Below are 288,358 nucleotides of genomic sequence, written 5' to 3'. Positions count from 1 at the left end.
TTTCCTCATCTGTGAAATGAACTCGAGAAGGACGTGGCAAAGCATCTCGGTTTCTTGGCCAGGAAAGTCCCAAATGGGGTCATGAGGAGTAGGAAAGGACTGAACAATTATGGTTCACTGCTTTTGGAGGAGGAGGATAGGTGATCATCCAACAAAGGAGACATAAGCGTCTTGCTCTGTAGGCAGCTAGGTTCCAGATTGTAAAAATGGAATATCGAGCAGTCGTATTTATTTTTCAGGGTTGGGTTCTTGCTCCAGGGATGTTTCCTTCTCTTCCTGGGAGCCCTCTGGGAAAATGGAATCTATAAAGCTTCCTTTCATGTTTCCTTTTGTTTTTGCAGTTAATGTGGCATCCCACCGTTTTTGAAGGGAACCTGTTTCAGAGTCCTCCGCAGGCTACCCTCCTGTCCCTGGCATGTGTGTTGAGGCCTTTGGGACTAATTAATTCAGATGGTAAAAGCTGGAAAAAGCCCTTGGGTGTTAACATTTTGCCCTTCACCAAGTCAAACATGATCAGGCTCTTGAGTCAAGTAAACAGTTTATTTTTCTGGTCAGGTGGAAGCCATTCAGAGATCAAGACTAGAAACGTTGGCGAAGGGCCAAAGGCCAGACCTGTCTGCTGAGCAAATATTTTAATATTTAATTTCCCCAATTACACATAAAACAATTTTTAGCATTTAAATTTTTCAATGCAAAATTTTTTAAAAATTAAAAAAAAAATTCTGTGTTCCAAATTCTCTCTCACTCCTGAGAGGGCATACAATTTGACATACATTATAGTTGCAAGCACTACGTTTGTTTTCTTTTTTTTTTTTTTCTGAGAGCTGTTTAATTACATTTTTCTTATTGTTGCTTGGAGCATTTTTATATGGTTATTGATAAGATTGGTTTTCTTCATTTGATAGCTGCTTATTTATATCCTTTGATCATTTACTTATTGTGGAATGGATCTTCTTATATACTTGAACTTTAGTACTAAATTTCCTTAAACCTCTTCAATAAGGGCTAGGTGGTGCAGTGGACAGAGCACCAGCCCTGAAGTCCGGAGGACCCGAGTTCAAATGGGACCTCAGATACTTAATACTTCCCAGCTGTGTGATCCTGGGCTTAACTCCGATTGCCCCAGGGAAAAAACCACCAAACAAAAACCTCTTCTATAAGTGACTGGGGAAGACTGGAAAGTGGTGAAATGAGGAGTTCCTGCTTCTACTGCCTCCTTCCTCCTTCCCTCTTTCCATTTCCTGCAGACCAAATGGAGTTGTTACACTTATCTAGAAATTGCTCAGTCTTGATGACTCCTTCTTGATCTTTCAGCAACTTATGACACTATTATGTCAAAATAGCTTTCACCACTTTCTCATATTTCTCTTCCTTCCCTTCTGACTACTTGGGTTCAGTCTCCTCCTGAGTTGTTACCCATCTCCTACTCTCTAATGTAGTCTGTGACAAAGCTTTCCCACCACCACCATCATCATCACCATCACAACAACCTTGAGAGGGAGATGCTACTGTTAGCCCCATTTTACAGATAAGGAAACTGGGGCAGGCCAAGGTACAATCAGTTCTGTGATAAGGATTTGAATTCTTTCTGACCCCAGAACCGATTCTATCCATCACGTCCCCTAGCTATCTCTGTCCTATTTTCACTCCCTAGACTGTAATTTGAATGATTTCATCTAGGGACATAATAATCATTCATCTATATTTCCTGAAGATAGATGTGCAAGGATATATGTACATATGTGTATCCAAGTATTCACACACACACACACACACACACACACACACACACCCCAATTCTGAGTTCTAGTCCCAAATATTCCAGAAACATCTTTTAAAATATTTTCCCCCTTGCTCTTTCTTGCTCTCCCCTCCCTCTGCACCCATTGTCTTTCTCTCAGTTCCTGACTTTTAACCCTCCATCTTCCCTTGGTGTGCCTTTGTGTGGGAGGGTACCATCTTCCTCACTTCCAGAATAAATCAACACTTTCTGCAGAAAAAAACAAAACAAATTTCCTGATTTCCCCAGGACTAATGCCCTCACTCATTACTTTGCATTTAACTACATTGTTGTACATGAACACATGGTCTCCTCTGAACCAAGTAAGCCAGGTGGTCCTGAAGTTCAAATTTCACCTTAGATACTCACTGGTTGTGTGACCCTGGGCATCTGTAAAATGAGAATAAAAATTAACAGCACCTACCTTGTGGACTTGTGAGGGAACACAGTGCCTGCCATATAATAAATGCTATATAAATGTCAGCTATCATTAATTTTAATTAAGTAATTATTTAATTATTATGATTAATGATCATTTAACCAAGCAAATTATTTCTCCCATAAGCTCTAGTCGTTCATAATCAGCTTCTAGCTGGAAATCTCCATCTGAAAGTCCAACAGTCTCTCAGATTTAACATATGCAGAGGGAAACCCATTTCCTCCCAAACTTTCCCAGCTCTGGGTCTCAGATCATCCCAGTCCTCATCTCATATTCAATCAGCCGCCAAATCTTGGATCCCATGAGCCCTCCACCTGTCAATTCAGGTGAAAGTTTTAGCTGGTCCTGCTCTTTTTCTTTTATTTCCTCATTTGTTTATGTGCTTCATTTTCTCCAGTAGAATATAATTTACTCAAGGAAGCAACTCTTTTTCATTCTGATCCCTCATCAATAACTTAGTGCTCTGCCCACAGTGAGTCCTTCAGAAATGTTTATAGAATTGGGAATTGGATCTATAACTCAAGATCTCTGTGAATGGAGAGAAAAAAAAAAAAAAGATGAATGTACTCTTGGGCATGTTGAACTTGTGATCTTTGGGGCTCACTGAACTGCAGTTTCATAATTTGCTAAGAAAATGAAGGATATAAAGGGGATTGTAGGGCCTTTCCCCAGTACATCAAGTGGCTAAGAGAGAAGGCTGTTTTAAGGCTTCTTTCCTACTATATAGAAATGACACTGTTAATTCTAAGTGGATTTTAACCCAGTCATCAAGCCAAGCCCATTTCTGGTTGTGCTTTGTTTGAATCAGCAGAATTATATGCTTCGAATGAGCAAAAAAAATTATATATTGCTTTTCAAAGATTTCCATGATTCAAACCTCTTAGTGATTAACTAATCTCCCACTTATTTCACCATTTACCTGAGGTCTTTGGTCCTTAAAACTACAGCAAGTGGCTTTTTTTTTTGAACTCCAGCTGCATAATATTACTAAGATAAAGCTGAGCTGGGGCAGTTAGGAGGGAGAAGTAACAGCTTGGTGGTCACTGGCTCTCTGACTATTTCACTGGGGCCCCAATGATTTGGAAACACTCCTCAATGTGTGGTTTCCTGGCCATCTCCAAACTGCAAAGCCTCCGACCCAGTCACAGGGTCCTAGAAAAGGCTCTGGTGGCATTTCTAATAATCCCACAGCACCTACTACGCACCCATTGCGTTACAATGATTTTCCCATTGGTTCCTCACTACAGCTCTGGGAGTAGGTGCTATTATTATTCCCATTTTACAGATGAAGAAACTAAGGCAGGCAGAAGTTTGAATGGCTTGGCCCGAGTTGCACAGCTAGCTAATGTCTGAGGGCATTTTTGAACCCAGCATCCATCCACCGAACCAAAATCACTGCTTCCTCATTAATATTATTATAAATAGAGATTTAATTAAAAAAAAAAAAAAACAGCCAGGATACACACTGAAACTCTGACTTCACTGATACAGAGAATTCCCAGGTGAGGAAATTCTCTCCACCAACACAAGTTGTCTCTGCCTCTGCAACTTAGAGCCTTAGACAGTTGCCAAGAAGGTTGAGAGGTTAAGGGACTTACCTAGGATCACACAGGTGAGACACAGCAGGTGTCTGAGGAAAGACTCAGAACCTCATTGGTTGGTTCTTAATAAATGCCTACTAAAAATTGTCATAGTACTGATCACTCCAAAGGTTTAACTGCATTGGACTGAATATAGAGTACCCCCTTTCTCCCTCCCTCATTCTTTCCCTTTCTTTTGCTTCCTCTTTCTCTGTTTCCCCCTATCTTCTTCCTTCTCTTTCCCTCTCTCCTTCTCTCCCTTTTTCCCTCTCTCCAACTCTTACTCTTTCTCTCTTTTTTCCTATTTTCTTCCCTCCTTTCCTTCTGCTCTCCTTCATTCCCTCCTCCCCCTCCTCTCTTTCCCTCCCACTCTTCTCTTCTTTTCTTCCTCCTTTCCTTCTTCTCTCCTCCCTCTTTGTTTCCCCCTCTCTTTCTCTCTCTTCTTCCTTTCCCCCTCCCTCTCTCTCTCTTTCTCTCCCTCTCTTCCTTTCTCCTTTCTTTCTCTCTGTCTCTCTGTCTCTGTCTCTCTCTCACACACACACACATTCACACACAATTATATCTACTAATAAACCTTAAAACTGAACTGGCTTTTAAAAACTTTAAAAATTACTTTGAGCTTCAAATTTTCTTCCCTCTCACCACTTCCCTCACTAATGGAGAAGGCAAGCAATATGACACCCATGTGAATTCACTAAAATGTTGAGACACCCGGTAATTGTGGGTATTTGTTCATAGGCATATACTTATAAGGGGGTGAGGTGGGGAGAAGAGGATACAGTCTGTATTTAGAGAAATGAGGTAATTTCAGCCTTGTATCCAAGGACCTCTCATGACACAAAAGGCCCAGGTACGCTGAGGTAGCATTGGAATAGGGATATTTCTCACTATTTTGGCTTATCATCCATCCCTTAGAAAATCTGAGGACATTGTATATACAATGCCCCCGAGTTGGAGATCAAGAGTACTATCACTCTCCCAGTCACCAGGTACAAAACTTTGGAATATTCCTTGATTTTTCCCTCTCCCTCTAACTCCCTATCCAGTCAGCTGTGAAACCCTGTTGATTCTATTTCCCAATTATAATATTTCTTGCATCCTGTCTCAGATTCTCCTTTCATATAGCCACTGGCATAGTTCAAGCCCTTATCACTCCTTGCTTAGATGATAATAATAGCTTCCTAATTGGTTCCTCTGCTTCTGGTCTCTTCCCCTCTCCAATTTATCCTTTAATACAACTTCCTGAGTTAGCATAGGATTCATTTCCCTTCTCAAAAACCTTTAAGTGGTTCCCTGTTTTATGATAAAAAGCAAATTCTTTAGTCTGACATTTTAAGCCTTTCCCAATCTAGCTCCCACCTACTTTTCCCATCTTCCCTCACCTTGACTTTCTAGATTTCCTGAACTCAACACCCCATTCCCTAAAGCCCTCTATTTATTTATTTATTTTACTTTTTTCTGAGGCTGGGGTTAAGTGACTTGCCCAAGGTCACACAGCTAGGAGGTGTTAAGTGTCTGAGATCAGATTTGAACTCAGGTCCTCCTGAATTCAGGGCTGGTGCTCTATCCACTGCGCCACCTGGCTGCCCCAAGCCCTCTATTTAAAAACAAACTTTCTCCTATGCTTCTTTTTCTTCCTTCAAGGCTCAGGCTCAGGTATCACTTCCCATGGACCTGATTTTCCAGCTTTTCTCAGTTATTCCTTTTTAATTTGTTTATTTAAAACTAAATTAAAAAATAAGAAAAAGACAAATAGAAAAAGAAGAAAAAGTAAAAACAAAACATTTTCATGTGCTTAGCAGAACATCAGAGAGGATTAAAAATATGTAATGGTAAATTTCCATTTCAAAAAAAAATTTTATAAAATGACAATTTTCACGACTGTCCATCTTTTCTTTCCTTCCTTGTAGGTTATTCTTTAGGTCTTTGTTGTGCACTTTTTATATTATTCTTTTTTCCCTATCATATTATACTTTCTTTCATTCCCCCCCTCCAACAGGCTATACATAATCAAGGATATATTTATGTATACATACACACACATTTGCACACATGTGTATCTATACACACATATACCTACATGCAAACATGTAGACATATAAACATGCATTTACACATGTAAACATACATCTCAAACAATATTAATCAATGATTTCTAGCCCTGCATTTTTTTTTCCTAATAAATTCTACTCCTAATCTTTGTGAATATCTTATTTCCTATCCCTGCTAACTCTTCTATTTTAGTTCTACTCCCTAACTTGCCTTATTATTACTTAACCCTTCCCTATTCTTGGATCGCTCCCTTACATTCTCATTCCATCCTTTCCTCCCTTTTTATTCCTTTCCTAATAATGTATACACCTTGTCCCATTTTCATAAATCTACATACCCTTCTATACTCCACCTTATCCTGTTTTCTACTCCTTTATTTCTTTCTAGATTTTGGAGGGAGCTGTACCCCTCATAATATATATATATATATATATATATATATATATATATATATATGCATGCATGTATGTTCCCTATTTAACCTATGTCTGATGTGAGTAAATTTTCAGAACTACCAGCCTCCTCTTTCTTCTCTAATTCCTCTGTGTAGGTTCTTTCTCTACACTTCATTCATGTAGCATAATTACTATTTTTTATCTTTTCCTAAATAGTTTTGCTTTTTAGAGTTAAATCATACTCAACTCTACCCCAATTTTTCTTTTAGACTACCCAATTACTAACATCAGTCTTAGATATACGGTTTGCATTTCCACATATTGAAACCATAAACAGTTTGTTATTTTTGAGGCTCTTGAAATTAGTTTTTGATGTTGGCTTTTATATGTTCCATTTTCTATTGAGTTCAGATTAAGTTGAGAAAGAATCCTTAAAATTTATGAGTTTATTAAATGTCCATTTTTTCAGTCAATATTATGCTTAATTTTGTTGAATATAATATTTTTGGCTGCAGGTTTAATTCTTTTGATTGTCGATACATATAATATTCCAGGACCTGCAGTCTTTTATTATAGCTGCTGAGAAGTCCTATACAATTCTACTTGTAGCGCCAGCATATTTGAATGGTGGTTGTGGTTCTTGTTTCTTGTAAAATTTTCTCTTTGATCTTGGGGTTTCAAAATTTAGCAATAATGTTCCAATGTGTTTTCCTTGTAGCTTCTCTTTGAGATGATGATTTGTGTTTTTTGTTTTTTTTTTCTATTTCTACTTTCCCTTTTTGTTCTATCACATCACTTCAGGACCATTTTCTTTGATTATTTCTTATATTATTGTATCAAGGTTCTTTTTGGTCCCAGCTTTCAGTTAGTCCAATTATTCTTGTTTTCTCTTCTTATGTTTCACATTATGCTCTATTTTTTCATTCTTTATATTCTGTTTTGTTATTTCTTTGTCTCTTATAGTCTTATTGGCTTCCCCTTGTGCCAATTCTAATTTGCAAGAAATTATTTTCTCCTTTAAACATCTGGATCTCTTTTCCTAGTCAGCTGGCTTTCTTTTCATAATCTTCTTATTTTTCTTGGATAGTCCTTATTTTATTTTAGTTTTAGTTTTTCCTCAATCTCTCTCATTTTATTGTATTTATTTATTTTATTAAAGCTTTTTATTTACAAAACATATGCAGGGGTAATTTTTCAACATTGATCCTTGCAAAACCTTCTGTTCCAAATTATCCCCTCCTTCCCCCCACCCCCCAGATGGCAGGTAATCCAATACATGTTAAATATGTATTAAATCCAATATATGTATACATTGCAATGCATGTTATGGGACTAATTCCTACTCCATTTCCCAGAACTTGATGGGAAAGGTGAGATTTGAGTCACACTACCATAAACAAAGTCTCTTTCTATTGAAATAGAGCCTGGCAGCTCAGAAACCAGGGTCCCCCTCTAAATATGGGGAACAACCAGTCCTATTTAGCAGGGAAGCTGTGAATTCTGTGCTCAGCCAGATCTTATCAAAGGATGCTGTACACCACCCAGCATCTTCTCTTCTCCCTGGTCTCAACTCAGAGCAATATTCCAAATACTCTTGGTCCCTCCCTCGCCCCTTGCCTCACTTTTCTGCCTTTTTGTGTGTATACTGTACACTCATTAGCTTGTAAACTTCCAATTGTATCCCCAATGCTGCACATAGCTGGCACATAATAAATGTTTATTGGATTGACTGGATTCTTGGTTTGGCCAATGTTTTTGGAGTAGCACAGATAAGTATCAGTTATGACTGTTCCATACCCATGAATATACGCATTTTATTTGTGGGTTGCACTAGTTTTCAACACACTGGATTGTCCCCATTTTATGCAGGAAAAACTTGCATAAAGGCTAAGTGATTTATTTGAGCAATCAGATAGAAATTGAATTATATCAAAATTTCCTTGTTTGGGATAATTTTTATTCAGGAGTTGGAGGGAGAGGGGTTGGTGAAGGAGATTTATAAAACCTTTGGATACCAAACATTAAATGTCCAATTTATTTTCCTGGATTCTCTCTGATTGCAGCTTTTTGTCACTATCCTAAACTATTTAGATATTAACAAGAGGCTGGGCTGAGAATGGGGACCACAAAGATACATCATTTTTAAAAATTATATATATTTTTATAATATTATCCCTTGTATTCATTTTTCCAAATTATCCCCTCCCTCCCTCTACTCCCTCCCCCCGATGACAGGCAATCCCATACATTTTACATGTGTTACAGTATAACCTAGATACAATATATGTGTGTAAATACCATTTTCTTGTTGCACAATAAGCATTAGATTCCGAAGGTACATGTAACCTGGGCAGACAGATATTAGTGCTAACAATTTACATTCACTTCCCAGTGAGTTCCTTCTCTGGGTGTAGCTACCTCTGTCCATCATTGATCAACTGGAAGTGAGTTGGATTTTCTTTATGTTGAAGATTTCCACTTCCATCAGAATACATCCTCATACAGCATTGTTGTTGCAGTGTATAGTGATCTTCTGGTTCTGCTCATTTCACTCAGCATCAGTTGATTTAAGTCTCTCCAGGCCTTTCTGCATTCCTCCTGCTGCTCATTTCTTACAGAGCAATAATATTCCATAACCTTCATATACCATAATTTACCCAACCATTCTCCAACTGATGGACATCCATTCATTTTCCAGTTTCTAGCTACAACAAAAAGAGCTGCCACAAACATTTTGGCACATATATGTTTCTTTCCGCTCTTTAGTATTTCTTTGGGATATAATCCCAGTAATAGCGCTGCTGGGTCAAAGGGTATGCACAGTTTGATAACTTTTTGGGCATAGTTCCAAATTGCTCTCCAGAATGGCTGGATTCTTTCACAACTCCACCAACAATGCATCAGTGTCCCAGTTTTCCCACGTCCCCTCCAACATTCATCATTATTTGTTCCTGTCATCTTAGCCAATCTGACAGGTGTGTAGTGGTATCTCAGAGTTGTCTTAATTTGCATTTCTCTGATCAGTAGTGATTTGGAACACTCTTTCATATGAGTGGATATAGTTTCAATTTCATCATCTGAGAATTGTCTGTTCATAAGATACAAAATTTTAATGTCATCATAGAATTATGGACAAGCTTAGGCTACCCTACCAAGCTGGAAAGGCTTGAGGTATTGACCTGGAGAAGAACTTGTATATCTGCCATTCAAGGACAAGCCTAGTTAAATATGGAGAAGCTCGTCCTTGAAGTAGTCCATAGGGTCTAAATTTTGCACCTCCGGCTTTTCCAGGAAGATGCTTTACTATCAGGCTCAAGAAGGTTTGTTTTTCCTGGAGTTAGTAGGAATACCTACAAGAACGAATCATGTATCCTATTTTGTTGTGGAGTTGGTTTGCTCCTGGATTTTATTAGTGGCAGCCTGGCTAAGGCTTAGGGTCTTGTTCAAGGTACCAAGAAGTAATGTCACTGAACTCAGTCACAGTTGAACGACACTATATGCACTTTTTTTTCCCCCCCTGAAGCTGGGGTTAAGTGACTTGCCCAGGGTCACACAGCTAGGACGTGTTAAGTGTCTGAGACCAAATTTGAACTCGGGTCCTTCTGAATTCAAGCCATCCACTGCGCCACCTAGCTGCCCCCTACTGTATGCACTTTTAAATTCTCTATCTTATTGTTCTCCTTTGGACTTCATCATACCTGAGGAAATCTCTCCCTATTTCAAGATCGTATTGGCCTTGGAACTTATACTTTATTGATACTAGTGGACCAGAGGCCCCTCTGATTGGAGAGTGGAGCGCTCCTCCCAAAGCATTCATTTAAAGAGAGCACTTAGATCAGCCATCTCATCATTTCCCTACCAGGATATTCTCTGTGGCTCTCCACTGAGGTTTTTCATGCCCCTGTGCTGCATATCTGCCTCCACGTCTCAATTTTTGGATGTTGTTCTCCACCATTAGATCATAAATTCCTTAGAGAATATTTGTATCTCGTGGGCTGGTGGAGTGTTCAGGGAGAAGTGCTGACTTCTGGTGTGAGGGCTGCTGAACCCTTTTCAGGTTGTTCAGCTAGTTTTGGTATGCACCTGCCACCCAACTCATTTGTTGCTACAAGAAACTATGGCATGCACAGGGGCCACCCCCTAGGAAAACTGTTTGGGTAGATGAGCTGAGAGGCCTTAAACCCACTGGCGAATTAGGGGATTGTTACCCCAACAGACTTCTCCTGGAGGAAGATTCAGGTGGCAGAAGCAGGTACTAGAGCTTGGTCAGCTCCTTCAGAACTATTGTCAGTCATTCTAACTTTTATCTTAGCACTAGACTCTGATGAAAAACACTAGAAAAGAATCTTCACTTTCAAAATAGATATCAGGTACAGGACTGTGTTTTTTCTTAACCACAAAAGAAATGTTTATAAAACATGAGTTATAAGCATGCACGAACAAATACTTAAAGGGGGAGGAGAGGAAGTGAAGTCATTGAATACAGATATCTTTTTCTAGAAGTTTGGCTGAGAAAGGGAATAAAAATATAGGATTGATAGCTTGAAGGAACAGGTGAGCCTAGTCTATGTTATTCCTGGATAGGAGAGACAGGTATATTTGAAAGCAGTAGGGGAAGAACCAATAAATATTTAAAAAGAGGTAGAAGATTAAGTAGAATGACAGACAAGGTAAAATCTATTAGAGAAGATTGGGATGGGATGGAATCCAAAGCACCTGTAGAAGAACTGAATTTCACAAGCATGAGGATCACATTATCATCAGAAAGATTGAAGAGAAAGGAAAGAGTTAAGTCAATACTTTTCAGATAAAAGGGAGAGGGATTTCAGGAGGCATAACCTCAAATATCTCAGAAAAGAAGGGAGTCCTTAGCTGAAAAGGTTGGAAAGGGGATTTAAGTAAACTGGGAAATAAGGACATTTGAAGAAATATTGACATAGAAGCATAAGTGGGGAGGGAACAAAGATAGTATCCTAAGTGATAAATTTCTTGAGAAAAGAAAATAAATGGGTCAGTATACAACAGCCATCTTAAATTATCTTAGGCAGAAAAATTTAATACTGTGAACTTGTTTATCTTTTTTTTTTTTTTTGCTCAATAGTATTTTATTTTTTCCAAATACATGTAAAGATAGTTTTCAACATTCATTTTTGCAAGGTTTGGTGTTACAAATTTTTTCTCCCTTCCTCTTTTACCACACCTTTCTCCAAGATAGCAAACAATCGGATATAGGTTATACAACATATTTCTATATGTCATATTGTGCAAGAAAAATCAGACCAAAAAAGAAAACAAAACTAAAAAAGAAAGAAAAAACAAGCAAAGAAACAAAAAAAGTAAAAATAGTATGTTTTGCTCCACATTCAGTTCTCTCTCTCTGGATATACATGGCATTTTCCATCACAAGTCTATTAAAATTGTCTGGATCACTGTATTGCTGAGAAAAGCTAAATCTATCATAATTGATCATGTAAACTTGTTTTAAAGGAGAACTTGTTGAATGGTTATAGAAAAAGAGTCTGGAAGTAGCAGTTAGAATAAGGGATATTTCAAAGTTTCCTTTTAGGATCAGTGTAGGTATGGAAAGGTATAGGTGATAATATAGCCATTGATAGAAATGAAGGAAAAGGATGTAGGTTAATTGAAGGGGAGCCAAATCTCAATAAATTTTGCCACATGGAAAGAGTATGAAGAGAAGTACAAAGTGAAAAGGAATATGTTCACTCTGGAAAGGGAATTTCAGGGAGCATAGAGAAAAAGAGTTGTCAAGGTAGGATTAAGATATTGGGGGGGGGGGAGGCAGCTAGGTGCCGTAGTGGATAGAGCACCAGCCCTGAAGTCAGTTCAAATCCAGCCTTAGACACTTAACACTTCCCAGCTGTGTGACCCTAGGCAAGTCACTTAACCCCAATTGCTTCAGGGGAAACAAAAGATATTGGGTAGGGTAGCATTGAAAAGGAAGAGGATGAGAGAATAATAAATTGGAGTTGGGGATTATTTCCTCCAATGTGACCAATGATATATTAATATAGGGATAGGGAAAGAAAGAAGTAGTAAGAAGTTGTTAGCAATGGGTAATAGAGGGCAGTGGATGAAAAATAAAACTCATAATCTCCAGAGGATAATGTTATTGCTCCAAGGAAAGGAAGGGCTAATTTTCCTGCCATTGCTGATGTTCCTTTGAGATGTCTAGGAGAAGAGTAGGGCTTTATTGTATCCTGAATAGTAATAAGAACTATCATTTCATCAGATATTTGGACATTTTATGTTGCAGTATTCATGACATAAACAAAGGCTTATTTTTTTTTTTTCCATTTAAGACCCCTTTATTTTTACACAACTCTAGGTATATAAAATAGGTATACAAAACAAACATTTACTGATAATAAAAATCAAAAAGTAATTTATTTTAAAACAATTCTTTGGTATACATATATTTTTACCATTTTTTAAAGAAAAAAACAAATTTGTAATACTAATGAGATGGATGCACTTTTTATTTTTACATAAAGAACTAAATCTTGGTAGAATATTTGGTATTTTTTATTGCTGACAAATTTTTTAGAACCCACATTTAGTTACATGACCTCATATGAGGTTGAGACCCACAAATTAAGGTTTAAAAAATCAGATCAAATCACCACACACTTCTCCAATTGACTAAGGTGACAGGAAAAGATAATGAGGAATGTTGGAGGGGATGTGGGAAAACTGGGACACTGATGCATTATTGGTGGAGCTATGAATGGAGAGCAATCTGCAGCCATTCTGCAGAGCAATTTGGAACTATGCTCAAAAAGTTATCAAAGTGTGCATACCCTTTCATCCAGCAGTGTTTCTACTGGGGTTATATTCTAAAGAGATTTTAAAGAAGGGAAAGGGACCTGTGTGTGCCAAAATGCTTGTGGCAGCCCTTTTTGTAGTGGCAAGAAACTGGAAGCTGAGTGGATGCCCATCAATTGGAGAATGGCTAAATTGTGGTATATGAATATTATGGAATATTATTCTGTAAGAAACAATCAGCAGGATGATTTCAGAGAGGTCTGGAGAGATTTACGTGAAATGAGCAGGACAAGGAGATCATTATACACGGCAACAACAAGACTATATGATGATCAATTTTGATGGACATAGCCCTCTTCAACAATGAGATGATTCAAACCAGTTCCAATTGTTTAGTAATGAAGAGAGCCATCTACACCCAGAGAGAGAAGTATGGGAAATAATCGTGGACCATAACATAGCATTTTTATTCTTTCTGTTGTTTCCTTGCATTTTTGTTTTCTTTCTTTTTAGATCTGATTTTTCTTGTGCAGAAAGATAACTGTATAAACATGTATACATATATTGGATTTAACATATATATATATTTTTTTCCTTTTTTTTTTTAATTTATTTTTTTGTTTTATAATATTATCCCTTGTATTCATTTTTCCAAATTATCCCCTCCCTCCCTCCATTCCCTCCCCCCGATGGCAGGTAATCCCATACATTTTACATGTGTTACAATATAACCTAGATACAATATATGTATGTAAATACCATTTTCTTGTTGCACATTAAGTATTAGCTTCCGAAGGTGTAAGTAACCTGGGTAGATAGACAGTAGTGCTAACAATTTACATTCACTTCCCAGTGTTTCTTCTCTGGGTATAGTTATTTCTGTCCATCATTGATCAACTGGAAGTGAGTTGGCTCTTCTTTATGTAGAAGATTTCCACTTCCATCAGAATACCTCTTCATACAGCATTGAAGTGTACAGCGATCTTCTGGTTCTGCTCATTTCACTCAGCATCAGTTGATGAAAGTCTCTCCAAGCCTCTCTGTATTCATTCTGATGGTCATTTCTTACAGAGCAATAATATTCCATAACCTTCATATACCATAATTTACCCAACCATTCTCCAACTGATGGACATCCATTCATCTTCCAGTTTCTAGCTACAACAAAAAGAGCTGCCACAAACATTTTGGCACATATATGTCTCTTTCCGCTCTTTAGTATTTCTTTGGGATATAATCCCAATAGCAGCACTGCTGGGTCAAAGGGTATGCACAGTTTGATAACTTTTTGGGCATAATTCCAAATCACTCTCCAGAATGGCTGGATTCTTTCACAACTCCACCAACAATGTATCAGTGTCCCAGTTTTCCCACATCCCCTCCAACATTCATCGTTATTTGTTCCTGTCATCTTAGCTAATCTGACAGGGGATTTAACATATATTTTAAATATTTAATGTATATTGGACTATTTGCCATTTAGGGAAGGGGGTGGGGAGAAGGAGGGAAAAAGTTGGAACAGAAGATTTTGCAAGAGTCAGTGTTGAAAAATTGCCCATGCATATGTTTTGTCAATAAAAAGTTATAATAAAAAAAAAATCAGATCGAAAAGGAAAAAAATGAGAAAGAAAACAAAATGCAAACAAATAACAAAAGGAGGTTTTCTTCTTTTTTAAAAAATAATTTTAATAGATTTTTTTGAGAATGTTATCCTCCTTCTCCACTAGGCATCTAATATAACAAAAAAAAATTTTTTTTTGGAAGAGGAAAAAAAATCAGCATATCATTTTTGAAATCATCCTGCTTGCTATTTCTTGTAACACAATAATATTCCATTATGTTCATATACAATTTGTTCTGTCATTCCTCAATTGATGGTTATTCCCTTAACTTCCAATTCTTTACTACCACATAAAGAGCTGCTATAAATATTCTTGCACATATGGGTTCTTTTCTCTTTTTAAAGATCTCTTTAGGATACTGACCTCGTGGTAATATTGCTGGATCAAAAGATATGCAGTTTGATAGTTCTTTGGAACTAATTACTGATCGATGTCAATTGCCCTGGAACAAGCTTCTAACCTGTGAGTGACTGGAGCTGAAACAGAACCAGGTAGAGTCATGTGAACATGTGTAACGTGCTCTCCCGGCAGTTACTATTACTAGTCTGTCCTAGACCCACCAGAGTGCCTTTGACCACTGACCTTTGCAGTGTGAACTCTACCCGGCTCGCCTCCTCTGAGGCCTTCAAAGGTCTCTGGCCACGATTTCTTGAATCTATAGCTTAATAACCGGTAGCGCACTCAAGAACAACCACGTGTAATCTTAAAAGCCTTTATTATACATACTCACATAATGCCCTGACTGATGCCCTGACTTGTTAGCTCCCTAGTGAACACCTGGTCAGACCCACGTGTTCACTACCAAAATCCTTACCTCTTTTGGCTACCCATCTTGGCTTGGCCACCCAGGCTAGGAAGCCAGGGTGAAGAACGCGAGGTTAAAGAGGACGACTTGCTGCCTGCAGTGGGCTTACATAGGGCCTGTGAGGTCACACACACAGCCAATCAGCGAGAGAGTCACCCATTACGATGCTATCTCAATATGGACAGGATCCCACCTACAAGGCAGTCCTAATATCCACAGAAATTACTTCCGGGCCTCAAAGATGCGCTGTGGCGCAGCCCATTTAAAGGGCCCTTACAATTCCCTTTCTCTTGTTTTGCAGGAACCGCACATCTCATCAACATGTGATGGAGAGCCTTGGAAATAAGGGAAGTTAAATTCCTCAGTGAATCTTGGTATTGGTCCCAGCAATGCACTTTGCTAGAGGGTGATATCACTTTGAAAGTATTGCAAAATATAACAGTTGTAGAGCCCCTACCTCTGTGAAGGGCTAAGTTGGGGATGTCTTCTCATATCTCAATTGAGTTATAATTTTGATATATATACACACACACACATACATATAGGTATGTGTATATACACACATATATTTTATTTAGTCATCCATCCATTCATTTATTGATATGCCTTTGCTTTTTGCATTTACATTGTTGTAGTCACTGTAAATATTATTTTCTTGCTCTTCTTACTTCACTTTTTAATCAGTTCATGTATAGCCTTCCATGCTTCTATCACACATTTCCCACAACAGATTAGTAACCCATTCCTTTCATATAACATGTATTTGTTTAGCTAGTCTTCAATTATGAGGCATCTACTTTGTTTTCAATTCAAGGACCACTATAAATATTTGGGAGTATATGGGGATTTTTTTTTTTTTTTTTTATATTGATAGTTTCCTTAGGGATATAAGTTCAATAATGGAGTCTCAAGTTCAATGGGTCATTTTAATCATTTTTAGTTGCAACTTTCAAATTGCTTTCCAAAACAGTTATATCATTTCACAGCTTCACCAACAATGTATTAGTGTGCCTATCTTTGCACAACCCGCTAGCATTTCTTGAAGCCCATAAACTAGAATCTGAATCTAAATCTGTTGACTCTAAAACCATGTACTACTTAATCTGCTTACAATAATGTACTTTGGAGAATTAAAATATAGTTGTCTTATTGGGACCTTGTATCCTTTTTGTATGGAGAACATTGTTCTTGAAAAGCCTATGGAAGATTTCTTGAAATATAGAGACTAGATTCTTTTTATTTATATCATCTTCTGGTATACAATTCATAAGATTTTTTTCTTTCCCATTTGCTTTGTAGCATTAATTATTTTGCCTTTTATCATATCTCCATTTAGGGGCAGGGCAACAAGGACTTTGTCCTGAAATCCATAGGTCAGGGTGGGTAGCTTCCTGATGCCTATCTATTATGTCATCTACCAGTGTCATGCACTGTTCTTGAGAACTACCCACTCCCAATTCTAGTATTCACAAGTTCTGGCACCAAACTCTTTGGAAGATAGGCTGCCCCCATTCATGGTGTGACTTCACCCATCTTGGGTAGGCTATCCTCTGTATCAGGGCTTTCTAAACTCTCCACTTGTATGCCCTTTTTGCTTGAGGTTTTTTACATGACCCCTGATACACAGGTTTATAAAATAGGTATTATAAATAAAAAATTTACTGATAATCATAAAGAAATTTATTTTAAGACAAAATTTTGGTATACACATAATTTTACCATTTATTAAAGGCAAAAGTAAACTTGCATGTTTGTGGGTGTGCTTGTGTATTTTTTTTTTTTAATGCATGAGTAATTTTTTTTTTATAACATTATCCCTTGTATTCATTTTTCCAAATTTTCCCCTCTCTCCCCTAGATGACAGGCAATCCCATACACTTTACATGTGTTACAGTATAACCTAGATACAATATATGTGTGTAAATCCAATTTTCTTGTTGCACATTAAGTATTGGATTCCAAAGGTATAAGTAACCTGGGTAGATAGACAGTAGTGCTAACACTTTACATTCAATTCCCAGTGTTCCTTCTCTGGGTGTAGTTGTTTTGTCCATCATTGATCAGCTGGAAGTGAGTTGGATCTTCTTTGTTGAAGATATCCACTTCCATCAGAATATATTTTCATACAGCATTGTTGTTGAAGTGTATAGTGATCTTCTGGTTCTATTCATTTCACTTGTGCTTGTGTATTCCAACATGAAAAATTAAATATTGGCAGAATATTTGTTACCGTTTATGTTGCTAAATTTTTTGGGACCCCTCACATTCAGTTATGAGATTGCCCCCAATTTCTCTTTTCTTTAATTTTATGCTCATCAAATAATCTGATGAATGATTTGATTTCCTAAGTAACCCTAAAGGTTACTCCCAAAAGGTCCCTACCTAAAAAATAACCTAAAAATCCCAAAGATCTTTCCATTAAAAAAAATTTCTATTTTTTCCAATTTTGTGTAAAAGCATTTATTTTTAAAATTTTTGAATTGTATATTCTCTCCCTCCCTCTTTTCCCTACTTCTTGAGACCTACTTCATGTGCAACCACTAGAGGACTATGAAGAGTGAATGTGAATCACAACATACATACTATCTTCATTTTGTACTTATTTGCTTGCTTTTTTTTTTGTTTTTTTTCCCTCTTTGATTAGATTTTTCTTGTGCAGTATGATAAATATGGAAATATGTTTAGAAAAATCAAACATAATTAGCCTATATTGGATTACTTGTTGTCTAGGAGAGTGGGGGGGAGGGCGAAGGGAGAGAGAGAAATTTGGAACACAAAGTTTTCCAAAGGTGAATGTTGAAAACTATCTTTGCATGTATTTAAAAAATAAAAAGCTATTATTAAAAAAAAAAAAAAGAAGAGAAAAATAGTATCTTTTAGTCTGCATTCAGACTCCATCAGTTTTTTCTCTGGAGGCAGATAGCATTTTTCATCACGAATCCTTTGGTATTGTCTTGGATCTTGGTGTTTGTTGTTGAGAATAGCTGAGTCATTCACAATTGTTCATCATATAATATTGCTATTCTCTTGGTTCTGCCCACTTGACTCTGTATCAGTCCATGCAAGTTTTTCAGGTTTTTCTGAAATCACCCTGCTTATCATTTTTTATAGCAGAATAGTATTCTGTTATATAGTCATGCACCAGAACTTGTTCAGCCATTTCCCAATTGATGGACCACCCCCTAAATTTCCAATTCTTTGCCACCACAAAAAAGAACTGCTATTAAGGTTTTTATACATGTAAGTTATTCTCTCCACCCCCTTTATATAATCTCTTTAGGTTAAGTTAATAGCAGTGAGATTATTGGGTCAAAGGATATGCACCATTTTATAGCTTTTTAGACAGTTCCAAATTGTTCTCTAGAATAATTGGATCAGTTCACAACTCCACCAACAGTGTATTAATATCTTAGTTTTCCCACATCCCTTCCAACATTTGTCACTTTCCTTTTTTTTGTCATACTAGGCAGTCTGATAGATGTGAAGGGGTATCTCAGAATTGTTTTAATTTGCATTTCTTTAATCAATACTCACTCATGGCTTTTTTAAAAAATTAATTTTTAAAATTATTAATTAAATTTAATAATTTATTAAATTAATTTTTAAAAATCCAGTTCAAATCCCACCTCTACGGATCAGTTCAGCCTGGGATGTTCTCCATAGTGCATATGGAAAGCCACAAGCTGTTTGCTTCAACTCTCAGGTGGGAGCAATGATAGCACCCGCTTCTCAGGGTGGGGATCAAACCAGATGATTGTGATAAAAGGCCATATCTCATAGTGGATAAAATGCAAGATGGACCTATGCTTAAGTCCTCCCTTTAACACACATTGTGCACAAAATCTGGAGAAATCATAAAACCCCTTGGAGTTCTGGGCAGAAAAAGTGAGGAATGACCCTTCCAGAATGAGTTTCTCCATCTAGATGTTTCTTAATTGCCTCCACAGCCAAATTGTAAATTCCTTTAGATCAGGAAGCAGTCTTCCTTCCTTGTATTGTTGTGTTCCCTCAACACTTAGAGAAGCATATTTCTCAAAGTAGCTCAGAATTGTTGGATGGATGGGTTGTTCTGAAATCCTAAGGGACAGTACAACTCCAACTCAGCCAGTAATAATAAACAAGGAATGGCCAATCTAATATTTAACCTAATGGCTTTCCTGAAAATGTCCTTCGTCAGTTCTAATATGTCACAAAGGGGATAGCGCCATGCCATCTTTTTTGTTGTTTACTTGTCATAATTAAAACATTGGAATCACCTTAACTGACTGAGAAGCTATGTTACTCAGTGATTTTACTTGCTTCATAATGGTGGAATTTCCAGTTAAAGACAAATTGCCCGACTTATCAAGTTAGACCTGAACACTTCCCCTAGCTAATTGTGTCCCAGAAAGGGGAAAGAAAAGTCCTTGGTAAATGTCGAGGCTCCTTCCCAGTTATATTACAGGCTGCTTTTTTTTTTTTTTTTTTTTGCAAAGGTTTATCTTAATTGCTTTTGCCTAGGTGTGAGGGACCTCGTGGAGCCCAGTGGGGCAACTTTTAATTATAATGTGGAAACTTACTACAGAGCCAGCTAATCAGGTTTCAGTTTGTGGGAAAGAGGAAGACAGAGGAGGGAGGAGATATCAGCATAGCAGGGAGTTTTGTGCCAAAAAAAGTACCTGTAATCAGCACCAGGCAGTTCTCATAGCCACAGTTAAAGGAGCAGGAGCCAGGACCTATTGGAGGCTTTGCTTTTTCTTCTTAATTCAGGCTCTGCTCTCAGACTGCAGAACTGCATCCACCTTAATTGGCCAGTTGATTTAATGGTGTGCCCTTCAGTAGTGATATAGAGGTCAAAAGACTGTGCATAAAAGCTGCATATTGACTTAGAAAACCACGTTATCATCTGTATTTTATTGCATTTTTATTTGTTAAATGTTTCCCAATGCATTTTATTCTGGTGCAGCTGGGCTAACGTGGGAAGGTTTGGGTGCTGTGGAGCTAGGTTTTGACATCTCTGCTCCAACTTTCTTATAAATGAAGCTACAACCCAGGTCAACCATATTGAGGTAGACAGTGAGTTTCCTCATACCTATAGGAATATCTTTATTTCTGGAGCAGCTAGATGACACAGTGGCTATAGCACCATCCCTGAAGTCAGGAGGACCTGAGTTCAAATCTAACCTCAGACACTCCTAGCTGTGAGATCCTGGGCAAGTCACTTAACCCCAAGTACCTCAGCAAAAAAAAAAAAAGAAAAAAGAAAAAGGAAAAAACACAAGACAGGTAGTCTTTGCAATGAAATGACCTGACAGCAACTTGAGGGACTGGAGCAATCAAAGCACAAAAGGCTTCAAAAGCTGGGCAAGGAGGGGTGGCAGTCTGCCACTCCCACACCGTGGTGTGAACCTCAGATGAAATGGTGTCCATGGGAGCTGCTGGATCTAAGAGTTATTCTACCTATGGAGAATCTTTCAAGAAGGCCAGTCAGTCAACAAGTATTTATCATGCATGTAATTACTATGTGCCAGACACAATGTAAAGCGCTAGACAAAAATGTAGTCAGAAGCCAGATCTCAGAAATAAAGAAAAAAGAAAAAGGCAAAAATATAGTCTCTGCCCTTAAGGAGATCACATTTTAACAAGAAGACAACATTCAAAAAAGCTATGTACATCCAAGAAAATGGAAGATGATCTCTTGAAGGAAGGCCTTGGTAAGGGGGAGGAAGATAAAGGATTAAAGTTGGGGAGTCGAGCTGCCTTGATATGTGTATTAGCCCTCTCTCTCTAATATCAATACACACACACACACACACACACACACACACACACATACTTTAAACTTACCTTCTAGTCAAACTGGAGTAGTCTGTTTTCCCAGCCTCCACTGCACACCTAGTACAATGAATAGTACATTAGGCCCCAGCCAAAATTTCTTTGGATGATTATTTTCCTTCATTCTCGAAGAGGACAAATGACATGACTATATCAGCGTCCAGTTGTGGTGTGTCCAATGGTCCAACTGACCCAAGCTCAGAATGCTCCGCCATAAGGTCGGGCACAGTAATCCATGTGAACATTTGGGGTAGATTCTCTAAATTTATGCATCTTGCATTTCTTTTGAACAATTTCCATTCTGTTTCACTAACAGATCAGTCTTCTCTGATGCAGAGACCCCATTCTGAGCATTCTTTCACTAATGTTATGCAATCCATTCCCAGTTCTTTAGAAACACCTTCAGAATGCCCTGATGATCGCTTCTAACCACCAAGTGAGCACCTGCCTTGGGTGGGTATTCTGTGAAAGGCTTTTTTGTTTGGCTTTCAATCGTGGCCAGCCCACCAAAGTTGTTCTTTCTGCAGCAGCTGGAAGGCTTTGCAGTTTAATTTAAAAAGAAACCTCAGGGGCAGCTAGGTGGTGCAGTGGGTAGAGCACCAGCCCTGTATTCAGGAAGACCCGAGTTCAAATCTGGTCTCAGACACTTCACACTTCCTAGCTGTGTGACCCTGGGCAGGTCACTTAACCCCAGCCTCAGGAAAAGGAAAAATAAATAAAAAAATAAAAGGACCTCAGTATCCAGAGCCTCACACTACCAGACGACCCACTGCTCAGATTTTACAGGCACACAGCTTTCCTTTTAGTGAGCAGCTAACTCTCTTTTCTTCTGCATTTTCCTCTGCAGCCTCCTGAACATCGAGCTGGCTCTGGCAATGTGAACATCAACCTCATTCTTGATGTCCCTGGAAGGCCTGCTGCCAAGGTAAGTGAAGGTATCCCTGGACTCAGAGCCTCCTCACCTGCCATAACTGACAGTTCCGCTATGGACAGTATGGCTACTGACTGGCAGAGCACCAGTCTTGTTCTTCGGCCAAAATGAGCCCACGTGGCAGAGAACCGATCCGTAGTTTGTGGCATCCCAGCTTCAGAGGCTGCACTGAATGTGCCAGGATATAAGAGTATGTGTAGGGAAGACTAGTACATACAGGGTGGGAGGGACACCAAGCCCTTTTCTTTTTTTTTTTTTTTCAAATGTCCATTTTATTGGCAACTTAGAATGCAAGGTATGTTTCTAAACCTAAAACTTAAAAACAAGATATCCTAGGTGAAAAAGGAGTTTCCAAAGCTGTATTGTATATGCTTTTGGAAATGAACCTGTATTATTACATATTACATATGCATGTAATACAAGACACAACTTACTAAAAACCCCTAAGGTTGTAGGTAATACTTCTATTTTGGTGAACTGATCAATTTCAGTTGGTAACATCCCTTTTTTTCCTGGGTGAGGGCTTAAAAAATTCTAGTATAGAGGCTTTGTATTAGGTCTTACACTGAAGATTTCTTTCCAGATGTCTCCTGAGAGGCATATACCACATACAAGAATCCATCTTCATCCTTCTCGCTTTCATACACTTCAGAAATAGGTGTTGAAACGCTCACCATGCTGTGTCCATTCACCAATAAGAAGAAAGCTTGATTAGCATTCAGCTGTAGGCGCCTTCTAATTATTTTGATTAGTTCACTCATGTTGACATGATCTGGTACAAGGAATTTGGTTTTATCCAGTACAGGAAGTTGTTTCTCACCCTTGTATCTTTCTATTATCACCGGTATCTTAGTAGGATGCTGCTCTCGAATAAGTCTCACATCTTCTACTCTTTGTTCGAAGGTCCGGCGTTGCTTGAAGGTCTTCTCGGAAGGCATCGTGCGGGGCGGGGAAGGACCAGGGAGGGGGAGCGGGCTTCAAAGTGTCTGACGGGCTTGGGGTCGGCGGCTCTCTGGCAGCGGAGACGGAGGAGGCGACCGACACCAAGCCCTTTTCAAAGTTGCTTTCCACCAGCTAAAACTATGGTAAAATTAAATGGCATTAATTTTTTGCTTAAATATTTGGACCTCCAGATTTACAGCCTGCAAAAAAAAGCAAAATTCTTAGTTCATTAGAATCTAAAAGTAACACTGGAACTTAGTAGACACCCTCTAGGCTAGCATTTCTTGTAAACAATGTATGGATTCTACCTCCTCTTCCACTATGCTGACCTCTTCATGAGTTCGAGCCATCCACATATTTAAGATCACTTCGGATTTTCCTCCATCTTATTCTCACACTTTCCTTGTTTCTTACTCCTTCTTTACAAAGGTGGCGGTGAAAAAGTTCCAGTGGAATGTTTTTGCTCTCCTGCCCAAGATCTTTCTTTTGCTTATTACTCAATTACAAGCTATTTTTTCTTTTAACTCCTTCTAGATCCATCTTCCTTTGTTTGTTTTGCTTAGGACTACTCCCTCCTTTCCCTCTGCCCTTTCTCTAGTAAACATTTTGCATTTCTGTACCCAAGTGTGTGTCTAAGTATTTTTTTCTACCTTTGGTTCAGAATGTGAAGTTCAAGGCTTAGCCTCATCACTCCCATCCCTCCTCTTCCTTGTTCTTGCATAGTCCTCAGTGTGATGTACGACACTATGGGAAAGAATTTTCTTCCTTCTTCCTTTGTTTCCTTGCCCACTGAATTCCTTTTTATTCTTTTTCAATCATTAAAACAGAATCAATCCCAAACCCTGTTAAAAGCTCCCTGGATCTCTCCAACAATAAGAGTCCTTAGGAAATATGCCTATCATATCCTCATATCACAATGTAAACAGTTTTTTCCTTGTTTTGTCCCTTATGATTACTCATTATATTTGGCTTTTTATGCTTCCAACTTTTGTGTATTTCAAAATTTGTATGCAGCTCCGGTCTTATCTTTCACTAATAAAGATCTATTTCCACCCCTACGCTCACCTGTGACAGTATTCAAGTTTTGCCAGGTAAACTATTATTGTTGGAAGTCTATACTTTTACCTTCTGAAATTTCTGTATTTCAATATAACGGTGGGTGTTAAATTGTGTGTGATCCTTAATCTGGCTCTGACACCTGAATTTTTTTCTGTCTGTTTAAACTAATTTTTTTTATTTGATCTTACAAGCTCTGGATTTTGGAGTTTTCATTTGGGTGTTTTTTTCAGGAAGTGATAGATAGATTCTATTTTCACTCTATTTTTCTATTTTTAAAATTTGGTTCTTTGGTTCTAAGAGATTGCAATTTTACAGTTTCTTGAAAGGTGATCTTTTTTTGGTCATGTATTTCAGGTAATCCAATGATTCTTAAAACTTTTTTTGCTTCTGTTTCGCATGTCGACTGTTTTTGCTACAAGATAATATGTAACTTTTATCTTTTCAGTCTCTTGACTTTCATAGTTATTGTCTAATGGAGTCATTGGCTTCTGGACCAAAGTCGATTCTGATTTTCACAGAGATTTTTCTTAGGCAAGGTTTTGTACTCTCTGTGACAAGATATTAATTCTTCCAGTTCTTTGTTCCGTGGCTCTCATTTCTTTTCTAATTCCTCCCTTTATTTTTCTCATTTTACTAATAGAAACATATATAAACTTCTTGATTGAATCTGCATTGGTAGGACAGGGCTTTATCAATGAAATCCCAGGTCTGATTTTATTCTCAGTTCCTTCTTGAAATTCTTTTGAGCTTTCTGGAACACAAAAAAATGAAGACTCACCATGTGACACATTAAATTTGATTAGCTGAAGCAGGACCAATTATTTTGCCTGTTTAAAAAAAAAGGTGGGGGACATTATCAGTCAAGTTGTAGAAAAAGATGTGTCCAGTTTCCTTCTTAAACATTCCCTTTGTGAATGCTGGGATCACCGAAGAAAACAAAATACTGAACATTGCTTTTTGTGAGGTTATTCAAACTGGGACAGAAATGGCAGACACTTCAGCCCTGATCTAAAAATAGCACCTGTCCTATTTCTCTTCAAAAGGCCAAAGGATGCTAAGTTTCTTTGATGGAGTTTCAATAAAATCTCATCAAATGTTTGTTTAGAGGGAGTAGATGTAGTTGTACAGAATTCTACTACAGATATTTAATGTAGGCAGAGATAGAAAGATAAGAGAACATTTCCTTTGATTCCATATAATTTTATTTGTTTGTTCTCTCCCTTCTTCTTGCCAAGGCAATCAAAGTGACTTAACAGGTTGTAACCTGTAAATTATGCTAGCTGTGTATTGCTGATACATGTCTGAGTATCATATTCATACTCAGAAGATCCTCCTGATTCCAGGGCCAGTATTCCATCCACTGTACCACCTAACGGCCTTCTTTTCTCTAAGGCATATATATATATATATATATATATATATATATATATATATGTATATATATATATATATATATATATAAACCATATGTGTCATGATCTAAATACTATTTCCAGAAAAGGAATGATGAAAAAATGCTATGTGTGTTAAAATAATGCTGTTTTAAACAATCTAATTTGTCACAGGTTCATAGAATTTTGAGCTGGGAAGGAACTTTAGGGGCAGTCTCATCCAATCCTTCTCTCCACCCCATTTCACAGATGAAAAATAATAAGTCTATGAGAAGGGGAAGTGACTTGATCAAAGTTAACAAATTCAATCTCGAGTCTTCTGATCCCAAATTAAATGTTGTTTTTTCCCCCCCATTATGCTGTGCTTTAAGCCTAGTCCTGTATCTAATTCTCACCAGCAGCACCCTCCTCCTCTCCTACTTCATTGCCTAATTAAATCTTGAAAGGACCGATTTTAAAAAGCTTTTTATTTTTGATCTTATTTTGACTTCCCATCTTCCACACCTTCAATCTTTTTCTTAATCACTGATGAAATCTAAAGATGTCATGGTTGAAAGCCAATACACATAAAGCAGAGAGGTTTCAAACTAGGAGAATAAATTCTTTACAGAAGTGTGTTTCTCTTGCCTCGTAGGACAGTAATATAAGTTGATAACATATGAAAACTTATACTTTGTTGTACAATGATAAATAATCACATTAAATTATTATATAAAAATAAATTTACTAAAGCTTTTAAAAACTTTTTTTTTTGTATTCAAAGATATTTTATTCACTGTTTTTGTTTGTCTTACTCACTTTATTCATTCTCCTTCCATTTCCTTACAATGTGTTGTCTTTATAATCATTCAGTGAGAGTATAGAATATATCTAAATTTCATACAAATTTGAGCTGGGGAAAATGTGTGCCCAATACAGTATATGACTCAATACTAATTACCAAAATAGTATATGACTTAATACTAATTATAATAATGCAAATAATACAAATTCAATTCACAGGATAAATTGTAGACTTAACACTCACAGAGAGGGTAGGTAATGTCTCTATTTACTGATAATTGAAAATATTTAGAGAAATAAGTCAAAACCCTGATGCCTGTCAGAATCCTTCAAAGTAAAAAACTTTTCCTTTTACACAATAGATAACCTAGTTTCTTTTTTCTCTACCTGATATTTCTATTTCTATTTGTATTTCTCTCTCTCTCTCTCTCTCTCTCTCTCTCTCTCTCTCTCTCTCTCTCTCTCTCTCTCTCTCTCAGCAATATGCTAAATCTAAAGTAGCTCCTATACTAAAAATAAATTTCAGTCTCCAAATTTATAAATCCAAGATTAAAATGTCAGCAACTTCTTCCAAATGTGGGATTGCAAAGCACTCAATGATAAAGAGGGTAAGGACCAGACCTCAGATCACTATCTTAAAAAGGTATTTTTTTCTAAAACAAAAACTAAGAGGATCCTCAGAAGACAACTCATCCACAGTTAGTGAGAGTAAAATAAACTCAACTGAAGAAATATAGTATAAATATATAATTTATTTCATTTGGGTCTTTTACTTTTCAAAAGAAGTAAAATGAATGTCGCTGCAAAAAGTTCCACAGAAACTAAAGGGCTCTTCAGTAGTCGTTCCTGTTTACCATTTGATATTAAGCAGCTCACACTGGAAACTAGAGTTGTACCTGGGCCATCTTGAAAATTAAATGAAAATGTCAACTTTTTCTCTTCCACACAAACATATGATGTAACTGAAGCATTCTTCTACAGACCAATACAGAGTGACACTATCTGCTGAGAGATTGCCGAAGTTTTTCATACATCATTTGATCCTACAGATGCCAGAGAGAGAAAAATAGGAGAAGAGCATTAGGTTGCTGAAACGGAACATTGATACTACCCGTTTTATTCTCTAACATAATATATATATAGTTGTCTGCTTAAAACAGGTTCTTCTTTGATCTAGTTAGTAAAGTTTAGGGGTAAGTAAAATTACACACAGTACTGAGTAAGGACTGGGGTAGGAAGCAGAAATGGTGACTTTGGCCATAACATAGCAGCCAAATCAAAGTGTTTACAGAACCCATGTGAACATTCTTTTAAGTCACGAATGATTTGTCCCTGGCATAGAGTTGAATCTCTGCTTTCTCTTTATGCTATATTCAATTGGATTTTGTTTTCTACTAGCACCTAGCTAATTTTCCATCAGAGTTCAACTACCTCAGCAGGGCAAATGAATATGGAACAAACTAGCTTCAGGGAAGGTAAACAGCAGTGGTAGCCTAGAGCCTTTGCTGAGTGTTTTAGGATTTTGCCTGCCCAGTTTAATGTGCCTAGGCCACAGCAGTCGGGAAACAGAAGAGACAGGGAGGGCAGGAAGTGTTAAATTTTAACTCCCCACAGAGGTGGGAGAAAACTCCTAAATGCTCATTTACATTTCAATACCACATTGCCCTTTGGGCAATTCTCAGAAGCTAAGAGCAGTACGTGCAGTTATTTGAATTACAGATGAGGTAGTAACTATTAAGAGATTACTTGGGAACAAAGTACTTCAGAGCTAACAGAAGCACTAGTTCTCTTTTTTAAATATTTACTTTCTTTTTCTTGAATATGGATGTAGTTAGGTAATTACATCTGTAATAATTTTCAAGATAAAAAATGTGACTATGAAAAAGCAATCAATTTTGAGTAATCTCAAGGGTGACAATTACATTTTCCTACTAAACTTGGCAAAGCCAATTAGTAAAGCAATCTTTAGAAAGCTACGAAAAGTAACTGTCCTGATTTTTTACCAAAATATGAGGTAAAGCTTATGGAGTGTGAAATAAGGGAAAGGGGAGTTGTGAATTAATCTACAGATTGCTTTAAATTTCTGGAACAAATAATAAATAAGCATTACACCAATTCTCATTTGTCAAAACTTTTCAAATCAAAACTACTCTCACATATTACTTTCCTTGGTGGCAATTTCCTTTATCCCTTTCTTCCCTTATTCAAAAAAAGAAAACAAAAACTAATCAATTAATAATCATTTCTTTTCTCTCTTTCCCACATCATTCCCAGCTGACTCTTTCCAAAAAAATTAAGAAAAGAACAAGAAAATATGCCTAACAAACACGCACAGTCAAGAGAGGAAAATTCCCTCACAGGTCACCTTCAAAAACATCTTACTTATTTTTTGGATTTGGAGTTCACGCCCCCTCTGCCAGGAGGTGGGAAGTCTGCTTCATTTTTGATCTCTGGTAGTTTGTCAACTGCATTGATAAGTTCTGAAGTCTTTCAAAGTTATTTTTCTGCATAATATTGTTGTCTCTGTAAATAATCATCTCACTCTGCACCAGTTCTCAGAGGTCTTTTTATTTTGTTGTTTCATAATGTTCTTGTGAAGCATTATTCTATCACATTCATATACCATAATTAGTTTAGCCGGTTAGGGGTTAGGTGGGCCACTCCCTTAAGATTCCAGGTTTTTGCTACTATCAAGAGAGCTGGTAAAAATATTTTTGTACATGTGGGTCTTTCCCCCTTTTTTCCTTCCATCCCTGATTCTGATCAACCAAGAGAACTAACTCTCTACCCTTAAGGCAAACACTCTAGGTCTTTACATTTATATTCCAGTTAAAATCTTAACAATTTACACCAATCAATATTTATTAAGTACTTACTATGTACCAGACCTTGCCATAAGTGCTAGGGATGAAAAAAGAGACATATAAAAATTCCTACCGTCAAGAAGCTTACAATTTAATGAAGGAGACAACGTGCATATAAATAGACATACATGTGCACAAACATGAACACATACACAAAAGAGAGAAAAGAGAGAGAAAAAGAGGGAGAGAAGTGGAGAAAGAGAGACAGGGAGGGAGGGGGAAGGAAGACAGACAGACAGACAGAGAGGGAGAGAGAGACAGAAGAAGAGGGAGAAAAAGAGGGAGACAGAGACAGAAAGTGACAAAAGAGAGAAAGGGAGAGAGAGAGAGAGAGAGAGAGAGAGAGAGAGAGAGAGAGAGAGAAAGCACTATAGACAGAATAAAAAGGAAGGAAATAATAGAGGGAAGACAATGGAATTAAGAAGGTTGGCAGCAATGTGGATATGGGGGGGATAAGGTAAGAAATAGAAATCTTCATCCATGATTACAAGAAATCTATAAATAGAAATTGAATAAATGTGAAACAGTTAACTACAAGGGTAATATAGGAAGAACTATGAGGAATCAGGGAAAATGGAGCTTGAGCTGGTCTTGACCGACAAGCAAGATTTTGAGGCAAAGGTGTGGACAGAATATATTTCACAGGCAAGAGACAGCCCATAAAAAGGAAGAGATGAGAAGTGGATGCTGGAAAGAGAGGTGGGTATAAGGTTATACAGGGTTTTAAAAAAGCTAGACAGAGAGGTCTTTATATTTGACTCCAGAAGCACTAGGAGCCTCCTGAGTTAGCTGAGTAATGAAGTGACGTGGTCAGATTTGAACTAAAGAAAAAATATTTTGGCAGATTTGTGGAGAATTGACTAGTATAGAGAAAGATTTGAGATAGGAAGTTGATATCTGTGTGATCAATAAGAAGGGGGTCAGATATGAGAGATGTTGAGGTAAAACATTAGGAATATGTTGACTTGGTGGAGACTAGAGAGCCTCCCTCTCTATCAGTGTCACCAATTCCAAAGACCAGGAGCCTAGTGCCACTTAAAACACAAGAAATTCAGTAGATATTTAAAGTTTCCTTTGTATTTCTACCAATTTTCAAATGTTTAAAGTTCCATTTAACTTTTCCTTTGCCCTCATAGTTAATAAACACATTCATTTTTATTATATTAACTTATCTATGACAATTTAATCAACACAACGCAAAGTCCTTTGAATATGGGCATGCATTGGCTAATATACCTTATTATACACAACTAGATTATAGATACTATCTTCTCATAAAGAATGAATTCTATTTTTGCCATTGTGTAAGACTTAATTATAAAATATTGACACTGTGAATATTTGATAATCTCTCTGAAAACTGGAGATCTCTGATCAGCACAAAAACTAACCATGATTTTATAGTACTAATGATGAAGAATATTACCTATACCTTTGAACTGAAATAATATGCTCAATATGCAGAATGAGAAACATTTCTAGACATGTGGGGATTTGTTTTGACTGTGAGTATACTATAAGAGTTTAGGTTTTGTTTTTATTCTTTTTCCTCCAGAAGGAATAGGAATGAGGGGAAAAAAAAAATTGTTAAACAAAATTATTATTATTATTTTTTTTTTTGGCAAAAAGGCAATGTGGAGTGTGAGCAAGCAGTGAGAGAGAGTTCACATTACATCTCCCATCTCAATGGCTTTGCATACAGGATGTCCCCTTGGTTAGAATGGTGTCCACCTCAAGGAATTTATGACCAGAGGAGAACTAGAGATCATTATTGATCACAAAATAGAAGATTTTGATTACATCAAACTAAAAAGTTTCTGTACAAATAATACTAATGCAAACAAGATTAGAAGGGAAGTAACAAATTGGGAAAATATTTTTAAAAACAAAGGTTCTGACAAAGGTCTCATTTCCAAAATATATAGAGAACTGACCATAATTTATAAGAAACCGAACCATTCTCCAATTGATAAATGGTCAAAGGATATGAACAGACAATTCTCAGAGGAAGAAATTGAAACTATATCCACTCACATGAAAGAGTGTTCCAAATCACTACTGATCAGAGAAATGCAAATTAAGACCACTCTGAGATATCATTACACACCTGTCAGATTGGCTAAGATGACAGGAACAAATAATGACAAATGTTGGAGGGGATGTGGGGAAATTGGGACACTAATACATTGCTGGTGGAGTTGTGAAAGAATCCAGCCATTCTGGAGAGCAATCTGGAATTATGCCCAAAAAGTTATCAAACTGTGCATACCCTTTGACCCAGCAGCGCTACTACTGGGATTATATCCCAAAGAAATACTAAAGAGCGGAAAGAGACATATATGTGCCAAAATGTTTGTGGCAGCTCTTTTTGTTGTAGCTAGAAACTGGAAGATGAATGGATGTCCATCAGTTGGAGAATGGTTGGGTAAATTGTGGTATATGAAGGTTATGGAATATTATTGCTCGGTAAGAAATGACCAGCAGGAGGAATATAGAGAGGCCTGGAGAGACTTAAATCAACTGATGCTGAGTGAAATGAGCAGAACCAGAAGATCACTGTACACTTCAACAACAATACTGTATGGGGATGTATTCTGATGGAAGTGGAAATCTTCAACATAAAGAAGATCCAACTCACTTCCAGTTGATCAATGATGGACAGAGGTAGCTACACCCAGAGAAGAAACACTGGGAGGGGAATGAAAATTGTTAGCACTAATATCTGTCTGCCCAGGTTGCATGTACCTTCGGATTCTAATGTTTATTGTGCAACAAGAAAATGATATTCGCACACATGTATTGTACCTAGACTACATTGTAACACATGTAAAATGTATGGTATTGCCTGTCGTCGGGGGGAGGGAATAGAGGGAGGGAGGGATAATTTGGAAAAATGAATACAAGGGATAATATTATAAAATATATATATATATAAAAAAAAAAAAAAAGAATGGTGTCCACCTCCTTACATCTGGTTCAAATTTCTAGCTTCCTTCAAAATTCAGGTGAGCACCTCCAACAGGAAGCTTGCAATGATCCACTAGTTGCTAGTGTTCTCCCTCCTCCCTTTTCTTTGTCATCTTTTGTTTTCAACATTCCAAATTTTGTTCTCCTCCTCACCCTAAAGGATGTACACTTCTTGAGGTAGGGACTGTATTTTTAGCCTCATAGTGCCTCGAACACAGATGTTTAAAAAAAAATGTTTCTTATATTCTGATGCAATCTTCTAAATGAGAAGAAGAAATTCCACAACATTGCTTTGAAGCTAGGCCTGGAGTCTGGAAGCCTCATCTTGCTGAGTTCAGTTCTGGCTTCAGGTACTTACAATCTGTGTGACTCTAGATACACCACTTGACTCCATTTGCCTCAGTTTTCTCCTATGTAAAATAGGCTGGAGAAAACAAAACCCCAAGTGGGTTCACAAAGATTCAGACATGACTGAAATGACTGAACACCACCTAAGGGGGTGTGGAAGGAGATTCCAGTATGAATAAAAGGCCAAGTGGAGTAAAGAAATTGTACGGTGTGTAATGGGGATAATAAATCTCTTAGCTAGGATACCAAGAAAAGTACAGCTAATTTGGCACTAGTCAGTCAGGGCCTTGAATGACTACTTAACAATACTTAACACTGACTCTATGGAGCAGACCATAAGTAATCCATTCTATACAATTGTTATGGATTTCAAAATAAGATTTTTCAATCAGTAGTCAGAGTGAGGGAAAACTTGAAGCAGAATGTGGTCAATGGTTAATGATATAAAAGTTATTTTAAAATAACAGTTAATAAGGTAAAAAAAAAAGTAAAATATTCTTTTGGCCAAGAAACATTATACTTTGTGAATGCTACCCAAGGAGCCTAAAGACAATAAGATATTCAAGTGAACATGGATTTTCTATTAGTGTTCAGTTCAGATCCAATCCATCTTTGTATTGGATATCATATCCTATGTAATCTTCACAAGAACTGGTTTTTATTTCATAACAACAAGTCTTTCTATTGCTTTTATTATAAACGGAACACACCAACAATCAGAAGTGAACATTCAAAACCTGACATCTGATATAAGGAAGTAAAAAAGAGAAAGTATCAGTAATTTCTTAACCTCCTTCCCATCAAAAGGAGAAGATATGATTTCTACTTCATTGAAATGAACACGGGAATAAGTAATTTCCTAACTAATGCATTGTTTAACTTAAATAAAACCTGGTTGTGATAAGAAGCCATTAGGTAAGAAATATGAAGTCCAACAAGTACTTAAAAGAATACTTATTTAAGTTTTTGAAAGTTGTTTAAATTTTTAAAAATTTCATATTTAAAAAAATTAAGACACGAGAAATAATTTTACAGACATCAGAAATAATTTTTTTCAATTCCAATGATAGCTGAACAATTTTATTTTTACCACATAACAATTACTGTTTCTGGTTCTATCCTAACTTATCCAAAACCTTGAGTATTGCTGAATTTTTTCCTTTCATGTAGTAGTCTGGGATTTTCTAAGAAAAGAGAAGACATGATGAAGGCAAACCAGAAATGGCTTCAAGTCTATTCCCGTTTTCATTTTCTTACCTCTTTTGATGTAGAAGGTTTCACTTTTTTAAAAGCTTCTTCAAAGTGCTCCTGGCTAACCTTGACTTCTCCTATGGAGAAAACATACACACAATAAATAAGAGATCCCTGCACTCTCTGATTAGGTGAACGACAGCCAAATTTCTCCTACATATTCTTTCATTAAGACACAGATTTGGTGAGATTCATGTTTCACTTCACTAATTTATTACAATCTCCTCTCAGTTTCACAAATCATGTTAATTTAATCATAAAACCGTATTCATTTATCAAAAGTGGATACTGAACTTCCAGTGCTTTCTGAAGCACTAAAACATTAACTAAAACTTATTTCATTTTTCCCTGATAATCTCAAGAGGATTGGGGTTACTAATCCTGTTTGCTCTAAGTTGCTTTAGCTTTCAGACTTAGCACAGTAAGCTAGTGCATCAGGAATCTGTGACTTCTGCATTTCACTGCTGTGATATGGACAATGGCACAATCTGCAACAATCGATTGATAAAAGCTTATAAAAGAATCAATCCCACCTCCTTGAAGGTATATGAAACACACTATTCAAGAAGATTTTCTTCTGTTGTAAAATTTTTCTATGTCTTGAAGCTAATATATTAAAATGTTTTCCATGGTCTGCTCTATATCAGATGTTTTGTTTTATTCCTTTTGGTTTAGACCCGTGTTTTCATCCTTGTAGAACTTTCCACTGCTCTTTGTAATTTACAGTCTTAGAGGTACCGGAGGCAATTGGTCACACTGCTAATATATGTCAAAAGTCAAACCTGAATCCAGATCTTTCTTATTCAAAAGACAACCAACCTTCTATACTCATACAGTCCACCCTCTCTCTCAAGTGAAGTACAGAAGCCCAGAAGAGTTTCTAAGTGATAAACTACAGCTTCCTGATAAAAGTAACATGATGTAAAAAGGACATTCATTTATGCCTATAATATTAGAAATGAAATAAGATAGCCTGGAAAAGTTAAGGTTTAGTAAGAATGTTATTAGACGGTTTCCTTTTTTTTTTTTTTTTTTGCTGAAGCAGTTCGGGTTAAGTGACTTGCCCAGGATCATACAGCTAGGCAGTGTTAAATATCTGAGACCTGATCTAAACTAGGTCCTCCTGATTTCAGGGCTGGTGCTCTAACTACTGCACCACCTAGTTACTTACCCCTGTTTCCAGCTAGAGGAATAACTTCCACCTAAGTGTATCTCTCTCTCTCTCTCTCTTTTTTTTTTTAAGGCTGGGGTTAAGTGACCTGCCCAGGGTCACACAGCTAGGAAGTGTTAAGTGTCTGAGATCAAATTTGAACTCGGGTCCTCCTGAATTCAAGGCTGGTGCTCTATCCACTGCGCCACGTAGCTGCCCCCCACCTAAGTGTATCTTAATCTCTATAAACTGTAGTTATAGGACACTGGATTAAGTCAGCAACAAGATGGCAGAGTAGTCAGTTTATCCAGTCCCCACAACCTCTCAAAACTCTCCATTACACAAATTATGTAACAATGAGAAAGAGCTTCAATTCCACCCTTCCCTCAGTAACCCTCCTTGATCTCCTTCACTCTGGGCAGCAAGGCTGCACTAGCAATCCTAAACCAAACCACAGCCCCCGGTCTCCCCCTCTCTTTCCACTGCAGTGGAGACCTCAGCTCCAGACAGGGAATGGCTGCTTGGGGCTTGATGGCCAGCTTGGCCATGACCTTTAAGGAGCAATCTGGAAACATTAGTGCAGAAGGGAGGCAATGGATGGGGTCACAGGGGGCAGAGTGAGGGGGAAGGATGAATTGTGGGCAGCACTCTAGCTGGGCCAGTTCTGACCACCCCCAAGTCAGCTGGGGCAGAGAGCCAGGCCTGGATCTAGACTGGTGGGATTACCCAGTGTGGGAGAAGGTGAACATGTTTTGAAATCCAGCCCCCAAGCTTGGAAACCATAATCAGAGAGAAAGGACTCAGGAAGTGAGAGAGAAAGAAAATAAGGGGAGGGAGAAAGTAAGAGAGAAGGAGAAAGCAGGGGAGGACAAGATTTAAAGGAAGAAGAAAATTCAAAGAACTTGAATATTAATAGATAAATAGGAATAATAGAAACAGAAGGAAATATGGCCTCTAGATCTAATAGTAAGTTCAGAAATCTGAATATTGGGGAAAAAAGGGGAAATGATCCAATACTTAATAAGACAGAACTCTGTGGAATTTGAGAACATGATTACAACATACTATTCCTGCGTGGTTTGAAAGAGAGATGAGAATGAAAGCAAAAAGGAAAAGGGGAATCCATGGGGGGAACCCTCTAAGACAACGGTAGAACATACCTGAGAGGGGAGCTTAGAATGGGTACCCTGGAAATTCTGATTATATGAAGAAAACAGAGAGACCAGATAATTTTAGGGGTCATGAATCAGAGGATTAACAGAAAAGAAGAATAATGAAGAGTGAGAGAAATTCTTTTTGGAAAGAGGAGCAAAAAAAAAAAAAAAAAAAAAAAAAAAAAAAAAGTAAAAATTAACTAAGCATTAGCTGAGGAAACAAAGAAAGGGGGGCAATGTTAAGTAAAAAAAGGGGCTAAGGATGAGACAAGAGTCAGTCGGAATAGGGGAACCTTAAAAAAAGATTACAGTTAACTGAAGGAACATAATACCATGTTTACAGCAAAAGAGATGATCTAAATTTGAAAATCTTCTGCAAAGATTACATTAATGCATTTAAAGTAAGATGGAAACAGTCAAATGGGGAAAAAAGTCTTCACATGAGATTTCTCTGTAAAGGTCTTAATATTCAAGATAATATCAACTATGTAATTTGGTATTCAAGATAAAAAATATGCACACTTATACACATACATATATGTATGTACACAACATATAACAAATAATCATTCCCCAACCGATAAAATCATTAAAACACATGAAGAAGGGCCTGAGCCATGAGTCATCTGTGCTCTCCCCCAAAACCCCCTGAACACCTTGAAAAAAACGCCAGAAACAATTCCTGAAGCAGCAGAAGTTACATAAAGGAGGAGTGAAATTTTCCAGTCCAAGGCAACTCAGAAGGTTGGTAGGAAAGGTCTGTTGCTCCTGGGTGAGAGTGGAGCACAGCCCCAGTCCTAGCAAACTCAAAGTAGGCCTTGGGAACCAGTGAGTCAACAGGGGCCATGCCAACTTCCAGAATTCTCAGCCTACAGAAGGTACAACAATCAGAAGGGGATTACAGGGGTTTCTTTGCTAGCTCTGGGGCAGGACTCTGCTGCTTTGCACATACTCAGATCTGGGCCGGACTCCTGGGGAGCAGTCCAGGCCGAGGAGAAGCACTCACCCACTAAATTTTGTGGCCACAGTTGCAATGGGGATTCTCCTTCCTCCTTAGGGTTCCAGAAAAGAGAACTTGTGGTCATTAGTAGGCCAGGAGATCAATAAACACATCTCTCCTAGGTCACACCACCTTAGAAGAATTGTAAACTTACAGGTCCCTAGGAGGATCTCTGAGAACAGCTGTACAAAACCCCTGAAACTTGGGGCAGTGTACCCTCCAACCTGCAAGCAGAGCCCCACTTTAACAAAGAGTTAAAAAGCAAGAAATAGACTCTGGGGAGATGAACAAACAGTAGAAATAAACTCTGCCTGTAGAAAGTTACTATGGGGACAAGGAAGATCAGAGGAAGATAACAAAGTCAAAGTTCCTACATCCAAAGTCTCCAAGAAAAAGAGAATTCATAGAAAAGCTCAAGAAGGATTGTGGAAAGCAAGTGCAAGCATTTGCTCAGGGACCGACTTCCACCGGCCAGCGGGGGCAGGAGCAGCGGAAGCAGGGGCTGGCCCTGGGCTCTACAGTGGTCCTGCACAGGAGGGAGGTGCACTGAAAATGCCTGACCATGGCCTAGTATAAATTGGGGCTGGTGGTGTAGGCAGGAGGGCCTTGACAACCCAGCTAATCAGAATCATTGCAAATGAGTATGATTTCATAGTAGAGGATTTCTACAGGAAACAAATGCTAACTGATAAGAGTCCTATCTCTTGGATATTCTCAACACAGCAGGTCAAAAAGAACACAGAGCAATGAGAGACCAGTATATGAGGACTAGGGAGGCCTTTCTATGTTTATATGCCATGAATAATACTAAATTATTTGAAATTATTCACCATGATAGAAAACAAATAAAAAAGAATTAAGAGATTCTTAAGATGTACCCATGATCCTTGTAGGAAATAAATGTGATTTACTTTCCAGAATAGTAGATACAAAACAAGCTCGGGACTTAACAAGAAGTTATAGATTTCCTTTCATTAAAATATCATTAAAAATAAGATAGGGTGTTGATGATCCTTTTACACATTTGTTTGTGAAATTTGAAAACATAAAAAATGAGCAAAAATGGTAAAAAGAAAAAGAAGTCAAAGATAAAGTGTATAATTATGTAAATAAAATTTGCTTTCTTTCTCAAAGTATATTTAACACACCCACATAAACACACAATAGCTTGCATTTATAATAAGATGTGCAAAGCAATTTATGAGTCTCTCACCTGACCCTCACGATCTGTAGGGTTTTACAGGTGCTATTATTATTATTATTATTATTATTATTATTTTTTTTTTTTTTGCTGATGACTTTTCCAGGGTCACACAGCTAGGAAGTGTTAAATGTGAGATCAGATTTGAACTCAGGTCCTCCTGGCTTTAGGGCTGGTGCTCTATCCACTGCGCCACCTAGCTGCCCCCATAGGCGCTATTATTATCTCATTTTACAAATAATGAAATGAAGGCAGACAGAAGCTCCGCAGTTTGGCTACCTCTGCATGCAGGTCTGACTCTAGGTCTGACATTACCCCTTGTGTCATCCAGGCTTCTCCAATGTGAAGGTGAACCCCTTCCCCACCTCAGCCTTTGGCCCCTGCAGACACGCCCACAGGAGGCTCTCTTGGAAGCCCTTCCCCCTGGAGCTCCGAGGGCCGGCAAGTATGTAATTATGCAAATCTAGAGAAGCTCTTGAAGCTCTTGAAGACCTACATCCAGAAACAGTCCTCAAGGGCAGCTACCTTGGCAGGACGTTACCAAATGTTTTAAAATGTAAACAAACAGAAGCCATCAACATGAAAAAAACGCCCTTGGTGTAAAGCCTGGGACCTGCTGGTGAGCTCCCAGACTACCCAGCACCAGCACAGCCCCCACACAGGTCCCCAAGGACAAGCATGGCAGGCACCAGGCAAAGGCCAAGGCCAGAAAGGCGGCTCCTGGCTTGGCTGCAGGCGCCCCACCAGGCTTCTCCCTCGGCACCTCACGTTTGGAGTTTTCTCATTTCCTCCTTACTCCCTCCCCTCAAACCCCTAAGGCAAGCAAAGGGAAGTAGGCAGGATGGTGACCAGAAGAAGGTCTATAACTGGTTTAAGGTCACCCAGATAGTAGTCAAGACTAGAACCCCAGCTGGCTGATACAACGTGAAAGGCGATCAATGGGCAAAGCCAGAAAAATTTTGGTCCCAAATTTTGACATGATATTTGTTCTTTTAAAAATTACAGGTTTCTACAGGATAAATTTATTATCACAGAAACTATTAGTCACTGAAATGAGGCTGTTTTCTAGAGCAGCTTTAAGCAATCTCATCAGAAAAAATGTCAGTTTTAATGTAATAGTTAAAGAAGAGAATACGTTCTCATGTCATTAGAAATTCTTGCTCTGAAGAGATTTCTCAACAATAAAAAATAAACTGGAATTGAAGGACCTAAAGATATGATTACCTTTTTTATCTCCACTCTTGTGACTTGCCATTTCCTGTCTTAAGACACAGATGGAAGCTTCTCGTATCAGAAGATAAAGATCAGCACCTCTGCAACATAGAGAAATAGATACTAAGGTGATTGGTTCTCAATGCCTGAAATTATTACATATATTGAAAATTGCAAAAGGGAGAAGAATTTTTCTCACAAGAGCAAAAATCACATGCTGATCAAAAACACCTCAAACTGCGGAAAGAGACATATATGTGCCAAAATGTTTGTGGCAGCTCTTTTTGTTGTAGCTAGAAACTGGAGGATGAATGGATGTCCATCAGTTGGAGAATGGTTGGGTAAATTGTGGTATATGAAGGTTATGGAATATTATTGTTCTATAAGAAATGCCCAGCAGGAGGAATACAGAGAGGCCTGGAGAGACTTAAATCAACTGATGCTGAGTGAAATGAGCAGAACCAGAAGATCACTGTATACTTCAACAACAATACTGTATGAGGATGTATTCTGATGGAAGTGGAAATCTTCTACATAAAGAAGAGCCAACTCACTTCCAGTTGATCAATGATGGACAGAAATAACTACACCCAGAGAAGGAACACTGGGAAGTGAATGTAAATTGTTAGCACTACTGTCTATCTACCCAGGTTACTTACACCTTCGGAAGCTAATACTTAATGTGCAACAAGAAAATGGTATTTACATACATATATTGTATCTAGGTTATATTGTAACACATGTAAAATGTATGGGATTACCTGCCATATATATATATATATATATAAAAATATTAAACCAAAAAAAAAAAAAAAAAAAAACACCTCAAACTAAATACTCATGGAAGGAATTGGCCAAAGAGAATGGAATAAAATGGCTGAGCCTGGAAGGAAGGTGATTTGAGCTTTTTTTAAGGATATTTTTTCTACCCTTGTTAACGTTAGAAAATTAATACATCATTCTATCTTATTACAAAACTTATATTAGCTATATCAGCATTTGATATTTGAATGACATTTATACTTTGAAGAGAGAAAAACTATTAGTCCAACTTTAAAGTTCTTGAAGTGCCACATTTTCAACCACAAACCTAAGAAATGTGAAAAATGACATGCATATCAAATGTTTCAAGTAGAGGGAATACAAATATTGAAAAATGTCTGATATGTTTTGTTTATGCAAAAAGAAGCTCAAGTTTACAAGCTTAAGTAGATATATCAACTATTTATGGAAAACACAGAAAGTTGACAGGACTTTACTTTTGTTGATTTTATCAACTTAAAAAAATGATCTGGTATAAGGTTAACTTGTGATATCCAATTGAATGGTCCTGACCCACAGAAGCAGCAAGTACTGTACTGCCTATATTATAAGTTTTAAAAAGTTCATAAAAGTTATGTTTTGTCAAAGAGCTTAGTTACTTAAAAGGTACTTAGTTACTTAAAAGACCCCAATTCTCCTCTGTCACACTATGATCTTAAGATGAAAAAGAACTTCAAAACTTATTTACTACATAAGGTTGAAAGAGGTCTGTTTACTAAATATAAAAAGCTAAGACTCTCCAAAATTACTTAAAGAATTAATTATTAATTTGCTGTGTGACCCTGGGCAAGTCACTTTGTCTCAATTGTCCCAGCAAAAAAATAAACAGACAAATAAATAAATATTAATTTGGAGATGTGGAATTAAGGATTTTTATGGTGCTAATTATATACTAATTTTTTTATTCTACCCACCAACTGTTCTGTAAATGGAAGTTATTATTATCTGTCGTTAAGAATGACTTGCTACTTGTTAGAAAAGAAACAGGATTTCATTATAGCACCAAAATTTTGCTCAGATTTGCCAAATGCAGTCAAGTAAGAGAAATGATAAAAGTGAATAGAAAGATCAGTGAAGCTCATCCCCATACTAAAAAAAAAAAAAAGCTATGTGCTGTCAGTTGAGCAATCATTTCCCCATTTCATTTTTCAGATGCAAAAGACAGCATGTGTTCTTATAGAACAAATTTTAAAATTGCTTATAAAATTTCCAAATCCATGAGAAATAAAGCTACTAGTTAATTTAGGGCTAAGATTTCACTACATAAACTTTGCTTTGTCACTAGATATTTTGAAATATAAATATCTGAGCAATGTTTCCAAATCATAAAGAATAGTTATAAATTTTAGTGTTGAATCAACATGTCATTTTTTTGTTCTTGCATCTAGAAATAATTAAGGATGTTAAGACATATACACTTTAAAAGCAAAGATTAGAATGTTTGAGTATTAGTTTACATACATTTCTGAATCACACAACACAATTTTTGGTATTTTTTGCCCATGTTAAGGAGTATAAGAAACTTAACGGTATTTTCCTGTTAAGTAGAACTGGGAAATAAATTAACTCTTACAAAAAAAATTGGCAATAGTGTTATTAAAGCAAAGGGGCAGCTAATTGGTGCAGTGGCTAGAGCACCAGTCCTAAAGTCAGGAGGCCCTGAGTTCAAATCTGGTCTCAAGACACTTAACACTTCCTGGCTGCATGACCCTGGGCAAGTCATTTAACCTCAATTGCCCTAACCAAAAGAAAAAAAAAAGTCTGAAATTAAAAAAAGAAAAACCTATTTGGTGAATAATTCTTCCAACCAATAGCAGGCCAATAAGCTACTGTTAGTGAAAAATTTCAGTACTATCCACTTGAACAATTTGGCAACAGACAGAATTTGTGTAGAGTAGAAACAATAGAAACAATACGAAGGAATGTAGGAATTAAAGGTCAGCAGATGAAATTTCACACTCAGTAATACATATTTCAACATCTCACCAAGACCATTCCTTTTTTTTAAATTCGAGGAAACAATAAATACTTACGAGAAATAATCACATCGAGGATCATAAGCAATGGCCTCCAAACTGACAGAAACATCCAGGGGAGGTGTGGTTCCATTCTAAATGGGGAAAGAGAATTGAACACTTTTGGTGATTTTTGTGGGAATTCCCTCTTGAGAGAAGGCACTCATTGCATAATGGTAACCAAGAACTGATGATACCTAAAATATTTTAAATATTTCATCTCAAAAGATACAAGGTTCAGAAATGGATGATGAATTATGCAGTCTATTTTAAAGATAACACAATCTACATTTATGAATATCAAAGAATTTTAATTTTATTTGAGGAAAAAACCCAATACTAATCACAAGATAAATAGCTATACATTTTCTTTACATGGCTAAATTATCTGCATTCCATAATGACACAATAATGCTAGACTGAGACTCACTTCCATCATTTATACTAGTTTTATGAGCAGGGGGAAGGCATCTAATTTTTCTGCAGTTGTTTTCTAATCTATCTTTTGCATATAACTTATAAGATTGTTATAAAGGTGAAATAATAAATGTAAAAACACTCTTCAAACCTTAAAGTGATAGATATGTAAAGCCAATTCTCATTTAATTTTACAAGTTGAAGAGGCATCAAGAAATAAGTGGGTATCCACTTATTAGGAAATGGATAAACAAAGTACCTCATATATGCCTGCCTGCCATCCATCCATCTATCTCAATGAACTCAAAGCCAGAAAGAAAGATCCTAGAATACCAAAATATTGTACTTTTTACAGTATCAGAGAACTGGAAATCAATTCCCTAGGTTGGGAAATGGCTAACACGATACACGAACTATCACAGAATGCTATTTTGCTAAAAGAAATGACAGGAATACAAACAATCCCAAGCTAACTAAGTGAACTGATAAAGAGTAAAGTAAGCATGATCAGGAAAACAACCTACACAATCTAGTGAATATTGTATAACTATAATGAGCAAACCAGGATCCAGAAGATGTTAAAGAATACAACCTCCCTTCATGGTAAAGGAGTGGATTATTACAAAGGCTATCAGATGTGGTCGATGTGTTGGCTGATTTTGTCTATTTTTTTTTTTTTGTTTCCTCTTTAGATTGGTTGGGAAAGGAAAGATGGAAAAAAATGAAATTTTATTGAGATCATGTTTTTCCATTATCTACATTTCCCAGTGGAACTCACCTCTACTCAGAGAATGACTCCCTATAAAAAAAGTATTATGAGAAATAACAATCTAGCAAAAAATTCTGATACACTGTTATTTACACTGATGTAATCAATGCACATACAACCTTTCTGTCTCTGAATATTTTATTCTGCAACAGTTTATATAACTCTTTCCCTGCTTTTTGAATTCATATGCAATGTCTTTTACAATAAATTATATTCCTTTATATTTATGTATCACTACTTATTTAATCATTCTCCAAGTAATGGATCTCTAATTTATTTTCAGTTCCTTGCTATTATAAATATTTTTGGTATATATAAAACCATTCATTTTAATCACTGACTTTGGAATGTAAAAAGCATCAATTAAAAAAAAAGAATGCTACGATATAGAAAAATGTTATAAAACCAGGTTTTTAGTTCTAATATTGCATTTAACAACAGCACATACAATTCAATCCAGTGGTTTAAAACTCTGGACATTTAAGAAAAGCCTAATTTGGCTACCCTTTTAGTAAACAAACTTGCCACTAATTTCTGTTAAGCTCAAATACAGTAAGATATTATGCCTAAGATTATACTTAGATTTCTCTTGTTGAGGCACCTTAACAAGATGAAAATTCTTTTAGTCTGTTTAAGTAATCAAGCATGAAAAACTAAATAGTAAGTTAGCTAATTCATCCTAATTTTGAGGAGCTGATTTTGAGCCTGGGAAAATGAGAATCAAAACCTTCTGAATTCTGAAAAATACTTCCATCTATAAACTAAGCAAGAGTTATATGAAAAGAAAAATCTTGGATGTTGTTTTCAACTACTTTTTTTTTTCCCCCCTGAGGCTGGGGTTAAGTGACTTGCCCAGGGTCACACAGCTAGGAAGTGTTAAGTGTCTGAGACCAGATTTGAACTCAGGTCCTCCTGAATTCAGGGCTGGTGCTCTATTCACTGCACCACCTAGCTGCCCCCTCAACTACTTTTTTATTTCATACATTACTGCCTAAATTATGCTAATCTGCCTGAAACTAAGGCCTTTTTAAAATGGTAAGCATGATTCCCTTTACTCACCTTTGTGATTGTTTTCAAGATGGCAAAACGGTCAGCAGGAGATGGCAAACCCACAAAAAGGATTTTATCCAGCCGTCCAGGACGCAGGATAGCCCGGTCAATAGAGTCTAGTTAGGAAATGCAAATGCTACTAAAAACCATTTCCATGAAAGGTAGAAATCAGAACCAATACTCACATTATATTTTTTATAAAATACTCTTATCAGTTTAGAGACTTTTTATTTTGATGCTGTAGCAATGACTCAGAATATCTTTGTAACTTTTCTTTGGATTATCTGTTGTACAACATTAGCCTTTGATAAAATGTATAATATTGTTAAAAGGATGAACTGAAGCATGTAAAGAACAGAAAGATGGGCAATTGATTCAACAAGAGATATTCTCATTTTAAATTATTTTTAGCAAATTTAATGGTGATTAGTGAGACTTCAGAGTTATATCAGCCCTAGTTCTGTGAGAAGAATATTGTGGAAGACAATTACATATCCTTGGAGCTAATGTTATCAGTAATTATCTGAGCTGGTCCAATATGGGAATTCTTAAATTCTTCTGTACTACTTCAGTCTTATTCTTGGATTTTAGATTTTGTAGAAATACCTGACAAACATGAGATTTCTTATTCACTTAAGTAGCTGTGATTATTAATTTCTTACACTCTAAATCACTATGGAAATAAACTTCACCAACCCCCCCTGATTTCCTGTACAAGTGGGAATTTATTAGATATGAGAGAGAGGACTGAGTGGCAGATTAGATGTTTACAATTAAGATACTGGTTTCTCAGCAAGAAAATATCACCCTATAGATCAATTGGTAGATAATTTGAATGTAAGGAGGATATAGAAAGAAACTACCTATTATTAGAAAGATCTATGTATATGGAAGAATTCATGAAGGAAAGTAGCTCGACAGAGGCACAAGTGATAACATTGGTAATTATGATTACATAAAATTAAAAGTTTTTGTATAATCCAAACCAGTTCAGCTAAAATTAAAAGAAAAGCAAGAAATTGGGGAGAAAAATCTTTGCAGCAAGTTTCTCTGATTAAGGTCTCATTATTTAAAAAATATATTGCATTTTAATTTAATTTAGGAGCCATTCTCCATATGATAATTAAAGGATATGAAGTCATTTTTCAAGTAATAAATCTAAACTATCAATAGTAATATGAAAAAAAAATTTAAATCACTAATTACTAAAGAAAAGCAGATCAGAACTATAAGGTACCAATGTTGAAGTGGCTGTGTGAAAACAAGTAAATTAATAATGTACTGTTCGTGGAACTGTGAATTGATCCAGCTATTCTGGGAAGTAATTTGTAACCATGCCAAAAACCATTAACTGTGCATGCTCTTTGTCCAGTGAGTTGACTGCTGGATCTACACCCAAAAGAGATCAAAGAAAAAGAATTTAAGGACCCATAAAAAAAAATGTGTAGCTAAGTGGGTGGATAGAGTGCTAGGCCAAGAGTCAGGAAGAGCCGAATTCAAATGGGGCCTCAGACATTTGCTAGATGTGTGATTCTGGGTATCACTTAACCCAATTGGTCTGTGTTCTCATTTGTAAAATGGAGAGAGAAATGGCAAACCACTTCATTATCTTTTCTGAGAAAATCCATGACAGAGTTAAGCATGACTGAAATGACTGACAGCAACAATTAATTTAAAAAAAAAAAAAAAAAAACATAAACATGTGATTTTCTAAATTGATCTATAAAATAGGGGTGGATTATGTATTGTCCTTGTAATTGACAGTTATAAAAAATTCAGATGAAATAAAGTATGTGAAAAAGCTTTAATTGGAAATAGTGGGAAATGTCTAATAGGACCTTATATTCCCAGTGAAAGAGGTACAAAATTTGAGCAAGACAGATCTCTGTCCCCAGGGAGTTCATTGCCTAATGGAGGTAAAACAAATATGAAATACATTAGAGGCATTCAAAAATATATAAAAGTATGCATAGGCAAAGGGCCTTTTTGGACATCATCTCACCTAATCCTTTAATTTAACATATGAGGAAATTAAGGCCAAGGATAGTCACTTGCTCAAATGACTATTGAGGTCTAATTCAGCCCCTAACAGGCAGTGAGTGTCCATTACACTATACTGTCTCAAACAAGTACAGGTCTAGTTTCTGGGAGGTTCGAGAGAGAATATAACTGCTGACAGAGGAAGGATAGGAACAAACTGGGTCAGGCTTCCTAGAAGAGGAACCTTTGCACTGGGATTAAAAAGATGGAAAAATATTTAAAAAGATAGAAATGATAAAGAATGCAAAAGATGGTATTCAAGACACAGGGAAGATCATGCACAGAGGCATGAATAGTAAAATATAAAGTGTGTACAAGAAAGTAGTTGGGTTTGAAAGAGGGTATAGAGCACCTATGAGTAAGCGGTATGATTTTGAAGACTAGAAAGTAGGATATGTTTAAGATTCTAGAGGACCCTAAATCCTAGGCAAAGAAGCATGAATTTTACTTCAGTGATAGGGTTTCTATACACTTAATAAAAAAAGAAAAACTATTCCAGCACCTTGAATAAAGTAGGATATTAATAAAAGTTTGTTGACTGGAATAAAAAAAGGACAGCTGCAGCTTGACTACTACTGTTCTGTTTATTTCTCTGGGCTTCAATATTCACACATTAAGTATGGAATGAATTATTTCAAATCTAAACCTACAATTATATAATTTTTTGAAGACAGTTTGCAATCTGGTTGTCAGGGAATATCTATCCTACTCTTGTCTGATCTCACAAAAACCCAGAGTATTAGAGAATTTTAATGTCCACTTCAATAAGTTGGAGTAGTCTGAAATAATGTCATATACACAATTCCATGTGAATTACTTTCCTACCTTCATATATAGCTGGGTTTTTTTTTTTCTTTTTAACATTCTAAACTTGAAGAGAACTAGCAAACACAATTGTCTCTTGACATGGCATACTATTATCTCTGAGTTACAAGGGAGGATAATTGAGATAAGTGATTTGTCAAGGACTTTGAGAAAGATTAATTATAAAAGCATTGTGTGTCAAGTTTTATTCAGTATTTTCTATATCGTTTTTATTCTCTGAAGTCAATAAAATTTAGAGGATAAATAAAAGAGGAGAATGGAAAAAAGAAGCTAAACAAAAGTACAAAACATTTTGATAAAGGGGTCCAGTGACTACCTACTTGTTGAGCTCAGACTATACTTGGGGTCAGTTCACATTTCTTTTTTAGTTCCCACTGCTCTCACCACTAGGGCTGAGGACCCAGATTTTCAGTGCCTTTTCAGATGATGAGTAGGTCTCAGCTCTTGCCCTCACAGGGGTGGGAGCCTGGCTTCCTTACCTCTATGATCATTTCTCTCTGTCCTGGAACAGCGACCCACAAGGGGATAATGGGTTACTGTGCTGCCCAAATTTCTCTGCGCTTATCACAAATTGAGAAAAGAACACTTATTCTCAGCTCTGAAAGCTCTTTTGTCTCATTTTAGTCCCCAATTTCTCACCTGGCCTGTTGGTAGCTGCCAGAATGTAAACCTGCTGCCGGGATTCCACACCGTCCATTTCTGTAAGAAGCTGACTCACTACCCGGTCACTGACAGCCGACTGAAAAAGAAGCGGGCTTCCATGAAACACAGAGAGAAGCAAAAAAACAACCACCAATCAGCTTCCTAGACCAAAATGGAAAAACCCATCATATGACAATGTTTGTTAAATTTAAATCAACTACTTTTGTAGCAGAAAATCTAGTGCAGACACACCATTTAGAGGATATTTTTGGAAGGTCTGGCCTAAGATTAATGAACCTGGATGATTCTAGAATTCACAAACTTACATAGAAAAGTTTAAAAGTTTTCTAATACATTTTTCTGTTATTCTGTTATTTTCTTTTTCTTAATGTTCTTCAGATAAGTGTATTGGCTGTTACACTACAAAGACTAAGATAAGATGCAAAGCACAAGATAGAGCAGTACAGATAATGACAAATAAAGGAAGCTGGGTGGTGTAGTGCATAAAGCATTGGGCCTAGAGTGAGGAAGACCTGAGTTCAAATCCAACCTCAGGAACTTTCTAGATCTGTGAACTTGGACAAGTCATTTAAGCTCTGTTTGTCTTAGTTGCTTCAACTATAAACTGGGGATAATAATAAGACCTACCTTGTAGGATTATTGTGATAAGTTTTTTTGAAGTATCTAGCACAGTGTCTGGCATACAATAGATGCTACATATTTATTTCTTTCCCTTAACTATTCCTCATAAAGGAAGAATAAAAGCATGCAACAGATTACAGTAAGAGTGAAAGGTAGTCTTACACCAAAATCAGGTCAAAATGGGTTCATGACCTAGGCATAAAGAATGTGATTATAAATAAATTAGAGGAATATAGGATAGTTTACCTCTCAGACTTGTGGAAGAGGAATGAATTTATGTCCAAAAAAGAACTAGAGAGCATTACTGATCACAAAATAGAAAACTTTGATTATATCAAATTGAAAAGTTTTTGTACAAATAAAACTAATGCAGATAAAATTAGAAGGGAAATAATAAACTGGGAAAACATTTTTACAGTCAAAGGTTCCGATAAAGGCTTCATTTCCAAAACATATAGAGAATTGACTCTAATTTATAAGAAGTCAAGCCATTTTCTAATTGGTAAATGGTCAAAGGATATGAACAGACAATTCTCAGATGAAGAAATTGAAACTACTTCTAGCCATATGAAAAGATGCTCCAAGTCATTATTAATCAGAGAAATGCAAATTAAGACAACTCTGAGATACCACTACACATCTGTCAGATTGTCTAGAAAGACAGGGAAAGATAATGCACAATGTTGGAGGGGATGTGGGAAAACAGGGACACTGATACATTGTTGGTGGAATTGTGAATACATCCCATTCTGGAAAGCGATTTGGAACTATGCTCAAAAAGTTATCAAACTGTGCATCCCCTTTGATCCAGCAGTGCTACTATTGGGCTTATATCCCAAAGAGATTCTTAATGAAGAGAAAGGGACCTGTCTGCGCAAGAATGTTTGTGGCAGCCCTTTTTGTAGTGGCAAGAAACTGGAAACTATGTGGATGCTCATCAATTGGAGAATGGCTAAACAAATTGTGGTATATGAATATTATGAAATATTATTTTCTGTAAGAAATAACCAATAGGATGATTTCAGAAAGGCCTGGAAATACTTACATGAACTGATGCTGAGTCTAATGAGCAGGACCAGGAGATCGTTGTATAACAACAATAGTATATGATGATCAATTCTGATGGACGTGGCCCTCTTCAACAATGAGATGAACCAAATCAGTTCCAATAGAGCAGTAATGAACTGAACCAGCTACACCCAGCAAAAGAACTCTGGGAGATGACTATGAACCATACATAGAATTCCCAATTCCTCTATTTTTGTCCACCTGCATTTTTTATTTCCTTCACAGGCTAAATTGTACATTATCTCAAAGTCCTATTTTTTTTGTACAGCAAAACAACTGTTTGGACAAGTATACATATATTGTACTTAATTTATACTTTAACATATTTAACACGTATTGATCAACCTGCCATCTTGGGGGGGAAGGGGAAGGAGGGAAAAACTGGAAAAAAAGGTTTGGCAATTGTCAATGCTGTAAAATTACCCATGCATATATCTGGTAAATAAAAACTATAATTAAATTTAAAAAAAAAAAAGAGTGAAAGGTAGTTTTACAAAACTTATTTTCACAATTCACAGTGACACTTTTACACAATATAAATGTTCTCTATATAAAGAAGAGGTCATTAGTCTAATATTTCTTTTTCTTAAAACACATTAACTATATCTAACTACTATCCTTGTATCTCAGATTGTAAGAAGGGCCACAATGAAGACAAAAAATGGACAGAACCATATTACATTTCAAAAAAAGATTTTTTTTTAAAATCTGGAGAAGGCAGAAAAACATAGTTTTGTGTGATTTGGGAAAAGCAACTAATATTTTAAAAAAGCAAAAAAGATTAACTCCCATCTACATGTAGACTCCAAGCAATAATGCATAGTAAAACTATGCAAACCAAAAGCATCTTTCTGAGGTGTGCACTTGTGAATTCTATGCCTTCAATATGATCATGCAGATTTAGATTTCCCAGCAAACAAAAACCACTATTTCAATATAATCATTGTTATGGTGTGGCAAGAGAAAGAAGGAATAGAGTAGTCATGGTGGTGGTTTGTAAAAGTTCAACTCACTGACTAAATTTTCTGGGATTGCCCTGACAAAAGTCAGTTTAAGAAGTCCAATATCTTAGTACTCTATATTCTACCACCTCCTTTTGCAAAAACTAATTTTTTTTTTTAAATACCTCCTTCACAAAGTCAATACTTTTTTTTTTTTACATGAGGCTCTGTTCAAATAGCTTTCATAATGTTGTTGCAAAGATTAAATAGAGTGAGCAAAGATGCTAGAACAAGAACTTCAGCAAATAACTGTCTCAGAATCCATTCTCAGACTGGGGTATAATTTTGATACTTGCAAAATCTTTGGGCATAATGGTAATGGTGCTTTGTGATATGAATCTGATGGTGGACAGGATGAGAACTGCAAACTGGTCTACTTCTTATCCTAGATGGTCCAGTTTTATAGAAGCTAACCCTGGAAAAGTCAACTGTCCCAAATACAAATGCCTACAGGCATTATTAGTGTATTGTATTAGTACTTCATATTACTGATAATGAGGTTAAGCACAACAATAACAACTAGAGGAAGGACAAAAATTGTGTTTATACCAGCAGCTTGGCCATGGACTTGCAGACAGATTACAGTAGGTGTGTCCAGGCACACCTGACTGTGTCAGCAGATCATGTGTGAGTTTTGCCAAAGTCTAAAAGCACCCAGTTCCTGTAAATCACTGCTATTTTCCTCTACTGTTTCCATAAGGCGCTGGGAGAGGAAGGGAGAAAAGGGGACTCTAGTGACTTGATTGCCTAAAACCATGATAGGCAACAATAATATTCTTTTTTTAAAAAATAGTTTTTATTTACCAGATATATTATGCATGAGTAATTTTACAACACTGACAATTACCAAATCTTTTGTTCTAAATTTTCCCCTCCTTCCCCCCGCCAGGTGGCAGGCTGACCAATACATGTTAAATATGTTAAGTATAAATTAAATACTATATATATATATATACACACATACACACATGTCCAAACAGGGCAACAATAATATTCAATAACAACGTATGATAGACACAATGACAAATAATTGAGGTCACACTTAAGGAGTCTTACTTCACTCTGTACCTGCTCTATGCTTCTCTAGATATTTTGTATTCATCATCTTTTGTGTTCATAGGCCACCTTTTTTTTTAGCTGTTCAACTTATTGCCATCTGTTTTGTTTCCTATTCTTTGCTATCATAAAAAATACTGTTGTTTTAATGGTAACAGGGAACTGGTTGAATAATATTTATAATATTAGACTGTGGTATTGAAAAAAAGATCTTGGAGATCTGGTCAAGTCCACTCCTCTTTATAAATAAGAAGACTGAAGCCAGTTCAGGTCAAAGGACTTGATCAAAGTTATAGAGATAGAAAGTCGGGACTTAAAGCCAAGTCTACAGTATTGGTGGTGGAAAAAAAAAAAAAAAGGTTTAAGGCACTATGCACTAAATTTCTCTGTGTGCTAGATCATAAGATTTATAGATGCTTGATGATGCCTCCAATATAAAGCATTATTTTTCTTTTTCTTTTTTCCTGATGCTGGGGTTCAGTGACTTGCCCAGGGTCACACAGCTAGGAAGTGTTAAGTGTCCCAGACCACATTTGAACTCGGGTCCTCCTGAATTCAGGGCTGGTGCTCTATTCACTGAGCCACCTAGCTGCCCCAAGTATTATTTTTCTAATACACAAAATGTGGAATTACATTCTGTATCAAATAATTTATATTCTTATACTTGACTAATGTCTTCTTCATTTATAAGAAAGTTTAGATAATCCATATGTAATGTAGTAGGCCATTTGAAGTACTATGTCTTCATATACCAACCAGGAAGTTTTAAAAACTTTCCTTTAAACTCAGGGCAGTTTTTAATCTGAAGTCCATGAATGAGTTTTTCAAAATAATTTGCCAACCTTATTTCAATAAATATACCAATACATTCAATACATTTAAATATCCTTTGTAGCCATATGTGTTTTACTTTATGCATTTAAAAACATTATTCTGAGAAGGACTTCATAGGCCTCAGCAAATTGCCCATGGATCCAAGACACAAGAAGTTAAGCCATGACACAACATGGCTCTGGGGGAGTAATGCTTAGTAGATAGGTTAAGTATGTGGTTAAAGTCACAGCTGGTAAAGGTCAGAGGCAGGATTTGGACTCAAATTTTCATGCCTTATCTGCTTACACTACACTATCTCTATATGCTCATTAAAGTTAAGGCAATATGCCACATTAAATGCGTCTTTTCTTTTTTTGTCTCATCACTTAAAAAAAAACAACAATTCTGAATACAAACAAATGAAAAATATAATCCTATTTAAAAGTATTTGTCCAAGTACAAGAGAGAAGCCTAATTCCAGACTGTTTTTCTAAGGGAAAAGAAAAATGAAAACATGATTAGGGTTTTCCCTCTGCAGGTTTTTAAGTAAATTAAGTAAATTCTTAAGGACATTTAGATTTAAGAAAAAAAAAAAGGATATATTCAGAATATAAATGTCATGTGGTTTCATGCTAAAAGTGAAAGGAATTGAAAAGAAGCCATTCACTGGCTGAAGAATGAATGATCAGAAAATTTTGTGGATCTTTCTGGAACTGGTTTATTAGTTCAAAGGAAAACTAAGGCCAAAGGTCCAGTCTGATAGTTCAGCTAGAAAATCATGGCTCCAAATTCTGTTATTAATCCCACTTTTAAGTGAATCTTTTGAAGCCTCATTTAGAAACCCAGAATGATGGAATTTGACTGAATTAAAAAAAACTAAAAAGTCCACTTCTGGGCCTCTGGAGTTGGGAACCTGGAGGTCTCCTTTCTCTAGAGCTAAGGTGTCAAGGAATAATGTAAGTTATAAGAATTGAAAGCTTAAGTTCCTCCCCTTTGTTATTATGTGGAAAAGATGGTGTCCATGTTGCAGAGTGGTCAAAGTACATACAAGCAAGGCAAAATGAGGATTAAAGAATCATGGCTCAGTACAATGTACCCCTGAAAAAGTAAAGGCAGACAATATTTCACAAACTCATTTGTTAAAATAATAAGAGACCACTGCAAATTAACCCCTTTTAAAAAAGATCTAAACAGATACATATAAAAGTTTACCATCTGCGAGGCTCACCTCCACTTTTGCTCTTTGAGGGCACAATCCATCTATTTCATCAAAGAAGATGACACATGGCGCTGAATTTCTAGCTCGCTGGAAAACCTGTCGCACAGCTGATTCACTCTGTCCAACATACTAAATATGCATGTTAACAAAAAAGAGAGAGTTCAAGTTGAGTGTTTTGTGGTGTTTTTTTTTTTTTTTTTTTAAAACAATACTACCAACATCTTGTCAAGATGGCCACCTGAAGCCCACAGGAAAAAGACTTCTCCTTTCTGCTCCTACTCTGCCTCTCATCACCATTTTATGTTCTCAGTTCATCAGATAAGTGAGTTGGGTAAGAAGAAATTTATTTTCTACCATTTACAAATATGCTTAAAAATCACAAAAGTAACAATTTAGTTCTTTCTAATAACTATTGAATATTTTTTTAAAGCACTAAAAAGAATTGAAAGTTATTAATCCTAGGAAAGATTTCTTCAAATCTCTAAGAAAAATGCAAATTGGGCAGGTAGGTAGTGCAGTGGGATAGAGCACCTGAAGTCAGGAAGACCTGAGATCAAAAGTGAGCTCAGACACTTAAAACTTCCTAGCTGTGTGACCCTGGGCAACTTGCTTAACCCCAATAGCCTCAGCAAAACAAAACAAAACAAACAAACAAACAAACAAACAAAAAAAGAGCAAATAAATACAACCTCTGAGATTTCAACTCTGACCTAGCAAATTGACAAAAATGGCAAAAGATGAAAATTCAAAGGGTTGGAGGGGCTATGGAAAAACAGCATAAGACATTGCTGATGGAACTATGCAGTTAGTTCAAACATTCTAAAAAGCAATTTGGAATGATGCCAAAAATTAGAAGACCAAAATGTCCACCCTCTTTGATCTAGACATCTCAGTATTACCTCCCCAAGAAGGTAAAAATCAACTAATTTTTTATGATAGCAAAGAACTGGAAACAAAAGAGATGACAATAGTTTGAACAGCTAAATAAAAAGTGGCACACAGAAATAAAAAATGATGAATATAAAGTATTCAGAGAAGCACAAAAAAAACTTTTAAGTACAGAGTACAGAGTGAAGAGTCAATAATATACAAAATTAGATTAACTTAAACACAAAGGACCACAAAGGGAAAATAATTACAACCAGAAAAGAGATGAGAAAATACGCCCCCCCTTTTCAAAGACATTTGAGTCAAAACTGTATATCCTATAAGATTGATTATTTTATGAAGGTATTGTATTATTCATTTTAATTTTGTTACAAGAATTGGTGCACTATGTAAAGGAGAAGGAAGAATAATTCTGGAAATGAAGACAGGATAAACACAAAAGATATCGATAAAAATTAATAAATTCTTTTCAAAAAATTTTAAATGCTTACAAAATAGAAAAGCAATTACAGCTGATTTTTTGCATATTATGAATCTGAATTGCTAAACCATGATTCACACACAGAATACATGAATTCAAAAAGCATTTGAAATGTACACAAGATCATAAGTATAGTAGTAATGGCACTGCTAAGAAAGCCATCTTCTTAAAGCAAGATCCACCTTTGACAGTGAATTGTTTTGGTTTTGCCTTCAAAGCTTTTGCATATTTTCTTTACAGATAATTCTCCCAAACTTCTCAATGCCATTAAAACTTGGTTCTCACAATTTTTCTCTCCAATACAGCTCCTGTCACAATTATTTTAATACTTATACCACTAACCATACAATTCTTCAACCTCCTAAACTTTACCCTTATTTAACCACACACAAACATAGCTACATTTGAGTTAGATTTCATATTTTAAAAAACCATACCACTTCTAAAATTTTTTGCTGAGGCAATTGGGATTAAGTGACTTGCCTAGGGTCACACAGCTAGAAGTGTTAAGTGTCTAAGGTCACATTTGAACTCAGATGCTCCTGACTTAAGGGCTGATGCTCTATCCACTGCACCACCTAGCTGCCCCACACTTCTAAAATTCTTAAGTTTAAATTTTCATCTTTTCTGTAATAAGCAAAGAATATAAAAATATAAAGTTTTGAAAAGAATTACAAAATATAAGTGACTGCATAAAAACAAACTCTAAATCATTAAGTATAAGAGAAATAATAAACTGAGAATTCACGAAAATAGTCAAAGATGACAAAAAATAGGAACAATCAGTGTTGGAGGAGCAATAGGAAGACAGAAACCTTGGTGCAATGATGACAGAGATGTCAAGTAGCCAGATTACTCAGGATATCAATTTGGAAATATGTAAGCAAAATGACTAAAATGTCCATAATCTTGGCACCAGAAATTCTATTACTGGGCAAGTAACAAAAGAAAAATTAAAGATAGAAACAAAATACTTATAAAAACACTTTTAGAGATAACAAAAAACTGGAACTAACAAATGAATGATGGGGTACACACTGAAGTAGTTTCCCATCAATTGAGAAAAGTTTTTTTTAAAGGCATATTAATATAATAGATCATTTTGCAGTAAGAAACAAAAAATATGAAGAAGAATTCTGTGCTTGAGACATTTAGATACTTTCTACTCTAATCAGAATTTTCTTTTTCCTAAAGTAGTAATTAAAGACATCTCAATCAATGCTTAATGTCACTAATATTACTCACCATATTTAACAATTCAGGCCCCTTCACTGAAATGAAATTCAGTCCACATTCATTTGCAACAGCCTGAAAAAATGAAAGTGAAACAAATAAGGTGAATATTACTTATTGCATGGTAACTGTTCTTGTGTCCCTCATTATTTTTCTCAACCTTTCTTATAGTTATGTTTATCTTCCTCTTCCTCAGGAATCTCAGTAAATTACAATGAGCGAAGATGAAGTAATGAGCCAGAACTAAATAAAAGGAAGGCAATAAAAAATGCTAACCTAAACAATCTATGAACTATATGCAAATAACACAAGCTATAAGCAAAACAACAAATATAGTCCTTGTTTCTTTTCAAAAGTTTGGATGCAGGCCTTGGCAAAAATTCTAGCAAAGTACATTGCATTAATATTTACATAAGGCTTAACAAGTTATATTTATTTATTTATAACATATTGTTACTTATTAATAAATTTTTAAATTTTTATTTATTTGTATTATGTTATATATATTATAATATTATTTATAAATAAATTTATAACAATTTATATAAGGCTTCTTTTTAGGAGAATAGTTTTGCATTCTTAAATGCCTACATTTAGGAGAAAAAAAAGTGGAGCTTGAAAAACTACATATATGACCATATACATGAAAACGCAATTTTGACATAGGTTTAAAAAAGTTATACAAGATGCAAAGTTGAAGGATAACACACTACTATTGAGAACAGATGATTCAAATAGAATAAGTTAGGAACCAGAATCCAAACAAAGGAATGAACATTGTTGACCAGACTAAATCAGAATTTGGCACAATAACTTCTTTTAAATCTGTCTAACCCTCTGAAGTCAGGAGGACCCAAGTTCAAATCTGGTCTCAGGCACTTAATACTTCCTAGCTGTGTGACCCTGGGCAAGTCACTTAATTCCAATTGCTGGGGAGGGGAGAATTGTGTAAGTCAAAAATTTGAAAGAGATCTGAATGAAGAAATCATATAATCTCTCTGGGTCTCAGTTTCCTAATTTATACGATAAGGCTGTTGGATAATATCCAAGGTCCTTTCCATATCTAAAAATCCATGATTACTTATTTCTTGCTGCATTTTGGCTTTATCAACTAACCAGACTTGGGAGAAACCTTTAAAGTCACTGCAGCCCATCTTCTGACAAATCCAACCAGTATGGAAATAATTCACTATCTTCTGTGCTGGACATTGTTTGAGGGCAAGTCTATAAACTTAAAGAGTTTATGGAGAGTTTCATCAGGAGAAGGGATAAGAACTCAGTGAATTTTTCCAGGCAACAGTAACTCATGAAAATAATTAACTAAGGTAGAGAAGGACTGGGAATTGCATAGGGGAAGATAATATAAACAATAATAAAAATATAAGTATTTTGAAATATTAAAAATAATACCTCCCTCAGCAAGTGATTGGGAATATGGCATTCTATACACAAGTGAATTTTGTGGGCAATTAAATTTAATCTTTACATTCTTGAACTTTTTCTCTTACACCTGTTTCTGAAAAAACTCACTCAGGTAACTTCTTAAACTTTATATATTGAAGGAATGTTTATGTCAAAATAGATTACAGCATGTGGAAACTTCCCTGTCTCCCTTCACTGACACAGATTAGCATGTCTTCTGAAATTAAGAGGTATTTACAATTGCCTGGGGTGCAAGTCAAGTGATTTGTCCATCATTTTTAATCTGAAAAATAGTAACGAAGGTACCATGAAGACCTACTGACTAATGCCCAAGTGTTTTTTGCTCATGCAGTAGCCTAGAATACTTTAATTACTGTTTCTTTTCCATTTCAAATAACTCCAAAAGGCATAAAATACCTGAGGATTAACCTCCTAAAGTACACAAAAGACTTGCATAGATTCAATTACAGAGTTAAAGAGCAACCTGAAGAACAGAAGGAATATTTAGTGCTTATCAACATAATAACATAACAATTAACATAGTTTCAATGCTACATCAAATCAAATTATCAAGAGACTTTAAAGGACTTGATAAAATAATAAAATTAATGTGAAAAAACAAAAGATCTGGAATATCAAGGGAAATGATCAAAAGTAAGGATGAAATGAAAGGACAATAGAACTTCAGATCTCAAACTATATTATAAAGCAGCAGTCATCGGTTTTGATCTGGTATTGGTTAAAGAAAAGAAAAACAGATCAACAGAACAGACCAGAAAAGGGAGATACAGTCCAGCAGAAATTAGGCTTAGACCAACATCCTATATACCACCTGTGACCTTAATGAAAAGATGATACTATTAAAAAATTAGAAGACAAGCAAAACAGATCAAGTACTTCTTCAAGTTATGGGTTAGGAAATTATTCTTAATCAAACAAGAGTTAGAAGCAATTACAAAATTACAAAATTGTGATTACTTGAAGCTGAATATCTTTTGTATACATAATATTAACACATCTAGGATAAGGGAAGTGGCTGAATGAAAAAAATCTTTCAAATTTTTTTGATATATATAATAAACATATGTACATATATGCATATATGAATACACATATATAACTAATACCTATTCTCCAATAAATAAATAGTTAAATCATATGCAAAGACCTACAACGTATTGACAATGACATGAAAAAATGCGACAAATGAGAAATATACATTAAAAAAATGATGAGATTTCACTTCACATCTTGCACATTGGCAATTGTCAATGTCTTAAGGGTTCTAGATTCAGAGGCAACAACTAATACTTTGTGGGTAGAGTGGTGAAATAGTACAAACCATTTTGGAGAGCAATTTGAAATTATGCAGATGGAGTAAACAGAATAAATAGGGTCAAGAAAACAATATACAATAACTACAACAATGTCAACAGAACAAAACACCAGAAACAACAACAAAACACCAAAAAATTAAAATCAAATGTAACAAAATTATAAAGATCAAATGGAACTCAAATTAACATATTATGAGAAGCCATCTACAATTTATCCCTTCATGGAAAGAGGAAAGTTTTTATACTTTCTCAATGCATTGATCAAGTATGCTTAATTTTTTTTCTCTTGAAAATAAATACTATTTGTCATATGGAATGGCTCTCAGAGAGGAGGAGCAGGAAGAAAGATATATGAGATATAGTGATGTAAAAAAGAGAAAACGTCAAAAAATTTCTTTAAAATTTTGCTGTATTATTTTTTCCCTTGACAGGGCTCACTTATTGTCAGATTCTAGCAGCCCATTCTATCTCACGTTACTTTAGGTGCTGCTAATATGCTGTTTACTTTCTTTTAAGAAAAGCTAAAGAATTCTGAGGCAAACCATATCAATGAATTAAGTTGGAAAATTTTAATAGAGAATTCAAAGTGAATAAGTAACTTTATGTCTTTCCATGACGGAAACAATGTGGGCTTCATGAAGATTCCTTTTTACTATGGCACTTGAAGCTTTTTCCACTATAATTTGGTCTTCTTGAGATCAGATTTTCTTCCCTTCTGTTATATAGTACTTAGCATAATGCCTGGCACACTGCCACTTAATCAATTCCTTTCAACTTGACTTATTTCTAAACTTTAAATAGAGATTGATGAAAGTCTGATGGGTGAAGAAGTTATACACCATTCTTTTTGTTAGATGATTAAACAAAGCTGGGGTAATAAAAAGATTATTAAAAGCTGAATGTTAAAATTAAGTTTTTAAAATTTTGGATTAACAATTATTTATCCCAATTGACTTAACAAAGTTATCAGTAACTTCTTTAAAGAAAGCATTATGCAGAATTTAGCAGTATGTAAAATAAAGTAGAGCAGCTAGGTAGTACCAGTCCTAGAATCAAGAAGATCTGAGTTCAAATCCAGATTCAGACACTTACTATGTGACTTTGGGCAAGTCACTTAACCCTATCTGCCTCAGTTTTCTCATCTGAAAAATGAACTGGAGAAGTAAATGACAAACCACTGCCATATCTTTGCAAGAAAACCCCAAATGGGGTCACAAAGAATTGGACACAACTGAAACAAATGAACAAAAACAAAAAACAAAGCAACCATGTCAGACACATATGTTTAAAAGTCCTAAGTATAATTATGATCAAAGAAATATAGGATCCACAGAGCTACTACTACAGTTTCAATCCCAAACTGCTCTCGTCCACCATTTTTAAATTCCCAAAACCTTTACTTTTAATACAAAAAAAAAAAAGAGGCCTAAAAAGAATCAAGAACATATGTTCTTCAAAGTAGAAAATCTAAAAAATAAGACAGTGGCTCATAAGTATCAAAGTATCTAGTAAAAGTGCTATTGAGTTATGAAAAGTTTTGTTCCTTTTATCCAGACATTACTTGTGAGAAAACCTCACCACATAGAAACACTTGACTTTATCATAGTGTGTAGTACAAATATACAGAACATATGCAGCTGAACACCCACCTTTGCCAAGAGTGTCTTGCCACAGCCGGGTGGTCCTGCAAGAAGAATACCAGCTGGAGTCATTAATCCAAGAGCTTTAACCTGATCTGGATAGCGCAATGGGGCCTAGAAACAAAAATCCCAACATAGTTTAATTATTAGTCATTTTCCAAGAGGACTACCAAACAGAATTAATGATTTGCAGTCTTGATGTTCCCATCAAAAGGACAAAAAATAAGGTTGAGGAATCAACTGGACCATATGCCTGCAAGGCACTATTTATAAAAATGTTTGTTACAAAATTCTCAGAAATCACTCAGGTTTCTGGAAAATGTAAATCTTACATAAATCAGTAGAGTAGAGGCCTATCTGATATATCTTCTCTTGCAATTTAAACTGATATCCAATTCTTATCCTTTTTCATTTATTTTAGCCATAGCTTTGATTTCAATTATTAAAGTTGATTAACAAGTAAAAATGAAAAATTAACTAAAAAACTAAAAGATGAAGTTAAATTTAAAATTAATATTTATTTTTCAAATGTATTCAATTTAGAATTTGTCTTCAGAATGAAACTTGATGTATCTTTGGTTCAGTTGACACATAATCACCAACTAAAAATAAAAAAAAATCTAAGGAAAGCCTTAAAAGCACACACCATTTCTGCGGTGAAGGTGTTAAAGCCAAGATATCTATGTACACAACAGAATACAATAGCGCAATTCTTTGTCTTTTACTGCTTCATGTGATTTAAACATTAAATGTGATTAACATTAAACACACCTACCAATATTGCCATGGTGAGCTCCTCTCGAATATCTTCCAGTGCTCCAATATCTGACCAGGTCACATTAGGGACAGTGACAAAGCCTTCTCTCTTAGCAGAAGGTTGTACTTTGGACAAAGCAACAATGAAATCATTCATTTCTATGCATAACATTTGCAGCTGCTCTTCTGGGATGGAGTTTTGGTCCTTTAGCAACTCTAGTAGCCTCAGTAATTCGTCCTTGGAGACAGAAGGTATGGAGGCAGGGAGAGGAGAATCAGATAACATTTAGGGGTTACTGAAAAGATAACATCTATGTTTTTATACTTATTTTTAACACCTCCTCTCCAATCTCCTCCCCACTCCCCAGACATCTGTTGTTATTTCTCTGGAAGTTAGAATAAGTTTCTTTAATGGTTTTCCTAAATTGACATCATTGTGAATATGACTTGGTGCCACCAAGGTTACACACACAGCAATGAAATGGTCCTCCATTAATTTTTTTTATAATCAATCAATCAAATATTAAATGCCTACTATATATACAGTGCCTGGCAGTGTACTAGATGTTAGGAGGATACAAGTACAATAAATTAAACAAAAGCCACACAACAAATGTACAGGAAAATATTTCAATAACAGCTTAATTGCTCCCCAATAGTAAAAGAAATACAATTGTTTCTAAATACAAGGAGAGTTACTCTGAAGTCATTTCATTATTTTTCAGTTTCATAGAGGATAAAACACAGTAAAGGAAATATACTTAACATAGCAATATGGAGCAATCAAATAGATAAGAGACCTAGCTGCAGGGAGAAATAAACAGTAAAATAGACTATCATGACAGTGAATGGAATCTCCAATTCTGGAAATATAGCATAGCAGGAGCTAAGAAATGTACAGAAGAGTGAGACATAATTATTTTGTTTAAAAGAATATGTATTTGAGAAATCATGTAGAAAAAGGAAAATTGTAGCAAATTTATATTTATAAAAGGAAAAAGCATATAAAATGCATGAGACTTTGTAACTATTTTAAAGAGAAAAGGTTTTCTTAGAATAGAAAAACCTATGGAATCATCATCAATCAACCTACAAGGATATATTACATTAGTTTAGAAGAACTTTATAATACTCAGAATAGTTTTAAAAACTAGATGTATAATCATCATTCTTGGTTGGTTTAAATATTAATCATGATATAGAGAGAAGAAAAGATCAAATGACTAAGTTCCTTCCCATCTAAAAGTAAATGGCATCTGAGACAACTTTTCACACAAAGACCTGACAGGTTCTGGGACACATTATCCTCAGTATGTATCTAAGCATGTCTACAAAACTATAATGGAAGAGTACAGGGAAGGAAGGAAGACTCTTGTTCACCCTTAAAGAATAAACAGGATTTGGATGGGTAAAGAGGACAGGAAAAGCAGAAGAATGGGAGTGAAGGCAGGAAAGCAAGTGGACAGTTAAACCAATCTTTTAAGCATAAGGCAGAGCATATTAGTACAATGATAATGTGAATTAATATTCTTCCATTTCTCTGTTTCTTAAGCTTATCTTTTGAAAGTTAAATTAAATTAAAGTTTCCTTTAATTTGGAATGCCTATTTGGTGAGCACTAGTTTTAAAAACTCCCTGCTTTCATATAGTGGAGAAGCCTTCAGAAACTCATGTTACAAACAGAAGGCCAAGTAAAGGATTATAGAATTATTAAATAGACCAAAAATTAATTTTAGAAATGATTCTATATTTTTTAATACATCATGTGATCCCCCCCTCCCCAGGCTGGGGTTAAGTGACTTGCCCAGGGTCACACAGCTAGGAAGTGTTAAGTGTCTGAGACCAGATTTGAACTTGGGTCCTCCTAAATTCAGGGCTGGTGCCCTGCAGCACCTCGCTGCCCCATCATGTGATTTATTAAAACAATTCTCTCCCAATAGATTTTAAAGGTGATTTCATTTATAAGAATTTCATTTATTTTGCATATTTGAAGAGTTAGAAGGGACCTTAGAACTTGCCTAATCCAATAAGGATCCCTTCTACCATATCCCCAACAACTAACTGGTCACCTAATCTGTGCTTGATTAAGAATTCTTAAAGTTTATTTTCCTTCAAGGCTGAGGTATTTCTTGATGTAGTTTTCCCTGATTCCCTGCCCCAATCCAAAGTATTCTCTCTAAAATTTCCTAGATTTCCTAATTTTCTCTTCCTCAGATCTGATCACCTCTCTCCTTTACCCCAACCACAATAACCCATTATTAAATGGGTTCATATTTCCAATAACTATTCTATTACATAATAAATGATTATTGAATTATTAACTTAAATAAAGTTTGCTTGTAGTTCCCAATAAGAGTTGATCAGACACAGAACAGTACAGACTGGATTTAGAGTAGGAAGATCCAGTCAAATCCCAACCTTGCCACTTTATTACATAACCACGAGGGGCTTTCTCTGGTTATAAAATAAAGACTTCATAATCTCTAGGGACTCATCTAAGTCTAAATATGTTATCAACATTTTCCAGTCTATTTAAAATAAATAATTGAGAAAGAACTGTAAATTTTTTTAGAACTTAGCTTCTAAAACTGTGGGTCTCATAATTATAATTTATTATCGGTGAATGTTTGATTCATATTTTATAGACCTATATATTCGGGGGTCACATGAAAATTTCTCAAGACAAAAAGGATCATGAATGGAAAAATTTAAAAAGCTCTGGAAACAAACTTTCCTATAATTTTAAAGTAAATAATGGTTACTACTTCAAGCAATGATGCCAATGAATAGGTAGTCTTATAAACATAAACTGACTTGACTTAATTAAAATAAAGAACACTAGGAAGAAGACTTATAGTAATTTACCTTTACAGGAAGGTCCTGTGGTTTTAAACCATCTTCTGTTTCCATCACCTCTACCAGACTTCCTTCCGTTGTCATATCTCCAGACTGATCATCTTTGTGCTTCATCATGTTTAGCTTTAATAGAACCCTGTCAACAGCACAGCTGACTGCTTCCTGACGTAGTGCCATTAGATCAGCACCAACATAGCCTGGGGTAAGGTGGGCTAAGTGACGAAAATCAAAAGCCTCAGGGAGCTTCATCTTTCTACATAAAGTCCGAAGAATTCTGTTATGGGGAGAAGCAGGAAGTAAAAATGTGGGGTGCATAAAACTATCTGTTAAATTAAAATTAACTCTCAAGGTGTTAAATCAAATTCATCACCATTTTTGATTCCAAAGCACTAGGCTTTGGATGATGAATGATGAAACTTTTTTGGATACTTCCAACTTCTACCCTTCCTGTTAGGCATTTAATATTTGTTTATAATTTATAGCAAAAGAGCTAAGATGGCATAGTGAATAGCCTCAAAACCAGGAAGAGCAAAGTTACTGCCTCTGGCATATGCTAGCTATATAATCCTGGCCACATCTCTAAGAAAGTAAGACTGAAAGAAAAAAAGACTTTTATAGAAAAGTACTGAGAACTGCATTGGTGAAGGGAATTTTCTCATCTGGGAATTCCCTATAAAACACAGGTCCAATTTATATCTCTAACTATTCTAAATATACTTATATATTATTCTTGAGTCTTCTCTGTTAGAAATTAAGGTCCTTGATAGGGATTTCATTCTTTTTATGTGTAGAAAGACACAATCCTAGAGGGGTGGGAATGTTTTTACTTCATTACCTTACATACACTAGATAATGCATAATAAATGATTATCAGTTGACTAAAGGAAAAAAAAAAAGAGTAGTCTGGATAGCAATAATGAGGACTTGCCCCATAAAACAATTTCTGGCACAGTTTGTCATAATTTCTGGCTTGACTTAAAGATAATGTCATCCTTGGAGAGGTAAGTAATGACTCACTGAATTAATACATTTAGTACATAGTTACTATATACCAAGAACTGTGCTAAGGATAAGGGATAGAAATGGAAAAAGACAATCTCTTTTTGAAAAGGAGCTCACATTCTATCTAGGGGAAACATTACATTAAAAAGTGGACAGTTAATGTTGGAAAAATTACCCATTTATATGCTTTGTAAATAAAAAAAAAAAAAGTGGACAGGATAAACAAAAACCTGAACTGTTGGTCAAGTGACAATGCCTGGAATCTTCACAGCATAAAAAGCATGTCAGATGACAAGATCAAGAAGACCTTAGGAGGCAGCAATCAAATGGTAAAAAGTCTAGCCCAGAATCCTCCATTTCACAGGAAGTGAACTGAGACTCACTGCTAATCTGACTCAACTAAGAACTAACTGATAAAGTACACATGATGGGTACCTTAGAGGAAAGTGATTTTTAGATGTCAGAATTCAATAGAGAGGAAAAATAGACATCATCAGCTCTGTCTTCAAATTCTAGGGACAGCACAGTTCAAACAGAACTAAATTGATAAATACAAATCAGCAGCTGTTTATTAAGCATCTGTTATGTGCCAGGCAGTGGTGAATACCAAAAAAAAAAAAAAAAAAAAAGAAGCAATCCCTTCTTCCAATGAGCTTGTATTGCAATAAGACAAAGGAGGAAAAAAAGGAGAAAGGAACTCTGATAGACAACTAGGAACCAGAAATTAGATATCTAAGTGTTACAAATAGCCTGATAAATACAATAGAAAAAAACATCAAATGAATCATAAAATTTGGAAAATTTTAACTGGTACCATTCTCTCTTTAAAGCCAACTTGATTGCTAGAGTACAGTACTAAGGATACATGGGATTCATTATAATCCTCCTTGTTACATATGTATGAGCAAATATTACTGCTGATAAACAAAAGGCTCCACAGAATAAGTACCTGAACCTAATCCTGGTATTGAATCTGATCTCCTTGTGATAAAATAACTGATATCATCATCAACTCCTCCAACCCCAAGCATGTGTTTAACCTACTAGAAAATGACAACTTTATAACAACAACATAAAAAAGATCTACCGTTTTATATAGTATTGTTAGGGTTTGCAAAACTTTTACAAATATTATCTCATTTGATCATCACAATAATCCTGGAAAATACGTGCTACTACTATCTCCATTTTATAGTTGAGAGAACTGAGGTGGACATAAGTGACTTGCCAAGGGTTATACAGCTACTAAGTATCTGAGACTGGATCTGAATCAAACTCTTCCTAACTCTAGGGCCAATCTCACCTCTGATAAATACTGCCTGTGTCTTCCTGACAATCCATGAAGAAAAATGCTATTCATCTCCAGAGAAAGAACTGATGGAATCTGAATACAGATTAAAGTATAATTTTCATTTTCTTTGCTTTAAAAAAAAAAAAACAAAAACAAAAACCAAACACATGGCTAATGTTTTATATGACTTCACATGTATAAATGATATCACATTTCTTGCCTTGGTGGGGAGAGAATTCAGAACTCAAAAATTTTTTAAATCAATGTTAAAAATAAAAATAACAATTTAAGAAATAAAGGATTTACCTTTCTCTGGATGCTTCATCTGGAATACCCAAACAAATTTCTCTGTCAAACCTTCCTGCACGTCTCAATGCTGGGTCTAGTGAGTCTGGTCTGTTGGTAGCTCCAATTACTAAGACCTGTGCTGTAGCAGCCAAATTATTCAGGTCTAAAAGAAAAATAATTAAGAAACTGGTGAAATATTAATCCCTTTGGATTTACGTTAAAGATTTTATTTCATAATAAATAGCTATTAGTGATCTAGAAAGAGTCCCTTGCATACAACCTTGACTTTTTTCTATATAGATTTCATCTGAGTAGAAATGTGGAGTTACTGATCCCATTTTTAGAAAGCCTAAGGCAGAGAATTAAATGACATAGTCCTAAGTCCAACAGTAAGCTTTTCTTCCAAATAGTGGGAATTTTCACATGCTATAACCTCATATTTTTACTGACTGAATTAGATAATTCTAAAGTACTTCAAATAAAGTTATCTACCTAAAGTGAAAGAACTGATAAACTCTTAATTAAAGTATGATTTTTTTTTCACTTTTTCTTTCTTGATTTAAAAAAAATATAGCAATACAGAAATGTATTTTGCATGATTTCACACAAATAATTGCTATATTGCTTGGGTGGGAAAGACAGGAAATTAGGAACTCAAAATTATAAAAGAAAAGAAGGCTAAACATACATATATACATGCAAACTTTTTTTAAAGAGAAAAAAAATTTACTTGAGTTCCTTGTGTTATCTAATCCTGAAGGGGAAAAAATAATTGCTGAATTTTAATTTAAGTGGTTATATAAGCTCATCATTTCATATCTTATCCCTACCTAATTAGGTTTTGAGTAATAGTACATGGCATGCATAAAGCTAAGATTTATATATTCTACTTTGTTTATATAATCTTAAGCCTACAATTTAGTGCCATATTTTATAATGACTTGTTCAATTAGTTAACCAGGAAAATCAACAATGTATTTTATCACTAACAAAAAAAGGACCTTTCTACAAGACACTCCATGAAAAGAGTCCAGTTGACAATAAGCACAAAAAACTATAGTGAAACCTGGCTTAGGTGAGGGAATAATAGGAGAACAGAAAGATGAGAAAATCCCCTTTTGGTATGCTGACCATCTACATTAAGTGCTGACAAGGTACCATCCTAGGGGATTTTTCTCTGTGCTCTCCTTTCTCTCTGAATTCCTTTGGAATTCATTTATCAGTTCTACGAAAGGAAAATTCAACTCAATACCCAGAACCTTATTTTTTTTTTCTCTGAACCCTTGTATGGCAAAACTGTTAACATGAAGTATTTATTTGGATATTCTATTTGTAACTTAAACTTAAGGAGTATGGAATCTTAAAAAAGCAAACTATCATCAAGAAAATGTATAAAAGGCTTACAAGCCAAAAGAACAGAGAATGCAGGTAACCAAAAAAGAAATGAGCACAAAATAATCACAAAAAGATACACAAATGTTAATGTCACCAAACACATTTCTACCTCAGATTTAAACAGGTACACAAAACAAGCAACTTTCTACAATGTAGATTATCTAATCCTAAGAGGTCTGGTGAAACTACTAGTGTCAGCCCCTTTAATAAAAACTATATATCAAGAAATGACCAGCAGGATGATTTTAGAAAGGCTTGGAGAGACTTACATGAACTGATGCTAAATGAAATGAGCAGGACCAGATCATTATTCACTTCAACAATAATATTATATGATGATCAATTCTGATGGACGTGGCTTCTTCAACAATGAGATGAACCAAATCAGTTCCAATTGGTTAATAATGAAGAGAACCAGCTACACCCAGCGAAAGAACTCTGGGAAATGAGTGTGAACCACTACATAGCATTTCCACTCCTTCTGTTTTTGTCTGCTTGCATTTTTGTTTTCCTTTTCAGGTTATTTTTACCTTATTTCTAAATCCGATTTTTCTTGTGCAGCAAGATAACTATAAATATGTATACATATATTGCATTTAAAATATACTTTAACACATTTAACATGTATTGTTCTACCTGCCATCTAGGGAAGGGGGTGGGGGAAAGGAGGAGAAAAGTTGGAACATAAAGTTTTGCAAGGGTCAATGCTAAAAAATTACCTATACATATGTCTTGTAAATAAAAAGCACAAAAATAAAAATAAAAACTATACATCTTTTAAAAAGAATATTTTTTTAAACAAATGTTTATTTTACACTAACCATCCATGCAGACTAGGAGCTGGGCCACAATTCTCCGTTCCATGTCTTTTGAAGCAACTTCTCTTTTGGGGGTGATAGCATCAATTTCATCAATAAAAAGGATACAAGGAGCATTTGACTAAAAATAAGAATGCCATGATAAGTGATTCAATGAAGATATCAACTACATAAAGATGAATACCAAAAAAATTTTATGAAAGCACTCAAATCATTAAAAAACTTTCATGTTTTAAGAACACACATTAATATCAATATCTTTGACCCAAAGGGAATCTAGATGGTTCTAAAGAATCATATAAAGGGGAAAAAAGCAGATATAGTTGGAAAAAACCTGGATTTCAAACATTTACTAAGCACTCCCTATCTGCAGGCTTTGCACTAAGGATAAAAAGACAACAAAGAAATAGTACTTGACCTAAAGGAAAAGAAATATATAAATCTATAGATACGAAATACAAAGACATTTGGAAGAAAAGGGCAATGGCAGGTGAGAAGATCAAGAAAAAAAGATCAAGGAGAAGATGGACCCTTGACCAGAATTTTTAAGGAAATGAGTGAGTCTAAGGCTGAGGCAAGGAAGAATTCTAAACAAGAGGAACAGCCAATAAAAAAACAGTGGAATGTCATGTATGAGGACAGCAACAAAGCTAGTCTGTAACACTGTGGAGTTCAAATGAATAAATGAAAAAATCACTGAAATAAGTTCTTATTATGTGTCAAGCACCATGATGGGAATACACATTCAAAATGAAAACAATTATTACCTCCAAAGAGCTTAAATTTCAAGGGGAGGGTAGTGGTGGAACACATCAGAAGAATGTAAATACATGATGGACAATGAGACCTCTTAATCAAGAAGGTGCAGCTAGCTCCAGGGAAGGTGACAAAGTGTGATGTCTCCAGAAAGTGAACCTCACAAAAAAAAATTCATTCAGTTGATAGTCAGACTCCACTCAGTTCCACAGTCTGGACCGATTCCTTCAGCTTTGGTTTGAATGGTCATGTCAGAGAGCCCAAGGTTGGCCTGGAATTGAGCAAGCAGTCTGGGCTCCCTTCCTTAATGACTTATCCTCACAGCCATAACAACCTAGAGATTCTGGCATGGATGCCTTATTAGGAGACATAGTATAAAGTATTGTTGCTGAGTTATTAGTTTTCCTTCAATTTTTCTTCATCATTAGGGAAGGCTTTATATGATTACAATGCATGTAGGCCAATGAGCAATATATTCCAACAAATGTATCTAGAGGATACTTCATGAGATATCTGATTAATAGCCCCAAATTTATCATGTATCACTATGATTCCATCCAGAATTATGATTTTTACTTGATTTCTATGCTTAAAATATCCTCTTCTTTCATACAAGACATAAAATGAACTTAATATTTTTAGATAGAGGTTATAGAAATTTTTTGCTAGAAAACTCTTTAAAAATATTGTGATGCTCCAAGAAAATTTTTATCTGATGTAATACCAGTAAAGAGCAATAAACTAATTGGATAATGCTATTTCAGTTATAAGTTTTAATTTTCAAACCCTCACTATCTTGTCTCCTATTGTCCTTAGTTGTTTTTCCTCCTAATTCCTCAGCAAATAATGTCCAGTTATTTTGAAAAGCAATGAGAATAATGTTCTGTTTTTGTTTTTCGTTTTTAGTTATTGCAGCCTATTGTGTAGTAGGTTGGCTATTTTTTCAATCAACCTTTCCCAAAGCACAGAGAAGCTAAATTCTTTCTATGGTTATAGGCATATTGAGACTGTCCTACTGGAAAGGTTTGTCAATAACTACAGAGGACACAAGGCTATGGACCAGAGTAGTACTTCTATACTTCTATCTTCCAGCAATCTGACTAAACAATAAGGTCAAAAAGGTAATTCATGGGTAGGTCTAGATTAGGAGAGCTTTTAAATACTAAATAAAGGTGAATCAAACTGATCCTAGAAATAGAACAGGACTTCTTAAAAATTTTTCACTAGCAAACCCTTTTTGCCTGATTAAATTTTTATGCCACCCCATGTACATAGGTATATAAAATAGGTATGAAAAGTAAACATTTATGATAATTAGTCATAATTTCACAACCTCCACATTCTATTACGTGACCTCCGTATGGGATCACAAACCATAGTTTAGGAAGCTTTGTAATAGAGAACCAGTACAATTTACTTAATGTGATATGATCTGATCTATACTTTAGGATTGATTAGTTCTGCAAGGATGTGGCATGAGACTGAAGGCAAAGAGACCAATTAAGATGCAAGAGTCCAGACCAGATATGTTAAGAGTATTAAAACCAAGTGGCAGCTACATGAGAAAAGGGATGTGAAAAATATTGATGCAGAAATGACTAAAGAGTTGGTAACTGAATGGTTATGGAGGCTGAAAAGAATGAAAGTAAAGGACATTGCCAAAGATTCAAAACTGAACAAGAAAAAGAATATATTGTTCTTCTCCTTGACAGAAATAGGGAAGCCTGCTCATCACTTACTGTCTATGTGACTGAACCTCTGTGTGGCTTGTTTCCTCATTGGCATTATACCTACATACTGTCTCATAGGGTTACTGTAGAGAATGAATGAAATAATGGATATACCACCTACCTCAAAGGATTATATTAAAGACTGAAACAATGAATGTAAAGAATTTTCTGAACTACAAAACCCAATATATTACTTGTTAGCATTATTATTTTCGGAATCCACGCTTTATAAAAGACAAATAACGGAAAGTCCAGAATCATTGCAAATGATGTAAACATTAACTTTCAGTCAATTCAACTGGGTTTTTTTATAAACTTCTACGAAAAATAGTTCAATGTAAGTATCAACAGAGAAACTCATTTTGGGTATACTGTTAAAAAAGTAAAATAGCAAACTTTGAAATACAGAATATAAACTATCTACTTTTTTTTTTTTAAAAGAAATGGATTAAGTTATGGTATACAATGAGTTAAAAATAAAGGTATGCAATGTAGAATAGTTTTTTAACAGTTTTTATTGGACCCTTTCTGCAGCCACCTGAAACCTTTGGACCTTTTCTCAATATAATTTTTTTTTTTTTAAATAACTGAAAGAAATGCCAAATTTCAAATAGAGGCTGGTAAAAATAAAGATGTCATTAAACACTCATGATTTGCCAGGCTCTGTTCTAAGTGCTGGGGGATATAAAGAAAGACAAAAAACAGTCTCTCCTCTCAAGGAGTTCATATTCTAATGGGGGAAGACCACATGCAAACAACCATGTACAAACAAAATATATACAGGATAAATTGGGGATAGTATTAAGGTTAAGGAGGACTGGGAAGGCTTTCTTGCAGAAAGAACTTCACCTGACACTTGGAGCTAGACAAGTAAAGAGGAAGAGATAAGGAGGTACTGGGTTCCACAAACAAGGGACAGTCAGTGAAAATGCTTGGGTCAGGAAATGAAGTGTCATGTCTCAAAACTCATTTTTCTTGAACTTTGCCACTTTTGACCCTGAAGATACCTTCTTCTCCTTGATGTCATCTTGCCCCCAGATTTTGGGATACTACTTTTTCTTGGTTGTCTTCCTCAGGTCATGTCCAAATGCCTTGGATGAACCATGGTACCCTCTCTATTCTGGACCCTCTTCTCTCTATTTATATATACTTCTTCCCTAGGTATCTTAGCAGCTCTCATGGATAAAGTTATCTATATAGTAACGACACCCAAATCTCTATCTTCAGATCTCCAAGTGCCTTTCAGACTTCTCAAATTACATGTCCAGTAGACATCTTAAATTTAACATGTCCATCTTACTTTTTTTAACATGGAATTGTCTCTCCCCCAACCCTTCTCCCCTTCCAAACTTCCCTATTCCTGTTGAAGGTACCATCATCTTCCCAAACTTACAAACTAGGAGTCATTCCCAACTCCTCAGTATCTCAGCTCCCCTTCTCCCCTACATCCAATCTTTCCCCAGAGCTTATGGATTTCACCTGTCACATCTCTTGACTACAGCCCTTCTCTCATCTCACAGCACCCCCAAACGTGAACTGCTCTAATAGCTTCCAGCAGGTCAGTCAACAACCTCAAGTCCATTCAGCTGACAAACTGATTTTCCTAAAGCACAGAATTATGTTATCCCTCTACTCAACAAGCACTAATGACTCATCACCTCCCAGAATCAAATACAAAAACCTTTGGCTCTCTAAGCCTTTCATAACTTGGCCCACCTTACCTTTCCAGTCTTCTTACACCTTCCAAGCTCCCACTGCAGACTCTTCAATCCAGCTGGCCTTACTGTTCCAAGAATACTTTGTTCTCTTGACACTGGCCGTTCTTATTAGCTGTTCCCCATAGCTGGAATGCTTCCTCCTCCTCATCTCTACCTTCTAACTTCCTTCAAGTACCAAATAAAACCCTACCTCTTACAGGAAGAGGTTTGCCAAACCCTCTTAATTCCAGTGTTTCTTCTTTTTTAATTACTTTCTATTTATCTTACACATATTTGTCTACCTGCTGTTTCCTCCACTGTATTATGAGCTCCGTGAATACAAGAACTGTTTTTTGCCTTCTTTGTATTCCTAGCATTCAGCACAGTATCTGGCACATTATGAATGTAATAAATAGTTAATGACTGACTACCTGAATGTTATGTGAAGAACAGCAAGGAAATAAGTATCACTAGATCACAGAAAACATGGAGAAGAGGTTTATGAACATCTTTATAATACTGTTTTAGAGAGTAAGAGTTTTAAAACTGAAACTTGCTGGTCAGTTAAATATTTAATCATTCAATACTAGGCCTCTGGATGGGGAGATGCAATGGATTTAGGACAGAAGAAGTTTGGTGGGGAAAGATGTAAGCACAGTGTCTGGCACACAATAGTGCTTAATAAAGGCTTGGTGACTGACAATAAAGCTAAAATTACTCAAAATCGATACACCTTATTTAAAATAAAAGTCTGGCTATTCGTTATCTAGCTCTCTTCCAAATTATAAATGTTTATGAGGAAAACACATAGAAGCCTCATTGAGGTGAGGTGACTTGCCCATATTCAATGAGATAGTAAAATCGCAGTCAGAACTCAAATTTAGGTCCTTATTTCAAGTCCAACAATATATCCATTACAACAGACCAAATTATCAAAATGGAATCTCCATAATCGAAGCATACAAGCTTCTGCTCAGTTATACAAAAAATCAAACAGGAAGAGAAAATAAAAGAGTTATGGAATAGCATCAGGATTGAGGCCAGGAAAAGGAAGGAAGAAGCAGGACAAGGAAGGAACAAGCTATGCCCCTGGGAAAAGTATCATTCACTGTGATTGATCTTATGTCCTATTAGCTAAACAGGTAGCACTGCAATTCTCATAAAGCATAAGGCTCTTTAAACAAGATCACCTAGAGATTATATTTGTCTCTTTAAAGATAAACATCCAAATTTCACTTTAAATTAAAATGCTACAAATATAAATCATGTCACAAATAAAATTCACCACAGCATTCTTCCCATTGTATTTAATTGTATTTTCTTATAGTTTCTACCGTGTACTATTTCTATCTCATTTAATATGAATCTCCCATCAAATCTACTATATCACCTGCCCTCTTTGTTCTGTCTTCCATATTTTCCTTTAGCTACTATGGCAGTAGAATTTATTATCTCTGGTCATAATGTTGTACTTCCAGTTTTTAAATTTGTTTTCTGTTTTTTCTTCTTGTGGTTTTTCTCTTCTGTTCTAATTCTTTCTTTCACAAAATGACTATATGGAGATTTATTAACTGGATTGTACATGTATAGCCTATATCAGATTATTTGCTTTTGGGGAGATGGGACAGGGAAAGGAGGAAGGGAGAAAAAGTTTTAACTTAAAATATTACAAAAATGAATGTTGAAAACTATATTTACAAGTAATTGGGAAAAAAAGATACTATTATATGCAACAACAACAATAAAAATAAACTGATCATAACAATGAATAAACAATCAATAAACAAGCAAGTGTGGAAACAAATTACAATAATCTTGGGTTGTTTTAATTTTTAAAATCTTTAATAACATAAATTTCAGCTAAGACAGAAATAACCTATGATCCTTTAAGTGAAACATAACTGAATTTTCTTCTCACAAGGGATAAGAACTTAAATTCTACTAGCCACAAGACAGTTTACATTCAACTTTACAACAAGTAAAATCCAACATAAGATATGGAATATTCTCCTAGACATTCAACGCTCCTAAAAGTCACTTGCAGGTTGTCTCTGCCATAGGGCTGCTGGGAACAATGTACTACTATGAAATTTTAGGCAACCACTGTTAGTCAATTCAATGAATGAGAAAATGCTGGTAATGCCACGGAATGGGAAAAAAGCCTGACCTGAACATAATCACCCAAAAAAATGGCTTCTGTGTAGCTAGCAGCCACTTTGACTTACCACAGCCTGTTCAAAGAGTGCTCTCAATTGCTGCTCAGACTCCCCTGACAATCCAGACACAATCTCAGTAGCAGCTACTTTAAGAATTGGCAACTCAAGCTCCTGCATAGAAATACACAAAAGATGATGAAACTGCTAAGTTATAAAATAAATTATTTCCTTCAAATCAGCCTCAGAAATAAATTGATTTTTTTCAAATCCCAATTTCTAAGGAAATATTAGCTTTGTATGCTGGTCCAATGAAAAAGAAACATATTTTAATTAAGAATCTGTTTTAACATCAGTTTTTTTGGACTCAGTGCCTAAAAAAAAGAAAACTTGAAGACTGTTTTCTTCCCCCTGAAAATCTGGTCAGAAAGGGCCAACTTTCCCAACTCTAGTTTGGGCTAACATATTTTAAAATATACCTGGGGGAGATCTGACTACAGGAGACCTGACATACACTCAAAACCTTTCTCTTCCACTTATTTTTTTTCTTTTTTTGCTGAGGCAACTGGGGTTAGGTGACTTGCCCAGGGTCACACAGCTAGGAAGTATTAAGTGTTTGAGGGCAGATTGGAACTCAGGTCCTCCTGACTTCAGGGCTGGCGCTCTGTTCACTGCGCCACCTAGCTGCACCTCTCCCCCACTTTTAACTGACAAAAGTATGAATAGAAACGAGAAGAGAGAAGCCTTAAAGCCAAAGTAAGTAGGGCAATTATGACCCTCTTAAAGGTGGCTTACCTCTACCAACTACTCCTTTATTAGAAAAAGAAATAAGATCCTATTCTACCCAAAAAGTCATCCAGAGGAAAAAGTAGTCAGACTTCAATTTTGGTCATTACCCATTGGTTAAGCGAATAGAAAGCCTGGAAACTAAACTGGAATAAATCACCAATCTTAAAAATTGGCACATATTCAATTTAATTTTATAATAAAGAAAAAAAAAGACAAGAGGATAATTTTCAAGTAATAACTGTCCATTTCCTGACATATATCACATAATAAATTTTAAAAAATTTTTTATTAATTAATTTTATAATTTTAACATTTTTTAAACAGTACATATGCATAGGTAATTTTTTTTTTTTTTTTTTTTTTACAACATTATCCCTTGTACTCCCTTCTGTCCCGAATTTTTCCCCTCCTTCCCTCTATCCCCTCCCCTAGATGGCAGGCATTCCCATACATATTAAATATGTTATAGTATATCCTAGGTACAATATATAATCACATAATAAATTAAAGAAATTGAAGGAGAAAAATAGGAAACAGAAACATTTCTTACCCCAGCAATTGCTTGTGCAAGTAATGTTTTTCCACAACCTGGAGGTCCATGTAAAAGAAATCCTCTAGGTGGTACTACACCAAGATAGTGGTATACTTCAGGATGACGCATATGAATAAGCATTTTACATATTTCCTATCAAGCAAAAAGGAAACAATACTAGTTTGCAAAAGCATTTTATGTACCCTATTTTATTTGATCAACATAACAACCTTGTGAGATATGCTTTAGAGGTATGAAATCTGTTAGACGTAGTAAGTTAAGTGACTTTCTCATGGTCATACAACAAATAAGGGATCAGAGGTGAGATGCAAAATCCAACCTCACTTGACTTTAATTTAAGTTCAATATTGTTTCAAACATATCAGATTCCACTAAGATAGTCAAAGGGAAAGATAATTCAATAGTGTAACTGACCTTCAGTGTCACATCATTGCCCCCTACATCTTCAAACTTCACAGTTGGTATCTGTAGCTCTAGAGTTTGAGTTCTGGCTGTAAAGAAGGAAAGAAGAGATAATGAAGAATTCAGAGCAAGTCAAGAGGAATCTTTTTAATAATCTTTACTGAGTAAATTACCAGATAGGGAAATATTTTCTGTTGTATGCTCCCTTATACCTTGCATCTCCTCTCCCAAGATAGCTTCTTGAAACTTGAAGCTAAGTATGATCTAATGATACGCTACTATCATTTTTCACCATTATTCATTCGTTAATGTTACCTTTTTTTTGCAAAACATTTTCTATTTCTCCATCTACTTTCTGATGATCCTCAGTTTTCCTCCTGGTTCTCTTAAGCCTGTTTTTTCTTTTTCCTTCACTCTCTAAAAGAGAATTATCTTTTGAATCCTAGGGAAACACCAAATGAAATAATACCTGTAAGAGGAGTCAGTTAACATGCAGTTTTTGAAATACTTATCCATGCCAAAATACTTATCCATGCCATCTTTGAAGATATGACCCAAAAAAGCATTAATATCTTTAGAGAAGGATATCATCAAGAATGTGACCTGTTTCTGTCCCTCTTTTTTAAAAAAATCTAAGACAACAAAAGTTTCAAATTATATTCAAGTAGGTTAAGAAGAACACAAAGCCAGCTAAAATTCAAACATCCAAATTATTTTAGTTCTATTAAACTTCAGCAGAGTTTACCTCTCCAGATGTTCCTAAGATAGGTATACATTCCATGCTTCCTGAACTTGTTCCTTACCCATGTTTCTTCTGAACCTAAAACTATAGTTCTTGGTCTACCAACCTAACTCAATTTCACTCTGAACATATTCCTGTGATATATACTATAGTCTGGTCTGATAGACTTTGATCCCATTACTTGCCATACCTTTCTTCATTCTAGTTACATGCTGCTTTGCATCTATAGTTCACTTGACAAGTAGCATAAAATTCACGTGTTCCTACTGAGAAAGGCTTTTAAAAAAAGATTTTTAAATATGCCATAACATTGTAGAACTTCCACAGAATCCTTTTTCAATGTCTAATCATAGCTTGGAGATGACCCTTAGTTTGATCATGGCAGAGGATAAGTTCTGGATATTTCTACCATGCTGTAAACTGACTACTCTCTGCAACAGACCCAATGTTTAAAAAAGACCAATCTTGCTTGGAGGGAGAAGCATGTCATCAACATCTAGCCAATCTGAATAATCTACATTTTGGCTATGACTACCCTTAGACCAAAGAAAATTGTAACATGGCCCTCAGTCCTTTTGGCTCTCCTAAAATTCAAGTGACAGGGACAGAAGTAAAGAATACTACAGTTTGTGGCATTTTTAAGAATTTAGATGCTTGGGACCCTTAAAAGTGAAATCCTTATCCAGTCACCTACAAATGGACATCTTGCTGGAGGAATTGAATTATATCAATCTTGACATTCCTGTTACAAAAAAATTCTGAAAGAAGCTGTGGTGAAATCAAAGAATAACACACAGGTGCTCTTCAAGAAATAAAAAAGTAAACAGAAGAGTAAGTTTTATCACGTCCATAAAGACACAAGGAACATGATTTAATAGAATGGATAATTGATTGTCAATTATTATTAACCCAATGACATGTATTTACAAAAATGTCACCAAATAATAATTGGAACTTATATACAAACATCAGTTACTGAGCAAAAGGATGGAGAAGATTCTATAAAGAACTTGTTAAGTCTTTCCAAATAAAATCAGCATATACTGTTATATTTGAATACTTCAATGTCAAGGTGAAAAAAGGTAGACTATAAAAATATATGGGAAAAGATAATTCAGGAAGAAAAAAAGACTTGTAGATTACCCGTAAGTCTTATTTCTCTAAAACATAAATACTTTGATACCTAAATAGACAGGAAGAAACTACTCTATATCTAAGATTATATTATTATGTCTATACTATTAAGATCCTTGACTTATCAGGGCAAAAACTTTAAAAATAATTCCTCAAAAAAAAAAAAAAAATTCTGAAGCAGTAGAACCCACAAAAGGATGGGATGAAACAATTCTCCACCTTAAGCTTTCTGACTCAGAAGGTAGCAGGAAAGATCTGTTTCACTGCTGTGAGATTGGGACACAGTCCAGTGCAGCCCACATCAGCACAGCCCCAACCCCAGCAAACCAAGAGCAGGCCTTGGGAGTGACTGCATCAGCAGTAGCTGCGGCTACTTCTGGACCTCTCAGCCCAGACAGTAAGGGGAGTCAAACAAGTGATCAGAAGACGATTACACAGATTCTTTTAATGATATGGAAGGCAGGGGGAGGGGGAAGGAGGGGAGGAGAAGGATTCTTGCATTGTCCATACATGGATCTGGCTTGCAGTCTCAGGTACTGATCCAGAAGGAGGAGGACTGGTAGGCTAAAGTCTGCAGTTTCAGAAGAGTGGGGACCCTTATCACAGTTTTAGAGCAGAAAAGAGTTCACACAGGCCAGGAGAGCGGTGAATAATCTAGATCATACTCCCTTGGAAGAATTGAAAATGTATAGGTCCTAAGTTTGGGAAAGTTCACCCTCCATCTTAGAAACACAGTCAAAACTTTAGCAGAGTGAAAAGCCAAGAAATATGCTGGAAAACTGAGCAAATGAGAAAAAAAAGTCTGACTACAGAAAGTTGCTATGGTGACAAGAAAAACCAAAGCATACTCTCAGAAGACAATAAAGTCAAAACTGCTATATCCAAAGACTCAAAGAAAAATATGAATTGGTCTCAGGTTATGAAAGAGTTCAAAATTCTCTTAAAACCAACTAAAAGAGCAGAGGAAAAACTGGGAAGAAAAATGAGAATGATGCAAAAAAAAAAAAAAAAAAAAAAAGTATCAGTAGCTTGGTAAAGGAGGTACCAAAAAAAAAGAAAACTGAAGAAAATTGGAAAAATGAGAAAAATTAGTACAAACTGAAATTAAAACCTGAACTATTAAAAAATAACTTAAAACCAAATATAGTAAAGACACTGAATAGCAGTTAAGATAATTTGAGCTAGAAATTTAACCAATGTTACTGAATTGCCATAACAAGGAGGCCAAAAGGACTTCTGGGTTAAACCTTTCTAGGCAAAGTGCCTTAGTCAGCAAACATGTGACTCTTAAAGAAGGGAAAGGGAAGGACATATAATTGAACAGGATGGAGAATAATTAGCAATTATAACTGAATATGAATGAGATGAATTCATCCATAAAATGGAAAAGGATATAAGAATGGATTAGAAACCAGAATCTAATGATACAGACAATTCTAGCATACATAAATTCTCTATACAAACTCAACTTCCTGGTGGGCAGGCAGTAGAACCTGGCATCAGCCCAAGCTTCAGCTCCAGGCTGCAGTAAGCACTGAAGCCAGTCTGGCTGAAAGGTCCATGGAGTTGTAGAGGGGATGAATCCACAGAATGATCCACTTTTGTTAAGTAAGAATTAGCTATATACAGTTTACGTGAAACACATTTGAGTTAAAATTAGGGATGGAGCAGAGCAGAACCTATTATGCCCCCGCAGAAGTTTAAAAAAAGGCAGAGCAATCACACTCTCAAAGAAAGCAAAAACAAAAATTGAGCAAAATAAAAACACAAACAAGGAACTACATTTAAGTAAAAAGTACCACAATCAATGAATATTGATACTGAACATTTATGTAGCAAATGATCTAAATTTTTAAAGGAAAAAGATAAATGAATTCTAGGAGGAAATACAGTAAAACTAGAAGGGTAAAAGACCCCAATTTACTCTCAAATCTAGATAACCATAAAATAAACAAGAAATAAGTTTTTAAAAAAGGAATAGGATTTTTAGTCAAAGTCAGGTATGATATGTGGAAAATACTTAATGGGAATGGAAAGGAGTTTACATATTTCCTCAGCTATGTTTGGTACATTCACAAAGATCGACTAAGTTTATAAAAATCTCACAAATGTAGAAAATCAGAAATATTAAAATTTCTTCTTTCTGATCATAATACAATGAATAGATTAAAAAGTAATTGTAAAGCAAATAACTTAATCGTTTTTTTCTTTTTTGCTGAGGCAATTGAGGTTAAGTGACTTGGCCAGGGTCACACAGCTAGGACAATTAACTTAATCTTAAAGAATGAGAAGTTAAAAAAAAAACAAATCAAAAAAATAATCAATTTCATTAAGGATAACAAATACAGCCAAAGCTGTACTTATGGGAAAATGTGTATCTCTAAAGGCTTAATAAAATAAAAGAGCAAATTCACAAATTGATCATGCAGCTTTAAAAAAAAAAATTCAAAAAAATCAAGAAATTAAAAATGCCAAATAAGCACCAAAATGAGAAATCCTAAAAAATTAAAGGGGAAATTAAAATAGAAAGTAAAAAACAAAAAATAAAACACACAAAAAATTTTTAAAAAACATACATACCACCCTGTTGAACTAATAAATAAAACCAGGAGCTTTTAAAAAAAAATTAAAAATAAATAAAATTGATAAATTTTATTAGAAAGAAAACCAAATTATCAATATCAAAAATTTCAAACTAATTAAATAAAATCAATTATTCAGAGCTACTTTGCCCAATTGTATGCCAATAAAGTTAGCAATCTAAATGTAATGAATTTCGGGGGCAGCTAGGTGGCGCAGTGGATAGCGCACCAGCCTTGAATTCAGGAGGACCCCAGTTCAAAACTGGTCTCAGACACTTAACACTTCCTAGCTGTGTGACCCTGGGCAAGTCACTTAACCCCAGCCTCAGGAAAATAAACAAACAAACAAACAAACAAATAAATAAATGTAATGAATTTCTACAAAAATATAAACTGCTTAAACAGTATAGGAAATACTTATCTTAGACAAAGACAAAAATGAACTCTCTAAGGAACTCCCTAGAATCAAATAGATTTACAAGTGAATTCTACTAAAAAAAAAAAAAAAACAAAAAAACAACCAATTAATTTTAAAGCACCAGCCCTGAAGTCAGAGGACCTGAATTCAAATCTGATCTCAGAGACTTAATACTTCCTAGCTTTGTGATCCTGGGCAAGTCACTTAACCTCAATTGCCTCAGCAAAAACAAACAAAAAAACAACAATCCTAATACTATGAAATTATAGAATGCTATTTGAAAAAATAAAGGAGTAGCACCAAAAATCTTTCTGTAACAAAAATATGATTTTGATATCTAAGCCAAGCAAAATCAAAGTACAAAAAGAAAACTATAGATCACTTTTTCTAAGGAATATTGATTCAAAAACTTCAAATAAAATCCTAGTAAGAAAAATACATATCACAAAGATTATAAAATAAAAGGAAGCCATATTTCTGGTTGCATTTTAAGAAAACTACAAACATAACTGACCACAGTAACAAGATTAGTGACTTCAATGGAAGCAGAAAAGTTTTTGACAAAAGACAATACTTTATTCACATTAAAAACACTAGAAAGTATGGTAATAGTTTTTTTTTAAAAAATAAGCACTAAAATTCTTTACTCTGTAACTAAATTGGATGTCATGAATTCTAAATCACAAAACTATTTTGTTTCAGAAATGTAAATGATATTCTCAGATTTTTTAAAATTTCAAACAAAGCACAAAAATTTCCATATACTTCAATGAAGAGGGATTTGAATTTGGAAGTGAGAAATTTGAGCGAAACAAATAAACAGTCCATGCTATTAGAGAGCTGCTTAAGATGCCCAAGGTTAAGATGGTAACTAATATCCTGAATGTAATGGCTAATAAAAGTAAATTGCAGAGGCATAAGAAAAAAAAGAAAACTCAGGACTCATCTCTTAAGGTTAGCTAATTTCCAACTTAGAAGAAAAGGGACAGATCTGGAACAGATAAGTTTTGAGGAATCATATCCAAGCCTTTTAGGCTTGAAGTTTTGGTTTCATAAGTTCAGAATGGGCACAGATGATCTTGCCAAAAATTTCCCTTGTCAAGAGACCAAATATAAGTCAAACAATATTAAGATATTTTCCTATATTATAGTAGCCAGTGAACAGCAATCTTTGCAGAGATGCTAAATAGCTACCACTATTAACAAGCAACTCACGATACAAAAGAAAATTCAAACTCTCTCCTAAATCATACTAATAAAAACAGTGCCAATTACTGATGACAAAGCCAAGGGAAGAGAAAAAAGTATACTCCATCCAAAAAAAAAAAAAAATTAGTGATATTGTTTCTTTAACACCCTTAGCATTATAAAAAAATCAGATTACAGTGATACCTATTCTTTCCTTGTGACTAATCATAAAACAAGTAAAAAACACTCACATCATTAAAATCTGACCCCAACCTCAACAGGTTAAAGGCAATGTAGCAAGGTACTGTTTTTTCGCATGGCAGAAATGCCTACTTGGAAAAACTATCCACCTAAGGATAATGATTCGGAAAACTACAGTATGCACCTGGAAAATAAGCCTAAACTATGCAAACAGTTTATGCAAATACCTGTAACTCAGAAATTGTCTTCCTATGGTTGCCTTGATCATCTGAAAGGTCTAAAAAAGCATTCTCTTTTTTTCCACTTGGAGTTTTATCAATAAACCATCCACCTTCAGAAACCCTGGTAAAAGCAGGTGTTGTCAAGGGGAAGACATTCTTTGGCATAGAGAGACTATTTTTGTCTTGTTCAATTGCAGGACTTTCTGGTAAAATGTCAGGATTTCCTTTCCGGTACAATGATAGCAGAGAGTTGTTCAAGTGATTTGCAGACTGAAAAGAAAACAGATTATATAAATTAATCCAGAAATATTCAGAAAAATATGACCAACTAGATTAAAAAGAGTCTTTAAATTGGCATGACACATATTCAAATTCTAAAATAAAGTCATTTTACAAATAAATAGTTTGCATTAAAATTTTCTTTCCTCACTACTTAATATCATTTTTGTTAATATTACATATTATTACTTACAAATCAGTCATCCTAAGATATAAAGTCTTTTATATCTAGATATGGAACCTGAAGCAAATGATTTGAATATTTCAGGGTGTCAGTCCCCTCAGTGGTAAAATAAGGCGATTGGACTAAATAACTTCTAAGATCCTCTCTATCTGAAAACGAGTGATTCTATGGCTAGATTTTATTCAGAGTGAACCTATTTTGGGGACTTCAATACATACGCACACAATTAATTACACACACCCAACACACATATATGTATTATGTAAATATAGATACATGTACACACACACACACACACACAGATGTTCCATTGAAGACCCTACTTCGAAGTCACTCAACTTATTCATGTTTCATCAACCTATTTCAAGTTCATCTCTGCTACATAGTCAGACCCTTGAATTCAGAATCACACAAAAATGATGCAATTTAATGGTCACAAATCCCAAAATTCCCTTATCTGATTATAATCTCTAATCAGTGACTAGGGACTTTGAAATACTGATGTCCCCTCAAACACCTTCCCCATATTCCCCTTTCCCATAATCTATTCCTCCATATCAATTCTACTATACAGTTATGCCCTTAATATTGTCATCCATTCACAAGATTTAAATTTCCAGATTCAGAAATTCTGTAATTCCCTTTTTTGATTATAATCTTTTATCATTCTTTCAATCCTTTCTAGGACCTACTCTTGACTAATTCCTTTAGCCACTGTCACATTGGCCTTCTCACTCAAAAAAACCCTCTGCCCCTAGAAGCTCCATTTCAAAGCACTTAATGTTTACTGACTTAACTCTAACCCTGTTCTTGATTCAATTGTCACCTGAAATCCCTCTCCAATTTAATCCTTTCCTAGGCCATCAACTCTGCAACTGACTTCAGTCTCTTTTCCTCATTTACACCCTTTGGTGAAATCTACTCCACTCTGAACTGGAATTTTTTGCCCACTTTTCTATCACTTGCCATACTTTGCTAAATCCCAAACTTGGGACTGCTCCTGCCATCAAACTCCTCCACTCTTACCAACACGCTGCTTAACAAATCCAGAGGAAACCCACTCATATACATACCAGGTAATCTCAATGAGTAAGGCAGCTTTGGTGCCTACTCGATTCCCTCTCTCTCATTCTAGTCTCCAACAAACAAGCTCTGCTGACTTGCACTAAATCCTCCCCAGTCACTTAAGCTGGTCATTCTTGTGAAACCTACGCCTCTTCCCAGGCACTCATTCAATAGAGGCCATCTGTTGTTGAATTTTGCCATTCCTCCCTTCACCATGGTTTTCATATACCTTTCCTTTTCTCTACTTACCCTGCATCTGACCTGGAACCTTACTGCTTCTCACCTAGACAACCTCGATGGCCTACTGGTGAGAGTATCCTTGCCTTACCTTTTCCTCTCCAATTTATCCTCCACTTAACTGACAAGGTTGACCATGTAATTTACCTATTCACGAGGCCCCCATGGCTCCCTATTTCTCCTGAAATTGAATATAAAGTCCTTTGGCATTTAAAGCTTTTCATACCTTCTGTTTTCTTTCAAGTTGCTTTTCTTCAAGCACTCTAATCTAGCTATATTGGCCAATTTGTTCCTTGAACATGACCTTCTATCTCTCAATTTGGTGTTTTTTCTCTGGATGTTTCCCATGTCTAGAATATTCTCCCTTCTCATACTATCTCCTAGCTTCTTTGGCTTCTAAGACTCAGCTCAAATCCCAAGGTACCTTCCCAAGAGTACCTTTGTATATTCTTCCCCACACAAGTAATTTCTCTCTGAAATTACTTCCAATCTACTCCAGATATATGTGTTATATACAGTTATGTGCATGTGGTTTCCTCTTCTAAAATGAATTCTTCAAGTAAAGGAATCATGTTTTTACTTTTATAATCTCAGTGCTTAGCATAGAGCTTAATAAATAAGGGCTAAATAAATCTTTTTTGACTAACTCAGCAACAATTAAGTGACCATAACATGCAAATTGTAATACTAGATCCTGCAAAAATAAAAATTATCCAGGATGCTGATACAAAGAGGGAACATTCAAATACTGTTGCTACTATTAACTGATTATCCTTTACAATTTGCAAAGGACACTAACTCATTGTTGGTGGAGTTGTGAAATGATCCAACCATTCTAGAAAGCAATTTGGAACTATACCCAAAGGGCTGGGTCTCTATCCCAAAGAAATCATTAAGGCCTGGTATAAGAAGTGCTGCATCCTTCAAGTTTTGAAGGAAACTAGGAATTCTGATAGGCAAGAGTGCATCCCAGGGATGCAAGACAGCCTGTACAAAGGCAATGAGAGAGAACAGGCTAGTTTGGCTGAATTACAATGTGTGAAAGGTAGTAATGTGGTTGATTGTTGTCCTTTGTGTTCAAAAATGACAAAATGACACCACTAGGTCAGGGCAAAGGTACAATGTGTCTGACTGTGGTTGATCAGAACTCTGCACATTTGGAGTAGAGATGTCTAAATCTGCACATCTCACATTTCTTTTGAACTAGTATAACTCTGCTTTGCTCACAGGGTATAGTATCTTCTTTGAAGCAGGCATACCATGTTATAAAGTCCTAGCTCAGTGTCTCCCATGTCTCACAAAATTCTTCAGAGAGACCTTGACAGTGTGCTGGGGTTGCTTCTTCTGACTTGCCTTGTGTAAGCTCTCCATAAAAGTCTTTTAAGCAAACTCATGTTTGGAAGTTGAACAATGTTGCCAGTCTATCAGACTTGTGCTCTCTGCAGAAGAGTTGGCAGTTTGACTCTAGGAAGGAGCTCAGTGTCTGGTACCCCATCCTGCTAGGTGATCATCAGAATCTTCCTAAGATAATTCGGTTGGAAACAATGCAGTTTCCTGACACGGCGCTGACAGAATGTTCAGGTTTCACCAGCATATCACAAAAGATTCGCAGGCAGACTCTTATAGAAATAATTATATAGAAATAATCCCACAATTTCCTCTGGAGCCTCTCAGACATGGAGCCAACTGTGGCAAGGTGTGCATCAATCTCATAATCTAGGTAGAACAAGCTGGAATGTGTACTGCCCAGCTGGGTGCGCATGTCCACAGCACTCCCAATTTCCCCATCTGCTGTAGTCGACAGTTTCACATGTAAATGGTATGGTGCTGGCTGGTGATAACCTCTTTTCTCAGTGTTGATTTTAATGCCAAAATTAGCACAAATGGCAGAGAATCAACCCAAACTCTGTTGCATCTTAGCCTTTGAGGCTACATTTAGTGCAGAATCATATGCAAACAAAAAGTCACATTCCAACTCTCCTTCACTTTAGTCTTGGCTTGAGCTTCCTCAAGTTTAATAATTTACTATCAGGAGCAGATTGATTTCAGAAAGGCCTGGAAGAGACCTACATGAACTGATGCTGAGTGACATGACCAGAACCAGGAAAAGACTGTACACAGTAAGAAGATTACGTGATGATCAATGTGATGGATGTGGTTCATCTCCACAATATGGTTATTCAAGGCAATTCCAATAGACTTGGGACAGAAAATGGCAATCACATCTAGAGAGAGAACTATGGAGATTGAATATGGATCGAAGCATAGTATTGTCACCCTTTTATCTGTTTGGTTTTTCTTTCTTATGAGGTTTTTTTCCCACTTTTGATCTGATTTTTTTTTTTTTTTGTACAACATGACAAATATAGAAATATGTTTAAAAGAACTGTATATATTTGACCCATATAAGATTATTTGCTGAATTGGGAAGGACGGAGGTAAGGAAGGGAGGGAGAAAAATTTGGAACACAAAATCTTAAAAAAACAAATATAAAAAACTATCTTTATATGTATTTGGAAAAAAAATGCTATTGAAAATTAAAAAAAAAATAAATAAATACACAAAAATAACAATTTACCAGTAGCTGACTTTGATGCCATTTTCATTCTCATTCAAAGTATCTGACAACAATGCTGAGAGCATCATGTTAAAAAAGCATGGGAGCAAGCAAATAGTCCTGCTTCACACCACTGATAACAGAGAAAGTGCAAGAGTATCAACCATTATCCAGAACCCAAAGAAGTATGCCATTGTAGAACTAGTATATAATACTAATGAACTACTTTGGGCAACCAAATTTTGCTAAGATCTTCCAAGTACAGTTAGGTATAAAATATGGCTGGAAAGATAGGTTGGGTTCAGGTTGCAAATGGTTTTACAACCCAGACAGAGGATTTTGTATTTGATCTTAGAGGAATTGAAGAGCCACTCCAGCTTATCAAGCCATCACACCAATTCTTTAAGAACATCACTTTAGCAGAAAAATGAGAGAAGGAACAGATTTGAGGCCAAGAGTACAATTAGGGAACTTTCTTGCAATAGGCTAGACAAGAGGTGATAAGAACTTCTAGAACAAATATTAGCATATAGATACAAACTTAAAGTATTTAAACAGCATCTTTTCTTTAATACTAAGTTTAAAAGATTGATCTAAATTGTTCCTTCCCTCTTATTCTGCCACCATTCTTTACTTGCCCACTTGAATTTGGTTATAAACACATATGAGAAGGGTAAATAATTTCTAAATAATCTGACGTGCATTAAGACAGCATCCTGAAAATGATGTTAAATGATAATTTGTCAATAATAATGCTTGCTAAAGTTCAGTTTGACTCACCGGTTGATCTGGGAAATTGTCCACATCTGAATCATCATCTGTTTTGCTTGCTACACATCTTAAGCAAGATAAGAAATGGAATATTGTAAACACAAAATTAATGAGGGCCAGGATAACATTCTTGAAAAAAAGATGTACATATTAAATTTATATATATATATATAGTTTTTTAAAAATAAGTATTGTACTCCAAATAACGAGAAGATTTTTCTTCTGAGGCTGTTAGGTGTCACAGTAGAGTCAGGAAGACCTAAGTTCAAATGAGACCTCAGATATTTTAGTAGTTATGTAACCTTAACTTCTTTGTTAAGGTTTCCTCATCTGTAAAATGGGGCTAATAATAGCATTATTATTATTATTAATAAGATTATTACCTCTCAATTGTTATGAGATTTAGATATTTGCAAAAAGTACTCAGCACACTGCTTGACACAGTTGTGTATGGAATAGAGAGATAAGGTGAAGAACTTACAGGAATGTGTGAATTCTTTTTCTGCATTTTATTCTCATTATTTCTGTGTTTCCTCTATGACCTGTATAATATGTGCAGGCCCATCTTGAGCCTGCACTTGAGCCTTGGCCTTGTCTGAAGCCTAAAGGCCTGATTTTCTGTTTCCTAGAAATCACGTGATTTTGGGGAAACAAAAATCTTCCATTCCAATCTCTCCGGATAGCAACAACCAATTAGATGCCTCCTCTTTCCCTTCTCAATGCTCTCTTACTTGTGATATAATCTCTTGTATAAAAGCTGTGTATTTTTACTTCTTTAGCCCTCCTACCATAAGCTTTCTCTTTCTCTTATCATGTGATAGAACAGCTCATCCTCTGGAGTTTTAATAAACCTGCTTTCTATTTTGAGTGATCTCTGAGTAGTCATTTTGGGTAAGGGTCTTCTATATCCCTCACAGTTGTTAAAAGAGAAGCAGAAATTTTCTACTGAGCAATAGTCCATTGAGGCAAAAAGTCACAAGCAGATATCTACCTACAGCAGAATGTTTGACAACAGATATTAAATCACAGAAAAAGAATTTTTTTTTTCCCCATACAGTACCTACATGGGTAAGATTTTATCTGAGATATCCAATCAGACAGAAAAGCGACTTTTTCCATGCATTGCCAACATGTGAAAAATCTTAACTCACATCATCCAGTTTTCCTGTTTTGGGCCCATTTTCCTGTTTTTCTTACTTTCCCTTCTTTAAATAAACCCTCACTTCACTCTGCTAAGCTGCTTCTTCCCTTATGGAGAGCCCAGTCAATGTCCAAACCTCAAATATAATAAATGCCTTTAGTTGATTTGGAGCTGCTTGAGTCTGAATTCTTTCAGACATCCCAGAACCCATTTCATGCTAGTTAAATGCTAGCTATCATCATCCTCACTTTCAAGAATCCTGGATATTATTAACTGGTGAAAAGTGAAATAAGCATAATGAAGAAAATAATTTATACAAGTATAACAAACTGTAAAAGAAAAAACTCTTTGAAAAGCTTAATTCTGATCAATTCAATGACAAACCAAAATTTTAAAAGCTGAAAAGTATAAGTACATCATTATAAATAACATTATTTATCAACAGAAAGGTAATGGACATAAGGTACAAAAAGAAACAATGAATTTAGACAAGACATTTATATGTATCAATTTTGACTGACTGCTTATTTGTCACCGAAGGTTTTTCCCCCTCAGTTTTTAATTGAAGAGAAAGAAGCAGTTTGGGTTACCACGTATGTAAATAAAAGACCTACTGAACCTTTTTTTTTTTTTTTAACAGCACAGGGAAACAAGAAAGTTAAGAAGAAAAAAGGATAGTTTATTAAGTAACATGAATTATTATATACTTTTTAAAGAGCAAGCATACTAGCGAACAGTGAGACTGGATAATTGGTATAAAGAATACAGTAATGAGAGCTTTTATTTCTGGTTATATAACTGGTATACCTAGAAGGGTTTCCTCCCTGAGCCTACAGCAGTAGGCAGCTTAAATCCATCAAAGCAGTTGTGCAAGCAAATCAGCTCAGGCTGGGCCAGAACATTTGATTGACTCTTGAATTTGAAGTCGGGGAGTTTTTTGGGCTTTTAGGCCCTCTAGTCCACTGTTATCTTTATTGCCTGGCCTCATCATCCTAGCCTGGGAAGTCATTTTGTCTGAGTTAGAGATGGGGCAAATAACAAAAGGGGCAAACCAAAGCTACTGAGTGATCAGAAAAAGCTAGTCTGTCATCATCTTTCCAATCTTTGTCATGTGCCTCAATCAAGTGAAGAATTAGCTTAAAATGTAAATGTTATGCTATTTTTCTATTCATCTGTCAACCCAGAAGTTCCATAGAAAGGGCAAAAATCTGGGCTCTCCTGATTTCAATACTGGAGATTTTATTTTTTTTCAAATTTAAAATAAAGCTTACAAAAAAAAAAAAAAAAAAAAAAAGACAAGCATTATTAAAAGATTTATTTTTAAAAATATAATCTGGGGCAGCTAGGTAGCTCAGTGGATAGAGCATCAGCCTTGAATTCAGGAGGACATGAGTTCAAAACTGGTCTCAGACACTTAACACTTCCTAGCTAGGTGACCCTGGGCAAGTCACTTAATCCCAGCCTCAGGGGGGGAAAAAAATAATCTACCTGTTTTGTTTTGCTGTGAATATAAAAAGGATTTCTAAATTCAGAATGAAAAATTAAGAAAATTAATTATTTTCAAAAACTCACTCATTAAACTCTTGACTTTGTCTTGCTCTTTTTGACAGGTGTTCATCTTCTAATTCAGTTAAGTCTTCAAGTTCTTTCTCTCTCTTGATTATGCTAAAAACTAGAACAAAAGAAGTTTCCATTAAATAAGATAACATTTTCTACTAAGTTTGTTAGTAATTCAATACATATTTGGAAACTTACCTTTTTCTACCTGAATTCTAAAAGCATTTCTCTTCCTCCGGCCATAATCTACACTGAAAAACAATATAAATAAGTTTAGCTGAGTAGATACTGCCAGTAAATCAATAAGCATTTTTAAGTTCTTAATATGTGCCAGGATTATTATGTGCTAAGTGAAGGGATACAAATATAAGCATAAAGACAGTCCCTGTTCACAAGAATTTGCCAATCTAATAAAATAAGACTATACTAAAAATAGGTAGCTTAAAAACTGTTAAGGTTTTTTAAGGGATGGAGATGAAAGTATCCATACAGAAAGTCCTGGTCAACTTGGGGAGGAATGAAGTCTCTTCCCAAACATCAAGATCATCTCCAAGGGAACCAAAAAAGAAATCAGCTATTCCTCCTGCATATATATCCCTGCCAAATTGAAATATGACAGTGATGTGATTTAAGAGCACCAAATTTGGGGTTCAGTTATGTAAAAAATTCACAATGGCCATTCTCTTTGGCAAAAGGTGGGTTTAATTAGGAGAAGAGTTTACAGACAAAATGAAGAGAGACAATAGACACCAGAAATGGTAAATAGGAAATAGAGTTGAGAAAGCATATAGCTATTAAGGAAAAAGGCTTTAGGCATGGCAGGGGATGAAGAGAGACACCATGGGGGATGGGTAAATTAAAGATACCAGGAGGCAGGGTGCTGTGATGGCCCAGAGGGACTGAGCAAAGATGGCATGAGCCAGGTACAGATTTACAGAGAAATTTAACCTGTGGGATTTGACAGGACTAGGATTTATTGTCTGGGGTGGTTCCTTTTTGCCTGAGAGAGTAATTCCATCAAGGCTTCAGATCCTCTCTGCCAAGGGCACCAGAACCTCACCCATAGGACCGCACTATTCCTCCGGTTGTCAGGTTTAACACTCAAGGGCTACAGAAAGAGTCCAAAGATATCTCCCCCCAGCAATTCCATAAAATCTGACTTGGCCATTTATTAAAAGGTGACATCCTAATCTAACTTTTACTTGCCAGGCAAAGTCAGGGTTTAGAACAAGCTTTACAATGAGAACAATCTTTGTTTTGTTAACCTAGGTCAAAGTTGTTTAAGTATAAAAGCACAGTATTATAAATTTTAAAATAACTATCTTTTTAGCCTGTGTATTGTTTGTTCAAGAATTCAAAATACATTCATGAAACACTATGCACATATATAATAGTAAGATATAATTGCATTAAGTAACTTCTAAAGCCTCTTCCAATTCTTATTATTTAAGATCAGGTAGCAAAAGCACTAAAGAAAGCTCTGAAATCAGATACCAGCCCTAACAAGCTCAAATATAAGGATATCTCAGATTTGTGGAGAAAAGAGGGATTTAAGGTCAAAGAACTACAGAATATTAGGAAATGCAAAATGGATAATTTTTATTATTAATTAAAAAGGTTTTGTACAAGCAAAACAAAAAAAATAAAAAACCAAACAAAAAAACCAGCCAAGATTAGAAAGGAAGCAGAAAGCTGGGGGAAAATCTTTACATTCAGTGTTTCTGATAAAGGCTGAATAAGTTACAGAATATGAATGTTATTGATGAGGTTAATGTTAGTCAGAGAATTGTTAAAATCCCCTTTTAGACGAAGCAGGTTCTTCATGAAGGAATTCACAAACCTGAAATATTAATTGGGAAAAATGGAAGTTCATTGTTGGATAGGAAGTCAGTTTTGCTAAGAAACTGACTTCTTTAGTGTCAAAGTCCTATTATAGAAATGGAGGCTGGCACTGAGAAGAGAATGCCTTCTCCGTGGGCAGGGTTCTACTTTGGATCTTCTGCAAAGGAGTTCAGAAATTGCCCTTTAAGAAGGAATCTTTTGAGGCTCAGATTTCAGGTTGAAAAGAAAGTCAAATCCCCAGGCCTAGATGCTTGCCTTATTGGCCCAGATCTCCAATTAGTATTTAGAAGGGTCTGGCATCCCCAAAAAATCAAAGGAGTGCTTTTTGACCAAGATTTCTAATTGATTAACAATACAACTTATCTGGAGAGATATATTTTCCAAGAGGGCCTAAGACACAATTTCAGAGTGATAATTTAAAAGGGAACACAGTTTCACTTCCCCTTCATTATGGAATATTATTGTTCTATAAAAAAACAACCAGCAGGATGATTTCAGAGAAGCTTGGAGGGACTTACATGAACTGATGCTGAGTAAAATGAGCAGAACCAGAAGATCACTGTATACAAGAAGATTATACAATGATCAATTGTGAGGGCAACAAGATGGTGCAGTGGAAAGACTGGCTAGTTGTGTGACCATGGGCAGGTCATTTAACCCCAACTGCTTTGCCCTTCCCCCCAAAAAATCCCCAACAACAAAAATAAATAAAACCATGCAGTGATTCAGTCTAGTTCCAATGGTCTTGTGATGAAGAGAGCCATCTGCACTGAGAGAGAGAGAGGACTTTGGGGACTGAGTATGGATCACAACATAATATTTTATTCTCACCTTTTTTTTTGTGGTTGTTATTTGTTTGGTTTTTTAAAATGATTTTTTTTTTTGTATAGCATGACAATATGGAATATAAGAATTTCACACGTTTAAGTTATATGGGATTGCTTGCTGAAGGAGGGGGTGGCAACCTGTGGTTGCCTTTGCAGATGATTTCAACTGGGCTGGGCACTAGCTAACCTGAATTAGACAATTTTCTAGTTTAGAATCATCTATCATCTAACTAAATTCAGCATTTTACACTGTATTATGCTGAATAAAATGTACTGAATTTCAATGTCTTATGAAAAAAAAACACAACACTTCAGAATCCTGTATCTTAATAACATCAATAAAGTAATCATTTATTAAAGTACCTACGTTGTGCTATACACTGAACCAGGGATTGAGAATACCAAGACCTTCAAGGGGTTTACATTTTAACCAGGGGAGCCACATACACGCATAATGTATGTACAAAATAAATAAATATAAGTTAATTAAACAGAGGGAAGGACTAACATCTTAGGAGAGACAATAGGTATCAATGACCCACTAATTCTCAAATACTATAATCTCTGTTCAAAAAGCATCCATTTTACCTACTCTTCAGAATTTAATATGAACCTTCCATTTCTTGATACTTTTTCAAGGTTTCCTTTTTTTATAATTGTTGCTAATCCAGGTTTATTCTTTTAATTTTATTACTTTACTTTGTTTTATACTAATCACTCCTCCTGCTCTCAGGACAAAAAGAGAACAGAAGAAAAGGCCCCGAATATCTAACTTCATAATGCAACAAAACATATTGGTTATATCCATATGTTTAATATGTCTGTCTCAGTATTTTCAGTTCACCACCTTTCTGAAAACAGATAAGTCTTTGGACTTTTTGGTATCTCATTACAAAGATCAGAGCTCTAAAATCTTTCAAAGTTCTTCTCTATGTTACTGTTGTGCAAATTGTTCTCTCAGGTTCCTATATACTTCATATTACAGGTCTTCACAACTTTCTCCAAAACTGTTCATTTCTTCATTTCTTATGGAATAATTAATATTCCATTACACATGTATGCCACAATTTGTTAAGTCACTTCTAAAAGAAGGAAACTCCCTTAGTTTTTAATTTTTGGATAACAAAAAAAGAAAAAAAAAAAAAAAGCTGCTATAAATATTTTTTCCTCTTTGATTTCTTTAGGGCATAGATCTACTATAATGAACCAGGTGGGTCACATGGCATAAGTGCAGTTTTTAATAACTTTAGAATAGTTGTCATTGCTTTCTAGAATGTCTAAACCAATTAACAGTACAACTAAAAGTGTACTAGCATACCTGTTTTCCCAATACAGTGTTTCTCATTGTCCTTCTATCATTTGTCATTGTATAGTGTAATGAGTGCTTTAATTTGCATTCCCCTATTAGTTATTTAGAATTAATTTTCCATAAAGTTGTTAATAGTTTGGATTTCTTTTTTGCAAACTGCCTCTTTATATCTTTGCATCTTAGTCTTATTAATTTGAATCAGAAATTTCCTTGGTTTGTATTTGGAAAAATAAAATGCTACTTTTTCAAAAGATCTATTATATGTCAGGCACTATAGTAGGTACTTTAAAATTATTATCTCATTTGATCATCACAACAATACTTTAAGGCAGGGAAGGCATTATTATTATTATTCTCATTTTACAATGAAAGAAACTGAGGCTAATAGAGGTTAAATGACTTGCACATAATTAGAAAAAGTATGTGGGCAAATTTGAATTCAGGTTTTCTGAGTGCATGTTTTCTACCTATCCTTTCCAGTTCTTAGAATGAATCTAAATTTTATCTTTAAAAATATGCTAGCTTTTATGTTTAAAGCAAACAATGTAAAATAAAAACTTCATAGATTTAGTTTTTAAAAAATTTCCTTGACTATGAGTTTGTTTTGAATAATGAATGATGTTGATTCATCAATTATTGTTGCCTTTAAGCAGGTTATGCCTCCTTATTTCAGTACTGATAAAGGACAATGGATTTAACTGCAGTCCTTCACTTTAACTTTGTGAATTTTTGTGTTTCAAATGTTTCCTGTAAATAAGGTTATTAGATTCTGCCTTCTAGTTCATTTTATCCTCTTCCATTTTATGAGTATCTATCATTCACTCCTAATTTTAAATATTGTGTATTTTCCTAGGAATTCTCTTGTTTTGCTAGGAAAACATTTTCTTTAAGTCCTCTTTTTATATTTCCAAAAGCTCCTTCCCTGTCTCCTTCAAGGCTTCCTCTTAATTCTCTCTTCCCTAAAATTTGTCCTTAGTCCTTTTTTCTCCTTTCTTTTTGATCTCCCAATTGGTAAATTCATATACTCTAAACATCTCAATTTTCATCTGAAGGATCCCCAACTGGATTTCTTCCAAGATTGATGTTTCCCCTGAGTGAGTCTTCTTGCATTTCCAAGTGCATATTGGGCATCAGTCACAAACATCATCACCTGGACAATCACAAGACAACTTCTTTAAAACTGAATTAGTTATTTTCCCCACTTTTAAATGTCCTATTTCTATTGATAACACTATTATTTCACTCAGGCTCTCAGGCTCAAAATCTCAAATATTTTCCTAAGCAGTACTTTAGTACAATAGAAAGAGCTGCATTTGGAGTAAAAAAAAAAAAAAAAAAAAAATGCAAAGGACAAAAGACCAGAGTTTAAATCTAAATTTTGCCCTTTATTCCCTTTACGAATTTGGCAAAGTCACTTAATTCTTCTGGACTTTGGCTTTAATATTTTTATCTATTAAATGAGATGACTAGAGAACTAATCTTGATTGGCCTCTTTTAGTTCTAAAGTCATTGTGGTCCTGTGATCTTTAGAGATGGGAGAAAAAAAAGAGGACACAATTTGCTACAAGTGGATAATTTCACTTCAGCAACATCTCATTTCTAAACTTTCCTGTTTATTACCACTGCCACCTCTGTAGTTCAGATTCTCTTTCTCTCCCAACTAGAATATTATCCTCCATCAATTTCTGTCTCATTTTTCTCTTCTTTCCAATCTACATACTCACAACTATGCCAAAGAATTCTGTGTAGGACTGATATCACTTCTTTTTTGCTTTATTCTATTCTAACCTGTCAAGGTTTTTTTTTTGGGATCTTGATTTAGTCATTTAATAGCTTAGCCAATCCTCCCCAGTAACATATCATTTGCAAGCATAATAGAATATAATCTTATAACTTCAGTCAAGCAATTTGGCTGTTAGATAATTTGGCTGTTAAAATTGTTAGACAATATAGGCCTGAGGGCAAAGAATCCCTGTGACATCCTACATAAATTAATTACCATTCAAGTCCAATCATTCAACCAATTTCAAATCTAAATAAAAATTATCTAAGCCATTTTCCATGTCAGGATCTTATGAACAATTTGTTTAGAGCAAGTTTCCAGATTCCCTAGAGATATCCAGATTGATTAGAGCAATCTGGACATCTCTAGGGAATCTGGATATATCTATGGAATTAATTAGATCCACATTTCTTCCTACCTCCCAACTCTGCACTTATCTGCCTAATTTATATTTACACGGTAACAATCTTGTTCTTGGGAGCTTTCCATTCTTCTCAAACCAACAAGAAATGGTATTTTATTAACTCTTTGAAACAAGTTCTCTCAAAATCATGAATAGGTTTTACAACTCAAATAGTTGGCATGGACTTTTTTTTTTTTAAATTTCAAGATGACAATCATTTCTACTTCACCAATCAATGCCTCCCAATCAGATCCAATTAAAGTCAAAACCAACAATCTCCTTTTTAGTCTGATCTCCTGAAAGATGTTTATCTGTGAAGCAGAGTGCATCCTGTGCACTAAGCAGCAAAAGAGCATCCTGTGGACTAAGAGAACTTGCCTTCAAATTCTGGCTCTACTAGTTATTAGCTTTTTAACTTTAGATAAATTACTTTCCATCTCTGACTCTTAACTTCATCTTAAAAAAAAGAAAAAAAGCTTGACTAGATTAGAAGTATCAAACTCAGCATCAGGAGCCAGATTAAAATGTAACTGGAAAATACTTAACAAATTACATAAAAATACAGTACAATATAGATAATGTTTGTGGTTTTTTAAGTCAATATATAGCCTGTTTCTATCTGAGTTTGATAGCACTGGACTTGATGACCTCTAAGGTTTCTCTTAGTACTAGATCCTTTAAAAACTACATTTATTCTATTTTTAGAAATGGAAAACTTTACAAAGGGTGTTCTAATAATAAAGTAATCTACCATAACAAATCACTCTTTCAATTGTAAAAAGATACATATTGTGGTCAGATTAGATCTGGAGTTATCATGTTCAGTTGTAAGTTACATTTTTGAGACAAATGAGTGAATTCTGAAACAACTCGTTAAGATGATAGTGTTGTTGTTGTTTTTTTTTTTTTAAACAAAAAAGAAACAATTAAAGGAACTGTGCATATTCAATATAGAAAAGAGAAGACAGTGATGATATAAAATGGAGCTTAATAACAGTATCTCCCTCACAAGATTTTTTCTCAGCACGGTATCTGGCACACAGCAAGCGCTATGTAAGTGCTTCCTCCCTCCTTCCCACATTGATATTTATTGCTTACCTGTACATTTCTTGCAAATCAGATGCTAAGGTGCCAATGTCCACATATTTTCCACATTCACTACTGCTCAGGTACTAAAACAAAATCATAAAAACACGAACATGTGATCTTCCTTCTTTCTTCAATGATTACAAATCACAAACTGGTTATAAGGGATCAGGATCACATTATGGCCTAATATAAAGAGCATGATATCTGGAATTGAAAGATTCAGGGTGGACTTACTAATGCTGTGACCTAGGCTAGGCAAGTTTTCTTTTTTCCCCTTAATTTTCCTGGCTAATAGTTTCTTCATAGGCAAAATTCATAGCTTTCCCTACCTAACTGTCAATGTCCCTTTCTTTCTTTTTTGATGCTGAGGCAATTGGAGTTAAGTGACTTGCCCAAGGTCACACAGCTAGAAGTGTTAAGTGTCTGAGGTCAAATTTGAACTCAGGTCTTCCTGACTTCAAGGCTGGTGCTCTATCCACTGCGCCACCTAGCTGCCCTGTTCCTTTCCACCAAAGATATACACATCATCAATTCAATATTCTCTCCCTCCCCCCAACTCTTTCTCCACCCCCTGAGAAAGCCTCCAATGACAGCCATTATACATGTGAAGTCATTCAAAACATAATTCCATAACAGCCATATTGTAAACAAACAAACAAAGCATGAAAAAGTGAAAGGGAAAAAGCCTCAATGGGCAGTTAAGAGTTCCTCAGTTCAAGTCTCTCCTCCAATTTTCAGGTACTGGAAAACAAAAACTTTATTGCCAATACAAAAACCTGTACCTAGACTCTCCTCCTGTCTCCTAAAAGAGCTTACTTTTTTGATCATTTTTCTCACTGAATTTTTAAAATCTTTATTACATTCCATACCCATAGTGCCATAGTGTACCACCTCTGCAAGGAGAATGCCAGGCCTGGAATCAGCAAAAGTCATGAGTTCAAATTCAGCTTCAGACACTTATTATGTGTGTACTTGGCCAATTCACTTAACATATTTACCTCAGTTTTCTCATCTGTAAAATGAGCATACTAATATCACCCATCTCCCAGAGTTGTCATGAGGATCAAATAAGGTAATAATTGTAAAGTGCCTCGCACATAAACACTATATAAATTCTAATTATGTTGTAATTAATTTTCAAGCTCTATCCACTAATTCTTTTCCCTGATATCTATAAATATATTCATATTTTCCCCAAACAATAAACAAACAATTCCCTTCTCATTTCTGGAGACTGAAATTCTTTCTTCTTTCTCAGATGCTACCTGTTGCAATCATCTCAAAAAACACATTTGAAAGAAAACACATCATCTTTCCCCCAAAACCTTCCTCTCCTAATTTCTCCATTTCGTCAAGGCAATTACATTCTTCCAGTTGCACCAGTTCAAGATACTCAATCCTTTATCCAATCAGCTGTTAACTTTTGCAAATCAAAAAGTATTTACTTAGCACTTTGTGCCGATTACTTTAAGAAGTACTGGGCTATAAAAAGAGACAAAAACATGATCTTTACCCTTAAGGAGTAAATATTTTAATTGGAGAAACAACATGCAAATAACTATGACTATACAAACTATCTACCATATAAAGACAATCTCAAAAAGAAGATATTAATGAAGGTAGGGCAGTTGGTGATATGGAATTGAAGCTCAAGAGAGAGATTAGGGCTGAATATACAACCGGAATTATGCACACAGAAATGCAAGTTGAACCTATGAGATCATCAAGCAAAACAGCAACAAGAAAGAAGAAAAGTTGGCCCAGGACAGAGCCTTGGGAAACATCCACAGATAATAGGCATAACCTAGATCAAGTTCTAGCAAAGGAGACCGAGACAAGAGAAGTCAAACCGGTGGGAAGGAACCAGGACCAAGCAATGTCATGAAAATTGGTAAAGGAGAATATACAGGAGGAAATGATGACAGTGTCAAAGGCCTCAAAAAGGATAAGATTTGGATTTGTAATTGCTAATTTTGAAGAAAGCAACTTCATTTGAATGATGAGCTTATGAGCCAGACATCAGGGGATTTATTAGTCAGTGAAAGGAAGGGAAGCAGAGGCACCTACTAGCCCATGGCTTTCTAAAATTCAGGTGAGAAAGGGAAGAAATATGAAAATAGTAGGATTGAAGGACTATGAGTCATTTTTTTTAAAGGCTGGAGTAGACATGGGAGTCTATATGTAGTAAGGGAATAACTGATAGAGGGAAGGGGAAAGAGACAGACAGACAGACAGACAGAAGACTGGACAAAGAGTGGGGACAGTGTACCAGAGAAGAGGAGGGGATGAGATCAAGGATGTATACAAGGGAGTTTACCTTGCCAAGAGAATAGAAACCTCTTTTCCAGTCAAAAATCAAGAAGAAGATAATGAGAAATGTCTGAGTGATTTGAGAGAAAAACAACACAGGGAAACCTCACCCGGTCCCAACCCGGAAAGGACTGACAGATGGATAGCTCTTTCTCGATTCGGTAGTGAACAGTAGAAAACATTCTTGGAAGTTTTAATTTATTTTTGGTGAGGTACGAAACAATTAACTGGAACTTAATAGACTAAGAAACTGACAAAGTAGTATGAATACATATGCTGAACAAAAGCTGCAATGGAGAAAAAGACTATGTGAGTCTGTGCTTCTAGAACTCACTGAGGAATGAAGGAGAATGTCTGGGACACTGAGTTAGGATAAAGATGGTTAATATGAAACTCAAAGGAGAGACCTGAAACAAAGTATCAGAGAAACAGGAGATGTTGAAACCATAAAATGAACGGGCTTTAGACACGGATGGGATATGGGGACTGAAGATAAGGGATGGGAAATGGCGGGAAACAACAAAGTAACAGAACAGTTAGGAGAGGAGAGTTTTTGGAGAAAGGTGATGAGGCCAGTGTCGGACAGGTTGGAGATATCAGAGTTCAAAGTTGGATAAAAAGATCTAAGCATCACCAGCACACGGATGATAGCTGAACCCGGAGGGGGGGGGAACTTCATGAAATCACAAAGCAGATGATAGGTGGGGAGGAAGAAAAAAGCCCAGGGCCTGAACTGTACTGTACAGATGGAGCAGACCTCAGGGAAGATCTAGCAAAAGATGCGGATTAAGTTCGAACCTAAAGAGAAGGGAAGGAGAGTCAAAGCCTGACCAAAATTGGCCAAGAAAGATCAGCCTGAAAGGAGAGCAGTTTCGGTTGGAAAACATGAGGTCGTTGGTCAGAGTTCAAACGAGTGACATTGGAAGGAAGCTCATCTCTTCAGAAGGCGTTCTCAAGGACAGAAGAGTATCTACAAAATATGCCTTATAAGAAGTAAAACACAGCAACACAATGTGCTAAGTTCTGGAGGCCCCACTCCCTACGGGCCTGCGCGGGGAGGTGGCCGGTGTTCGGTGACATGCCTGTGGTCAGGGACGCAACACGGACTCGGCCCCAGGTTTCCCGACCCCTGCTCTAGCGCGCTCTGCTCATCTCGGCGACAAGGGAGCGCACGGCCCGCCTGTTCACGTTTCTGGGTCCGGTACAATCCCTGTCAACCTACCGGCCACGTGAGGAAGGCCCACCCTTCCAACGTAATCCACCCCCCGCCCCCGTTTCGCAACTTTAAAGAGCCAAAATCACCGGGCTGAGTCTCGGAAGGGCCGCAGAGGAAGCCACGGGCTTTCCCCGAGAGGAGGGGGTGTGAGGGGCGATCGGCCGGCCCAAAGGGCCTGAACAGAAAAAAGGGCCGCGGTGGTACGGAGAGGCACGGGGTGTTCTGGAGAGAGCGCGAACGGGTCCGCCAACGGGTCATACCTGTACGATGCGCCTTTTCAGCTTTCGGTCCACATAGGTAACGACTCGAGGTTTCATGTCTGAAGAAATCTCCAGACTGAGGCAGCCCGGTCTCCAACAGGAAGTCGGGGACCTCGCCGCTGGAAGTGCTCTAGAGAATGCCTGATTTACCTGCCCGGCTGTTACATATGAACGCTCACACCCGCCTATGGCACTCTTCTTCATAATGTGATTTATAATTAGAAGGATAAAAATGAAACCGTCAAGGAAAGACTATAAATCTGCCACGGCGTACTCATCCTTTCTAATTTTTTTCTCCGTAAGGCTTCTGCCAGAGCACCCTTAACGAAAGGATCTTTGGGAACGGCCTAAGTTTATTGGCTGCAAAACCGGAAGTTTCGCTTTCTGAAAGACACGTGAGGACCGATGATTTCTCTCGTGCTTTGCTTCGCTCCGCGTGTCCTCCAACTTTGCTTGCCTGAAAGATGCTTCGACGTTAGTTTGCGTCGTACGTTTTTTGTTATTTATAGTCGCTGACGTAGGTCTGATCAGAATTTCACAAATAAAACCAGATGCAGATTTAAGGCAATTTAATCATATAATCCAGGCGACAAATAACTTGCTTTCCTCCATTATTAGATTATCGAGACAGAAAGGACAATTTTTCTCCTTGCCTTCTCCCCCTCCCCCAATTTATTTGCCGGGGATAGGTGGGAGAAGATTTAATGAAAAAATCCAATTCTTTGTTATAAGTGACTAGCTGGAGCCTACTGATTAAAGAACTGGTCTGAGAGTCTCTTGGCACAATTCTGACTTGGTGACCCCGAGGAAATCAATCATTTTTTTTTTTTTCCTGAGGCTGGGGTTAAGTGACTTGCCCAGGTTAATACAGCTAGGAAGTGTTAAGTGTTTGAGACCAAATTTGAACTCTGGTCCGCCTGAATTCAAGTCTGGTGCTCTATCCACTGCTCCACCTGGCTGCCACCTAGCTGCCCCCTCCCTTTTTTTTTTTTTAATTAATAGCTTTTATTTACCAGATATATGCGTGGGTAATTTACAGCATTGACAATTGCCAAACCTTTTGTTCTAATTTTTCCCCTCCTCCCCCCACCCCATGGCAAACCTGCCTGACCAATACACATTAAATATGTTAAAGTATAAATAAATACAATATATGTATATATGTCCAGGCAGTTGTTTTGCTGTACAAAAAGAATTGGACTTTGTCCTTCTGAACTTCTTTCTGTTCTCCATATTTTAAAAAAATATTTAAATGGGCCTTTTAAAAAATTACTATTGCTGATTCTCTCTCTCCACCCCCATTAGAAAACCATGATGAGAGGAAACCCTTATAATAACGAGCATAGTCACTGGTCAGATCCTAAAATGTTTATTTCCTTTTTATTCTTGCATTTATCTCCTCTATGTTAGCAGGTGAATAAGGTTTCATGTTACTGATGGAGACAGTTGTTCATTATATTGATCAGTTCTAAGGTTTTTAAAAGTTGTTTTCAACACTCATTTTCCTTATTTAAATTGTTCTAGTTCTATTCACTGCACTCTATATAAGTTCATTCTACCCAGGATTTCTCAAACCATCTACAATCTCTTCATTTATTATAATTCAGTAATAGTCCTCTATATTCATCAACCCAAACTGGCTACACTCCTTTGAGCTTCTTTATTATGTCCCTACCCACATATTATTAATAAACTATGATTTGTTCATCCATTCTCTGAATTCTCCAAGAAGCAATTTCTAAGGCACACCCCAAGTCCCTAAGTCCCAGTGTAGAGGACATGATGGACCTTTAATCCTGGGTCCTTGACAAGCTTATGAAAATTATTAACAAACATTTCCTAAAATCACTAACATTAGTATGTTTAGACTTGCAGGATCCACAGAAGGAGCACTTATCCTGAACCCAGGTAACCAAGTTGCTATTTTGACCAATTTTTTAAAACAGATGCTGTGGCTAAGCTACTTTCTGAAAAAGATGCTTAGAGCCAAAATTTTGTTATAAAATTTTCCTCTCCCTGACCCTAATTGCCAAATATTTGGCAAAATAAAACTTGGACTTAAAGAAAATCCTGTGCAAATGTTCTTATTCCAACTCTGAACCAAAAGCAGCACCAGGAATCTCATTTTCCTGTAGGACTATTGCTTTGGCACTTCCTCAGTACCCTCAGAATTCTCTGCCCTCTGATCTGTAAAGGCCTCCTCTCAAAGTCTCCATTTAAGGAGAATATCCAGGGATCTCTTCGCTTCTCACCACTATACTCCTATGGACTTGAGTTATTTTTTCATCCATCTTACTGCCTTCATAATAATTGCCAACATTCATATATTGCTTTAAGATTTGCAAACACCTTCCATGTATCTTTTAATTTGTTTCTTATAACCCATTGAAGTAGGTACTATTACTCTATCCCATTTTATGGGTGAGGAACTGAAGCTGAGAGAAATTAAATTACTAAAGTGACACAATTAGTGAGTGTCTCAGGAAGAATTTGAACTTGGGTCTTTATGATTTGAAGTCTATCTTATACCCAATTGTCTATCATATGCTAGACACTGTAATATGTGGTGATGAGGGTGCCAAACTAAGGTTGTGGTTGTGTAAATGGAAGGAAGATAGAAACAGTAAGATTTGGCAACTGATTTGGGAAAGAGAAAGGGAAAGCAAGAAATAGAAAGATAATGCTGACTTTATAAACTTTGGAAATTGAAAGAATGACGCTTTCTTGTAAAGAAATAAGAAAGGTTGGATGGGGAGAAGCTTTCAGGAAAAGATGATAAATTCTATTTTGAACATTTTGTGTTTGAGATGATTAAAAAACATTCAGTTTGAAATATTTAATAGGCATTTGGTTTTGTGGCACTAGATTTTAGGAAAGATGCTGAGACTGATATAAATATGAGTATCATCTATATAAAAATTTTCTTTCTCTTTCTCTCTGTCTCTGTCTCCAGGTTAATTGAGAAACAGAATCAGTAGGAGATGAAGCATCTTGTCAAAAAACAGACTCTACCTGGAAACACAGACATACCAGTGATAAACAGATAAAGAGATACCAAAAAAAAGCCCTCCAACTATTTCATAGGACATTGATATTAAAGATGGATGATACCATAAAAAAAGTTGGAAGAGAAACAGATTATATGCCTTCATAAGTAAAAGCAGATGTGTTCTTACAATAAGTGATAGAGGCACTCACAATTATTCTTTACTAAAAAGATCCTCTGAACTCTGGACATATGCACACAGTCTGTCTGAATTCACTCCTAGAAAGCTTGCCCCGTAAAGAAAGGAATCAGTTACTTTTCCTCCTCGAAGTTTTTTATACTACAAGGAAAAATTACTTATAGCTTAGACTTTTCTAATATCTAGAGTCTGTCTCAAAAGAGGGGAGAAGACTATTCAATATATATCGCAAATCAGACAGCTATTTTTTTCCATCATTCAAAAGAAATATTCAACACATCAAAGATTCACAAACACAACTTGACAAAAAAAAAATTTGATTAATCATGAAGTGATTTATAATTAACAAAAAATTAACCATGAAGCAGTATTTTATAATTAACATATTCTCCCAAGAAATTGATACTCTAATAGCAAAAATATTAGGCATTTTATGGAATTTCTGAATTGACACCTTTAACTTTATCTTGCCTCTGCATTGTCTACACAGTTCCATGAAAGTTCATATCTCTGGCAAGCCAGGCCAAGAAGTGAGCTTATCTGTAATAAATATCTAAGAAATTTAGGTATAGTTGTGTCTAGCTCAGCATATTTTGGAGAATAAAAAAGGTAAACATGATACGTGTCCCTTGACCTACTAAAGATCACAGGATTGCTGGAAAAAAGACCTAAGTATGGTAAATTAATGATTATGTTGTAAAATAAAATATAATTGTCACAGGAGATATACGCTGAGGGTAGAAAGGAAGAATATTAGATAAAATTTCACAAAGGATAGATACTGGGCAGCTAGGTGGCGCAGTGGACAGAGCACCAGCCTTGAATTTAGGAGGACCAGAGTTCAAATCTGGTCTCAGACACTTAACACTTCTGAGCTGGGTGACTCTGGGCAAGTCACTTAACCCAGCCTCAGGGGAAAAAAAGAAAAAAAAAAAAAAAAAAGGATAGATACTTCTGATACACTTTTTTTTAGTTTGATTTGGGGCAACTGGAGATAAAGTATTAACAGACATGTGAAAAAGCTTGTGCAGAGGCAGGAAAGTTTTGAGCATGTTTGAAGACCAGTGTATTCAGATTGTCTTGAAGAGAAGAAAAATTGAAAAAGGAGCATGAATGATAAGCCTCAAAAGGTAGATTGAGGAAAAAGCAAAGAAAGTTTTGATTGCCAAGAAGGAATATGGACCTTGATGGATTATGGGAAGTTATTTTAATTATTTGAACAAGGAAATGATACATCTTTTAAAATGTTAATCCACCCATACTAAGAAGGAGACGAAGAAATGGAGGTGGGGAGATCAGTGTCAAAGTCATTGCCAGACTCCAGGAAATACTGAAACTAAAGTAGATGAATTTTTAATTTCCATCCTTAACTTTGAGAAACCTTTTCAGCCTTCAAGTGAAGAGCTCCATCTAGTGGCAGTGCTATATTTTAGCTGCTATTCATCAGCTTTGGTGCCCTCACAAAACTTTTCCTTCCCAATAATAACTCAAATGCAGTGGAGCCATTGCATTTGAACTCTAATAATTTTAAATGTACTTTACAGAGGAGGAAGAAAAGGCACTAAGAGAAAAAACAGGGCATCTCAGTAAATAGAGCGCAGACCCAGGCGTCAGGAGGATCCCTATTTCAAATCTGGCCTCAAGCAAGCACTAGTGTGGGACCCTGGACAAGTTATTTAACCCTGATTGCCTCAAAAAAGGAAAAACAAAGAAAAGGCTGGTTTGGACAAAATATACATGAGGATGTTGTTTGGAGGTGACATAATTGAGAGGGTGTTGAGATTCATAACATCTGAAGATGTGGAAGATACTAAAGATGGACAAACTTTAGATTTTATTTAGTACTGAGTGGAGGAGTGGAATAATATAGAAAATATCAACAACTACTAGCCTATAACCCTTCTTTTTCACCTGAGAGAAATTTTGACAATTTCCATCCATATCAGGGGCCTTTTTAAAAAATAATATTTTATTTTTGTAAATACATGTAAAGATAATTTTCAGCATTCACTTTTGTAAAATATTGTATTCCCTTACCTGGTCCTCTCCCCAAGACAAGAAGCAATATGATGCAAGTTATATATGTACAATACTTTTAAGCATATTTTCATATTTGTCATGTTGCACAAGAAAAATCAGACTAAGAAGGAAAAAAACAAGAAATAAAAGCAAATAAAGAAACAACAAAGAAAGGTGAAAATACTATGCCTTGATCTACATTCGATCTCTGTAGTTCTCTTTCTGGATGTGAATGGCATTTTCTATCCTAAGACTATTGGAATTGTCTTGGATTAGTATATGGCTGAGAAGAGCTAAATTTCTCATTGTTGATCATCATATAATCTTGCTGTTGCTGCATCAATGTTCCCCTGGTTCTGATTATTTCATTCAGAATCAGTTCTTGTGTTTCCAAACATTTCTGAAATCAGCCTGCTCATCATTTCTTATAGAAAAAATAAGATTTCATTGTATGCATAGACCATCTTATTCAGCCATTGATGGAAATCCACTCAATTTCCAATTTCTCGCCACTACAAAGAAAGTTGCTACAAACATTTTTGTACATGTGGGTTCTTTTCCCTTTTTTATGATTTCTTTGGAATATAAACCCAGTGGTGGCACTGTTGGATCAAAGGGAATACATAGTTTTATAGCCCTTTGCGCATAGTTCCAAATTGTTCTCCAGAATAGCTAGATCAGTTCATAACTCCACCAACAATGCATTAGTATCCCAGTTTTCCCCCATCCCCTCCAACATTTATCATTATCTTTTTCTGTTATTTCAGCCAATCTGAGAGGTAGTACCTCAGAGTTGTCTTAATTTGCATTTTTGTAGTCAATAATAATGTAGAGCATTTCTCTCTTTTTTTAAATAGTATCTTGTTTTTCCAAATACATACAAAGTTATTTTCAACATTACCCTTGTAAAAACCTGTGTTTCAAATCTTTCTCCCTCTCCTTCTCACCCCAAAACAGCAAGCAATCCTATATAGCTTAAACATGTAATTTTTCAAAACATATTCCCATATTTGTCAGATCATTTTTTCATACAAATATAAATGGCTCAAATTTCTTTATTTGAAAATTGTCTATCAGTTGGGGAATGACTTGTATTCTTATAAATTTGACTCAATTTTCTATATATTTTAGAAATGAGGCCTTTATCAGAAACACTGGATATAAAAATTGTTTCTCATCTTTTTTGCTTCCCTTCTAATTTTGTCTGCATTGGTTTGGTTTGGGAAAGATCTTGTTAATTTAATGTAATCAAAATTATCCATTTTGCATGTTCTCTAGTTTTTCTTTGGCCATAAATTCCTCCCTTCTCTAAAGATCTGCCATGTAGACTATCCTTTGGTCTCCTAATTTGTTTATGGTATTACCTTTTATGTTTAAATCATGAACCCATTTTGACCTTATCTTGATAGAGAATGTATTATGCTAGTCTATGCCTAATTTCTGCCATACTGTTTTCCAATATTTCCAGAAATCTTTGGGAGTTCTTATCCCAGGAGCTGGAGTCTTTGGGTTTATCATACTACAGATTACTATAGTCATTGCTTGTTGTATCTTATGTATTTAATCTATTCCATTGATCCACTTTATTTCTTAGTACCAAATGGTTTTGATTACTACTGCTTTATAATATAGTTTTAGATCTGGTACAGCTAGGCCACCTTCATTTGCATTTTTTCCCTCTTAATTCCATCAACGGCCTCCTTAATGAAGGCATTAGTAGGAAACAAGTAGGCTTTCTTCAGTGATATTACACAATAGATCACCTATGTCCCATCACATAATTGAAAGATTATATAGAAAATACAAATCCCACTATGCTTATTGTTTGTTGCCTAAATAGTCATATAATTTGGTAAAGCAAAACACTATCTTAAAGTAAAGGATCTTTTCCAACTAGATGTCTTCCATGTACATTTCAAAATTATTCCAGATTAATAGAAGAATGTTTCTTAAGTCCTCTGTGTGTTCACTCTTCCAGAGTCAGGTTGACTCTTTCCTTTAAGGATTCCAGGTTGACTGTAAAATACAAAATGGATCTAGTGTTTATTAGACTGTCTGGACAACTTAGAAACCCATAATGTCACATTGCCTCCAAATTAATTTCCTTCATCTAAAACAAGGGGAAAAATCCCAAAGCAGGCAAAGAATTGAGGTAAATGAGATGTTTGCTAAGGTGGCAGAGGGCCCAAGGCCTCTCTCCCCTTCAACCATTGTCTCCTATCTGACACCTTTAATAGGGAATCAAACCCAAAGAGAGGGGACTAAGCTAAAACTGACAAGCTTTTTAAAAAAAATAAGCAAAAAACAAACAACAACAACAAAAAAAACTGACAAGCGTTTTAAAGGCATCTATGGGTCTGGTTATCCAATTGCAGTCAATCAAAGAGGCTACTATCCATCATGGTATTCTCTCATGTTTCTCCAAGGCACTTCCATTCTACAACTTCATAAGCAGAAGCTGGCTTCCCATATACATTTTGCACAGGTTTATAGGCACTAGATTCATTGATTAAGTTCCCCATCACAAATACAACTGAATTATCTGATTATTAAAAATATAAAACAGCAAGTGTGGAAGAGGACACACTTATAGGTAGTATGATCCTACAGATGCTCCCATTTGTAACACTGCTATTTGAAAAGTACATTGTGTGAGTAATATCCTGATCTAGAATACTGTAGCATTTCTAGGATGAAATCCGTCATTCTCAAAAGCATTTTGCACAGCTCTCATAGGAAAAATCAAATGGATGAATATCTGTTGTTCAGACTATGCTCTGCAGTGCCTCCTAGAACCACTAGCCTTACTTCTAGCTTGCATTCCAAAGCCATTATTAAAAGAAGCAACTCTAGTGGAAAGGGAGCTTGCCTTCACTCATACCAATCACCTATTGCCTAATTACTACAGTGGATTAATAAACCTTAGAGTCTCAGGAACCCAGTGTCCTCCAGATCACTAACTCTACTTCTAACTGAGCCAAAGCGACAATCATTCAAGAGATGAGACCTCATGAAAACAAACCCTGATTACTATCAGCACCAGTTGCAAACTGCCAAGGATGGGTAGGTAAACCCTTAGAACAGCAACATTGGGGGAAAAATTTTCAAAATGTTATTTAAAAAAGAAAAAAATAGCAGTATTCCATTCCCAAACCCATGCTTCTAACATGGCTCCCAAAGTCACAGTCCAATAAATAATCTTTTTTGGAGATATAATTTGTCAATTCCCTTTGCAGATTGCTACAGCCCCAACCTCCTCTTCAGCCACAACTTTCTTGCCAAGTGAGCCAATATCAAAAATCAATATAGTTTTATTAATGGAATGACATTAAAGAAAATGCAGGTATGATATGTGTTGTATATCATTTAATGGGGATGCCTCACTACAGGTTTTTAGGAGATACTTCTCTTTTAGGACAGGTCTCAAAGTCTTAAAGAGATAGATGATAAAGGAAAACTCATCTCCAAGGGGTTATTTAATACTCCCAATTGCCTTTTCAGGGTCTTGGCTCTGATTGACTGGGTAAATGTCACTGAAATAGTTAAACTTCATCTTCATTCCTTTTTTAAAAATTGATTCAAAGAGAAAAGCTATTCTGGAGGCAACTACTTATATTTCTAACTTCAAGTTTATCAAGTATTGCCAATACTAATAAGGAGGAAGCATTGCTACAAAGTCATTACAAGGGTGGGGAAGTGGAGAATTTGGAAAAATTATAGGATTGCTAGCATTCCACTTGGACTTAATAGGCCTCTATTTTTTGATTTTTCTGTTCACTGATAAGTGTCAGCAGAAATTGAAGGACATTCTAATACACCAATGAAGTGTTCATGATGAATTTGTCAATATCTGTTACAGAGAAATAGGGAAATTCTATGATAACTTTGAGAATACCCTCCAAAATCAATTAATATATACTTTAATACTCAGTGACTTCAGAGGAAAAATAGGATTAGGTGAGGATCCAGAAATATGGATCAGGAATAGGGAAGGAGAGAAGCCAAAGACTTTCAGAACACACAGAAATCTCATGCCCCTATACCATAGATACTTTATTTGAGAAAAAACTTGAGAATTAGCTAATATCAAATAATATCATAAAAAAATGAAATTGAATCTATTTTAACAGAAAGGAAATGATACTGATGTGTCATTCCTAAATCATCTGAATTCCTGAATTTATGTGTTGTTTGTTATTGTTCTCTTGATTGAGTCATGTCCAAATCTTTGTGGATGATACTGTCATGAGGTTTTCTTGGCAAAAATATAGGGGTGGCTTATTATTTCCTTCTCCTGTGGATTAAAGAAAACTGAGGTTAGGTAACTTGCAGTTAAGTATCTGAGCCTAAATTTAAACTCAGGTCTTTTTGATTTTAGACTCAGTACTCTAGCCACTGAACCACCTAGCAGCCTCTAAGAGTTCACATGTATACTTAGACTATTGACTGATTAGATCAAAATTAATATAAATCCAGAAAAAAATTTAAAAGTCATCCCAAAATGACCTATTCTAACCAGTTGTTGATCTTGAAAAACAGGAAATGAGAGAGAGGATTAGTTCAGTTGTTATTTTCTATTCTCTTATGTATATGGAATTGTCTATTTGATGTTCAAGTTTAGAATTTTTAAAAAATAGAATACAAAATACCAGTATACATTTTGTTTGTTTACTTATCTCTAGGACTTTTTTTTTTTTTTACATTAGGCATTTAAATCCCTTCACAACAAAATCTCAGCCCATCTTTCCTGTTTTATTTTGTACCACTCTCCTTGTAATCTACAATCTGGTCATTCTAACCTTACATACACTGTTTCATCTCCCATCTCTGTTTCTTCTCATTGACAATACCTAATGTCCAAAGCTGAAGAATGGTTAAGAAGGATAAGGAATGAAATTTATTAGATCTGGCAATCAAGAAGTTAATGGTGATTTTGGACAGAACAGTTTCAATTGTATGATGACTCTGGAAAACATTACAAAAAGTTTAGAGGAAAATAAGAGAGTGGAAACAAAGAGAATTGGTTTTTTTAAAGAATTTTAACCCAGAAAGGGAGATGATCAGATGATAGCTTAAAGGGATGATTTGGTAGGTCAGCAGAGGGTGATGTTCTTTTAAAGCATGTAAAGACTTGGCTACATTTGTAGGTATCAGGAAAGGAACCAGTAAGAGAGGGAAAAACTGTGGAAATTTGTTAAGGACCATGCCTAGGTGAAGGGGCAGATCAATTCTCCGAGAGTCTCCACAGCTGTGAATCATAACACTTGAAGGCATTGCAAATCAGCCTTTACTAACATGTGTTCCTTATGGATTGGGAATGAAATAAATGGGAGGGAAGAGGAAAGAGGGGAGAAGTCAGATAACACAACTGCTTCTCAATCTCCTTGTATCATCCTCTCATGTGAAGAGATCTATTCTACAGGTCTGAGCCACTGGCAGGTAGCTCCTGAATTACTACAGAAATTGAGGGGGAATCTGTTGTAGAAGACTGAAAGAGATAGGATTGAGGGCCCATTCAGAGGGGTAGACATGGCAATGGATTGAAGAGAGTAGTTTCAGGGTTATTTTTTCTTTGCCTTGTTTACATATTCTTTCCATCTTTCCTTTCTGTATTGCTTTCCCGGTTAAAATGTATGCTGTCTGAGACAGAGGGTATCTGGTTGTACAGTATTCCCAGAACCTGGCATATTTCCTGGCCCATGGCTAAGACATAAATTATGCGTCTTTACCTCTGCTTGTCACTCTCCATCTACCTATTTACAAAGTAACATTATTATAGCTTTAGAAGTGATAGATTAAATGTGGAAAAACATGAACTGATAGTGTGCTGACACTGCTGATAGTGAGATAGAACTGATAGTGAAAGTAGAATCAGTGCAATTTATAACTTAAGGACAATAACGAATGGAATAAACAGAGTGAAGACCTCTCATGAAAATTTAACCCTGAACTATATCATAATTGTGACTTGAGACTTTGCAATAACAAGTTGAGTTATAGCTAAAAAGCTGCAGGTGTTCAATTATCTGGGATGAGCATTTCTTCTTCTCTTCCTCTTCCCCCTTAATTAGCATTTAAGTACTTCTCTTAAAGGTGATGATGGCTTTGGGAATTCAAGTAACAGAATTTTCTCACCTAAGAATATCTGCTTGTTTAGCAGTTCTCTAGGGAAATTTGAAGTAAGAGTTTGTTATTTATTCTTTTGCTTATAGGATAAATTTCCAAATCTGGACTACCCTAGACAAAGGGAGAAAAGATAGAGGGAAACTTTCTGCCTTCAAGGTCTATTAAATTTTGTGTTTACAATTTGTTATTTGCACTACTCTACTGACATCTTGCCAGTTAGGAGTTGCCCTTTCTTGTCAGATTGTAATAAATCCCTTTTTACCTTTTAAAAAAAATTTTTTTTAAACCTTGAGAAACTCTGATTTTTAATTTCAATAAGGGTCACAATTTGGGGTCTCTTTCAGGGATATTTCCTGTACTGAATCCTTGAGCAAGTGCGTGTCCTAGAGTTCTCCAATGGCCATTGGACTTGGCTTGGGAACTCCTGCTTCGATCAGGTAAACTCCCAAAGAGAGACACTTGGAGAAAGCAAAGATGGAAGTGGGCTGACAAAGATAGAGGATTAATTTGACCCAGGAAATAAGCCAGCTAATTAAAGTTTGAAATCAGTCATGTAAGTGCACAATCCAGGTAGGACAAGCAACTTTTGAAGAAGTGGTTAAATCCGCACAAGGACTTTTTCTTTGCCAAGAACTAGTGAGCATGACTGGGATTGGGAGAATTTAAGCAGTTAAAGTTCATTAAAGGCTCCTATTTCCTTTTGATATTGGGGAAACTCTAAGCAGTTGGAGTCTACATGGACATTCCTGATACAGCGCTAGTGGTGTGAGAACTGAGGTGGGGAATCACCTCTGGTAGATGCAGGTCCAATATGAAAGAATTCACAAATTCAAAAATTTGAGGCAAAAGAGAATTTTATTAGTACTGAGAAGCCAGCTTTGCTAGGAAGACAGACAACTTCTCAATGCTACCCACTGTCAGGGAAAATGGCATAGGTTAACACTGAAGAGGACATCTTCACAGTGGGCAAGAGTCCTGACAGGCAGCTGCCAAGAAGAGTTTCTTTCCAAAGCATAATCCTGTTTTGGACTTTTTCAGAGATTTGGAGTTCAGAATTGTCTTTTATCAGTGGTCTGAGGCTCGGGCTTCCATTCAAAATTGAATGAGAATCCCTTAATATTGTCAATATCCCCAGGCCTAGACTTCCAGTTGAAAAGATAATATTTATCTTGGAGTTTCAAGCCACTCAATCAGGCCGAGATCTCCAACTGAATGAGACCACTTAAGTGTGAGCTACTGGGAGTAGTCCCAGGCTAACCTTCAACTCAATAGAGGGTACATCTAGTCCCCAACAAGATTTTCAACTGAATGAAACCACTTAAGAGAGTATTGTCTGGGAGAGGTATGCTTTTCCTAGAGGAGAGTTTGAGACCCCGAATCCTCCTTCTTTTACAGATTAAAGGGGACACAATTTCAGGGTTCACCCCTGTCACTCCTATTTTCCTTTGGTAAGATCGGGTGAATCTTCCATCTGAGAGGATAAGATACTGTCAATCTTGGAAAAGGAACAATCTAGCTGGCTCTAAAAACCTAACTATTGTCCCAGGAAGAATTCTTCCTCTTTAGGAATAATTGGGATGAAGTACATTTGGTACATTGGTGTAGGGATTGAATATTGTTTTTGTTTGGGCAGGTGCCCCACTCACTTGGAGGAACTGTCCATCCTCCAAAGGCTGGGTATAAATTCAAAGGGGCTTTTAATATTGATTTAGAAAAGGTGTATTTTCCTGAATAACAGGAAAAGATCTGGCTATTGGGGATTTTAAAGACACTTGTTTTGTAAATAATTGGACTTATGCAAATAGCTTTTGGCTAGAGAGAGGAAGGATATAATTCTGAGATGGGGAAAGTTTTTAACTACCACACCAAAAAGAAAAAGAAAAAAAAATTAAATATTTCTGTGGACCTAGAATTGGCCAATCTGTAGAAATAATTAATTACAGAATTGCTAAAATATTTTAGTAGATTCTGGGGTTTTTGAGACTAATTTTAAGTTGCTTGGCACTATCAACTAAGTTGAGTTAGTTTATTGTATTTTTAAGTAGGCCTAAACCTGAGGCATAGAAAAAGTGCAAAAGAAATAATAAAAAGCCCTCTCTGGGATTTTCCAAGCTTCTCTCCCTTGAAAAGACTTGTGGAATCTGTCCTTGGAAGGCTGCTGACTCTGGCCTGAACTCTTCTGGGGTTTGCGCTGGTGCCCCAGGCATTTCTGGCAGAGAGGGTGGGCTAGTCACTGGGCCACAGACTTGTGGCCGGACACTTGGGTCCAAATTTCTCTGACCCTCTCTCCCAGGGTCCTAAACTCTGCCAATTTCTCAAAATCCTGTTGATGGATTTGAAAGGGCAGTTTTCTGCCACCTTAAATTTTAGGGCTATGTGTTTTTAAATTGACATTCTGATTCTGAAATTGTATGAGATAATTACTATTTCAAAGTATATATATATATATTCCCCCCCCCCCCAGGCTGGGGTTAAGTGACTTGCCCAGGGTCACACGGCTAGGAAGTGTTAAGTGTCCAAGACCACATTTGAACTCTGGTCCTCCTGAATTCAGGGCTGGTGCTCTATCCACTGCGCCACCTAGCTGCCCCTAGTGCACATATTTCTCAAATCCTATACCAGGTTAAATAAGTTCACAAGTTTAGCTCATATTAGTTAATAGTAATTATTTGGGGGCAGCCAGGTGGCGCAGTGGATAGAGCACCAGCCCTGAATTCAGGAGGACCAGAGTTCAAATCTGGTCTTGGACACTTAACACTTCCTAGCCGTGTGACCCTGAGCAAGTCACTTAACCCCAGACTCAGGGGGGGGAAAAAAAAAGAAAACTATGTGCACTGATATTGAAGTATTGTCACTAGAAATGTAAATCTGTATTTGATTTGATTTAAATTTTATTTTAATATTCTGATTCTCTGGTAACTTTCCTAAAGAGGTCACGCTAGTATCTCTTAATGAGGTGAAATATTTTTAAGCTACTATGTTGCCTGCTAAATTGTATATTGGCTCATTTGTAAATTACCCAATATGAGCTGTACTTTAACATTTTTATCCATCCTTTTGGATATGTATACATTTTGTAAAATTCGGTCCAAAGTTATTTGGATATTACCTATATTCTGAATCTTAAGGTTTGTCTTGCTTTTACTTTATTAAAGGGGGAAAGTTAAAAAAAAAAAAGGCAAATAGGGATACACGTAATTGCAGAACAAATTGTCATCTGAAAAGTGTGTAATACATCTAAAGATAAATAAGAAGGTATTGAGGAGGGAGGGAGGGAGCGAGGGAGCGAGGGAGCGAGCCTGGCTCCAAAACGTTAGGTTTTAATGAAATGATACAAGTGTGGAAACTGATAGCTTTTCCCTGAGCTCCACTGCTTTAAGAAGAGTTGTTAGATCTGATGCCTCTCCCCATTCTAATCTATCAGAATACCATTTTATCAAATGCCTCCCCCATTACATCATCCCCAGCTCACCTCACCCTGTCAGAGTCCCGCTCTCAGCACTGTGACTCTGCCCCTGCCTCAGTCTACCTCCTGTGTCTGAGCCATGTTTCTAAGTCATTGAGAACTCAGATTGTTGGCTGGATTCTTGGAGGAGATAGTCTCCTTCAGCCCTGGGACCAAACCATGGATCCATTTGGTCCCAGTAAATCTCTCCCTTGTTTCAAATAAAATATTAAATACTCTCTAATTTTATCTTGCCTCAGTTTCTCCGGTATTATAGTGGCACAGAAAAACTTGTTTTACTTCACTGCACTTATTTCTTACAAGGAAAGGCTTTAGGTTTTTTTGTGTGTGTGTGTGTGTGTGCGTGTGCGCGCGTGTGCGAGAAAAGCAGGAATCAATGGTTAGTGAAGGTGATGCAAAAAAAAAAAAGCTGGGAAAGTATCAATGAAACATTAAAAACACAGAAGAAAAGAAAATGAAGTTTCTCAGCAACAGAGAGACAAGGTTCCTGTACTGCTCTCTGACCATGAGAGTTTAGGACAGAAAGCAAAAGCAAACATTACTCCTTCTCCTGGATCCCTTCCATTGTAGGAATGAGGGTAAGGGTATGTACAAAGTCTAAGTACAAGGTCACCTATAAAACAAATTCTCCAAACTAACATCTGTAGATAACAGATTGAAGATTATTGATCGATGGTTCCAAATCTATTTTCCTCTTCTTTGTATATTTTAATGTTTGTTGGGTTAAAATAATAAAAAAAATTAAAAAGAAAAAGTGAAGCGAATAGGATGGAGTGACTCCACTACTTGAATATTCAGTAGGTATACTTGTTACTGACAAGATACCGATGTGGCAATCAGCAGGTGGAGATTTTATATTTAAGTCAGGGGTCATGTAGGTTTTGTTTTGTTTTTTTAAGTAATAGGATCACAGGTTTAGAGCTTGGAGTTGACCTTAAGGACCACTTAGCCTTTACCTCTTCATTTTACAGAAGGGGAAACTGAGGCCCGAAGACCGGAAGCAACTTGACCAAGGTTACAAAACTAGCAGGGATCATTCAGAAGTCAAACGCAGGAACTCACCCCAGATCCCGAGTTTGTCACTGTACTAATCCTCCACTTTTTTTTTTCTCCTCCCCACAAAAAACCCGACTTTTCAATTAGTTATAACATAAAACATCCCGAAAGGGACGTTATTCCAAAGCAGGGAGTTGACTTCTATATAAGGAACAGGGTGCGGCTCGAACCCCGAGGTGCCCCAGCAGCAAGGGCCCTAAGAGATCCTCTGGGGTCAAAGATCATGGTCTTTCATCTGGGTATTCAGACCGCCCCAGGAGAGAGGCTTAAGAAAAGTTGCGGACTACAGCGGGGGCGGGGCCGAGCCAGAGCGCAGCCGCCGGGCACTTCCCGGCATGCAGCGGACGCCGCTGCGGAGTGGGAGCGGGAAGGGCTGACAGCTAGCGGACTACGACTCCCGTCATGCAGCGGCGCGGGGGCGGCTATTGGTTCCGCGGACGGTAGCCGGTTTGGCGGAATTGGCGGCGACGAAGGCGCCGAAGGATGGAGGCGGTGGTTTTCGTCTTCTCGCTCATCGATTGTTGCGCTCTCATCTTCCTCTCCGTCTATTTTGTATCCTTGCCGCTCTTCTGCCGTCCTGGCTGGGACTTCGTCCGCCGGACCGTGGCGTGGCGGGCCTGGGCCTGGATGGGGGAGCTCCAGCCTCGGGGCTGAGCGGGCGCGGGTGCGGACTGGGGACGGAGGGGGGCCGCCCGCGGAGCCGGGATGCGCGAGCAGGGCCGGCCGGGCTCGCTCCGGGGCTCGCTCATGGCGGGGCGGGCTGCTGGGGTCGAGGAGGTGTGTCGGGCGGAGGGAGTTCCGCGGTTTCTTGTGCCCCTGCTTTTTTTGGGGGGGAAGGGAGGAAGGTGGTCTTCCTGGTTGGGCCCCTCCAAGTCCAAGTCCCAGGGACAGCCCCTCCGGGAATGCTTCTCTGCCTCGATCTGTCCCTTGGCGCTCTTCAGGGAGAAAGGTCAGGTTTCCCCAGGAGGCTTTTTGCGCGGGATACCCTCTTCTGTCTGAGCCCGGCTGGAACCCCCGCGTCCCCTCCCCGCCGCTGTCCCGGTGCTCGGGAGCGAGCCCTCTTGTCATTCCCTTCCCCGTCCCCCTCCTTTGTTCTCCCAAGTGTTGCAGCCCTGGCGTTTCACTCCCCAAGCAAGCCTGGGCTCGTTTTCTGGGGACGGAGGCTTTGCTTTGGAATGACATTCTTTTCTGAGTGGTTTATGTTAAAACTTCTTGAAAAAAAAAATTTAAGAAATTGCACATCCATCAACATACTCCTAGTTAACGACCTCCGTCCTTTTTGCAACTAGTTTTTGTAGTGCTTAAAATGTAAAGTCTGCCAGAAGTGATTCACAGAGCAGGCCCGTTTGAAGTTGGCTAAAGGTCCCCGAGAGGTTGTATGTTTATTCTTTCATGTTTCACCATTCATACGATGCCAGTGCAAGCTTCGGACTGAACTACGTAGGCGCTTTAGAAACTAGAGGAGAAACCCGACTTGCTCCCTCAACCCCAGTCTTATTAATGGTTTTGAATGATTATATTACATCACATTGTGAGTAAAATTAAACTAGAATTTGCCTCCTATTTTAGTGCTTAGTGCCTTGAACATTACAGGTTATGTACGCATTAATTGGTGAATAAATGAATGGTTCAGAAATTAATGTTCTTTTCCTCCTTTTTTGGTGAGATTTTAGGTCATGAATTAATCATTTTTGTGTCATGAGCCCTTCTGGTAGTCTGCTGAAACATGTGGACTTTTTCGTAGAACAGTGTTTTTAAATGCATAGGATTACCAAGTAAATCATTTCTTTTGAAATATAGTTAGCAAAATATTTTTTTTGTAAACTCCATAAACTCCAGATTAGGAATTCCTGTTGTTTAGAGAGAATTAAACCTTGTTTGTTAGGGTGCAACCGAAGTTTTAAAATTCTTTTAAAATGGATAGCTTTTGTTTTGACAATAATAAGAGAACCACAGAATTCCAGCAATATATAAAATAAATCCTTTCCTCAGTGTAGATAAGCAACACCACCTAATGGTGTGTGTAACTGATGTGCTTAGCACTTTTCTAAAGAATGGTGAGCATATTGCTTAAGGAGATGAGGACTAAAGAAATGGAGGCAAAAGAGATATGTTGAATAATTCCATTCCTTTTTAGTTTTAAAAATGTGTTTCTTTGCTACTTTTACAATTTCATCTCCCTGTTTTCCACATTGTGCTACATTTGGGAGGTTCAGGTGTAGAGATAATAAGTACTGGTATGACTGTCCATGAATATCATTATTTGAAAAGGGAATGGATTAAAACAAATTAGAAATTAAAGTTATTTTAATAATCTGATTTTAATGTTCTTTGGTAAAGAAATAGCAAGGGTTTTAGCAAGTCAAACTTCATTCTGCCTTTGAACAATGTGGCCTGTATACTTTTTCTAAGACTTTAAAATGAAATTAACGTTGTGTTATTAGAAAACAGATTTAATGGATCCTTATCTTGATCTCCAGATAATCACATTATCTGATTTAGAATGTGACTACATCAATGCTAGGTCTTGTTGCTCAAAATTAAACAAGGTAAGACTTTAAAAAACTTATCTTCTAAAATCCTAATCAGTAGGAATCTAGTCAGCTCTCAATGCCTTATACCAATGAAGGGGAAATTGACTTTAGAATACATGTTGTTCTTCAAGTTTGAATTATGGATATGATATATTAAAAATAATAGAAGGAAGGCAGTAGTCTAGAACTGAAGCTTTCAGAAGAAAATATTACAAGGACAGTAAAGAACTTTTAAAAGTCTATTTAATCTAAAGATACAGGGGAAAGGCTAAGTTTACTCCTTGGGACAGATAGTATAATTATGCTACCAAATGAAGAGAAGAGAAAGTAAATACCTAGCTACTTTGCTTCTGCCTTCTCAGTTTACAAAAAGGATCCTCAAACTCATAATGGTAGGACAAACTTGGTGAAAAGGAAGTCAAAGTTTAAGACAAGCAACTTCATAGTAAGAAAATGCTCTGGGCTACTTTAAATGACCTTAAAGAATCATGCACATTTAGAAATCCTGTAATCCATATTGTGTCTAAAGCCTGAATCTATACAGTATTGTCCCTGACATGTAGCCTCCACTTGGACATGTCTAAAACATGCTGTTCTCTCACCTCCTCAGAGTTGATCTCCATCTCATTTTGGTGTAACTCTTTTTTAATTGTAAAGAGCTTGTTTCTTACTACCAAGATTTGTCATTTCCTGGTCCAGGTTCAGTTCTCTGAAGTCGAGTATAATATCTTCTCCATAAAAATATCTCTTAGATAATCAGTATTGATAAAGAACTTCTAAATGAAATTGTAGAGTTGCTTAGAATCATGAAGAATGTGAAATATGCTAAAATATTGAAGATAGAAAAATGCTGATTTGTGGGGGATAAGTAAAGATAAAATTGGATTCTCTACAAACTAGATAGGTAAATTTGATGTTAATCCTTGGCAAAATATAGAGAATGCTTGTGAGAACTTAGAAAGTCAGATATATAGAAGAGTAGAAAGTGCTTTGCTCACAATTAGGAGAACTCAGATATAATGGGAGTTTTGACACTTCCTTTGCTACCTTACCCAAGAATGTAGTTAAGTGGATTAACATAGTGGTTAAGTCTGTACCTAAAGAATATTAGTGGTTAGATGTTTAAACTCATGGAGGGAGAGGGTGTCTTTCTCCTGCTGTATGTAAATATGTCTTAGATCTGGACTTTTTCAACATTTTTATCAATGAAATCATGAAGACATCAATGGTACATATCTCAGATTTGCAGTGATAGAGAATTGAGAAGATTAGCTAAAATATACTGAATGATTGAATCAAAGTATACAAATTTAATAAGATGGAATTTAATTTAATATTATATTTGTTTCTTGAGAAGACACTTTAAGAGACATTTTGGACAAGATGGAAATTATCTTGATGAAGGGACTTGGAACTATGTCAGGGAAGGGTTGGTTGAAGAAACTGGAGTTGTTTAGCCTGGTGAAGAGCAGATTTAGTGACAAATTGCATTCCTGTCTTCAAATATGAAGGGTTATCATGTGGAATGGGGGAAGAGGGAGAGCTTACTCTCTGTGGCCCCAGAGGGCAGAGTTAAATGGGAAGTAGTTACAAGAAGGTGCATTTCTGTAAAGAATAACTTAATGACATTTGAAACTGCCCTCACAGGCCATTTAGGTCAGAGGAGGAGCCTGAGGCATGGAGTAGTTAAGTTACATGCCCAGGATCACACTCAGAATGACAAACAGAGCCAGGATTAGATCAGGCCTTTGACTCCAAATCCAGTGCCAGTCACTGGGAGATTGAAGGAGAAGGGGGAGCTCTGTTAGGCGCATTGCTGTTTGAGGTAAGAGATCAGAGGGGCATAAAATAACTTTGAGTTTCCTTCAATCTCAGAGCTTTGATTAGTTCTGATATTTCACAGTACTTGATATAATGAAATGCCACGAGAAATGTTTGATCTGAAAAAAATCTGTCTCCTCAGCTCCTCCTTTTGCCCTCTTTCATTTCCCCTCACTGTTGCAGCTAAGGCAAAGTACCTCCCTGAGGAAAACTTCTGTCTTTCTCCAGGATGTGTTTCTTTCATCTTGGAGCCTCACATCTTCCCTGGGTGAGGATAATAATTGAAAGGGTAATCATTCTCTTAGTCATATTACTATTGTGAAGTGAAATATACACATATACACATGTATATGTATATATGTATGTATACACACACACACACACACGCACACACACACACACATACACACACACTGAAAAATACACTTATGGGTAGAGATAGTGGGAGACACCCTAAACCAGCTGGAGCCATTTCAAAATTGTTTTTTTTTTGACTGAGGCAGTATCACTTTTAATTTAGCCAGAATTTTATTTTGTTAAAAATATTTGAATTGCAGAAATTGAATATAGGTAAGTGAAACAATTAGTATTGATTGATCCTATGGCAAAGGTACACTTTGTACATAAAAAGTATTAAATACATACTTGACTTTAAAAACCATTTTCAGGTGTCTTTTCACTTTTTTTCCTATTGAGATTTTTCTGGCCTATGATAGAAATAAAATGAAACTTTTAAAGTTGACTTTCATATACAAACCATATCTTAATTACCTAGTAATAATATTGTTATGGAATTGTTAACTTTGAAATAAATCATTTCTTGATTAATTAAATGGCATGTTATTTTTGTTTAGATGTTTTCTGGGATTTCTTTTGAAAGCTGAAAAAAAAAATTGCCAGGCACACAAAAATTATCATTTTTTAAACCAGGATTATTTCTTGCCATCTGTGGTCTGTGAATCTGTTTGATAATTGTATTTTAATAAAATTGGTTTCCTTTAGTGATCCTATACAGTTAAAAACATTACTTTAAAAAAAGGATCCAAAGGCTTCACCAGATTGTCAAAAGGGACTGTGACACAAAAGGTTAAGAACCCCTGTTGTGTCATTTTAGACACCCAAACACTGGCAGATCTCTAGGATGGTATTAGCTAATTATAGCATGGAATTAACTGGTTAGGATTTGACAGTCCTTGGGATTTTAATGAGAATTTCATGAGAAATTGACCTCTACCAGAGCCAGCTCCAGTGTCTTGACTATCTTACTTCATAAGTCCACAATTCTTTTGTGACTGATGATGCACTCCCTCCCTGGGATTAGGGCTGAGAGTGATAACGGTTTTGGGGCTGAGCCACCACCTTGTTTTGGGATGCCATTTAGAGCAGTAGTACCACCTCTATGTGCTCTTTCCTCCCTGCTTCTTTACCTTAACTCACCTTGTTTTCACACTGTCAATTTAAAGATCGGATTCTGTTTCTTTGGCATTTTATCAAAACATCACAAGAGAACTTTAGAATTAGAAGGGACTTCAGAAGCCATTTATTCCAGTTCATTGTTGGAAAAAACAGACAATTCTGCCATAGCATACTGGGCAAGGGGGAGCCCACAACCTACTGAGTGTCCATTCTGCTTTTGTACAGCTCTTAATTATGAGGAAGTTCTTACTGTCAAGCCTAAGGTTTTTGCCTTTTTGCAACTTCTACTTATTCTTCCTTCTTTTATTCACTGAAGCAAAACTAAATAAGACCAATCCCTCTTCCACATGATAAATCTTGAAATACATGAAGAAAGAGACATTGCTTCTCCCTTACCTCTGAATTTCCTGTTCTGGCTAACTTTCCTCTATTTTCTTCAGCCACTGTTAATATCATATGGTCCTTAGGCCTTTCACTCTCCTGGTTGCCTTCCTTGATGCTCAATGCCCTTCATAAATTTTGGTACACAGAAACGTGTAGCATCTGGAAGGCCTTCCAGATGCCTGACCAGGATAGAGTAAATATGGTATATCACCTTCTTGTTCTGGAAGCTGTGTTCCTCTTTATTCAGCTTAAGGTCATGTTGTTATTATTATTTTAATAGAAATAGCATATTTTTGGCTCATTGTATTTGCAATCCACTTAACTCCTGGCTTCTCTTACCTCCTCCTCCCCCAGATAAGGTCTGTTGTCTTGTATTTTTGAAGTTAATTTTTTGTACCCAAATATGTAAGTTTACATTTATCATTATTATATTTAATTAGATTCAGACAAATAAGATCCTTTTTTGATCCTGACTCTGTCATCCAGAATAGTTATTTTCTTTTAACTTTGTGTCATCTGCAAATTTGATAAGAATGCCATTTATACCTACAGCCATGCATACATTCCTGAAAAACTCCAATGGAGAGCTCCTTTCAAGTTGATATCAAACAATTAGTGACTATCCTTTCAGTGTAGCTTTTAAACCAGTTCAGAATTCATATAACTTTGAATATAATTCATATCTCTCCATATTTTCTTCAGAGTAGCATGAGATCTGTATTCAAATACTTTTGCTAAAGACTTGGTAAACAGCTTTCGCCTAATCTCTCAGTTTAGTGACACTATTTAAAGAAAAGGGAATATAATATAATTTCAGATATTAAAATATAAATGTTGCTCACTACCAAACTAAAATTATGCATTTGTTAGTAGTTTGAAAATTTGACTACAGTTTTAGAAAATGTGAAAGAAACAAGTATCTTATAGTTTGTCCCTGGAGAGTAAATTACTCAGTGGGAGGATCTGACTGGTTGGGAATTATTTTAATATTCCCTTTTGCTTAGCTTTTAAAAATACATTATTAAATGCAATAAAACAAGTTAAGACAAAACAATTTATTAGGTTCTTATGTTTCCACATTCTCTACTTTTCCTTTTCCCCATTGAGAGTCTAACTATTATCAGTTCATGAAAAATGGAGTTATAAGTGTTCATGTAATCTTTAAATTCTGGTTCTGCCACTATTTGTCTGCTCTTCCAAGTATCTTCTTTAAGCTTTATTCAGTGATTAGGTTTATATCCTTCCTTGAGTTGAAAGATGGTCTCTGTGAAAATGTGTTCATAAAGTATATTGAGATTTCCTGGTTGAAAGGTCTTTTGTAGATATCATCTATATAGCATAGCAGGTAGAGAGCTGACCTTGAAACCCGAACTACCTGTGTTCAAGTTTCACCTCTGATATGTCTACACTGTGTGAACTTGGACAAGTTATTTTTCAGTGCTGTAGGCCAGAGGTAGCAAATGTGGGGCCAGAGAATGGCTAGAATCAGATTACAATGTAATTGAGACATATTTAGCAAAATAAATAAAAGTACAGTTAAACATAGTTAATGTCAGATTTTAAAACTAAGTCACTCCGCAGCTACAAAGATTCTTGTGTGTGGATTAATGGCTCCTGAATCTATCTGAGTTTGATATCACTACCTGGGCAACTCCTGTAACTGGTAGAAGTTCCTTACCAGGAGCTCCCTATGCCACTCACGTTCCAGGTTTAGTCCTGTCCCTCTCCAGGGATTTGTGTTCCTATTGACTTTTTTTTTTTAAACACAGAGACTGAAATAGAAGATAAACCAGATTTCCCCCCAACCTTTCAATCTATGATAAAAGCAAACATGAAACTTAAGTATGGTATATAAAACAACCTTGAATTGGTCGTGTAGACAATAAATTGATTGCATAGGCAGGTGAAGTTGTTTGCAGATCTGAGGCCTTTGCTTTTGGGTAAAGTCCCAAGATCCTAGTATGGAGCTTCTTTATACTCATAAATTTGGCAGCAAGCAATATGAACAAAAATAATATGTGCTTCCTTACTTTCTTTTCAGTGGGTGGTCCCAGAATTAATTGGCCACACTATTGTTACAGTATTAATGCTCATTTCATTGCACTGGTTCATCTTTCTTCTCAACTTGCCTGTTGCTACCTGGAACATATATCGGTGAGTATAGTATATTTAATTATTTCATTAGGCCAAGTTTTTTGGTCGAGAGTAGTAAAAATGAGGGTATAGTAAGCCACATTTGAAAGTAAGCCAAAACATTTATTGTATTATTTTTTTTTTAATGGCCTGCTCTTAATAAGGAATTGTTGGATAATAAATGAAAGAATGCTCCTTATTATTTGTGTAATATGCATACATTGTTCACGTTGGAGTGGGAAAATAGCTGCTTTTAAGATGACTATTCTGGTGAAAAAGCATAAATTTGTATTGTATAAATTTTTTAGAGTGTAATATTTAGCTTTTATAAACTTGAAATATATTCTTTCTTTCAGTACTTAATTCAAAAGAGTGAATGTGTTAGGATTTTTTTTTACATTTAATGTCTATAGGCATGGATTATTCCAAACTACAGGTGATCCACAGGTCATTGCAGATTATATATTAGAACATACAAATTAGATAACTAACAATTACTAAAACATAAAGTCTTGTTTTTTTGGGTACTGCTTACTTTTACTGTATAATAGATTGGAAATATCCAGTTAGTATTCAGGATATTTTCTAACTTGAAAAGAATTCAAATAATAGTGCTTAAAACCACATTTGTTATGGTAATGCTTTTGGAAACTTTTAGCTTTTTTCTTTTGTATTTATTTCTATTTTGTTTAAGTAAAACAAAATTTTTCTTAGCATGATCAATTGACTGTCGAGTGTTACTTTCCTCCTTTTAAGACATTTTCTTTTTCTACTCCTGGAAATTTCACATTGTTTCTCCTTTAGTTAAGATTCTCTTAACTCAAAAATTAGTATCTTTATTTTGACATCATCTTCAGATCTCTTTTCCTTTGAGTCAGGAAGCCATCCTTTGAAAGAAAGAAAAAAAAAAGGGAAAAAAATGTTTCTGTAAAACTAGCAAACATGTCACTGGAATTTGAAAATTTATATAATATTTATTCCCTTGAGATAACTCACTTTTCTGCTGAAGGATGGTACATTTTGTTTTTGGGACCAAGCATAGCTGTTATATGTGTAATAGAGACTAATCAGTTTGATTTATTTTTTGTTCATTCGTATTGTTGTAGTTATTGTGTGGTTGTTTTTTTTTTTTTTTTTTTTTTTTTTTTTTGTTGTTTGTTTTTTGATACTGCTTACTTCATTTTGCATTAGTTCATGTTTTCATATTTCTCTGTATTCTTGTATGTCCTTTTTTAGTTCTTTATTATAGAACAGTAACATTTCATTATATTTTTGCATCAGGTTGTTAGCTTTTTCCCATTCATTGGGCACCTACTTTCTTATTCTTTGCTATCACAAAAAGGGATGGAGCAAATATTTTGGTGTAAATGAGACTTTTTCATTTTATTTTTGTCTTCCATGGGGTATGGATCTACGTTTCAATCACCTTTGCAGCATAATTTCAATTTGCTTTCCCGAATTATTGGATTAATACACAGCTCCACCAGTTATTATACTTGTTTTCTCAGTCCTTCCCACATTGTATTATCCCTGTTGTCTGTTATCTTTGTGAATTTTCTGGTGAGACAAAATCTCAAGCAATATTTTCATTTTTCCTTTTTTAAAATTAGTTACTTAGAGCTTTTTCATGATTATTAATAGTTTGTAATTATTTTGAGAATTCAAAACTTTTGATTTCTAATCCATTAGAAACTGGTTCTTGAATGTGGGTGTATATATGTATACATGTGCATGTGTTTTCATGTTAATTTCATTTACATCTTGGCTTATCAGACTGATTAATGTAATGTTCTGGTTAGCTTTCTGGAGGTCTTGGGACCAGCCTTTTCATAGAGTAATCACCACGAGAATAGTCAGGGATAAAGGCCAAAATCTTTATTATCTCCTTCACAGTCTGTCTCCTTCACCTGGGGCCAGGCTAGCTTTCTGGGTCTTGGTTTCAGTGCAGGAGGCAGGAGAGCCACCAGGAGACCAGAGTCTGTCTCTGGCTGAGTTTGTCCCTAGTTTATATACTCTATTGCAATTACATCATTACAATATACTGAGTATAAACCAATCATTTTATCACCAGGGAACCATTATTTGTTGTATGATTAAATCAATCATACTGAACTAGAGAACTCACATGCTAAACTAGATAACCTTTGTCTTATCAATTCCACTGAGTTAACACCTTGGTGTAGGATTAAATCCATCATACTGAGCCTTAAGTATATTTCTCCAAAGTTCCTGCCCTTTACAGATTAAGAATTTTTTTTTTTTTTTATAAAGACTTTCTCATTCAGTGGTTTTCCTTCTTCTTATTGTATTGATTTTGTCTGTTCAAAAACTTTCTGATATCAAATAACCTAATTTATTTTAATTCTTTAATTGCCTTTATCTCTTGTCTGGTTAAAATTTCTCCTGCTACCCATAGTTAATGCTAATTAATGCCATCTGTTTTTTGGTTTTTTTTTTTTTTGTTTTTTTCTTTTGATATGTGATGTGATCTTTTAGATTTTTTTAAGATCTCCATTTGGGATTTATTATGGCATGTGGTATAAATGCTGGTCTATTTATTAAAATTTAATAATTTTTTTTGAATTACATGTAAAGACAGTTTTCAATATTCATCTTTGTAAGATTTGAGTGCCAAATTTTTCTTCCTCATTCCTTTCTGCTTTCCCCTTCCCTAGCAGCAAGCAGTGTGATATAGGTTATACAAGTACAATCATGTTGAACATATTTACATATTACTCTTGTGATACACTTGTTACTAAGGGAAAAAAACAACCAGAAAGAAAAAAAACAAAATGAAAATAGTATACTTTCATCAGCATTTAGACTCCATAGTTCTTATTCTGGATGTGGTAAGCACTTTTCTACAAGGGGTCCCTGAGAATTGTTTTGGATCACTGCTTTTATAAGAGCTAAGTCTTTCAGAATTGATCATCACTCGGTATTGCTATAACCATGTACAGTAGGATCCTGGTTCTGCTAACTTCACTCAGCATCAGTTTATGTAAGTCTTTTCAAGTTTTTTTTGTAAATCCACCTACTCATCATTTTTTGCAGCACATTAGTATTCCATTACATTCATGTATGTTAAGCTATTCCCCAACTGGTGATCATTCCTGAGTTTCTAGTTCTTTGCTACCACAGAAAGAGCTATAAATAATTTTCTAGATGTGAGGCCTTTTCCCTTTTTTATGATTTCTTTGGGATATAGATGTTGTAGGGTATGCAGAGTTTAATTATCCTTTGGGCATACATAATTCCAAATTGTTCTCCAGAAGGTTGGATCAGTTTACAACTCCCCCAAAAGTCAGTATTCTCCTTTTCCCATATTCCTAACATTTATCATTTTCCTTTTGTGTTAATTTAGCCAATCTGGTAGATGCAAGATAATACTTGAGATGTTTTAATTTGCATTTTTCTAATCAATAATGATTTGGAGTATTTTTTTTTTTAATATGATTATAGGTAACTAATTTCTTCATCTGAAAGCTGTCTGTTCATATCCTTTGACCATTTGTCAAATGGAAATGGGCTATATTTTTTGAGGGTTTTTTGTTTGTTTTTGCCAAGCAGTTTCTCCACTTGTGGCCAAATATAGAATTAATCTCTAGATAGTTTATGTTCTTGGTTTATTCAACTCTGGGTAATTGAACTTAGTTATTTCTGATTCCTACCTAATAATTTATTCCATTGATTTTCTTTTATAATTTTTTAAACTAGTAGCAAATTGTTTTGATGGTTACTGCTTAAATATATATATCTTAGATCTGCTTTTTAAATTCTATTCTTTGTCATTATTTCTTGGAGATTTTAGACCTTTTGTTCCTGCATATGAATTTTGTTATTATTTTGTTTAATTCTATAAACTATTTTCATGATAGTTTCATGGCATAATACTAAATTAACTAAATCAGGAAATTGCTTTTTGTTTTTGTTAGTCTTTTTTACAAAGAAGGCAGATACACTTGAGTGGAATCAACACATTAATGCCTCATGGATCGAGCCACTCATTCTGGTCTCATTCTGACCAAAATATACTATATAAGAGCTACAGTAGGTATTGAAATCTTTAGTCTCTGGGACTTGGGTATATTATTAACTAAGCACAAGCCAAACCATTAGGAGCGTAATGCATCCAAGTGATTACTTATCTTATTGGAAACTGAAATATATACTGAAGAAATTAAGAGCTCTGAAGTAGCTACCTTTGTACTTACTGTTAAATTACAACAAAGGAAGCCACTCCCGTTGGTTGCTTTTGGCTGTCAAGTCCAAAGATCCTTCTTACTTATAATTAATTACATGAGTACAGAAAACATATATGTGTATTTGAACACTTCAGAAGAACCATCATAAGATCATTACACAAGTGGATCACAAATTCTTTAGACATTCAAAAATAATTTCTTCCTCAGTTTGTCATTCAACTATGTATTAAATATCTTATATGGACAAAATTTTATGCCAGACACTGTCAGAGAGACATGAAAAATGATAAAATGTAGTCTTTGGTAATAAGGATCTCATTTCTGGAAACGAGCTATAAATATGTGGAAAATTAAATAAAAATATAAACATGAAATAGATATTCTAAAGAGAATACACAGCTCATTGCCATGTAAGTGGTATTTTCAGTAAATGGAATGAAAGAGGAGGATGAGATCACCATGTCACCTGAGCAGGGCGTTGAAGAATAAATAGGATTTAGGCATGTCACAAGCAAAGCACACAGGCAGGAAATTTGCCTAGGTCATATTTTTTAATAGACGAATAATGGAAGAGGAGGCTAGAAAGGCAGTAAGTAGTATTTATATAACACTTTAAGATTTCCAGAGCAGTTTGCAAATACCTTATTTTATCCTCACAACTCTGGGAAGTCAGTCGTACCATTATTATTTAAGTGAATTGCCTGCCATGTCTTACCTAATAGTTGTCTGAGCTCTTCCTGACTGCCCTAGGTAGGGTTTTGGATTCCTTGGACTTTAATCCTTTAGGCTGATGGAATCTGACTCAAAGGAGGCATGAAACCATACTTTTGGATCCCTGAAGGCCACACATTAACTGAGAAACCTCATATTAATACTGTTTTATCGTATTTTTATTTATTTCGTCAAATATTTTCCAGTTACATTTTAATCTGATTTGGGTTATACTCAGAAGTGTCTGAGCTGCATACTTAAAACTTCTGGTTTAGGCAATGGACAGAAAGAGTTCCTTTGAGGACTAAAGGAATAGCCACCATGAATTTCAGTCCAGAAGTTGACTTATTTGAGTGGAGGGATAGTGAGAGCATCATAGAGCTGCAGTTGGAGGGGGCCTCAGAGACTGTGCATTTGAATCCCTTTATTTTACTGATGGGGAAACCATCCAAAAGAGTTAGTCATCTGACTGATCCACACACAGGGAGGCAGTGCACTTCAGTAGCAAGATTCAAATCCATGTCTAACTTTGGTTTCCTTCCTTTTAGTTTATTACCTCTGAGACTGTCCCAAGTTTATCCTGGTTATAGTTTGTTTGTGATGGTTGTCAGCATGCTTATCTCCTCTTAATTAAAACTTTCCCCCCCCCCCCCACCCATTAGCAAAGCCAGGGTTACTTCTTTAAGTTGTGATCTGTTATGGGGTTTGTTTGTTTGTTTTTTTAAGTTAATTTTATTTTTATTTATTTAACATTTTTATTTTTTTTCCCCAGTTAAATTTAAAACAATTTTTTATATTTGTTTTTAAAACTTTGAGTTCTAGATTTTCTCCCTTGTCTCCATCTCCAGTCCCCATTAAGAAAGCCCATGTGAAGTTATATAAAACATGTCTGGAAAAATTATGTTATGAAAGAAAATATAGGTCTTCCCTCCTAAAAAATAAACCAGAAAAACCCCTCAAGAAAAATAAAGTAAGAAAAGAGAAAAGGAGAAAGGGAGGAAGAGACAGAGATTTAAATTGTGTTTATATTCAGACACAAATATAATTCTTTCTCTAGGTGTAGATAAGATTTTTTTATCATAAGTCCTTTTAGAATAGTTGTGGATCATTATATTGCTGAAAATAGAAAAGTCATTCACAGCTGATCATCCCAGAACATTGCTATTAATTTGTACATAGTACATTTCACTTTGCTTGAATTCAGGGAGGACTTTCCAGGTTTTTCTTAGAGCATCCTGCTTATTATTTCCTCATAGAACAATAATCCATCACAATCACATACCAGAATTTATTGAACCATTCACCAATTGATGGGCATGCCCTCAGTTTCCAAATTTTTGCCTTGAGAAGATTGCTGCTATAAATATTTTTGTACATAGAGGTCCTTTTTTTTCCTTTTTAAAAATCTCTTTTAGGATTTATGCCTAGTAGTACTATTGTTAGGTCAAAGGATATGTATAATCTTATCACCTTTGGACATAGTTCATATCTTTGATCATTTATCATTTAGGACGTGGCTCTTAATTTTTATAAATATGGCTCAGTTCCTTCTATGTTTGAGAAATGATGCCTTATCAGAGAAACTTTTTCAAAATTCTTTTTACAGTTACTATTGTTAATTGCATTTCCCCCCATTTACTCTGTTTTCTTTTTTTTCACCCTGTTTCTCCTCAAAAGTGTTTTGCTATTGAGCACTCCCTCCCCCCAATATACCTTTTCTTTTATCATCCTGACCCTATCCCCTTCTACTTTCCTGCAGGATAAGATAGATTTCTATACCCATATTGAGAGTCTATGTTCTTTCCTCTTTAAACTAATTATGATGAGAGTAAAGTTTATTCACTTCCCTTTCTTCTTCCTCTCCATTATAAAAGCTTCCCCCCCCTTTTTATGGCAGATTATCAGCATCACATGATGCTTCTCCCTTTCCCTTTCTCCCAGTACATTTCTCTTCACTTCTTAATTTCATTTTTTTAAGGTATTATCCTTTAATATTCAACTCATATCTCTGCCCTCTGTCTATAAAAACTTTTAACTGCCATAATAATGAGAAAGTTCTATTGAGTTACAAGTGTCATGTTCTCAGATAAACCTTATTATTAAGTTTCTTATAATATCACTTTCCTGATTACCTCCTTATGCTTCTCTGGAATCCTGTGTTTTAAAATCAGATTTTCTATTCAGATTTGGTCTTTTCATCATGAATGCTTGAAAAATCTTCCTTTTTATTGAATTTTGACTTTTTCCCCTGAAGGATTATATTTAGTTTGGCTGGGTAGATGATTCTTGGTTGTGATTTGAGCTCCGCTGCTCCCTGGAATATCATATTCCAAGCCCTCTGCTCCAACTTTAATGGAGAACCTGCTAAATCTTGTATTATCCTGATTGTGGCTCCAGTGTACTTGAATTGTTCCTTTCTGGATGCGTGTAATATTTTCTCCTTGACCTGGGAGTTCTAGAGTTTGGCTATAATATTCCTGGGAATTTTCATTTTGGGATCTATTTCATGTGCCCCAGGCCTTTCTTGCTGACCTTCTAGGTTAGCTTTGGCTAGAAAATGTACTCAGTCTTGCTTTGTGTTCTGATGCTCTATAATTTGTTTAGAATTTTTATTTAAAGGAATTTGGAGCAGTTTGGGGGAGGAGTAGGCAAGTTCCTGCCTTTATTACAGTCATCTTGATGGACCATTTGCTTTTGTTTCCATATTTTGGGGGGTTTTGGCCATTCTTTATATCCTTAGTGCCTGGTACATAAAAGGTACTTTATAAGTGCTAGTAGACTGACAGATTATTCAGCATTTATATCCAATCATTTGCCAGGCCTTGTTGATATTACTACCTCCATAATGTGTCTCCAAAGATTACTCCTGCCCATCTGGCTTCCAAATGATATAATAGGAGTCATCTTTCCTCATTTGTACCCTATATCCAGATTGGCACAGGTTTTTGTGCCAATGCACAATTGAGAATGATATACTCTCCTGGCGGACAGTTAGAATTTCTTTCATGCTGTTTTACCAACTACTTTTTTTTTTTTTTTTTTAATTTAGAATTTTTTTTCACAGTATATATGCATGAGTAATTTTTTTTTAATAATATTATCCCTTGTATTCATTTTTCCAAATTATCCCCCCCCTCAACTCCCTCCCTCCGATGACAGGCAATCCCATATATTTTACATGTGTTACAATATAACCTAAATACAATATATGTGTGTAAATACCATTTTCTTGTTGCACATTAAGTATTAGATTCCGAAGGTATAAGTAACCTGGGTAGATAGACAGTAGTGCTAACAATTTACATTCACTTCCCAGTGTTCCTTCTCTGGGTGTAGTTATTTCTGTCCATCATTGATCAACTGGAAGTGAGTTGGATCTTCTTTATGTTGAAGATATCCACTTCCATCAGAATACATCTTCATACAGCATTGAAGTGTACAGTGATCTTCTGGTTCTGCTCATTTCACTTAGCATCAGTTGATGTAAGTCTCTCCAAGCCTCTCTGTATTCCTCCTGCTGGTCATTTCTTACAGAGCAATAATATTCCATAACCTTCATATACCATAATTTACCCAACCATTCTCCAACTGATGGACATCCATTCAACTTCCAGTTTCTAGCTACAACAAAAAGAGCTGCCACAAACATTTTGGCACATACAGGTCCCTTTCCACTCTTTGGTATTTCTTTGGGATATAAGCCCAATAGCAGCACTTCTGGATCAAAGGGTATGCACATTTTGATAACTTTTTGGGCATAGTTCCAAATTGCTCTCCAGAATGGCTGGATTCTTTCACAACTCCCCCAACAATGTATCAGTGTCCCAGTTTTCCCACATCCCCTCCAACATTCATCATTATTTGTTCCTGTCATCTTAGCCAATCTGACAGGTGTATAGTTTACCAACTACTATTACACATTGGCTATGACTAGGAATTTACTATGTTTCTATAGAAGCCTTATACATTGCTTCCCAAAAGTTTTTAATAAAATAATTTACCCTTGTCTTGGGATACCTTTGCCCCAATTACATTAATTTAGGCCCTCATCACCTCTTGCCAGGAGTGTTACAATAACCTCCTAATTGGTCTGCTTGCTTCCAGTCCCTCCTGTTTCTGTTTTATCTTCCACTTGACTACCAAGATATATCTACACCGTAGGTCTATTAATATAAAGAAGCTGGAGATGTGCTCTCTTTTGTATAGAACAAAAAACAGACCCTTTTGATTGCCTTTTCATTGTGCCTTGAGCTGACCTTTCCAGGTTTCCTGTCACAGTCCAGCTCTGGTTTGTCTTTCAAAGCTTATCATAATATCTCCTTTGTTAGTCTATGTGCCAGCCAGATTGTCCCACATGTATGTGTCACCATCTCTTTGCACGGGCTGTCCCTCATGGCTGAAGTGTTCTCCCTCTTTACTTTTGCTTCTGAGCATCCCTTGCTCTTTTCAGAATTTAGCTCAAGTGCCTTATCCTCTGGGAAACTTACTCTAATATCTCCAATTGTTAACGTCCTTGCCTCAGAAATTCCTCTGAATATAGTTTGCTCTTGCAATTCTCTTAACTTCTCCAGGAATTTGGATGCTATACCCCTTGGTGCATATATGTTTAGTATTGATATTTCATTATCTATGGTACTCTTCAGTAAGATGTAGTTTCCTTCTTTATTTATCTCTTTTAATTAGATCTATTTTTGCTTTTGCTTGATATGAAATTAGGATTGTCACTCCTACTTTTTTTATGTCAGCTGAAGCATAAAAGATTCTGCTTTAGCCTTTTACCTTTATTCTTTGTGTATCTCTGCTTCAGATATATTTCTTGTAAATAATATGTCAGGGGTTCTCAAACTATGGCCTGAGGCCCTCCGAGTTATGGCAGATGGTCTGAGGGGTGGAGACAGAGTGTGAGTTTTTGTTTTTACTATAGTCCGGCCCTCCCACTGTCTGAGGGACAGTGAACTGGCCCCCTATTTAAAAAGTTTGAGGATCACTGTAACATATTATAGGATTCTGGCTTTTAATCTAATCTGCTATCCATGTTCGGTTTTTGGGAGGGTTCATCCCATTCACATTCACAGTTAAAATTATTGTTTTCCTGCCATCCAATTTTTCCTAAGTTATACTTTTCTCTTTCTTTTCTCCCTTTCCCTTCTCAGCAGTATTTTTCTTCTAACCATCATTTTCCTCAAAGAGCCCTCCCCTTTTTTCAGCCCCTCCTCCCTTTTTTTAATCCCTTTCCCTTTCTACTTGTATTCTCCCTTGTATTAGCCAAGTTCCCCCTTTCCTTTCCTCTTTCCTCCTTCTTCCCTATAGGGTGAAACGGATTTTTTTTTAAATAGTTTTTATTTACCAGATAGATGCATGGGTAATTTTACAATATTTGCAATTGCCAAACCTTTTGTTCTAATTTTTCCCCTCCCTTCCCCCCCAGATGGCAGGTTGACCAATACATATTAAATATGTTAAAGTATAAATTAAATACAATATATGTATACATGTCCAAACAGTTGTTTTGCTGTACAAAAACAATCGGACTTTGAAATAGTGTACAATTAGCCTGTGAAGGAAATCCAAAATGCAGGCAGACAAAAACAGAGGGACTAGGAATTCCATGTAGTGGTTCATAGTTATCTCCCAGAGTTCTTTTGCTGGGTGTAGCTGGTTCAGTTCATTACTGCTCTATTGGAGCTGATTTGGTTCATCTCATTGTTGAAGAGGGTCACATCCATCAGAATTGTTCATCATATGGTATTGTTGTTGAAGTATATAATGATCTCCTGGTCCTGCTCATTTCACTCAGCATCAGTTCATGTAAGTCTCTCCAGGCCTTTCTGAAGTCATCTTGTTGGTCATTTCTTACAGAACAATAATATTCCATAATATTCATATACCACAATTTATTCAGCCATTCTCCAATTGCTGGGCATCCACTCAGTTTCCAGTTTCTGGCCACTACAAAGAGGGCTGCCACAAACATTCTTGCACATACAGGTCCCTTTCCCTTCTTTAAGATCTCTTTGGGATATAAGCCCAGTAGAAACATTGCTGGATCAAAGGGTATGCACAGTTGGATAACTTTTTGAGCATAGTTCCAAATTGCTCTCCAGAATGATTGGATATATTCACAATTCCACCAACAATGCATCAGTGTCCCTGTTTTCCCACATCCCCTCCAATATTGTGCATTCATTATCTTTCCCTGTCATTCTAGTCAATCTGACAGGTGTATAGTGGTATCTCAGAGTTGTCTTAATTTGCATTTCTCTGATTAATAATGACTTGGAGCATCTTTTCATATGGCTAGAAGTAGTTTCAGTTTCTTCATTTGAGAATTGTCTGTTCATATCCTTTGACCATTTATCCATTGGAGAATGGCTTGATTTTTTTTATAAATTAGAGTCTATTCTCTATATATTTTGGAAATGAGGTCTTTATTGGAACCTTTGACTGTAAAAATGTGTTGAAACAAATTTCTATATCAAACTAAATATCTCTGGAATTTAGCTACAATATTCTTTGGAGTTTTTTTCATTTTGGGGTCTCTTTCAGGGGATAACAGTGGATTCTTTCAATGGCTATTTTATCCTCCAGTTCTAGGATATTGGGACAGTTTTCCTTGATTTTTTTGAAGGATGTCCATGCTTTTTCTTTTTTTTTTTTTTTTCATTGTGGTTTTCAGGTAGTCCAATAGTCCAGTAATTCTTAGATTGTCTCTCCTGGATCTATTTTTCAAGTCAGTTGTTTTGGGAATAAGGTATTTTGTATTTTCTTCTGTTTTTTCTTTTTTTCTCTTTTTTTTTGGCGTTGTTTGACTAATTCTCAATGTCTCATTGAGTCATTCACTTCTATTCATCCATTTCTAATTTTGTTGTTGTTGAGGCTATTGGAGTTAGTGACTGCCCAGGGTCACACAACTATGAAGTGTTAAGTGTCTGAGGCCAGATTTGAACTCAGGTCCTCCTGACTTAAGGACTGATGCCCTGTCCACTGCACCACCTAGCTACCCACCCAATGTTATTTTTTAAGGGATTATTTTCAGTTAATTTCTGTTCCCTTTTCCAGACTTGCCTGCAAAGTTCTCATTTTCTTTCTCCATTTTTCTTCTTTTAAGATCCTTTTTGAATTCTTCCAGGAGAGCCTTTGAGTTGTAGATCAATTCATATCCCCCATTAAAACGTCATCTTAAGGCATTTTGTCTTTAGTGTCCCCAGGGTTTGAAAGTTTTGTTCTTCCCTGTCTCCATAATAGCTATCTATGGTCAGAACTCTTGCTTTTTTATTCATATTTAAAGGTTGAGGTCTGCTCCTAAGGCACAGGGCAGATTGTCCCAGGCTTCCTCTACAGGGCAAACAGAGGCTTCTAACTGCACTGGGGCTGGTAGTAGTGCTATAGGCTTTCCCCACTGTGCTGGGTGGGCTTGGCTGAGTCCCACCTGTTTTGCTGGGGTTCAGGGACTCATTATTTGCCTCCTATAGTTGTATAGTAGTCTCACAATTAATCTGCTGATTCACTGGCTTTGTGAACTGGGACAGAGTAGCCATCGCTACCGTATTTTGTCCTACTCTATTCTGGGACGGGCCTCTGTACCCTGGGTCTGCCTGTGCTGGGCCATATACCCTCACTCAATTGAGGCAGACCTTTCCTGAAGTCCTTTGTAGATATATTCTCTTGGAAATTTATCACACTCCAAATGTTTGTAGATTCTGTCATTCCAAAATGGTTTCAGAGCTTGATCTGGTGTTGATTCTGAGGAAAGCCAGGAAGAACTCAGGCAAAGTCCTATCTACTCTGCCATCTTGGCTCCACCACCTCCTTTCCCCCATATAATTTGTATTAATTTTCTGTATAGATGTCTTTTCCTCTAATAGAGTGTAAGCTCTTTGAAGGCAGGCACTATTTTGTTTTTGTATTTTTTTTTCTAGATCATTCTACATATTATTCTTTATTAGCTTTTTAAAAAATTTCATTTTTATTGTATTGCCTTCTTTTGTAAAATCTTCAATTCAACTCAGTAATTTATTAAGTTCTATTACGGTGCAAGGTTCATACCTTCAGTAATTTATTAAGTCTTTATTCTTTAACCTTCCAGGTTCATTATGGTGCCAAGTGGGAACATGGGAGTGTTTGATCCTACAGAGATACATAACCGAGGACAGTTGAAGTCACACATGAAGGAAGCCATGATCAAGCTTGGTTTTCATTTGCTTTGTTTCTTCATGTACCTTTATAGGTAAGTCTAATATCACTGGAGTTTTACTGTGTGCAAGGGAATTTTATTTCTTTAATGTTTAATATATTAAAGCATAATTTTTGCATGGATATGAAAGCGGAAATAAATCATAGAGATTATTTCTATTTTAGTTGTGCAGAGTTATCATTGTCACTTTTTACTTGGCTCCTTGGGAGCCAGTGAATTGTCAACATGTTAAAAATTCTGCTCATAACTAAGAATTGAGCTCATTCTTCTCATGTTGCTGTATCTGTGAGTTTTCTCTTCATGACAAACTCACTGAATTATATCCTGTACAAAATTCCTAATGCTACTGGCCTAGTTTGGTATCCCCAAGAGAATTCCTTCTCACTCAGCTTCCAAATGATCCTCATTATGTTAAATCCAGATTGAGAGCAATTGGGAGAGATGAAGGCTGGAAGAAATCATCAGAAACTGCTACAGAAACCCTACACATTTCTTCTCCAAATTTCAAACATGAAATCCTTTCTCGTGTCTTTCTTGTTATCTTCGTATGCTTTCACCTTCATCCTCCAGGACAAGGGAATAAAAGAATCTAAAATGTGGCAATGTGTGTTTGGATAAACTCCTTTATTCTTTATTTTTGCTGGGGCAACTGGGGTTAAGTGACTTGCAGAGGGTCACACAGCTAGGAAGATTTTAACTTAATTCTTTCTGACTTCAGAGCTGATACCCTATCCACTACATCAACTAGCTGCCCCTTTATTACACACACTTCTGTTTATATCTACATGTATGTGCACACACACACCTATCCTATCAACTACCAAAAATGAAAACTGAAGTTTAAGTAAATTTTTTATTGAATATCTGCTTCATTTAATTTCATTTATTTTATATTATATTCCCATTGAATTTGGCAATTCTGCCTGTTTTTCTGCTGTTAAATGTTTACTTTTTGGATCTTAAGCTACATGCACTTTTCCTGCCAATCTTCTAGGGTTCCTGGCACAGTGCATTGAATTATATATAGCAGGCACTTCAATGTATGTTAACTTATTCATGTAAATGTACATACATATGTGTTTAGACTCAGTCTGAGTTAAAAATAAACTGAATTCAGTCCTTTTATCTGTTAAAATTTGTTAAATTGGAAAATCTGACTCAGAAAATATCTTGAAATCTCCAATTAAAATCTTTTTTTTGCTTTCTGTTTCCTGAAGCACTAGGTTTTGCTTTGTCCTGATGACATTCTAAGTATGTGACATTTAATTTGTTTATATTTTGTCCCTTTGTAGATTGTAAACCTCTTGAGGGTAGGGATTTTTGTTATCTTTAATATTTGTATTACTATTGCCTAGCTTTATGTTTATTGAATTTATTTTAATTGTCACAAGGGTAATATGTTTTTTTCTTGTTAAAGAAGATGTATAAACATACAATGGTGGTAATCACTGATTTGTGATCCAGATCTTTCTAATCAAAACGTTATATATGCTGAACTTTATAGATTCAAAGTAAGAGATTCCATTGTGAAGTTGAGAGTGGTTGGACAACTCTTGTAGGTTTTCCTTAAACACATGTTAACAACAATCTCTTTTCTTTACAGTATGATTCTGGCTTTGATAAATGACTGAATCTGGAAGGAGATGCCTAAGTTGGAATCTTACACTACAGTGAACAGTTGAGGAGCCAGAGATGAGTTTAGTCTACATCTAGAACCGTGTCCATTAAGCAGTATATTTTTTTCCTTTTTGAACAAAAAAACCCCCAAAACCCTAAAAACTATTTTTGCTGTATTTTTACCACATAAAGTATTTAAAAAAACACAAATTGAGTTTTTTGTAGATTTGTGGTTCTCAGCCTCAGTAATCAAGGCACCCATTTGATCTTTACTATGTTGAAAATCATCATTTGTTGAAGGAATGGTACTATTACTGAAGAATTGCAAGCCAAAGAAATAAAAGAGTAAATATAAGTTTCTTGGATTAGCAAAAATATCCCTAAATTTATAGTGATAAAGCAGAATTTATCATCTCAGTATTGGTCTAAAAGAAAATTAGCTGTCCTTTTCCCCTACACTATTACAATTTCATGTACTTAATCTGCTTTAAAATTTGTAAGACTTGCAACCAAAGGTTTTTTTTTCTCCACATGAATGTTTAATAAATATTTCAACAGAATAATTGCAGAAGTTACAAAACTTTTAAAGCTATTTACCCAGTGACAGAGTTAAACCTGTTTAAAGATGGGGCAAATACAAAGGAGAGCAGAAATTACAACCAGAATATTGATGTTTAGTTGCTCCATCCACAGCTCCAATTTTTTAAATACACATTCTAAATGGCTTCCACCAAGTCTTAAAATTTGTTTGTCGTGGTTGAAAATCATTGCACCAATGCTCATTTCTGATATTTTAATGGTTTTAGAGTGGGAATATTTGGCAGGAGATGCTGACTGAATTGTTAACTGGTGATTGTAGTTAAAGTCACAGTTTGAAAACAAATCTTTTGTTTGTCTGAAGCCAAATAAAAATTATTCTGGTCAGTTACATTTATACTCTAATACTTTTACATAGAAGTGTACCATAGAAATTACATTTCATTATTTTGTACATCATTGCAGCTATTAATAAGGGGAGTTAACCACGCTGGCACTACTTGCCAAATCGAAATTACAATGGGAATCTTTGCAATTGAGTACATAAATACAATGTGGTTGTGGCCTCCCCAAGAATATTAATCACCATCTGCCATCAGAGCGGAGAAGCCAACTGTGCTCAAGGTGTGTGATCATTGAAAGATTAAGTGGGCTACTCTGTCATGCCTATTTCAGATCCAGCCTTGGTGTTGCCTACTGAGCTCCAAACTCTCCACCTAGGCCTGACTTAAAATTAGGCAAATTATGTTCTGGCAAGAGATAAAAGGGACTATGAAGGAGTAGTGAATTCCTCAACTAGAAGGCCAAAAAGAGTCTTTATACTCTAGTGAGTGATGATAGAGAACATGTCCTCAGGTGGCCCAGAGAGCTCCAATGAACAAGGGAATTTTTTTCTTATACCAATTTCAAATCTGCTGCTGCACAAGTCATACCCATTATTCCTAGCTTTAGAATCAAAAGCAAAACTAGTCTAATGCTTTGTCCATAGGACAGTTCAGATATATTTTTAATAGCTAAATAAATCACTTCTTTGAGCTTAATGACCTCTTTAAAAAAATCTTTGGTATGGCATTAGTGAGAAAGTGTGGAGAGCAAACCTACATTTGCCTCTTTATAATAAAGAGTCAAATTGTTTTTCCCCCTAGGCAGCCTGAAATTCAAATGCATCCAAGCTCAAATTCTGGGGAGAAAGGGTAGATATAAGGCAGCAACATGTAGCCATGATCTGTGATGCAAGTTGCGTAGACTTCGTCCACAAATTATCATTTGGATTTGGTTAACACACCATAGTTCTGAGATTAATGGAACTTCTGGTTCATGTTGGAAGCTTCATTGATGGCTTACTGTTAAGAAAAGCAAAGAACCTTGGACTTCACATAACCCTTTCTCCATCACAAAGAAACAGTGGCAAGCCTAAGTATTACAATAACTGCAGGTATGTGATTAGTTAAACCACTAGAAAGAAAATATTTGATTTGGGCTTCTGGTTATTCACTATTTCATCAAAACTACATTTAATACTATCTTTTGTTCCTTTTCAGTCTTGAACTAGATTCATCCCAAACTTTTTTATAGACAGTCAGATAGTTCTAGGAAGAGTTCTTATTCTATTTATAAAACTTTGAATTCATACAGACATGTAAATCCAAGAAAATCCAAAATAACCAAGCCAAACTGATCCCTTATTGTTCTGGGAAGAAGTTACCATTTCACTTACAGTTCATAAGGAGGGAAAAGCTGTAGATGACATTTCAGATTTTTGGGAGAGCAGATTTCAAAAATCAAAGCATAGGTAGCATCTTGAAGCCTAAAATTCTGAGAAAGTTGGGCAAAAAGATGAAAAATAATTCTAACTCAGAAACAGAAGAGCTTAAGATATAGCAGTGAAACTTAAAGAACAGATTATATTTTAAAAGACATGTAGAAAAGGACACACAGGTAAGTAACTGAAAATATAAATAATGAAAATGTTAAAATCTCTGAAGAAACCAATGAATGATAAAAGCCAAATGCTTCCTAAAAGCTTCACTGGGGGCTGAAATGAAGTAGATAGGATCACTGTTAATGGAACAATAATGATCCAAGTCCTCTGATTCCAAGTTCAGCACTTCATTTCCTTTGTCATATTCTAGCCCTTTTATTTTGAACTGGAACGGACATTATAGGTCATGTTTCCATCTCTACATTTTACACATGAGGAAGTGGATCCAATGAAGTTAATTGAATTGTCTGAGAGTTCAAGTTGGATTTGAACTTGTCTACTTATTCCAAATCCAGCACTTTTCATTGCAGATAACTGCCATAGTCTGTTGTTAGGATTGTACTTAGCTGATAGGACTTTAAAGACCTTAAATACTGCAGGGTTTCTTCTCCCACCAAGATTAAGCTTTCAAGTAGAACTTTCATCATTAAACAGCTTCATATTTGAGGCAAAAATAACTCTCTCAAGGGTGTTATATTCCACTGGGAAGATACATGTATCCAGACATGTACAGGATATGGTCTAGATTTGTGATTTAATTGGCACAAGGCACTTGTAAATAAGGAGATTCTTTTATTCATTCAGTACAGAATCTTTTCATTTGCAAGTGGTTCTTATTTCAATAACTCACTTATACATTTAGAGGCTGACTAGGGCACTGAGAGTTTAAGTGGCTTGCCTGAAGTCAGTAATTTCCAGTTTTAGTCAAGTGATGAGGCAGTGGTGGTAGTAGCAGCAGAGCTGCAAGAAAAAGGCAACTTAACTTGGCTATAAAAGGGAGAAGAAAAATGGGGCACATCTTAAAGAATGGTAGAGGTTAACTGAAAGACCAATACTTTTTAAAAACACTAAACTATTATTGATATTGATGTTTCAAAAGCCTATTTTTTAAGTATATGACTTTAGACCAAAAACCTATGACTTTTAGAAGCAGAGTAGAAAGTATATATGCCTGAAGTTTTTTTAATCTAAAAAACTCTTTAGCAGTATACATTTCACATAATAAAATGAATTTTATCACAAACTTTTAAGTAGTTTTCTTTCCTTGTTCTTAGAGATTTTGCTGTTTGTGAAAGCTACAGAACCAAAATGTTTTCCTAAAATTTGTTAAAATCAGTAAAGGTATCTTTTTTTTGTGCCCAATGTCCTCTTAACAAAGAAAGGGTTCTCTGAACATTAGTGATGTAGATTACATGATCTATCCTCTATTTGCAACATACAGAATATGAATTTTAAATTGGGAAGATGTCATTTAGATCCTACCAATTGAAGTAATTATATATATAATTGGAGTAATAATTGGAATAATGCTACATAATTGGTTTGTTAGCAAAAAAGAGTTAATACTGAAAAATCCAGGGAGGATTAACACACTAAATTCAGTTATTCATTCTGTTTATTGAATTGAAAGAAAGGGAATACAAACAATTTGTTAAGTGCTGTGCACTGACATGGAAAAAGTGTAATTTTTTTTTAAAAACCCTAGTAAAACAAGTCAAAAGCTAATGTTTCAATTGAACAAAAAAACCTTTTAAAGATATGATGCTTAATATACTACACATTTATAAAATAAAAAAGTTAACATAGGGTGTCCTGTAAATAATTAGTAAAACAAGTGAAAATAAATAGAGACCCAAAGTTCTTATGCTTTAATATAGCAAAAGAAAATTTAAGCTACTAAATAGAATCTGAGGAAAGTAACAAAAAACCAAAAAAGAAAAAAAAAAAACACCCAGAAAATTTAAGAACGCAATCCTTTGAAACATTTAATATCAGTCCATAGCAAATAGTCATTACATACCCAAAGCTCTAAGGGTTAACTAGTTCCACCACAACTTCATAAAACTCTTTGACAATTTAGAAATCTTGGGATCAACAATAAAGTTCTTTTCTTGATCTCTACAGCTTGGTTTGTAACATACATGCTTTGTGGATCCTTTTTTTCCCCCATACATTTTCAAGGAGCCAATAACTTTTTTTCCATCTGTGCCTAAAAATGTTAAGATTCAATTCTAGCACATTTGCCCTAATAATGAAAATGTTTTAAGTAAAAGATGGGGCACATTTAATTTCAAGCTTATAAAAATATACTAGTATTATTAACCAAACCTTAAAGTTAGAGAGGGCACTTCACATATGCACAAGACTTGAAAAGTTTTTAATAAAACATGACAAGTACCTAGAACAGCTGGTTCCATGATTTATGTAGTCCTCTCTATTTTTCTCTCATACACACGTGCACACACACAACACACACACACACACACACACAGGTTTTTATACTCCTTCAACTATTAGTTTTGATGAATCCAGATTACCTGGATTAAGAAGGTAGGAAATGGGATTTATAATTTTATTTTAGCAACTAGAGGGTAGCTACCATAGCAATAGCTTAACACCACTGAAAATTTTCAATTACTATCCTATTTTTAGACATTATCTAAGTGTTAATGAAATTTTGCCTCTTTTTCTTTTTTAAAGTAGCAGTTTCCATTAAATCAGATACTAAAATGGACTCTGATACTCAATTTTTGAAGGGCTGAACCAAAAAAAGGAGAATTGCTACTAGCTTAACTTGTAGAAAACAAACCCAAATAAATCAGATACAGATTTTATACATTTTGGATTTGGGGCAATAAAGGATATTAAGAAAAATGTCTTCTTTCTCCCCATTCAAAATCAGCCATTCTTCTGCTGTGAAAGATATGACATGGATATTTTTCCCTTCAGTGTATCAATAGATGTACCATACATTTACCCACTGTGAGGCAGAGGTGGTAAGGTCAGTTCTGGTTTGCAGGAACCAACATCCTAAAAAAGAAAATTTCAAGATGGGGAGGGGGTGGGAAAGAAGAATTTTCTATTAATGTCATGAAATGCCACTAGCGGCAAAACACTCCTAATAGCAAATCACAAACAATACATATGTATTTCAGATTAAGAAAAATATCAATCAATTGGATGACTTAATTTTAAACTTAATAATTTGACTGAAACTTTCTTCAAATATTTATAATTTGCATTTAAAACTTGGGAATTTACTTCCCTTTGGCTAGCCTGTAACTCATGACCACGGTCCCAAATGAAGTTGTGCTCCATCTTTAAACTACTTACCTTATTCAGTGTAACTCTGAATTTCCCTTGCCAATGAGAACATAAATGTAGTTGTCTTGACTTTTATCATAAACTATTAAAATAAAAAATACAACTTATTCTGAATATCCCAATACCCCTTCCCCAATTTTACCCTTAAACCTCTACAACCCTAAAATTTGAGTATTTTATATTGACAAATTATTTGGAAATAAGAATTTTTCACCCTGGCTCTGGCCCTTAAAAATACCAGACTAGAAACATTTTTAAGCACATGGAAATTAATCTGCTACTAACCTGATTTTTTTGTCAGAGTCAAAATCTCCATTTTCATATGTGCAAAAAGTATTGGTACTTTTCATTTCACACATTTACTAGTATCTTGTGGTTGGCTTGCTAGAAATTTTAAGTTGCTTTTCTTAATCTTATTAAAAATTCTACAGCAGTTATCAGAACTTTGTAATAACTGTATGTGGACTTACTAATTATTTTGCTGGCAGGGTTTAGGTACCATAAAATCCTAGATTTCTTCCCCATACAAATTTGACCTTTCTATCACAGTCACTAACTGGCATATGTAAGAAACAGATGTTAACAATAAATTGGCACAGCAAAGTACCAGAGAATACAGGAAACCGTCAGTAAGACAATACACTTGGAAAATGAACTCGCCTAGCTGCTATAGAAACCTTTGCATAGTTAGTTGTGTTGCTCCACTTGGAGCTATGTTCCTGTAGAATGGGCCTCACATCTCCGCTTTTGAAGCATTCTTACTGGACTGTACTTTAAAAGTGCACTTTGAAAATTCACAAATTATGTAGGAGGGGCAGGTCAGAGGGATTTTTTTCTTCCATCCAGATTGCCTCTTGAATGGGCATCAACTTCAATGTTACAAATGTACCCACAGTACTCTTGTAACCAAACTTGTAAACAGCTGTGGAATTTCTACAGCTCATTATTTACTAGAGATGTTACTGCAGAGACTAGGGTGTATTAACGGCTTCAGGGTACACACAAATCATTTAAAAATATGAATGGTCTGAACTGTACTGAGGTAAAGAGAAGTTGCCACTTAGTTATATACAGTTACCAATAGATTTTTATTCAAGCTTAAAGTAAAAAGTAATTTTAGTTAAGAAAAATGAAGTACCAGATAAGCTGTAACATATAGTTCTTATTCTAACTCAGAAGTATCAAAACAGACAGGAGTTCTTTGATTCTCTAAGTGGCGATCTCTGCAAAATGGAGAGTAAAGACACTATGAAAATCTTTAAGGTTATATATACCAATTTGATAAATAATCTGTTGACCACGATCTATTAATTTCTCTTACTGCAAGCTTTGGGGAGAATCTTATTTTAAGGCCAATTTGTGTTTCTCTCCTCCCCCACCCGCATATTATTCCTCCCACCAACCAAGTTTCCCCCCTCCCCCAAATAATGGAAGAATCCGTGATATCCAAGCCACCCATGCCTTTTCTTCCCCATGTGGAATCTGGAGAAGTCTATCCACAGTAGTTAACTATAGTGTAGACGACTGGTCCTAAAGGGAACTTTAACTCCAGTTCTCAAGACTTCTACTGATCATGATCTTTCATCATTCTGGGTTCATCCTGATACTTTTTCCCCCTAATCAAAAGCTGTGGTCTACCCTATTCTGTCCTTTACTTGAAAAAGAAGGGAATTTCAAGGGAGACCAAGTGTGCCATATTCAACTGTGATGGGGTAAAAAGCACAACATGAACATCAGGCTCTTGGCTTATTTTCAGAAGTGTAAAATATTTAAAATAAAAGTGCTTTTTGTTTTTTTGTTTTTCTGTTTTTTACAAAGGAAACCATTCCTTATATTTAAAAACAAAAACCAGAAAAAAGAAATCTATCCACAGCACCAGTTTAGAATGAGGTCCAGTATGGCAATATTTGTAACTTCAACTTAAAAGGGGTATTTCTTTGAGCCTATGCATCCCTATAGCTCAAGATTTTAAGGAAAAATTTGTAAGAAATGTAGGGGAAATAGATGTGTTTATAAACTCAATATGCATGATAATATGGATACGGTCCTCTTCTTAAGTTACTTTTGAGATTTAAAAAAATAGCCAAGGTTGTAGCATTTCTCTAGGTTTCTATTTTTTCATCTTTTGATTTCCAATTTCATGAAAAACCTGAATAAGCTTTTGAAAAATCCTAAGTTGACCTTTGTTCTATCATGTTGGTTGTGCATCTTTTTTATTCAGTATTTTAAAGATGAATGATGGCTGTAAGAACAAAAACAAAAGACCTCAAAAAATTTTACTCTTATTTGCCTGTGTAAAGTCCTTCCGAGCTCTGTTTCTGACCATGTCTTGTATGGTACTCCAGAAGATCATCAGTTATACTGCATATCTATGTCATAGATGACACTGTTTTTTAAGCTGGTTTAAATTCCAAATGTATACAAATGAAGTCACTTTAATCCTATAAATACTTCTTAATTTATTTAAAAAAAATTGTGCTGTTAACCCTTTACGGGGCAACGAGCTATGTGAAAAGTACAAAACTTTTTGTCAAATGTGATATTGAGAGTGCTTTTGACATAGTTCACTGGTTTATCATCTGGATCAGTATATACTGCGCAACGGGCAAGGCTAGAATCCATGAACCAAGCTGCAAAGATCTCAAGCTAAATAAGGCGGAGAGATTTAGAGAAACAAGAGAAGGAAATTAACTTTCCTATCCAACGTATACTCTTCAGACTAAAGCACTCTTTCTATCAAGCCTTCTAAACTGTTAAATAAAGTTTTCCAAACAAGCATTTAAACTTCATTACACAGAAGAGCAACAAGAATGGTAGCCCGCCAGACAAAAAGGCAGGAAGGAAAAAAATATATATACTGAGTTCAATGGGTAGCCTGAATGTAGCACAGTTCTTCACAACCGATGGGGGGGTAATTCAACACGGTGTCCAACAACGTTCTAACGACGTGCTTCATCTCAACTGGTTACTATGAAGCAAGGTGGTAAATGTTTGGCCCCAATCGGGCTTCAGAAATGGTTCTTTTTTTTCATGACGAGCATGTCTGTCCAGCTATCAATCATGTTTGTTTGCACCAAATCCCAAGCCATTTAAAATACGACTAATTTTAAGTTAAACAGAAGTCGTCTGCTCCGAATTCGCCATCAACTATCCATGCTACTGCATTCCTCTGAATGAAGACAAGATGAAATATGTATATATGGAGGAGAAAAAGAAAAAAGTTGGTTAGAATTTAAAAAATAACATGTCACTACAAATTACAGCATCCCTAATAAAATATAGAATTTAAATGAAGGGTTAAGATGGGGATTTGAATGCTGGCTCTTAAATATGTTTCTTCTTGATTATTTTTTTCATTTTTTACACCACAGAAAAAAGATTTTTAACCAGTATACTACTGCCATATTTCACTTAATGAACAAAAACTTATATAGATTTTTAACTGTCACCAATTTCTAAATTGCCAGATTTTTTTTTTTTTTTAAACAAATACATGCCTGTACTGATAGAAAGCAAAGGAACAAGGACTTGAAAAATCTTTTTTATATCTCATGTGAGATAGGAAATCTCTTGTTAGGTCTATATTAGAAGCATAATTTTGAGATAATAGACAGTTTATTTAGAGCTAATCCTACATGCAAGTTTTGATAAATTCTAGCACTGTATCACCTAGCTATTTCATCATGAGCATTTTGGGTATAATTTTACCGGAAATTCACTTTGTTCTCACTACTCAATATTCTTTTGTGTTTTACTATCTATGCAAATAATAACAATCAACAATAACAACAACAAAAAACCCCTAAAGTACAGACATTTCCTGAATTCTCCTTGAGTTTCTCAAGTCACCACTATACCTACTTTAGCCTAAAGTCCCAGCTAAAGTGTGAGTGAATGTACTGGCCACCAGTAGGTCTTTCTGTTCTGTAGATGACTCGGCAAACACCTCAGCCAAATGGAGTCAGCTCCTTCTTTCAGTTTTTTTTTCCCCCCAGAGGATCTTCCAAGATCCATTAAGACCCTCCTCAGTCATCCTAGTTTGGGTTCTTAGAAGCTGAAGAGCAATGCCACCTCTCTCTTCACCCCCTTTTTGTTTTTATTCCCCTGAAAGATGAAAAGTTAATTTGGCTCCTAAATCCACTGTTGGAGATCTTTAATCAGATGCTGGAAGACTACTCTACTTATTAGTGACAATGATGAACTTTATTATATGGATAGGGGACAAGCTATAATGACCGAGTCTCATGTTTCTTTCAACGGTATGTTTTGAAACAAATTGGACTTTAGATAATTGTTGCTATTTGGTTACATTCTTAGTATAAAACAAATCACTTAAAAGATGTATTCTCCTGTCACCCATATGAATTTCTTTGAAGGAAGAGCTGCCAAAGAACTAAGAGCATTATGTTAGAAAACTGCATAACATCCCAATGTAGATTCATAAGATATCTGCCTCTACCTGCCTTAGAGGTATCAGAATTGGCAATCAGCTAACAGCAAAATGACTCTAGTTTACCCTTTCACAAGTAGGATTTTCTAGCAGTTAAAACCAGAATTACCCCAAGATCAAAGATTCTTGAGTAGACGAAATCTAAAACAACAACAACAAAAAATTGGAACTACTCTTCTTCCCCACAAAGCCTTTTCTGTAAAAGAGCCAAAGATAAACTACAGTAAAATGCTTTAATCATATCAAAGATCAATTTAGTTACTTCTAAACAAACTGAAAAAATTCACAGAAATCATATTGAAACTGCTTAGTCATTTAAGTAAAATCTCTCTGTATTTTAAAACCACATTACACTAATTCATCAGTATTTTCACATTAAAATTTAACTCATCATTCTCTTAATGCTTCTTCATCTGTGCTCTAAAGCCAAAGCTTCATCTTTAAATTCCCTGTTAGATGAAAAAGCCCTAGCAAAGCTCAGCTCCTCAGTCATCTGGCTATACAACTTCTTTAATAGCTAAAACTCCAGATGCTCCCCCCGGGATTAATCTTCAGCCTCTTAATTCTTGGCTTGTTTGACTCAGACAAGAACCCTATAAAAATTCATCAGGCTTTACCAGTTTGGGGCACCTTACTCCATCTAGGTCCTCCATGATCTTAACCATCATCTTTCCCAAATGCTTCCCTCTTAATGCGTTTCTGCTGATTCATTTTCTTCTTCATTCTCTCTTGCAGTGTTCTGACCTATTATACTTTGGAACATCTAACCTCATTTGCTGAGACACCACTCTGGCTTCATATTTAGGTTACATTTAACTAGCATGAAATGCAGGAGGCACTTAACTATAAACACACAAAAAAACAATCTACAGTCAAGATCACTGGAAAATCTAGGACGTTCTTACTAAGATCAGGTAAAGCCATTCTGTTAATTTGAATAACATGATTTTTTGGGTATCCTTTGTCAATTAATACAATACCTTACACTTAAGTGGGTATGTAATAAATGTTTGCTGAATAAATAATCCCCAGCAAAAAACAAAACTTTCTAATATGGTAGGAATTTAAGTATCTAACTGGGTGAGGCTGAGGGAGTTCTTTCCAATTCTATTCATAAAAACCATTAAAAAGTTATAAATATGAAATTAAGTTATAACAATGTTTAAAAGAATCTTTATATAACACTAGTGTACAGTACTCAAAGGGATAAATTTCTCCCCACTCCACCCCCCATCCAAGACAAATACTACTACATACATATACTTTGAACATTATTAACAATTATTGTGAATAACATGTACAATCCAGCTTTCCTTGAAGGAAAAAAGAATATCATAAACGGCATTACCTTCAATATCCTGGTTGTCTACAAAAGGTGCTGGTCCCCATATTCTAACAGTGCCATCATCTGAAGCACTGGCCATCATGGATGGAATCTGTGGGTTCCAGCTCACACAGTTTACTGTGCGTGTGTGTCCCGTTAGCTCTGCAATTGGCAGCTCGCTACGTTTGTGCCAGATGTATACTTTGTGATCTGAATAAAATAGCATTTTACAGAAAAAGAAAAAAAGATATATGCATTAATCACTACCATTAACATTATCAAATTATCCTGTAGGCTTAACAATATAGCTTGATAATAATTCTCTTAAACAATTCTTCAACATTACCATCTTTCTTTATTCAATTATCATCTTTCATGATAAAGGTGATATGATCAAACAAGTAACTCTTCAAGGATCTGTGACTGTATTGCTGTAGTCCCAAACTGCCATCTCCACTGAATATATAGTCTTATAGCTTGATAGAACATACCAAGAGTTTATGCTTTTGCTTAACTTTGATAACTTAAGTTCCCCTCCATATCAAAAAGAGGCAACTGAAGACGACTTTGGTGAAGGGACCATATCCTTAGTAGTTTGAGAAAGATTTTCATCCTTCATATTATGGTAATAGCATTTTCACAATAAAAATTTATCAAGTTCTCTGTACAGAAGCAGACCAAAGATTACTTAGATTTAGCTATAATTATTTGTCACTTATCTGTTTCCACAGTATATTTGTGACTTTTGATCCTGAAATAATGACTGATTTTAAACACACCCAGCTGAACCTTGTTTTTCTCAGTAGTCACTTTTGAATTTTAAGTTTCCTTTGTGTCTGTAGCCAGTTAAGTGTTGTCTATCTTTATATTTTATCTCTTCTTTTATTTCAAGTCATATATAGGAATTCGCTTTACAGATTAAATTGTGGGGGAAATATTAGTAGATTCATTAATCAAGTACCCTAGAGGTTGAACTACAAAACCATAAACGAGCTGTAAAATACTTAAAAAAGAGCTTCAAACTTAGACAATAGCACCAAATAATCCAAATGTCAGCTCATACATATCACCTGCTACAAGGCATCCAACATGTCCCCCCCATAACCATCCTAGGTAGATTGGCAATAAATTATTATTCCCACCTAAAAAAAAAGGGCAAAAAGCCAAAACTTAAATCCAGATCTTTTGATTCCAAATCTCCTTAAGTCTATCAGTCATACAAGAAAAATCCATCATTAAATTATAGCTACACACCATGTTTTTATTTAAAATATTAACAGTTACTTTGACTATTCATCCCATTGGATACTCAGTGGCATATGAATTAACTTATTTACTCATGTTCAAACCATGAAGATTTGCTACTGCTGAGGGCAGTGGAGAACCAAATGCTTTTTAGCTATGGAGGGTGGTAATCTAATATATAGAGGGGTCTTTGCTTCCATGTATTTAAGTTGAATTTCAATTGAATTGACTAATAGAATATAATGTTGTGAAAAGAATTTGGAAGGCATTCTCAAAATATCTTGAGCAATGGAGACATTCATTTGTAAGACGTTCAGTATATGTGTCAACAATTCAGCCACTTAATAGTTGGTCAGTAAATATTAATATTAAACACCTATTATGCCCTGGATACTATGCAGCCCCATTATTTTATAGTTATGACTCATATGTAGATAGTACATTTCATCATGGACCAAAGTACTTATTTTTATGAAAAGTGAATGGTAATAATTTACATTTTATAGCACTTTTCAATTTAGACAATGTTTCCCATACAATATACTTATGAGGCAGGCATTTATTCGTTCAACAAGCATTTATGAAATGTTTAGATGGGCATTGTGAATAGAAACAAACAAATGTGAATCCTCAAAGAACTTAAATTCTATTGCATGAAGAAAGATAAGTAATTTTGGAGCAGTCACTATCAATTGGAGTAAAGAAGAAGGGGATTATGAGTATTGAGAGAAGCTAGGGATTCTAACAGGATAATGTGGGGAGGAAGTGTATACCAGGGATGGCAGGATTCTTAAATGTCCCCTAGGGATGTAGTCTATATAAAAGATGGAAGATGAAATGTGGTATCCAGGGAATAACATTTAAGTTAGTTTACTTGGAATAGAATGAATGAAGGAATATAATTGTTCAATAAATTCAATAAGTATGGAAAAGATGAAGCCAGATTTTATTTAAAATGCAGAAGAGCAATGAATAACCCCAGAGGCTATAGGGAGCCAACAGACATTAATGACCAACTTGATATTGCTAGACTAGAGCTTTGTGAATGTCACAGCTATGTGAGATATGAATGGGGAAAAGATGGGCCTGAAAGCCAGAAGACCAGTTTCAAGTACCTATTTTAACAGTCTTCATCACAGGTCATAAGGGCCTGAACTAGAAGAGCAGTCATATGAATATAAAGAAGGGGATGGATATAGATAAGAAATACTGGGCTGGTAGATCAACAAGACTTGGCATCTGGTGGGACATATAAAGGGTGTGGAAAACAGAGAGAGAGAAGGATGATTCAATTAATTGTGAATTTGGCTGATGGGAATGATGGTAGAGTTAATTCTCAACAGAATTAGCAAAGTTAGGAAGAGAGATGTTCTGATTTGGATGACCGAATTGGGAGATGCCAATTGAAGCCAATGATGCATTCCTGGAGGCAAGAGAGGCTCACTTCATCCTTATCAGCAAAAGATGGCTGGTGAAACCCATTTCCAAAGGAGCTAATGAAACCTCTCAAAAAGTACAGAACTCAGAGAAGGGGGAGGGGGAAGAGAGGGAAGGAAGATGAGCCCACAGGGAAAGGGAAGACATGGATGAGCCAGGAGAACCAAGGGGGGGGGGGGGGGAGAGGCAGCATCACTAAAAGAACATATCCAAGAGGGAGGGGGTCACTTGTGTCAGATTCTGCAAAGAGGTTAAGAAGAAATCTCTAGGGCTGATAAAAGGTCCATTATCCCTGATAATGAGTTTGAGTTAAATGATGATGTTAAAAGCTAGAAAACAAGGGGTTCAGAAGTTAGAAAAGAAATGGACAGAAAGCAGTAAGCAAATTTGTTTTGGTTATGAAAGGAAAGAGGTTTGAGTAAATAGTCAAGTCAAATAAAGCTTTTTTGGAATCTATGTAGAGAACAATGGCGAGATTGAATTAGTATGTATGTAGGAGATGAAAATCAGTGGGAGGGATGGTGGGGTTGTGAGGACTAATTGCTGTAAGATATGGGAACAAAAGCAAGAAGAAAGAGGGGTTGGCTTTGGGTAAGAAGAGGCTGTTTCTTCATTAGAGTCTGGATCACAGGAAGGAAGAAAGGCCTAGGGTGGGTATATGTGATGATGTCCAAAGACTTTGGGACACCGAATAAGAGGAAGAGGCAACAGCAAGTAGCCTCCACAGGTAAATATGAGGTGGAGATTGTCCTTTGCAGAGGCAAAAAAGGGATGGGGAAAGTAGTAAGAGAGGCTTGAGTAAAAAAGAAAAGATTGGATACAATCATGATAATGGGTTGCCCAACTTTAGTCTCCAGATATTTTACACTATTAAAAATTATTAAGGACTTCAAAGACCATTTTTTTGAGTTTTACCTATCAATATTTACCACATTAGAAATAAAAATAGTTAATATACTAATAAACATAAAATAATCTCATTACAGTTTAATATAAACTTGATGGGAAAAAAAATCACTATAAAACAATTTAGTGAGAATGGCATTGTTTTACATATATTTTGCAAATATCTTAAAAATGTCAGGCTTGTTATTTTGGCTCAAGCATATGAAAAAATTTGGTTTCTCAAAAATATGTAGTTTGAAAAGGGTAGAATATTCCAATAGGTAAAGAATATCTTAGTTTTACCATGAAAACAGTTTTGACTTAATGCGTCTAAAAAAATCTCAGGGACTTTCAGGGGTCTGCAAATCTTGAAAACTGCTGAGGTAGTATAATGAAACATCTATAAGGGAACTTGGAAAAATTGATTGTTTTACAGCAATAAGGGACCAGTTTGCCACAAGACAACAAATTTGGAGCAGACCCCATTCATCATACACCTTTGACCCTAGTGATTTAATATTTAATTTATATCTTTATCTAAATTTAAGAATATGATTCCCCTGCCCCAAATTAGCACCTCATCAAAAAACAAAGTTTTTGAGGAGAAAGTCACTTAATTTAGGCAAAGTTTTGAACAAAGCAATATTCATCATTTGACCCACCCAATCAATTTCTTAAACTATTCTGTTACAGATTTCCAATTTGGCATATTCATGCTCTGATATCAGGAAAATTCAAGGGGTTTGATTTCTTATAAAATGGCCTGGTGGTTTCAGAGTAGTCTGTTAATTAAAATAGACATTTGTAGGAAAAAAAATTGGAATGATTTTAAAAGGTTCCATTATTTTAATAAACATTTAGCTGCACAAGTTATATTAAAAATAATCTGAACAATAATTCCATATTCAGTTCACACCCCAAAGTATGAACAAATTGTTTTGTTTGGTTCCCTCCCTTCCCCCGAGGCTAGGGTTAAGTGACTTGCCCAGGGTCACACAGCTCTGAGACCAGATTTGAACTCTGGTTCTCCTGAATTCAGGGCTCGTGCTCTATCCACTGCTCCACCTAGCTATCCCCCACTGCTCCACCTAACTGCTCCCTATGAACAAGGTATTTGTAAAAATGGTTTTACTTTGAAAGATTATGGCCTGCCAAAATCAAATATTATAACTACAATGTCTAGCTCCTGCCTTTTCTGTCACCTCACTGCTTTCCACATTAAGGCACTAAACTTTCTTTTAAAGTTTTTCCATTTTTCCTTGGATTTTTTCCCCCTACTTTTTTATCTTTGTTTGCTTTAATATGTTATGTTCTTTCTCAGCAAATTCTGTTCTCTTTGATTCATCCTATACACTGAAACCTGATTGCCTTCCAAGTAAAGCATAGAAATATGTTTACAGGTTTAAAATCTAAGACTGGATTAAAGAAAGTTAATGATCATGATGCCATTTTCTCAAATTGAAAAAGAGGGGCAAACCATTATGGAGAGCAATCTGGAATTATGCCCAAAAAGTTATCAAACTGTGCATACCCTTTGAAGCAGCAGTGCTACTACTGGGCTTATATCCCAAGGAAATACCTAAAAAGGGAAAGGGACCTGTATGTGACAAAATGTTTGTGGCAGCCCTTTTTGTAGTGGCTAGAAACTGGAAAATGAATGGATGCCCATCAATTGGAGAATGATTGGGTAAATTATGGCATATGAGTGTTATGGAATATTATTGTTCTGTAAGAAATGACCAGCAGGAGGAATACAGAGAGGCCTGGAGAGACTTACATCAACTGATGCTGAGTGAAACGGGCAGAACTAGGAGATCATTATACACTTCAACAATGATACTGTATGAGGATGTATTTTGATGGAAGTGGATATCTTCAACATAGAGAAGAGCTAATCCCCAATTGATCAATGATGGACAGAATCAGCTACACCCAGAGAAGGAACACTGGGAAATGAGTGTAAATTGTTAGCATTTTTTATTTTTCTCCCCAGGTTATTTTTACCTTCTGAATCCAATTCTTCCTTTGCAACAACAGCAACAACAATAACAACAAAATTCGGTTCTGCACATATATATTGTACCTAGGATATACTATAACATATTTAATATGTATGGGAATGCCTGCCATCTAGGGAAGGGGGTGGAGGGAAGAAGGGGAAAAATTCAGAACACAAGGGAGTACAAGGGATAATATTGTAAAAAATTACCTATGCATATGTACTGTCAAAATTAATTTAAAAAAAAAAAAAAAAAAAGGGGGGGGGCAAGAGAGAATTTTGTTTCTTCATTATAAGGTAGAGAGGTATAGTAATGTCCTGATCTCGAAAATAAGGGTATCTACATTATTGTATTAGACAAGGAGATAAATTTCAGAAGCTAGAGTAGAGATTTTGAAAGATGTTTCACATATGAGAAGAAAAAAGTACAGGGACTGTAGTAGGCTAAGAATAATTCAATAGAAAACATGATTGACCAGAACATTGATGAAGTAATGTAATCACAGAATGAGATAAAAAAGTTACAAGATAAGAGTAGCTTTGAAAGCTATTGTATACTTCTTAACATAAAGCAATTCTATGAGACTAGGTTGCAGACCAGTTGCAGATCTGCATTGGTAGAGGGATTCTGCTTACCTAAAGAAATCTATAGTAATAAAAAATAATAAAAATATTCAGATTTCAGCTGCTGACTTTCCTTTCTCCACTTCAAATGCTAACCTGTTCCATGTGAATCTCTTGATTTCCTCCCAACTCCTCCATATACTAATCTTGCCCCATCTATCTACAAACATGTCCTGGTCTTCTTAGCTGTACATCTGTTTCCTCAAATCATCACTGCCACCTGATCTAACGTCTCTTCTCTCAAATACTATCTCTATCTCCTCTCTATCCATTCATTTATTCCTCTATCACTTTACAATCTGGATTCATTCCACCCTTCCACTTTAATGAAACTGCACTCTCAAAGGTCACTAATAACCAGATCCGAAAACTCTTAAATCTAATCTCTAACTTAAAGTTGTTAAACTATAATTTTAAACTATGTGCCAGATAGTTCCACCTTGGCAAAGAATTTCCATCAATTAGGAAATGGATGAATAAGTTGTGGTATATGAATGTAATGGAATACTATTGTACTATGAGAAACAATGAACAGACTGATTTTGGAAAGACAAACTGATACTGAGTAAAATGAGCAGAACCAAGAGAACATCCTATACAGTAATAGCAAGATTGTGTCATGATCAACTATAATAAGACTTAGTTCCCTTTTGTTCAGTTTCTTCCTTCACAACATGACTAATGTGGAAATAGGTTTCCATAACAGCACATTGTCTGCCATTTTGAGGAGGAAAATTTTAAACTTAAAATCTTATAAAAATGAATCCAACTATCTTTACATATAATTAGAACAATAAAATACTACAAAAACCAAATTAAATATTTCCAATTGTTTAGCTACCAAAGTCCAAGACTTGGTCCTTTTCCTATGCTCAACCAAAATGGAACTAGAATTCAAGTCATATTTGTTACCTTATCCTGGCTTCATTAAGGCATGTATGTATAGGACAATGAAGAAATTGGGAATTACAGCTCCAGATTTGGCATACAGTGAAGTTCAACCATTCATTCCTTCTGTAAATATTTAAGGCCTACATTCCATGAAACCTTTCTTGATTCCTCTAACTTGAAGGTCTTTCTCTCTCCCTTCTATCCTATTCTGGCCAGGATAAGGTAACAAATATGACTTGAATTCTAGTTCCAGAATCAACAAGGTGATATTAGCTGTGTGACTCTTCACAAGCTGTTTCATGTCTTTTAAGTCTCAGTTTTATGTGTAAAAATAAATGGGTCAGATCACATGATATCTGTTTTCTTTGGGCTTTAAAATAAAACGTGATGGTATTTGTTCTTTGAGAATTTTTAGGAAGGAAACAATGTTACTCAACTAGAAGTTGTTTAGTAAATATAATCTACCTATTTGTCTATAAACAAATCTGTTTATAGCAACATCCTATTAACCTGAAGGCTCCAAATTTAAATCACCTATGTATTAAAGCTTGAATGCTTTAGCTGGTAACAGCTTTAGCTAAATGTATCTGGCTGAGCCTTTAAATTTTCTTTTACATAGATTTTTGTTGATGTCTTTAATAGTTTATGTTAGTACCAGCCCTGAAGTCAGAAGGACCCCAGTTAAATCTGGCCTCAGACACTTAACACTTCTTGGCTGGGCAAATCACTGAACCCCAAATTGCCTCAGGGGGAAAAAAAGTTTGTTTTATACTTCTATTAGCTTGGAAAATTTATTGAATCCATAATTCATAGTCTATAAGATTTATTTAAGTCCCCAGATTTTCTTGTCATTATACCTATCTTTGCTATACAACAAATACAGTAATAACATATATCATTTTACTGTACCAAGAATGGCAATGTGGTTTATATACATTCACTTTTTATCCTTATAAATATCTAACTCATACCCATTTTACAGATGAAATTGAGGTCCAGAAAGGTAATGTGACAAATACGAGAAAGGGTTTCACCAGCATCTCAAACATATTATTTTCCAACTAAACTTGGCCTTCTTGCAGACTAGTGAAGACCCTATCATTCACTATCTTGGATTATAACCATGGAAATTTATCCCCAATTCCTCCTTTTGCTCTCATAGCCACTTCCAATGTGATGAGGGCGATAGCCCCTTTAAGATTCCTTGTCTGATCTACAACTTCCTTTGGGACTGACCTTTGATTTACAAGATCTGTATCTGAGCCAGTTTGGGCTGTACCCAGTCTCCACTGGATCTGAGCTGGCTTAGATTTTCTCAACCCCCAACTATCTGCTCAGGTTTCCCCAAAACAGTTTCTTCCTTATCTGAAAAGCCTGCCAAGAATTTGCCCACTGCCCTAGGCTTCTTGAAGCAAATAAAAGAGCCGAGGTGGAATCATCCCTTGGCAGAGAGTTGAAAGATGACAGCAATATTCCTAGCATCAGAGACTCTCCATCCTGCCACCTCTGGCTGGTATATTTCCTCCTCTATCTAATGCTTTTACTAAACAGACTTTAATCTTACTTCCAAACCCTACAATAAACCTCTTTTTATTAATTTAGGTTTTCGGGCCTGTAAATTCATTTACAGGGGACTCTCGCCGCCACTAGACCTGATTTAACTTTGTATCCTTGAGCCAAATTCAAAGGGGTTGTAGGGGAGCTCCAAGTGACTCTCTGTACCCCAATCCTGGCACTAGACCTCAATTAATCCTAATCCTATTGAGGTATATACCTCATTATTAGGTATTTACCTCATCACATGCCACTTTTTTTTTTTTCTGGGCCAGATCTTTCTCATCTAGACTAGACTTCCCTAACTCTAGCATGAGGCCAAAATGCATTTAAAAGTACAAATCTTATTTAAAAGGAGGTAAAAACCACTTATAGTTTATAGGCCTTTCAAAGCCAGGTAAGCAGACAGAGTTTACTGGACCTAGATGTTAACATGCTATTTGGGACTCTTTCCCATCTATCCTCCACTCAGCTATTAAAAAGTGACATAATTCCAATACAGATCTGACAATATCAGTTTTCCTGCTCAGGAATCTCCAGTGGATCCCTGTTGCTTGCAGCTTAAAAACTAACAACCTTTTGGTATTTTTATTCTGCTTCACAACCTGGCTCCAGCATACAGGTCCACAACACATTTCTCCTTCCTTCCTTCTACCTTTCAAACTAAATGGCCTATTTGCTGCTTTTCAGATACAACAACCCTGTACTTCTATACGTGTCCTTCATGCCTGAAGAGTATCATCTCCTGGTCTCCAACTATCAGAATCCCTAGTTCTTTCACATCTGAGCTCAAGTGCCATTTTCCTCATAAGCCCTCTCCTAATCCTTCCAGTTGCTAATGCTTCCTCCCTGAAATTAACTCTTATTTACATAATTACCCATAATTTGTTAATTTTCCTGATAAAAAGTAAGCTCCTTGAGGGCAATTTTTTTTTAGGAGGGGAAAGGAGAAGGGAAGGGAAGAGAAAGTAATCACAAGCACATAGAACAATCCCTAGCACTGATATTTATTAATGCCAGATGCTTTTCCACAAATGTTTGGTTGATGTGTATTCCTGACTTCATATACAGCTCTCAGTGACACAAAGTGATCAAGATACTTCCAAAGAAGAAACCTAATCAAAAGGGTGCAGGAATGATCGTAATCGGCTTGCCTAAAATGCTAAATGGCAGAAAACTTCTATTGATTACTGACAAAAATAAAATCAAATGACTTTTGAAAATCATAGCTGACTGTTAAACCGAGTTCACCCAAGTAAAGCACTATTAACAATGAATTTTTATATCTTAACCTACTTGGAAGAATCATTAACTTAATGAATGCCTTGACTCTTAAAATTATGACAAACTAATGATTTAATCAATGTGACACATGGGCCCAAGAAACCCCATCTTCCTTCCTCCTACCTAACACACATAGCCAAGATTAAGTGCTAAGAATCTGGCATCAGGAGAACTTTAAGTCTTGGGAGTGTTAGCTGTTACTTATGATAATCTCCCTATCCATGAAAACAATGGAAAGGAACCAGATCAGTGATTTCATGGGTAAAAAGTACATCTGAAGAGGAAGCTCCTTTATCAATGTGGATCAGGATCTTTCCAAACTTAAGAGTTAGTTTTGTTTTGGAGCCATTGCCCAGAGAATGAGAGGCTAAATGATGTAGCTGGGGCAAGAAAGTCAGGATGTATCAAAAGCTAGTCTTCAACCCAAGTCATCCCTGGCTCTGAGGACAGATTTCCATTCCTGCTACATTTTCTTTCATCTAAACATATTCTCATTATGGATCTTTAATTTAAGTACATAAAAAATGGTATTTAATTACAATCATATATCCAACTGCTATTACCTTCACTGCCACTAGCGATGAAGTCTTCATTATGGCCTCCAAAACACGAGTGAATTGTGTAAAATCCTTGTGTAACACCTTGATACTTTCTCACTAAAACTCTGTCTTGTAAGTCCCATAAATGAACTCCCTATAAGCAAAAGAAAAGGAGTTTATTTTACCTCAGAGTACTTAAAAAATGTAAAATTAACTTTTTTCTTTCCTAGTTATTTTTATTTCTATTTGTTATGAATCAGCAAAGTAATTATCTTCTGATAAAATTCAATCAATGTGTTAAGTACCATAGATACAGCAGTTTTATATTTGATAGAACTATTTCTATTCAATTACATATAAAAGGAAAAATAAATCACAATTAGCATTCCATATAAAATTATTATAAACTTACCTGAGTTGCTACATTTAACAAAGCTAATCGGCCATTTTTTGAAATAGTAAAAGACATAATAGGGTGATCTTCTTGTACTCTGTAATAAGAACACAAACAAAAATCCAATCAGTTTGGTAAAGATTAGAATATCTTTAAAAATGCTAAAAAAGGGCAACTCCCTTCCCAGATTTCTGGTAAAAATGGCACTACTTTATCTGGCATTAATAAATATCAGTGCTAGGGGTTGTGCTAAGTGCTTGTGATTACCTTCTGACTGGAGAAAATTAATCTGAGTCAAAAAGGATTAGATCTCATTTAACTTGTTCAAATGCATTTTTAAAAATGCTTAGCATTATCGGTTATTTAATTAAAAAAAACAAAAACAAAAAAATCCAAAACAAAACAATAGTTACATGTTCCTATCTGTAAGGTCCTCAAAGTTGTAGCCTCTAATTCGCTGGTGTGTGTCTGATGCCAAAACAGTCTTCCCATCACTTAAGCACCAAAGGCATTGCACTCTTACCCCTTCCCAGGAGTCAAGGAGGTTACCATCTAAATCCTAATCAGGAGAGAATTATATGACAAGAATGGTCAGAGAACACCATAACAATTTTCCAAAATAAAAGAAAATAAAAATAAAATAGAAAATAAAATATTTCAGCACATGATGTTATATCTCAGCCTAATTATTCCCAAATATTCCTATTCAATCCTAAGAACCTAAACACAGATCAAGTTCCATTAAAATAAATATGACCAAGACAAAAATTTCAGTGATGAAGTTCTCCAAATTCTTAAGTTGAATCAGTACCTGGTAATCAAATAGATCTTTTCTCTGAGTGAACAAATTAAGAACTTCATTCACAGAAATGTGGACCTTGAGGGGAACATCTTAGCACTTACACACTGGTAGAACTGTCCACGCTGCCCTCCAGTAACAAAGCGTTTCCCATCTGGATTCCAAGCCACACTTGTTAAACTGTCTTCATGAGACTGGCTCATCTTTGTCCTCAGCTCCCCTGTCTAAAAAGAAAAAAAATCAATAAGATCTATCCTTCCTCACCATTAGTGTAGGGAAAATGTAGGGAGAAAAAAGTGTGAACTAATGGTAACTGGAGGTCTACAACAGTGATATACATTTAGAGAAACATAATTTAATCAGCAATATTAAATAAAGAGTACTTAAAAGAAATTATTTCATTTGAAGTGAGATAAGGACTTAAAGACAACAACTGATATAGGTGATTATTTTAAAATATGGTGCATCAAAAATGATGAGGTAGGGATGGAGCCAAGATGGCAGAGTAGACAGGACTTTACCTGAGCTTTTCCTGGCTTCCCTCAGAATCAACACCAGATCAAGCCTCTGAATGGACTTTGGAGTGACAGAATATACAAATATTTATAGCAGAAGATATCTAGGAAGGACTTCAGGAAAGGTCTGTCTCACTTGGGCAGGGGCGGAGGACAGACACGTGGTCTAGCGCAGGTGTTGCGCAGGGAGGCCCCACAAAGGGTATATAGGGAGGTTCTTAGCCAAAGCACAGCAGCTCTGGCTACTTTATCCTGGTTCAGAAAAGCGATGTATATACCCCCTCTCAAAATGAAATGATAATCTGATAATGACATGGATGTGCTATTTTTCAGAATAGCAGCATAAGAATAGCCCAAGGCCACTACCTCTTCAATATTTTATACTTTTTGATAACTTTTTTTCCTGAGTTGCATGTCTTTCTATTTACTTTTTGGAAAATTTGGTGTCAAAAGACAACAACTTAGAACCTTGAATTATGAATTAGCATCTGTAATATTAACATAAGACATATGAACATAAAAATCCACCATAAACTTCTTGAGAGTAAAGTTTGTCCTCTTCCTCCTTTTTAAAAGGACATATATGGAACCAAAACTAAATCATATCCAGGAATGGTTTGGAGAACAAGACATAGATAAGCTGTTTGAAAACTATGTTCTTTTAAGGAATTTCTGAAGTAAATTAAAGTGATACCAACAAATGCAAGTAGCATGTCAAAACACACTTGAATGAATTAGAAACTGGTCCAAATGAAAACTTGAGATTTTAAAACTGAAAACCAAAAACCAAAAGCCCATAATTATTGCAGTATTAAAGTACACACCACCTTTTCTATGTCATGGTCAAAGGATTACTCTTTTTACTTAGCAACTCTGATGAAAACAATGATACCCAACAATTTCAAAGGATACAGGATAAAAAATGCTAGATCAGATGAACCGAGTACTGAGGGCAGATTGAATAAAAGTTTTTTTTGCCTTTTTTTTTTTTTTTTGGCAACACGGATAATATGGAAAAAATGTTTTGTGTAACTTGACATGTACAATTGATATATTTCTTGTCTCTCCAATGGGTGGGTGGAGGAAGGACAAGAGAAAATGGAGATAAAAAATGAATACTAAAAATGCTATAGAAATTTTTTATAAATGGATTAAGTTTATTGCAATAAATTCACAGGGGGGGGTTGAGGGAGAGGATGAGGAGGCAGGTAAGTGATGAAGTAGATAGAACCCCGGACTACAGTAAAGACATCAGTTCAAATGTGACCATAGGCACTTAACACTTACTACCTGTGTGACCCTGGACAAGTTACTTAACCCCAATTACCAATCACCCTAACTTTAGGAATCCACTTAAATACATATGAAATGAATATGAAGAATGGAGTTGTTGCTTACTTGAACATTCCAGAGCCAAAGTTCAGAGCAGTCATCTGGGCCACAAGCAACAAGATAGTTGTCATCTGGACTCCAAGCAATATAAGAAACACCATAAGCATGCCCTTCTAATGTTTTAAGCAATTTTAGCTGGTGTGTATCCTGAGGGGGAAAAATATCAGTGTCATTTTTCTTTTGGTTCCTCACTTTATTAAAATACTGGATAAATACTCTGGGACAAATCTGCTTGTTTTTTTTCTTTTCAAGTTATAGCTTTAACAGAATGCTTTTTTTCCTTTTAAATTTATCTTAATGAATAACAACCTATTTTCTCTAATTCCTATTTTCCCTTATTATTGAAAAGTAGAAAAACTGCATAATCAGGGAAAAAAAAGAGGTGGGAATTTCATTAGGGGATCTCTAGAATTCCAACAGGTCATTTTAACAGATTGCAACTTCTCCTTTCTAAAAAAAATTTATTTTGGGGCCTCATCTTGCCCAATGTAAATGGTATCTTATGGGCCCAATCCCACAAATGATTGGCATGGAACCTTTGACCCACTTTGCTTTTGACAGACCTGACTGGCTTTAGCCATACGGAAGCTCAGAATTTATACATTCAAATGCTATCAATCAACTTAGAGTGAATCAACATGTCTGCCCCCCCAAAAAGCTTTTGTCCCCCCCCATCTCCCATTTCTAGAAGAGATTTCTCAGAAATAATTAGATATATAGTAGGAGACAAGAAACGATCATATAAACCATAAATAAATAAAGTATAAGGGGCAATCAACAGAACAATAGGTTTTTTTTTTTAAAGTGGGGTCTGTGGCATAACACCAAGGGTGTATGATTAACCAATTAGAAGGTAGAAATATAAATCTCATCCTACTCTCTTAACAGAGACCCAACCCTACTCCATCCTTTAACTCTGTTTATTCAACCTTTCTCTTTTATAATTTAACTACTATGCATCCTCAATAGTAGTACTTTTCTCTACTCTTTTACCATTTTGATTTAAAACTTCACCATCTCTTGATATAGTAGTGGCTTCCTAATTGGTTTTCCTGTTTCAGGTCTTTTACTTCTCCAATCAATCTGGTAAAGTGATTTTCTTAAAGCATACATCTGACCTTGTCACTACTCCCTTCCTCAAACTCCAGTAGCTTCATATTGACTCTAGGCTCTCATAATTTCTTCATTATCTCATCCTTTTATCATTTATTGATTCAAGTTATTTGACTACTGTTTATTAAGTGCATACTGTGAACCGGGAATTGTGCTAAGTATTGGAGACAGTTCCTGCTGTAATGGAGCCTTCAGTATACAGAAGGAGACAACATACAAACAATGATGTACAAACATCAGGGTAAAGTAAAAATAATCAAAAGCAAAGAACACTAACATAAGTGGGATTTGAAAGAATTCTTGTAGGAGGTGAGACTTTAGCTGAGATTTTAAGGAGGCCAAAGAAACTAGAAAGTAGAAATGAGGCAGGCATGATCATCAAAGTTTGGAAACCACTACAATATAGGACACTCTTCAACTTTGAAAAGATTCATTTAAGATAAAAATTGAGTTAGGTCAAAATTAAAATGACAATACTAGACTATGTATATTCAAAATCTCATTAGGCTTTATTTAACTCAGCTAATATTTTAATATTCATCTAACTACTAAACCCAGATTTTCTTCCCTCTACCCACAATCTGTCTCACCCACATTTTTAATGCCAACTTTTCAGTGTGTCTATCATAAGACTAGAATCACATTAGTGATCTTATTAACAGAAAATACATCTAACTACTCAGGTATATATAAAAAAAATATGAAACCACTTTAAAAAAAATGGAAAGAGCTTAACATTTTAAACCTTATTATCCAATGTTCTTAAAACTCATTTACTTCCTCTAGTAAGCAGATATGTTTATTTTTATGACTAATATATACATAAAATTATAATATTTATAAAGTGCTTTACATACAATTTTACTTGAACCTCCCAACAATATTGTGAAATAATTATTTTAAACATGCCTGTTTCAGCACATTAAGTTTAAAAGGTGCTCAGTCAAAAATTAAGTCAAACACTCCTCTATTTTTAAATAAATTATTCACAATTCTATTTGTACTATAAAAGAAAGACTATTGATATTCAGTGGCCTTAACCAAGCAATATGTTAGCATTTAATAATGGCCCATAACCTTTTAACTGAATGTGAATGGATTGAGTATTAGAAAAGGTATTACACTAACACCATGACTAGCAGTTTTCCCCATTCATTCTGCTTAAAACAAACAAAAAACCCCCTCATACCATCTGACAAATATTCTTGCATTGTAAAAATAAATTTTTCATTACATCAATATTATCAATCAATAAAAGATCACATCTCCACACTACCATCAAAGATGGATAAAGCAGTTTTAAGAACAATGCTCAACAACTCAACAGCCTGACTAGAAATGTGATATACTATTTCCATAGCCTGTGCCTGACACATTTTAGCTGTCAAAAACAAAACAAAACAAAAACAGCCAACCTCTAAATTTCACAAATGTGAGCTAAAATTTAGTTCTATTAAATACAGGCTCAAGGAACTTCTAATCAAATATTGCTAAATACTGGAGCTTCAACGCCCTTCTAGTTTTTCCAGAACTTCATCTGCCATTTTCAAAATAGCGAAACCATTTTAGAAGAACTCTTTCCCATCCAAGAGACCCTCAGATCTTTATGAACCTAGATATTTGTCATCGGCCTCTATTTCTTGTTCAAGTGGGAAATTCAGCAGCAGTGAGAGGAAGTTTAGTTAGCTGCACATTAATGCTAATATTTTCAGAGGTTGAAAAAAAATGAGGAATAGCAGCAAATTAACATAATCAACACTTTCAAATATTTACATGTAATGAAAACTTAATCCAAATGTTTGTGACCTGAGGGCAGCTAGGAAGTTAATGGATATAACCCTGGGCCAGGAGGCAGGAAGACTCAAGTTCAAATCCAGTCTCAGATGCCTCCTAGTAATATGATCCTGGATAGTCATTAACCCTGTTTTTGCTGGTTTCCTCATCTATAAAATGAACTGAGAAGGAAATGGCAAATAATTCTAGTATATTTACCAAAAACAAACCAAAAAAAAACCCCAAGTAGGGGCACAAAGAACTACATAATTGAAATGACTAAACAACACAGAACAATTAGTAAAGACAATATCCTTTCCCCCCATCTCATATTAATGGGGAAAAAAAACCTCAAATAAATTCTATAATAGTTTTTTTCTTTCTTTTTTTTTTGGTAAGGCAAAAAATGATGCTGGATTAGAATGCTAGTCCTTCTGACTTCAGGGCCAGTGCTCTATCCACTGTGCTAACTGTGGATTTTGAATTTGAATGAGAAAAGTAACTTCATGTCTGAAGAAATCAATTATGGTTACTAGTTTTTGTTCCTCTTTATGTCTTATAAAATCTTTTCATTGGTAGATTGAACAAGTCAAATATCATCTACTATTTCTAAGACTTAATAGTAAAGCATCCTCAACAAAGCAAGTTAGGTTGTATATTTGTTATGTCTTCCTGTTTTGTTAATTTTTTTTAAAAAGCAAAAACACTTCACTTTCCAACACCTTCTCTACTTCCAATAGAATATTCTTTATGTACCAAGCATAGTTAAGCAACACATTGCCCTTGTTTAATAACCTACTTCATTCCATGGATAATTCTTAAGATCTTTTAGCAGCACCACCATTTCTAACTACAGTACAGATATGTAACCAAAAATCTTACATTTAACCTGTATCTTCAATTTACTAAACTCCATTAAAAATGCTTAGTGCAGGCCAATGTCTCTTTCAAACTAGTAAATTATAATATAATGCTACAAAAACCAATTCTGAGGAAAAACACTGATATAGCACAGGTACTGAGCCTGCATTACAATCATAGGACCTCTTCTTATTGACAATTCTTGCTTACATAGTACCTTTTCTCACAAAAACCTTATGAAATAGATTATTCAAATATTAATATCCCCATTTAAAAGCTGAAGAAACTGAGGCTCTGTTAAATGACTATCTAAATTCAGAGATCAAATGGCAGCTGTATTGCCCAATACTTTCCCCTCTATCTTAAAGCATCTAACTAGTGTTGTCTTTTGTGAGAAAACTGATCTGCTAACTAGATACCCTTCCATTCTTTTAACTTATCAAAGATGCACGAATAAAAGAATATCAGAGATCAAATAAGAATATAACAAATATTTCCATGAATACATGGAAAAAATTTCTAATCCTCATATATCAATTAATCAAACTCCTAGCATGCCAAAAGAATTCAGACAGCTCCTTATAGCAGTCCCCTTACAGAAGGGGAGGGAACTTAAACAATATATAAGGATTCTTGATTTAGAAAAACCACACTTGGGGCAGCAAGGCGGTACAATGGATAGAGCACCAGCCCTGAAGTCAGGAGGACCTAAGTTCAAATCCAAGTTCAGTCACTTAATGCTTCCTAGTTGTGTGATCCTGGGCAAGTCACTTAACCCCAACTGCCTCACCAAAAGGAAAAAAAAAAGAAAAACCACTTTAATATCTCCTATATTTTATTGGATTATTATTTACTTTTTTTTTTTTTTTTTTTTTTACCAAAATTTATGCTTGACCTCTTAGTCAAGACTGGCTTCACTTAGTTATTCCTGACTTGGCTTTCCTTGACTTCATTTCTGTTGTCAATTCACAATTATACAAAGTTAACCAATGACATACTTTTTACCAGATCCTGGAGTTTTTCCTCCTTTTTTTATCCTGATCCTTTATCTGATTCTGATAACTCATGAAAAAAAAAATATCAGAATCAGATTCATAAAACCCAAGGAAGTAGCCAGGAAAAGAAGTAATTTTTCTAGGGTAGGATAATAGAGATAGGGAAAAACTCTAGGATCTGATGAAAAGTATGTCATTGATTTAACTTTTCATTGGCTCCTCTATTATCCACCCTTTCAAGGCCTCAAATTCTTTATCCTAGGCTCACTATTCTCTCTCAAAACCTACAACCTACCATGACTATAGGTTGATGATTCCCAAATATAGATGTCTGAGTCAAAAGAACCCAGGTAATTAGGTAACCTACTGTCAATCTGAAGAAAGAATCAATTACTTACCCCTCCCCCCACTCATTTCTTTACCTATATACTTCTATAGGAACTGTTTCTACTATAATTTCTAATTGTCTGCATTTCCTTCATTAGAACTAGAGAGATTCTTTTATTTGCTAAAATAAAAGCCCTTGTGTATTAAATATTGCTAGCTCAAAATTATTTATACTACTATACATCTGAGGAGAAATCTCCACAAAGTTCACTGGTGGTAAGAACAAGAACAACAAAAATATGATTCTACAGAAATCCAAGATAACTCAAATGAAATATGAATTGGTTTTGCTCAGACATTTCATGAAATATAACTGGCACCAAATATTTCACAAAGGAAATTAGTGCTAAACTGAAAGTTGAATTTATAGAGGATTTTCTACCAGCTTGTAGTATACTGGATTTAGATGGTAGAAGCAATTAACCTTTAATCTTGGGAGAAGTAAAACAAGCTGACATAATATAAAACAATGCTGCTGGAGCATAACTTAGAAAATAGAAATATTTACAACAGATATATAGAATCTCCCCTTTAAGTTCCTTAAAATTTTAAATTAAACTATTCATATGAGAATACTTACCGAATCAACTTGCCATATAATAACAGTTGTATCCTTTGATCCTGTTGCTAGTTTAGTGCCATCGTTAGAGAACTTACAGAACCACACTTCATTACAGTGTTCTGTAAGTATCTGTTGTGTATAACATGGGAACTGTTTCCTAAAAATAAAACCAAAAAAACAAAACAAAAGAAAAAAAACACACCCAAAAATAAACTAAGAATGCTTTTTAAAAATATACTATCAGAAAAGAAAAAGACTATAATAAAGCTTCTTACAATATTACATGTTTTTAAAGTTATGTACATATGTCTTTCCTTTTAGCTAAGGAAGAAAATTCTCAATTGCATGCTGAGTAAATTAAAAACATTAATATATTCTAAACATAAATTTGGAAAATAATAACCTAAATTTTACTTCATTGTTTTTTTAAAAAGAGTGTAAAGACTTATAAAAAATTTTTATGTATCTGTTTAGAATTTGTTTTGGTCTGCTTAGGATCAATTCATACTAATCACTAATTACTTATTAGAGCCTTTAAGTCAAATGGAAATAAAAATTCAATGGCATAATAACTTTGAGGTGGTACTGAATAATAAGCAGGTTAAACCCATATATGAAACTGCCTTGGGCTAAAAACAAAACATATCCATTCAATCCATCCCATAACCCTTACCCTTCTAAGCATCCAAATTATTTTAGCAATGCCAAAGTAAAAAGCAGTAACCAACTGACATTGCAAATTTTGGGTCTGCCCTATTAAATGTTCTCAATACTATGTGATCTTGTTCAAATTATTACATAGCATCAGCTAACACAAGATACATAAAGTAAAACTCAAAAAAAGTCATTCTTTCTCTGGCTAAATTTTGACTATCAAGGAGTACAGAAAATTAGTTTGGCTAAATATTCTTTAATTTAGGAAGCCAAATCCTCAGCTGTAGGACCATGTGCTTTTCATTTTTTTTTTTAATACTTCCAAAGATTACTAGTTCTACATGATTTGTAAATTTGCCTTTAAAAATTTTTTTTTTAATTTGTCAGTAAATAACTTAAAATTATTTTTCACCAGTCCACTGATTATTTATAAAATAAATTGAATCTGCATTTCTATTACTGCGTGCCATAACTTGTGACTCTAGAAAAGGAGATATTTGAAGATTTAAATGTCTGCAAAACTAAGTGAATTTTTAAAAACAAGACTTTCAACAAGTACACTTCACAAGTGCAAAAATGTTGATTACTGTCATGCCTAATTTCAATTTTTTCCTCATACACTGAAAAATTTTTCCTAGAGAAGTTACTTAAAATTTCAGAGTTGAAATTTTCTTTCCTAATTTTAGAGCCACAATAGTTACAACACTGACATCTAGTAATACATAATGCACATGTTCCTAAAGCAAATAATGAATGATTCACAATAATAAAGAGTCAATAATTAGTGCAAGGATGTATTTAAAATGAGAGTGGCAGAATACCTTTATTAAAGGACTGATTCATAAAATTACAGGGCACAAACCAGTCGGTCATGTAGTCATTACTTATATTGTAATCCCTGTCACTGAAGTGTTGAAGTGTTGTTCAAGGACTCATTATTTTAAATATTACTTAAACGATTTCCCTAATCAAGAAGTGATTATGAAATATCATCTGATCATACCCAATAAAACAAGTTTATACATTTTCCTCTAATTAATACCACCAATATATATATATATATATATATATATATATGAAATGATTCACTTGACAAATTTTAAATAATACATTTCTAGAATGTGTATATAATTTGATACTTTACAAAATGCAAATCATAAATTTAATATTTATAAAACTATGTGCAGGAAAATTTATTTCCATTGGATGGTGGTTAAAAAACCTGCCAACTTAAAGAAACACCGTCAAGGCTAACTGGTTAAAAATTTAACCTATGTATGCTTCCAACTCAAAAACATCTTCAATGTTTCTATGAGTAGGAAAAAGCACATCCAATGTCATTAGTTTATATGCACTCCTGTCTACAGAAAGGGAGCTCACTAGATCATAAGCTCTTTGAGGAAGAGACCATATCTTATATCTTGGTATCTGCCATGTCACCTAGAGCACAATAATGCCTTGCACAAGGGTGCTCAGCAAATGTTTCCTGAATTAAACTGAAAACAGATTCCAATTTTAAGATCTAATTTTTGAAATTGAGTTAAATTGGATTAAAAAATTTTTAATACCTCAACGGTGTCCTTTTAAGTCCTCTATTAGATGGGTCAGGAAATGTGAAGACAGCCTCCCTTTCCCCCTGACCATCCTCCTAAGGACTGGAAGTGATTTAGTCTGATGGGCTCAATCCAAGGCCTTTACTGACCAGTATGACATAATCATACTTAATTCTGTGTAGTAGTACTCTGATATAGCTGACAGTCCAATAAGTATTAGGGCACAATTCAAAAGAAAAATACAAGTTGTTATGATCATAGAAATAACCCTGACATTATAGGCATGACATTCTCTTAAAAACAATAGAATCAAGATTACTTCAATGTATCAAATTTAAAAGGCATAAAATTTCAGAATTACAGCTTTCAACTCAACAATATTAAGACAAGAGTGGGTTGATCTGAAAAGAGGATAAACCTTGAGCTTGAAGTGTTTTGACTTGGGGTAAGTGGGTGGCAGAGCAGGGAAAATGATAAGAATTACTAACTTGAGAAACCCAATCCTTCCCTTTTACCTCCACAGAGTTTAATGAATTTTTCATGGCTTCATAAAGAAGACCCTTCTTTTCTATTTCTGGGAGGCAGGAACCATATTATACTTTTCTTATGTAAAAGTTTAAAGGGCTTCCCTATGGGACTTATGAAATTTTACTTTTCCATTCAGTTTCATAGATACCTAGAAAAACAGCTAAAAAATTCAGGAAACTATAGGTCAATCTTATGCAGATTAACCTTGTAAAACATGGATAATATACAGAATCCTTTGCTCATAATTATCTAAGTACACTATCAAAATTATACCAGCATTTCTTGATTTAGCTGATCTCCAATAAATTACCACCTCATATGTTCCAACAATAAATTTAGGAGCCAGTAGTTAAATTAAAGTTTTTTGGCATAATAGCTGCTCTAATTTTAACCAGTATTGTTCTCAAATTTCTCAAAGGTGTCAAACATGATATAGGTTTTATTTAACAGCCCATGTGAAATGATCATGAATCTTCATATTTAAAAAACTCAAGGAAAAATATGTCATTTATTGACATACAGAATAATTAAAAACCAACCCAAATTAAGCTTAAAAAAAAAAAAAAAAAAAAAAAAAAAAAGACATGGGGCTGGAGTGAGGCAAAGTTGAAAAATTCTAGTCATATTTCTCTAGAATGCTGTTTTTTGTTCCTGTGAAAAAATAAAATACTTAAGATTTTTAAAAAATAACCTAGAGCTAAATACCCATGTAGAGATGTTGATTACAAAATAAGTAAAAAAAAAAAAAAAAAAATTGTATTTCTTTTAAATCACAGTGCTTGCCTGCACCATTATTTCAGTAGCTAATTGTAGGTTCCTCATTTACAAAAAGCCCTCACACTTAACCTTATTACTTTTGCCCTTCCTGTTCAAGCTACTTTCATCATATCTTTGATCATCTTTGGCAAAAGAAATGGACTATGTGTACTGCAGCTGTTCCCCTTCGTCCACTAGCCCCAAATTATTTCCTTCCTGGGGTTTGAAAGATTTCACAATTTGTTTTTCAGTATCTCAACTACTTGAATGACACTAACTTTAGAGGTCACGAAAAATGTTCCTGCTTCACAAATAATTAAAAGAATCCCCAACTTAAGGACAATTTTATATTCTTCTAAGTTAAAATTATGTGCACTGTAGCTGATAGCAAAATATCCCTCAAAATTATACAGGAAGCAAACATAATGCTAAATGCTACTCCGAAATTGTGACTTAATAAGTTAACTGTGGACAATTAATAACCAAACCTGGGATTGGGGACAGGGGGACATAAGAGAATATCTTAAAATAGTCATTCTAATTTTTTTGCACATTAGAATGAATAACAATTCAAAAAAGAATTTAGTTTTAAGGAACTCCAGTTCATATGTCTTTAATGGGTTAAGAAGGAAAATGGGATCACTTATAAAAAAAGATGACAAATCAAATCTTGGGAGTAGTAGAAATGGTTTTCCTCTTACCTACTACAAACATGATCTATAAGCAGCGACACAGAATCTAGATTATTATCAAGTTTGGTATTGTGATATAGGCACCGATCCCTCTGCAGCTCCACAGCTTGACGAAGCAGAGTCTGTAAACGCCTTGGGGGAAGCATCACTGATGGTGGCAAATAGGCTTAATAAAAAACAAGCAAACAAAAACCAACAGTTTATTTTCAGTCAGTCAGATAACAAGCATTTCTTAAAGGGCAAAGAACTGGAAGACAAGGAAAGTTGAAAAGTCCCTATTTTCAAGGGGCTTATGTCCCAATGGGAAAGAAAATGCTATATAAGACTGAATAAGGCAATATAAAGGGGGAGCCATTAGCAACTATGGGAGGATTCAGAAAATATTTTTTTTTTAAAGAGACTTGCTCAATATCCTCTGGCTTTCCATCCTCAGTTAATTATCAACATTATGGTATTTATGTCAGGCCACCCAGAACCTTTGCCTATAAATATTTTGTTTTTATGACTACCTGTCAAGTGTTGTTTATGACTATACTGATACTAGAATTCACTTGGAAAGAAAGTTCACAATTTCTTTGGGTTTTCTTGTTTAAGAAAAAGTTATTAGTTAATAAATAGCAAAGAAGGGATAATGGCTGTCCTTTAAAGTTTGGGAAGGATCTCATTTGAAATATCTAGCAAAGATTAATGACTCAAAAGAACAAAATTCCAAGTCCCAACAAACAAATCCCGAGATAGCGCAGATATTGTATGTTAGACCTACACAAAATAATACAAGTTCTGACACTGCTGCCAATTCTATTTCAACCCATAAACGTCCTGTTCCTTCCCAATTTCATTTAAAAAAACAAACAAAAAAACAAACAAAAAAACAAACAAAAAAAAAAAAAAAACAAACCTGTGGGAACCCTTATTTTGTCTGGACAGAGCAAGAATAAAAGTTAAACTAGTAAGAATGAAGCACCTTATTGGAACCATTTATTCCTAGTAATGGTTTTATATATATATAAAAACAACAACAACAAAAAACATTTGCCTAAAATGAGAAAGTTTATTAAGCAAATATATGGTCTAAGGAATCCATCTACAAAACAAGTCCCATCTCATCCTCTCAGGAGTAAATAATTCTTAAGTATTACCAACAAAAACCTTAGTAAAGATTACAAATCCACATTAGTTTTAAGGAAATATATGTCAGTATTATCAGACTTAAAAAAAAAAAAAAATCTTACTCTGAAGTTTGTCCAAAAGTTTAGATCGAGAAGCTGTTCCTTTGCCTTCCCATTCTGCTTTTGCACGTAAGTCTTCTGCATGGCTACACATCAGATACCTATTAATGAGATAGTAAAAGTATCTAACATCAATTTCTTTTTTGGAATTAAAAGAATAAAAAAATATATTTATTTTTTATTTCAGAAACAGAATGGATAAAAATGACTGGCTAGGCCATATGTTATTAACATAAGACTGCCACATGAAGAAATATGGATACATGTGTTTTCTTTAAAGGAATTATACTAAATTAAAACATAAAACCAGAAAATATCTCCAAGAGGGTATTTTAAAGTATTCAATCTTTAAACAGACTTGATCAACTAAGCAATGTGATATAGTGAAAACAAACCATTATATTAGACTAAGTAACCAAAATTCAAACCTCAGCATGTCATAACCTCTGAGACCATGGTGTTTTCTTAATCTGTAAAATGGGGACAAAACTTATATCACACTTAGTTCAAAGGTTTCTTGTCTTATCTTATTATGAGCTATGTGTGAGCTTTCAAAGGGGGGGGGGGGGCTCAATTCAAGGCTTCCAGGAACAAAACTCAGGGACTGCCTTCAATACTCACTAGATAAACTGATGGACACATAGTAAAGTTCTAGGAAAACAAATCAAGGCCTTTTCCTTTAAGTATGTCCCTGACCTGGTTCTTGGTGTTCTATGCAGAAGAAATTGACTGTCAAGTGAGGGAAGTTAAAGTACAATCAAATTATAGAAATGGTATCTAGAAAATATCAGATCTTATGAAGCACTCTGCTACCATTGGGACACTGCTTACATATTAGTATTTATTAAGTGCCTACTACTACGTGCCAAGCACTGCACTAGATTGGCTTTGAGGCCATAAGTACAGAGAGAAATAATCCTAACACACAATAAGCTCATACTTTAATGGAGGAAATAACAACATATAAAACACACGTCAAAAGCACAGAGAAAGGATAGGGAATATTGTGACTGAAGAACAGAGAGCTAACCAGTTGGCTCAATTCCTAAGGCAAGAGGGAAAATAAGGGAGCTGGAAAAGAAGGGATGGGGTCAGATTTTAAGGAGTTTAAGAAAAAAGAAAGAAATAAGAAACAAAGGATTTATAATTTATTCTAGATGCAACAAGAAGCCACTGGAATTGGTCTTATCTATGTTAAAGAAAAATTGCGTTGACAATGTATTGGATGGACTGGAAAGCCAGTGAAATAATCTAGGCAGAAGAGGGATTGTATAGTGGTAGATTTGTGACTGGAGAAGGGATTGAATATAAGAGATGTCATGAAAGTAGAAACAGAAATATCTCACAAATGAATGGATATATGGATGAAAGACTGAAGGATTGAAGTTACTGAAGAATGGAGGTACCTTTGACAGAAACAGAGAAGCTTGGAAAAGGGAAGATTTAGGTGGATGAGTTGAGCTTTAGACATGTTGAGTTTAAGATGTCATCAAGAAATCCAGTTCGAAAGGTCTACCAGGCAATATTGGTGATCTAGGATTAGTCAAATTCAAGAGAAAGAAATGTGTTGCACTACATATGTAAATATGGATGCCATCTACATAAAGATGACACTTAAAATCTATAGGAGCTGATGAAGTTAACATGGAATATATAGAAAAAGGCCAACCCTAAGAGTTAATGGAAATGGGGGTGGAGAGTACTTGTGTGTCACACAGATGATAAACCAGTAAAGGAAACAAGGGAGCCTGGTAAATAGAAGAATTTGGTGAGAGTAATGTCACAAAGGGAAGAATATGCAGAAGAGAGTGGTCAATAGTGTCAAACGAAGTATACTAGGTTAAGAAAGCTTAAGACTGGGAAAAAGACAATGAGATCTGGTAAGTATGAGATAACTGATAACTTTGGAGACAGGATTTTAGCTTAGTAATAAGGATGAAATCCAGAACAGAAGAAAGGAAATCGAAGCAGTGATATCAAAAAGTTAGGCCAAAAAAGGAGGTGAGATAAAGAATGATGGGGAATAGTGGAGGGTTTTTGGTTTATTTTTTTAACTTGGACTTCTTTGAAGGCAATTAAATAGAGAATAATAAGCAGTTACCAAGATAATGAATGGGCTAAGAATTAAAGTTTAAATTAAACTTAAAAATTCTTTGATTTCCATGAATGCTTATTAAATGAAAATTCACTTATAATATCTTTCAATCTAAATTGTTGTATTTAGAAGTGATAAATAGAAACAAATTATGGAATAACTGTGTGAAGTCTAACCCATATCACTACAATTGAGTTGTCCTGTTTTCTTGGAAAAATCATTTAGTCCAATAAAAATTTATCAAGTAAATTAAATCAAGCCAGAATATGTGTGTGTGTGTGTGCACGCACGCGTGCATGTGCACATAAACAAATATATTTATGTATGTATATCTATAGTTATATATCTTTTTAAAATCAAGTTCTATATAATTGAAGTTCCAAGGCTTCATATAAAATACTCTACTGTTCTACAATGTATATGGAAATGCTTATTTTACTTAGTTTTTGCAAAGTTTAGAGTTTTAAAAAAATTTGCTTTAATTAAAAAAAAATCAGTCCCTTTTCTTAAGTTATAATTAAGTCTGTTTATAAGATACTTTTTTTTTTTTTAAACCTAGACTGTGTATTAAGGGATTTCTTATTAGTATGTATAGATAAGGACCTTCTACATTTGCAATCACTGGATAGCACATTTTCCAAGGAGTATCTCAACCAACAAAAATCAAACTAATAGAAGAAAGGAACTAAATAACTGAGTTCATTTTTGAAAAATAGAAGGAAGGGAAAAGGAATAGAAACAAATCATAAAATGTTCTTTTTTGATTTTAAATGATTTAACAAAAATGACTCACAATTTTCTTATTCTAAAAGTTCTTTCCAAATGTTCCATTTAGTTAACAAACATTCAATTTTCAGTATTCACTAGTGCAACTAAGCGGCACAGTGGATGAAAGTGCGGACCCCAGAAGTTAGGAGAAGCTGAATTCAATTTTGGCCTTATGACACTTACTAGCTATGTGGCTGTAGGCAACTCGCTTAACCCTGTTTGCCTCAGTTTCTCATTTGTATAATGAGCTGGAGAAGGAAATGGCAAACTATTCCAGGATTTTTGCCAAAAAAAACCTCAGTGAGGTCATAAAGTGTTGGGACATGACTGTAAAATGACTGAACATGAACATTTCAGTATTCAATTGTCTATTTGTGGGGAAATATTATATGAAAGATGTTCAGAGTCCGTAAACTTGGGTTCTAATTTGAGACTTGCTACCCACAAAAAAACCTTTATCAGGCCATTTAATCTCATTAAGCTCCAATTTTCTCAAAATGTAAAAAAAAATTACAAGAATTGCAAGTACAATTAAATTGCAAAACTTGCAATACAGAATTATTTTTAATTCATGAATATTGAGTTATAAATATGACATCTTGTAGGTCTTCTGACTTAAGTGAACTAACCATACATTAACATGTCCAATAGAACTTCTGATTAAAAAAAAAAAAATTATGGTTACAATATAAAAATAATTAAGCACATCACAGAATTTATAAAAAAAATAAGCAATGATTTTCTGTAGACAATCTTTTCTCATCTATTTAACATAACTTTATCGTAATATGAAAAGCTTCCTCAGATAAGGGCAATGGGTTATACAAAAACAAAGAAGAAACATTTGCTTTATCCTACTTCCCTATCACAGGGAGAAAACTATCCAAAATTATCTTAGAATTTCCAAATATTCCTATCATTCAGTGAAAGCATAGAACTATAATTTGCATTAATAAGATTCCCCCAAAGCAGAGTTCAAGATCTAAACATCCTTACCCACTGAGGACATGAATTCTCTCTGTATTGTATTTCAAGGGCGTCAATTCGCAGCGTAGAACTTGAAGTGCCTCCAGGACCTTGCCATCCTCCAGGTATTCCAGGTACTTCTGCTGCAGCAGCAAAAACTTCATCCTCTGACATGACAGAAAGCAGCAGTCAGGGAAAAGGGTTGATGGAAGTTTCAGACAATGTTTGTGCCTAAACAGAACAGTAGAAACCATTCTACTATGCCCTTTGAAAATAAAACTTTACATAAAAGGTTCATGATTAAAAAAAAAAAGTCTTGGTTCATTAAAATCTTCCTTCTATCCTTGTTGAAATATAGCTTACCTACTTATGAAACCTTTTCAGGTCAAGGCTAATGGATATTTGATTCAATCCCAGGCTTCAAAACAACTACTTTAAAGTGTTACTTCCAGGACTCAAAAAGATGATTATAAAAACATACAATTTCCTAAAAAATTAAAGCTATACTAGAGTGCATAGATTGCCTAAGGTAATTCTTTGGACTTGGATGACGATTTGTAGATGTTGTAGAGGCAATTCCTATTCAAGTAGTTTGGCCTACATGATCTTAGACCCTCCATAAAAAATTAAGATTGATTTTTAAACTCAGTAACCATCTTAAAAAAAAAAAAAAAAAAAAAAATCAAATGTTTTACTTTATTTCAGCCTGTTACCTTTTCTACTAAAGGAAAAAAAAAACCCTTAAATTTTTTATTTAGGAATCTCTCTAATTACATTAATATTTTGAAATGAGTTTTTTAAGATTAGAGAAGACTAAAGAAAACAATGGTAGTTATCTGCCATCATTTGAAGGGCTATCATAAGAAAGAGGATGTACATTTATTTCTGGTTCCAGAGGAGAGAAGGAAGACTAATAGTCAAAAGTTAGAATTTTGGCTTAAACTAAGAAACCATTTCCTAAGAATTACAGCCCTAAAACAGAGTTGATTATCTGTAGTGAATGCATTACCTTCTTTCAGCTGTTACAAAAAAGGGTTTCTAAATTGGTTAAGAGAGCAGATAAGATAAACTCTGAAGTGCCTTCCAACTTAACCATTTCATATTTGTAATAAAGATTGGAATCTTGATTGCTATAGCCTCCTAACATTGAAAATATTCTGGAGAAAACTAACATAAAAATCCACCCCCCCCTTTTTAAAAAGAAGGATAAACTATTTACCACTTAATTATAAAGTCATATTTTCAGAATTTATATTTAGGTTTTAAATTTCTCAGAATTACTTTACCCTAAGTTTCACTTTTAGCTTATCAGTAAACCTCTCCATTCCCCAAAACCTTTTGGGCAAAACTGAGAAGGTATGAAAACATTTTTAACAAAAATTTTGGCATATCAAACCCTAAATCCAACTTTAAGGACTATCACTTGAATGAAACCTTTAATTAGGTTATGTTGGTTTTTGAAAGTAGGCAGAAAAATGATACTGACATTTAGTACTCCAAATGAATTCAAATCCACTTAAAAATATTAACATAAAAATCTCAGAGAACATGACAGCATTTGGTAAATGCTTATTTCTAAAAATGCAAAACTGATGCTATCAACTGCTATCAAAATAGTACAACAAATATACATTGTTTAACTATGCTAAATCTTTGACAAAAAAGAAATCAGAAAATGGCATTCTCCAAATGCATGAAAATTTTTGTAACTCTAGAATTATTACACTTACCAAATTCTATGCAATATGTAAACAAAGCTAGGCTGATTTTCTTTATATACTTTAAAGATATAGATTAAATAATAAAATACAATGTTTTACATATAATCTGAAGTTAAGCTTTCTATAGTTTAGTAGTGTTGCCCTATTAATTAATTGCTTCTCACATGCAAAAAAAATGGTTCATATAAAAGGGAGATTAATGTTTGCAAAACATTTCTCTATGGTATTTTATTTGACCCTCACAACAACTCAATGGAGAAAACAATGTGTAATTCAGTTTATCAATATGTTGTTAAAAGTTCACTTGGTATTACAAAACTCCTGTACTATTTGAAGATTTCCCTTTATATGACACCCACTGTTGAAGACATACTTGTTTCCGGATTTTTCAATTCAATATTATGTCTAACTTGTCAATATCTGTATTAATTTCTTCATTGGGCTTTCTCAGTTATTAAGCATTTCTAGTAAACACTAATTTTCCTTAAGGAATTATGTGCACATTCCATTTTCCGAGTACTCATATCGAGGTTCCTCCCTTACAAATTTGTCAAGTGACAGTTTTTAAATACCCCAATAAACATTAGATATTTCCCCCCCTTTATTTTCTCCACAGAGATGCTGGAATAATTGCAACACAATTTTCATGTGACATAAGTGGAGCAGGAAAAAAAAGTGAGTAAAACTTCAATTGAGGCTATGTCAACACTTTTCTATAGATACATGGGGAAGACAAAAGCAGGTCAAGAAGCTCTGTCTCTGAGTCACTTTGTCCACAGATAGTGCAAAGAGATTTCTGAAACAGATACTTAAGCGTGGTATTGGACACAGAAACTCTGGTAATGCACTGTTGATCAAACACAGAAAGACATCTGTTTAAGTAAATGCTTTCTCATAAAACTTGTTTAATTACTTGAATAAAAAATATAATTTCTAAAAAATGTACAACAGAAGGATTTATATAGAGCCGGGAAGTTGGGAAAGAGACTATATAGATTATAAGATTATAAACTACAATCTTAAGAATTATAACACTAGCACATTTTAAACACATATCCAAAATGGCTAAATGTAAAAACTCAAGCCCAGTGACATAGTATTCCATTTGATGGCATGATATATACTGAACTGGCCTGGAAATCAGGACTACCAGGGTCCAAATCCTCTCTCTGACAAGTCACTTATCCTGAGTTGCAGAGAAGTAGCCCCTGTGCATTAGTAGAGTCACTATCCTAAACTATTTCCCAGAGTGACTTTTAAAATATTGTAGAAGCAGTCTCTTTTGAACAGATCGAATTTGAACAGATCAAATTGAAGCTCTCTAAGATGAGCCTTATTCATGGCAGGTCTCAATTTTTTTCATAGCTAAGGAAACTTTGGAATCTCTATTCTTCAAACTCTATTCCTTATCTTTCCAACTTCTGATACTATTTGTGAAAGAAAGAATGTAGTATACTACTTCAACAAATTCTACCTTTGGTCTACCAATATCTGATTAATGGAGCTTTAAAGGGATTTAAAGAAAAGTAAAAACTCTAAAAGTTGACTGTGGCAGTAACAACCCACAAAGCAGAAATTTCAAAAGTAGAACTTATGTACTCAGGAAAAAGTTTATTAATGCCTACAATTATACTATAAAATTTTAATTCTCTGGCAAACAGAATTTTCATGTAGTTTTAATGCTGCTGCTACAATTGACACAACACTAGAGACAATAAAATGGATTTAATCAATCTAATCAGTTTCTCCAGGCCATGTATTATTAAAGATGAGATGTAGGGCTGAATTATTATTTGGGATTAGGGGAGGTAATACAAGATACCATGTAACAGGCAAAGGTAGGTTAGATAAACAGATGCCTTCTTTCCACATCACATTGAACACAAGTTAACTAGAATGCCACATGTTCTGAAGCAGTCTCTTCAAATATAACAATAAAGGTGAATTTCTATTCTATATAGAATTCAAGACATATGTTAAGTATGTGTAAAGCATGGTCCACAATACTGTATTTAAAGTTTGAAATGAAGATTAGCTCAACTTTCTAATTAGAAAAAAGTTCTCAAGTTACTACCTTCAAATTTCCTCACATAAACCCTCAAAACAAACCTAGGCATATCTGAAACCAAAGTAAAATGCTATTCAATCAGGTTTGAGAGCATAAAAACCATGTGTTGTGACTAAAATTGTTTTGAGATAAAACTGAACATGAGGTTATTAGAAATAAAATTTTAAAAATCTATATTATCACTTTTTGTTGAAGTTAAGCTGAAAATCACAAAACTGTTCTCCCAATTCACAATTTCCATTTTAAAAGATTTGAAATATTAAGATGAATTTCAAGATATCATTATAAATATGAAAGAATTAATATTAAACTTTTTTCTCCTTCCATTTTGGAATTAAGTAAAATAAACTACTTGCCAGGTAAAGGACAATTTAAAAAGTTGAACTGATTATATATGTATTTTAGACGAACAGTCCATAATTCTACTTGCTGAACGCTAAGGATTCAAAGTTCCTCCTTTTCTGTCAACAAGCTGCCTATCAGGTTTATCTTTCAACTTAAAATTCAGATTGTAAACTGTTTTTATTCAATATGCTTAGTGTCTTTGGAGACCCAAATATCCACTATGGAAGCAATCATAATTTGTCCTTAAGATATAAAACCTTATATTTTCTTAAATTAGAATCCCTTTCTATTAAAAAGGAAAGAGATTTTTGTAAATTTCTTTAAACTACTAATTTCACAATCATTCTCAGGTACAGCTCTCTTATATAAGTACCATTTGTTTAAATTAAAAAGGCAACAAATCTAGCAGGTTAACAGGTCAAAGATGTTATAAAATTGACCCAATTTAAATAAAAATAATATAATCCTCACTTACTAATGTTTAACAAACAGCTGTTTTCCATACTTCCTGTTCTTTTCCCATCCCCTCCCCCACTGGACAGGAAACTGCTTCTGACAACAAATGAATCAGCCAGAAGTCTAAAGCAAGCAGCCACCAGCTGATTTTTCTTTGTTTATAATCATAGGCACTTTAAAAAACATCCCCCCCTTCCTCAAATACCTACTTAAGAATTAATGACTAATAATTTTAATAGATACTAAAATACATGATGATTTCTGAAAATGGGACTAACTCCCAATTTGACCTTATGTAAATAGTAAACAGAGCATATTCAGATCTGCACAAAAATCACCAGATGATTCATACAAATTTCAAACAGAAACACTATAAATTCACGAAATTGAGAGTACTTGAATGTAACTGGGTGACCATAACCCAATGATTGGTTTGAATTAACACATACGACTTTTCTTTATAAAAAAAAAAAAAAAAAAAAAAAAGCTTACATTAAAAAAAAAGACAAAACTTCTTTATCCAATCTATTCTGTTTTTCTTTCCTCAAAGAAGCCAAAGACACATAATAGAGCTTTCATTCTTCTTCACTCCCAAAATTTAAAATTCAATATCAAGCCTTTAAAGATTAAAATAAAAATTTGCATGTTTCCCTTGATTTTGAATATCTAAAACAAATGAAAGTGATTTTAAATTCCTTAGCATAAATACTGAAAATATGACAGTATAATTTTCATATGACAAAAAAAAAAAAAATTCAAAGATATTTTCTAGCAAGCATTAAAAAAAAGTTCAAATATTGTAACACAATCAAGACTGACTACTGTATAACTTTAATACACACAATATAGTTCCAGACAAATCAATCTTTCTAGGCATCTGCAGAATGAGGGGGCTATACTTGATAATCTAATGGACACAACTGTCTGTGTCAGACACTGTTCTAGGCGCTCTGGATACGAAGACAAAAAAATTATACAAATTATATTATAGAGATGGCAGATGCCCTAAGTTATTACTGAGACCATTCTGCTTACTAAAATTAGCATAAATGCAGAACTAAGAACAAAAGTGTATTTACCACAATTATTCCCAACAACGTTTGAGAGATTTCAAGTGCGCCTCTTACCACAATAGCATGAGGAGAATGCACTAAAGACTTAAGTTCATTCAGGTCGTTTTCAGCCTGCAAAAATTGATATAAAAGAGAGAAAAACAAAAGTATTATGATATGCACGTCAGATGTTTAACTTAACATCAGTTATACAGTTCCATATGCCCTACTTTACCTTATCCCAGTCTCCTTCCATGACATGATTTCGGAATTTGGTAGCAGAAGGATGTTCTAAACGACATCCTGACTCTTGCATGAGGAGATCAACTGTCTGGCTGCAGGAGAGATACAGTGTAAAAAGACCTGACCAACTTCAGGGTTTTACTTTTCCAAATATACCAATACCTATGCAACAGTGTGAATTTTTTTCCCCAAAAGAACTAATTTTATTTTAAGTTATAGTGACATAAGGAAAAAAAAATGCATATAAGCCCCAAGTTTGTTGAGCTATACACACTGGAGCAATCTCCTACATCCATAGTGGGGCATTAGGTTTAAAAACTTGTATACAACTTCAAAAATAAGTGTATTTCCCCCAGTTTTGCCACTTGAAATGTGAATACTTTGGGAAAATAGAAGTTTAAAAATAATAACATTTGTTGCAATCAAGTGGCAATTGGGAAAGTAGGAAACCACCTATCTATAATATCACTGTTTTAAATAAAATTACTATACTATATAAGATGCTCTCAGTGATGTCTAATATAAGATACATCCAAGTTTTGTGTCTGCATCAACACTTTAAGAGGTCAATTATTTAAAAAAAATAAAAAGCAAAACAAAATCACCTCCCCCCCCCACCTTTCTAACTAAAAATAGCAAATTTACTATGCTGTAGGCTCCAAACAGTCACGAGTTATTTTCTCCCTCTGCTGTCAGCTTGCCTAATTTCAGCAATACATTTTACATTTACTAAGCTTATTTAATACCAAGTCCATCTTTATATCATAGAGTGTGGAATCTTCTCTCATGGCAAACAATTCCTTTTGGGGGCAGGGAAAAGAGGAGATAAATATGGCCGTTTGGCTTTTATATGTTGCTTGTTCCTTAGGTCTGTTTTGTTATTTCAAAAGTCCTAATTTATCTGCTTAACATTTTCTTGTTTTAGTATTTTCCCCCAATCTCTATTAATTTTTAAGCAAAATACAGCTGACCTCCAAGTATGGCTTGTGTCGATGCACTTATGTCACTTTTCAAAACTTCTTATTTCTTTCTCAAACAAACGTATAAATCAAAAACAGCACAGTGGCAAGCCCAAAGGCTTATTTTAATCTAAGCTTTGCAGCCAGGAAACTTTGACTGCTGGAGGTGTTTTTTTTTTTTTTTTTGTTTGTGTGTGTGAGGGAGAGAGTCTCCAGTAGGTCCTGCCCCTTCCACCTCCTCCACCATTCTCAAAAGCTTTCAGTCTCTAGAAGAACCCTTCCCCCACTGCCTGGCTTTTTCCTTTATTGATGTGTAAACAAACTGATAGCAGTTTGTGGCCAAGGTTGGCCCCTTCACCCCCTCTCCGGGGTGCATCGAGCCACCTAGACTAGAACCTACGTGGTCAGATCAGCTCTGCCTTCCCAAACATCTCACTGAAAAGAATCAGGGTTTGACAGTAGTTTGTGGCCTGTGTCCTGAACACACAAAGCTTAACAAATCACACAAACATGTCTCCTCTGCGCCATTATTCCTGTTTGATTTCCTCAGCAACTCTTCTTTCCAATTGACCATCACCACCAGCTGCACACCCTCCCCCCCCCCCCCCCCCGTCCCCCTCCATAACCCAAACACTTGTGGGTGTCCAGCTTTCCTGACTGGCAACCACGCTACGGTCTCGTCCTCTACGGGAGCAGCTTCTCCCAGGGTCCCCAGCACAGATGTCTAACACACACTCGGAAGGCCGAGCCCTCCGAGATTCATTATTTCCAACAGATCGGGCCCACTCCTCCCCCTCCCCCGGCATTTTTATACATCTGTCTCGGCCGACCGATAATTAAGTTCCAGTGGGGGTAGTTTGGGGCGGGGTGGGGGAGGGGGGCAGCTGGGGGGAATTCAGGGCCTGGATCGGCGAGCCGCAGTTTGCCAGCCTTCCAGTCTCTCCGTCTGATTGTCTCCTCCTCCTCCCGGGCTCTGCCCGTCTCACCGGGGGTCTCCCCAGGCGTCACTTGGCGGCGGGGCTGTCCGTCAGGGGCAGCCCTCCTCGGGCTCCTCGGTCCACCTTCCCTCCCCTCCCCCCCCGGCCCCCGATCGCAGCGCTCTACGAGGAATACTTACTTGAGCCCTAAGCCATGCAAGTGCTGTCCTATTAACCTAATCACATCCTCGTCGGACTGGGAGAGTCTCTTCTTCTTCTTCAGGCTACTGCCCAGCTCCGAGGAGGCCACAGACGAGGAAGACGCGGCCGTGGTGGCCGAGGTGGCCGCGGCGACGGCGGACGAGGCGGAGGCCGCCCCGCCGGGGACCCCGTTATTGACATTCAGGCTGTTGCTATTGTTGCTGGCGGCGGAGGGGGCAGAGGGCAGCAGCCCATTGGCGTGGGCCAGGTCTCCCCCGGACGAAGTGGACGAGGGCGACGACTCCCCGTTCTGGGCCGAGAGGCAGGCGAGCTCCTGGGTCTGTCCCTGGCCCCCGCCTCCGGGGCCGCCGCCGCCGCCACCTCCTCCGCCGCCGCCGCCGCCGCCTCCTCCTCCTCCTCCTCCTGCCCCGTTGGCCTGCATGATGCTGCCGCTGACCAGGCTGTGGCCGCTACTGCGGTGGGGGGCGGCAGCGGCGGCAGGAGGGGCAGCAGCCGCGGGGAGTCCCACCACTACCACCACGGAGGAGGAGGAGGAGGAGGAGGAAGAAGTGGAAGAGGAGGAGGAGGTGGAGGAGGACGAGGACGACGACGACGACGAGGACGGGGGGGAGAGGCCTGCTCTGCCTGTCGAAGCCCCGGGCTCTCCTGCTCCCTCCGCCGCCGAGGCTCGGGGTTTCTTCCGCGGGGGCGGGGAGGCTCCGCCGGTGTCCGAGTCGGAGGAGGAGGAAGCGGAGGCCAGAGTTTCCTCGCCGAGAGAGGCCGTGGTGGGAAGCCGGTGGGGCGAGGCGGAGGAGGGGAGGAGGGGGACGGGGAGAGGGCCGGGGTGAGGGGGGAGGGAAGAGGGGACAGGGAAGCGGGGAGGGGGGGAGGGATAAGGGGGGGTGAGGAAGAGGAGGAGGATTTGGGCCCTGTCCCCCCCCTCCCGGAGGCAGCTGGGGTGCCCGGCCCGGGGGTCGCTCCCGTAGGGGGGGGCGCCGCTGGGGCGGCGACGGCCGCTCCTGGGGAGGGGGGAGCCTGCCGCTGTGCTGAGCCCCGGCTGCGGCTGCGGCTGCGGCGGCAGCGGAGGCAGCTGCCGCCTCTGTCTTCGGTCCCGCTCCGCTCCCTGGTGTGTTGATTCTTCCCCCAGCTGCTGCCTAATGGAGTCCAGGCGTCCGCGTCACAGGAAATGCCTATACTGCCCTCCTCACTCACTTCCGGTGGCAGGTATGGAACCTATAGGGGGGCCTGTCACCCAGCACGTGCGACAGGGGGCAGGCTCCCGGAAAGTTGGGAGGGAGGGCAGGCCCGAGAGCCCCCGGGGCGGCCAGCTGGCAGGGTCCGAGCGGAGTTTCTCCCCCTTCTCCCTGAGGCTGTGGATGCAGATGACTAATGGCAGTGTGTGTGTGTGTGTGTGTGTGCACCAGTGTGACCTAGAACATGGGCCACAGGGGATGACACTGCAAACCTCTTACTGGCCTCCTGGGTTCTGCTGATGTGCGGGCCTGGGGAGCGGTGTCGCTGACTTGTGGCCTCCGCAGCCTCGGTGGCAGGGCAGAGGGGCTCTGCACGAGGAGCGGTTGTCCGTGCCAGGCCCCGCTTCATCATGGGAGCGCTTCTCGCCACGCCAGGTGCCTCCTCTCGCTGGGCCGGGCCGGGCCGGCTTTGAGCAGCACCGGGCCTAGCGGTAGTGGCCCGGTGACTGGGACATTTGTGGCTCTGCGGAGCCCCGGAGCGCATCGGGGTCCAGTCCGGAGCTGGAACCCGGGAGACCAGTGTGAGCGACCTCGGGGCGGCCTCACACCCTACATGTGCCGTCAGTGTTTAGTGCGCGTTTTCTAGCCTAGTGTCCGTGTCAAGGAAACAGTGTGGAGAGGCAGCGGGAGTGGGGCCGCCAGCAGAGACCCCAGCTCCGGCCGCGCCGCCCCGAGCACTTTCTTCTTCCATAAACAAGATTAAAAAAAGACACTATGTCCATGTGAGTCGTTCTTTTTAGTGTGTCTTAACAAGACTTTGCAAAAGGAGTATCTCTGATCAACTCATAGTTTGATTTTTTGGTTCAGAAATTTTACTCACCGTATTTTCTGGTCATGTGGAAGGGGGGACTTTGGGGGAGGGGTGATGGGTGTTCATTAAGTGAGCTACAGACTGGTCTCTTAGCACCAGGGAGAGCACCTTATTTATTTATTTTATTATTATTATTACCAGCTTCCTCCCTGAGTCATCTGTCAGGGTGAGAGACGCTCAAAGCAAAGATTGGGACAATCACGATTTCATAGGATGAATGACTTAAAGGGACAGCTCCAGGCGGAAATGCTCAAATTAAGTGTGACCTATTCATGCTTAAATGGATCTGTGACCTCATCTGCTTGGACACCCTTTCCAGTGGTGCAGATCCAATCTTCCTACAATCTCATCTAGAGACACGCCATTCTTTAAACCAGGGACCATGAAGTCTTCCTTCGGTTCTGTCACACTGGGCCTTCAGCCGCCTTTCCGAGATTGTTCACACCACTCTCCTTCATGCCCTGTACATTCCAGCCAAACTGGCCCACTTGCTGCTTCCTGTATTCTACATTCCATCTTCCATCTCTGGGCCTTTGAACAGGCTATTGTCTACGCCTGGAATGCACTTCCTCTCCACAACCTTCTTTTAGAATCCCTCGCTTCCCTCAAGGCCCAGTGTACACTCTGCCGTCTGCACAAGGCCTTGCTGACTGCCCTCAGTGGCTAGCACCCTCCCCGCAGGAGCTTACTTTGTCTATATTTTAGATTCACTTTTGTTTCCTATTCTTTCCCTTAATAGTATGGAAGGTCTGCAAGATCAGAGACTTTTTTTCTTCCTGTCTTTTTATCCTCAGCACAGTGTCTGGCACATAGCTTAAGATAAATCTGTGCTGAATGAACAGAGAGCACTTAGAGTATCTGTTGTGCATGATCAGCCTGTTTCCTTTTTTGGTCATAGGGGTTGAAATGTGATGAAATAATTTATGTCTCCTCATGTCAAAATCATTGACAATATTCTTCCTCACCATTATTGGGCTGAATCTTGATCATCTAATTACATGATACAAATGCATAGATCGCAGTTATTCATTCATAGGCTCATAGATGTTTGAGTTGGAAGGAACCTTAGAAGCCATCTTGCTCATAATGGTATGAAACTCAGAGATTGGGCTACATATTGACTTATACAACATAGGCAATGCCAATCTGTGGTTTTCTTATAGGCAGTAAGAGAAAGTACTAGGCCTAGGCCTAGGAAGACCAAAGTTCAAATCCAGCCTCAGATACTGTGTGTTCCTGAGCAAGTCATAGGCCTATCATATGGAATTTACCAAAAAACTTAGGTTTGTTAAAGTTATAATATTAGTAGTTTGTAAATGAAAGGATTTTGAAGATTTCAGGATTAAAGGAATTTAAAATATATAATGAAATGATTTTTGTATAAAATTAATTTAAATTTGAACTTTAGGAGAGTAGGAAGAGTAAACATTGAGAAATACTGATGCATTTTTAGTGATAAATTTTTTTTAGTAATTTTTGTATGCTTTCAGGTGCCTGAGAAAGGTGACTCACATGAGCTGTTTTTATTTAGATAGGCCCTGTCTAAGGTCTAAGGGCATGGTCACTATATCCAGCAAAGCCTGAATTACTAGATAGTAAACACCTTCAAAGATCCTTATTAGCATATTATAGCTTTCAGTCAACCTTATTATTAGTAGTACTATTGTTATTATGGTTTATGTAGGGCTTTATGTTTGCAAAGTATTTTATGATAACATTTTGGCCTGATGCTGCACTTAGGATAAATTTCTGATTAACCTCTGTAAGTTTTATAAAGTACACAGGTACTCAAAGATAGCTAAAAATCTACATTTATTTAATAAATGTAAAAAGACAAAAAGGAAAAGTACTGGATTTAAGAGGCAATATCAAGTATTAGTCCCTGAAGTCCCCTTGATTAAAACATAGTAAAATGCTTTCCAACCATCTGGCTTCTTCTCTATGGAATGTTTCTTATCAGAATTGCATATATAAGCCGATTTTTCCCTTTTAAACCACTGGTTCAAGGAAAAAAAAAAACACACACCTATTCTCTGGGCAATTTGGAATATTTATAATGCATAGAGCCAAATCTTCCGACTCATCTCTGTCAGATGTATCTTCCAAAAGCAAAGATTTTTTTCATGTTATTTCACATTCCACTAAAAAACTTTCAATAACTTCCCATTCTATACTGGATCAGTTTCAGACTTCTTAAATCAAGAAGAAGGCTAGACTAGTCTTCTACAACATTGTTCTAATTAACCTACCTTTCTGACCTTACTATCCATTACTCTGTTTTGGAGTCCAAATTTGCCATGCTTTTTCTTACCTCTGTGGCTTTGCTTGTGCATACCTACTCCTTCCTTTCTACCAGTTTAATTACTACCTCCCCTTCAAGACCAGCTCAGTTCCAGCTTTATTCATTTAACTTTCCTTGGCCATAACAAGGCCAATGGTCTCTCCCTCTTATTTACAGCATTCATTATCTGTAACAGGACTTTTTGACATTTTTTCACCTACAACTCTTTTTTGCCCAAGAAATTTTTGTGTGACTTAGCCATGTAGGAATATAAAATAGGTATACAAGTCAGACATTTACCGATAATAAACCATAATTTTGTGACCCCCATATTCAGTTATGTGACCCCGTATGGACTTAGAGTTCAAGAAGCTTTGATCTATATCACTTATTTGGCACTTAAACACAACCTGCCTTAAGCAAATCACTTAATCCTTCTGACCTCAGTTTTCTTTCTAGATGGTACATAAGGTCCCTTCTATCTCCAGACCTATGATCCTGTGAAATGTGATGCCTTTTGACATCTCTTATAGTCATCTTTTGTTGAACCCTGGTCTTCCTGATTATAAATGCAGTGCTCTATTTGTTCTGCCTTTTAGGTGCCTGAAGATAGAAATTCTCTGTCCCTAGGAGACTAGGTGCTGGGTTGGCACCTCTAATACCTGAATGTAAAGATGATTTCTTCCCCAAATTACAGATAGTATATTTCTTACAGTTCTAAAAGTGAGGTAACTATGAGTAGATTTAAGAATAAAGATCCAAATAGTCTCTCTGTCTGTCTGTGTCTCTGTCTCTCTCTGTATATAATTTAAGCGTGTATTTATACTTAATTTATAAAACATAAACAGGCAGCAACATGTAACCTGTGAGGAACCTTGAAGAAGAATAAAAGGTGTCACAAGGGAAATGTGTGATGGAAAGAGAATATGGACAAGTCAGATGTTGATGGTGAGGAAAGAGAGGTGGATATTTTGAAAGCTCTACTAGTCAATTCAGGACGTCAGGAGAAATCAAGAAGGGCCTCCAGCATTAAGGGTGACCTTTCTATGGCAAATCTGGAAGAAGACATGAACAAATGTCATAGGATGGGGAGGCATGGATGGATTATGATCCATATCCTTGGAGGAAGAATTTAAATAGATGATCCATGGGGAATATTTGAGCAGTGAGCTTGACGCTTTTGAGTTAATAAATGGGTCTTTATTGATCACTTACCTTGTGGGGCTATAACTCTATAGGGAAATTCAGAGGCTTTACCCCTATTGTCATTTCCTATTTCACTACAATCTTTTTAAAAGCAAAGATAATTAATTACTTAGAGTTTGTATTTTCCTAAGGCTCTGCACAGGAACTTAAACACATTGGACACTTAAATGGATGTGGAATGAATGAAAAGCAGTGATATGGATATAAAACATAAAAAGCTTCCTGGTTTAAAATAATTAAAAACAACAATGTGGATGTTTAATGGGACTTATAAGTCACAAAGGACTGAGACATCACTTGGGTCTCCAATATTTAGTCAGATATTTTGTGCAGATTACCTGTGAAGTATCATCCAGCTCTAGGTTCCTATGAAATGTAATGCCTTATGATATCATCAGTTAACTTTAAGGATCCGATTAACACATAGCACTATATAGATGATTATTATTATCTCATCTGATCTTCAAAACTACCCTTTATCATAATCCTCATTTTAAAATGAGTAAACTGAGGTTGAGAAAAATTAAGTAGACTAGTTTGGGCTCACATAGCTAATGCCAGAAACAGGATTTGCATCCACGTCTTCCTTGTAAATTCAGTGCTTGATTTTTAGAACACTAGATTACATAGATTTCAGGAGGTCCATGAACTTGGATGGGAAAAATTATATCTTTATTTCAATGTAATTGGTTTTCTTTGTAATCCTGTGTATTTAATTTTATGTATTTTGAAAAATGTGATTCCGAGAAGGGTGTATAGATTTTACCAGACAAGGGGCCCCTGGCATGCATAAAAGGTTAAAACTCCCTCTTCTAAGATTGTGAATTCCAGAGAAGTTATTCATCTACATAGGTAAAAGGAGTTTCTTCACCCAAGATTTCATTATACTAGTGAAGTTATAGGTCCAATTCCTATCCCTAGTCTCATTTAGAAAATAAGCACACTAAAAACCACATTGAAATTATTATTACATTGCAATGCACTGCTCATGTGGACTTGATATCAATAAAAATGAGAGAAATATTATTGATCCTCAGCTGGAATGAAATGTATTAAGTTTTCTTTTTAAGTCTTGTTTTGTTTACTCCTCCATTCATGCCCCTAATAGGATCTATTTGTCCATCCTTCCTTCTAGCTCTCATTTGTTTAAATTCATCAAGGGGATAAAGGGTAAAATGACATTCCTATTTATTAACATTCAAGAGTGGATAAATAATTAATAGCACTGGGAGCCCCTATGTAGAATCTAGACAGCAGGCCCTTCTGGGCTATCTTACATATTCTTCATTTCACATCTGCTGCTCAACTTTTATAAAAAGCTGTGTAAACCTCTGGTCTTGTAGTAATAATAAGTAGTGATTAACAGCAAAAATACCATTAAATACTAAGTTAAGTACATGTTTAAAATTAAATCATATTTTTAATAAAATATCTCTGTGTGTGTGCATATATATATATGTAAATTACATTCTGTATACAAAATTAAAATTTGATTGTTAATTCTTTCAATTTAGAATTTTAAAGCCAATGGTAGTTTCTTTTTAATATAGAGAAATATGTCTAAAAGATCATGGACATTTTCCAATTAATTGGTTTTTTAAAAATCTAAGTTGAGCTTACTGTTATAATACTATATGTGAATATGGCAATGATAAATTACAATAATATAAACTTTTAGGAAATAATATGAGGCAGATTTGAATAGTTTTCACTGAGAAGAAAACACTAGCTCTTTATTACTATACTATTTAGGTATAGTAACTTCACTGATTACTATTTGAAAAACTTCTCAAGACAGGCTTGTTGACTAATATCTGATAAACTTTGGTGTTCTGAGAGATAAAAGCAGCATTTCTGTTTGACCTTCTAAAAAGGACTGATGTATCTACCCCTTACTCCATAGATGCCTTCTATCTCCATTTCATCAGATAGAGATAGAAAGATAGATGGAAATAGATGAATAAATTGACTTGGATAGATGTGATAGATATAGATAGATGTAGATGTAATATGTAGAGATGAAAATAGATGTAGATAGATAGATAAAAAGATAGACAATATACTTTCTTACTCTTTATTTCTCCATCTTATTAATTGTTAAAAAAAAAAAGAAAAAGAAAAGAAAAGAAAAGAAAAAAAAAGCAGTATAGAAAATGAGTGCTATAAAAGCAGAGTCCTGAGTCCTAGGACCTTAAATTGGAAACTCTGGATTTTAGGAAAAATCTAAAATCACTAACCTTTTTTTTTTTTTTTTTTAAATTTCTAGTAGAAATACTGCTGTACTTGGAGGAAGATCTGCATTTGAATTCAGCAGTTACTAGCTAGAGGTAAGAGAACTTTTCTGAGCTTCTCACAGAGATGTTGTAGAGATCAAATGAGATAATGTCTGTAAAGTGCTTTGCAAACCTTAATAGCAATGGAAGCCCTTCTGTAGACTTCAGACAGCAGTTCCTTTTGTCTGGTCTTATTCTTAATTTCACAAATGCTATTCAACTTTTATAAAGTGTCAGCTATTATTATTATTTCTATTTTTATTTCTTTACTTGCAATGTCAGTCATAAATAGTAGCGTTTTCATAGATTCATAGATACTGGAGGCAAAATATTGTTGCATTAAATTCACTAAGTGTCAGTGCAGGAAACAGAATAGAGGTTGCCCTATCAGTGGGTTATTAAACTTTGCCCTGTTATGTGTACAATGGCTTGGTAGTTCAACTCTGAAACTACTACTACTGGTAAGTGCCAGTGTATCCTCTCTTCTAAGAGAGCCTGTCATGACTATATGAAGGGATTTTTTTCTCACTGAGGTTCCATCAACTTCAAGAAGATGAATTCACTGGTGACTTTGAACGAGTCTTTCTCCTTTTAAACCTTGCTCCTCTGACCATTCAGGATCTGTTTGCTCATTTGTAAAATGGGAGGATTGGACTTCACTAGGTGATATCTTAGGGTCCATCTAATTCAGACATTTTATGTTTAATATTAAATCACATTAAAACTTAGGGGGAGGAAACAACTCAGTCTTTTGTTCCGTTTCTGCTGCCTTGGTCTCATCTTCTATGTACCTCTTTCCAACTTTTCTTGCTTTGTCTCTCTGTCTCTGTCATGTCGGTCTCTCCCTTCTCTCCCTTCCATGAATTTTATTGGCTAAATCATCTGTCAATCATTGGGCCTGCTGGGGATGGTTGTCATATTGACAATGGGTGGGCCACATCTCTTGATTTCTTTTTCCTTCTTCCCTTTCCTGATTCCACCAAGAACAGAGTCCTGAATGCTAACCTGAAAAGGCCAAAAGTCAGGTTATTGTTCAAGAGAGGCCAGAGCAATCCTGGTCATTTCTTGTTTTCTCCATTCCCACCTTGTAAGTAACTAGGGAGGAGAAGGCGGGAGCAGAACAGGCATTAATCAGTACCATGTGCCAGAATCATGTCCCTGGGGTGAGCCCTGTGGGTGCCAGGGTAGCTGGTCACCCCCTTGCAGTATTTGTAGCAATTCCACAAAAGCCCACCTGCCTTTCTGAAGGTCCCAAGGGATAACCCGGGTGCCATCAGACCCATCTCACTGAATTGTCATTGTCTGTAGAAGGCCCAAGTTACAATCTCAGTATTTCCCTTAGAAAAGGTTGACATATGAAGCTGTTAGCACCCAATAAAAAGATATTCAAATCTGGGAATCATCTGCATAGAGATGGTAATTGAACCCATGGGAGCTAATGAGGTCACCAAGTTAGAGAAGAGAGCCTTCGACTCAACTCTAGGATTTGTTTGTCAGATTAGTTAGGAATTTTGGAAAGCAGAACAATGGGACATAGGACAGGAAAGTTTTAATGGGACAGAACAGTAAGATTTGGAATCCGGAAGGCTACTTTAAAGATCACTCTACTAATAATTAGTTTTCAAATAATTGAAAGCAGTACTTAAAAAGAAAAACTTTCAAGAGTTAATATTTTATTGAAAAAGTTGTCTTTGCAGATTATACCCACGTCCTTCTCCTCCCCGCCCCCGCAATCCTCCTCCTTGCCCAAATTGTCCAAGAATAAACTATTCTTTTAATTTAACAAAATAATCAATTTAACCATCAACAAACAATTAGCAAATGTCTATTATGTATACCAAGCTCTGGGCACACATGTACAAGGGAATTACTTAAATTGCAACCAAGTGTTTGTCATTAATAGAATTTCTTGAGTAGTGAGTGTCTCTCATGCTCTTCTCTCCTAGACTTTTCATTTTTGATGTTTACTATCTCATTTAGTGACCTCATCAGGTCCCATGGTTCTATTATTATCTCTAAGTAAATTTTCCCCAGATCTATATAGTTTCTTTTCTGATCTATAGTTCTTGTCTTTTGTACATCTCAAACTGGATGTCCTGTGGACATCTGAAACTCAACATGTCCAAAATAGAAGTCTTTTTTTTTTCCTCTCCTAAAACCCTTTTCTTTACCCATTTTCATTTACTATCGAGGGGACTACTGTTTTCCTAGGCACCAAGGCTTACAGTATCATCCTTAACTCTTCTTTTCACTTAGCCAATATATGCCACCTGTTTTCAAATATCATCATTTCTGTATTCACAACATTTCTTATACAGTTCCCCTTTTCTCTATCCTCATAGTCACTGAGGTAGTTCAGTGGATTTCCTCATCTTCCATCTTTCAAGAGCCTTCTAATTGATCTTCTTGCCTCATATTTCTTCCTACTTGAATCCATCCTCTTAGCTGCCAAAATGATTTTTCTAAAGCCTGAGTGTGATTATGTTATCTTACTCAATAAAATTAAAGGATCTCTATTACCTCCAGAATCAAATACAAGATCTTCTGGCTGGCTTATGAAACTATTCACATTATAGTCCCTCCCACCTTTCCAGTTTTCTTTTACTTTATTCCCTTCAATAAATTCCATGATCCAGTTTTACTAGCCTAGGCTGCTCCCTTCTTAACTTTTCTGACCCTCTTGGAACCTGAGTTCAAATTCTAAATTCCACAGAAAGCCTTTCTTGGCCCTTTCAGCTAAACTTAAACTAGTTTCTTCTCTTTGAAACTAGTGTCTAACATATAAAATATGTGGGATTGCCTGTCATCAAGGGAAGGGAGTAGAGGGAGGGAGAGGATAATTTGGAAAAATGAATACAAGCGATAATGTTATAAAAAAAAAAGTTACTCATGCATATATACTGTCAAAAAATTATAAATAAAATAAAAAAAAATCTTCATCCTAAAAAAAAAAAAAAGAAAAGAAAATAGTGTCTAACCTTCTATTCACTATGTATGTAGCTTATATTTATCTAGTTATTTATGTACTGTCTTCATTAGAATGTGAGATAACAGAAACTGTTTTTATCTTCTTTATATCTGTAGCAATGGTATAGAACCTGGCACAGAACAATGGTTAAAAAATGATTGTTGTCTAATAATGGGTTCGCTGCACCATTGAAAACACACGTCTGATTAAAAATAAATACATATATACACACCCCAACTTGCAAAGAGACAAAAGGAAATTAGTCTAGTCTGATCTTTATCATCTCTATGTAGTATTATTTGTAAGCACATGTTGACTCTGGGTTAATGTATGGTTGTTCCTCTATACCAATATGTACAAAACTAGAATGAAAATTTTTTTTGACTTCTTTTTCTTAAAATAAGTTTTTATCAAAGTTTTCTTTTTTATATCATCATAGCTAATCCCAATATCCCTCCTCTTTTCCTCCCATATTAAACTAAGCCATCCCAAATAACTAATATTTTAAAAGAAGAAAAAAGATCAGCATAACTGATCAGTACATTGAAAAAATTCAAAACATGTATAATGCCTAACACATGTAGACCATCTTCCTTTTCACAAAAGAATGGGTTGAGGGTGTCTTCCCATGATTGACCTTTATAATTTTTTTATTAATTTTATAATTATAACATTTTTTTGACAGTTCAAATGCATAGATAATTTTTTACATTATCCCTTGTACTCCCTTCTGTTCCATAATTTTGTTATGGTCACTTTTGATTTTCTGATATGTGTTTGTTCTTTCCATTTGCACAGTTGAAATTACTGTTGTATATTGTTTTCTTGACTGTGTTTACTTCATTCTGTGTCAGTTCATGTAGATATTCCCGTGTTTGTATTTATCACATATGTTATTTCTTAAGCATAGTATCAAAATTTATTTAGCCTTTCCCTAATTGACAGCCATCTACTTTGTTTCCAGTCTTTGCTATTGCAAAAAGTTCTGCTATAAATATTATGATGTATAGGGACTTTTTAAAATCAATCAATAAACATTATTGAGTGAATCATTAAATATTTGTTAAGTGCCTATTATGTGTCAGAACTGTGCTATGTGCTAGGGATACAAAAACCTCTGCCCTGAAGGAGCTCACAATCTAATGAAGGAGACAATATTCAAACAGAGATATATATATATATATAAAGCAAGCTTTGTATAGGATATATGGGAAGTAATTAACAGAGGGAAGGCACTAGAATTATTATCAATGGTTTCTTTGAATTATAAGTCCAGTAATGTAGTTTGTGGTCCAAAAGGTATTGAAATTTTAATCATTTTATTTATATAATTCCAAATTGCTTTCCAAAATGATTGTGCCATTTCACAGCTCTACCAATAATGTATTGGTGTGGTTAGCATTCTACAATCCTTCTAGCATTAACTGTTGCCATTTTTGTCATCTTTTCCAATTTGTTGAGTGTGAAGTAAAACTGCAGGTTTGTTTTAATTTGTATTTCTCTAGTTCGTTGTTATTCAGTGCATTTTTTTATGTGATTGTGAATATTTTGCAATTCTTTTGACAGCTGTGTATTTTCCTTTACTTATTTATTGAGGAATAGCTTTCAGACATTTATTTATTTATGTGTTGTTTACACAGCTTGGATACCAAATATTTATAAGAGAAATTTGATACAAAGATTTTCCCCCATTCACTCACTTCTCTTCTTATGTGCATTAATTTTGTCTGCACAGTAAATTTTTGGTTTCATGTAATCAGAGTTAATCTATTTTATCTTTTGCCTTTATTCCTTGTTTGGTTAAGAATGCATCTCTTAACCATAGATGTGAGAGGTATATGATCTGCTTCTCATCTATTTTTTTTTTTTTTCTGAGACAATTGGGGTTAAGAGACTTGCCCAGGGTCACACAGCTAGGAAGTGTTAAGTATCTGATCTCAGATTTGAACTCAGGTCCTCCTGACTTCAGGGCTGCATTCTATCCACTGCATCACCTAGTTGTCCTGAGGAACTAACTTTTAAAAAAGAATTGAGATACATTTTTTCTCTTAGATATAAGGAAAAGAAGAAAGAATGATGGCAATGGAAGAAATTTTGAGGAGTAAGGGAGAGGATTTCTTGTTGGTTGGCTCTATGTTCTTAGTGAAGAAGGCTAGATCCTGGGGAGTATATATACATTGAGTGATAAAGTATCTGGTAATTATCACAAGTTTGTACCCACAGTCAAATGGACTTGGGTTTCTTGATCTCAGAAGGCAGATGTAGGAGCAAATTAGTGGTGGTGTTGATGGGTGGGAGGTGGAGGATTGCTGAGGGCCCAATTTGAGATTCATATTGGGAGACAATTTTTGGTGATTGGAGCCATCCAGAAAGGGAATGGGCTACCTTAGGGAGCAGATTTAACTTCATTGGAAGGCTTGGAATAGAGGCCCAAAACCCCAGAACTTCTTTACTTCCCTAGAACTGCCTCTACCTGCTGAGTGATCTATGGCCTCAGAGCTCAGCACCAAAGTAAGAAAGAACTCTTTTTTGGTGGAACATTAATTATTCTTACTTTCTAATTTGCCCTGGCAAAGGAAGGGCTGGGGGAAGGGTTGAAAAAAATAGAAATGGCACTTCTCTCCTTGAAGCCATTCATCATTTTTTCTTGTCAACCATTTCTATTACTGTGGTAAGGATCACTAAACTGTGTGGATCTGTAATAGAGTAAGTAGGGGATCCTAGGATAAGAAACAAACAGACTTGACTTACATAGGCCTCTTCACTTTATTATCTAAACTCCATTAGTAGCTCTAGCCAAGTCAGCTGGCAAAGGAAGCAACTGCTATAGATATCTAACAGAGATAGAGCTAGATAGCTTCGGCTCAGTATCTAGGAACTGACATCCAGATAGGTTATGGAAACTCTTTTATTAGATCTGCTGTTCTTCTAGAATAGAGTAACTTCACCTAGAGTCCTTGAATTTTTTTTTTAATGATGACTGAATTTTAATATAATTGGTTTCCTTTTTAATCCTATGTGTTTTAATGTTGTTTCAGATATTTTGTGAATGGAGTCCATAGATTTCACCAGATTGTGGAAGGAGTCCCTGATGCAAAATGGTTAGGAACTCCTGGTCTAAAAGGTGTAATCAACTTGGAGTACCTATATGGGCATATATGCCACAGAATTCAGGGAATAATTCTCAAAGGCCTTATCTTTTTCTTGACACCCATACTTTCTCAGCCTGACATAAAACCTACAGTCACAAAAGCTCTTTTTACTCTGTTGAGAATTTACTAAGGCTCTTCCCAGGATTTTTAGCTAACAATTCCCTTTCAGTTGTTCTTTAGGTTAGTCACTAATGAATAAATACATTATCCATGTATCCTCAGGCAGGTGTGCAAAACAGAGTTTAGAATTATATATTGGATAATTTGGAGTGCAAGTTTGCTTGTGTTATAGTGGAGACAGTCTTGGGAATCAGGAAAGCCAGATTTCAAAATCACTCCAGACACTTAAAGCTGTGTGATCCTAGACAATTTATTTAGTCTCTCTAAGCCTCAATTTCTTCATTTGTAAAATGGGAATAACAAGAGAACCTATTTTCCAGGGTTGTGAGGATCACATGATATAAAGCATTTTGCCATTTTAAAAATGCTGCTACATATTCTCATTATGGAATGTGGATGGATCAGATGACTTTTATGGTCCTTTCTAATTTTAGGATTTAAAGGTTATATCTGTTTAAGGTTATGAAATTATATATATGCATATATATATATAATTTTTTAAATGATTAAGTCTTTTGGTGTAAGATGCCTCAAAAACAGCAAAAACCAAACCAAACAAAAAGACAACTGACCCTCCAACAAGAATTCTACACTGCCTTCTTATGATATAGATGTGCTCTTGCTGAATGTGAACTCTGGCTCGTGCTTCTAACCTGGAAAGATTTTTAGTGAAACTTGATTATGCATACATGCAAAATGACTGTTTTCTATTAATGTATAAACTATTATTCTACAATTCTAACATCATTATTATACATTAAAAGTCATCCAGAATGAAGGCTAGTTTTGAAAGCTGGTAGAAACCCAGAAAATCTTGATGATAGATGAAGATAATAAAGATGATAATACTTTAGGTCTTGTCCATGACTTTCTGTAAACCCTCCATAACCTATCTTTTGCACTGGAGATTTTTCACTGGATTTTCTTTTAAACATTTCATGATAGTAACACAAATCAATCAACAAATATTTATTAAATACCTATTCTGTGCCAGGCACTTTGTGGAGGATATAAGTACAAACAATCCTTATAGGGAACTCACATTCTAAATGGGGAGATATCAAGCAGATATAAAAATAACACAACCTAAATATAGAGTGATTAGATAACAAATATGTGCAAATTAGTTAAGTACAAGATAGCTGAGGAGGGAGGTCACTAGTAGTTGAGGAGATCAGGAAAGACTTTACATAAAAGATGGTATTATCACTTTGTCTTAAAAGACTCTGAGGTGAGTCAAGGATGCATTCTAGGTAAAATGGATGATCACTGTCAAGGTTGGAGATGGAGTACCATGTATCTCTTCTAGGGAAGAGACAGATCAATTTCACCTGTTCCTGCTTGAACTTTATGTATGTTTGAAGGGCTTTTCATCACCCCATGGTAAGATGACAAGAACCAGAGAATCAGGGAGTTTCACAAAATAGGTTCAATCCTCCATGTATATTAGCAGCTAAACAGAGGAGAGGGTACATGCTTTGAGGACTGTGCCCTCATTTGCCAGTTACCAAAAATGTATGAAAAATTACTTTGTCAGGAATCTAGAGCTCAAATGTAGTGGAATGTAGAACAGGGAGACCCATTTAGGAGGTGGTTGCAACAGTATAAGTGAGAGGTGATGAGAGCCTGAACTAAGGTGGAAGCTGTGTGAACGTGCAGCATGCAAAATGTGAAGACAGAAATGGCAAGATTCAGCTACTGATTAACCATGCAGAGTAAACATAAGCCACTGGAAGGATGATAGTGACTTGGACGGAAAGAAGGAAGTTTAAAAGAAGAGAGGATTGGAGGAGAAAGCTAATGAGTTCAGCATTGAATATGCTGTGTCTGAGATGTTTCTGGGATATTCGGTTTGAAATTACAATAATCAATTAGACATGGATACATAAATATGGTACTAGCACAAATATGTGTGTGTTTGTATATCTTTTCTTCTTTTTATTTTCCTTTCTCTCTACTTCTATCTGTGACTGTCTCCTTGTTTCTCAGTCATCTGAAGAGAAATGAACTAAACCCATGGGAGTTGATGAGGTTACTAAGAGAGTGTACTAGAATGCAATACAACATGAAGTACAATATAATACACATTTATTAAGTACTTATTGGGATACAATTAAATGATAGGACCTGCTCTTAAGGAAAATAAACTGGTGAGTTAGTGGGTAGGACAATACACAAAAGAAAGCTGTAAAAGATTGGAAGTGGGACTAGGGAGTAGAGCATGATGTTAGTGTAGCAGCTTATGGAAATGAAGAGTTGGATGGGCTTCTTAACCCTTTATTTAAATAGGGAATTTAGGAAGAGATTTTTGTCCCACTTTCCACCTTTTTGTCTGCCCCTCTGAATGAGGGGGCAGAATTCACTGAAGCACCTGCTGTTATGAGTATCCAAACTGGTGAAATCTCTGAGATGATGATTTTCCTGATAATGAGCTTTTTCTGGGATGGGGATGGGGAGTATGATGGATGAGTAGGTGTTGAGGGAGAAAAAAAAAAAAGCATAGGTTAGAGCATGTGATATGATGATGAGTTAGCAAAGGAGACTGAGAGAGGTCATACAGGAAGGAGAAGAACCAGAAGGACATAGTGCCATGAAAGCACGGAGGAGAGAATATGCAGGAGGGTGGTAAACTGTCAAATGTAGCAGATAAATCAGGAAGATTTGGGGCAGCTAGGAGGTACAGTGGATAAAGTGTCAGACCTGGAGGCAAGAAGACTAGTTCAAATCCAGGCTTAGACATGCACAAAAAATTGGACAACAACAACAAACAAGAGGCAGAACTGAGAAAAGAACATTAGACTTGACAACTAAGAAGTCATTGGTAACTTTGGAAACTGTGGCTTCAGTTAAATGAAGAGGTTAGAATCTAAATCACAAAGAATTAATGGAGTAAGTGAAAGGAGATGTAGGGAAGGTATTGAGTGGAAGCATTTTCATAGATTTTGGCTAGGAGAGGAAAAATATAGGATGTTAACCTGAGAAAGGTCAAGTACAGTAAAATATGAGAATTTTTTTTTTTCTTTTGGAGGCAGTTGGGGTTAAGTGACTTGCCCAGGATCACACAGCTAGGAAATGTTAAGTGTCTAAGGCCAGATTTGAATTTAAGTCCTCCTGACTTCAGGGCTGGTGCTCTATCCACTGTACCACCTAGCTGCCCCTAATAATTTGTGTTTTTTGTCAGCATAGAAGACTCCTGATATGGGCACACTCTCCATTGGCACTGATTATGACCCCACTCTGATTTAATTGATAAGTCTTAGGTTTTTGTTGGAGGGATATAGAAATTAAGTAATTTATCTAGGGTTACTTTGTCAGGAGCGGGACTAAATCCAAACTTTCCTGACTCTCAGACTATCACTCTATTATGTCTTGCTATACATATGTAAAGGTAATAATGACAAAAATAATAATTTAATGTTTATACTGTAGTAATTTATTAACTACTGATATATTTGTCTTATAATCCTGTCTTCAATTTTCAATTGAACATTCCCTCTACATTTATGTAAATACCCTATGCTTCTGTTGTGCCATAGAATATATATTTATGGAATGGTAGTATATTGCTATTTTAATGTGTATAAAACTATAGCAGAGATAAATCACTAACATATAGATTTGGAATTATCAAAATGGCCTTCTGTATACCTTTATTTATTAAGTAAATGCATCTAATACTCATGATAGGGAAATTAAACCTCCATTTAGGCAAGAATCCAAGAAATCAAATGAGCTTTAACCCTTACTTATCCTGAAAGCAAACATATTTTGTCAGAGCACATGAACAATGAATACCCTACTTCTCCAAGTTAGGGCTTAAGGACCATTAGAGGATACACAAAGAAGAAAGTGGCTTCTGAATTGTCTGCATTTAGGGGCCCATACAAGACTTTGTGGTCAAAGACTTCTCAGTTTTAACTGACAAACGACAGAGCAGAGGAATAAAGTATGTTGATTAGCGTTGCTACACAAAGGTAGAGAGGAACATAGACCCTTTACCATTCCTTCCCCCTCACCCCCTTTTCTCTTGAAACTCAACTTCTTTCCTGGGGAAAGGTAGTGAGTGAATTTACCTCAGTGTGACAAAGTTGACTGATCCCAGTTGCTTTGTTGTTGTTGTTGTTGTTGTTGTTTTGGGGGGGGGGGAGAGGGAGAGAGGCATTTCTTCCTTTCTATGTACCCTTTCTACATTTAACTGGAAAAAGTCCACCAATTTTCCTGTTCTCACGTGTTCAATAATCAGCTTTGTATTATTTTTTTCTTTCCATGGAAAAAAATTCTGGCCCTGACATCCAATGAATTTTTGACCAGAATTAAGTCCCAGCATAACTGGACACCTATTACCATCTGAGAGTTATGCAATAAAAATCTTCCTGAATGAATAGCATCTTCAAAAGAAATTACAAATATGAGAAATTCAAAGAAACTTATATGAACTGATGCAGAGTGAAATAAGTAGTCCCAGAAGAAGATACATAAGAATTACAAAAATGTAAATAAAAATAGCCTAAAGGGCAACTGAACATAGGATAAATCCTATGACCAATATTGAATCCAGAGGTCAGATTATTATAGATGCCAAATACAACAGAGATAGTTGCTCAACAATAGTTTGCTCGATTGTTGTTCTTTACTATCAGGAAAGGTCATGAAGGGTGAGAAACAATGTTCAGAAAAATTATTGAAGTGTATAAAAATTAAAGATATTTATAAAACTTTTTTTAAGCATTGCCCTGAGTGCTGTTTGCATGAGGTCTCATGTTTAGATGTAGTTCATTCAGTCACTTTTTTTTCTGAGTCAAATGTTCCTTTCAAAATTTGAGTCAAAAAGACCAAAGTTAATTCTGTTTATAATTTAATTCAAATTAATTCAGTGAAGACATGGTGTAATAGGGACTACTAGTTGATGGATAACAGGAACCACCTATATTCTTATAAATATATTAATTATGTGGATGAACCATGCTGATATCTAGATTATGCGATAGATTTTATCATTGTATTATGATCTACTTTTTACTCATTTTTGCTGTCTTCACAAGTTTTATGTATAGGCAAATCAACTTACATACATAAATTTATGTATATATGTAAATCAATTGTCTAAAGATCCAATTCAGTCTTTTTTTTTGGGAGGGAAGGCAGTGGGGGAAAGGGTCTGGACTTTTGATTTCATCAATAGTGGGAACTCCTACTCTGGATATTCCTTGTAATGATGTTGATTGGCAACTTTCTGTAATTTATAATCTTAGAGAGTTGTGGGGTAGCATTGAGAAATTTAATTACACAGCCAGTATGTGTCACAAGCAAGATCTGGATCCAGATCTTCCTAATTCCAATGCTGGCCCTTTATTTGCTATACCTGATTACCTTTAGAATTCAGTCAGTCAACTACATAAAGTAACTTGACTAGTGTAATTATCATGATATCATAATATTCTGGAGGTATTCCTAATGAGTAAAATAATTACAAAAATGACATATAGATTTATATAGCACTTTAAGATTTACAAAGTTCTTTGCTTGTGTTCTCTTGTTTGATATTCACAACAACCCTGCTTCAAATCTTGCTCCTGACAAAGTGACCCTAGATAATTTACTTAATCTCTGTGTCTCTCAAGCAAAAATCTGAGATTTATCAATTAAGTCACAGTGGGGTCATATCTGTGATGCTGATGAGGAAACTGAAATGTTGAATACTTCTCCTGGGTCACAGTGCTAGGCAGTATTGGAGGCAGCATTCTATCCCCTCTTCCACCCAGATGTCTCATAATAATAGTTTTCAATGCTTTTTATAAGTTGCCTCATTTTATCCTCACAGAGTTGCTGTGAGGTAGGTATTATTATTATGCCCCTTTTACGGTTAAGGAAGTTAAGGTGCATGTCTGATAATTATTTGAGGCAAGATTTAAACTCAAGGCTTCCTTACCCCAATCCCAACACTCTATGCATCATGCTAAGAGGCCTTCACATTTGATGGGGATAACAATACTGACAAATAACAATTAAAAAATATTGTCTTTCTCCTTTAGAAAAGGAGAAATCTAAAATCATAAAAAATTAGATCTGGAAGGCACTTTGGAGGTTGTTCAGTCCAAGTTTATAATCTTAATTAAATAAGAATCCCAAGGCTTTGAGTGACTAAGTAAATCATTCAGACTCGTATAACTATTAAGAAAAAGAGCTATGACTAGATCTCAGGTTTTTTGACTCCACTGCTAGTGTAGTTTCCACAGCATAACACACCAAGGCTTCCTTTTACAGGTGAACAGGTTTGTTTTCATTTTGAGTCCAATGGAAAAGTTTTATGTATAGTTAGGAACTTCTATGTATTGATCTTAGGCATGAGCATCTCAAACTGGCCTGACATTAATAAGTAATGCAATGAATCTTTCAAGAAAGTATAAATCTAAAGGTTCTTCTTAATTGTGCCACTTATTTTGCTTTGTAACTTTTGATGAATTATTTCAAGGATTTCGCATCTGTCTATGAAAAATCAATGACAGTGGTAAAGTAGAATGAGTGCTAGATTTGCAGTTGGGGTCTTGTGTCCCAAACTTGACTTTGCTATTTAGTTTTTAGTTCCTGGGTGACATTGAGAAAATCTGTTGGCCTTAGTTTTGTTTATCTATAAAATGAGGAGTTTTTTCAGTATCATTACAATGTCTTTGATAATTCTATTGGTTTTATCTTATGCATTTAAAAATATTATTCTCAAGAAAGGATCCCTAGGCTTCACCAGATACTGCCAAAGGCGGCCATCCTATGAAAAATGTTAAGAATCCTTTTACTAGATGGATGGCGTGAAAGGTTCCTTCCAGCCTGAAATATATGATGCTAGTGGAGTTCTTTAAAAATCTGGGCAATAAATAAGGAAAAAGATAAGGACCAATCTTTACTCAGTGTTAGTGTTTCCGATGCTTCAGTGAATGGTGATGTTACCATTTTATCATTTGCAAGTGAAATAACTAAGACTTCCAATTAACATTGTTTTGTGTGGCTTCACACATTGAAGAATTTCAATCATTCTTCAGTTCTGTCTTTCTAATACTGTTTGTCATAGTCTGGAGGCTTCTTAAGGGGTGAAAAATAATTCAGCTGTATTGTGTTAAGCATAATTAAAACTTTACAAGTCATAAAGAGAGTGGGAGAGCAGAAGAACCAGTTTTTGTTTTGCCTCCATTGGGGCAAACATTGTTTACTCTTCTGGTACCAGTCATCGGGTTTGGGTTGAAAGACCTGGTCAGGAATGTTTGCTCCGAAGTTTCGAAGTTTCGACAGGCAGGGAAGGCTCAGTCACTGCTTTGGAAGCTGCTCAGTAAGACTGAGACAATTTAGGGGAGGATTAATTATAGCTAATGATGACTGCACTAGCTGTATGGGCTTTCAGGGCAGTCTGATTTAGGGAGCTGTCCCTCCTTAAGGGCTGATACCTACTGAACTAGTGACCTTGCTCAGAAGCCTCCAACCCTGCCTTTGGGGAGAAGACGTAAGGAGGATATTTTGCTCTCCCAAAGAGAATATACAGTATTAGGGAGGCAGGACTAGCAGGGAGAGAAATTCTAACTATTTGCATATCTTGGCAAAATAACAAAACTAAATGCATCAGTCCATCTGACCCCTCTGACTCACCAGCCCTAAATGGAGGTGGAAGTAGGAGTGGCAAGTAGGTGTTTGGATCACTTAGGCACACCTAGTGCTTGTCAGCTCCTTTGCTAGAGGGCAGGGAAGTCTGGGGGAATCCGAGGACCTGGCAGCAACTCTAGCTGACTGTCACAATTGTTTCAAACATAGATTTCCCCCATTATTAAGGGGGGGGGTAGGGAGGAGACTTGCTGGCAAACCTTTGGGGATTGGGATTGTTTTTGACAAGTCAGGCTTGTTCTGAAACTCCCTTAACATGGTTAAACATTGCCCACCAAGTTAGCCAAATTGATTTTGTCTACTTCCCAGGAGGTCTAGTTAGGACCATGACTCTTCCTAGTGAATTTGACAACTGTTTAACCTGCATTTTGTTGGATATGATCTTTTCTTGGGGCTTGATAGAGGAGGCAATTCAGCTTTAAATCTCCCCTCCCCCACCAACACTGAGAACATGGGTTTTGAAAATAAAGAACAAATTTGGCCCTGACATAAGGGAGCTTAGATTCTCATTTAAAGCCAAAAACATTATAAAACACCTACTGTGTTTGCTACTGTGTGCACTATACTAAGCACTAGACTTTATAATTAGCATGTTGTAGTGAAAAAAATAACTGGACTATAGGGTTGGGAGATCTGAATTCAAATCTCAGGCCTGATGCTCATTATCTATGTGACCTTGTGGCAGATCATTTCAACTTCTTTAGCTTCTATTACCTCATCTGCAAAATGGGGCAATAATACTTTTATTACTTTTCTTACAAGGTTCTTGTGAAGCTCAAATGAGGCAATGTGTGTACATAAAACACTAAATAATTTTATTATTTTTGTCATTGGGTTATTCCCTCCTATTTCACAAATATTGATATTATAATATCTCACTTTCTTCCTGTCTTACAATTCCTGTTTTAAGTAAAAATAAAATATGTGAATCCCTTCAAGGTTCTAAGAGAAAAAACATTATAATAATTTATTTATTTATTTATTTATTTATTTAGTTTAGCATTATTATCTTTATCATACTTCTGAGTCCAACTCTCCTTTCTTGATGAGCCAATAAAAATTTATTGAGGACCCACCCTGTGCAGGGTACTTTTCTAGACAATGGGAGATGTGTCAGTACTATATTGGATCAATGATTTCATCAAGTAGATGTACCCTAAACCAGTAAAGCTTGAAAGCCATCCATGCATTTTTTTTAATCCTATTTGATTCTTATATATATGATCTTTCACAGATTATGTACACCAAATGAAGAGAAACAGGTAGGTGATGCAATGATTAGAATACTGGGCCTAGAGTCAGGATGGACCTGAGTTCAAATGTATTTTCATATACTTTCTGTGATTCTGGGCAAGTCATTTAATCTCATTCTGCCTCAGTTACCACATTTGTAAAATGGAGATAATAATAGTACCTAAAGTTATTGCGAGGAGCAAATAAAATAATATATTAAATTAAAAAAAAAAAGAATCTTTAATTTTTTTTTATATTTCCACATACCCTCTCCTCCCTACTGAGAAGGCAAGAAAAGCAAAATCCATTACAAATACATATGTACATGTATGTATGCACACATGTATATACAAGTTTGTGTGTGTGTGTATGTGTTTTGACAAATGTTGGAGGGGATGTGGAAAAATTGGGACTTCAATGCATTGTTAGTGTAGCTGTGAAATAGAGAACAATTTGGAAATATTTCTAAAGGTTATAAAACTGTATATCCTTTGATCCAACTATATCACTACTACATCTGTATTCCAGCAAGATCAGAGAAGGGAAGAGGATCTATTTGTAAAAAAAATTAATAAATTACAACTCTTTTTGTGTTGATAAATAATTGGTAATTGAGGGGATACCCATCAGTTTGGAGAATTGTTGAACAAGTTGTATTATATGATTATAATGGAATACTATTGTGCTATAAGAAATGAGTAGCAGGATGGTTACCAAAAATCTGTGAAGATTGGATTTGAATTTAGGTCTTCCTCATTCTGCACAGCTCTATCCATTTTACCATTTAGCTACTTGTTCTATTGGACTATGAGCCCCTTGAGAGCTGAAATTATCTTTTGCTTTTATTTATATCCCCAGTGCTTAACACTGACACAAAATAGGTGCTTAATTAAATGCAGGTGATTTACTTATTGGAAAAATGCGCTTTCTCTCTTCTAATCTCCTCATGTGAATCTCACTTATTTTTCAGAACCTCGATAAATTTCCACTTCCTCTATAGAGTCTTTTTTGAATATTCTAACTTACTGTAATTTCATCTGACTAGGAATTCTTGTTGTATTTGTTATCTGGCATTCATTTTGCACTTAACATATGCTTCTTTTTTTTTTTTTTTTTTTTAATTCATTTTTCCAAATTATCCCCTCCCTCCCTCCACTCCCCCCCCCCCCCATGGCAGGTAATCCCATACATTTTACATGTGTTACAATATAACCTAGATACAATATATATGTGTAAATACCATTTTCTTGTTGCACATTAAGTATTAGCTTCCGAAGGTATAAGTAACCTGGGTAAATAGACAGTAGTGCTAACTATTTACATTCACTTCCCAGTGTTCCTTCTCTGGGTATAGTTATTTCTGTCCATCATTGATCAACTGGAAGTGAGTTGGATCTTCTTTATGTTGAAGATATCCACTTCCATCAGAATACATCTTCATACAGCATTGAAGTGTACAGAGATCTTCTGGTTCTGCTCATTTCACTCAGCATCAGTTGATTTAAGTCTCTCCAGGCCTCTCTATATTCCTCCTGCTGGTCATTTCTTACAGAGCAATAATATTCCATAACCTTCATATACCACAATTTACCCAACCATTCTCCAATTGATGGACATCCATTCATCTTCCAGTTTCTAGCTACAACAAAAAGAGCTGCCACAAACATTTTGGCACATACAGGTCCCTTTCCACTCTTTAGTATTTCTTTGGGATATAATCCCAATAACAGCAATGCTGGGTCAAAGGGTATGCACAGTTTGACAACTTTTTGGGCATAGTTCCAAATTGCTCTCCAGAATGGAGAGCAACTCCACCAACAATGTATCAGTGTCCAGTTTTCCCACATCCCCTCCAACATTCATCATTATTTGTTCCTGTCATCTTAGCCAATCTGACAGGTGTGTAGTGGCATCTCAGAGTTGTCTTAATTTGCATTTCTCTGATCAGTAGTGATTTGGAACACTCTTTCATATGAGTGGAAATAGTTTCAATTTCATCATCTGAGAATTGTCTGTTCATATCCCTTGACCATTTATCAATTGGAGAATGGTTTGGTTTCCTATAAATCAGGGTCAGTTCTCTATATATTTTGGAAATGAGACCTTTGTCAGAACCTTTACTTTTAAAAATATTTTCCCAATTTGTTACTTCCCTTCTAATCTTGTTTGCATTAGTATTGTTTGTACAGAAACTTTTTAGTTTGATGTAATCAGAATCTTCTATTTTGTGATCAATAATGATCTCTAGTTCTCCTCTGGTCATAAATTCCTTCCTCCTCCACAGGTCTGATAGATAGACTATTCTCTGTTCCTCTAATCCATTTATGATCTCATTCTTTATGCCTAAATCATGGACCCATTTTGATCTTATCTTGATATATGGTATTAAGTGTGGATCCATATCTAATTTCTGCCATACTAATTTCCAGTTTTCCCAACAGTTTTTTCCGAATAATGAATTTTTATCCCTAATGTTGGAATCTTTGGGTTTGTCAAAGATTAGATTGCTATAGATGTACCCTTTTTTGTCCTTTGTATCTAATCTGTTCCACTGATCGACTAGTCTACTTCTTAGCCAATACCAAATGGTTTTGGTGACTGCTGCTATATAATATAGCTTTAGATCAGGTACACTTAGCCACCTTCCTCTGACTTTTTTTTCATTAGTTCCCTTGCAATTCTCGACCTTTTATTCTTCCATATGAATTTTGTTGTTATTTTTTCTAGGTCATTAAAATAGTTTCTTGGGAGTCTGATTGGTATAGCACTAAATAAATAGATTAGTTTGGGGAGTATTGTCATCTTTATTATATTCGCTTGGCCTATCCAAGAGCACTGAATGTCTTTCCAATTATTTAAATCTGACTTTATTTTTGTGGCAAGTGTTTTGTAATTTTTCTCATATAATTCCTGACTTTTCTTTGGTAGATGGATTCCCAAATACTTTATACTCTCAACATTTGTTTGGAATGGAATTTCTCTTTGTATCTCTTGCTGTTGCATTTTGTTGGTGATATATAAAAATGCTGAGGATTTATGTGGATTTATTTTGTATCCTGCCACTTTGCTGAAATTTTGAATTATTTCCAGTAGCTTTTTAGCAGAGTCTTTGGGGTTCTCTAAGTATACCATCATGTCATCTGCAAAGAGTGATAGTTTGATTTCCTCATTTCCTACTCTAATTCCTTGAATCTCTTTCTCGGCTCTTATTGCCAAGGCTAGCGTTTCTAGTACTATATTGAATAGTAATGGTGATAGTGGGCAACCTTGTTTCACTCCTGATCTTACTGGGAAAGGTTGCAGTTTATTTCTATTGCATATTATCATATGCTTCTTTTTTATTGTTAGCTGGTCTTTTATTTGCATGTCTTGTCTTTTTAACTAGATTGCAAGAACCTGAGGTTAAGGATCATGTATTTATTTTTGTGTGTTACCCAAAAATGATAATTATTGAAGTTTATGGCAGAAAAAGATAGGAAAAAACGGTTTAAAAAAATTCAAATGCAATTTCCCCCAGAATGACATTACATTTGACTAGATTAGTAGCTTCTTAAATACTTAGTAGACTTGGCTCTTTAGGTTTCATTAATATAAAATCAACTTGATCTTTACACTGCAGTCAATTGGGAATGCCACATAGTACAAACCTGGGATACTTCTATGAAAAAAGGCTTGTAAATAATGTATTTGACAAGAATTCTTTACCTATCTATCATTGTGAAAAGCAATTGATCTGGTTCTCTTCTAATTTTTTAATGATGTGCATTTTTCTATAAAAAGTTAAAAAAGAGCAAGATTAGGTACCTTTATTTTATTTTATTTTATTTTATTTGCTTAGGTAATTGGGGTTAAGTGACTTGCCCAGGGTCACACAGCTAGGCGGTATTAGGTGTTTGAAGTCATATTTGAACCTGACTTCAGGGCTGGTGCTCCACCCACTGTGCCACCTCTCTGCACCGTCAGGTATTTTTAAAACTATTGCTAGGGGAAAATTATTAACAGGGGATACAAGAGATAACAAAAAAAGACTATAAAATTAAAAAGCTTTTGTAAAAATAAAATCAATGAAAATAGAATTTTAAAAAATGATAGAGTAGGTAGCTAGAAACTGGAAGATGAATGGATGTCCCTCAATTGGAGAATGGTTGGGTAAATTATGGTATATGAAGGTTATGGAATATTATTGCTCTGTAAGAAATGACCAGCAGGAGGAATACAGAGAGGCTTGGAGAGACTTACATCAACTGATACTGAGTGAAATGAATAGAACCAGAAGATCTCTGTACACTTCAATGTTGTATGAAGATGTATTCTGATGGAAGTGGATATCTTCAACATAAAGAAGATCCAACTCACTTCTAGTTGATCAATGATGGACAGAAATAACTACACCCAGAGAAGGAACACTGGGAAGTGAATGTAAATTGTTAGCACTACTGTCTATCTACCCAGGTTACTTATACCTTCGGAAGCTAATACTTAATGTGCAACAAGAAAATGGTATTTACACACATATATTGTATCTAGGTTATATTGTAACACATGTAAAATGTATGGGATTACCTGTCATTGGGGGGAGGGAGTAGAGGGAGGGAGGGGATAATTTGGAAATATGAATACAAGGGATAATATTATAAAAATAATTACTCATGCATATATATTGTGGAAAAAAAAGTCTAAATAAAATTTAAAAAATGATAGAGTAGGAAATACTTGCATTAAATATCACTGATAAAAGTCTGGTATCTAAAATATATATAGGGAATTTAACCAAAAATATAAGATCAAGAATTATTCCTCCAGAAATTAAGGAGTCAAAGAATATAAACAGCTTTCCAATTGCAAATTACTATGTGTGACTGTGTGAAAACATGTTCCAGATAACAAATTAAAACAAATAAATGAAATTTTATCTCATACCATATAAATTGGCAAAAATCACCAAAAAAGGAGAAGATTCAACAACCATTGAAGAACTGGCACACTAATGAATTGTTAGTAGATAACTGTGATTTAGTCCAAACTAGTCTGGATATCATTTTGAAATTATAAATGAAAAGTGACTAAACTTTATATCCCTAAATATTCCACTATATACACCATAATGAAATTAGAGGCAGAAATAAAATAAATATATACTAAAATATTCACAACAAGACTTTTTGTGGTAGCAAAGAATTGAGGAGGCCCATCAACTTAGAATTGTCTGGAAAAACAACATCAGCAACAAACAACCCAGCTGTTGTTGAGTTGTATCTGACTCTTAAATTTCAATGGGGTTTTCTTGGCAAACTGTAATGGTTTGCGACTTCTTTCTCCAGCTCATTTTACAAATGAGCAAACTGAGGCAAATAGAATTAAATTCCTTGCCCTGAGTCACGTAGCTAGTAAATATCTGAGGCCACATTTGGACTCAAGAAGATGAGTCTTCCTGATTCCAGGCCTGTCACTTTATCCATGTGCCAACTAGCTGCTCCCTGAGGAAAAAACAAAATAAAACCAAACCAAACCAAACCTATGTCATAGGAATTTAATGTAAGATTATTGTATGATTAAAAAAATGATGAAAATGGGAAATTTAGAGTAATCTGGGAAGATTTAGATGAATTGATGCAGAATGAATTAAACAGAATCAAGAAAACAATTGCACATTTACTGCATCAATAGAAATGAAAAGATCACCCAAGGAAAATAGAACTTTGAGTAACTGAGAAAACAGTGAATGTTCCATAAAGACATATTCCATCCCTCAAGACAGAGAGAGAAGGAGAACTATTGGGATGGAATATTGTATATGTCATTAGAGGCAGTCACTGTTTTGGATATTTATTTAATTTTCTTTATCTCAAAGGAAAATTCTATCTGGAGTGGAAGAGGATTGATATAATTGTGATATAAAGACAATAGGTATCAATAAAACATTAAAAAATGATTTACAATTTCACATTCAATCCTTTTTTTTTTCTATTTTCTGAATATGGAATATTTTATTTGATTTTTTCTTAAGATAATTTTTTTAAAAATTTGCTTGGTACTTTTTAATTACCTAAACTTTTTGCTTTCCTCAACTGTCAGTATTATCTTCTCTAAATAATAGATTCTGTAAAACAAAAAAAATTTTTTTTTCAATTTATTTTTAACACACATTGCTTTAATGTGTGTTTAATGGGAGAGAAAAATCAGAGCAAAAGGGAAAAACTATGGGAGAGATTAAAAACAAAAAAACAAAAACAGAAAAAGAAGTGAACTTAACAGGTGTTGATTTACATTCAATTTCCATAGTTTTCTTTCTAGATGCAGATGGCATTTTTTGGTATTGCTTTGGATCACTGAACCACTGAGAAGAACCAAGTCTTTCATAGTTGATTACCGTGCAGTCTTGCTGTTATTGTATACAATGTATTCTTGGTTTTTCTTGTTTTATTCAGCATCAGTGCATATAAATCTTTCCAGGCCTTTCTAAAATCAGCTTGTTCATAATTTTTTATAAAATAATAATATTACATTATTTTCATATACTACAAACTTAAAACAAAAATATTTAAAACTGTGCATTATGACCCCATATGGAGTTGTGTATCTGAATGTGGAGCTTATGAAATTGTGATTTATTATAAACAAATGTTTGATTTGTATGCCTATTTTATATGTCTATATACCTAGGGTCACATAAAACTTTCTTGGGAGAAAATGGGTCATCAGTGGAAAAAATTTTAAGAAGCCCTGCTGTAAAATATTTGTTGAATTAAGTAATTTTGATTTTGCAATATGTTAGTGATTTGAAAAATGTATATTGTCAATACAATAGATGTGCTAGTAGTACATTGTGCTTTGTGTAATGGACAAAGGAGAAAAGTACCCAATAGTTTTTATTTTTTTAACATAAGAAGAGAACTCTAGACAAAGAAATAGGTTTAGGAGGGAACTCAAGGAATAGGAATTTACTTTATAATCAAGGACACTGAAGTATAGTTGAAGAGATAGATACAGTTTGAATAGATTGTTTTGGATAGGTCCAAGGGAATGGATGGGTGGAGAGTTTGACAAGAACAGGTTGGGAAGTTGCCTCTGACTCAGAGGCTTTGGGGCTTCTCTCATGTTTTAAAGCATTAGCAGGGGTTAATTCTGCATTTATGATGTCACATGTCACAGCAGGAAACAAAGATTCTTGCCTTTCAGATCTCTGTAGGCCACATGAAAGCAAGTCATTATTTCAGTCATGGTATGTTAATGCAGATTCTAAATAAGAGGTATATATATAGTTTTTCCTTTGTTTTAAAGTAGTTAGCTTATATTTATATAACTCACCCACAGAACCATTCATTATAATGCATAGTCACATTTGGATAAGTACACTGCCTATATCTTAATGATTACTCTGACTTTTTATTACATGTATGCCATCAAGTATATACCCAACAGGTGTAATTTTAAAATGTGTATAGATCTTTTCTGGTGAGGATTGACTAAAGTAATTCCTGTTATTTCACGTGGCACACCTAGAACATTCCAGCTTAGAGTGTAAGAACTTAGATCAACTCATCTAGAAGATTAAATTAGTATGTCCATCAGACTTAATGGGAATCACAAAGCCAGGAGAGGATTTAAATAACGTCACCCATGAAATATTGAATCTTTTCTTTCCCCAAGCCTGTAACACTCTTACATCCTAGAGGCTGATGTTCTTCTGGTACCCTCAGGTGCAGCCCGACATCTCTGAGCCCAATACTTATACGAGTCATGAATTCATCCTAGCATAAGCCCATCATAGGAACCAACTTTGGAGTACTGTAACGAACTGTGGTTTTTTTTTTTTTTTTAATATGCTATTACTGCCTCCTCTGGGAAGAATTATGATTGAAGGAATGTTAATATATAAAGGATGGATTAATAACAGTAGAATCACACTCTCTTTCTTCAGTCTTTTGGGACATGCAGGCAGCTTAAAAATGAATAGAAAAGAAAAGGGAGAAGACACACATATATAAGCTATATATATAACATATATAAGCAACATATATATATATAACATATATAAGCAACATATATATATATATATATATATATATATATATATATATATATATATATATAACATATATAAGCAAGAACTTCTGGTTTGCTAACTATGTGGGAAGAAGGCTGTTGCTTGGAGTGACTTGACCTGTAAGAGATATGAGAGAGCCTTTCAGGAGCTGGAGAGTTGTGTTGAGAGAGTGTAAAAGTAAGACCAACATAGACCTGACTGAGGGAGGTATAGTCTATAGTGCTACCTGGCTGAGGACCCACTGCTACCTGTTGGGGTCACATGTCCATCAGAGGTTAAGGGGAGATGCTAACTTGGTCTTGAACTAGAAATATCAGTTCTTACAACAAAACAGCTGATTCCTTCATGATACAGAATCTTTGCTAATTAATGCTGTGAGTCTATGGAGATTCTGGATGTGAAGAAGAGAGTTTGCTGGGATAGATTTATTGTTGTTCTACCCAGAACATGAATCCAAACTTTTATATATTATTTCTACCGTCTTAAGTATTCTTGATTCAGAACCCTCTGCAAACATAGGGAAGAGCTAAACATATGCCTTTCTAGATGCTGACTGCTCTTGTTTTTGCTGATTGACTGTCCAATGGGAGAAGAAAGTGACTGCCACTGTTATAAGCACTAGATTTGGAATTAGAGAACCTTTCACTTACTTCACTATTCAGACAAGTCACCTTGGGCCAGTTTGGCATTAGTTCCCTCATCTCTAAAACAAGGGATTTTGTGATCTTGGACAGATCATTTATCCTCCCTGGGCATGTTTCTCTATCTGTAAAATGAAAGGATTGGTTGAAATTATTTCTAATGTCCCTTCCATGCCTGAGATTACGTTTGGAGGAAGCACACAGATACTGAATGAGCTTGTTCATTTTATAGTTAATATTAATTTTTAAAAGCTTGATTAAAGATTTGAAAGGGAAAAGAAGGGTTAGTACTCAATTACTAAAATAATTTTTTATTTTGAAAAAACTAGTTTTGATCTCTAGATGAAACAAACTCTCCTTAAAAGTAGTCTTTAGTATTTATATTTTTAAATTAAATTTTCTTTTTCATTATGAACATAATAGATATCAATGAAAAACTTTAATGCAGAAAGAAAAGATCATTACATATGAAATCAGATTTTGTTTTTTTAAAAAATATATTTTAATTTTAACTTAAGTGACAAAACTGATCAATCAGTGAACAATCACTGATGATTGCCCTTTGTACCTTTCTGAATTTTTCTCTTTTCTGTGTGCTTTCAGATGTTTCATTGATGTTCTTTTTTTTGCCTCATTGCCATTAAATAACTGCCTCTTCCATGAATTATCCCTCCCCAACTAGACACCCTCTCTTATTACAAATAAATGTAGTCAAGCAAAAAAAAAAATCATTAAATTGGCTATTTTAAAAAATATAATTGCCTTATTCTGAACCTCTGATTTATCACTTTTATTGACAAGAAGGGAAAAAAACAAGCTTCACCAACAATGGCTTGAAGTCACAAGTAGTCATCAAAAACAAAGTTATTTTCTTTTATATTATTGTAATCATATAAATGTTCATATGGTTCTGCTCATTTCACTCTGTATCAGTTCATAAAGATTTTCCAGATTTCTTGGAATCTATTATGCTCATGATTTCTTATGGTACAAATGTTTTCCATTATGTTCACATACCATAATTTGTTCATATCTTCTCCAATTGATAAATCCTTACTTTTCCACTTCTTTGTTACTTCAAAAAATGGTGCAATAAATATCTCAGGATATACAAATCGTTTATCTCTGTTTTTGGAGACAAGACCTTAATTAGAGATATTTACTTTAAATCTTTTCTCCATTTAATTATTTTCCTTCCAATTATTTTTTAAATTTAATTTTATCACTTTAATCAAGGAAAATCTATATTCTCTCTCTTTAATTTTTCCCACTTCCTCTGCTGAAAAAGAAAAACAAAACAAAACAAAACCCTTATTACAAACATGAAATCAAGCAAAACAAATTCCTGCATTGGGCATGTTCAATACACACATTTACATGCATGCACACACATATAAATACATAGATATATGTGTGTGTCTCAGTCTACAGAGTCTCTAAACTCTCTGAGTATGGATAACATGTTTCATCATGAGTTCTCTGGAATTGTAACTGCTCTTTGAAATAATCAGAGTTCAAAGTCTTTCAAAGTTTTCTGTTGTTACAATATTGTTGTTATTATGTAAATTGTTCTACTTCTGCTCATTTCACTCTGCCTTATTTCATACAAATCTCAAGTTTTTCTGAAATCATTCCAGATATTTCTTATATCACATTATAAGAAATTAAATTTCTTATAGCATATCCCTTTCACTATTTCTCTTAGTATTTAGATGCTATGACCTTTGGGGTGTGTGTGCTTGGTATTGATTGATATTAAGGTCTGTGGTACCTTTCAGCAAAATGTGGTTTCTGTTTATTTCTTTTAGTTAAAATTTTTTTTCTTTAACTGTAGCTTTGCTTGAGATTGTGATTATTGCTCCTCCTTTTTGTTTTTACTTCAGCTAAAGCATAATACACATTGTCTTAGCTTTTATTTAACTCTTTATGTATCTGAAGTATTCACTAAAGGAAGTTAAGTTATTATCTGTTCAGCTTTTGACAGAGAATGAAGTCCAGTAGATGTGGGGATAATTGAAACCTCCCCATCACTTCACTGTCACATCTCTCTGCCAGACTTGTGATCCTTTTTCCAAAACCTTCATCTATTTCCTCTTTCTGTTGTTGTGGTCTATAGTATGCTTCAATGACAAAAATCCTTTTTTTCTCTTTTAACTTTTACTTAAATATTCTGTTATGAATATACTTTTTGAATATTCAGTGACACCCCTTTTACCTATCTTTTTTTCCTCAAGTAAGTTATATCCTTTCAGAACCATAGTCTAATCATAGTTTCATTCTATCAAGTCTCAGTGATACTTTTAAAATCAAAACTTCTTTGCATTAGGATCTGTAGTTCCTTTTGTTTTTTGCCTAAACTTTGGGCGTCTCTCTCTCTCTCTCTCTCTCTCTCTCTATATATATATATATATATATATACACACACACACACACACACACACACACACACACACACACACACTCACATATATACACACACACACACATTTGAGGTCCTGGATTTTACTACTGGTTTTTTTTTTCTTGGATTTTGTCTTATATGTTCTTAAGGTGTCTCAATTACTATTCTTTCTTCGTTGTAACTTATCTCTGTAAAGTTATACATAAGCAGTCTACTCCTTCCCCTTTAAACATTTTTCCTTTTGTTGTTTTCTCTCCATTAACAACAAAAATGTTTTAATGACTCTCTTTTCTTTCTTTTTTGCTATCCCATTGCTGTTATCTCCTCTTCATCCCAACTAGAAAAACAAAATCTTATAACAGACCTATATAGTCAAACAAAACAAATTATCACATTGACTGTATCTGAAAATTTATATCCCATTCTGCCTCCTGAGTCTATTACTTCTTTGTCAAGAGGTGAGTAGTAAGCTTCTTCATCAGTTCTCTGGAATCATGGTCAGTCACTGATCAAAGTTCTCAGGTCTTTTAAAGTTTTTTTTTTTTTTCTTTTGTGATGATTCAAAAGGTTTGAAAAACCTTTTGAATAATTTAATTTAATGATTTTAATGATTTTAATAATTTAATTATTTATTAAATGATTTAATCATTTTATAAATGAAGCAGTACATTATTAATAAAAAGATGGTTGGTTATTTGGCCTCTCTCTTAAACCAAAGACAATCATGGGGGACTCAGGGCTTATAACTCCTTTTGGAAGAGGAGTGGCACTGAACTGATAAGTTAACAAAATGGGAAGTGAGCTATGTTAATTTTCTCTTTGTCTAGACTCCCTCCCCCATAATAGGCTTCCCTATTTTAGATTAAACTCCTTATAAGATTGGGTGGCTCTGACCAAGATTGAGGACAGTTGATTTAACATCATTATCAGTAATGTCCTTCAAGAAACTGGACTTTTTACTTTTTTTAGTCAGGACTTTAGAAGGGGAGAATTCCGGGTCTGATTGTTAAAAATAATTTCTTTCACTTTATAATATTGCTATTATTGTAAGAATTGTTTTTCCTGGTTCTGTACACTTCACTCTACATCAGTTCATACAGGTCTTCCAGATTTCTCTGAATCCATTCATTTCATCATTTCTTATGATACAATAATATTCTATTATATTCATAGTTCTTTTATTTGTTTAGCCATTTCCAAGCTATCCAGGTCTTTGCTATTACAGAAAGACCAAAAGTATTTTTGTTTGTTTATCCATTCACTTATTTATTTATCCATTCATTGTTTAATGAATTAATTAATTTCACTGGGGCCTTTGGGGTTAAGTGAATTGCCCCTGGTCACACAGCTAGGAAGTGTTAAGTGTCTGAGGTCATATTTGAACTCAGGTTCTTCTGAATTCAGGGCCGGTGCTCTATCTACTGTGCAACTTAGCTGCCCCCAAAAGTATTTTTGTGCATGTGGATCTCCTTTGACCTCTTTGGGGACATAGGCCTAGACATAACCCTTGCTGGGTCAAAGTACATGTATCCAGCTTTGACTTGGAAGTGATATAAAATGTTAGTTCAAACAAAGAAAAAACAAGCTTATTGCTCTTGCTCTTTAAGTCTGCTCTTAGCAATTTGGAGAGGGGGAGGCTGTGAATGTTGTTAAACTATCTGTACCTTCTCTCCCACCTCATCTCCTTTAAACCCCTCTCCATTTTCTTTAAAGTGTCTATCTCCCTCACATATGAAACGTCATCTCATATACATGTCTATGCATACATGTATGTATACACAGGCATATAATCTATGTATATATGTTGTGTGTATACATGCACATATATACATAAATAAATTCTATTCCATTTTTGTCCAACTTTTCATAAATAGCTTGTCTGAGGTCACACAACTAGTGTTGTGTGTGTGTGTGTGTGTGTGTGTGTGTGTGTGTGTGTGTTACCCAGCATCACAAGGATGTCCTTCAAGAAATTGCTAATCCCACTTAGACTGAGAATAGTAAATTAAAAAGAGAGAGAGAGAGAAGAGAAAAGAAAATTAACACAAAATTACTATAATAAGGATCCTTTTTTTTTTGGGGGGGGGAAACTAGTAAAATAGATAAACTGATAGCTATTTTGATTTTTTTAAGACTGGAAAAACAAATTGCCAAAGTAAAAATATATAAAAGGAAAATATAATAAGAAATAAAGGTATAGTAGGTAAGTTCTAGATACTCTGTTAAAGTGAATGAGAATTGGGATGAACACTTCAGAGCATGTGCTATATATATATATGGAACAGAAAAAAAAGGTTAGTTTGACTAGAGTACAATATACAGCAAGGGAAATAAAATATAATGAGACTGAAAATGTAGAGTAGGACCAAGCTGTCAAAAATGTTTAAAGCTAAGCAAAGTTTATACTTTTATCATAGAGTCAATAGGAAGGAACTAGAGTTGGGTGAATATGACCATGCTGTAGTTCCAAATTGCCTTTCTAAATGACCAGACCAATTCACATGTCTACCAACAATGTATTAGTGTTCCTGTTTCCAAAAGCTTCTTCAATAATTGTCATTTCCTTTCTTTGTTATCTTTCCTAATCTCATGAGTGCAAAGTAGAATCTTAGAGTTATTTAATTTATATTTTTCTAATTTTTAGTGATTTGGAGCATTTTTCCATATGACTATTGATTGTATTTCTTCTTTTGAAGGCACCTAATAATATCCTTTGAGCATTTGGAGAATGGCTCTTACTTTTATACATTTCTATTGATTTTATATATATATAAAATATGAGATCTTTATCAGAGAAACTTGCTGTAAGGATTTCCTTCAGTCAGCTGCTTCCTTTTAAATTTTAACTATATTGACTTTGTGCAAAATTTTTTGAATTTTATATAATCAAAATTTTATTTTCTGTGACCTCGGTAACATTAGCAATGCCCTTTAGATTTTTTTCTGAAAGTGTCATTTGTGTCTGTGTGAGTCACAAATTGGAAATAGTCATCCATTGTGATAAGTTTTGGGAAGTTTTCTCTTATGTATTGGATATGTGCCACAAGAAGACAATAAACTACTTTGTTGTTGTCAAATGGACAAATAGCTGCCTCAATACCTCTGGGAAAGATTCACCAATTACTGCTATTTTTGTCATCTTTCTCTGCTCCTTACTATGTGATTTCTAGTCTTAAAACTCTTGTGACTCTTGCATTTTTGGAAAGGCAATAAGCTTCTTCCTATTCAGAATACTAAGGTATCTCTTCTTAAGGAAGAGGTTCAAATCTGATTTTAAGCTCTAATTGTATAGCTGTCTTTTTTCTGATGTTTTTTGATGGGTCTATTTTCTATCTTGTTACTTTACTGAAAATATTGTTTCAGTTTTTAATTGTCTTTTGGTTTTCTAAGAAAAACATCTATAAAGGTGATTTTATTTCTTCTTTGTCCATGTTTGTTCATTTAAATTTTATTCTTGTCTTATATAACAACTAGTATTTCTAGAAAGATAGAAACAATAGACTTCCTGAGTAGAACCAGGAGAACATTGTACACAGCAACAGCAAAATTATACAATGACCAGTTCTGAAGGATGTGGCTTTTTTCAACAGCGAGGTGATTCAGGCCAGTTCCAATGGTCTTCTGATGGAGAGAGCCATCTGTATTCAGAGAGAGGACTGTGGGAACTGAATGTGGATCACAACATAGTATTTTCATCCTTTTTATTGTTGTTTGCTTGCATTTTGTTTCTTATTTTTTCTCCTTTTTATCTGATTTTTCTTGTGCATTATTATAATTGTGGAAATATATATATATAGAAGAATTGCACATATTTAACATATTGGATTACTCCCCTCTAGGGGAGGGGTTGGAGGAAAGAAAAGGAAAAAAAATTGGAACCCAAGATTTTGCAAAAATGAATGTTGAAAATTATCTATGCATATGTTTTGAAAATAAAAAGCTATAATTAAAAAAATAAAAATAAGCAATGGACTTCCTTGTTATACTCCTGAACTTATTGGAAAATCCTCTAGTATTTTTTGATGACAAATAATGCTAGTTGTTGGTTTTAGAGAGATACTCTTCACAATATTTGGATATATTGCCTTGACCATTTACTTAAAAAAACAAAACCTGTTTTTCCCTTTTTCTCTCAGTTGAGGATCTTGCTTTTTACTTTGCTGAGAAACTTGCATTAGAAATAAGCTTTTTACTCCTGAGCATGACCTCTCTTCCAAATTTCTCTATTTCTGTTGAAGGAACCACCATCTTTCTAGTCTCTCAGATTTTAAACCTCAGCATTTTCCTCAAATCTTTATTCTTTCTCACTCCTCTTGTCCAATCAATTATCACTTACCTCCACAACATCTTTTATATCCTACTTTTTTTTTTTTTTTTTTTTTTTGTTCATACGGATATTATTTTAGTTCAGGCCTTTATCACCTCTCACCTAGATTTATTGCAATAGCCTTTTTCAAATTTCTCACCACTCCAGTCCATTCTACATATTGCTGCCAAAATAATTTTCCTTAGGGGCAGATTTGACCATGTCATGGCCATATTCATCCAACTCTAGTTCCTTGTTATTTACTCTGTGATAAAAATATAAACTATGCTTAGTTTTAAATGTTATAAACAATTTAGTCCTACATTATATTTCCAGCCTCACTGTGTATTATTTCCCTCACTATTGTACACTGTGATGCAAATAGACCTTTTCCTTCTGTAGCACATACTCAAAAATGCTCATTCAATTCTCATTTATTTTAACAATCTGGATACCTAGAATTTAACTAATATGCCTTTATTTATTATAGATCCTCCTTTTACATTTTTCATTTTGGCAATTTGTGTTTCCTCTGTCTTTATAAAAAATCAAAATAGGTAGGAGTTTGTCTGTTTTGCTAGTTTTTTTCCCTCCCAAACAGATCCTCAGTATAACAATTTCATGTAAATTTTCTTTTCCCTTCTCCTCTTGGTTCTTTCTTCTTCTCACTCTAAGAGGGATTAGCAGTTTCATAAAGGATAGCCTTGTAAATTGGGTGATATATAGATATACTTCCCCTCTCTAGACAAGTCACTGATGAAGAGCTGGATACAACTGAAAACAACTGAACAACTAAATACACACACACACATGCATGAGCACGTACATACATATGCACACAAAATAAGCATGATTATATACATACACATGTATGTATACATACATATACACATATGTGTATGTGTATAATGACATTGCATAAGTGAGGGAGAAAGACACTGAAGAAAATGGAGAGACAAAGGTGTTTGAGGGAGGTGGGGTGGGAGAAGGTGCAGATAGTTTAACAGGATTCACTGGAGCCTCAGGCTTAGGAGAAAAGCCTGCCCCACAACATCTCTTGAGAACTATGCCTGCACCTGGTCCTCCCTCTATTGACAGCTCCCTCCCCCCCAAATTGCTAGGAGCAGACTTCTGAAATGAGCTTGCTCTCTTTGATTGAGCTAAGATTTTATCTCACTTTTAAGTTGAAGAGGCCATTTACTCTTCTATGTTTTACCACCTATCCTAATTTGTACAACTTTTACACTTTATGTTTATGTCATTAGGATAAATATGTTTGCTCATTATACTCTTACCCATGGGAGCTTGTCCCTGGGAATAATTTTTTTTTAAATAATAACTTTTTATTTTCAAAATACATGCAAAGTTTTCAACATTCACCCTTGCAAAACCTGATATTCCAAATTTTTGTCCCTTTCTTCCCCTCCTCCTCCTCTAAACAACAAGTAATCCAATATAGACTAAAGGTGCAATTCTTCTATACATATTTCCATATTTATCATGCTGCACAAAGAAAAATCAGATCAGAAAGGGGGAAAAAAGAGAAAGAAAGAAAACAAGTAAGCAAAAAACAACAAAAACGGTGAAAATACTGTTGTGATCCACATTCAGTTCCCATAGTCACCATCTGGGAGTAGATGCTCTCTCCACCACAAGTCTATTGAAATTGGCCTGAATCACCTCATTGTTGGAAAGAGTCAATCGCAATCAGAACTGATTGTCACATAATCTTGTTTCTGAATAGTATTCTCTTGGCTCTGTTCATTTCACTCAGCATCAGTTCATGTAAGTCTCTCATGGCTTTTCTGAAATCATCCTGCTGATCGTTTCTTATAGAACAATAATATTCCATAATATTCATATCCCATAATTTATTTAGCCATTACTGAACTGATGAGCATCCACTTAGTTTCCAGTTCCTTGCATTACATAAAAGGCTGCTACTCCTGGGAATAATTCTACATTTATTCCTATTTACGCTAAAGGGAAGAATAACAACTTACTTTTGGTCATTTTAGCTCCCTTTGACTTATACTTATATCCAAGAGATAATCAAAGAAGATTAGCAAGCACATTTTTCTAAGTAAGCCATAAATAGAAATTTAAGAGATAATACAGTTTAAGATAGAAGGTAGAATACAAAAGAGTAATTAGTCTCTTCATTTTGGGAGTGGAATAAAAGCTCAACTCCGCAAAGGAGACTCTCTAGTGGGTGCTGGTCCTAGGAATCTAGGGATATGAAGTGTCTTCCTCACAAGCCTGAAGCTTTGGGATTTCTCATTAACCTTGAACAAATTTATACCTTCTTTCACTCCTTGTCTCTTTTAAACTCTGCTTCTGCATTTCTCTTTCTGTCAAAGATCTTTGAAATCTCTCTTCCTCACATGCACTATATATATAGCACTATAGGTTTAGAGGTCTTCCAATGATACCAGTCATCTCCAAATACACACACTGTGTAAGCATGCAGTATCATAGGGTGCTCCTTCCTTCAGCTTATGTGCCATAGTTAAGAGTTTTATTCTTTGGTAAATTTCTTCATCTGAAAAATAGGGATAATAATAACTCTATCTCACAGATTGCTGTGAGGATCAAATATGATAATAGATGTAAAGTACCTAACAAACCTCTAAGTCCTCTCTATATGCTTGAAAGCTTTTATTATTTTTTCCCTCAGTAATATTTTATTTTCCCTATTACATGTAAACATAGTTTTCAGGGTTCATTTTTGTAAGATTTTGAATTCCAAAGTTTTTCTCCCTCCCTTATCTCCTTTCTCCCCAAGACAGCAAAGAATCTGATATAGGTTACACATGTAGAGCAATTTTAAACATATTTCCATATTTGTGCTGTTGTGAATGAAAAGTCAGAACAAAAGGGGGGGGGGAAACCACAAGAGAGAAAAAGCAAACACACAAAAAGTTGAAAATAGTATGCTTTAGTCTCCCTCTAGATGGCATTTTATATTCCAAGTCTATTAGAATTGTCTTGGATCACTGCATTGTTGAGAAGAGCTACATCTGTCATAATTGATCATCACATAATCATGCTGTACTGTGTATGTTGGTTTTGCTCACTTGACTCAGCATCAGTTCATGCAAATTTTTCCAAGTTTTTCTAAAGTCAGTGTGTTTATAATTTTAATAGAAAATTAATATTCCATTATATTCATATATCATAACTTATTCAGCCATTCCCCAATTGTTGGGCATCCACCCAGTTTCTAGTTCCTTGCCACTACAAAAAGGGCTGCTATAAACATTTTTGTACATGGGGATTCTCTTGTATGATATCTTTGGGATACAGACCCAGTAGTGAGATTTCTGGGTCAAAGGATATTTATAGTGCATAATTGCAAATTGTTCTCCAGAATGGTTGGATCATTTCACAATTCCACCAAGAATGCATTAATGTCGTGGTTTTCCCACATTCCCCTCCAACATTTATCATGACCTTTTCTTTATCTTAACCTCATCTTAATCAATCTGATAAGTGTGAAGTGGTACCTTAGAGTTATTTTAATTTGCATTTCTCTAATGAATAGTGATTTAGTAGCTCTTATTATTATTAATAATAATTAATTGTAATTATATATTACATGATATATAATTATAAATATAATAATAATAAATAATAATAAGAAAACCTTCTGTTCTAAGTTTTCCCCTTCTTCCCCTTACCCTCTCCCCTAGATGGCAGGTATTCCAATACATGTTAAAATATATGTTAAATCCAATATATATATATCCATACAGTCATTCTTGCTGCCCAAGAAAAATTGGATCTAGAAAGAAAAAAAAAAAAAAAAAAAGCCTGAGAAGGAAAACAAAAATGCAAGCAAACAACAACAGAAAGAGTGAAAATGCTATGTGGTCCACACTCAGTTCCCACAGTCCTCTCCCTGGGTGTAGATGGTTCTCTTCATTGTTGAACAATTGGAATTGGTCTGAATCATTTCATTATTGAAGAGAGCCACATCCATCAGAATTGATCATTGTATAGTCTTATTGTTGCCATGTATAATGATCTCCTAGTTCTGCTCATTTCACTTAGCATCAGTTCATGTTTGTGTCTCCAGGCTTCTCTAAAATCATCCTATTGGTCATTTCTTACAGAACAATACTATCCCATAACATTCATATACCATAATACATTCAACCATTCTCCAACTGATGAGCATCCATTCAGTTTCCAATTTCTTGTCACTATAAGAAAGGCTGCCACAAACATTTTTGCACATGAGGGTCCCTTTCCCTTCTTTAAGATCTCTTTGGGCGGGACAGCTAGGTGGTACAGTGGATAGAGCACCAGCCCTGAATTTAGGAGTTCAAATCTGGTCTCAGACACTTAACACTTCCTAGCTGTGTACCCTGGGCAAGTCACTTAACCCCAGCCTCAGGAAAAAAAAAAAAAGATCTCTTTGGGAAATAAGCCCAGTGGTAACACTGCTAGGTCAAAGGGTATGTATAGTTTGATAACTTTTTGAGCATAGTTCCAAATTTCTTTCCAGAATAGTTGGATTCATTCACAGTTCCACCAACAAAGTATCAGTGTTCCAGTTTTCCCACATCCCGTCTAACATTCGTCATTATCTTTTCCTGTCATCTTAGCAAATCTGACAAGTGTATAGTGGTATCTCAGAGTTGTCTTAATTTTCATTTCTCTGATTAGTAGTGATTTGGAACACCTTTTCTTATGACTAGAAATAGTTTCAATTTCTTCAAAATTGTCTGTTCATATCCTTTGACCATTTAGCAGTTGGAGAATGGCTTGATTTCTTATAAATTTGAGTCAATTCTCTGTATATTTTGGAGATAAGGCCTTTATCAGAACCTTTAACTATAAAAATGTTTCCCAGTTTATTGCTTTCCTTCTAATCCTGAATGCATTAGTTTTGTTTGTACAAAACCTTTTTAATTCAATATAATCAAAATTATCTATTTTGTAATCAATAATGATCTCTAGTTCTTCTTTGTTCACAAATTCCTTCCTCCTCCACAGGTCTGAGAGGTAAACTATCCTATGTTTTTCTAATTTATTTATAATAACATTATTTATGCCTAGATCACAAACCCATTTTGACCTTATGTTGATATTCAGTGTTAAATGTAGGTCAATGCCTAGTTTCTGCCATGCTAGTTTCCAATTTTCCCAGCAGTTTTTGTCAAATAGTGAATTCTTATCCCAAAAGCTGGGGGTCTTTGGGTTTCTCAAATACTACATTGCTATAGTTATTGACTATTTTGTCCTGTGAACCTAACCTATTCCACTGATCAACTAGTCTATTTCTCAGCCAGTACCAAATGGTTTTGATGAGTGCTTCTTTATACTATAGTTTTAGATCTGATACAGCTAGGCCGCCTTTATTTGATTTTTTTTCCATTAATTCCCTTGAAATTCTTCCAGATGAATTTTGTTATTATTTTGTCTAAGTCAGTAAAATAGTTTCTTGGGAGTTTGATTGGTATAGCACTAAATAAATAGATTAGTTTAGGTAATATTGTCATCTGTATTATATTTGCTTGACCTATCCAAGAGCATCTGATATTTTTTCAGTTGTTTAGATCTAACTTTATTTGTATAGAAAGCGTTTTGTAGTTTTGCTCATATAGTTCTTGACTTTCCCTTGGCAGATAGATTTCCAAATATTTTATACTATCGATGGTTATTTTTAATGGAATTTCTCTTTGCATCTTTTGCTGTTTGATTTTGTTAGTGAAATATAAAAATGCTGATGATTTATGTGGATTTATTTTGTATCCTGCAACTTTGCTAAAGTTGTGGATTATTTCTAATAGCTTTTTAATTGATTCTCTGGGGTTCTCTAAGTATACCATCATATCATCTGCAAAGAGTGATGATTTGGTTTTCTCATTGCCTATTCTAATTCCTTTAATCTCTTTTTCATCTCTTATTGCCAAAGCTAGCATTTCTAATACAATATTGAATAGTAATGGTGATAGTGGGCTATTTTGTTTCACCCCTGATTTTACTGGGAATGATTCCAGTTTATCCTCATTACATATGATGCTTACTGCTGGTTTTAAATAGATGCTACTTACTATTTTAAGTAAAAGTTCATTTATTCCTATACTCACTAGTGTTTTTTTTTTTTTAATAGGAATGGGTGTTGGATTTCAGCAAATGATTTTTCTGCATCTATTGAGTCTATTGAGATGATCATGTGGTTTTTATTAATTTGGTTATTGATATACTCAATTATGCTAATAGTTTTTCTAATATTGAACCTGTCCTGCATTCCTGATATAAATCCTACTTGGTCATGGTGTATTATCCTGGGGATGATTTTCTGTAATCTCTTTGCTAATATATTATTTAAGATTTTGCATCAATATTCATTAGGGAGATTAGTCTATAGTTTTCTTTCTCTGTTTCTGTCCTATCTGGTTTAGGTATCAGTACCATGTCTGTGTCATAAAAGGAATTTGGTAGGAGGCCTTCATTCTGTATTTTTTCAAATAGTTTATATAACATTGGGGCTAATTGTTCTTTAAATGTTTGATAGAATTCACATGTTGTAAATCCATCTGACCTGGGATTTTTTCTTAGAGAGTTGATTAATAGCCTATTCTATTTCTTTTTCTGTAATAGGACTATAAGCAATTTACTTCCTCCTCTGTTAATCTGGGCAATCTATATTTTTGTAGGTATCCCTCCATTTCACTTAGGTTATCAAATTTATTTGTATAAAGTTGAGCAAAGTAACTACTAATTATTGCTCTAATTTCCTCTTCATTGGTAGAAAGTTCTCCCTTTTCATTTTTAAGACTAACAATTTGATTTTCCTCTTTCCTTTTTCTAATCAAATTTACTAAAGGCTTATCTATTTTGTTGTTTTTTTTCATAAAACCAACTCTTAGTTTTATTCAATAATTTTTTAGTTTCAATTTTGTTAATCTCTTCTTTTATTTTTACAATTTCAAGTTTGGTATTTGATTGAGGGTTTTTAATTTGCTCTTTTTTCTAGTTTTTTAGTTGCAAGCCCAATTCATTGATCTTCTCTTTCTCTATTTTATGCAAGTAAGCATCTAGAGATATAAATTTTCACCTTATTACCATTTTGGCTGCATCCCACAAATTTTGGTATGTTGTCTCATTATTGTCATTCTCTTGGATGAAATTAATTGTGTCTATGATTTGCTGTTTCACCCATTCATTTTTTAGGATGAGATTGTTTAGTTTCCAATTACTTTTTGGTCTGTTTTCCCTTGGCTTTTTATTGAATGTAAAAATATTTATTGCATTGTGATCTGAAAAAAAATGCATTTACTATTTCTGCCTTTCTGCATTTGATTTTGAGGTCTTTATGTCCTAATGTATGGTTAATTTTTGTGTAGATTCCATGAACTGCCAAGAAGAAAGTGTACTTCTTTCTGTCTCTATTCAATTTTCTCCAAAGACCTATTACACCTAACTTTTCTAGTATTCTATTTACCTCTTTAACTTCTTATTTCTTTTGTAGTTTGATTTATCTAGTTCTGAGAATGTAGGGTTGAGATCTCCCACTATTATAGTTTTTCTGTCTATTTCTTCTTGTACCTCTCTTAACTTCTCCTTTAGTAATTTCCATGCTATACCATTTGTTGCATATATACTTAGTATTGTTATTGCTTCATTATCTATGATACCCGTTAGCAAAATATAGTTTTCTTCCTTATCTCTTTTAATTATATAAGTTTTTGCTTTTGCTTGATCTGAGATCAGAATGTCTACCCTTGCTTTTTTTTACTTCACCTGAAGCATAATAGATTTTGCTCCAGCCTTTTAACCTTTACTCTGAATGTATCACTCTTCTTTAAATGTGTTTCTTGTAAATAACACATTGTAGGATTCTGACTTTTAATCCATTTTCCTATTCATTTTCACTTTATGGGAGAGTTCACCTCATTCAAATTTATATTAAAACCACTAATTCTGTATTTCCTGCCATCTTATTATCAACAGATTATATTTTGCTCTTTCCTTTTCCCCTTTCTTTCCTCCCCAGTATTTAACTTATGAGCACCACTTGTCTCAAGCAGCCTTTCAATGGCTATTTTATCTTTTGATTCTATGACATCAAGACAGTTCTCTTTGATGATTTCCTGAAAAATAGTGTCTAGGATTTTTTTTTTTTAATCATGGTGTTCAGGGAGTCCAATAATCCTTAGATTGTCTCTCCTAGATCTATTTTCTAGGTCAGTTGTTTTCCCAAGTAGGTATTTTAAATTTTTTTCTATTTTTTCATTTTTTTGATTTTGCTTGACTGATTCTTAATGTCTCATCGAGTCATTCATTTCCATTTGTTCAATTCTGATTTTTAGCGGATTATTTTCTTCATTTACTTTTTTAAACTTCTTTTTGTATTTGTCCATTTGAATTTTTAAATGAGTTGTTTTGTTCTATAGAATTTTTTTACATTTCACAAATTCTGTTTTTTAAGGAGTTATTTTCTTTTTTCCACTTCACAATTCTGTTTTCCTGGGAGTTATTTACCTTTTTCAATCCACAAATTCTGTTTTTCTGGGAGTTCTTTACCTTTTACATTTCACATTTTAGGGAGTTGTTTTCTTTTTCCACTTTATCAAATCTATCTTTTAATGAGTTATATGCCTTTTCCAAACCTTCTTGCAGAGTTTTCCTTTCTTTTCCCCATTTTTCTTCTAACTCTCTTTTGAGATCCTTTTTAATTTCTTTTAGGAAAGCCTTCTGTGGTAGGGACCAGGTTATATCACCTTTTGGGGCTTCATCTGGAGACAATCTGCTTTTAGTCTTCTCAGGGTTTGAAATCTGTTCTTTTCTTTCACCATAGAAACTATCTATAGTTAAGTTTGCTTTGCCTTTCTTACTCATTTTTTAAAATGTTGGGATTTGCTTTTAGGATAAGGGAGGTTTTCCAAGCTTCCTCTACAGACACTAAGAAGCAGCAGCGGCTGTAGTGGGATCACGCTGAATCATTCCCAGTGCTGGGTGGGTGTGGTCAGATGCAATAGACTCCAGTATTTCAGGGTTCACTCTTTACCTTTTGTGTTTGTGTTGGATATTTTATAACTTCTCTGTTGATTTACTGACTTGCAACCAGGGCAGGGTAGCCAACACTGTGGTAGAGTCCTCCCCATAGATTTTTCACCCCAAGGAATCTGCACTACCTCTTGGAGAATACACCCCTCTCTAGGTTTGCACAGTGTGTGCTGGCATCCTTTACCTGGCCACCTCCCTGGGTCCAATTGAAACAGATCTTTTTTGACAATCTTAGAAATTATCTTCTGCTGTTAATTTGCTACACTCCCAATATTTGTGAATTCTTCCAGTCAAACTAATTTAGAGACTGAATTTGGTAATTATTTGAGGGTCCAGGGAAAAGATTAGAAAGAAGCATGTATCCTCTCTGCCATCTTGGCTCTGCTGCCTCAGTAATTTTTTTAAAGAGTGAAAAATTGTCCTGAGACCAATAATTTTAAGTGAAGTGGCTAAAAGATGAAATGATTAAAGAAACAAATCTTCTAAGCATATTGATTTATTAAATAATACACACTGATTGCCTAACAGATCAGGACCCATCAGCTTTGGCATTCAATTCCAAATACAGGGGCAGACAGATGTTTATGTATTAAAAACAATCAAATAAAAGAAATTAATTATAAGAAACAGTTATCCTGGATACAAAATTAGGTGATCTGAATTCTAATTGGAGGAAATTAGGGAGTCTTCCAGTAGGGAAGAGGAAAGTGAACTGGTACAATTCCCCAAAATCAGAAAAAGAGGAGTCTCTCCCCTACCTCCAAAGTAACTGTATTCAATCAAAAATCATGGAAACAATAACTGATTGACCAATAGGTCCAGTTTTCAGATAAGATATATGGGTTGTTTGAGATGTATAATTGTGAGAGATTTCCTTGCATCAAACTTGATCTGATTGAGTTTCTGGTCAGCATTACCTAACTTCTTAATTAAGGATCTTTAAACACCCAGATAGAGGTGATCCTATTGCTAGCCATATAGACTAGGTTCAAACAGAGCAATAAGGTTTTTTCTCAATTCCCACAATTAAATAAAGTTTTCTCACAAGACAGAAATTGGGCTAGACCCATAGTTGAACAGAAAGGGAACTGAGCTGGCTCCTGAATAGAGTTATAAGATACAGTATGTGTGGTTCACTCAATTCTCCCTATTATTTACTGCTCTTATCCTCTCAATTCTCTCATGAAAACTTATTGCTATAATTTGTTTAACCATTCCCCAGTTGACTGACATCCCTTTAGTGTTCAGTTCTTTGCTTTTGTAAAAAGAATTGCTATAAATATTTTATACATATGAACCTCTTTATTTCATTTCTTTGGGGTGTAGTCCTTCTGATAGTATTGTTAGCTCAAAGGCTATGTACAAATTAGTAGCTTTTTGGCCATAATTCCAAATTATATCACAGTAGGCATAAATCATAGTTCTACCTGTTTTCTACACTCATTCTTACATCTATTTTTTTTTTTTTGAAACCTTTGGTAATCTAATGAGTATGAGGTAGGATTTCACAGTTGTTTTAAATCCATTTTTCTAATTATTAATTTTTGGAATTTGGAATTTTTTTATGAGTATTGATAACTTCCATTTTTTTACTGATATTCTATTAAGGCTTTTTCTATCTTTTTCACTTTTACTAGTCTGAAAATAGGGCATTAATTTAGGAGAGTAGTAGGATATTAGGTTAGAAAAGTAAATTAGAACAAGATAATTGAGGGTCAGCCTAAAGGATCTGGTCTATATCATATAGGTAGTGATGAGTCATCAGTAGTTTGACATGATAAAAATGGTATCCCCCTTTACTGTTAAAGTTCTCAAAAGTATTCACTATTCTAATACCTCACCACCCATTTACTCTTCAATCCCCAGGAATCTGCCTTCTATCCATACCACTTTTTGGATATTGGTGTCTCCAAGATCACTATTTCCTAGTTGACAAATTTATTGCCCTTTTCTTAATCCTATTTTAGATTCATAAGATTTACAAGTTTAACATGACATCTTAGACATCATCTGGTCCAATCCCTTCATTTTCAGATATTAAAACTAAGGAAAGGTGAAGTGACTAGCTGGAAGTCATACAGAGCTGTGTAATGAACCCAGGTCAATTAACTCCAAATCTGGGATTTTTCTCATACCACACTAAAATTTGACATGATTACTCACAATACTCTCTTCTTGTTTTTTTGACTTCCAATTCATTCTTCTTATTCTTTTCTTACTTTTTTTGGACCATTTCTTCTTTATCCTGTTAATCACTCTAAATGTGGTACCTCCCAAGCACGAGTTACTTTAGAGCTCTTAGCTCTTTTCTTTTTATACTTTCTTCCTTTGAAATCCTATTCATTTCATGTCTTTAATTATCATCTTTATGCAGATAGTTAATGAGGCTGTTATCTTTTGATTTGACCTTTCCCTTGGCTTCTATTGCTTATCTCCAGTTGTCTACTTAAAGTCTCCATTTGGCTGTCACCTTCTAAAACTTAACATTCCCCAAACTGAATTAATTATTTTCCACTTAAAATCTGCCTTTCCTTCAGAGTTCTCTTTATGGCATCATTTTTTCTTGGAATTATTCCTGACTCTTCCTCTTCTCTTACTTCCCATATCTAGTTAGTTATCAAATCTCATAATTTGTATTTTCAAAATATTGCTTATATTTCTCCCTTTCTTTTCATTCCTACTACCACTAACCAAATCCAGATAGTAGTGTATGGACTATGGTAATGGCTTCATAACTATTCTCATTGTATCTAGTGTTTTCACTTTTTAAATCACCCTTCACACAGCTGTGAATAGCTTACAAATATCTGGATCTGATTATGTTGGTTCATGACTCAGAAACCTTTCATGATTCTCTCTTGCCTTTTGAATAATATTCTGTCTTGGCCTTTGGGGTCTGAATACAGACTTCCTTTCCAGCCTTAGTTCACACACCCCAAGCATTCTATATTTGAGCCAGGCTGTGCTTCCTCTCACCTCCATCTCCCAGGCCTGGGATTGGTCCCATGCCTTGTACATAGTAGGCACTTTTATATTTAGTAGCATTTAATTTTTTTTCCCTAATATAGGTCAAGACAATTTTTTTTGGTATTCATTTTCACAAGATTTTGAATTCCAAATGTTCCTCCTTCCCTTCTTGCCTTCCTCTTTTCTGAAAATGGTAGGCAATATGATATAGGTTTTACATGTGCTACCTTGTAAAACATTTCTGTATTACTCACAGTTGTGAAAGAAGAAATAGATGAAAAGAAAAAAAAATGAAAAAGAATAAACTGAAAAAAAAATATGTTTCATTCTACATTCAAAGTCCATTAGTTTTTTCTCTAAATGTGGATAGTATTTTCCATAGGAGGCACTGAATTAAATTTATCCTAAACCAATTTATTTTTCTAAATATGAGGCAATATATAATGAATATATAATGTTCAATCAGGAGTATTAATGCATCGTGTTTTTTTTTTTTTTAATAAGCATTTACTTCTTTCTGTCATACACAAGCACTTCTTCTCAAATCTTGAATCTGAAAGTTTTGAAAAACCTTTCCCAATGTTTTTACTGAAAACAACATGGAAAGGCAAATAAGTTTCAAAGGTTTGGATTTTTGAAGTGCAAAGTATACTGTTGATTATTCTGACATCTGGTGGTCACTTGGAGAACTGCACTTTGGGCTGGAGTGGAAGGCTTACATCTGTTTTACTGAATTCTATTTTTAATAGTAAAAATTTGCCTCTAAGGGAACAGGTTTATTTAAGATAGGGCGTTAGAATATAGGAGGAATATTCCATGTAACACTGAGCCTAACTACCTTAATTTACCTATAAGAATATTATGTTTAGAATTTAACTATAGGTAAAATTCTTTTTTTTTTTTTAGAAGCTTTATAAATATTTTAATTGCATTAAATAAGATATCTCTGAGATTGGATTACACTAGCCATTTTCTTTCCTTCCTGTATAAAAATAGGCCACTTTTTAGAATTTTTCTTTTCAGCAGTGATAATGGATTTGGAATGATGCTTTCTCACTTGGGAACAGAGACTACTGATTAAATTCTTTAGTCATGAAGAGTTAACTAGATCTTATGAGGCAGCAAGTCTTTAGCCTCACTACCACCCCATCCTCACCAATTGCATTTATAAGGCATGAATGGTACAAATAAATATATCATCTTAACTCCTGGTATATGTAAAAGCTTTGGTTCAGTGGCTGACAGACCTAATGATTCCTAATTCCTAATGATTCCTTTTGAGCAACAACCATGCTATGAGTATATATGTAAAAATTCTTATAAATACATTCTAGATAAGATTTTTGGACTCTATTGCATTACAGAGTCATTGAGTCTGGACCATATTTCAAGTGGGAAACTTTGGAGTTCTCTTTGAGCCTTTCTCTTCTCTTCATTACATTCATTAAATAGTATATTATATATTTTAATATTAATCTTAGTATCACAGAATGTTGACGTGACTTACCTAACAGAGTTTGGGATTCAGACCCAAATGCTACAAGGACAGTGCTCTTACCCTTCCTTTTTATTCTCTTACCATTCGAACACAGGCTTTGATGATCCAACATTTGGAATACTATAGAAATTTCTTAGCAAGTTTCTTTATCCTCAGTTTCTGAGATATTACCACTAGATTTTATTTTTAAAGCTCATTTTTCTTATAGGACCATAGATTTCATATTGGAAGATACTTCAAAAACTATCTAGTTTAACCCTGGTTTGTTTTTTTTTTTTCCTTCTGAGGCAATTGAGGTTAAGTGACTTGCCCAGAGTCACACAGGTAGGAAGTATTAGGTCTCTGAGGTCATATTTGAACTCAGTTATTCCTGACTTCAGGGCTGGTGCTCTACCTACTATGCCACCTAGCTGCTCTTAACCCTGTTTTTTTTTTTTTTTTTTTTTTTTTTTAATGGATCAGCAAACCAAGATTTAGAGAGATTGAATGATTTACTCAAAATCAAACAGGGCTGGGATTATTCAAACTCTGGTTCTGTAACTCCAAATCCATTTTCTTTGTCAAGAACTGTTCATGGCTCTCCATTTCCTCAGCTTGTATTCAAAATCTAATGTAGTCTAATCCTAAACTACATTTCTAGATGATGTAACTGGACTATCTAAAATCCTTGAGAGCAGAGATTGTGTTTTATTCCTTCACCCAGATTCCCTGACACACTGGTTCTGGAAAGGGAGGGAGCACTTTCCTGCTAAATACTTGTTGATTGATTGATCCCTCTTTATCTCAGTGCAGCTCTCTTAATATTAGATGAACAGTAAATGCTTAATAAATATTTTTTAATCAACTGGATAGAAATAACTATATTAGAGAGGCTATGTGGTACAGTGGTGTTAGAATCAGGAAGACCTTTTGAATCCTGTCTTCAGTATTAACTATCTATATGATCCTTGGTTGCTTCTCTCAGTCTCAATTTCCTTATGTGTAAAAAAATGGGGATAATAAGATCTGTAGTCTCTGTCTCTCAGGGTTGTAGTGAGGTTCAAATAAGATGTCTTTGTGGCACCCATTCCACTCTTACTGTTCGAACTCCTACTTGTATTGGTAAGTCAGGTCCCCAGAAAGTTGCTGACTTCTACTCATTCTCCCTAGAGTCTTAGAGGTAACCCTGGAGAGCTGGGATTTTAATAATGATATAAAAATAGAAAACAACAATTAAAAATTATTTTAAAGATTGAACACAAAAGAAATAGCTACATGCTCATTGGAAACATGGCAGCCATATTGGTGACAGAGCATTTGCTCTTCCCCCAATCCTAGTAATTTGTGTAGCACTTCTGCTTTAACTTGTCACCAATAAGGAAACAAATCAAAAGGCTGGCAGAAGGGTGAATTACTACTTTTTTATGGACACTCAATCTCAGCTTAGCAACTCATGAGTCACCAGCCCTTCTAGGCCTCAGCCAACCAGAAGACTCTTTAGCACCTCATAGAATCAGTTTCTCAGTTATTCATGGCTGGAAGTAGGCTCACCATGCCCACACATGTTTAATTGGAACCAGGCCAGGGATATCTGTGTATGCTCTTTATAACCTGTCAAGAACAAATCTGAGCATGCTCAATAGATTGGACCCTTATTGGTCATTTCCCATCCCCCAACCCCTTCCCTTAACATCTGTAAATTGCTTTTTGAGATTTAAAGCCCTTGTAAATGCCATTCATTATTACTAAATCCTCAAATTTAGGCTAGTCCAGTTTGATTGAATTGAATGTTCATTCTTGCTTCACAAATTGAAAAATTCACAGATATTTATAAATTTACCCCCACCTCATAGCAAATCAGTTGGAAGAATTTAGTTGAATTCTAGTTGCTTGGTTTTTAGCTTAATTCTTTAAATGTTCGTTCTCTTGGTTGCCTCTAGATGGAAGAGACTGGGGATCTGGTTCCAACAAGAAGGCTTTGCAATAGAATAGTATTTTTTTATTCAAATTGTTTGAATTATTCACTTGGTCTGTATTTTCAAGATTAGTAGACTATATTCTGCTATTTATGAGTTGTTTATATTTCTAGTTGTTTCAGATGGTTCTATATTATTTTCCCATCTAGACTTTATCTTTCTTGAAGATAGGACCTCCTCTTTCTGTTTATTTTGTATTCCTCACAGTATCTTAAACAATTTGTGTACAGATGCCAATCAATAAAATGTTTGATGAATAAAAGAATGGACATTAATTCCAACCTTGTTTGTCAGTTTATCCAGAACTACTATGAAAAGTATAGCAAAGTATATTTTCTCAGGTTTTTAACTGAGTTATCTGAGGACCCAAGAGGTGAAAATATTGCCCAAAGGCTATATAAAAGGATCCAATAGCAGATCTGGTAGCAAAACTGATGAATGCTTACTCCCAGACAAACAGACTCCAGGAAATATACCACAATTTAATTTCTGCTTGTATATTTGTGGGCAAATTTCATTTTTATTATAGAAAGGAGATGTTTTCAGCAACTCATTTCAAGGGCATTCACTAAACTCCATGACCTGGCTTAGTCACATGGTCTTGAATTTTGTCCCTGAAACCATGTCCCAACATGCATAGTACCATGTGAGAGGTGGCTATCAGGTCAAGCCATCACTGCTGAATTTTGCTGCTACATTTACATTTAGCCAGCCTAGTTTTCTTGCTCATAGATTTATGGAGGGCTATTATAAACAGAAAGACTGCTGGGTTCTATTGGGAAAAGAATATCTGTAATTCTACCTTCTCCATATGGTTGATAGATGGTTGTGTGTTACACACACACACACACACACACACACACACACACACACACACACACACACACAACTCCTATGGCTCATAGGTCTTACAAATATCTCTGCATTTTCCTACAAGTGGAGCCATGGTTCACACTCATATTTTCTCCTTCATCGTTTATCAACACAACAAACTATACCTATATTTTATGTATTTACAGGTTGTCTCCCCAAAAGAATAAAAACTCTTTCAAGCAGCATGGGCTTGCTTTTTTTTTTCTTTTGTCAGAAGCACTTAACACATAGCGGGCAGACCCCTAATGAGTGCTGCTGGTTGATTGCTAGTGAGTCCTCTGAGTCTGGTGTGGGTTTTGGCTGGTGGCTGGGAGAGACTCTGGATCTGGGACTGGAGAATCCCCAATTTAGGAGGAAGTCCAGACCAACCTCGTCTCCATTCTTCTTAAAGCGGCTTTGCTGACTCATTTCCACAGGACTTGGTCTTCCATGCCACAGAAACCTCCATTTTCCCCACCCCTGGGCTACTTTCACATTGGAAGTACCCTCTGGCCCTGGGGCCTCTCCCTCTCATTGGCTGGTTCCTAATAGAACTTGTGTTTTAAGGAGATTCCCCTTCATTCTTGAACTCTGCTTACTCATCTCCACTGGACTTTCTCCACTATGACTGGTATCTTCCTAACCCTTCTCTCCCCCTCCCCCCCATTTCAGTTCCCTTTTGCATATCTTCCATTAGAATGTAAGCTTCTCGAGGGCAGGGACTTTCTGCTTATATTTGTATACCCAGAGTTTATCACATTCCTAGTACTTAGTAAGACCTTAATCAATGCTTACCAACAGACTGACTGATTAATTTCTTTGGTGGGGAGAAACTCCCAGTTGTGGATACTCCTGATAGAGATCAGAAGTCACTGAGAAGTTAAATGGCTGCCCAAGGTCACACAGTTAGTGTTAGAAATAGGAGCCTTCCAAAGTCCAAGTCCAGCCGTCTAGCTACAATGCTTTACTGCCTCTTTTGAATCTGATTATAGAACAACAACCTGTCTTATTCAGGGCTCATAATATCTAAACATCTGAGTCCCAGGAGAAAGTACTAGAAAGAATACAAAAAGCCCTCTCTTCCCTTTATTATTAGGGCCTGTGGTCAGGACTGAATCTGGCTCATCCAAAGCAAGCCAGGAAAAGAGATCACATAATTCAAGTTCTTGGCAGATGACTCATGAGCTTGACAGGCTCCTGCTAAAGATAGGGTCTGCTCCTACTCCAAGTGTCTATGGTTTAAATTCTGTAGAGAGATCTGGTGAGGTTAGGTTTCTTTACTCATTGCTACTAAAATCACAGCATTTGGAAGCAACGAGGGACCTTAGAACCTACCCCTCATGTGACAGCTGAAGAAGCTGAGCCCTAGAGTAGTTAAATGACTTGCTCAAATGCTTGCTGAGGTTTGTGAATGGAAGAATTCAGATGAGAACTCAGATTTTCTGACTCCCAGTTAAGACATTTCAGACAGTAATAGGGTAAATAGCAGGCTAAACTGTATGTATTCATTGCCTCCCTTTCCTTATGTCCCATTCACTTCTCTAACCCTTGCAGCCTGTCTTCTGTCTCCATCAATTCAAGTGCTTTTCTATCAGTGGTCTTTTGATTGCTCACTTGTTTTTTAATTTTAATTTTAATTCAGTTCTCTTTCTTACATTCTCTGTAGTACTTGATAATGTTGACCATTTTCTCCTGAATATTCTTTTCTTGGGTTTTCATAAAAGAGATCTTGTCTTCTTCCTCTTCCTCTTTTATTTCTTTCCTCCTCATTATTGAAGCAGTTATGAAAAGAGTCCCCTTTCCTTATACCAGAGCTCAACAATTGGTAAAGGACAGGAGTGGAGGATGGGGAGGAAGGGAAGGAGATTGTCTCCTCTTGTCCCTTCCATATGGGTGATCTCATCATGTCATTGGGAATACTAGAACCCATGGGAGACATTTCATCTGGTGGAAGTAGATACATATACCCCAGATAGACATGCATACAGAGGGACAGTCAGCTGAGGAGAAAGAAGCTATAAGAAGTAATACCATATCATTGCTATTATTATTGTGTAGAGTGGGGCAAGATCATACAGAGCCTTAGAAGCCAGATAATTTTATGAGAATAGTTTAATAGAAGTCACTGTAGATTTGGGTCAGGGGAGTGATGTAACTCAAAAATAGGTCACACAAAACATAGCCTTTTGCACATTATTATCTGTTAGTGGAAATTACATTGGGCGAAATAAAGACATTCAAATTATGAATATGTCACCACATATTCATTTTTTTAAAGTGGTACCCAACTGACCAATAAGCCAGGAATGACTGCTTTAGATGGCCTTTGTTGATTTGCCAGAAAGTTACATCTTTGTTGTTCAGTTGGAGAATTGCTCTGGATGGGATTCTTCCATAGATATTCAAGGAAGATCTTAACAAAAGAAACCAGTTTTTCAGGAGACTCTTAGAAAAGTAAATATCTTTGTAAGGAACAACCAGATAGCTTTCTGTGTAGGACAAAGAATAAAAAAGATGAAGGAATCCTATTTTAACCCCCTAATTCTGAACAAAGCTGAATTCATGGGCTTGAGTCTTGATTTTTTGAAGTTCCCTTTCTAGTTTCAGTGGGTTGGTGGGATATAGAATTTTTTCCTTACTTTCCTATTGCTTATCATTGTTAAGTGTTGTTATATGCCATTAACACATTTTTCTTTTTAAATATAAATTACCAGAAAAGATGCAGTTTTGAAATGCAACTTAAAAATTATTTAGTATTTTATTTTTCCCCAAATACATATAAAATTTTTTAACATTCACTTTTAAAATTTTGAGTTCCAAATTCTCTCCTTCTCTTCTTGCCCTCCTCATTGAAAAGGCAAGCAATTTGATAGAGGTTATACATGTGTAGTCATGCAAAATATATTTCCATATTAGTCATATTATAAAAGAAGACATAGACAAAAACCTCTCCAAGAGAAGTAAAGTTAAAAAAAAAAAGGTATGTTTCTATCTGTATTCAGACTTCATCAGTTCTTTCTCTGGGGATGGATAGCATGAAATGCATCTTCTTTAGATAAAATTAATTAAAAAAAAACTAACATTAATAGAACAAATTTGGGATGCTGATTGGCTTTACAAAAGCATTCTTGATGTTATTTAAAAATTCCCTTTAGAATCTCTTGGATGAGCTCACTCTCTTATTGCATTAAAATATGATTTCATTTTCAAATATTTAGATATTATAAATAAATTTAAGCACAACTTTCAGGAACACAATTGTTGTAAAAATGAATCATACCTATAATCCCACTATTGAGACTGATTCATGTAATGGCTTATGCACCATCAAAATTTTCCTCTGCTGCTTTATCACCTAGCAAGCACTTAAAAATACTTTTTGATTGATTGGTCATTAATTTCTTGGAAGCTCTAATTCCAGGGGCCCTTAAAAATGGATTTGTCTGTAGAAAAGCCTAGCTAAGTTTAGAAAGAGTTATCACTACAGAGTTGGCAATTGGGTAATGATTTTCTCTGGCCCCAGGAACACACAGAACCATCTGCTAAGTGGTAGAGGTAGTCTGTCTTTGGGAGTACCCACATGGATTAAGCTTCATTTCCCCTCCCTTTCTAGTCACACTTTTCTTTGATGACATCCTAGCATGAATATGTGTTGAAAAGATGAAAAGTTTGTTGAAGGGGAAGTAAATGGCGTGAAGAATTAGAAAAAGAGTGTTAGAAACTCCAGTTCAACATAATTCATGGATACGGATTCATAATAGAGTGATTGCCTCTTAACTTATAATGGTATGTGTACCTCTGCTTTCTGTAGCCCTGATCATAAGAAGCCATATTCCTCAAATGTATGGATACCTGATTGATACTATTTCAGTGATATTGTATACCTGTATATCTCCTTGTTTATTTATGAGATCCTGAGTAACCATATGGGGTTGAAAGAGAAAGATTGAAGTATTAATGGAATTACTCATTTGAGGCAAGCAAGAAAGGACACTGATGGGGATCTATTTAACCTAATATGGCCCCACCCTTTGTGGAGATCATCCAGTCAGAAATCTAAGTCATGTCAACCCCCTGAAGTTAAGTTTCCCCTATAAATCTATCCATGGCTCACAACATCTTTGCTGAACTCCTTTTGGGTCAGTCCAACAGGGTGCTCTGACTTGTGGTGTTTTTCCCCTCATCCTTTCCCCATGTCTCATGCTGTCTTTCTCCTTATAGCTAACTAACTCTTTTAGGGTACTAAATCCCTTTTGGGATTTAGCCTGCCAGCTAAGGGCATACTCCAATCTCATGGGGTGTTATATTATTTCTCCTGGTGAATTATGAGTTCCACTAGGGAGCTTGTCCTTTCCATTGTTAATTGTTAAAACTCTTTTCTTTGCTAACCATATGCTCTCCCAATTGTATTTCATATTTACTGTTCCCAGTTCTAGTGTATTTCTTCATTTTATTGTAACTTCTTCTTCTAAATAAACCTACCTTTTGCCAAAGAGAATGGCCATTGTGAATTCTTCACATGATGAAACCTCAACAATTAGTGCCTGAAAACCAACTTCATCATTTGGTGCTGAACCTGAAACCCATCATTTGGAACTAGGAATTGCTCTCCTAAATCACATAATTTATTAAATGTCTATTATGTACCAAGCATTGTGCTGAGTGCTGGAGATAGATGAATTCACAACTGTAGTAAAGAAATATGGTTCCTGCCCTCATAGAGCTTACCATCTAGTGGGGGAAGAAAACACAAAAAAGGAGCTGAAAAGGGTGGAGGAAAAGTAGCCAATCAGTTAAATAAATATTTATTAAATGCCCACTATATACCATGCATTGTGCTAAGTTATGAGGATACAAAAAAGAGGCTCCTGCCCTTCAGGAGCTTACAATTGAATGGGGGAGACAACATACAGACAAATACATGAAAAATAATCTATCTATATACAGGAAAAGTAGAAAATAATTAAATGAGGGAAGGCATTGGAATACATAATGGAATAGGATACATGATGGAATAGGATACATAATGGAAAAGTGTAGAGGAATAAAACCTGGGGTGAAATAAAAGGGATGGCTTCTCCTTCAGTGGAGCTTTTGGGGAGTACCGTATTCTGTTCTCTAATCAGAGGGGTCCTTTGGCCGAAGGTACTGATGAGGCATGAGTGATGTAATATTGAAGGATGATAATAGCTTTGCATACTTACATTTTTTGACTGAGTCATTTCCTGAGGAAGTAAAATGGTGATTCTTTAGTGTAATTTGTCTTAAGTAGAACATTTACTAGTTGCTTATAATGTTCCAGTTACTGTGCTGACCACTGGAGATACAAATACACACAAAAACACACCTAAAACAAACAAAAAAAACCCGTCCTTAATCCCAAGGAATGTACATTCCAATAAGTGAAGGTCAAACATCCTGGGATGTTAAAAAGGGGGTGGAAAAAAGGTATTGGAGAGGAGGCAAAGGAATTCTGAGACTGAGTTGAGATGGTAATAAAGTCAAGAAGGGGGCTCTTGAAATGGCAGTGTCAGTGAAGAGCTCACCAAGATAGAGACATCTTAAGGCAAGGCTGCTGCTGAAGAGTGGAGCAACTTGTAAAGTGTTTAGGTGAGAGTGAAGTAAGCATGGCTGGGGCCCCTCATGAAATGTATTCAAGTCAAAAGCTTGGATATTTGGAGAAGGCAGGAAATAAGGTGAAATGGGCCCTAAAAAGTCTTTTTTCTTTCTGCTCTCTACTCCAAGAGGCAATCACTCACTTAACTATTTACCTACCTCAGCAAACAAAAGGCAATTTCCCCCCCTGTAGCAGCTCATTAATTAACATTGATTTGCACCTATTGCTTTCATTAAAAAACAAAATCTTATCTGAGTGTGACACTGGAATGCAGCATTTTAATGAACAAATAAACTTGGAAACATTGATCTAAGAAGAAAGCACAACATAATTCAGATTAAATAGCAAAATCTATAATGTGAGTTCAAGTTTAAAAGCTAGAAGAGTTAATACTTTAATATGCTATATCGCAATGTCTCTGGACAAAAGGCTATGATGATATAATTTCTGAATATTTTATCAATCACATTTATATTCCCTGTTTCTTATTGATATAATTCAATAACATTATATTCCAATTTATTATTATTATTGTTACATTCAGATTACAATTACAGTAGTTCTTAAGTGGATATTGGGAAGATTCTCTCCAAATCAGTGGGCCTATAGCCATACATTTTAGATTGTACAATTTATATTAGTCTTACTCACATTTATAAATGTTTTATTGTCTCATTTTTCTAATGTGTCCCCAACCACTAATCAAGAAAACACTAACCAGCCAGGAGATATGTTCAGAGTCTCTTATTATAACTTTTCCAACATAGATCTGCCTGAAAACTTCTTAGTTACAGTTGTAGTTTCACATCTGGTGTAATATACAGAACCTGAGGGTTCAGATAAACAATTCTTTTAATAAAAGCATATTCAATAACCTCCAGGTAAAGCAATCCATGGGGCAATAAAAAGGAAGCCACAGGAATATAAAGGTAAAGACATTCCTTGGAGCTTTAGGAACTCCCTTCCCAAGTTCTAAAACTGTTTTTAAGGAATCCTTGAAGGATCCAAAGTCGAATTTCCATCTGGAGGCAAAGTTAGCTCTGGCTTCTCTGGGTCTGTTTTACAGTCTTAGCTTATGGCTTGCTGCCTGGTATTATGGAAATAGGAAATTTGACTCCATCCTCTTCGGCCTGACTCAAAACAATCCATCAAAAAAAAAAAATAGAAAGATAGGTAGCATATAATCAGTGTGCTATATTGGTTATAAGATCCCTCCTTAATATTTATTAGGCTTGCTAATATTTATGACACCCTTAAATTCAGTGCAGCTTAGTAGATTGTACACTGGACAAAGCAAGTTCTTGTCTTCTTTATGGCCATTTTTTGCTTTGTGTCTTTAAACAAGTCACCACTTTCCTGACTTCAGATTCCTCATCTATAAAATTCTGGGGTTGAATGAGACAAGCTTTAAGTTCTCTTAACTTTTCTGATATTTCTGAACATTAAGGCATCTTTCCAGTTTACTGTTGACATAATTAATTGCCTAAACCAGAGGCTTTTTTCTTCCTCTCTTCATGTTGGAACTGACAAACTTTTGAGACTATCTAATCAAAACTCCTTGTTTTATCAAAGCAGATATATGATTTGCCAAAGACCACAAAGTTAACTGGTTTCACAGCTGGGGCTAGAACCCCGGTCTATACTCCGACACACTTTTTATTGCTGCCTCCGAGAAAAACCTTGTTATTGGCAGATAGGATTTGAGCAGAGGAGTAGAATGAATGGGAGAAGAGGATAATTTCTCCTATTGCTGTCCTGAGATTTAGACAGCTACGTGGTATAGGGGATGGAGTGGCCTGTTCAAATTTAGCCTCAGACACTTAATAGCTGTGTGACTTTGGTTAAACCACTTAACTTTGTTTGCCTCAGTTTCCTCACCTGTAAACTAAACTGGAGAAGGAAATGGCAAACCAATCCAGTATCTTTGTTAGGAAAATGCCAAATGGGGTCATGAAGAGTCAGTCTTGACTGAACCTGCTTAACAACAAATATCTTGATCTTTAGACTGGCCATGGGCAAAATGATGAAGTATTAGAAGTTTGTCTGGTTCCTGGCCTCTCCTTCCTTTCTCTATTCCACATCATTTTTTGGTTATATTTTCATTCTGTTCTTTTAGTGGGTCTTCCCATAAATTCTAATGGAGTCCTCCTAGGTTCTCCTGTTGTCCAGAATTTCCTGGTAGTGAGGCTAGTATGTTAGTAATTGAATATGTTGTCCCTCCTAGGAGTCTTTGCGTTTTCAGAGACCATCAAAGGACTAAAAAAAAGGACTCTCTGCCCAGAGAGAAAGCACTTGTAGAAACCAAAAGAGACTTTTCCATTTCAGCAAAGCTTAAACCAAAGCAATGAGTCACAGAAATTGTTGCAACTGGGTGGGGGAGATATTTTTGGGTTGTAGAAACTCCCTGATATGCCTCAAAACATAGCAAGTCAGTCTCCACCTACTCCACCTACGTTATGATTGGCTTTGCTTAGCCTATAGCCACCACTTCAACTGCTGTTACTACAGTGGAAGAGCCATGGATCTGTACTTCAGTTCATCTGATGGCTCTAGTCGATGTTGACTGTATGAGTTTGGCCAAATCACATCACCTTATCAGGCCTCAGTTTCCTTATCTATAAAATATGTAAGGGTTTGTCTAGCTATTGCTAAAATCTTTTATTCTTTATTCTGATTCTGAGCCTTTATTTTCTTGTTCCCCTATCTGGTAAGAATTGTAGTAGAATCTGGCTATACAACAATGGCCTGTAGTGAATTGTTTCAAGTATAAGGGAATAAGTTGCCCAGGCCTAGTTAGTTCAATTCAGCCTGAAATGTTTTGTTTCTTCTCATTTCTCCTTTCCATTTTCCAACCCTTCCAAATTGTTGTATTTAGGGGTCTTGACTGAATTTCAAGTCTCTATTTAAATAAACTGAAAAAAAAAAAAAAAAAAAAAAGGGACAGAAGCTTCTTTCCTGAACCTGATTCAGATTCTCTGGGGTCACTAGTTGAGCAAACTAAGTTCCATACAACTTGATTTAGGGATTGTGGGCTCAGGTAATTTTTTTTTTTTTTTTCATCTTGTTTTTGTTCAGTGCTCTGAGTCCAGGCTTTTATTTCGTAAGAAAAAGAAAAAAAAAAACCAAAAACTTTATAGAGTTTTATTAACCTGACTTTCTTAAGTCTAGGCAATCAACAAAATAATAAATCAAGCAAGCCCTGCTGATTTCTGTGGTTTAAATGCTTACAAAGAAAAATTAACAGCCAGATTTCCTGAATTGGTTTGAACTCCCTCAACACATTCCTGCTTAGGAATTACTGACTTCAGAGAAGCAATGTAAAAAACAGTGGGGACCTAGGTTTATAATAATTATAGATCTGCCACTTAACTAGTTACAAGATCTCAGGAAGAATCTTCAGCCTCAGTTTCTTTATTTCTAAAACTATAGTCCCTTAAACAATTATTTGGGTGTGTTGCAGCTCTAGTAGTCAATGAGTCTATAACTCTATGGTTACTATTTATTAAATGGGACACCTAAAACCCTTTACTCTTAGTAGTTGGACAAGGTTCAATTTTATGGAATTTTTTTTTTTTTTCATAGAAACATTTCTGTTTCTTCCCTTCATGCAGAAGTCATATCTAGAAACATCTGAATTTGGCTTGATTCTAACTCTCTACCTTCAAAGAACAAGCTCCTAATAAACATTTGAACCCAAACTTTATTTCAACATGTAAGGAGCAGAAATGGGACTAATTTCTATGAATCAGTTAGCAAGAATATATCTTCTTTCCTTTTCCAGAGAGTTGGTCCCATTTCCCTGTATAAACAAACTTTAGAGCACTAATAGGGGAAGTTTCAGTAGCATGAGGGGATTTGAGAATTCAGTAATGGAGTTTCTGTTTCCATTTTGGTTACCATCCTATTTGTCCTGTGTTACTGTATTGCACAGCTGTTGTTAAAGCTCCCATGATCTTCCTGGTTTAGAGATTTTCTGGCTGTGGCCAGATAGCTCCACCACCACAGTTCCTAATGGATTCCCCTAATTCTTTGACACTCCCATGAGTGTTTTGATTGGTTTTCTCCCAACAATCCTTGCTCTTCTCCAGGTAGCACCTGTGTCTCAGCCCTGAAACATTATAGGTATGTCTGTCTTAGACTTTAGGAATTTGGGATCATGTTTCGGTGTGTCTCCCTGTAAAATCTGTTGCACAACACTGCATCCATTTGGGTAATTTATGAACACTTTTAAGATGAATAGGATAATGCTGCTGAAATTGACCCAATGACAGGAAAACTGGTTTGTGCTCCTTGTTCATTTGCAGTTTAGGATTTGATACCTTCTGGAGCTAGGTGGCAGAAACTCCTTTCTTTAGAGTTTGTACATACCCTGAAACAATTGTCTGGTGGTCTGTAATAACTGAAATGTAATTAACATTTTAATACAATAACAACAACTCACATTTATTAAAAAAAAAAAAAAAAAGAGGCTTTATAGTATAAGGGGGAAAATACTGGGCTCTGCAACTTATTAGTGATGGGTATGGATAATTGGATAATTCGCCTATTCTTGCTGGGTCTCAGTTTCTTCACCTGTAAACTGAGGATCCATTCAGACTTTAAATTTATAGCCCTATATAAGGATCTATTTATGTCTTTCTTATGACAGTCCTGTTAAGTAGGTAGCCAAGTATTATTAGTACTATTTTATAATTGGGGAAATTGAGACTCAGTGACCTTAAGCAATTTAGCCACAGGTGTACAGCTTGTAAGTGCCAGGTCTAAGATTTGAAGCTAGGCCTCCTGACTACACCTGTCCAGTTCTTTTTCTGCTACATTGTTTGAAAAAAGACAGTATGTCACCATCAAAATTATAGATCTAGGCCTAGGAGGGACCTTTGAGACCATTTAGTCAAGGAGTCCATGGAGCCTCAAACACAAGTTCATTCTGGGCAAGTCACTTAGGCTCAATTTCTTCAGTTGTAAAATGGAGATAGTAATAATATCGATCTCACAGATTTGTTGTCTATCATATGAGTTATTATATGTAAAGTGTTTAGCACAGTGATTGGTACAGAATAAGCCCTATATAAGTGATCATTCCCTTTTCATCCTCTTTCCTGGACCTCCAAGATATTTCTGGATACCTTTCAGGATATATAATATATAATGATCATTCCCTTCGCATCCTCTTCCCTGGACCCCATGGATACCTTTCATGGCAAAAAATTACATCCGTATTTTCATCAGCTTCTAACTGACATTTAGCCTTTCTTTCAATTATGAATGTAGACCATAAACATTCTGAGAAAAGGTTTATGGAGGTTCACCATCCTACCAGAAATCCATGAGACAAAAAATTAAGGACCCTTGATCTAGTCCAATCCCCTCATCTTACAAATGAGGAAACTGTGGTTCTGGGAAGTTGAGACTTAAAGTCACTCATGCAGTAAGCATAAAAAGTAGGATTTGAAAGCAGTTCCTTTGACTCCTGAGTCAGCATTCTCTGACTGCCTTGGAGAGATAACTCACAGAGAGGGAACTAAAGCTGGGAAGTTTGAAGGCTTAGATGGTGAGGAATTCATCTAGATACACTCCAGGGGGAGGGTACATGACACAGGATCTATCAGTCTTAGATGGTGGACCAGGAAGAGAAGAGCTTTCTTCAAGGTAGCTTTGTGGGCAGTGTTGAGGTATGCCATTGAGATCTGAGGGGCCAAATACCTTCTAAGAGCAGCACTTTAACCAGTCCCTGAAGGGAAAATATGAGTAAGATCCACAGAAGGAAAGGATGTTAATTTTTCAGATACCAAGACAAACAGCTTAGTTACTGAGATAAAGGAATTAGGGTGGAGCTGGGGGTGGAATGGGCCTTAGGAATGGGACCTGGACATCATAAGTTCATGAGATCTGAAGTTGGAAGCAAATACAGAGATCTGTTTCCAGTCCTCAGGGAGAGTATACAAATGCTCACTCCAATTCCAAGTCCAGTATTTTTTCAAATACAAGAATGAACAAATAAACAAATCCTGTCTCCCATCTTTTTAAAACCAAACCAGTTAAAAACTAGTCAGATGAGATGGTGTGTTGGGCATGGACCTAATTATAATGTGTACAATGTACAGCTTGTACAACTTAAAAAGTTAACTATATGCAGATGATTTAGGGAAGTGAGATTCATCAATTCAACTTAATAAGCATTTATTAAACATCTACAGTATACTGGGTACCTAGCTTGTTGGTGAGGATACAGAAAAGAAACTGAAACAGTTCTTTTCCTTTATGAACTACTACTCAGGGAATGTAATATTGATAGAAATAAATGAATTCAACATTCATTTTTGTAAGACTTTGTGTTCCAAATTTTTCTCCCTCCCTCCTTTATTCCCCTCTCCTCAAGACAGCAAACACTGATGTAGGTTAAATATGTGCAATTCTTTTAAACATATTTCAATATGACAGAGTTTTTAAAATTTTATTCTAGAAGTAATAGAGAGCTACTGAAGTTTTTTGAATAGAAGAGTAACATAGTCAGACTTGTGCTTTAACAATATCCATTTAGGAGTTTTCCCTAAAATGATCAATAGCATCTATTTAAAGTCACCAGCAATCAACATATGTAATGGAAATAAATTAGAACCATTCCCAATAAGATTGGGGTGAAACAAGGTTGCTCTATTATCACCATTACTATTCAATATTTTATCGGAAATATTAGTTTTGTCAATAAGAGAAGAAAAAAGAAATTAAAGGAATTAGAGCAGGTAATAAGGAAACCAAATTTTCACTCTTTGCAGATGATAGAAAATCCTAGAGAATCAACTAAAAAACTACTAGAAACAATTTACAACTTTAGCAAAGTTGCAGGATACAAAATAAAGCTATATAAATCCTCAGCATTTTTATGTTACCAACAAATTCCAGCAGCAAGAGATACAAAGAGAAATTCAATTTAAAATAACTATAGATAATATAAAATATTTGGGAGTCTAGCTGCTAAGGCAAAGTCAGAAACTATATGAACACAATTACAAAAACACTTTACATTCAAATAAAGTCATATCTAATCAATTGGAAAAATATCAAGTGCTCATGGGTAGGCCGAGCTAATATAATAAAGTGACAATAGTACCTAAATTAACTTATTTATTCAGTGCGATACTAATCAAACTTCTAAAAAATTATTTTACAGAGCTAGAACAAATAATAACAGAATTCATCTGGAAGAACAAAAGGTCAAACATTTCAAGGGAATTAATGAAAACAATGCAAATGAAAGCCTTAAACTATATTATAATGCTGTGGTCATCAAAACCATTTGGTACTACCTAAGAAAAAGAATAGTCAATCAATGGAATAGGTTAGTTTCACAAGACACAATAGTCAATGACTATAGTAAACTAGTGTTTAATAAACCCAAAGATCCCAGCTTCTGGGATAAGAACTCACTATCTGACAAAATTTTTTGGGAAGATTGACAATTAGTATGACAGAAACTTGACCCATACCTAATACCCTATACCAAGATATGGTTGAAATAGGTTCATGATTTAGACATAAAGAGTGATATCACAAGCAAATTAGAAGGACAAAGGATAGTTTATCTCTTATATCTGTGGATAAGTAAGGAATTTGTGGCCAAAGAAGAACTAGAGCACCTTGTGGAAAGGAAAATAGATTAAATTAAATTAAATTAAAAAGGTTTTGTACCAATGCAGACAAGATTAGAAGGGAAGCAACAAACTGTGAAAACATTTTACATTCAAAGGTTCTGATAAAGGCTTCATTTCTATAATATATAGAGAATGGGGTGGGGCGGCTAGGTGGCGCAGTGGATAGAGCACCAGCCTTGAATTCAGGAGGACCCGAGTTCAGATGTGGTCTCAGACACTTAACACTTCCTAGCTGTGTGACCCTGGGCAAGTCACTTAACCCCAGCCTCAAAAAAAAAAATATATATATATATATGGAGAGAGAGAGAGAGAGAGAGAGAGAGAGAGAGAGAGAGAGAGAGAGAGAGAGAGAATGGACTCAAATTAATAAGAAATCAAGCCATGTCCAATTGATAAAATGTCAAAGGATATGAACAAACAATTTTCAGATGAAGAAATTGAAACCATTTCTAGTCATATGAAAAGGTGCTCTAAATCACTATTGATCAGAGAAATGAAAATTAAGACAACTCTGAGATATCGCTACACATCCCTCAAATTGACTAAGATGACAGGAAAAGATAATGATGAATATTGGAAGGAATGTTGGAAAACTGGAACACTAATAATACATTGTTGATAGAGTTGTGAACTGATTCAACCATTCTGGAGAGCAATTTGGAACTTATGTCCAAAGAGCTATCAAACTATGTATATCATTTGATCCAGCAGTGTTTTTACTGGGCTTGTATCCCAAAGAGATCATAAAGGAGGGAAAGGAAAGGAACCCACATGTGCAAAAATGTTTGAGGCAACCCTCTTTGTAGTGTCAAGAAACTGGAAACTGAGTGGATGGCTGAATAGGCTGAATAAATTATAGCATACAAATGTTATGGAATATTATTGTAAAAAATGATCAGCAGGATGAATAGAGAGAGGCCTGGAGAGACTCACATGAACTGATGCTGAGTGAAGTGAGCAGAACCAGGAGAACATTATAAACCACAACAGCAAGATTATGTGATGATCACTTCTCATGGACATGGCTCTTTTCAACAATGAGATGATTCAAGCCAATTCCAATGCTATCTGCACCCAGAGAGAGGACTGTAGGAACTGAGCTTGGATCACAATATAGCATTTTCACTTTTTGTTTGCTTGCATTTTGTTTTCTTTTTCATTTTTTTTTTCCTTTTTGATCTGATTTTTCTTGGGCAGCATGCTAAATGCGGAAATATATATAAAGAATTGTACGTTTAACTTATATTGGATTACTTGCCATCTTGGGAAGGGGGTGGAAGGGAAGGGTGTTTGGAACACAAGGGTTTTTGCAAGGGTAAATGTTGAAAATTAAGTATGCATATGTTTTAAAAATAAAAAAGCTATAATAAAAAATAAAAAAAAAGAATATCCATTTAACTTTTGTGTGGAAGATGCATTGGAAAAGTTAGATATATAGACCTATGAAAACATCATTTTTTCTTTTTATAGATTTAGAGTCTACCTCATAAATCATGTATTTCAATTTTCTCACCATGTATGTGAGGAAACTTAGGCCAAAGAAGTTAATTAAATTTCTTAAAGTCACACAAATAGCAAATGTTAGACCCAGGACTTGAACAATATTCCAGGTAAGAAATAAAGAGGACCTGAATTGGGGTATAATATATGGGAAAGGGACCTTAGAGATTATTTAGTTAAACCCCTGATTTTACCAATGAAAACTCTGAAGCTCAAAATATTAAAGTACTTAACAAAAGTGACATAAACACTGAGGGATGTTGGGAGGTAGAATTAACAGAGCTGGCATCTGGCTTGACTATGGGGGATGAGAAGGGAGAATGAAGAATGACTGAGCTTGTGAAAATGAGTCATAAGAAGAATGGTGATAACTTTATTAGAACTGGGGGAAACTAGGAAGAGGGAGACTAGAAAGAGGGAAAAGATTTAGGAGGAAATAAAATAAATTCTGTTTTGTGCATGCTGAGCTTGACATGGTTTTGAGATATTTGAGTGAAGATGTCTAGTGGGAAGCTGAAGGTACAGGATTGGAGTTAGGAAAAATATGAGGACTGGATATATAGAGTTAGAAATAATCTGCATACAATTGATAATTGAATCCATGGGAGTTGATGAAATCACTTCTACTGATGTGATTGATATAGGGAAACCATATCCAATCATCCACAATAGTCTAAGCCCCCCTAGGACTTGCATTCAAATTCTGTTACATATTTCTGGCATCTGCCCTCCTTTCTACTCTTTTTATATGTCACTTAGTCTGGATTCAACTAAATATTTTAGCCTGTTTTATATTCCTTACCTTTTTCTTTTCTTTTGAAATGTTTTATTAATTGTTTTATTTTTCTGATTATACATGTATATTAACTTTTAAAATATACATTTCTTTATGAATCATGCTTAGAGAGAAAAATCAGAACAAAAGGAAAAAACCATGAGAGAGGGAAAAAAACAAAAACAGAAAAAAGGAGTGAACATAGCATGTGTTGATTTATCTTCAGTCTCCTTAGATCTTTTTCTAGACGTAGATGATGTTTTCTATCCAAAGTTTATTGGGATTGCCTTGGATCACTGAACCACTGAGAAGAACCATGTGTTTCATAGTTGATCATTGCACAGTCTTTCTGTACAATGTATTCCTGGTTCTTGTTTCACTCAGCATCACTTCATGTAAATCTTTCCAGGTCTTTCTAAAATCAGTTTATTCATCATTTTTAATAGAACAATAATATTCCTTTATACTAATATACCACAACTTATTTAGCCATTTCCCAAGTGATGGACATCCACTCCCTTTTCTAATTCTTTGTTATTACAAAAAGAGCTATAACAAATATTTTTGCATATGTGGGTCCTTTTCCCTCTTTTATGATTTCCTTGGGATACAGACCCAGTAATGGCACTGCTGGATCAAAGGATATGCGAAGTTTAATAGCTATTTGGGCATAGTTCCAAATTGCTCTCCAGAATAGTTGGTCAATTCACAATTTCATCAACAATGCATTAATGTCCCAGTTTCCCACATCCCCTCCAACATTTGTCATTATCTTCTCCTGTCATCTTAGCCAATCTGAGAGGTGACAGGGTACCTCAGAGTTGTTTTAATTTTCAATAGTGATTTAGAGCATTTTTTCATATGACTATAAATGGCTTTAATTTTGTCATCTGAAAATTGTCTATTAATATTCTTTGATCATTTATCAAGTGGGGAATGACTTGCATTCTTATAAAATTGACACAGTTTTTTATATAATTTAGAAATGAGACCTTTATCAGAAACATTGGCTGTAAATTTTTTTTCTTAGCTTCGTACTACCCTTTTAATCTTATTTGACTTTTTTCATTTTCAAACTCAATATTATAGTCACATAAGCACCTTGTAGTTTTTAATTTCATTTTGCCCTTTGTATCCCAATGCCTTACTATATGCCATCTTTCCTGACTGAAATTTCCTCCCTCATACCTCTACTTGTTGAAATCCTCTTCTTTGTCTGAGGCCCAGTTCATTTATCCCCTTTAAGTCTTTTTAGTCTTTTCTGATTTTTTTAGCATTCTCTTTTCAAATCTCTCTTACTATTTTGTTTGCAACTCTCCTATGTAGTTGTTAAAACTTGTAGAATTAGTTGTGTGCTTTTCTCATTCTGTCATTCTCCCTCCTTCATTAGCCTGCAGTCTTCTTAAAGGCTGAGATTTGACATTTTTTCTCCTATCCTTAGCAATTAATATTATGTACTTTAAACTTTTTTCCACTCTAACCTGTGTTAGAGAATGTCCTCTATGGAAATTCCCTCCACCAGTGCAGATCACCAGTTCCTTTCTAACTTCTAGTCTTAGAGAATTGCCTTCAGGAATTAACTTGTTTATCATGGTTACATAGACAGAATGTATTAAAGACCAGATATGAACCCAAAAGCGACTTGAAAGCCTGATTCTTATTCACTATACCAGGTTGCCTCTCTCTAAATATTGTAGGCACTTTAAAAATGTTTGTGGAATTGAACTGATGTACAGTGTTTATTAAGTGACTACTGATATTCCTGTGCTAAATTCTATATTTAAAATTATTTAAAATGCCATCATTGCTGAGAAATTATGGTCTGAACAATTAAAAAAACTGACAAATATTGAAGAAGTAATTTCCTTCCCTACTACCAGCCACATCCCCAAACAGTCAAAGTAAAGAAAGAATTTAAAAATAAGTGGGGTGGTAAGGAAGAGGGACAAGAACATAAAAAAAAAAATGAGAGGATGGAAAGTATAAGGAATGATGAAAATATGGATAGTGTTGGAGGAAAGATTCAGGAGAAGACCCAGAAAAGTCAGAGAGGGAAGAAAGAAGGAAAATTGCAAATTATACTAGTATTAAAGGATAGGAGGAACCAGATGAAGTGATAAAGATATATTATGACAAATGTGTGGCAGACCTATGGGCCAAATCAAACACAGGTAGAGTAGAAGCTAAGAGTTAGGGAGCTGCTTCACTAAGAAGTGGCATGAGGAAGGCACTTTGTATGCTAGGGAAGTGAATTATGTTGAGGGATTTCAGAATGGACTAGATCACTGAACCATTAGAAGGAGGATATGAAAAGAGATGATAACTTTTGGTATTAAAATAGAAATTGTTTTAGTTGTTAAATATAATTTGGGAAAATAGCTTAAAAGTGTGTCTCTTCACTAAATTCAAATTTCAAAACATTCACCAAAATCAGCTTTCCTTCCTTCCTTCCTTCCTTCCTTCCTTCCTTCCTTCCTTCCTTCCTTCCTTCCTTCCTTCCTTCCTTCCTTCCTTCCTTCCTTCCTTCCTTCCTTCCTTCCTTCCTTCCTTCCTTCCTTCCTTCCTTCCTTCCTTCCTTCCTTCCTTCCTTCCTTCCTTCCTTCCTTCCTTCCTTCCTTCCTTCCTTCTTTTCCTCCCTCATACATTCCCTTTCTGTCACTATTTGCCTCAATCCACATTTCTTTTCCCTATTTGTACCTCTTATTTAAGTCTTAAAGTATCATTATTCTCCTCTCTTATTTTTCCCCTCTTTCCCTTTTCCTTCCTTTTAGTCTTTATTTTCTTTTTCTAACTGTGAGGTCAGCTTAGATTAGGAATGATCCTTAGTTAATTTACTCAAGTGCTTCAAGACTAACAAAGTGGTTTCAGTAACAGTGCTGAAAAGAAAGGCATCATCATTTTTTCAGTGCCTCTTTAACAGTTATAAATGCTGAGCAGGGCTTTAAAAGAAACCATAAAGGTTAACATTTATAGTTTAGAGTTCATCTTTCAAGAAACAAATATAAATATTCAGTAGAAGAATTTATGATTAAGTCAGACAGCTCTTTACATAAGGCAATAGTAGTAGTAGTTTGAAACTAGAACCTTGCAGGAGGAGATTAGGGATCCACCCTCATAATCTTATCCTCACACAACCCTTGACTTGATTGCACTCACATGCATAATATATATATATAAAAGCCAGTTAGAGCTAGGTCCTCCCATGAAGGGAGGTGAAAAGGAGACTCTCTGCTAAAGAAAACACAGCTGTTGCCGAAGAGATAGGAAGGAAAACTTGACCCAGCCCTCTTCAGGAGGCTGGGCTACTATTGAAGCAACATCAGCAAGTGCCAACTGCCAGGAAATAACAAATCCAGACTGGTAGGCTCGCATTGTCAGCTGGTGTCCTGCCTTTTGCAACTGTTACACATAAAATATTCTATTTGACTTTTCTTCCTTTTTCTTCATTTCAAAACCCCTTGACATCACCACTCACTCTCTTCTCCCCAGTGTCTGACAATAAATGGCCCGGTACTTCTCAAAGCTAGTTCCTCTACATGGTTCCTTAATACTCCCTTCTCCCTACTTCTTCCACAGATTATCTCCAAGTTTCTCCCATTCTTAAGATTTTCATTATACTTTATCCTACCTTCAAGTTGTTGAACTGTATCTTCTCTACTTTCCTTAGCAAAACTCTTAGAAAAAGCTATTTATATTCACAATTTCCATTTCTTCTCTTCTCCCTAACTTTTCTTATAATTAAGCTTTTTGAGCACATCATTCAATTAAAATTTCTCGTTCCAGAGGTCAGAATATTAATTGCCATATCTGATAGACTTTTCTCAGTTCTTGTCTTTCTTGATCTATCAGTAATATTTCACATTGTTGATCATGTTTGGATATTCTTTCCTCTATGATTTTCATGACACTACTCTCTCCTGGGTCACCTCCTATCTGTCTGACTGCTTCATTGTAGTTTCCTTTGTTGGATTATCATTATCTACGGTCAGTTCCTTTTTCTCTTCTCTTTAGGCTTTTAGGTTTATTCTCTTGATGTTCTTTCAGCTTCCATTTGTTTAATTATTATCTTTATGTAGTTGACTTACAATTTCGTATATCTATATAGCTGTATTATTATATATATAATCTATTTCTAGGTTTCTTACAGTTTTGTATATTTCTCTCTCTCTCTGGCCCTGCCTTTCCCCTTCAGTTCTGCCTCATCAGCTACCCATTAGATATTTTAAACTGGGAATGCACATTTTAATGACTTTTAGTGTAAAAACTAATTCATGTTTCCCTTAACAGCCTATTAGTATGCTTATCTTCCCCCAGCCCCTCCAGAAATTATCATTTTGTGTCTTCTTTGCCAATCAAAGGATTTTTCCTGGTTCATTCCTTCTACCAACCTACACTTTCTTCTGTATGTCTTTTTTTGTGCAGTTTTTTTTAAGTTCAAGTTTTGGGGATTTATTCTTACCTTTTTTGTTTGAGTTTATATAGAAGCAGTCTATGACAAGTTACTATATGTAAAGTCTGGGCCAGTTTCCTGGAGGCCTCAGCAACACCCAGAGTCAGGATAAGTAAAAGTCCTTGGTCTTTAGGGGGAGAAGTAAATGAGATAGACAAACTGCCACAAGCTCACCACCAACCTCCCTTCTCCTGGTCCTGCCACAAAGTGAAGTTCTCTGGCCTCTCTCCCCTAATCCTTACCTACAATTCTCTTAACCCCAAACATTGAGCCAGCATTAACTGTGAGAAGAGCAATTCCAAACATATGCTAATAGAATCATTGTCTTATATATATATATATATATATATATATATATATATATATATATATATATATATATATATATATATATATATATATATATATATAATTAGCCTTAAGTGATTGGTTGTCTGATTGAAGTGCACCTATTCAGAGTTTCAGCCCTTTACAACTATACTGCTATTTTTCTTTTATATTTATATATTTTGATTGAGTATTTTTCCCCAAGTTACAGATAAAACAATTTAAAAAATAATAGCTTTTTGTTTTTCAAAATACATGCAAAGATAATTTTCAGCACATTTATCATTCTGCACAAGAAAAATCAGATCAAAAGGGGAAAAGAAAAAAAAAAACCCAAGCAAACAACAACAACAACAAAGTTGACAATACTATTTTGTGATCCACATTGTCCCCTTAGTCTTCTCTCTGGAAACAGATGGCTCTCTCCATCACGAGTCTATTGGAACTGGCCCGAATCACTTCATAGTTGAAAAGATCCAGGTTCATCTCAGTTGGTCATCACATAATCTTGTTGCTCTGTACAATGTTCTTTTGGTTCTGCTCACTTTACTCAGCATCAATTCAAGTAAGTCTCTTCAGATCTTTCTGAAATCAGTGTGCTAATCATTCATTCATTCATCCATCCATCCATCCATCCATTCATTCATTTGCTGCTGAGGCAATTGGGGCTTAGTGACTTTCCCAGGGTCATACATCCTAGTAGTAAGTGTGAAGCATCTGAGGCTGGATTTAAACTCACATCCTTCTAACTTCAGGGCTGGTGCTCTATCCACTGCGGCATCTAGCTGCCCCTTGAACAATAATATTCCATTGCATTCACATATTCTAACTTATTTAGCCATTCCCCAATTGATGGGCATCCACTCAGTTTCCAAGTAAAAACAATTTTTAACATTCATTTTTAAACCTTTGAGTTAGAAATTCTCTCTCTTCCTCCCTCACCAGCCCTCCAGCTTTCCTTTGAGAAGGCAAGCAATTTGATATAGGTTATATATGGGTAGTCATGCAAAACATTTCCATATTAGTCATGTTGTAAAAGGAAACAGATTAAACAAAAAACCTCAAGGAAAATAAAGTTAAAAAAATGTTTCAATCTGTATTTAGACACACCAGTTTCTTCTCTGGGGATGGATAGCATTTTTCATCATAAGTCCTTCAGAGTAGTCTTGGATCATTTTTATTAATGAGAAAACTAAGTCATTCATAGCTAATCATCTTATAATATTGCTGTTACTTTGTACATAGTACATTTCACTTTGTATCTCCTCATGTAAGTCTTTTCAAGTTCTGAGAGCATCCTGCTCAACATTTCCTACAGCATTTGTGTGGAGTTCTTGCCTGGATAGAGAGCTTACTTCCCAGTCTTTTCCAATTTTTATTTTGTCTTTCTTGGATTGCTTCCAGCTGTTTGCAGAGGTTTCTACGAAAGAGCTGGGCTTCTATGTGACTTTTCACACTGCTATCTTAAATAGTCCTGTCCCCCCCCCCCCACCTCTGTGAAGGAAACTCAGAGTTGCTTTTATTAGCATTTTTCTTATGTTTTGGATTGGGGCACTTTTTCATATTGATAGCTTGCCTTGAGAAACTTAAAAACTGTTTTGTGCATATCCTTTGATCATGTATTTATTTTAACACAACTCTCGTCCTTATATATTTGTAAAAATTATCTAGATAAGTTGGGTATCTTTTACTCCATAACATTTCTTCATTGTATTTTTTCTTTTTCTATTTCCATATATTTTCAGTAGTAGCCTAGACTCTTCATGTCATCTTTTGGATTCTGACTCAGTCTTCTGGCAGTCCAGTATGTTTTCAAGTGTCAGTGGGTCTCTTTGTCCTTCTGTTTGTATGATCTTCATTTGAGACTTGGTTCCTTTCTCTGTTGCAGCCCCAGTGAGAGGGTAGAGATCGGGCTGGTGTTTTAGGGCTCCTGCATATCACACTCCAGCCCTTTTCCAACCTCTGCAGTCACTCAGACTTTGAGTTGGCTGCATCTCCTGCTGTGTCTCCCAGTTCTCCAAGAGGTTTACAGCTAGACTCTGCCTTCCTATGTAGTGAACTATTGAGGTTGTTTCTGGCTTGGCTTCTGTTTTGACAGGCTTTGGCTAGGATCTTACTTTAGGGGCCTAATTATTCAAGTTGATGTTGGTTTGTGATGCTTCTTTTAGAAGACTTGCTGGTTTCAGAGCCATTTGCCTCTGCTGTATTCTGGCTGTGTTCCCAGAGTTTCTGCTGGTTTACATGGTTCAACCTTCTACTTTTACCTGATTTGACACTGATTTTCCTGGTTCAATCCCTCTACCAGCTTATATTCTCTTCTGTTTTACTTTTTGTATATTTCTTGACTGGATAAAGGACCTTACTTCTGAGTCTTTCCTATTTTTTTTTTTTTTTTTAATCATTGGTCTTTCTTGGATTATTGCCAAATGTTTCTCTGGAAGAACTGGGCTTCTCTATGGAAGTCTTTCAATCTGTAACTTTATCAAGTTGGGGGGATTTAATTGATCAGTGTTCCCTTCCTCCTCTCCATGCTAGCTTACATGCTAGCTATGTAATTCAGAGGTAAGTCATGGTACCTCTCAGTGCTTCAGGTGGTTCTCTAAGACTAAATTTCTGGCAGGTTTCACACCTGTGCCAGTGGAGAAAGTTTCCTCAATAAGATTTCCAGCTGGGCAGTGGAAAAACTGTCACTATCAAGAGTCTCCTTCCGTCTTTTGTTTCCCCTGGTCATCTAGAACCCCTTGGAGATGCTACTTGACTACTCACACAACTTAGATTAGATGGCGGTAACAACTCCTAGTCATCTGAACTATTGATACAACCATAGGAACTCTGAGCTTTGCCAATCTCACCTGATTTTGCACTCATAAGACTTCCATGCCTTTCCATCCTATCTGCATCCCAACTTTCATGTATTTTCTCCTGCAGTTAGAGTGTGAGCTCCTTAAAAGAAGAGAATATCTTTTCCCCCCTCTTGTATCATTAAAGCTTTACACAAGGCTTGGAACATAGTAGATACTTACTTTTTTATTATTAATTAATTGATTCATTCATTCACTGCAAGCAAATCTCAGTTCCACACCCAAATAGATAAGATAAAGGATCATACTTATTCTGTTGGGATATGTCTTTATTAAGAAAGTTTCTGTTTCATATTTCCTTTTAAAGTATTCACATCTTAACCTGTAGTTATTGTTTTACTTGTGACTTATTATAGTAATTTTTCAGGTGCTTTTAGAGTTACATTTCAAGCAGCATTTGGCATAAAGTCACCCTCTGAAGGCATATTCTCACTACTTAATAAATATTACTGAACTAACTTGGTTGCAAAGGGGGAGGAAGTACAAAGTCCTTGTAAAAGATGAAAAGCCAGTAATCTTTGAACCTTGTGAGTTATTTCATTAAATAGTGTTTGGCTGTTTTCTTGATAATATTTAAAGGCATAATATTTAAAGGCTTAAACTTTTTTTAAACTTTAAAAACACAGTATTTGGATCCAGTGGTGTGCAGTTGTTTCTATTAGTCTGCAAAAAGGACATTTTGGAGTGTCATTTTCATGACTATCGTTTCCTTAGTTAATAGACTTTTGAATTTGCAGATTGATCAAATTTGACATTAGATTAATGCCCTGATTAATGAAATCATCTACAAATTAAATTCCTTTATAATCAAGTTAACCATGTCTAAAAAACCCAACAAGAAATATAACAAAAGCAACCCTAAAAACCACAAATCAGAGAAGCAGTGTTACAGCACTGGTGGCTCAATAGCAATTGCTTTTGGCAAACCACCCTCTTGTCAGACATTCAAGACAAGAGCACTTTGGTCAGAAGTTTCTATCTTTCCTGGAACAGAGGAGCATATTATGAAATCAGCCAAGTCGTGTTTTTTTTTTTTTTACTCCCCTGGCCTCTCTTCCCCATTTCCCACCTTTCTTTATTCCTAATCCCTTTCTATCTTTAGGAGTTTGGTCTATTCCTCTTTCTCTCTATCAAAAAGAGGAAAATATTTGATAGGGGCCATTATACTCTGATTATTGATTCACTCTTTATCCTTTAGTATAAATTGTGTGTCATTTACCATATGACCTCAACCAGACAGTTACAATTTAAGCCTTTTGTATCTAATTGTAGAATAAAAAGGCTCCTTCCTCCTTCCCCCCCCCCCCCCCCCCCCCAGTAAAAGCATTGCAAGTGTCAATAAGGAGGAGGGTAGAAGTTTTTGGTTGGGGGCTACAATGAGAAGAAATACCAGATCATGCTATCATGACATAGGACAATGGTCCTATGGTAAGCCAGACTTAAGGGTCACTTGGTGACACAGAGGATAGAGCACTGTATTTGTAGTAAGCAAGAGAAGGCCAAATTCAGTCTCAGATACTTACTAGCCCTGTAAATCCCTGAGTAAATCATTTAATCTCAATCTGTTTTAGTAATGGGCATAATAATATCACTTACCTCCCAGATTTGTGAGAATAAAGCGAGATACTTATAAACACTTTGTAAATACTTGGTATTAGTTAGTCTTTATTGGTTGACTGGGATGGTAGGAAGTCAAAAAGGATGATCTGTACTGTTTGGGTATTCCCATGCTCCCCTGAGAATGATGAACTGAAGGCTACTCTCATTCTGCCTGCTCGTGGCCCACAGACTTGAGGCTCCTTCTGGACCTTGGGGTACACTTTACCTTAGCATAGTTTGCCCTTGTCTCCTCCCTCTTCCTTCCCCTGATTTCACCAAAGGAGATATTTTTACTTCCTCTCTACGTATAACATCCTGTTCCACTCCCTCTTCAGCCTAAAGTTTCTCAATCTATATTTTATATTTCCTGTAACCTTGGACCTGGAATGATAATTTTCTGCTTTGACTCTTCTGTCCTGACTTTTGAGGTCATACTCCAAGACCAGCTCTATTATTTGTGCCAGTGGTAATAGGGCTTCAGACAATGAAGTGTGTGGTTTGAACCCATTCTCTGGAGAGATGGCTTGGTCTAGTGGATGGAGTTCTGGGCTTAGTCAGGAAGTATTGGGCCTGGGGCCCTCATCAGACAAGCTCTGTGAACCCCTCAAGTCAAAGCCCTTCTAAACTTCATCGGTAACTTGGGGATGTTGCTGCTGCTGCTACCTGTCTTGCAAGGTTGTTGTGAAGACCAATGAGATGACCTAAAGTGCTATGCAAAACTTAAAGTGCTGAATAATTGTTAGCTATTAATAGTAGTTCATAGAAGTGGATTGTAATTTATTTTTAGAGACCCTGAAGCTTCAGATTGGAGGAATTTTCAGATGAGAGTATATTACATATGAAGGAGTGGTACTTATTGGCAAAGTGTGATAAATATCTGGAAAAAAGAAGAAAAGTTATGAAAGATCAGAAAGTGTGCTTGGAATAAAAGATTCATGTTATATAGCAACAACATTACTGTTCAGTCATGTCCCATCCTGTGATCCCATTTGGGTTTTCTTGGCAGAGCTATAGGAATGGTTTGCTGTTTCCTTTTCATTTTACAGATGAGGAAACTGAGGCAAACAAGGTTAGTTGATCTGTCCAGGATCACACAGCTAGAAAGTGTCTATACCTGGATTTAAACTGGATTCCTGATTCCAGGTCTAGTACTCTATCCTCTGTGCAGTCTAGCTAACAATAATAATAGCTAATATTTATTTAGTACTTTAAGGTTTACAAGGTGTTTCACATGTTTCATTTCTCTTATTTAATCCTCATAACATTCTTTGAGGTAAGCATTATTATCATCTGTACTTTTCAAATGAGGAAAATGAAGTTGAGAATTAAGTAACTTGCTCAGGATCATTCCCTGAGTTAGTAGCTGAAACAGAATTCAAATGCAGGCCCTCCTGACTTTTAGCCCAGCACTGGATGCACTATGCCATTTAGCTGCCTTCAATACAGAGAAGAGAGGACTGGAAATAGGATGTGTGAAAGCAAAGAGCGAGATCTAAAATTGGGAAGGTGTTGCCAAATTCTGGCAATGTTGCAAAAACACCCTGAGGATTACAATTCCAAGCATGCCTTGGGTCTAATTGCCATCTCTCTTCTGTTAGAAAAAAATCCTTATTTTTATCAGTACCTTTTGGTTTTGCAATACATTTGTTTCTAAACATATCCTCCCTAGTGAGTCATTCCTTGTAAGGAAGAGTTAAAAGATAGAAAAAGTTAAGGAAAATTCATTAATTATATAATATATATAGTTACTACACCCATAATGCAATGGAGGGAGAAGATTGTCTCAAATCTTTTTCTGGGGCCAAGCTTGGTCATCATAATTATGTCATGTACAATTTAAAAAAATTTACCTGTTTATAATCATGATTATGTTTTCCTTGGTCCTGATTACTTAATTTTGCATCAGTTCACATAAGTCTTATTATGCTCCTTTGAAGTAGTTGTTTTTTTGGGTCACATCCTTGCTATCTATCTTAATCTTTTTCTGTTCCTCTTCCAAGGACATTTTTCTGTGGAAACATCTTCTTTAAGAGTAAATTTGTTTATATTCTTTTTTGCTTTGCATTTTTTTTATTATGAACTTAATAAACCTCTATAAACATGAATATTTCTATGTAAAAAGAATAAGAGGATTGTATACAAAATATCAATCCCTATTACAGCTTTTAAAAAATATATTTTAAATTTGACATGTTATTACTGTTGTTCCTTCTGAACTTCCTTCTGCTTCTATGTGTGTTTTTTTTTTTTTTTTTTTTTTTTTAAGTTTCATTGATTCCCTAATCTTTTATTTTGTAATGAAAATGAGAGGAAAACAGTAGAAATTTGTATCTAACTTTGTCAGAATACACTATGGGTGAAATCCCATTTCACTCCAACTACCATCATGGTTATACGAGTTCTAAATAGTTTTGTTTTGTTTATTTTGAGTAACATATTGCTAGAGATCACACCCTCAGTTTATGGCTGGATGACTTCAGCCAAGTTTCCTCCTTTGTAAAATGAGGGGGTGGAAGGAAATGATCCCTAACATCCTTTTCCAGCCCTAATGTTCCATGACTTTATTACTCTTTGACTACAGAATCAAGTGATGAAAGAGAATTGTGCTCCACCATTCACAAGGGAATCAACAAGTGAAAAGAAATTATTTGAAACTTCTAGGTTTCACACCTTGTAGTGTCTGATGAAACTTGGGGATTCTTTCTCAGAATGAAAACTTTAAAAATGTATAAAATTAAATATGTTAGATTACAAAGGATCCCAATACTATTAAAATATTATGAACAAAAAAAATAAAAAAAAAAGTTTCCCTCACCCCTGCTAGGGAAGTGCCATGCATATGCTTTTATCCCAAACCTGTCTTTTCTCTTAACTGTTGGATCTTTTTGTGTTTCATTTGATTGTGTGGTATGAGAGCATAAATGAGATGTTTGATGTGGGAAAGCTTGAGAGGAGGTAAGGGGCCCCAGCTTGATGGCATAACAAAATAAGCCTCAAGTGAGAGGCTTTGTGTGGTGTACTGTAAAGAATGTTGCTGGACTTGAGGCCAAGGGATCTGGCTTGCAAACCTGGCTCTGCTACTTGCTGGCTCTGTGAATATAAGCAGATCCCTTAACCTCTCAGCTTCTCCTCCTCTTCCTCCTCCTCCTCCTCCTCCTCCTCCTCCTCCTCCTCCTCCTCTTCCTCCTCCTCCTCCTCCTCCTTTTTTTTTTTTTTTTTTTCCATCAATGAAATGAAGATAACAAATACTTGAACTACTTCCCTTGTAGGCTGTTGTGAAGGAAGTGCTTTGTATGTTTGCAAGGGCTAAAGACATGTGATTTGTTGTTGTCAGTTCAGCTGAAGCTTGCCTAGAATATTTCCTTACCTAGAATATTATCAATACACATTTAAAAGTCTTCATGTTGGAGTGGCAGGTGACCAGTTTTGGTTTTGTATTACTATACTTTGTATGTATTTGAAGGGGTCTGTGATCTTATTGATTTACTCCTTCAAGGATTTAGATCACAACCTGTTTGTGTCTGCTCAGCCTGTTCAACTCTGATCTGTGCCCTTCCAGAAGTTCATCATAGAGGGTCCATTCAGAGTGCTGGAGTCCTTTTTTGCCTTTAAATGAGTTATAATTATTATTTGTTACCATATCAAAAAAGCAATATCTCTATAGGCCTCTGAGAGGTCAAAATAGCTTTGATACTTTTTAGTAATGATATTCGCCTTAAAAGATTTTATCTGTGTTAACCACCTATATAACATGTCAAATGTTGTAGTACAAAAGGAATAAAACATACCCTTCCTACCTTCTGGAAGCTTGCCCTTTACCAAGGAAGACAAAACATTTATGACATATGTAATTAAGGAATATATTTATAAAGAAATTCATATAAATTGATAACATATGTTGTTATTGTTTGGTCATTCAGTTGTATCTGACTATATGATCCCATGGACTCTGTCCATGGAGTTTTCTTGGTAAAGGCACTGGAATAATTTGCCATTTCCTTTTCCAGTGTCTCCCCACTTTATAAATGAGGAGATGAGACAAATAGGGGATTAAATAAGGGATTAAACTTGCTCAGAGTCACACAGCTAGCAAGTGTCCTAGGCCGATTTTGAATTCAGATCTTCTTGATCTGAATGCTCTATCTACTGCAGACCTGATGCTCTATCTACTGCACCACGTAGATGTCCCCCATTATTATGTATAGGACAAATTAGGTACAGAAATCTTTGGGATTGGTGTCCAGTAAAGGTCTAGATATCATCATGTGGGACCAATCAGGGATATAATTATTGATATCTACATATACTATCTATATATGTTACAGATCTATTCATTAAGGACTCACCAGATAATATGCATCAGATACAATAGAAGTGATCTTATAGAACTGCTTGGAACTAAGGGATAGCAAATCCTTAGACCAAGGTCACATGTTAGGATTACAAGATGATAACTCAGGTTGTCTAAACAATTCTCTAGCTCAGAATTCACACCTTTGGTTCAGGCCTTTGAAAGGAGTTTGCACCTTTGGACTTCTGTGGGGGGGAGTTTACATGTTTAAAGAAGTTTGTACCTTTAAGAGGAGCAAGTTCATTGGTTGAAGTATTTCCCCGAAGGCCCCTGAGTTCTCCCCGGCCCATTCTCTGAAAGGATAAAAGAGGGCAACATTGAGTCTGAAGTCAGTCTAGACTGGGAGATTGAGTTCAGATGGCAGTCTGGAAGGAGAGAATCTAGACTGGGAGAAGAACAAGACTTCCCGGGAGAACTTCAGGGAAGCTGGAGCAGATTCAGAGCCAGGATTCAGAAAGAAGAGTATTCGAGATTCTACCTTCACTCTGGCTGGAGGCTCCAGAAGCCTCTCAAGAAACCTGCACACAGAGGAAAAGATTATACGGAAAAGAGATCTCCTCCTAGAGAAGGACTACAATTGAAGAGACTATCAGAACATTACAGTTACACAGCTAGTAAATGTCAGAAGCAGGGCTTGAATCTGGGTCTTCTTAACTCTAGTATTCTTATCTATTTGCCTACTCTGACTTTGGCAAGTGTTCATACATCCCAAAGAAAACCCCATTTTCTCTATAGTATTTTCTATCCAAAAAACAAATCTCAATTTATCTAAAACTTGACTAAGATCTATTAGCAACACTTACCTGATGGATGTAGGAAAAACCATCTGCAATGAAGACTTCAGTTATCTATTGCTTATAAGATTCATTTAAAAGATATTCTTTTGGGCTGACATTGATACATCTCACCAAGACTAAGCTATGGAGAGAAAGATTTATTAAATAGCTCTAAATAATTTTTCTTTCCTTTTTCCTTTTTTAGATTTTTTCTTAAGTCTGGTAATAATAGTCAGATTTTCCTTGTAATATCTCAAAACATAGCTTTAGAAACCCTAAAGTGAGGAATAAATAGTGTTGGCATTTTACGTCCAATATCCTAACTTTTGACTTTATGTGGATTATCTCCTGTTTTAGGGGCTGACCCTAAAATTCACAGCTCCATTTGGCTTATAATATCCCAACCCAGGGTGCAGTGATCCTCAAACTTTTTAAATAGAGGGCCAGTTCACTGTCCCTCAGACTGTGGGAGGGCCGGACTATAGTAAAAACAAAAGCTCACACTCTGTCTCCGCCCCTCAGCCCATTTGCCATAACCCAGAAGGCCACATAACATCCTCAGCAGCGGCATCTGGCCCGAGGGCCACTGTAGTTTGAGAACCCCTGCTTTAGAGTCTCTGTCCAAAAGTTCACAACTGTGAGTAACAGGGTTCTCCAGCACTTTGAATACCTTTCAGGTTACTGAATCCCTGTACCAGAGAGATTTTATCCTATAAAATACAAAAGATTCATGGGACTCACCAAAATAGACAGAAAACACATACAATTTTCATAACAGCTCATAAAGAACTGAAATAATTCTCCTCTTCCTTTGAACTCTACTCTTCTTTATGGTCCTAAAATTTTCTACATCAAAAAACTGTTTTATACTTCCTAGCTGTGTGACCCTGGGCAAGTCACTTAACTCCAGCCTCAAAACAAAACAAAACAAAACAACCCCCCCCCCCCCCCACTGTTTTATGATTTGGATTCCCCTCATAATGTACCTAGGACTAGGGAAACTCCATCCTTCTAGAAAGTCCCATTTTCCCAGAGTTCTACATAGTGTGTCGTCTTCCTTCCCCCAATAATTCCAGCATATGGTTTGTGGCCCTTCTTTCCTGCAAGTCAAAGGTACTTATTATTGTTAGAGCAGTGAGCCCCTTCCCATTAGGACATACCATAAGAATAATGAAGAAGTAGTAGAGGATAAGGTCCAAATACCTGACTTTAGTCCCTTACTGATTCTCCTCCTTCCAGTCTGAAGAGCCATGTAATTAATGTTTTTACTTTTGTAAGAACGCGGCCCTGGAGATTCCTCATTTTTTCCATAGAAAGGGCAAATTCTCAAACTCTTTGGCTTAAGGTTTCTCAAAAAGTATTCCTTGAGGCTGTTGTTTTCAAAGGAATCTTGCTCTGCCTCTACTTGGGCAGCAGATAGAATATTGATCTTGGAATCAGAAAGAAAGGAGTTCCTATCTGACCTTTGACACTTACTAGCTGTATTAGGAAAATCACTGAACCTGTCTCAGTTTCCTCATCTGTAAAATGGAGATAATATCCTTACCTACTTTACAGGTTTGTTATGAGAATCAAATGTGATCATATTTGTAAAGCACTTTGTATATCTTAAAAAAAAAGATAGCTCTGTACACATACATACATCTATAAAACTGGGCTGCTTGAATATTAAGTCCAAAACTTCTAGAGCGCAACTCTCAGTAACTCTCAGCACTTGGACCTGTGTTTCCCTGCTCTGTCACTGTCCTGTGGTTGAGAGGTCACTTTATTGTTTCTCTGAGTCTGGGGCCAAGAGTTAGATACTGTTAGATAACTTTTCTCTCTGGTGATAGGAACTACTATCATGTGAAGCTGTTTTGTATTTCTTATTCCAAGATGGATCCTAGGGTTTTCTTTTCAACCTCCACCCCCATCTTGATTTATAGAAGCATTTCATACTTAGGATCTCTTTGGAAGAAAGGTAAAAAATTGAAGGAAAAACAGGTCTCTTTTATAGACCATCCCAAAGCTTCTCCCAATAATTACCATAGGAATCCAAGCCAACCAGTTCAGCTGGAGACTAATCAGAAAATATCATTATTCCTGTCAAAAAGGTATTCACATTCTTCATAGGGAGATGCCCTTAAAGATCCTAACATATTTAAGGCAATAAGAACTGAATTAGCACTTACTGTGTTCCAGATACAAGAAGATATGCTAGGTGATCAAAATGCAAATATAAGCAAAGTGTGTGTGTGTGTGTGTGTGTGTGTGTGTGTGTGTGTGTGTGTGTGTGTGTAGTCCCATCCCTTAAGAAGATGACATTATAAAGACTGAAGACAATAAATACATAAAAGGGAACTAAAAGGCAAAGAGGAAAAGTAGGAAATTGAGGAGAAGGAAGTCTGAAGAGCCAGAATCAGAGCTGGGAGGGGTATGAAGGACCATCTTCCTAAAAGCTCATCAAGTTGATCAGAGAACTCCTTTGACCAACAATCCCAGAACATTTTGTGGTTGATCCCATTTGGGATTTTCTTGGCTGATATACTGGAGTGGTTTGCCATTTCTTTCTCCAGCCCATTTTACAGATAAGGAAACTGAGCAAGCAGGGCTAAATGATTTGCCCAGTGTCACACAGATAATGTCTGAAGCAGGATTTGAACTCATGGAGATGAGTCTTCCTGACTTTAGACCCAGTACTCTCTCCCCAGCATTACCTAGCTAGTCTTTAGAGAATATAGGATCCCATTCACTTTTGGGGATGCCACATTACACTACCCACTTATATTGAACTTATAATCCATTAAAATCTCCAGATCTTTTCTCATACCAGTTATCTTTCATTCATCTTATTATATTGAAATTGTACAGCCCTTTACCTTGAAATACAAGAAGCTATATTTATTTCATTTTTTTAAAAATTTATATGAATAAGGGATGGGAGGTGGTGGATATCATTTGGTATAGATAACTGGCCTTATATGTAAGTATTCCCAAAATAGTGTATCTTAAGAGAAAAGCCTGTTGTCCCCAAATATTTTCCTACTGATCTACCACGCTAGTTGCAATTCCACCATGACAAAGGCATTTGTATGTACAATAACTGTAATCCTTTGGATTAAGACTTTATCTCCAGAGTTCCCTCGTTGAAATGTGAATATACCTAGGAAGAGAAACATATTTAGCCCTTGTCATCCAATCATACCTTAGCAATAGATTTGTTTATGAGAGTGTTTCCCCACTTGATATCCCAAAGGGACACAGAACAGAAATAAGATTAGATAGTAGTGGGGGAGGGAAAGGGGGCTGTACTTGGAGCAAAGAAAGTACAGATTCTCATGAGGGCTTTAGAGTGATAGTGTAATTTGAGGAGTGAGAAGGAGGCATTGAAGAAAGTTAATGCATTCCCTAGTTTTCCCAATGGCCAGACTTTTTGACTCACTGTGGTGATTGTGCCAAATGTCTGATTGGTGTGTGAGTATAGCTTCTTTGGGCACTGACTCTGCGCTCTGTCTTTTCTGGAAAGCTGTCTTTGATGGCACCTAGAATCCAGGGCTGAAGGTCATTCTTGATGAAGGACTCATCCTTGGATATTTGGCTTGGTTAGGGAGACTGTCGTAGTTCATGTATTTTGACTGCCAAATGATCTCACACTCTGTGGGAGGGGAAAAAGGGGGAGAAGGGGAAAGGAGGGATGTCTCATATGACCTTAGATTCAGCACTTAAGAATTATTTTGGGGCCTAGAGAGGAGAAACCAGAAGGATCATTCCTGAAAAAGACCTCTGTTTATTTATGTAGGCTGCTTGCTCTTAGTTGAGGCTAGATGTGAGAATGAGGGAGTGGGGTTGGAAGGGTGGCTGCTCCATAAGAGCAATCATTACAGTATATCCTAAGAAGGCTCAGAATGACAGATGCTGTGGCTTCATTACCATCAACTGAATCATGAGAGCTGTGGTTTGGCCAGAGAGTTGGGTGCCAAATCCTTAGGTTTCTATTCCTGGCACAGTTGCTAACTCATAGAGGCATATTAGATAAGGCTCTTAACTTTCTAGAGACTCTGCTAAGCCATCTGTAAAATACTCCCTACCTCTTAGGAGGTGACAGGAAACTTTATTAATTAGTGTTTATGAAGTACTCAGAGGTCCTCAGATAAAAGCCTCTCTGTCAATTGCTAAGTATTTTCCATGATTAATGGAAGCCAAAGCTTCACATTCCACCTGATGCATGATCATTAAAATTTACAAGAATGGGGAATATTAGAGTCTATTATTTCATATTCTGATGACCTTAGGATACTGAATTGAAATATTATGATCTCCCAATGTTTTCCCTGCTCCTTTTCTCTTGTAATATTTAATTTAAAAAATTATATGTATTCTAGTATTTAGTATAAGTATCACAGTGTTTACTGAGTGAAATGCCAAAGGCTTATCCTTTATGGTTAGAGATAATGTTCTTTCTATTCATCAGGATTTCTATCTGTCCTCTTTCAAACCCATTCTTCATCCTGCACTAATAAGCTTACGGGTACATCCATCACTTTGATTATTTCATTCCTTGGCCTTCAGTAGCTAGTTCCCCATTGACTACTCCTGGGTAGCTAGACAGTGGGGTGGAAGAGTGCTGAACCTGGAGACTTATCTTCCTGAGTTCGAATTAGATTTCAGACACTTACTGGCAGTATTATTCTAGGCAAGCCACTTAACCCAATTTGCCTCAAGTTTTTTCATCTATAAAATGAGTTGAAGAAAAAAAATGACAAACCACTCCATTATCTTTGCCAAGAAAATACCAAATCGGGTTCCAAAGACTCAGAAAAGAAGGGACATCAACAACTTTGACTATACAATAAACTTCTAAAAATTCCCAAACACATTTCCCGTTTCATATCCTTATGATATGGTATTCCAGCTAAATAGCCAAACTTCTCTTTGTCCTTTATTTTTCTCCTATCTCTATTTCTTTGTTTGGGAAGTCCTTCCTGTCAAAAATAGATTTTTTTTTCTCCTTTCCTTTCCCTTCTTACTTCTGCTCTCCCTCATGTGAAAGTGATCTCTCCCTACTCAGATTTCTTTTGGCCTGATCCTCTCCTTTGTACATATCCCACTCTCCCTATTTCACAGTCACTTGTATATATATCTTTCTTTCTTTTAGATTGTCAGTTTCTTGAGAACAAGACCTGTACCCTGTCTGATAATATCAAACCTTTGATCTTGTTTGGTTGAATTGAACTAGTGTACACCAATCAGGGAGCTCTCTCTAGTCTATGGCTCCCTTATCCCATCAGTAATAATAATTATGACTCATAATTAGCTAATAATAGGTCATTCCATGGAGATTGAACTTACTACTTACTTGAATCGTTTATGATCTCAGCATCCTAGGGACGCTTCCAAGGCAATTCCCTCAAATTCCTGGCACTAACGGGCAGCTCCCTCATCAGAACTTATGGTGGAATGAAACATATGGTTTCATTTGGACCTAGGGAGCAGGACAGGAGCTATCTCTAGTTACAGAGACCTTTTGACAACTCTGGCCTATGGCAGAATGCCTAATGCTGCCAGTCCCCTTCTGGCCCACTGATGTTCTGGTCTTTTCATGCCAATTTTAACTTCCTAGTGTGTTTTGAACACAGATAGGCTCTGGTTTACTGTTGATATAACTTTTCACAACTTTTATATCACTTCTATTCCAACAAATGTCTGTATCAGAGGGTTGTGATCTTAGGAGACTCCCCATTGCATTCTGGGAGATATTTGGCACTCTCAGGGAGACAATACAGGAGGGAGGAATGGAAAGGAAGATTTCAGAAGCCTGATATTCCTTTGGAACTGGTAGGAGAAGGGAATAAACATTTATGTAGTACCCATTATGTGTCAAACACTGTACTAAGCAGTTTACAAAGATTTTCTTTAATCCTCACAACAACCTGGGAGATAAGTGCTATTATTATGCCCAATTTACAATGGAAGAAATTGAGGCAGTTAGTGGTTTAAGAGATTTGGCCTAGAGTCACATAACTTGAGGCTATGTTTGGATTCAGATCTTCCTGAACATAGGCCCATCACTTTCCCCCATTCCACCTTGATGCCAAGTGACTTTTCCAGGACCATACAGCAAGTAAATGGAAAGAATTTATCAGTCTGAGAACATCAAGTCTTTCTGACTCTAGTTCCAATGCTCTATCTACTGAACTGTTAGGATTCTTACAATGTGCTAAGTCAGTGGAATGGATAGAGACAATAGTTATCTCATTTAGCATGGTTCAGTATGATTGATCTGACCCTACAAGGAGATATTATGGGCCAGAACTTGAAACAAGGTATTGAGTGGAATTGAGGAGACAATGATTAAGTCTAATTTAGCATTGATTTAATCCTACAACAAATAATGCTTTCCTAGTGATGTAATGATTGGTGTATACTCAGTGTGGAACATATAAGGAGGAGCTATTAGGGCCAGCAAGGAGAAGCTCACTAGAAGTTCTCAGAGCTTCAGTCAGGATTCAATCGAGGAGATTCAGAAGCCAGAGAAGGCAGCTTAAGCTTTTGGAACCAAGACTACAGATAGGCCTCTAAGAAAGCTAACAGGGCCCCAGGAAGGAGACAAGACTTTGAAGGGGATAGTAAAAGATTTGGACTTTAACTCCTGAGCTTCATTTGGGGAGATTTACACTACACTGAAACGAAGGCTACTCCCAGAAGCCCCCAAGAAACCTGTTCCCAGAGAATATTACATTTTAAAGAAGAATATTATACTGAACCACATAGTTTGTGTCATGTTAGGTGATGAGCTGATATATTGACTATGCAAGAGTAGGGAAAACAGTCTTTCTGGTCTGTTTGATAAACATTACTCTTTTGTTCATTTTTTCAAGTAGGAAAAATAATATTTACTTTAAAATAAGACAAATTTGCTTTTCAATAAAAAAATTTTAAAAGGAGAAAAAACTGTCACTATAAAGGTATCATTGTAAGGTAACAAATCTTCCTTATTTGTTGGATGGGAACTATTCAATATTAGTTGTGTTGCTGTCATAGAATTCAGGAGAAGTTGTGGTCAATTGGAAGCAGTACCATCTGCAGCACATCTGTGGTCATTCTGTTGACAAATTTTTTCTCTATAGGACTTTGAAGATTGAAAAATACTTTATAGATTTTCATTACTTAGCTTCCTTGCTTGATGTGTATGTGTGTGTGTGTGTGTGTGTGTGTGTGTGTGTGTGTGTGTGTGTGTGTGTTTAAATGTAAAACTGAGCCTTGCTCTCACTTTCTCAGCAAGATAAGAGTAAATATTGCTATTGGAAAGAGGGCTAAGGGAGAAACAATTTGGCATTGTGTATAGAAAGCTAATATCACAATCCAGAAGGTCTTGGAGCCAAGAAGGTCTGGGACATGGTCTTTGACATGTTCTGGTAATGGGATTGTGGGCAGGTTACTTAAGTTCTCAATGCCCTAGGCAGCTTTCTGAGACTATAAGTCTCCTCACCCTACGTCAATGAAATCACATGCCAAATACAAAAGGAAAAAAAAGGGGGGGGGAGGGACTTAGAATTATGGTAGAGAGAACTATTCCTTTAAATGTCTTCATTTGGACTCAGTTGTCATTTGGAAGTTTACCTTTAACATTACATCAACCGTGGGAGAGATGAAGTATATGTAAGGAAGTCATTTGAATGGCTTTTATTTCCTTGGCAAATTACAAATGATACATTGTTGATATAATTAGATGCTGTTTGCAAGACATTGCCTGTACCACACCATCAAAGAATCCGGTGTCATAAGATGAGTCATTTGTCAGGGTCCCTTCTGCCCACTCTTGCAGCTGGCAGAATTTAGCAAGAAATTTCTCTAAAGGGTCTTTGATTTTCTCTTTCCCTCCTGCCTTCCATTATTTTATTGTCTCTAGCTTGAACTCAGATTTGCAAAGAACGAACAGGAGGGGGAGACAAATCTGCACTTTTCATAGCTTTCAGAGTCTTTCCTGAAAGTACCAAATGATGCTGTCTCTTCTTAATCTCTGATAGGGACCTCTCTGTCTCAAATGTTTTTTGGCCTGGTTCCCACTGGTGCTGCAGAACATGCTATTTGCAAAGCTGCAGCAGGTTCTGTCCTCCTTCACCCTCCAGGCACTTTGAGTATTTTTCACAGAAGGTTCTGCCTCCCTTGCCAGCGGTGGTCCTTGTGAGCCAAAGAGATATCTTACTGTCTTGCTTCAGAGGCTCTGCTCCGGACACACTTACTAGATTAAACAGGGATTGACCACCAGTACTTTGCAGTCCACAAAGTAATCATTCCTGTCCAGAAGGGGAAACACGTACCAGGGAAGGCGATGTGATCTCTGCTGCCTCTGTAATAGGATGGGACTGGACTGGATCTCTTCCATCTCTACCTATGATTTCTGAGAGCTATAATCTATCCCACAAACCATGTTAATTACAAAGCCCTTGCCTAAAGGGCTTTAGAGTCATCCTTTCTGGCCTCCTTATTTTATAAATGAGGAAAGGAAGATTCTTCTTTTTATTTTAAAATATGTTATTTTAAATTTATGGAATAAAGAATTTCCATGACATAGTTCAATAAAAAGATGATTGTACATGAAAATGCAAATCTGCTGTGCATAATTTGCTATTCCTTTCAAATATATAACAAAATTATTATGTAAATTTCTTTTTTCCTTCCTTTTCCCTTTACTCTAGAAATAGCTATCATTAGGTTAAAAATATATATGTATATATAAAATATGTATATTCATACACATCCATATATATTTGTATATACACAAATGTATATGTAAATTATCCTATATATACTTCTATTTATCATTTTTTTTCTCTGAATGCAGATAGCATTTTTCTTCATATCTCCTTTTTTTTTTTTTTTAAGGAAAGGGAGATTCTTTTTTTTTTTCTTTTTCTTTTTTTTTTTTTTTCCTGAGGCTGGGGTTAAGTGACTTGCCCAGGGTCACACAACTAGGAAGTGTTAAGTGTCTGAGATCAGATTTGAACTCGGGTCCTCCTGAATTCAAGGCTGGTGCTCTATCCACTGCACCACCTAGCTGCCCCGGAAAGGGAGATCCTGAAAGAGGGAGGCTATCAAGGCCACGATGCTATGTGCTAATACAATAGGGCAAAAAATTCAGGTCTCCTAACTGTTCAATGCTTTGTCAACCCTCAGCAGAGTTGTAAAGTTGGCAATATCCTCAGATGTTCCTTTTAGTGCCCTTCCTTTCTCTTTATGGTTTAACCTGCCTTGCCCTCTCCTTGCACTACCCTTTTCTTTCAAGTTCTGAATAATCTCCTTCCCCTGTCAAAATTTGGTCTCAGGAAAAGACTTCATTCATTTATGCCTTAGTTGGAGATTACATCACTTTGTTGCCTTTTTCCAGGATCATTTTTAGTTTAAAGCCATCATCTGTCTCTAGTCATAGATCAGGACAATAGATTTAGAGCTAAGAGGAACCCCTGGGGTCTTCTAGTCCTATTGCCAGAAAGGATGACCTGCCCAAGGTTACACAGGTGGGAAGGGATAGAATTACGATGTCAGTCCAAATCTTCTGGCTCCAATTCTAATATTTGTTCCATTTTATTATGATGCCTTCCTGCAAAAAGCTTCTATCTGAGAGCAGATAGAAAGAGATTTTTTTGGCAAGGTAGATTAGAAGATCCCACTGAAATCACAGTAGGTATCTGGCTTCTCATTGCACATGTCAATGACTTGGGCTCAGACAACCATGCAGTTAGAACGCAGCAGGCCTGTTCTAGCTTAGAGTGTTTGTGTCTGTTTTCATGAATTATTGATTGCCTGGCTATCACAGGAGCAGTGGACCACCCACAAGACCACAGCTGCTCATAGGGTGAATCTGAACCTAAGAACAGTGTCTGCCCATTCACCTGACATCAGGTGCTATGAGAACCAATAGATGGATGCCTTCCATCTGTTGGTTATTGGCTCTGTACACCTGACTGCTTCAGCTCACTGAGGTCAGCCAACATAGCAACATAGAGCTTGGATGGCACCTATAGCATGAATGTCAAAACCACAAGACCTCAAGAACCTGGTTCTTATAGCTATGTGTACCTTGTAAGATCCTGTGGGTATTTCATGTGCCTTTCTTAGCATCAGAGAGGCTGTTCACTGAACAGGCTTGTTTCCCCTGGAATATTGAGTCATCTTGTGTAGTCCTCCGTGGGCTGTCAGGAAGTGGTGGGTTTTGGGGATAGGAGTCGTGTTGAATTAGGGCGTGTGCTACAGACTTGCTATAGGAGCACTTGAGGGACATGAGCTCACATTGATCTTTGGGTCACCCCAATTTGAGGTCCAACTCCACAACTTTTAAACTGTATGACTTTAGACAAAATGATTAACCACCCTGAACTTCAGGTTCCTCATCTGTAAGATGGGAACAGTATTGCTTATTATGAAGAAAGTTCTATAAGCCATAAAACACTATGGAAATGTGAGTAGTATTCACAGGATTCCAAAATTCTAGAGTCCCTTCCAAAGGGCCTGTTTGGAAGGGCCACTTAGTTCAATCTATGCCTGATAAAGAATCACTCTATAACATCCCTAAAAGACAGAGACACTTCTTCAATGAGAGGGAATCCACTACTGCCTGTGGAAATCTATGACAATATCAGAAAGTTCTCCTCACCTGCCTCTTTGAAAATCATCTATCCATTGCTTCAATTCTGATTTATGATAATGTATACTTGATTGGTATTTTGGGTTGGATTTCTGAGAAATGGGAGGATGATATTGCCTTCTAGAGAAAGAAGGAAGCTGGGGGGGAGGAGGGGGAAAGATTTGGGAGAAAAGATAATGAGTTCTGTTATTATATTATATGTCTGCATATTATGAACATCATATATATATATATACACACACACATTCAAATACATATACGCATACACATATACTTAAAATGTCTGGCTCTGGGTAGGCTCCAGACAATGTTTGAGGGCATGATACTAAGATATCTATAGTCGGGATAGGAAGGGAGAGGTTAATTCCAAATGTGCATTGAGGTCAACAAAGAGAAAAACCTACATTTTAATATTTTAGTAGCTCTTTTTTTGTTTTAGTTCTCAAGTGAGTTTTTTATGGGAAGTGAGTGACTCCACAGTTATTGTGGGGATCATTCCTGCTTTGCTACAGTTATGATGCACATAAACTAATGTTCTGGGAGTTATGTAGTTAGGCTGAAGGCAAAGACACCCCCTTTTCCACTCCTCCCGGCTCAGACTCTAGGTTTCTGGAATTTTCTGAAATCGATTAAGAATTATGACCTTGTTGATCACATTATTTCACATAGAAAGTAAATTGTTCCATGGTGTATATATTCTTATCCACAGTTCATGTGTGGGCTGGGTTTTGCCAAAATGCTTTAAATTCTTCTTTTTAAAATCTTTCTTATAGGGGAGAATGGGAGGACTCATGTACTTGCAAAACACACACAGAAGAATATATGAGGTTACCAGGTGTAGTCTAAGAAGCACAGAACTAGGATTTGGAAGACTGGGGTTCAAATGGGACCTTGTTGGCAAGAAACTTCAGTTCTTTGGGCCTCATCTGTAAAATGAAGGGACTAAAAGGATTTTTAAGTCCCTCTACCACTTCTAAAATTGTATGTATGCACATTTCTTAAATGTTCTTAGAAGTCGATGGTACAATATTAGCTTATTATTTATTTTTCTTTTTTGCAAAACCCACAGAATTTCTGCCCGAATGAAACATAAATACAGAGCCCTTTTTTGATATGTGGTGAAACTAAAATGAAGAGGACAGAGGGGCTAAAGTCTGACATTCTCTTCTCCCAGTCTACAGGCTTTCGAAGGCACACCAGAGCCTGGAGTGTGAGCCTGCACAGCCGGAGCTGAAATGAGCCATTCAGCTGATTAGAACAAGAGCAACTCTGAACAGATGGGACCTGCTGCAAACTTCGCCGAACTTGTTCTTACTCTTTGCCATTACCAAATCATTCCAACCAGATGGCACATCTCTAGGCAGTGCTATCGCTGAGGCCTCATGAGGCTCACTTGGTTAGGGCAGGGTATTTAGATGCATGTGTAAATTCCAGATGTCTTCGCTTCTGTATTAGTGGCAAGAGAGTGAGTGTTATTTTAGGGGAAGAGAGAACAATTCACAATGGAGAGGGAGCAACTTTTTCTCCTGACTTCTGGAAGTGAGGGGCAAGGAGGGAGAAGCTTTCCATTGAGTTGGGGCAAGAAGACATACCTGTGTGCCATTTCAGTATGGGTATGTGAAGGCAGTGCCTCCCTTCTTCCTGCCCTAAGTGGCTTCCCCCTCCATCTTCCTTTTCCTCATTGTTCAGGGCTTGTCATTGTTAGGGTCCTGATTGACTCAGAGTGAATGTCATCTTTCTGTTTTGGCCAGAAACCCTGAGGGTCTTCCCCTTTCTCTGTGTGTGTGTTTGTGTGTGTGTGTGTATAATATGTATAATATGATATACTATGTATATTATATATGTATATGTGTATAAATATATATATAGATAGGTAAGAGAAGCCATTCTCTGCTTCATATCTTATGTAACTTTAATCATTGACTGGACATTGCCTTAGGTAAACTGAAACCTTAGTTTACCAGTCATGGTCTCCCACTGTACCTAGGGCCATCTTCAGCCATTCTGATCTGTAACTTGCACTGGGCCCAGGTGGCTCCAAAGGAGAAAGTGAGATGGTGACTTTGCACAGCCCTCCCTTACTTCAGTCCAACTCACTCACATGTCATGGCATACCCTCCCTGATGTCATGGTGATGTAATATAGCTTCTAGGATTTCGAGGTCCCCTGACCTTAGGAGCTTCTGTTCTAACAATAAGTCAGTAATTCTAAATCTTCTGGCTTTAGAGTCTGCCACCCAATCTAAGAATAACAATCTGTCTGATTCTAAAGTCCTGGCTTGGAATCTTTGATCCCCAAGTCCCCCACCCCCAACTTAAAAATACTATTGTTATAACAATCTGTCTGTAAACAAGTGTTACTGTCTGTTGGTCAGTGATAACCAAATTCCAGAGACCACTTCTTGGTCCTACCTCTGGGCCATAAAATTAGCATATCTATAACATGAAGAACTAGATAAATTTGTTCCTTTGCTTCTGCTTCTTTGCTAAATTCTTTCTGAATTTAGACCGCTTGTAATGATATTACAATTACCATAAACTTTGACCTTTGATTAGGAAATGAGTTCAAACCTGCAAATTCTTCTGAGACACCCTGTGACATTGGCCTGTGAACCTCAATACTTTGGGGTTCCTGCTTTTCCAACTTCAACAATGGGACTTTTCAAGAACAAAGGCTAAACAATGGTAGCCACAACAACAACTTCAGAACTTGGTATCCTAGATCCCACACAGAGAAGATGGGCTTGGCTTGTGTTAAGTGCTAGAGAGCAGCCTGATTTAGCTTCTGCAGAGCTGGGACTCTCTGACCTTTCTCTGTATCTCCTGTACTTAGCCCAGGGCCTGACACTTAATAAAGGTTTATTGATGGAGTGACTGGTAAGCAGTGGTCTAGCATGTAACAGTAGGAGCAGTCCCCAGGGAGCAAGGAGTCATGTTCTCATTCAGTCATAGTTCCTCTTCACCTCCCAAAAACACAATGTTCCTTAATCATTGAGAGTCCAGCCTCCAAGGCATGATCAGTAAGATGCATGAAAGCTCTAGGCCCTGAGATGCACTGATATGTCTCATAAACCAGAATGCATAAATGGAGATGACATATAGCAATTTTTGTCAGTTTTGGGCAGGGCCCATCTCAGTCCCATTAGGTGTCTGCTTCCCCCCCCCCCCCCCCCCTTGGCATTTAGCTAGACATTGCGTGAAGTGCCTCATTTGATTCTGTGTAGGACAGTATTATCCACAAAAATAATCACAGATTCTTAGAGTAAGAAAAAGCAAAAAGGGTTGGTTTATTATGATCTCAATAGAAAGAGCATTTTCTATCTGCAAGGTGTTTGTCAGCAAAGAAGTGCAAATTATAAATTGTGAAACACAATATTAAATAGGTCCCTGAACAAAGAAGCCCCCAAAGCCCCCCCCTCACTCTGGCCAGCCTTTTCTCTCATTGTTTGGGGAAGTCCAGGCCTAATCTCAGAAATCTAATCTAGAAACAAAAGGATGCAAGTCAATAATTTTAATTCTTAATTTAATTTTCCCTAGAGAACTGCTATATAAGCAGATATCCTCAGATAAGACAATCCAAAGCCATTATCACCTTTAAAAAAAGTACTTAAATGCTAATTAAGAGGTTGTGGGAAAACTGGAGGGGACAAACACCAGCAACTTTTATCTATAGCTCTATTTGTTATTTTAAAGTCTCAAGTCACAATTAAAGTTTAGTTTAAGGCTATATTCCCATGAAAATGTCTTCACTTGGGTAATTCCACACAATCCTCATAA

The 288,358-nt window shown here is 35.8% G+C and overlaps 3 protein-coding genes, 3 long non-coding RNA genes and 2 pseudogenes across 11 annotated transcripts in view; 5 read left to right on the top strand and 3 right to left on the bottom strand.

Annotated features, from left to right (window-relative positions):
- LOC141539626 (uncharacterized) overlaps window positions 1–28,742 on the top strand; it is a 34,674-nt gene extending 5,932 nt beyond the window's left edge. Inside the window, exons 2-3 of the long non-coding RNA XR_012481345.1 lie at window positions 22,118–22,195; window positions 28,651–28,742. This is a non-coding gene — a long non-coding RNA (uncharacterized LOC141539626). The remainder of the gene's footprint in view (window positions 1–22,117; window positions 22,196–28,650) is intronic.
- Window positions 22,442–23,253, bottom strand: LOC141539624 (microtubule-associated protein 1 light chain 3 beta pseudogene; annotated as a pseudogene).
- On the bottom strand, window positions 27,111–103,095 carry NVL (nuclear VCP like). Of its 2 annotated transcripts, none has more exons than XM_074262636.1 (23): window positions 102,706–103,095; window positions 98,929–99,002; window positions 91,865–91,917; window positions 91,682–91,781; window positions 88,978–89,035; window positions 83,881–84,144; window positions 77,704–77,830; window positions 77,401–77,477; window positions 76,984–77,118; window positions 75,717–75,818; window positions 69,312–69,429; window positions 67,114–67,258; window positions 64,524–64,788; window positions 61,679–61,897; window positions 60,913–61,017; window positions 56,517–56,579; window positions 53,912–54,031; window positions 48,101–48,200; window positions 44,606–44,712; window positions 42,379–42,455; window positions 39,536–39,624; window positions 33,813–33,883; window positions 27,111–27,419 (listed from the first exon to the last, which is right to left on the bottom strand). In XM_074262636.1, exons 1-23 carry the CDS (start codon window positions 102,907–102,909, stop codon window positions 27,375–27,377), a joined length of 2,718 nt encoding a protein of 905 aa, XP_074118737.1. In that variant the 5' UTR covers window positions 102,910–103,095; the 3' UTR covers window positions 27,111–27,374. The 2 variants fall into 2 exon arrangements, with proteins under 2 accessions (XP_074118737.1, XP_074118738.1); XM_074262637.1 differs by having other exon boundaries at window positions 91,865–91,912; window positions 102,706–102,778.
- Window positions 37,663–38,219, top strand: LOC141539623 (GTPase KRas pseudogene; annotated as a pseudogene).
- LOC141539625 (uncharacterized) lies at window positions 101,969–105,826 on the top strand. The gene is made up of 2 exons (XR_012481344.1): window positions 101,969–103,192; window positions 105,659–105,826. It is a non-coding gene; the product is annotated as an uncharacterized LOC141539625 (long non-coding RNA).
- Window positions 105,827–118,911: 13,085 nt separating this feature from the next.
- CNIH4 (cornichon family member 4) lies at window positions 118,912–141,782 on the top strand. The gene is made up of 5 exons (XM_074262635.1): window positions 118,912–119,109; window positions 121,038–121,106; window positions 126,754–126,866; window positions 139,848–139,988; window positions 141,559–141,782. Exons 1-5 carry the CDS (start codon window positions 119,041–119,043, stop codon window positions 141,584–141,586), a joined length of 420 nt encoding a protein of 139 aa, XP_074118736.1. The 5' UTR covers window positions 118,912–119,040; the 3' UTR covers window positions 141,587–141,782.
- A 7,852-nt stretch (window positions 141,783–149,634) lies between these two features.
- Window positions 149,635–190,267, bottom strand: WDR26 (WD repeat domain 26). 2 transcript variants are annotated; one of them, XM_074262631.1, is made up of 14 exons: window positions 189,421–190,267; window positions 187,337–187,436; window positions 187,129–187,233; window positions 181,490–181,626; window positions 177,634–177,731; window positions 176,411–176,567; window positions 172,237–172,375; window positions 166,534–166,674; window positions 164,725–164,844; window positions 164,235–164,380; window positions 163,840–163,918; window positions 163,452–163,581; window positions 152,994–153,179; window positions 149,635–150,364 (listed from the first exon to the last, which is right to left on the bottom strand). In XM_074262631.1, the coding sequence occupies exons 1-14, from the start codon at window positions 189,861–189,863 to the stop codon at window positions 150,339–150,341; spliced, it is 2,007 nt and encodes a 668-aa protein (XP_074118732.1). In that variant the 5' UTR covers window positions 189,864–190,267; the 3' UTR covers window positions 149,635–150,338. The 2 variants fall into 2 exon arrangements, with proteins under 2 accessions (XP_074118732.1, XP_074118733.1); XM_074262632.1 differs by having other exon boundaries at window positions 187,177–187,233.
- A 279-nt stretch (window positions 190,268–190,546) lies between these two features.
- LOC141539620 (uncharacterized) lies at window positions 190,547–287,740 on the top strand. 4 transcript variants are annotated; one of them, XR_012481341.1, is made up of 4 exons: window positions 190,547–190,645; window positions 197,239–197,299; window positions 285,356–285,563; window positions 285,757–287,740. It is a non-coding gene; the product is annotated as an uncharacterized LOC141539620 (long non-coding RNA). The 4 variants fall into 4 exon arrangements; XR_012481342.1 differs by lacking the exon at window positions 285,356–285,563; XR_012481340.1 differs by having other exon boundaries at window positions 285,356–287,740.
- Window positions 287,741–288,358: the final 618 nt, after the last annotated feature.

The sequence above is a fragment of the Sminthopsis crassicaudata genome, chromosome 4 (assembly GCF_048593235.1).
Source record: "Sminthopsis crassicaudata isolate SCR6 chromosome 4, ASM4859323v1, whole genome shotgun sequence".
NCBI lineage: Eukaryota > Metazoa > Chordata > Mammalia > Dasyuromorphia > Dasyuridae > Sminthopsis > Sminthopsis crassicaudata.
Note: the sequence above shows the minus strand (reverse complement) of the source record. Positions and strands in the feature narration are given on the sequence as shown.

Bases quoted from the DNA above. Each gene is read 5' to 3' on its own strand.
- CNIH4 (XM_074262635.1), top strand. From the start codon at position 119,041: ATGGAGGCGGTGGTTTTCGTCTTCTCGCTCATCGATTGTTGCGCTCTC. The intron at 121,107-126,753 runs GTAAGACTTTAA...CTTTCTTTTCAG, and splicing joins GTTGCTCAAAATTAAACAAG to TGGGTGGTCCCAGAATTAAT. The intron at 126,867-139,847 runs GTGAGTATAGTA...TTAACCTTCCAG, and splicing joins GCTACCTGGAACATATATCG to GTTCATTATGGTGCCAAGTG.
- WDR26 (XM_074262631.1), bottom strand. From the start codon at position 189,863: ATGCAGGCCAACGGGGCAGGAGGAGGAGGAGGAGGAGGCGGCGGCGGC. The intron at 164,845-166,533 runs GTAAGCAACAAC...TTTTCTTTTTAG, and splicing joins TTTGGCTCTGGAATGTTCAA to ACAGGGGAGCTGAGGACAAA. The intron at 164,381-164,724 runs GTAAGTGCTAAG...TCTCCTGATTAG, and splicing joins GTGGACAGTTCTACCAGTGT to GATTTAGATGGTAACCTCCT.
- NVL (XM_074262636.1), bottom strand. From the start codon at position 102,909: ATGAAGAAGAGTGCCATAGGCGGGTGTGAGCGTTCATATGTAACAGCC. The intron at 44,713-48,100 runs GTGAGAAATTGG...TTTCCTAACTAG, and splicing joins GGCAGCTACCAACAGGCCAG to ACTCTATTGACCGGGCTATC. The intron at 42,456-44,605 runs GTGAGTAAAGGG...TTCCCCATTTAG, and splicing joins TCTTGAAAACAATCACAAAG to AATGGAACCACACCTCCCCT.